The 258,961-nt window shown below is 43.2% G+C and overlaps 1 protein-coding gene across 1 annotated transcript; it reads right to left on the bottom strand.

Moving 5' to 3' along the window:
- Positions 1-8,830: 8,830 nt before the first annotated feature.
- Positions 8,831-144,356, bottom strand: LOC112264214 (spondin-1). The gene is made up of 16 exons (XM_042330955.1): positions 143,656-144,356; positions 142,897-143,003; positions 126,328-126,461; positions 120,918-120,991; positions 120,130-120,252; positions 111,032-111,180; positions 34,314-34,378; positions 25,341-25,542; positions 23,000-23,117; positions 19,592-19,711; positions 18,698-18,880; positions 14,571-14,741; positions 13,925-14,092; positions 13,525-13,689; positions 10,833-11,126; positions 8,831-10,057 (listed from the first exon to the last, which is right to left on the bottom strand). The coding sequence occupies exons 1-16, from the start codon at positions 143,888-143,890 to the stop codon at positions 9,894-9,896; spliced, it is 2,472 nt and encodes an 823-aa protein (XP_042186889.1). The 5' UTR covers positions 143,891-144,356; the 3' UTR covers positions 8,831-9,893.
- Positions 144,357-258,961: the final 114,605 nt, after the last annotated feature.

Raw genomic sequence — 258,961 nt, forward strand, 5'->3', positions numbered from 1 at the left:
AGAGAACATTATGAAATAACACAAAAGGAATCGTAGTACCCCAAAAGTGTAAAACAAATCAAAATGTATTTGAGGTTCTTCAAAGTTTCCACCCTTTGCCTTGATGACAGCTTTGCACACTCTTGGCATTCTCTCAACCAGATTCCTGAGGTAGTCACCTAGAATGCTTTTCAATTAACAGTTGTGCCTTGTTAAAAGTTGATTTGTGGAATTTCTTTCCTTCTGATTGGCTTAATGCTTTTGAGCCAATCAGTTGTGTTGTGACAAGGTTGGGTTGGTATAAAGAAGATGGTCTTTTACCAAATAGGGCTAAGTCCATATTATTGCAAGAAAAGCTCAAATAAGCAAAGAGGAACGACAGTCCATCATTACTTTAAGACATGAAGGTCAGTTAATCAGGAAGATTTCAATAAGGAGGAGACCGCGTGAATCAGTCCTCCAGAGTGAAGGAAAAGCAGCCAACAAGTGCTCAGCATATGTGGGAACTCCTTCAAGGCTGTTAGAAAAGCATTCCAGGTGTAGCTGGTTGAGAGAATGCCAAGAGTGTGCAAAGCTGTCATCAAGGCAAAGGGTTTGAAGAATCTCAAATATGAAATATATTTTCAGTTGTTTAACACCTTTTTTTCCTCAATCTGTTTGGGAGAATGCCAAGAGTGGCTACTTTGAAGAATCTCATTTTAAAAAAACCTTTTTTGATTACTACATGTGTATGTGTTATTTCATAGTTTTGATGTCTTCACTATTATTATACAATGTAGAAAATAGTATAAAAAAAAAGAAACCGTGGAATGAGTAGGTGTATCCAAACTTTTGACTAGTACTGTACATATACAGTGCCTTGCGAAAGTATTCGGCCCCCTTGAACTTTGCGACCTTTTGCCACATTTCAGGCTTCAAACATAAAGATATAAAACTGTATTTTTTGTGAAGAATCAACAACAAGTGGGACACAATCATGAAGTGGAACGACATTTATTGGATATTTCAAACTTTTTAACAAATCAAAAACTGAAAAATTGGGCGTGCAAAATTATTTAGCCCCTTTACTTTCAGTGCAGCAAACTCTCTCCAGAAGTTCAGTGAGGATCTCTGAATGATCCAATGTTGACCTAAATGACTAATGATGATAAATACAATCCACCTGTGTGTAATCAAGTCTCCGTATAAATGCACCTGCACTGTGATAGTCTCAGAGGTCCGTTAAAAGCGCAGAGAGCATCATGAAGAACAAGGAACACACCAGGCAGGTCCGAGATACTGTTGTGAAGAAGTTTAAAGCCGGATTTGGATACAAAAAGATTTCCCAAGCTTTAAACATCCCAAGGAGCACTGTGCAAGCGATAATATTGAAATGGAAGGAGTATCAGACCACTGCAAATCTACTAAGACCTGGCCGTCCCTCTAAACTTTCAGCTCATACAAGGAGAAGACTGATCAGAGATGCAGCCAAGAGGCCCATGATCACTCTGGATGAACTGCAGAGATCTACAGCTGAGGTGGGAGACTCTGTCCATAGGACAACAATCAGTCGTATATTGCACAAATCTGGCCTTTATGGAAGAGTGGCAAGAAGAAAACCATTTCTTAAAGATATCCATAAAAAGTGTTGTTTAAAGTTTGCCACAAGCCACCTGGGAGACACACCAAACATGTGGAAGAAGGTGCTCTGGTCAGATGAAACCAAAATTGAACTTTTTGGCAACAATGCAAAACGTTATGTTTGGCGTAAAAGCAAAACAGCTAATCACCCTGAACACACCATCCCCAATGTCAAACATGGTGGTGGCAGCATCATGGTTTGGGCCTGCTTTTCTTCAGCAGGGACAGGGAAGATGGTTAAAATTGATGGGAAGATGGATGGAGCCAAATACAGGACCATTCTGGAAGAAAACCTGATGGAGTCTGCAAAAGACCTGAGACTGGGACGGAGATCTGTCTTCCAACAAGACAATGATCCAAAACATAAAGCAAAATCTACAATGGAATGGTTCAAAAATAAACATATCCAGGTGTTAGAATGGCCAAGTCAAAGTCCAGACCTGAATCCAATCGAGAATCTGTGGAAAGAACTGAAAACTGCTGTTCACAAATGCTCTCCATCCAACCTCACTGAGCTCGAGCTGTTTTGCAAGGAAGAATGGGAAAAACTTTCAGTCTCTCGATGTGCAAAACTGATAGAGACATACCCCAAGCGACTTACAGCTGTAATCGCAGCAAAAGGTGGCGCTACAAAGTATTAACTTAAGGGGGCTGAATAATTTTGCACGCCCAATTTTTCAGTTTTTGATTTGTTAAAAAAGTTTGAAATATCCAATAAATGTCGTTCCACTTCATGATTGTGTCCCACTTGTTGTTGATTCTTCACAAAAAAATACAGTTTTATATCTTTATGTTTGAAGCCTGAAATGTGGCAAAAGGTCGCAAAGTTCAAGGGGGCCGAATACTTTCGCAAGGCACTGTATATGTACAGTACTAGTCAAAAGTTTGGATACACCTACTCATTCCACGGTTTCTTTTTTTTATACTATTTTCTACATTGTATAATAATAGTGAAGACATCAAAACTATGAAATAACACATACACATGTAGTAATCAAAAAGGCACTGTAGGTATCTATCTACAGTGCCTTGCACGTGTTAACAATTTTGTTGCATTACAACCTGTAATTTAAATGGATTTTCAGTTGAATTTCATGTAATGGATATACATGAAATAAAATACTTGTTTAATTTAAAAAATATATATTTAAAAGGAAGTGGTGCATGTATATATATATTCACCCCCTTTGCTAGGAAGCCCCTAAATAAGGTGCAACCAATTACCTTCAGAAGTCACATAATTAGATTGCACATAGATGGACTTTATTTAACTAAGCGTCACATGATCTGTCACACAATCTCAGTATATATACACCTGTTTTGAAAGGCCCCAAAGTCTGCAACACCACTAAGCAAGGGGCATCACCAAGCAAGCGGCACCATGAAGACCAAGGAGGACATTAATCAGAGAGGCAACAAAGAGACCAAAGATAACCCTGAAGGAGCTGCAAACCTACACAACGGCGATTGGGGTATCTGTCCATAGGACCACTTTAAGCCGTACACTCCACAGACCTGACCTTTACATAAGAGTGGCCAGAAAAAAAGCCATTACTTAAATAAAAAAATAAGCAAACATGTTAGGTGTTTGCCAAAGGCATGTGGGAGACTCCCCAAACATATGGAAGAAGGTACTCTGGTCAGATGAGACTAACATTTTTGGCCATCAAGGATAACGCTATGTCTGGTGCAAACCCAACACCTCTCATCACCCCGAGAACACTATCCCCACAGTGAAGCATGGTGGTGGCAGCATCATGCTGTGGGGATGTTGTACATCGGCAGGGACTGGGAAACTGGTCAGAAATTAAGGAATGATACTTGGCACTAAATACAAGGAAGTTTTCGAGGGAAACCTGTTTCAGTCTTCCAGAGATTTGAGACTGGGACAGAGGTTCCAGAGGTTGACCCTAAGCAAACTGCTAAAGCAACACTTGAGTGATTTAAGCGGAAACATTTAAATGTCTTGCAATGGCCTAGTCAAAGCCCAGACCTCAATCCAATTGAGAATTTGTGGTATGACTTAAATATTGCTGTACACCAGCGGAAAACATCCAACTTGAAGGAGCTGGAGCAGTTTTGCCTTGGGAATGGGCAAAAATCCCAGTGGCTAGATGTGCCAAACGTATAGAGACATACCCCAAGATACTTGCAGCTGTAATTGCTGCAAAAGGTGGCTCTACAAATGATTGACTTGGGGGGGGTGAATAGTTATGCATGCTCAGATTTTCTGTTTTTTTGTCTTATTTCTTGCCTGTTTCACAATAAAAAAGTATTTTAATCTTCAAAGTAAATCAAATGATACAAACCCCCCAAAATCAATTTTAATTATAGGTTGTAAGGCAACAAAATAAGAAAAATGCCATCTATCTTATTGATCTATCTATCTATCTATCATATACCTGTATATGCAGGCCAAACCATTACAATCTTATTGTTTGAGTTATAAGTGTTGGGCTGTTGAGATAAGAGAGGTGAGTGAGCCGAGTTATAAGTGTTGGGCTGTTGAGATAAGAGAGGTGAGTGAGCCAGCAGAGTGTGAGGATATGTATAAGTGTGGGGAGAGGCTGTAAGGCAGAAATCCTAGAGCCACATAACAACCACTCTTTATCTAAATGCAGCAGAGCAGATGGATGAATGTTAGAGTGTGGGAGAGAGGAGGAATGGGTGTGAGTGTCTGTACTCTTGCCATGACTGTACATGTGGGTTTCTAGTGTGTGTGTGTGTGTGTGTGTGTGAGAGAGAGAGAGAGAGAGAGAGCAGGAGGTGTCACACCACAGGGGGAAGAATCCAACACACCAACATATGGATACACCCACAGGCTAACAGATACACTTCTTCAGGCTTGACCACCCACCTGTTGGGTTTTCCCTTGTCCAACAAGATATGAAATATCTGGACTTCATGGACCTCCACTTTGTTGATATCATGGCTAACAGAAAGAGTGAGAGACAAACAAATATTGAGTGGAGAGGAAACAACTCATTAGATTTCATTGAGGCTTGAGGGAGAGAAAAGGATCGTTTGGGTTTAGGTTACGCCAGACATTTATTATGTCTAACGATCTTTTTTATTATTTAATACATTATTAAACACTTTTATTATTTCTGAACTCATCCATTCCTCTAGCTTTAATTAAACAATGACCAGCGGCTACCAAGGCAACCGCCACATTGTTTGGAGTCCTTTGGCATTGCTGTAGAACAGCAGTCAATTTCTGATTAGTGCGTGGTGAATTCCTGTGAAATGCATTTACCAAGCAACAGCAAGATAACATGATAGGGAATTTGTTTTCTGCTATCGCCAGGATGGGGTTTTCTTTCTCTTTCTGCAATGGGGGAAGAAAGACAGTAAATAAAATGGAAATGTATATAAAAATGTAGACAAGACTAAACAAACTGTCCATAGTAAATGATAAATTATACTCAACCATGATATTGACTGACTGAGCCTCTGTATGACACCTGCCAGCAGAGACAATTGCATAATATATACATGTAATATGCTGGGCCAGAGAACATGGATAAACAAAACCATGACTAAGTAAATGTGAAAGTCACCCAGTAAAATGCTACTTGAGTCTTAAAGTTTTTTGTTTATATATACTTAAAAGTATCAAAAGTAAATGTAAAAGTGAAAATATACCTATGTTTGAAAAGTAAAGCGTTTGTGTTTAGTGAGTCCACCAGATCAGAGGCAGTAGTAATGACCAGAGATGTTCTCTTGATAAGTGCTTGAATTGGACCATTTTCCTGTCCTGCTAAGCATTCAAAATGTACTTTTGGGTGTCAGGGAAAATGTATGGAGTAGAAAATACATCATTTTCTTTAGGAATTTAGTGGATTAAAAGTAAAAGTTGTAAAAAATATGAATAGTAAAGTAAAGTACAGATAACAAAAAAACTTCTTAAGTAGTACTTTAAAGTATTTTTACTTAAGTACTTTACACCACTGGCATTAAATTATAACATCGCAGCTCAGTGCCAGTCTATAGACATGGTGGGTTTAACGAGATGACCGACCTTGTTCTGCCATGCCACATATGCACCAATATTGATATGAACAGCCGTAGTCAGTCCTACCCACCGTCACCTCCCCTCCCTATATGAATGTATCACTGCCATAGAGCCCAATTGAGGTCTATAGATTTGTGGAAAAGAGCTTCTGGATGTCTGGTCTTCATATTGATTTTTACTGGCCTGGTTTATGAAATGTTAGATTTCCTCTGACTCCTTGTCCAGATGGATAGAGACTGGCCAGGGAAGGAAGGAAGGAGCTCCAGTATTTCCCAATGCAGTTTGAAATTTGAAAATCAAGTTATTGTTATTTTCTTCTCCTTTTCTTTCTTTCTCTTTCATCTTGCAGTCTGTCAGCAGTCTGTCAGCAGTCTGTCAGCAGTCTGTCAGCAACTGAGATGATGTGAGTGTCAGGCACATCACAGGGCAATTATCTCAGAGACACATCTCTCCTTTTAGCCACGCTAGACTGAGATGTGTAGGTGGTTAACCCTTTCCATGCCCTGCTTCTGCAGCTCAAGCCATTCTGATCACTGCAGCTAAAAAGAGAATTCAGACACCCATTACATGAGAATGAAAGAAAGTCACGTTTGCCAAATGAGAGGGTATAAGGTGCTATACTGTAAAATACCTGTAATATTAGGTTTCCAGTCATTTGATATATTGGACCAGAGCTCATAGAAGTACCCAATAAGAATAGCCATGTTTGGTCATAAATTAGTATTCACATTAATATTCACTGAAAGCATGCAACATTTGCATAATGTGATTGAACAAATTGGAATCCCATTGCTTATCTACTAGGTTCCGCTTTGTGTGGTAGTTAAATAAAATCACAGCTCCTATAGCAACAGTCATTTCTTTCAGCTCTAGGGCTTTTGACATTTTCTGACTGACTCCATATGAGGAATTGTACAAGCATGTGTACAAGCTCCATATGTACGAGCAGCCACCTGCTGTGTTTTAAAGCAAGTGTTGGGTTTATGTAGATTTGTTTTTGGGAAAGATAAAGAAAACAAATGCAGGACCGAAACACTTTATTACCTGCATCTCAATGTGCACAATAATGATTCAAATAACACCAAAAGTCCCCGGGAAAGATATGTATTTTATATTAAATGCCTCATAATGAATGTTTTAGATTACTCTGTGATGATATATCACCATAAGTCATCAATTACAGTACAGCATCATGATGTTAGGGCGGATTTACTATTTTGTTTCTTCCAGCTCCATTTCCACATGACAGTTTCAGTCTCACTACTGTTAAGAAATGTAAAACTATTCATGCCAACTTCACACCATGCACACTCAATGCACATTTCAATGCAAAGGAATGCAGAGGAATATATAGAGTCTCACCATACATTATGCAGTGCCATTGCAGCACAAAGGAGGCTTTTCCTACTAGTGGCTTTATCAATGTTTATCTCACAGAGCACTTAACATACTGAATAAATACTTCTCATTGGACTCAAAGTTTTTCATCAGTCGACTTGAGATCTCACCAGCAGTAGCCTAAAGGCAGTCTGTGATAGAGAGGTAGACATCACATCTATTTTGAGCCCACCTATCCTGCCTTGTTGCCAACAGGGAGAGAAGGTGGAGAGAAGCCAGCAAGCCAGCCCTCTGTCAGAGACAGTTCATGTTGATGGATGCCTTATGGGTACTCTGGAACACTCCCACACAGTCGACCACTGCACTGCCCCCAGTCTGTGTGTGTAAAGCTGTAGCACCGCCCCTATTTACTGTGGGCAACGTTTCAAATAGGCCCGCAGTGGCGAGTCCTGGAGAACTGCTTACGATCTGCTGTGAGTGGTTGCTGTGGCAACAGTGAACAAAAAACAACGCCTGATGAGGTCCCGGGGGCAGCGCTTTGAGGCGAGTCGCCATGTGCTGCATTCTCACTCACTCACTTACACATACATGCAAACATGCACACACTCACACACGCACGCGCACACACACATCACCAGCATCAACGATCTTATGCAACTCTTTATCTCACATCTCTCTTCTCCCATTTAGCCACTACCACCATGGATATTTAATGTATATTTCAGCAGATATCACCTTGACAATTCATGTTGGAAATCTCCCAAAGCTGCAGTGTGAACCTAATGTGTGGTTGTTATGGCATTGTGTATATCATTGTAAAGTGTGTTTGTGTTGCATTATTCACCTTTTCCCTCTGAATTCCACCACCCATAGGACACCATCATATCCCTCAGACTGTCAAAGGTCGAGTCAGATTAATTTGAATATGTTCCTCAAGATGGCCGCCAGTGCATGACATCTCTGTTCAATTATTTCCCCTCTATTTCACTCTGCTTGGTTTAAGTGAAATACTACTTAATGGAGACACAAATTGAAACCAAAGCATGTTGCTTTAATGAGCAAAGCTGTCAACTAACTGTCCCTAATTGTGTCACTGTGAATATCTTTAGAAGATGAGCTCAGACTATGAGCAACCTGGGTGCATTCAGCAAGGCACATCGTTGTACAACTTTCAGATAGCATGTAGAAATATAGCATGTAGAACAAACATGCCTCTCTGACATGTAGAATAAGGAATCATATCAGCTCTACTCATGACATTTCTATCTACAGCGTTTCCTAATGTTTGGATACTGATCATGGACCTCGTGACTGTGTTTAGGGCCAAACGTTGATGTGACGAGGCACATGTCTCACTGTATGAGACTGATGTTGGATTTCCATACATTTCTGACAGAGTGAAGTGGCCTAATATGTGGACCTTTTACACACACTCAGCACTAATCACAGTGTTGCCTGAAGTCTAAAGAAATAAAACCCTCAACACTAAATAGGCATCTTCTGCCACCGTCTGGTCAATGTGTGTATGTACTGCATCACCGGGAAGTTCACCCTTCTGCAGACCAGTGTTACTGTGCTGCTTATGCAGCTCCTAGCCTAGACACTCACATATCTCTGGTTATGGGTTGAGAAAAAGGGTTCATGATAATCAAGTATGCTGTTACAGTACTATGTATGACCAAAGTGTATTGAAATAGCACAGGCTTAGATGGCACCTACTTGTGTACTGACTCCACCTGTCAAACCAAAAAGAACTCACTTCTAATCAGCTTATAGTCTCCATCTAGTGGCCAAGAGTATGAAATGCATTGGTTTATGTATTGTATGTAAACATTTACCTCAATTTAAATGGTATTCAAACAAAAATAAACATCCAGATGACAATTTCTAACATTTACTTTTATTGTAAAGGTGATATATTCCAAAATATGAATATGTTAGAGGAGCAGAGGAAAAAGACGTAAAGACACGTAAAAAACACCTACACAAGACTTGGGTAAGACTCTTGGGTGATATTGTTATCAAAAAATCCACAGCAAAAAAAATAAAAATGATCTTATAATAACAATGCACAAAATCATAGAGATTTCCGTTGCGGTGTGTCTACATGAACAGTAGTACAGCTGAGTAAAAAGTCATACAGGAGATTTCTTGATCCTAGAAACATATTTTTTTTCTGAAGGTTTATAAAATGCTGGAATGGCTGGGTAACTGTGCTTTAAGTTCTGGGATAATATACACTGCCAAAGAGGATACTACAGGATATAGCCTAACAGTACTATCGCTTATTAAATCAATTGGTGTTTTCATCATTATCATTATTCAAGAATATTATACCACAACAAGTTTACAGTAATCTTGCAGAAGAATTCTATATGTAACAGAGCTAGTTTATTGTACACACAGAGGGAAATCAGTCAGGTTCATCATAGGCTAGGCGTTATTTGGGGAAACCTAGCCTAGATCCTCTCTCAAAATGGCTGTTTGTTTTAGGCTCGAGAAGAGACCAAGGGAATTCCTTCCTTCCTTCTTGTAAAATAACCCATGACCATTGACCTGGAAGGATGGGTCATTTCAGAATTTGCCAAACTCTTTCCAACCTCTGACTAGAGGTGTATACAGAAGCAGTGTACCTTCCCCAATCTAGAATCTTCAACTCCCAATCTAGAATCTTCAGACTCAGCCCTGGATTAAACCAAGAGAGATTAAGGTCCGTGCCAGCCCTAAACAGAGTGCATTGGATCATTGAGTGACACTATGCCACCTCACGCTCCGTCCCATAACCAACTTGCCCATAGGCACAGATCTAGGATCAGTTTACAATCCCCAATCCTAACCTGAACTGTCAGAGGGGAAAACAACTGAGCTCACACCAGTGTTTATGGGCAACCTCCACCCACTCCGTACCCATCCCATCCCCGTCCTGCCCACCTTGGTCCATCTAGCAGGGGTACACGTTACACGCTCGGATCTCCTTCCTGTCCTTGCAGCTGGGGAGCTGGGCGCTCTTAAGCCTCTTTTTGGCTGTCATGAGCCGCTCCTGGATCCCCCCGCCACACAGCTTGGTACAGTCCGTCCAGCTGGACCACGGCCTCATCTTACAGCCTGATGAGAAGGAGAGAGAGTTTATACATTTTCATTGAAAATTGTTCCATGTTAAAGAATAGCAATGATCATATTGAAGACACTGACTATCAAAACTGACTGTGATTTAGTTTTCTATTAGTACATTTACATGCACACATATGCAATATTAAACTGATTATGGCAGGTGGCAGAATATTCAATACTCATGTAAACAAATTCCTCTGCTTATCTTAATCGGGGTAAGGTCAAAAGAAATAAGTCATTATTAGGACATGTAAACACCTTAATTGGCGTGCCAGCAGTGTATTTGATCTGTGAATGTGATAGCACCAGCCGAGTGCCTCCCTCTTTAGAGCGAGTAAAGTGTGTTCGGAACAACTGAATGTACGTGTCTTAGAAGTAGTTTTCACATACAAACTTTATATGTCCCAACTCAGAATCAAATATGCTTCTCACAAATAACATGTTCGCCGTGGTAGAACTTTTTTAAATAAAATTAAAAAAACATTTATCAGAGTGCCATCAGGTAGCCTGATTTCAGATGTGTCCATGTAAACAGAGTTATTATGGAAATTGTTCTTTTTGCATTGCATGTAAACATTTTAATCAAACTATTACATTAACCTGACTATCCACAATAATCACATTATTGTGTGCATGTATCCACACTCTATAATTTAGCTTACTATGATATGTGATGACAGTGATGATGATTACATAGTTGATGATGATGCAAGTGATAATGACTATAACACTGCTGCTAACAATGGTGGTGATAATGAGTCCCACCAACCTGGGTGTTCAGCAGGTGACATCGTCTCCTCCCCCTGTGGACCCCCCTGTTTGCTCCTCCTCTTCTCCCTCGCCTCCTTGCGTCGTTTCTTCTCGTCGCTGTTGACCTGGCCCTGGCCATCATCGCGGTTACACTTCCTGATCTTACACTTCTTCCTCTGTACTGTCTCGGGACACGAGTCCCCTCCGAACTGGGGCTCCAGCTTCACTATGCGTGTCCTTATCATGTGACCTTTACCACAGGATTTGTTACACTCAGACCACTCCGTCCACTCTGACACCATACAGTCTGTCGCTGTACAGAGAGAGAGAGAGAGAGAGGGAGTAAGAGAGACAGAAGAGAGGGGGGATGGGAGATAATGAAGAGGGGGATAGGGTGTAGTAAGAAAGGTGAAGAGTTAATATGGGAAGAAAGCTTGTAGATACACCTCATGACTTTGCATTAGTGTTCCTTGTTCTAAACATAACACAATATGAATCGCCTGGAAACAGATTCTCTGACTTATGTCCATAATGGGAACATTCTTAAGGAACTGCAAGGATGATTAGGGCTGGCCAGAATAATACGGCCAGCTTTATCCCCTCACTAAGACTGAGGGAAGACCAGTTAACAAGCGTTTTCACCCTAATACAATGACATGTGTGCCGAAGTTAAAGCTGGTTATTTCTGCCTTTTAATCCCTTTCTTCACAATACAGCCCTTAAATTAGCTCCCTCATTTTCTATTGAACAGGAGAAAGGAGAGGAGAAAGAGAGTATTTTCCTATGGTAATGTGTCTGCCAGTCCTGTACCTGACTAGAATATACAGTGGAAGTCGGAAGTTTACATACACCTTAGCCAAATACATTTAAATTCAGTTATTCACATTCCTGACATTTAATCCAAGTATTAATTCCCTGTCTCAGGTAAATTAGGATCACCACAATATTTTGAGAGTGTGAAATGTCAGAATAATAGTTGAGAGAATGATTTATTTCAGCTTTTATTTCTTTCATCAAATTCCCAGTGGGTCAGAGGTTTATATACACTCAATTAGTATTTGGTAGCATTGCCTTTAAATTGTTTTACTTGGGTCAAATGTGTTGGGTAGCCTTCCACAAGCTTCCCACTATAAGTTGGGTGAATTTTGGCCCATTCCTCCTGACAGAGCTGGTGTAACTGAGTTGGGTCTGTAGGTCTCCTTGCTCGCAAACACATTTTCAGTTCTGCCCACACATTTTCTATAGGATTGAGGTCAGGGTTTTCTGATGGTCACTCAATACCTTGACTTTGTTGTCCATAGAACATTTTGCCACAATTTTGGAAGTATGCTTGGGGTCCTTGTCCATTTGGAAGACCCATTTGCGACCAAGCTTTATCTTCCTGACTGATGTCTAGAGATGCTGCTTCTATATATCCATGTAATTTTCCTGCCTCATGATGACATCTATTGTGTGAAGTGCACCAGTCTCTCCTGCAGCAAAGCACCATCCACAACATGATGCTGCCACCCCCATGCTTCATGGATGAGATGATGTTCTTCGGCTTGCAAGCCTCCCCCTTTTTCCTCCAAATATAATGATGGTCATTATGGCCAAACAGTTCTATTTTTGTTTCATCAGACCAGAGGACTCCCAAAAGTATGATCTTTGTCCCCATGTGTAGTTGCAAACCCGTAGTCTGGCTTTTTTTTATGGCGGTTTTGGAGCAGTGGCTTTTTCCTTCCTGAGTGGACTTTCATGTTATGTTGATATAGGACTGGTTTTTACTGTGGATATAGATACTTTTGTACCTGTTTTCTCCAGCATCTTCACAAGGTCCTTTGCTGTTGTTCTGGGATTGATTTGCACTTTTCGCACCAAAGAACATTCATCTCTAGGAGACCGAATATGTCTCCTTCCTGAGCGGAAGGATGGCTGCGTGGTCCCATGATGTTTATACTTACATACTAGTCTATGTACAGATGAACGTGATACCTTCAAGCGTTTGGAAATTGCTCCCAAGGATGAACCAGACTTGTGGAGGTCTACAATTTTTTTTCTGAGGTCTTGGCTAATTTATTTTGATTTTCCCATGAATGTAGGTCTTGAAATACATCCACAGGTACACCTCCAATTGACTCAAATTATGTCAATTAGCGTATCAGAAGTCTCTAAAGCCATGACATCATTTTCTGGAATTTTCCAAGCTGTTTAAAGGCGCTTAGTGTAAACCCACTGGAATTGTGATACAGTGAATGGAGTGGTTGAAAAACGAGTTTTAATGACTCCATCCTAGGTGTATGTAAACTTCCGACTTCAACTGTATATAACCGATTAAGTCAGGCTTAAATGTAAGAGCCTATGGGCACTTCTGGGTTCCAATGGAGAAGCAGCTTGAGGAAGCTGTTCCCTCTCATATAAACCAGCTAATAACCCACCAGGGTATTCCCACGATAACCCTATCTGGGAGAGTTTGGGCTGGAGATGAGTCTATGGGCACCCCTAACGCAGATGTCAACCAGATGTGTACACACTAACAAGCCAAGTGTCTTTTAAGTGTGTATGCATTTGGATATGATAGGGAGAGTATTATAAGCAGATGGTTAGGTTGCACAATGAAGATACTAATCAGCATTATCATGAATTACACATGTGCAGTACTGTTTCAGTTGGTGTGTCCACACATGAATAAAGTAGGTTCGCTCCAGTGTGTGTGTGTGTGTTTTCCTTACGACACTCGGGCAGCATACACTTCTCCACCTGCTCCAGGTCCTCTATACACTCTCCCAGCTCCACAGGAGACTTGAGCACGCGCTGCCTCGTCCGCATGCCCTTCCCACACGTCACACTGCAGTCACTCCAGTCAGACCACGGAGACAGCATACAGGGGATGGTGTCTGTGCACACACAGAATCAGTGTCACACACAGTGCCTATCTGATTTCATGTAGTTGGCATTTGTTGTGGTGTGTGTAAGGGTGCAGGTGTGTGTACAGATGAGCGTGTGTGTGCATGTGTATGTTTGTTTGTATAAGCCTGCTTATGCTTATCTGTGTGAGTGCGTGCGTGTGAGTATGTGTGTGTGTGAGTGCGTGTGTGTGACTGCGTGTGTGTGAGTGTGTGTGTTACTCACGACACTCTGGCATCATGCACTTCTCCACCTCCAGCACCTCAGCCCCACAGATGGAGCCGTCCGGGGGAGGCATCTTCACCATGCGTTCCCTTCTCTTCATGCCCAGCCCACAGGTGGCACTGCAGGAGTCCCACTCACCCCACTCTGTCACCAGACAACTGTTGGGGGCTAAAGAGAGGGAGAGGGGGGATCAGACAGTTAAGAGGGGAAAAGGCGGAGAGGGGGAAGGGAAGAGGAGGAGCGAATAAGAAGGGGAGAGGGAAGAAGGGGTAGGGGTGGGGGAGAGGAAGAGAAGGGGAGTGGGTGTGTTCAGTGGGAGAGACAGAACTTAATCCACATATGCATTACTTTGTCCTGTAATCAGGCATAATTATACATCATCCTAATAGTTTGAACAGTACATTTGAATAATTTAGCAGATGCTCTTCCACTGTGAATTGATGCACACAATGAGCCTCATTTATCTACAGCATAGAAATACATAGATTTGTTAGTATGAAAAGTGCATACACAGATTAATCAAAAGTTTCCCATACCTCGGAAAATGTTTGTTTACCTGATTAAAAACTAAAACATGGGTAAATGCAGCAATGTTTGTGATAAATGACTTTGTGAACCATTGATTTCAGGGGTTAAAGCTACTCACTGCATTCCTCGTTCACAATACACTTCTCGTTCTCCTCAGTAGGCAAGGTACACACAGAGCCATCGTCAGGGAACTGCTTGACGTAGCGTTCCCTGGACCGCAGGCCCATCCCACATGACATGCTGCACGGAGACCAGGTGATCCACTCTGACATCGTGCAGGTGGACCCTTCTGAGAGGTCGGGGGCAAAGTGCAGAAGGTCACAGTCAGATATGGCATTTGAGTTGCATTCAGGATTTTAATGTTGTTACAGTGTTAGTAGCCACATCATACTTTATATAATCAACCAGTGTATAATGCATCTACATCATGGGACCTTCTGTTAGTTTCATTTATCATAATAAGACAGTAGGAGTCTATGAGCATCCATGTCAGCTCATGGCCATTACAAGAGCTTGTACCAGTACGCCTGTACCCACAGTGTTACCCAAAAGCTTGTACCAGTACGCCTGTACCCACAGTGTTACCCAAAAGCTTGTACCCGTATGCCTGTACCCACAGTGTTACCCAAGAGCTTGTACCAGTACGCCTGTACCCACAGTGTTACCCAAAAGCTTGTACCCGTATGCCTGTACCCACAGTGTTACCCAAGAGCTTGTACCAGTATGCCTGTACCCACAGTGTTACCCAAAAGCTTGTAACAGTACGCCTGTACCCACAGTGTTACCCAAAAGCTTGTACCCGTACGCCAGTACCCACAGTGTTACCCAAGAGCTTGTACCAGTACGCCTGTACCCACAGTGTTACCCAAAAGCTTGTAACAGTACGCCTGTACCCACAGTGTTACCCAAGAGCTTGTACCAGTACGTCTGTACCCACAGTGTTACCCAAGAGCTTGTACCAGTATGCCTGTACCCACAGTGTTACCCAAGAGCTTGTACCAGTACGCCTGTACCTACAGTGTTACCCAAGAGCTTGTACCAGTATGCCTGTACCCACAGTGTTACCCAAAAGCTTGTAACAGTACACCTGTATGCACAGTGTTACCCAAAAGCTTGTACCAGTACGCCTGTACCCACAGTGTTACCCAAGAGCTTGTACCAGTACGTCTGTACCCACAGTGTTACCCAAATGCTTGTACCCGTATGCCTGTACCCAGTGTTACCCAAAAGCTTGTAACAGTACACCTGTACCCACAGTGTTACCCAAAAGCTTGTACCAGTACGCCTGTACGCACAGTGTTACCGAAGAGCTTGTACCCGTATGCCTGTACCCACAGTGTTACCCAAAAGCTTGTACCAGTACGCCTGTACGCACAGTGTTACCGAAGAGCTTGTACCCGTATGCCTGTACCCACAGTGTTACCCAAAAGCTTGTAACAGTACGCCTGTACCCACAGTGTTACCCAAGAGCTTGTACCAGTATGCCTGTACCCACAGTGTTACCCAAGAGCTTGTACCAGTACGCCTGTACCTACAGTGTTACCCAAGAGCTTGTACCAGTATGCCTGTACCCACAGTGTTACCCAAAAGCTTGTAACAGTACACCTGTACGCACAGTGTTACCCAAAAGCTTGTACCAGTATGCCTGTACCTACAGTGTTACCCAAGAGCTTGTACCAGTACACCTGTACCCACAGTGTTACCCAAGAGCTTGTACCAGTATGCCTGTACCTACAGTGTTACCCAAGAGCTTGTACCAGTATGCCTGTACCTACAGTGTTACCCAAGAGCTTGTAACAGTACGCCTGTACCCACAGTGTTACCCAAGAGCTTGTAACAGTACACCTGTATGCACAGTGTTACCCAAAAGCTTGTACCAGTACGCCTGTACCTACAGTGTTACCCAAGAGCTTGTACCAGTACACCTGTACACACAGTGTTACCCAAGAGCTTGTACCAGTACGCCTGTACCTACAGTGTTACCCAAGAGCTTTTACCAGTACGCCTGTACCTACAGTGTTACCCAAGAGCTTGTACCAGTACGCCTGTACCCACAGTGTTACCCAAGAGCTTGTACCAGTACGTCTGTACCCACAGTGTTACCCAAAAGCTTGTACCCGTATGCCTGTACCCAGTGTTACCCAAAAGCTTGTAACAGTACACCTGTACCCACAGTGTTACCCAAAAGCTTGTACCAGTACGCCTGTACGCACAGTGTTACCCAAGAGCTTGTACCAGTACGCCTGTACCTACAGTGTTACCCAAGAGCTTGTACCAGTACGCCTGTACCTACAGTGTTACCCAAAAGCTTGTACCAGTACGCCTGTACCTACAGTGTTACCCAAGAGCTTGTAACAGTACACCTGTACCCACAGTGTTACCCAAAAGCTTGTACCAGTACGCCTGTACACAGTGTTACCCAAGAGCTTGTAAGAGCTTGTACCCGTATGCCTGTACCCACAGTGTTACCCAAAAGCTTGTACCAGTACGCCTGTACGCACAGTGTTACCGAAGAGCTTGTACCCGTATGCCTGTACCCACAGTGTTACCCAAAAGCTTGTAACCAGTACGCCTGTACCCACAGTGTTACCCAAGAGCTTGTACCAGTATGCCTGTACCCACAGTGTTACCCAAAAGCTTGTACCAGTACGCCTGTACCTACAGTGTTACCCAAGAGCTTGTACCAGTATGCCTGTACCCACAGTGTTACCCAAGAGCTTGTACCAGTATGCCTGTACCCACAGTGTTACCCAAGAGCTTGTAACAGTACGCCTGTACCCACAGTGTTACCCAAGAGCTTGTAACAGTACACCTGTACGCACAGTGTTACCCAAAAGCTTGTACCAGTACGCCTGTACCTACAGTGTTACCCAAGAGCTTTTACCAGTACGCCTGTACCTACAGTGTTACCCAAGAGCTTTTACCAGTACGCCTGTACCTACAGTGTTACCCAAGAGCTTGTACCAGTACGCCTGTACCTACAGTGTTACCCAAAAGCTTTTACCAGTATGCCTGTACCCAAAGTGTTACCCAAGAGCTTTTACCAGTACGCCTGTACCTACAGTGTTACCCAAGAGCTTTTACCAGTACGCCTGTACCTACAGTGTTACCCAAGAGCTTTTACCAGTACGCCTGTACCTACAGTGTTACCCAAGAGCTTTTACCAGTACGCCTGTACCTACAGTGTTACCCAAGAGCTTTTACCAGTACGCCTGTACCTACAGTGTTACCCAAGAGCTTGTACCAGTACGCCTGTACCTAAAGTGTTACCCAAGAGCTTGTACCAGTACGCCTGTACCTACAGTGTTACCCAAGAGCTTTGAAAATGCATGAGCTGTGAACACATTTATGCAACAGAAATGTTTCTCCTCATTAAAAACAACCCCCTGCTGTTGTTGCATTATGTTCAGGTGGGAGGGAGGGAGGATAAGAGTCGTTCTGGGTGAGACTCACATGGATTTATATCTAAAACCCTCCCTCTCCAGACTGAAAGCCTCATTCAATTCTGCTCAATAAAGCAGCTCATCATTAATAAGATGAGCAAATCATTAATGAATCATTATTAATAAGCATATCACGAATAAGAGCCCATGTGTGTGTGTACGGGACCCTTACACCCCCCCCACACACACACACATCCCAAGTCTATTTTATTATTCATTAGTCTTTCACTGCAAGCAGCAAAGACGTGATGCCCCCTGTGTGTATTCTCATAACTTGTTATATGTCTTTTAATAAAGCCTTAGTATCCACTGTGGCCTCCCAGCAGCTTTAGCCCATTACACATTTTATAGGCTTGTCTCAGAAACACAGTGTCCCTCTCACCTCTATGCTGCTACAACTTTATTGGCTGAGCTACAAACGAGCTGGGGGCTTTATCGATGACCCAACACCAATAAAGACCTACAGTAAACCAGATTTTTACCTTTCCCTGTCTGACTCTTTACAATAACCTATGAAATGCTAACAAAGATGACGTCCACACTAATAAAGCTCCTAGAGCTCATACAGGGACTTGGTCGGATGTTGAAGTTTGTTTTTAGATGGGTGTTTATACACCAAGACAGCAACAAGAAATACACATTTCCAGATTGTATCCTAGATTGTATTGCAGTATATCTGTTCATGTCAATATACATTTGTGTAATGGGGGTGGTTAATATATCAGCTTGTAAATCTGAGGTTAACCTTTGTTCTAAACCCTGCCATGTCTCATGAGCTGCCTAGTACATCCAACATACTGACCCTCGTCGCTGCAGCCGGGCCCCATGCAGGGCTCAAAGTCCTGGGTGTGAGGACAGGGTACACTGAGGTCCAGCTGGGCCTTCAGCATCCTCTGTCTCATCCTCTTGCCCTTGTCACAGGTGGCTGAGCTGCAGGCTGACCAGGGAGACCAGTTGGAGTAGATGCATGTCTCTGGAGTGTCGTCTGGAGGGAGGGAAAGTGGGAACGAGAGAGACAGCAAGACAGAGAGAGGGATGGAGGGGGAGAAAGGGTGGCAGAGGAGGGGAGGGTTTAGAGGAAGAGTGAGAGAGAGAGTGAGAGAGAGAGTGAGAGAGAGAGTGAGAGTGAGAGAGAGAGAGTGAGAGAGAGAGAGGAAGGAGAAGGACATTAATCAAATGAAGGGCACAAACACAAACGTTCAAAGTCAAAACTAGTTATGTGTTTCCTCAGGTGTGTGTTGAGAGCCTAAGCCCCTATTCACTAAGTGATGTGCTATTGAAACACTGATCTGACTCAAATCAAACATCTCTGTTCCTGGGACATGTTAAGGAGTGAAAGTTCAATTGGAACAATCTCAAATGCAGCATTACTGATTTATTGAAAATGCCACTACTGATCAAATCTGCTTACGATTCCATCTGTGCAGCATTCCCGAGAGAGAAAGAGAGAGAGAGAGAGAGAGAGAGAGGCAGGCAACATGGAGGACGATTATGCTGGGTTAACTAATTCAACTGTTTCTTAAGCTCTGGTTCTAATCTCACACTCCTGGAGACAGGAAGAGGGAGAATGAGAGAGAGCGAGAGACATGCCTTTCTCCTCTCTCTTGCTTATCGCTCCTCTGTTACAACCTTTGTTGGCAGAGTTGGGGAGATACAGGGACACAGAGGGGAGAGAGAGATAAAGAGAGACACAGACCTTCCTCTTTCTCCTCCTGGGCGATATCAGCCACAATGTCATCCACGTTATCAGGCACGACGTTGCACTGCTCTCCCTGCGGACAGACAAACACAGGCCTGCGTTGTGGAATACATACCACTCTGTTGTGATAAGATCCTCCGTTTGCCTCTGGCGGCTCTCAGACAAAGAAGGGGGTAAACAGGGAGGTCAGCTGATACATCCTCTCACCTTCGCTGGAGCTCACAGATACACGTTGTCGCTATCTAGCTAGCATATTTAGTTATTTAAGGTGATATGGGGACATGCTGATAATGGCATTCAGCTGTCATAACAACAGAGGTCTGCTTAGGGCAAGTGACAAACGATCAGAGTGATAGGGTGTGTGTGTGTGGGGCAGGTGGGGTTGCTGTGTGTGTGGGGCTGGGGGTATTGCTGTGTGTGTGTGGGGCTGGGGAGGTTGCTGTGTGTGTGGGGCTGAGGGGGTTGCTGTGTGTGTGGGGCTGGTTGCTGTGTGTGTGAGGCTGGGGGGTTGGGGGTTGCTGTGTGTGTGCGATTCCATATCAAATTAAAGTTTATTTGTCACGTGTGCCGAATACAACAGGTGTAGGTAGACCTTACAGTGAAATGCTTACTTACAGGCCCTAACCAACAGTGCAATTTTTAAGTAAAAAATAGGTATTAGGTTAACAATAGATAAGTAAATAAAATAAAAAAACAACAGTAGAAAGACAATGAAAAATAACAGTAGCGAGGCTATAACTGTAGCGAGGCTATATACAGGCACCGGTTAGTCGGGCTAATTGAGGCAGTATGTACATGTAGGTATGGTTAAAGTGACTATGCATATATGATAAACAGAGTAGCAGCAGCTTAAAAGAGGGGTTGGGGGGGATGCCAAAAGCCAAAAGCCCGGTAGCCATTTGATGACCTGTTCAGGACTCTTATGGCTTGCGGGTAAAAGCAGTTGAGAAGCCTTTTGGTCCTAGACTAGAGAGAACAGTCTATGACTGGGGTGGCTGGGGTCTTTGACAATTTTTAGGGCCTTCCTCTGACACCGCCTGGTGTAGAGGCCCCCTACCTTCTGTAGTGCCTTGCGGTCTGTAGAACCTTTTGAGAATCTGAGGACCCATGCCACATCTTTTTAGTTTCCTGAGGGGGAATAGGCTTTGTCGTGCCCTCTTCACGACTCTCTTGGTGTGTTTGGACCATTCTAGTTTATTGGTGATGTGGACACCAAGGAACTTGAAGCTCTCAACCTGCTCCACTATAGCCCCGTCCATGAGAATGGGGGTGTGCTCGGTCCTCCTTTTCCAATCATCTCCTTAGTCTTGGTTACGTTGAGGGATAGGTTGTTGTTCTGGCACCCCCCGGCCAGGACTCTGACATCCTCCCTATAGGCTGTCTCGTCGTTGTTGGTGATCAGGCCTACCACTGTTGAGTCATCTGCAAACTTAATGATGTTGGAGTCGTGCCTGGCCACGTAGTCGTGAGTGAACAGGGAGTACAGGAGGGGACTGAGCACGCACTCCTGAGGGGCTCCAGTGTTGAGGATCAGCGTGGCAGATGTGTTGCTACCTACCCTCACCACCTGGGGGCAACCCGTCAGGAAGTCCAGGATCCAGTTGCAGAGGGAGGTGTTTAGTCCCAGGGTCCTTAGCTTAGTGATGAGCTTTGAGGGTACTATGGTGTTGAACGCTGAGCTGTGGTCAATGAATAGCATTCTCATGTAGGTGTTCCTTTTGTCTAGGTGGGAAAGGGGAGTGTGGATTGCAGTAGAGATTGCGTCATCTGTGGATCTGTTTGGGCGTGGGTCTAGGGTTTCTGGGATAATGGTGTTGTGAGCCATTACCAGCCTTTCAAAGCACTTCGTGGCTACGGATGTGAGTGCTATGGGTGTGTAGTCATTTAGGTAGGTTGCCTTAGTGTTCTTGGGCACAGGGACTACGGTGGTCTGCTTGAAACATGTTGGTATTACAGACTCAATTAGGGACATGTTGAAAATGTCTGTGAAGACACCTGCCAGTTGGTCAGCACATGCCTGGAGTACACATCCTGGTAATCCATCAGGCCCCGCGGCCTTGTGAATGTTGACCTGTTTAAAGCTCTTACTCACGTCGGCTACGGAGAGCGTCATCACACAGTCGTCCGGAACAGCTGATACTTCCATGCATGCCTTAGTGTTGCTTGCCTGGAAGCTAGCATAGAAGTGATTTAGCTCGTCTGGTAGGTTTGTGTCACTGGGCAGCTCGCGGCTGTGCTTCCCTTTGTAGTCTGTAATAGTTTGCAAGCCCTGCCACATAAGACGAGCGTCGGAGCCGGTGTAGTACGATTCAATCTTAGCGCTTTGCCTGTTTGATGGTACGTCGGAGGGCATAGTATGATTGTGCTTCAGTGTGTGAGGATCAATATATTGATAAAGACTATGAGTAGATGGAGAGATTCCAGTTGAGTCTGCCAGGTTGGATGCTGTGTAAATGCTACAGTCCACTGACATTTACATCACTGTTCAACACACTGTTCTCTTCAAACTGCACCTATACAACTAACATCTGTATCTACAGCTGCATTGACCCACAACGTCTTCAGTTAGACACTGGAACAATGCAGAGGGAGTTAAAATAAAGTTACTTTCTTCTGACTGAAAAAGATGTATCTTCCTCTCAGTGTCTGAAGATTTAAAGTTGACATCTCTAGTTCAATACACCAATATGTTCCATTGTGCTGTTTGTTTACCTTCTCATTTCGAGTCGTATACCGAAACAACGTTATGAACACAGGCACATAATCAAATGTTTGTAACCGCTTTGAGATCTTAGAGCGAACCTCAAACAATGCCTTGACGTGCATGAAATCAGGTTGTGTTGGTGACAGCTGGAGAGGAGGAATAGGAAATGAAGTGAGAGAGGATGTGAGACAGAAAGAGGATGGAAATAGGAAGGATGAAGTGAGCAAAGAAAAGAGGATGGAAATAGGAATTGAAGTGAGCAAAGAAAGAGGATGGAAAAGTGAAGTGAGCAAAGAAAGAGGATCGAGGCAACAAAAGTGGGAGAGATATAGCAGCCAAAGGAACGGAAGAAATGGATGGAGAGATGATTGGAGGAACAGACCTTTGAGCAAAGAAAGAGGATGGAAATAGGAATTGAAGTGAGCAAAGAAAGAGGATGGAAATAGGAATTGAAGTGAGCAAAGAAAGAGGATGGAAATAGGAATTGAAGTGAGCAAAGAAAGAGGATGGAAATAGGAATTGAAGTGAGCAAAGAAAGAGGATGGAAATAGGAATTGAAGTGAGCAAAGAAAGAGGATGGAAATAGGAATTGAAGTGAGCAAAGAAAGAGGATGGAAATAGGAATTGAAGTGAGCAAAGAAAGAGGATCGAGGCAACAAAAGTGGGAGAGATATAGCAGCCAAAGGAACGGAAGAAATGACAAAGAAAGAGGATGGGGGTGATGGCGCCCCCCTCAGGGTCGTAGAAGGGGCTCTGAGGGTGGTCCAGGCTAGTCAGGGGACGGATCTTCTCCTGAGGGACTGTGGGCTTGTTGGGAGACTGGAGGTCAGAACACACACACACAAATGAAGAGTCAACATAGATACATGACTGTCTTTTCATGTCAATATGTGTTCCATTGTAGTATTGAGGAACAGTGTCATGATGTCAGTGATGAAATATGTATTTGCAGATAACCTTGAAAGGTTGCAATAGGTCTCTTCATGTGCACTATGGAGGTATACAACACATCTATAATAAAGTCTCGTCCCAGCACAAAAAATATACGGCCTCCTAAGACTGGCAAACCTAGATTATACAAGTCACAAAGCCACATCCACAAAAACAACATGAATCCATAGATCTTGGTCAGGGACACTGTGAGTTATGGGGTTATGTGGTGAAACTGTTGTCATTAGTCTGCAGCAAGCGCCTGCCAGCAGGGGGCTAACACAGCAAACACAGCCACAGGGCTTCTGAAGGCACGGGGAAACAAGCCATCCACTAGTCTGAACATGAAGGGTTGACATGTCACTTCGTAAAAGTGCTGTTGTGTTTATGGTGATCAACATCTTTCACACCTGTGAACTTCTGATTCAATTACAATGTACAGAATGTGGTTGCTACATCATTACATACATCCTACTGTTTCACACCAGTGGAGAGCAGAGTCACACAGTGAGAGAGAACACCACAGGAGGTTACCAGGAGCTGTTTTAACAACTCCAAACGTCAACTTCAGGCTTCCTGAAACAACAGACACCACTAAAATATATAGACACCGTTCAATAATAAAACACTCTACAACCTCATTTCATAACTCTTGACCGGTTCTTACACAACGTGTTCTTTCTTCCACCCAAGTACACCGTAAGTGTGTCTGAGGCTCCAGACATTTGATATGAGTAAGGTCATTGGTGGGGCGAGCCAAATCAAACAGGGGAGTAACAGTTCAACTGGTTCGTCTGTGAACTCCCAGGGATCAGCCAAAGGTTTGTCTGTGAGCTCACACAGCACAGCACAGTCATAGACTCTCCTCAACCAGTCTGTCCATATGGAAAAATAATATATTGACATATATACGGAGAGTACAAAACATTAGGAACACCTGCTCTTCCATGACAGACTGCCCAGGTGAATCTTGGTGAAAGCTATAGTACCTAATTGATGTCACTTGTTCAATCCACATCAATCAGTTTAGATGAAGGGAAGGAGACAGGTTAAAGAAGGATTTTTTAAGCCTTGAGACATGGTTTGTGTGTGTGTGCCATTCAGAAGGTAAATGGAAAAGACCAAATATTTAAGTGCCTTTGAACGGGGTGTGGTAGTAGGTGCCTGCCGCACCGGTTTGAATGTGGCAGGAACTGCAATGCTGCTGGGTTTTTCACGCTCAACAGTTTCCCATGTGTATCAAGAATCGTCCACCACCCAAAGGACCTCCAGCCAACTTGACACAAATGTAGGAAGCTTTCGACACCTTGTGGAGTCCATGCCCCTTGTGGAGTCCATGCCCCTTGTGGAGTCCATGCCCCTTGTGGAGTCCATGCCCCTTGTGGAGTCCATGCCCCTTGTGGAGTCCATGCCCCTTGTGGAGTCCATGCCCCTTGTGGAGTCCATGCCCCTTGTGGAGTCCATGCCCCTTGTGGAGTCTATGCCCCTTGTGGAGTCCATGCCCCTTGTGGAGTCCATGCCCCTTGTGGAGTCCATGCCCCTTGTGGAGTCCATGCCGCTTGTGGAGTCAATGCCCCGTTGAATTGAGGCAGTTCTGAGGGAAAAAGTGTGCAACTCAATAATAGAAAGGTGTTCCTAATGTTCTGTCCACTCAGTGTATATACGTTTTGACAATATCTTCATATTATTTTTGTGCTAGTCGGCTATACAGGCACCAAAATTCCAGTATTTTTCCTACATAGCTTGTTCTCCATCTTCTTTTTAAATACTGAGCCAATTTGTTTTCAGCACATTTATTTCCATGAACTGATCAAAAGTCGTTTTGTCATGGCTCTCTCTTGTCCCTCTGCAGCAGACGTATGTTTGGAACATCGCATTGCAGTATCGAATAGTAAGAATCGCAATAGATATCATAATGGCACCTAAGTATCGTGATAATATGGTATCGTGAGGACCCTGGGAACTCCCAGCCCTATAAGAAGTGTGATTTTATACAGTAGGTGGTGTGAGTGATGTCTGGGGCTTGCGCTCCAGGGTTAAGGTTAGAATCACTGTGGTAGAGAGTGTGAAGATTAGAGAGTGTAGTTGTGACATTTTGAGGGGGTCACTGACCTCATAGGTGACCCCATTATCGGTGCCTGCATCCCAGGGGATCATATCCTGGACAACCCTCTGGGCCCAACCACACTCCTTGGTGCAGAGGTCCTCTGCAGACAGCCCCACGTTCCAGTCAGGGCTGGGCCCCAGCATGGTGAGGAAGGACATCAGGTGACGGGTACGGTCCACTGAGAACTCAGCTGACGGGGCAGCACGACTGGAGGACAGAGAGAAGGGTCTATTTTGAAGAAAGTCACAATTGCAATAATTGTGATATGTGATGTTTTACCTACCTTTAGTTGATCAATGCACTGATTGCAAGTCACTCTGGATAAGGGTGCCTGTTAAATGACTAAATATGAAAAGTAGACGAGAGAGTATAGAGGAAGAGAGAACAGAAATACTGACTGAAGTCCCTAAAAAACATGAAAAAGCGAAAGAGGGATAGCAAGGAAAGGGAGATGATGACTATATGAGGAAAGGATGATAGAAGCGGTACTTAAGTCCACAGAGATGTAGAGAAGTTTCTTTGCTGCCTCAAGCATGCCCTGCGCATCCACCTCACCCCCTACAACAGTTCAACACAGAGCCGCCAGCCAGAGGTAAAGAGTAATAAACACCCCTAAACACTTTACTGGTGGCAGAGAGCTGTGTATGTGTGTGTGTGTGTGTGTGTGTGTGCAACAGATAATGTTGTGATGAGAGATCACACACACCCAAAGAGATGTGTGCGCTAGTTCACAGGCAGTCACAAGCACAATAATGCGCAAATATCTGTTCAGAAATCCTTTTTCCTAGTACCAAACCACAGCACTTGTAATGAACATTTATCAGGGGTTGATAGATACCTCCCACCCTCCTACACCCTCCTAGACCCTATCCCTCCTGCCACCCTGTCAATTACAAGTCGGCTTTGTGTTGGGTCCAATGTGGCTGTCAGAAATAAACCTAAGGCCTCCAGCAAAGCTGAGCTGAGCAAAGGGACGCGGTGACACACGGTGAGGGGGAAGAGGGGACTGCTGGCAGCCTGCTGTGTGTTCCCAGAGGATTAGAGCTCTTACACATCCTTAGAGGTGATTATTACTGTGTATGGGAGGACAGGACAGGACTGGACAGGACAGGGCTGAGGTGTGTGTGATGATAGAAAATCTGATGGATTTATCGGCAGATGAAGAACAGAACAATGACAGGAGAATAGCAGGAGGGATAATTGTTTCAGGTGACAATTGAGCTTCCGTACAGTCTTAGAAGGTGCTATGTAGAACCATACAGTATATCATAACACCTTTCATTGAGGGCCATGTTATACCCAAAAACAGTGTTATTAGAAAACTCCTGGTTTACAGGCCACATCAGGCTTGCAAGTCACCTTATGTTGGCTTGCAAAGTGATGTTCAATTCCTATTGGAATCCAGCCAGAGTTAGGATATCCAACAAATGGATGTTTTTATCACCCGCAATTTGCATTGAAAATGACTGCCATGGTAGGGAAAATGGAAAACTGATACTACCTAAAAGGTCTAAACTGGAACAACCATCTCAGTAATGGGTGCAATGAGTCAAATTATTAACAAATTGGTTTCGTTTACAAAAAATGTACGTTATTTATCTTTGTGTAGCATACCATTTATCAATCAATCAATGTCCATGCAAAAACACATTAAAATAAACAATTCTGAAAATCACCATGCAATAGAGCATGCTGGGAAATATGATATACTCTATGGTTCTAAACTCAGCAAAAAAAGAAAGATCCCTTTCTCAGGACCTTGTCTTTCAAAGTTAATTAGTAAAAATCCAAATAACTTCACAGATCTGTAAAAGGTTTAAACACTGTTTCCCAGGCTTGTTCAATGAACCATAAACAATTAATGAACGTGCACCTGTGGAACGGTCGTTAAGACACTAACATCTTACAGACGGCAGGCAATTAAGGTCACAGTTATGAAAACTTAGGACACTAAAGAGGCCTTTCTACTGACTCTGAAATACACCAAAAGAAAGATGTCCAGGGTCCCTGCTTAGCTGCGTGAACGTGCCTTAGGCATGCTGCAAGGAGGCATGAGGACTGCATATGTGGCCAGGGTAATAAATTGCAATGACCGTATTGTGAGACGCCTAAGACAGAGCTACAGGGAGACAGGATGGACAGCTGATCGTCCTCACAGTGGCAGACCACATGTAACAACACCTGCACAGGATTGGTACATCCGAACATCACACCTGCGGGACAGGTACAGGATGGCAACAACAGCCCGAGTTACACCAGGAACGCACAATCCCTCCATCAGTGCTCAGACTGTCCGCAATAGGCTGAGAGAGGCTGGACTGAGGGCTTGTAGGTCTGTTGTAAGACAGGTCCTCACCAGACATCCCCGGCAACACTGTAGCCTATGGGCACAAAACCACCGTCGCTGGACCAGACAGGACTGGAAAAAAGTGCTCTTCACTGAAGAGTTGCGGTTTTGTCTCACCAAGACAGATATGTCAGTGTTCTGCCATGGCCAGCGAAGAGCCCAGATCTCAACTTTCAAATGTTTATCCTTTAATCTGTTCAAGTCTAAGTACAGTGAACATCACTGTCCATCACCTATTGGGACAGTTGGATAGATATCCTGTAATGGGTATACAGTAAATCTGATTAGACTCTCTCTCTAATTCCCTTTTTTCCTTCTCTCTTCAGTGACTGACACTGTCCCTCCCTCCATCTTTCCCACCACCCACATCCCCAGGAAACACGCTGTCTCTGAGTGACAAAGACAAACCCTTTAGCTCATTAAGAGCTGTGTTTTCATTGACAACCCCTTATTTCTCTGTTTCTGTCTGTCAGCACAGTGCTAATCAACTGGAAGCCTCAGGGAGCTGGGGTAGTCCTGCTGTCTTTAGAAAGGGTCTGATGAGACGTATAGTGTGCTTTAAAAAGACGAGGGACTCACTACTGGACATCATGGAGGTAACTGTAGCTGTCACAGGCACAGCCATTCCTGTTCTGAGAGAGAGAGAGGTGTGTGAGTGGGGTCAGATAGAGCGGAACAAAGAGAGGAAGATGGTGAGAAAATGAGGGGTGTAGGCTGTCTTCTGTGGGGACCGTCTGAGTACATTAGGACTCTGGAGGGTGTGTGTGCATGCTTGCCTTCATGTCCGAATGTGTGTTTGAGAGAGGGATGGCTCTGTACTGTGACAGTGACAGAGAACACCGCCCAGCGACGAAGATTCCCACAGCAGATTGCTCTCTCTGTGTCACTAGCACATTGTGTGACACCGTTGTTGTGTGTGTGTTAAATGAAATGTTATTTGTCACATACACAGTTGGCAGCAGGTATAAAAGGTGCAGTGAACTACTTGCATGCCCCTCAACAAGGCATTACAATATCAAACAATATTCATCAGAGGTCAATCAAAATGAACAAGTCATTAGAGGAAGTCGTATGCATAATAGTAATAAGACTGATATCTACACAATAGGATATACAGTATTCATGATTAATGTGCTATGTCAAGTATGACTGTGTTACAAATATAAAGTGGATAGTGTCTTGGTCGCACAGTTGAATAAATAGTATATTATAGAACAGCTGTGTTAACTGTGTGTGTGTGTGTCAACACTTCTTACAAAAACAAGTAGTGATGAAGTCAATCTCTCCTCCACTTTGAGCCATGAGAGATTTACATACATATTATTAATGTTAGCTCCCTGTGTATATTTAAGGGCCAGTCGTGCTGCCCTGTTCTGAGCCAATTGTATTTTTCCAAGGTCCCTCTCGTAGCACCTGACCATACGAGTGGTGTGTGTGTGTGTGTGTGTGCATGTGTGCATGTGTGTGTGTATGTGTGCATGTGCATGTGTGTGTGTGCATGTGTGTGTGTGTGTGCTCGGACGCGTGCATGCGTGTGTACAGGGGACAGGTGTATGCGTGAGATAGAGATATTCCCAGAGAAACAGTGAAGCGAATTGTGTCAGGTTATCTAGAAGTGCAGGTAGACCAGTGGGACTGAGAGGGAAACCAGATGAAACCAGACATCCTCTCAAACGTGGTTTACCTATGAAGGACAGACAGACAGACAGACAGACAGACAGACAGACAGACAGACAGACAGACAGACAGACAGACAGACAGACAGACAGACAGACACCTCAAACTCAAAGGGGAAAGGAGCTGCAGCACCCCTGAGTCTCCAGTTTACTGTGCAAAATGTACTCCTCATCACTCCAGCCGGGAAGGGCAAAAGCAAACATGTCATTTAAAAGGACATTGTGAAAACGACAGGCAGGGAGAAGGATGTGTTTACACGTCAATAAAACACGGCCAAAGGGAAGTAGGAGGAACGTGAACACAACACAAAGGAAATGGATTCCTTCCAAGTCCAGCCCGGCTAATCCCCTGGCGTGTATGCAAATGAGGCGGGCAGGGGGTAATTTCATCAGTGCGCCGCAGTGTTTTTAATTAGGCGAGCTTCCCTCAACGATAGGTCCAACAAGCCTCGTAAATCCGTGAACACCATAATGCTGACCTTGGTGTGGCGGCGTGGAGCGGTTGGTTGGTTGGAGACGGCTCTGGTGGAATTCTATTCCTCCTTCCATTACTTTCTCTTCCTCCCTCACTCTCTCTGACCACATCTCCTTCTCTGTTGCTCTCTCTGTGTCCATCTTTCCCTATTTTGGCTAATTTCTCTCTTTCTCTCTCTCTCTCTTCCTCTCCCTTGAACATGTTATCAGTCTCAGGAGACAGACTGCTGTAGCTCTGCTGTGTGTAATAATGGCTGTCATATCTGCACCCCTCCACTCACCCACCTCCCTCGCTCCCTCTCCACCCTCCTCTGACTCTCTCTCCCTTTCCTTTGCTCCAGCCACCACATCTCTCTCAAGATGACCACTTTAGTTCGTAATCAGTACAAGTGATCAATGGGGAACAAAGGCACCAGAAAGGAAGATGCATAGAGAGACCGGTAAAGAAATATGTGGTTACATGTGGTCCCATTATGATGGTTCTTCCAAACGCTTCCGAACCCAACACTGATCCCAGATATCCCTGAACCTGAAGTTCCATCTCTAAAGATCTGCCTTGGATCCTTCAGACGTGATAAAGAGCTGGTTGTCTAACCACTGATAATTAATCAACGTCTATTTCTCTCTCTCTTGCTTTCTCTCTCTGTTTATTTTTTTCTCCCTCTTCCTTTTCTTCAAAGGCAGGGTAGGAGGGTTTGTTAATTGGCAGGCAGCTGTGTAGTATAGGTCAGCCTGATGTCTTGATACACAGGAGCCTGGAGGCCATTAACCTTGATGGAGAAAAACCCCTCCAGGAGTTCTATCAATCATCATCAAAACACACACCCTCTTAACCCACACACATACATACACACAGTTGCAGTAACATAAGCCCCCTTCACTTATTCAAACACACACACAAACACACACACACACACACAAACTTTATGAATCACATGTACAAAGACGAACAAACAACATTTATAAACATGTTCAAAAACATGTACGAACACGTATGAACAAAAATCGCATGCAATCCCAACAGACTCATTTTAAAGAATAAAAAGAAACATCCTTCAATTGTAGGAGGAAAATACGCACTTAACCATTTCTGCACCGTACTTTCAAGGAAGACAACCTAATGTACAAACAGAATGTGTGCATTTCCACATCACACTACAAGCAAGAACCTCCACTTCCTCCTCTCCTCTTCCCCTCCTCTCATCCTCCCTTTCCTACCACCCATCCCCTAAACCAGTTGATTTGATTTCCTCTGCATTTACACAACCACTTTATGATACAATTAATTTTCTGGCATATAAACAAGATAGCGAGATAATTACCCTATGTGTATTTGATTGGCTCTGTCCCTAGCTGTGGCTGCCTTTGGAAGCTCTCTTTGGAGTCTCACATTCAGATCCTCTGTGAGAGTGTTTTTTACATTGAGGATGCTTCTCTCTGCGCTACCTGGGCTAACTTGCTCCTTGTTTTTGTCCTAAATAAGAGATTAAATTAAGGTTTATGCATGCAGGAGTCTAAAGGAAGCCTAGTCACACTGATCAGCTTGGTGCAGGTGGAGATGAGCTCACAGATTCAGGCCATGTGCATTTAACTGGCTCCATGGCACAGAGCAACAAGTCGGATGAATGAGTTGTGATATCTCATTTGTGTGCTTGGGAGGCAAGGCATGATTCAACGTGAGTAGATGAGCGATGAAGAAGACCTTGCAGTGTGGTGTAACTCATGCATTTGTGAAAAGAGAACATGGAAGGGGTGAGAAGAAGAAGGGTGAGGATGGCATACAGAAAGGAGGAAGAAGAAGAGTGAGGATGGCATACAGAAAGGAGGAAGAAGAAGAGTGAGGATGGCATACAGAAAGGAGGAAGAAGAAGAGTGAGGATGGCATACAGAAAGGAGGAAGAAGAAGAGTGAGGATGGCATACAGAAAGGAGGAAGAAGAAGAGTGAGGATGGCATACAGAAAAGAAGAAGAAGAGTGAGGATGGCATACAGAAAGGAGGAAGAAGAAGAGTGAGGATGGCAAACAGAAAGGGAGAGAAGAAGAAGAGGATGGAAACAGAAAGGAGAGAGAACAGAAAGGATGGCAAACAGAAAGGAAGAAGAAGAGTGAGGATGGCATACAGAAAGAGAGAGAAGAAGAAGAGTGAGGATGGCATACAGAAAGGAGAGAGAAGAAGAAGAGTGAGGATGGCATACAGAAAGGGAGAGAAGAAGAAGGGTGAGGATGGCATACAGAAAGGAGGAAGAAGAAGAAGAGTGAGGATGGCAAACAGAAGGATGGCATACAGAAAGAGAGAGAAGAAGAGTGAGGATGGCATACAGAAAGGAGGAAGAAGAAGAGTGAGGATGGCATACAGAAAGGAGAGAAGAAGAAGAGTGAGGATGGCATACAGAAAGGAGAGAGAAGAAGAAGAGTGAGGATGGCATACAGAAAGGAGGAGAAGAAGAAGAAGGATGGCATACAGAAAGGAGAAGAAGAAGAGTGAGGATGGCATACAGAAAGGAGAAGAAGAAGAGTGAGGATGGCATACAGAGGAAGAAGAAGAAGTGAGGATGGCATACAGAAAGGAGGAAGAAGAAGAGTGAGGATGGCATACAGAAAGGGAGAGAAGAAGAAGAGTGAGGATGGCATACAGAAAGAGAGAGAAGAAGAAGAGTGAGGATGGCATACAGAAAGAGAGAGAAGAAGAAGGTGAGGATGGCATACAGAAAGGAGAGAGAAGAAGAAGAGTGAGGATGGCATACAGAAAGGAGAGAGAAGAAGAAGGGTGAGGATGGCATACAGAAAGGAGAGAGAAGAAGAAGAGTGAGGATGGCATACAGAAAGGGAGAGAAGAAGAAGAGGATGGCATACAGAAAGGAGAGAGAAGAAGAAGAGTGAGGATGGCATACAGAAAGGAGAGAGAAGAAGAAGAGTGAGGATGGCATACAGAAAGGAGAGAGAAGAAGAAGGGTGAGGATGGCATACAGAAAGGAGAGAAGAAGAAGAGTGAGGATGGCATACAGAAAGGAGAGAGAAGAAGAAGGGTGAGGATGGCATACAGAAAGGAGAGAGAAGAAGAAGAGTGAGGATGGCATACAGAAAGGAGAGAGAAGAAGAAGGGTGAGGATGGCATACAGAAAGGAGAGAGAAGAAGAAGAGTGAGGATGGCATACAGAAAGGAGAGAGAAGAAGAAAGGGTGAGGATGGCATACAGAAAGAGAGAGAAGAAGAAAGGATGGCATACAGAAAGGAGAGAGAAGAAGAAGAGGTGAGGATGGCATACAGAAGAAGGTGAGGATGGCATACAGAGAGAGAAGAAGAAGGGTGAGGATGGCATACAGAAAGGAGAGAGAAGAAGAAGGGTGAGGATGGCATACAGAAAGGAGAGAGAAGAAGAAGAGTGAGGATGGCATACAGAAAGGAGAGAGAAGAAGAAGGGTGAGGATGGCATACAGAAAGGAGAGAGAAGAAGGGTGAGGATGGCATACAGAAAGGAGAGAGAAGAAGAAGGGTGAGGATGGCATACAGAAAGGAGAGAGAAGAAGAAGGGTGAGGATGGCATACAGAAAGGAGAGAGAAGAAGAAGGGTGAGGATGGCATACAGAAAGGAGAGAGAAGAAGAAGGGTGAGGATGGCATACAGAAAGGAGAGAGAAGAAGAAGGGTGAGGATGGCATACAGAAAGGAGAGAGAAGAAAAAGTGAGGATGGCATACAGAAAGGAGAGAAGAAGAATGGTGAGGATGGCATACAGAAAGGAGAGAGAAGAAGAAGGGTGAGGGTGGCATACAAAGGGTGAGGAGCATACAGAAAAGAAGAAGAAGAGTGAGGATGGCAAACAGAAAGGAGAGAAGAAGAAGAAGGGTGAGGATGGCATACAGAAAGAGAGAGAGAGAGGATGGATAGAGAAAGGTGAGGATGGCATGACATGGCATACAGAAGAGGAAGAAGAGGAGGAGGCCACAGAAGCTTCAGAGAAGAAGAAGGGTCAGGATGGCATACAGAAAGGAGAGAGAAGAAGAAGAGTGAGGATGGCATACAGAAAGGAGAGAGAAGAAGAAGTGAGGATGGCATACAGAAAGAGAGAGAGAAGAAGAAGAGTGAGGATGGCATACAGAAAGGAGAGAGAAGAAGAAGGGTGAGGATGGCATACAGAAAGGAGAGAGAAGAAGAAGAGTGAGGGTGGTATACAGAAAGGAGAGAGAAGAATACGGGTGAGGGTGGCATACAGAAAGGAGAGAGAAGAATACGGGTGAGGGTGGCATACTGAAAGGAGAGAGAAGAAGAGGAGTGAGGATGGCATACAGAAAGGAGAGCAAAGAATAAGGGTGAGGGTGGCATACAGAAAGGAGAGAGAGGAAGGAAAAAGGACATTGCTGCAGGATGGGTCAATCCCCCAAGAGAAAGTGTGAGTGAGTTAGACAAAGAGAGAGTGAAAGAAACAGAGAGAGAGCGAGAGAGAGAGAGGGGTGATAGAGGAGGTTACTGTTGGACTACTCACACATTCAAGGGTTGCCAGGCAGGCCACTGAGCCTTCATTTTGATGACTGTCAGAACGTCATCACCCTGAGAGAGAGAGAGAGAGAGAGAGAGAGAGAGAGAGAGAGAGAGAGAGAGAGAGAGAGAGAGAGAGAGAGAGAGAGAGAGAGAGAGAGAGATCATCAAATTCACTTGTCGTCTGACAGATGGAGGCCCAGCCATATTCACCACATTACACTTACAGATGAGGAGAGAGAACAGATGATGGTCGTTTATTTCCCCTCTTCCCTTTTTCTCTCTGAGACAAAGAAGTGATGAATACAGCGTGCGTCACTTCAGATGGAGCGCCGGCATCACCACTTCATAAAACCTGCATAAATATTTAATCAGTAGCTCTGGACACCGCAGGGTTCTTTGTGTCACTGCCTGAGAGAGAGGGAATGTCTCTGTGCTGGCCCATGATCAGATAAAACACTCAATGCATAGAGCAGGATTTAACCCCAGACTGAACTCAGACCTGAGAGAGACACAGCTCCATCGACATCCAATCACAACAAAGGAGAAACCTTGAGATTTGTGAGAACATTTTTAATTGACATCGTTTTTTCCTTTCTACTGGATTGGCTTGTGAAATAATACTTCTCCTGTCCATATCATAGAAATGTGGTGTGGACATTAAAATATTATAGCAAATTGTATTTATTATATGGCCTATATAATCAGTTTTAATGTTCAACATTAAACATATATCTTGGATAACAGCACTATACACTCTGGCCCATTCCAAGTGGAAATCATATTTCTTAAGCGCAATTCACTTGGAGCACAATAGAATCACTGCGATAGTAAAAGACACAATTAAAAGTGTTTGAGCACCACACTGGCTCATTTGCGCCCAGACTTTTTCATTACGGCTGTGATTTATGACATCACACTGTGGCAGTAATGGCTCTTTGGCTGTGAATAGGTGGCTAGCAGTTGACTAGAACATTCTGTTTGTATTGCTATAGATGAGAGAGACTGTGTGATGTACAATGGAATGAAAAGTGCATTCTGCCATATGTGCGATGAACCAAACCCTGCTCTGGGCATTTTTGACGCCTTTACACAATGGTGTAGATAAAGCACATTAGAAAACATGGATATATTGGTTCATATGTAATACAGCAATTATAAAGCTATAATTTGGGTGAGACTGTAAATGGTGACATAAATGGAAACCCTGTGTCCCGATAAACAATGAACATCGAACACAAGTCCACAGAAGAAAATAAAACTGCAGCTCAGCACTTCTTGTCAGACATCTGCCACCGGGCATGTTTGCACCTGTGGCATCTATAAAGATCAAAGTTAAGTATCCAATGCCAGATCATTGCTTTACAAGCCAGCAATTAATGTTTCCAATAGAGGATTCTGTTCCAGTACCATCCAGTCCCATTGCTGTGTGTTGGGTGATCACTTTTTCATTATTTATTTCCTGTAAGATCCCAGTCATACAGAGCTGTCGTGTCTTTGGCTATGCCGGATTAAGTGATATGACATGCTATTCTATAAAATCCTTTCTCCATAATTAATATTACCTGATTGAGCTAATCATGTAAATGTAATTAACTAGAGAGTCGGGGCACCACAAAATATTATTTATAGAGCTGTTATCTTCCGAATAAACTCTTAATAAAGACCTAGTAATATTTTACATCAATAGCAGTCAATATTACTCGTCACCTTAATTCAGTCTCATCTGAAAGTTGTAAATTCTTGGTTATCTTCACGAACCCTGGCTAACAAGTTGAATCAGCAATACGAAATTGGGTTTCATTATTTATTTACTAAATACCTAACTAATCACACAGAATTACACATACATATAATTAATCATAACTTGATTACAAATTACGTCATAGAGGAAAACGTCCCTAGCGGGTAGAACAGATATGACAGCTTGTTACACAAAAGAAAAGGGGCTGGGTTTGAGTGAAAGTTCGGGAAGACTGAGGAACAAAGGGCGAAGCTGGGCTATCGTAAATACAGTATCTCATGCATTCTAAATTACCGCCCATTTGGAAAAGGAAAATGCAATAAATATTTACTCTGAGCTGCGCTTCGGTAGGTTGGTGGTAGAAGGAAGGCCATGTTGCCCAACCGAGTCCTTTGAAGAATGTATCTGCTGGTATATTGAATACGTTGTAGTAACGTTGTTGTGTGGTAGACGGTATACTCTGTATGTTCCTTCCTAACCTGCGTTTGCAGCTGCTGTTGCTAACGCAACGGCTAGGAGGTATCACTTCTGTAGTGAATAAAAGTTCAAAGTTCATACCATTCGCAACCAAAGCTCACGCTGATGTTGGCTTCGTTCTGTAGTTATTATCTGAACCATTCTGACATCGGACCGTCTTCCTCACATCCTCGGAACACGAGGTTATATTGTCGTCAAGGCTTTATATAGGAAGGGAGAGGAGGGCGTGTTTGAAACGTTTTATAGCCCATGTCCCTTCACAGGGTCGGGCCACTGATTGAGCAGAGCCTTATCTTATGAAAACCCAAATCTCACATTTTAGAAGCTAAAATCACATTTCATCCCATCATAAGTAATTTCATATTCAAACATTTAAATTGAACATCAATTCCATGTGAATCCGATAACTCTGATGTGTAGACTTTCCACTGTAGAGTTTATGTAATCTTATCATTGATGAGAATGTCTCAGATGACAACCGAACTGACACTATATTCATTAAGTACCACCATTCAATTGGTCGGTTTACCAGAATATAGTTAATTTCCCCCCACCTTCTGATGTTTGCAGACTCTCTATGTTAACCAAGCGTGTTATCCTGCTGTCCTTGCCTGATACTGTTTTCCTCTCCGCTACAGTTCTGCCCGCTCTGACTCTGGTCCCTGTCTCCAGTCCCACATCTCGTCATCCTGCTACTCTGTCCGGGATTCCCCATTCTACTACTCCCTTGGATTCCCCTCCGGACCTGCTTACCCTGTCTCGACCCCTCTCGCTCCAGCCTCAGCCTCCGCACCTAGTTTCCAGCAACCCGCCCGAGCTTTCCCTGACCTGCACTCCATCTTCCGCCTGTGTTTCAATAAATACCTTGGTTATTTCTCCCAGTCTCCTTGTCTGAGTCTGCTCTTGGGTTCCCATGTTCCAGTCTTTGTAACAGGAGGACGTATTGTTGACATACATTTGCTGTATGTATCTTAAAGCATAATTAGAAATAATTAATTGAAGTTGGAACATTTTGGCCTTACCCACCATAATGTTTCATCTGTAAGTGCCAGAAATAAAATATTTGTCATATGAAGCTTTACCGCTTGCTCTGTAATGAGTAGTTTATTGCAATAACAATTCTCTTACAGTAATATATGAATATTGAGAAATATATATTTTTTTATTATGCCTTAAGTTACAAATGTCAACAATTATTCCACCAAAGGACCCTTCTATGGATACAATTTCGTGAAAATTAAAAAGATCATGGTCCTGTTTTGTTCTAGTTTCGTAAGGAAATCCCCTATTGTGGAACACCTCAGTGTCAAATAACAGGTTAGTCTGTACCAGAAAGTATAGCAAAACAAACTGATGTACTAAGGCTGCTCATTTGAGCATACACCCGCCAAGACTGCTCTTCAGTTCCCGCTGTGTCTATTGTTGCAAGTCTATGCCTCTCTGACGCATCCGAAAAAATACGTTTTGATTCATCTTTGTTTCAGACAAGTGCTTTGTTGCCAAAGAAACATAATAGCCCAGTGTTGTTCAGAATAGCTCTGTCGGCTTGATGATTGTGTTTTAGATTTGGACTTGAAAGGAAACATCAGGGAAATAGATTAATTAAACTCTCCACTCATGGTGCATTGAGGAATATAGAAAAAGAAAGAGGGCGAGAGAGAGACTGAGAGACAGACAGAGAGAGCAAAAGAGAGAAGAGAGAGAGACAGAAGTCCCTAAAAAGCGGATGAAAGAGAAAAAGAGAGAGGGAGAATGAGGCAGCCACTGTAGTGGGACGTGTGCTGATGGTCTGTGTGAACCATAGCTATGTCTAATGACACCACTGCTCTACTCCAGACTCCAATTCTCCACTCCAGCCCCCAAAGAGCTTCATTATAGCATTACTACTAAGGCAGAAAGGGTGGTTCCAACAGGATCTGTTCTCTCCTCTCACCGACCCAGAAGGAACACACTGACAGATCTCCGGATGTGGATGGCAGTGTATGTGTGGTGTGTGTGTGGTCTGCTTCAAAAGGCACTCCAGGGAACAAAGAGATAGAAGGGGGACAGATTTTTGCGGGACACTCAATCCACTTCAGAACATCCTGCATTCTATGACATGACAGCCAGCCCCATTTCCCAGTCACTTTAAAATACATTTGATTTAATTGAACCACAGGTAGTGCTCTGGCTCGGATCTTTAAGGTAGCCTATTCCTCCACCACTTTCAGGACGCCGTCAAAAGAGTACGCCGAAACAGGCTTCTCATCACAAAGTGGCAAGGATGAGAAGAATTTGTTTTTTACTTGTGCAAAGAATGTGCAACTTACATTTTTCTCTCGTTTTTTTTCTTCATTTTTACCAAAACGAAATGCATTCAAGATGTGTGTGAATGCTATAAGCAATTTAGCCGCCCAATCACTTGGGATCATGGTCCCTTTTTTTCAGGGAAATAATTTTCTAACTTGATTTTAAAAGCAAATTGGTGATTCTTTCACTTGTCTCTCTCATTCTCTCTCTCCCTCCCTCCATCTCGTTCATTCTCCCTCTATCTCGTTCATTCTCCCTCCCTCCCTCCATCTCGTTCATTCTCCCTCTCTCTACCTCTTTCTTACTCTCCCCTCTTCAGCACTCTCTTTTTCTCTTCCACTCTCTCTCTCTCAATTCCTCTCTGGGATGATACTCTCAAATCTCATACAATAGATAATGAACATGATCCTAGGGTAGCACCTGGGAAGTCTCTGATTGGACACCACTGTGCTAATGATTGTAACACCCACTCAGCGTGTTGTAAATGCTAACATAACATCAGAAAGCCAACTGTAGGGAGGATATGTAGTGAAGTTGATAGACAGATAATAGTGTAATGATGCTATTGTTATAATGAATGGTACAATGGTCAATAAACGTATGAGTTCATACTGAGTGAGTGGGTTACTGACATGCTAGAATAGTACCGGAGACTGTCGATTGTGGCAGTGGTCTTTTCTAATACATGTAAACAGACTATCTGGGAAAGCTGCATTGGCATTGTAAAATAAAGTGTTGTTGTCTGGAGCTTAGATTTGTCTCTGTTGACAAATTGACAAAGGTTGTAAACGTAATCACACTGAACAGTTACAACAGGGTGACGTTAGAGATATATAAACTCAGCAAAAAAAGAAACATCCCTTTTTCAGGACCATGTCTTTCAAAGACAATTCGTAAAAATCCAAAAAATGTATTTTTATTTCACCTTTATTTAACCAGGTAGGCTAGTTGAGAACAAGTTCTCATTTGCAACTGCGATCTGGCCAAGATAAAGCATAGCAGTGTGAACAGACAACACAGAGTTACACATGGAGTAAACAATTAACAAGTCAATAACACAGTAGAAAAAAAAGGGGAGTCTATATACATTGTGTGCAAAAGGCATGAGGAGGTAGGCGAATAATTACAATTTTGCAGATTAACCCTGGAGTGATAAATGATCAGATGGTCATGTACAGGTAGAGATATTGGTGTGCAAAAGAGCAGAAAAGTAAATAAATAAAAACAGTATGGGGATGAGGTAGGTAAAATGGGTGGGCTATTTACCGATAGACTATGTACAGCTGCAGCGATCGGTTAGCTGCTCAGATAGCAGATGTTTGAAGTTGGTGAGGGAGATAAAAGTCTCCAACTTCAGCGATTTTTGCAATTCATTCCAGTCACAGGCAGCAGAGAACTGGAACGAAAGGCGGCCGAATGAGGTGTTGGCTTTAGGGATGATCAGTGAGATACACCTGCTGGAGCGTGTGCTACGGATGGGTGTTGCCATCGTGACCAGTGAACTGAGATAAGGCGGAGCTTTACCTAGCATGGACTTGTAGATGACCTGGAGCCAGTGGGTCTGGCGACGAATATGTAGCGAGGGCCAGCCGACTAGAGCATACAAGTCGCAGTGGTGGGTGGTATAAGGTGCTTTAGTGACAAAACGGATGGCACTGTGATAAACTGCATCCAGTTTGCTGAGTAGAGTGTTGGAAGCAATTTTGTAGATGACATCGCCGAAGTCGAGGATCGGTAGGATAGTCAGTTTTACTAGGGTAAGTTTGGCGGCGTGAGTGAAGGAGGCTTTGTTGCGGAATAGAAAGCTGACTCTTGATTTGATTTTCGATTGGAGATGTTTGATATGAGTCTGGAAGGAGAGTTTACAGTCTAGCCAGACACCTAGGTACTTATAGATGTCCACATATTCAAGGTTGGAACCATCCAGGGTGGTGATGCTGGTCAGGCGTGCGGGTGCAGGCAGCGAACGGTTGAAAAGCATGCATTTGGTTTTACTAGCGTTTAAGAGCAGTTGGAGGCCACGGAAGGAGTGTTGTATGGCATTGAAGCTCGTTTGGAGGTTAGATAGCACAGTGTCCAAGGACGGGCCGGAAGTATATAGAATGGTGTCATCTGCGTAGAGGTGGATCAGGGAATCGCCTGCAGCAAGAGCAACATCATTGATATATACAGAGAAAAGAGTCGGCCCGAGGATTGAACCCTGTGGCACCCCCATAGAGACTGCCAGAGGACCGGACAGCATGCCCTCCGATTTGACACACTGAACTCTGTCTGCAAAGTAATTGGTGAACCAGGCAAGGCAGTCATCCGAAAAACCGAGGCTACTGAGTCTGCCGATAAGAATATGGTGATTGACAGAGTCGAAAGCCTTGGCAAGGTCGATGAAAACGGCTGCACAGTACTGTCTTTTATCGATGGCGGTTATGATATCGTTTAGTACCTTGAGCATGGCTGACGTGCACCCGTGACCGGCTCGGAAACCAGATTGCACAGCGGAGAAGGTACGGTGGGATTCGAGATGGTCAGTGACCTGTTTGTTGACTTGGCTTTCGAAGACCTTAGATAGGCAGGGCAGGATGGATATAGGTCTGTAACAGTTTGGGTCCAGGGTGTCTCCTGCTTTGAAGAGGGGGATGACTGCGGCAGCTTTCCAATCCTTGGGGATCTCAGACGATATGAAGGAGAGGTTGAACAGGCTGGTAATAGGGGTTGCGACAATGGCGGCGGATAGTTTCAGAAATAGAGGGTCCAGATTGTCAAGCCCAGCTGATTTGTACGGGTCCAGGTTTTGCAGCTCTTTCAGAACATCTGCTATCTGGATTTGGGTAAAGGAGAACCTGGAGAGGCTTGGGCGAGTAGTTGCGGGGGGGGGGGTGGAGCTGTTGGCCGAGGTTGGAGTAGCCAGGCGGAAGGCATGGCCAGCCGTTGAGAAATGCTTGTTGAAGTTTTCGATAATCATGGATTTATCGGTGGTGACCGTGTTACCTAGCCTCAGTGCAGTGGGCAGCTGGGAGTAGGTGCTCTTGTTCTCCATGGACTTCACAGTGTCCCAGAACTTTTTGGAGTTGGAGCTACAGGATGCAAATTTCTGCCTGAAGAAGCTGGCCTTAGCTTTCCTGACTGACTGCGTGTATTGGTTCCTGACTTCCCTGAACAGTTGCATATCACAGGGACTATTCGATGCTATTGCAGTCTGCCACAGGATGTTTTTGTGCTGGTCGAGGGCAGTCAGGTCTGGAGTGAACCAAGGGCTATATCTGTTCTTAGTTCTGCATTTTTTGAACGGAGCATGCTTATCTAAAATGGTGAGGAAGTTACTTTTAAAGAATGACCAGGCATCCTCAACTGACAGGATGAGGTCAATGTCCTTCCAGGATACCAGGGCCAGGTCGATTAGAAAGGCCTGCTCACAGAAGTGTTTTAGGGAGCGTTTGACAGTGATGAGGGGTGGTCGTTTGACTGCGGCTCCGTAGCAGATACAGGCAATGAGGCAGTGATCGCTGAGATCCTGGTTGAAGACAGCGGAGGTGTATTTGGAGGGCCAGTTGTCTATGAGGTCTATGAGGGTGCCCTTGTTTACAGATTTAGGGTTGTACCTGGTGGGTTCCTTGATGATTTATGTGAGATTGAGGGCATCTAGCTTAGATTGTAGGACTGCCGGTGTGTTAAGCATATCCCAGTTTAGGTCACCTAACAGAACAAACTCTGAAGCTAGATGGGGGGCGATCAATTCACAAATGGTGTCCAGGGCACAGCTGGGAGCTGAGGGGGGTCGGTAGCAGGCGGCAACAGTGAGAGACTTATTTCTGGGGAGAGTAATTTTCAAAATTAGTAGTTCGAACTGTTTGGGTATGGACCTGGAAAATATGACATTACTTTGCAGGCTATCTCTGCAGTAGACTCGGGCAGTTCACAGATCTTCATTGTGAAGGGTTTAAACACGGTTTCCCATGCGTGTTCAATTAACCATAAACAATTAATGAACATGCACCTGTGGAACAGTCGTTAAGACACTAACAGCTTACAGACGAGAAGCAATTATGGTTACAGTTATGAAAACTTGGACACTACAGAGGCCTTTCCATGGACTCTGAAAAACACAAAAAGAAAGATGCCCAGGTCCCTGCTCATCTGCGTGAATGTGTCTTGAACATCCTGCAATGAGGACTACAGATGTGGCCAGGGCAATAAATTACAATGTCCGTACTGTGAAACGCCTAAGACAGGGCTACAGGGAGATAGGATGGACAGCTGATCATCCTCACAGTGGCAGAACACTTGCACAGGATCGGTACATCCAAACATCACACCTGCGGAACAGGTACAGGATGGCAACAACAACTGCCTGAGTTAAACCAGGAACGCACAATTCCTCCATCAGTACTCAGACTGTCCGCATCGGCTGAGAGAGGCTGGACTGAGGGCTTGTAGGCCTGTTGTTATCACCGGCAACAACGTCACCTATGGGCACAAAACCACCGCCACTGGACCAGACAGGACTGGCAAAAAGTGCTCTTCACTGACGAGTCGCGGTTTTGTCTCACCAGGGGTGATGGTCGGATTTGTGTTTATCGTCGAAGGAATGAGCATTACACCGAGGCCTGTACTCTGGAGCGGGATCGATTTGGAGGTGGTGGGTCCGTCATGGCCTGGGGCGGTGTGTCACAGCATCCTCAGACTGCCTGCAATGACAACAAGCTCAATCTCAATGCTTTGCGTTACAGGGAAGGCATCCTTCTCCCTCATGTGGTACCCTTCCTGCAGGCTCATCCTGACATGACCCTCTAGCTTGTCAATGCCACCAGCCATACTGCTCGTTCTGTGCGTGATTTCCTGCAAGACAGGAATGTCAGTGTTCTGTCATGGCCAGGGAAGAGCCCGGATTTCAATCCCATTGAGCACGTCTGGGACCTGTTGGATCGGAGGTTGAGGGCTAGGGCCATTTCCCCCAGAAATGTCCGGGAACTTGCAGGTGCCTTGGTGGAAGAGTGGGGTAACATCTCAAAGCAAGAACTGGCAAATCTGGTGCAGTCCATGAGGAGGAGATGCACTGCAGTACTTAATGCAGCTGGTGGCCACACCATATACTGACTGTTACTCTTGATTTTGACCACCCGTTTTGTTCAGGGACACATTATTCAATTTCTGTATGTCACATGTCTGTGGAACTTGTTCAGTTCCACAGACATTGTCTCAAGTTGTTGAATCTTGTTATGTTCATGCAAATATTTACACATGCTAAGATTGCTGAAAATAAACTCAGTTGACAGTGAGAGGATGTTTCTTTTTTTGCTAAGTTTAGATGGATGGATGTGTGTGTGTGTGTGTGTGTGTGTGTGTGTGCATAACTGTTTGTGCATGTGAGTGTTCTGCATGCTCGGACAGATGTCTGCTTTTTTCCTCAAATTTCTATAGTTGCGTTTGTGTCTGACCTTCCTTCTATAGGTCTTCTCTGCTCACTGTGGCCTTGCTCGTTACCATAAAAACCTTGGGAGGGAATTTATAGCATCTCTCCCTCTAGGAGAAGCCAAGCTGATCTGCTGCACAGAGGGTTTACAGGCAACATCTAACCAGTAGGTTTTAATAGAAACAAACACCAGAGTTCAATATACAGTACAGACAGGTACAACTGTGAAAGTTAAGGATAATTTCACAGACCTCTGTAAATAACGCTACTTAAACAACTTGCATTGCACGTATGTGGGATTGATACACAATGACTGGTGGAAGGTATACAAGGATCAACCATAAAACATGCATTATTGTAGACCGTTTCTGACAAGCATACATACCACTAATCCACACAGTCGACACAAAATGCATCCCAAAGATGTCATTGTCAGGAGACTGCAAATCACACAATAGTGCTAGATATTTCCTTGCCGTGGTCATACTAGGGAACCAACACATTGAACATACACTCTCTAAAGCCATCAGATTGCAATAATGGCTTCCGGAAGGACACAGATGAAAAAAATAAATGTTGGTGGTTTTACCCTAAGAGTGTCTTCAGAGGTGCTCTGTCTTTATCCCCATCTCTCAATCATCAAATGGACCATGCCTCGACTGAACACATTAGTTGTCTGCCTGATAGAGTGCCACTTCGTCCAGACTATTTTAACCTGGTAATTACCATAGATTTAAACCAGTGGGCTAGGTAGAATTTACATGGCAATGCCTCCCACCTGTTAAGTTCTAGCTAGTGGTAGCCAAACAGGTTTAACTTGATAACTTGATCAAGTTCAACAGGCTCTCTAATAAACCAGCACAGCAGACCATTTTCTATTCTTCCACCACTAAGATAAATAACACTTAGTGAAAGGCTGTGTGCTTTAAAAGGTTCATACTTTCACAGTGGTCTCGTCTCATCCCCAGTCCCTATGCAGAGAGGAAATTGAATATGTGGCCTTTTAATTGGCCGGTCTGGTCTGTCTATCTGATCACGGTCAGTGCAAGCAGTAGCCCCGTCTGCCTCATTCTCTGGCCCACTGCTTTTAATCCATAATGAAACGTTTGATGTAGAGGCCTCACTAGAGCCACACTGTACTTGCCTTGCATACAGGGGGGGAAACATATTCTATTTCATTTTTAGTGGCAACTGGCTTTGACTGCTCTGTAAATGTGCCTATAGTATAAAAGTTGATGCTGGCGGAGCCGATGGCAGTCCCTTCACGGTGCTGTACTGTCACCTTGGGTTCAAGAGATCTTTCCTAGGTGATACAAACAATCTGCTTGGCACAGGTGTGGCTTGGCAGGGAAGCAGAGAGGTCCTGGAGAAGAGAGAGATGACTCCTGGCCTCTTCACTCCTTCACTTGTAGCACTTGAAATGGAGTGGGAGAGGAGGAGAGGGAGGAGAGGGAGGAGAGGAGGAGAGGGAGGAGAGGGAGGAGAGGAGGAAGCAGTAAAAGGTGAGCCATAACTCTTTGAGGTGGAGCATGGGGAACCTGCTCCCACCTGGCTTTAAGAGACAGCTTGGCTCCAAACGCAGCCCACACAATGTAATTTAGTCTTAAATAATGATGTGGAGGGAGGGTTCAAAAGCTCTCCTACCTTGGCAGAGGGATCAGGAAAAAACAACAGATCCAGAGACTCAAGGTTTAACATACCCTGTAGAATATGAACAGGGGTCAGAAGGAGATAGAGATTGAGGTGTAGGGGAAGAAGAGAGACAGAAGCAAGAAAGACAAGAAGTGAACCTAAAATTGTAAGAGGGAAAGTGGGAATGACCAAGAGCGATGTCAAGAGACAAGGGAAAAAAATAAACCCTTGTCAGTAATGACTACAGTGTACTTAATCTTCCAAAAGGACAAACGTAGTGAGCAGTGGAATTTGTGACCGAAACACAGTGCTGCGATGGGGACCAGCAGATAGTACACGTTTGTGAAGATAAATGTGGTAGCCTAAGTACAACGCAGAGAGAAATGCCAAAATGCTACTTGCTGGTGAGCAGGAAATAGAAGCTTCCCACACACACTTTCTAATCTGGTTGAGAAAGACGTCTGATGAAAACAATAAGAGAGTCTACTGTAAGTGAAAGAGTGGTACTTTGTAGAGAGAATCGACAGGAGTTGTCGATGGATATACCAAATCTCTGTTCAAGTTTTTTCTAAGGCTTCTACATCCGACATGCAGTGATTTGGAGGCAAAACACTTCAACTGAGAAGTGAGTGTGTGTTTAGTAATCGACTCATCACAGATACATTAACTGCAGATCACACACACACACACACACACACACACACACACACACACACACACACACACACACACACACACACACACTCACAGACTAATGAACGTTTTGTGACTTACAAGCTTTGTGATTTACTGTAAATGCATTCTTGCTGTCTTGCAAAAAAGAAATGACGTGATGATGTGATTCGATTGTTAACGTAGCTAAACCGAGCTCTGGCTCAAAGCAGCCTCATAAATGTTTTCAGTAAGACATTGTCATACAGAGTTGAAATATCTAGCCAATACATTTATAATTGAATAACAATGCGTGTGAACTTCAGAGCTGTAACGATTTCACACTTTGGCTTTGGTTAAAAGCAAGTACAAACGCATGCTAGTAGTAGTCATTGCTCCTGCTCGAGAGTCTGCACATTCTGGGTGAAGCGAAGCAACGGCATCATATCATTGGGTATTGCTGATCACCGTTCTCAAACTACAAGAGAGTTGCACATTTTGTGAGGATAAAATCAAAAATCCCATGGGCACAGACGTCAGTTCAACATCTAGTTTTTATTTACATTTTATTTACATTTATTTCACAATGTCATTGTATTTAGGTAAAAACATATGAAATGCCCTTACATTGAAGCCTTTTTGCAAATCAAATTAGTTTTCCACGTTGATTCAACATCCTCACATTGCTTTTTGGGGGGTTAAATGAGGTGAAAACAAGGATGATTCAAACACTTTTTGCCAAATGGGATGTTTGAAAATATTGAGATTGGCTGAAAGACGAGATTGGTAGCCCTGAGATTGTGTATCTGACCAGCGCATACTAAATGAACGTTGTGATAGGCACGAATAGGCAACAACATGGGGATTCATGTACAATCTCAAAAACCTGTCTGGGACAGCTAAATCGGCGCCAAAAATGTGTAGTGTACGCCCGGCTTAACATACAGACATAATCACTAATGGGCCCTTGACAGACTGGTGAGGGGGAAAAAAAACTCCAATAGTGTTTGGCCACAATTTGTGGCAATTTGACAGACAGGAAGGGAGAGAATGAGAGAGATAGACCGGGAGAGATCGAAAGAAAGAAAGAAAGAAAGACAGACAGAGTGAGACAGACATATGGATGGACAGATGGACAAAGGACACCTGTAGAAGATCAATTTGTTAATATGACTGAGGCCCCATTGTAATGTAGTACACCGGCTCTACAACTCAGTATCACAAGATTTTTATTTCACCTTTATTTATCCAGGTGGGCCAGTTGAGAACAAGTTCTCATTTACAACTGCGACATGGCCAAGATAAAGCAAAGCAGTGCGACAAAAACAACAACACAGAGTTACACATGGGATAAACAAACGTACAGTCAATAACACAATCAAAAATCTGTATACAGTGTGTGCAAATTAAGTAAGGAGGTAAGGAAATAAATTGGCCATAGTGGCGAAATAATTACAATTTAGCAACTAACACTGGAGTGATGGATGTGCAGATGAGGATGAGCAAATAGAAATACTGGTGTGCAGTAAAAACAAAAAACAAATATGGGGATGAGGTAGGTAGAAGGTTGGATGGGCTATTTACAGATGGGCTGTGTACAGCTGCAGTGATCGGTAAGCTGCTCTGACAGCCGATGCTTGAACTTATTGAGGGAGATATAAGTCTCCAACTTGATTTTTGCAATTCGTTCCAGTCATTGGCAGCAGAGAACTGGAAGGAAAGGCGGCCAAAGCAGGTGTTGGCTTTGGGGCTGACCAGTGAAATATACCTGCTCCAGTGCGTGCTATGGGTGGGTGTTGCTATGGTGACCAGTGAGCTGAGATAAGGTGGAGCTTTACCGAGCAAAGACTTATAGATGACCTGGAGCCAGTGGATTTGGCGGCGAACATGTAGCGGGGACCAGCCAACGAGAGCATACAGGTCGCAATGGTGGGTAGTATATGGGGCTTTGGTCCCAAAACGGATGGCACTGTGATAGACTGCATCCAATTTGCTGAGTAGAGTGTTGGAGGCTATTTTGTAAATGACATCGCCGAAGTCAAGGATTGGCAGGATAGTCAGTTTTACGAGGGTATGTTTAGCAGCATGAGTGAAGGAGGCTTTGCTGCATAGGAAGCTGATTCTAAATGTAATTTTGGATTGGAGATGCTTAATATGAGTCTGGAAGGAGAGTTTACAGTCTAGCCAGACACCTAGGTATTTATAGTTGTACATATATTCTAAATCAGAAACGTCCAGCATAGTGATGCTAGGCGGGCGGGGGGGCGGGTGCTGGTGCGGGCAGAAATGGCTTGAAGAGCATGCATTTAGTTTTACTAGCGTTTAAGAGCAGTTGGAGGCCACGGAAGGAGTGTTTTATGGCATCGAAGCTCATTTGGAGGTTTGTTAACACAGTGTCCAAAGAAGGGCCAGATGTATACAGTATGGTGTCGTCTCTATAGAGGTGGATAAAAGAATCATCCGCAGCAGGAGCGACATCATTGATATATACAGAGAAAATAGTCGGCCCGAGAATTGAACCCTGTAGCACCCCCATAGACTGCCAGAGGTCCGGACAACAGGCCCTCCGATTTGACACACTGAACTCTATCTGAGAAGTAGTTAGTGAACCTGGCGAGGCAGTCATTTCACAGTGGAGAAGGTACGGTGGGATTCGAGATGGTCGGTGATCTGTTTCTTCACTTGGCTTTTGAAGACTTTTAGAAAGGCAGGGCAGAATGGATATAGGTCTGTAACAATTTGGGTCTAGAGTGTCTCACCCTTTGAAGAGGGGGATGATCGCGGCCGCTTTCAAATCTTTAGGAATCGCAGACGATACGAAAGAGAGGTTGAACAGACTAGTAATAGGGGTTGAGACAATGGCGGCGGATAAATTAAGGAAGAGAGGGTCCAGATTGTCAAGCCCAGCTGATTTGTAATGATCCAGGTTCTGCAGCTCTTTCAGGACATCAGCTGTCTGAATTTGGGTGAAGAAGAAGCAGGGGGGGGGCTTGGGCCAGTTGCTGTGGGGGGTGCAGAGCTGTTTGCTGGGTTGGGGTAGCCAGGTGGAAGGCGTGGCCAGCCGTAGAGAAATGCTTATTGAAATTCTCGATTATCATAGATTTATCGGTGGTGACAGTGTTTCCTAGCCTCAGTGCAGTGGGCAGCTGGGAGGAGGTGCTCTTATTCTCCAAAGACAAAACAGTGGCCCAAAACATTTTGGAATTAGTTGTTACGGTTTTCTAGGTGTGACGGATAGTCAGACCAAAATGCAGCGTGTAGATTGCGATCCATGTTTAATGAACAACGTGAAACACGAATGAACACAAAACACTACAAAACAAAGAACGTAATGAAAACCGAAACAGCCTATACTTGTGTAAATAAATAAAGGGAGAGGAACAACGACACTAAGGACAATCACCCACGACAAACTCAAAGAATATGGCTGCCTAAATATGGTTCCCAATCAGAGACAACGATAAACACCTGCCTCTGATTGAGAACCACTCCAGACAGCCATAGTCTTTGCTAGATAACCCCACTAGCTACAATCCCAATACATACACACCAAAACCCCAAGACAAAACACACCACAATACAAAAACCCCATGTCACACCCTGGCCTGACCCAATACATGCAGAAAAACACAAAATACTTAGACCAGGGCGTGACAGAACCCCCCTAAGGTGCGGACTCCCGAACGCACCTCAAAACAATAGGGAGGGTCCGGGTGGGCGTCTGTCCATGGTGGCGGCTCCGGCGCGGGACGTGGAACCCACTCAGCCAATGTCTTAATCCCCTCTCCTTGCGTCCCTGGATAGTCCACCCTTGCCGCCGACCATGGCCTAGTAGTCCTCACCCAGAAACCCACTGGACTGAGGAGCAGATCGGGACTGAAGGACAGCTCGGGACTGAGGCAGCTCGGGACTGAGGGGAAGCTCGGGAGTGAGAGAAAGCTCGGGAGTGAGAGAAAGCTCGAGAGTGAGAGAAAGCTCGGGAGTGAGAGAAAGCTCAGGAGTGAGAGAAAGCTCAGGAGTGAGAGGAAGCTCAGGAGTGAGAGGAAGCTCAGGCAGGTAGATAGATCTACCAGATCCTGGCTGGCTGGTGGTTTCAGCAGATCCTGGCTGACTGGCAGATCCTGGCTGACTGGCAGATCCTGGCTGACTGGCGGATCTGGCGGATCCTGGCCGACTGGCGGATCCTGGCCGACTGGCAGATCCTGGCCGACTGGCAGATCCTGGCCGACTGGCAGTTCTGGCAGATCCCGGCTGACTGGCGGATCTGGAAGAGTCCGGTTGACTGGCGGATCTGGAAGAGTCTGGTTGACTGGCAGATCTGGAAGAGTCTGGTTGACTGGCAGATCTGGAAGAGTCTGGTTGACTGGCAGATCTGGAAGAGTCTGGCTGACTGGCAGATCTGGAAGAGTCTGGCTGACTGGCAGATCTGGAAGAGTCTGGCTGACTGGCAGATCTGGAAGAGTCTGGCTGACTGGCAGATCTGGAAGATCTGGCTGCTCCATGCTGACTGGCGGCTCTGGCTGCTCCACGCTGACTGGCGGCTCTGGCTGCTCCATGTAGGCTGACAGCTCTGGCGGCTTCTTACAGACTGGCAGCTCTGGCGGCTCCGTGCAGACTGGCAGCTCCTTGCAGACTGGCAGCTCCTTACAGACTGGCAGCTCCTTGCAGACTGACAGCTCCTCCTTGCAGACTGACAGCTCCGTGCAGACTGGCAGCTCCTTGCAGACTGGCAGCTCCTTACAGACAGGCAGCTCTGGCTGCTCCATGCAGACTGACAGCTCTGGCTGCTCCATGCAGGCTGGCAGCTCTGGCTGCTCCATGCAGACTGACAGCTCCGTGCAGACTGGCAGCTCCTTGCAGACTGGCAGCTCCTTACAGACTGGCAGCTCCTTGCAGACTGACAGCTCCGTGCAGACTGGCAGCTCCTTGCAGACTGGCAGCTCCTTGCAGACTGACAGCTCTGGCTGCTCCATGCAGACTGACAGCTCTGGCTGCTCCATGCAGGCTGGCAGCTCTGGCTGCTCCATGCAGGCTGGCAGCTCTGGCTGCTCCATGCAGACTGACAGCTCTGGCTGCTCCATGCCGGCGGGCAGCTCTGGCTTCTCCATGCAGGCTGGCAGCTCTGGCTGCTCCATGCAGGCTGGCAGCTCTGGCTGCGCTGAACAGGCGGGAGACTCCGGCAGCGCAGGAGAGGAGAGAGGCTCTGGCTGCGCTGAACAGGCGGGAGACTCCAGCAGCGCTGTAGAGGAGAAAGGCTCCGGCAGCGCTGAACAGGCGGGAGACTCCGGCAGCGCAGGAGAGGAGAAAGGCTCTGGCAGCACTGGAGAGGCGAGGCGCACTGTAGGCCTGATGCGTGGTGCTGGTACTGGTGGTACTGAACCGAGAACACGCACAGGAAGCCTGGTGCGGGGAGATGCTACCGGAGGGCTGGAGTGTGGAGGTGGCACAGGATAGGCTAGACCGTGAAGGCGTACTGGAGATCTTGAGAGCAGTGCTGGCACAGGACGTGCAAGGCTAGGGATGTGCACAGGAGGCCTGGTGCGTGAGTCTGGCACCAACTTCACCAGCCGACTAACACGCACCTCAGGACGAGTATGGAGCGCTAACCCAGGTGCCATCAAATCCCCGACACGTTCCGTCGGGCGAATTCCATGCAAAAAGCACCAACACAGCAACTCCCTCATTTCTCTCTCCTCCAATTTCCCCATTAACTCCTTCACAGTCTCTGTTTCGCTCACCTCCAACACCGGCTCTGGTTCTGGTCTCCTCCTTGGCTCCTCACGATAAACAGGGCTCAGGTCTGACTCCTGACTCTGCCACACTCTCCCTGAGCCCCCCCTCCAAAAATATTTTTGGGGCTGACTCTCAGGCTTCCTTCCGAGTCGCCGTGCTGCCTCCTCATACCGACGCCTCTCCGCGCCGCCTCCAGTTCTTCTTTGGGGCGGCGATATTCTCCAGGCTGAGCCCAGGGTCCTTCTCCGTTTAGGATTTCCTCCCATGTCCAGAAATCCTTATAGCGCATCTCCTCTTTGGGCTGCTCCTGCCTGTTGACACGCTGCTTGGTCCGTTGGTGGTGGGTGATTCTGGTACGGTTTTCTAGGTGTGAAGGATAGTCGGACCAAAATGCAGCGTGTAGATTGCGATCCATGTTTAATGAACAACGTGAAACACGAATGAACACAAAACACTACAAAACAAAGAACGTAACGAAAACCGAAACAGCCTATACTTGTGTAAATAAATAAAGAGATAGGAACAACGACACTAAGGACAATCACCCACGACAAACTCAAAGAATATGGCTGCCTAAATATGGTTCCCAATCAGAGACAACGATAAACACCTGCCTCTGATTGAGAACCACTCCAGACAGCCATAGTCTTTGCTAGATAACCCCACTAGCTACAATCCCAATACATACACACCAAAACCCCAAGACAAAACACACCACAATACAAAAACCCCATGCCACACCCTGGCCTGACCCAATACATGCAGAAAAACACAAAATACTTAGACCAGGGCGTGACACTAGTGCTGCAGGATGCACATTCTGTTTGAAAAAGCTAGCCTTAGGTTACCTAACTCATTGTGTATGTTGGTTCCTGACTTGGATATCGCAGGAACATTTCGAAGCTAGTGCAGTCCGCCACAGGATGTTTTTGTGCTGGTCGATGGCAGTCAGGTCTGGAGTGAACCAAGGGCTATATCTGTTCTTATTTCTGAATTTTTTGAAAGTGGCGTGCTTATTTAAGATGGTGAAGAAGGTACTTTGAAGAACCACCAGGCATCCTTTACTGACGGGATAAGATCAATATCCTTCCAGGATACCCGGGTCAGGTCGATTAGAAAGGCATGCTCGCTGAAGTGTTTAAGGGAGTGTTTCACATCGATGAGGGGTGGTCGTCTGACCGCAGACCCATAACGGACGCAGGCAATGAGGCAGTGATCGCTGAGATCCTGGATGAAAACAGCAGAGGTGTATTTGGAGGGCAAATTGGTCAGGATGATATCTATGAGGGTGCCCATGTTCACAGATTTGGGGTTTTACCTGGTAGGTTCCTTGATAATTTGTGTGAGATTGAGGGCATCTAGTTTAGATTGTAGGACAGCCGGGGTGTTAAGCATATCCCAGTTTAGGTCACCTAACAGTACAAACTCTGACGATAGATGGGGGGCAATCAATTCACATGGTATCCACGGCACAGCTTGGAGCTGAGGGGGGTCTATAACAAGAGGCAACAGTGAGGGACTTATTTCTGGAGAGATGGATTTTAAAAGTAGTAGCTCGAACTGTTTGGGTATAGACCTGGATAGTAGGACAGAAGTCTACAGGCTATCTCTACAGTAGATTGCAACTCCGCCATCTTTAGCAGTTCTATCGTGATGGAAAATATTGTAATTGGGGATGGAAATTTCAGAATTTTCAGAATCTTCTGATGGTAACATGCATGAACCCAAGGCTTTTCCGGTTACAGAAGTTAACAAATGAGAGCACCTAGGTACACACAGGGCCTGGGTTAACCTCTACATCACCAGAGGTACATAGGAGGAGTAGGATAAGGGTACGGCTAAAGGCTATAAGAACTGGTCGTCTAGTGTGTTCGGAAACAGAGAGTAAAAGGAGCAGACTTCTGGGAATGGTAGGATAGATTCAGGGCATAATGCACAGACAAGGGCATGGTAGGGTGTGAGTACTGTGGAGGTAAACCTAGGCATTGGGTGACAATGAGAGAGGCTGCATCTCTGGAAGCGCCAGTTAAGCTAGGTGGGGTCTCTGCATATGTGGGGGTGGGGCAAGGGTGCTAACCGAGGCAGGTAGAGCGGGACTAGGAGCTCCGCAGTAAAACAAAACAATGAGAGCTACCCTAAACAACAGTATACAAGGCATATTGACATTAGAGGGAGGCATAAAGCAATCCCAGGTGTTGATTGGGAGGGCTAAGACAACAACAGGTAAACAGCTAAGACAGAGGTTCATTGGATTACGTTATTGATTGGGGTTAGGGCAGAGTGAACAGAAAGCTAATGCCCTATCCACTTTAGCAGGGCCTCATACACTGCATGGCTTCAACATCACCACTTTCATCCAATGTTATAGAATACTACCATTTAATCTAGAGGCCCAGATAGGCTACAGTACAAACTCTCTCTTCCTGTTCATATCACACAGCATTAGACCTACGCTGGGCTGAGCTTTGTTTTCAAATCAACCCTCAGTCAGCTTTGGATATGGACGTGCTGCTGCTGCCAGAGCTGTCAAATCCGCTGTTAGTTTTTGGAATACAAATTCCCTTGGAACCTGATGGGGAGAACATGTTAACAGTGTTTGTTATTTAGCCAACAGTTGCATTGAATGTTATAAGTGCCGGAGCATGAGGTTTGCCATTGGCTTATGGTTGTGTGGTGGTGTTGGGTGGTTTCATGCTGCCATCTGTGTCCCCCCCATCTCTCTCTCTCTCTCTCTCTAGCTTTTTTTAGACTTAAAGGGAAGAAACTATTTATTTGCAGGCCTACTAAATAGATGTGTCTAGATATTCCTGTAATACAGCATGTATATCATGCTCTTATCTTTGCATGTAGGTATTAGGTGATGTTGTGTAATTTGTTTTTCTGTAAAGTGATTCCAAAGGGAATTTCCCATTCCACTTCTAGTTTTATGTTTTGCATTCTAATCAGAAACAGATTTCAGACTGTGATGAGAAGTGGACTGATTCTTCATCCAATCAGTAACTCAGATCTATCAATTCAAGGGTCATTCAGTGTTCCCAGCTTTCTTCTGTGTTTTGCAGAGTGATGTGTCAGTGTGTCACCCATCATTATGTAACTGTCATTCAGAGGGAATACATTATGAAAGGTCACAGCTATGACTTTCACAAACTCACAACGACATGGATGATCTTCCTGGGAGGAGTTGTTCTATATTTTCCAGGGAAGAGAATGGGAAAGGTAACTTGACTGGGATGAAAGTGACTGATCGGGGATTGTGATGGTCCCTTCAGAGCCCTGTGTCAGAACCACTTTCTCCCATGTCAGATACCCTCCACCACTATCCTCAGAACATCTATCACTCTCTCCATCCATAGATCTACTGTTTACCCATGTACAGACCTCCTTTTGCCCTATGTTAAAATCACTCTCCCCACTAGTACAGACACCTTATGTACGAACCACTCTCCCACAGTGTCAGGCACTCTCCATTCCGCATCCTCTGAGCCACTCTCCCTCAATGTCAGGACAGAGTGCTCTGACACAGCCTCCCCAGAGTGTAGGGTCTCAATCAGCCGCTCATCAACTCAGAAATTGAATTTAAAAGTGAATGATGTCATCAGTGGGCTGCTCCGTTCATAAAAAATAGATTTATGGGGCTCTCTGAGATTCGGGAGTGTGTCAATCTGCTCCCTCAGATGCTGAGAGAGCACTACTTCAATTATATAGTCCTTACCACTGGTATCCCTCCCACAGGCCATCATACAGTACCCCCCTCCATGCAACATTCCCAGCAAGGCAATCATATTTCCTTTCCTGATGTGATTCATATGTTTCTGAATGTCATGTCTTATCTCCTGGAGTAATGAAGCCATGAGTCAGAAGTGATTTTAAAGGCACCAATCAAGAAAAAAAACGAACAAATGAAAATGTTGATTTAAAACACAATTTTGAAAGTGCATGAGACTTTATCTAGCCTGTTTTGATGCATCCACCGCTCTCTCCTCACATCCCTTCCCTGCTGAATCTCTTCTCCATCATCCTGAGAGAGAACGAGAGAGAGCGAAAGAAAGAGAGAGAGAGTGCGTGTGTTGGGAACACTGAGTCCAATCTGTTCATTAGCTATGGCGCTAAGTTGATAAGTTTGCCGCAAACACCAAAGTAGCCTGCCATAAATAAACTCCAGCCACTTGTGCCGCTTCACACAACTTTGCCATTAGGGTTAATGACCGGTAACGCCTGAATTTATTGGCTTAATGACACACGCGCCACATATCATTACCTTAGCAACGCAAGCTGTAGCCCCCGCCTACACTACTCAATTAATGACTGAAACCACTCCCACACCGATTTGTTTGCTTTCCAATTTAATGAACACATTAGAATCTCCGCCTGCTGCCACTGCAGCCGCGACAGTAGGTTAGTAATATCTGCTGTCTAACTTGAACATGATTATTATGACAGTTTGATACTGAAACACAAATAAAGATAAAACGCAGGATCTCTGGATTAACTATGATTGAAGTGGTAGCAGAAAAAAGTTATTGGAGAATCAACACAGATGTCAACTCTGCCTTGAAATAACATTACAGTACATTTACGGATGTTATAGAGCAGCCATTTCATGAAGTTATGGAAAAACTGAGAATGTACCTCTCCAGGATAAATAAACATGTCATACCTTTCCTCAGCAAAGAATGGAAGCAATAAGGGAAACAGTCATGCTTTTTTTTACTATCAAGTGAATGCATTAATAGAGGATTCACACAACCCTATTTAAACAGTATTTGCCCCCCATGCCTGTTACATAAGTTAACAGCATTAAACAACAAAGACCTAATGTGAGTCGATAAAGGACGAGGTCCATGTTCTTTATAGTAGTAGGTACTGTAGGCTACTGGAAAGAAAAACATGAAAGTGAATTGGCCGCTTTACCTGCCAGACACAGACACTCCGGCTCCATGGACATACACACACACACACACACACACACACACACACACACACACACACACACAGATAAGGGGATAAGGTGGTTACGGTGTTCAGGTAAATACAGTGGCTCAGATTGCCCATTTTTGCTCTGATTCCTAGGCTGTTCTCAGGGCAGGAGAGGAAGGAGGGATCTCTTGCATTTGGAGACTGACGAATCAGCAGAAAAGTGGATTGGGCTTCACACCAAAAGCCCATAGGGCTTTCTTCTTGGCAGAGGTGGTCAAGGCTTCAATCTCTGGGATGGTTCTTCAGAGGACAACAACATTCTAAACTTGTGCTTTAGCAATGCATGTTTACTTAGATGTGATTCCTCTGACACAATAGCAGGCATAGCATTAACACTCAGACAAGCTAGAGAGAAGCATTCATACACACAAAGTTGGTTTAGACACAATTGACTGGATCAATTTCAGCTCAGAGACTATAATTGTCAGCTCCAAACACATTTGCAGTGAAGTTGCCATCATCTTGCACCAGCAGTAAGGACAGTTTGTTATGTAAGTTTAGTAACAGTTTATTAACCTTATCATAGAGGTTCAAAAGTACCATCTAATTCACATCTCTCTGCTCAGAATACTGGGAAAGCAAAACCTAGCTTTCACCTCTCTTATCCCAAACAGAACAGTCTTTACCTCAAACGTGTTTAAAGTATTCCACCAGGGCCGTATTGTGTCCTGCCTGGTCTAAGAACAGTCTCCACAGAGGGAGGGCATATCAGAGCCCATGACAGGACACTTAATGACTGATCCCCATTAGCTACATAACAGGACATGGTCCCTGGGTTCTCCCACCACAGATACCCACCAATTAGCTGTTCAGAGAGTCAGTTGTTTCCCCCAGACTAATTCAATAGGAGAGAGAGAGAGAGAGAGAGAGAAAGAGAGAGAGAAAGAGAGAGAGAAAGAGAGAGAGAGAGAGAGAGAGAGAGAGAGAACCTCTCATGATGTTCATTTGGATGAGCTCAAGCAGTCACTTCCCTGTTATACACTTTAATAAGAGTCGGCATTAGTTAATAATAACACAGCCGCCACCCTTTCTCTCTGCTCTCTGTCGCAGAATAAATACATACTAATGCCATTCAGAATCAGCTTTGCCTGGCTCTGAGTATCCAACACTCTCTTCTTCTCAACTTTCAATGAATTATTTTCTTTATGGATCTTTTGGTTGAGTACATTGGAAAAAAAAATATGGAAGTCCCATTTGATGCCATATTCAAGCACTTAATTAAGTGCAGTAAAATATCCTAATATCCCTGTGCAAGAAATAGATAAAAATACTTGAATACATTTTTTACATGCTTATTGCTAATGCATTTCAGAGGGAAAAAGTGTGTACAACCAGACCTTGTTCTCTATCTCTTCACCACATTTAGACAAACCATCTCTTTCTCATCCCAATCTTCATGGTTTTAGACTTCCTAGATGACATCATAGCTTTGCTGGTAGTGTGTCGTCTGTGAGACAGCATTGGTTGGGGCGTACTGCGGAGAGTCACAGTCCCTCTATCTCATTAATCAGTGTCAGCCTAAACCAGCCAGTCAGGTCTGACCAAGCGGACAGGAACAGTGCTACTCCAGGGAAAGGCAGGAACGTGGGCCTGATTAAAATATGCTATTCGGTAACAAAACATCTGCTCCAAATTAATTATCTCACTGTAGTCCAGCGTGGTGAGCAAAAGGCGCATTTGTCAATGCCAAGCATGCAATTCCGTCCTGAATTTTGGCATTTTCTGTGCACGGAAATCACTCCAATGAATTAGTTTTCCATGTTGCAGCAAAATTAGATTTCATTTAGAGATGGTGGGCCAGGTTAACACAACATTTTTGTGGGAAATGGCTTGACAGGATAGAGTATTATGGATATAATTGGCTGTAATGATTAATAGCACTAGAAACAACAGTAAATATTAATTACATGAAATATTCATATAATTCCTAAGTGTAGTCTAATACTTTTAAACAGGTGCTATACGTCAGTTAGAGAGTTTGGTGACCCGGGGAAGAGAAGCAACTGAGCATAAAATTCAGATAGGTACCTGGCATGTGTGTGTGTTTGTGTGTGTGAACACTTGCATGTGTGCATGTCTGAGGTCTACTCAGTGGAGTTCTCTACTCTCATGGCTGAACAATGACAACTCCTGTCCAAACATAATGCTCCCGTGAATACACTTAAGACAACCAAGGCTAACATATGTCACCATCTGCCTACACTCCTAAACCAAGACCTCTGTAACATATTCATATTTAGCCATCTCCCTGTGTCTGTCTGTCTGTCTGTCAGAATCCAAACATATTTATTTTTGTTATTTTCTGTACACTTCCTCCTATCTTCCTCTTTTTTCCACTTTTACTTTCATGTCTTGAATCTCACTTCTGAATGTGGAATTTTCCCAGCTAGTGATGACAGTGCTCAATAGTGCTCACAGAAGACTTTACTCTGTCTATCTCTGGTTAATTGCATGATAGCCCTGGCTTAACAGACTTTCACTTTCTTTTTTTTCATCCTTGAACAAAGGTAAGGAGGAGGAGATCTGATCTCACAGTTATAATACAGATGCACTTCTCAATTCACAAGGACACTTATGAATATTTATAACGGCGTTACCGGCTTGTTAATGCTAGATTAGGCTTCTCCCTGAGGTCCATTTGAATTTGCTCTTGACCTGTTAAATAGGGACATTACGTGTTGGATGTGAGCCCACTGTCAGAGGCCCCGGACCCCAGGGCCAAGCTTCTCATCCGGGAAGGAATTGGCCTGTCGTGGGCCCTCCGTTTGGGGAGATCAGCCATGAAATTGGTTCAAGGCGTTTAAATATTGCCTCTCAGGTCAGCAGGGTCAGGGGGAAAACAATGGACACATATTGTGCTCCTCTCATAATGTGAGGGTCCATCGGTTTCACAGTGACTGCTTGAAAGCAGTTATCTAGTTTTGACTTTGGCATGTTAGAAAGTGAATGGCTTCGTTTTTGGTTTATAAACAAACTTCCATTATCTTCTTTTACATTCCTGACTGCCTCTCTTCTCAACTCTACTTCTCATGACCAGACTTTCCCTCTTCTTCCCTTAGCTGGTAAGAAACAGTGGCTTGCAGATAACTCTGCAACACTCGTTCTCTCGTGGCACATTGCATTTCTTTGCTTAAAATCTATTTAGCAAAGATGACAAGGGCGAGTTTTCACAAATAGCCTCTAAGCGTGGGAGGCAAAGAATTGTTTTGACATCGGGTGTAAGTATGTGTGCAGTGTGTGTGTGTGTGTGTGTATGTGCATGCTCATCTGTGTGTATCCCCACCTGTGCCTGTGTGCATGACAATGTGTGAGTGTGCTTACTTGTGCATTAATTTGCTGTCAAATGCCAACCTTGTCACACTCAACATCTGGGTGTATAATGTATGTGTGTCCTGTCATCTCGTCTGTATTAATCTGTTCCACATCCAGCTCTGTTTAAATTAGACAAACAGATGAGAGTGGAGGCAGGAGACAGGAGGCAGGCCGTGTACAGCAGCTTACAGAGACTAAGTGCTACTGTACTGTACACTAGCTAGCTAGAGGAGCGTGATGCATGTCAGGACGCCATATGCTAGCCTCACCCAATAGTAGGGTAGAGACAGGTTGGCAGAGACAACAGGGTGGGCAGAGACACTAAACAAAGCTAAAGGAAAAGACAAACGTCATTATGATGAATACCATTGTTAATAACAGCATTGAGGTAAACCCCATCACCGCATGAACGCTAGCGTGTGATTAATGATTGGCTTGGAAAGGCTTTGAGAGGGGGGTGTTGTGACGTGACTATCATTAATGTGATGACAGGCTATTTATCGAATAATTACCTAACGTTTAATTATTACCCAAATTCAATTTAAAATCGGTGTTACAATCAAATGACGCCTCCTATTCGTCTCACTGTCATTCTCACTCGAGACCATTCAGCTAAAAGCGCAATAGGGCAAAATCAGGGAATAAGCAGATAAGCTGGACAAGGTAACAGCATCCCCATCTCCATCTCATCTCCTGAAACAGAAGAAGTGTCTGCAGATTAAATATAAACAGCACTTAAAGCTAGTCATTTGGCAGGCTCCTTCTCCACACCTGTCTAAGAACACAGAAGAAATTAGGGAGGAAGCATCTAAATCCAAAAAACTCAAAAGCAGCTGCCAGGTGCCACACTGACAGATGCTTGAAGCCAAAAACCATCCACACACAATGGGGAAAAGGGGAACAACTCCCCCACTTCCATGAGTTCAGTTCCCAAAATCTTCAACTCCATCACACCCTCTATCCTCAACTTTACTCCATACCTACCTCCATCCTGAACCTTACTCCACACCTACCTCCATCTTCCATCACACCTACCTCCATCCTCAACCTTACTCCACACCTACCTCCATCCTCAACCTTACTCCACACCTACCTCCATCCTCAACCTTACTCCACACCTACCTCCATCCTCAACCTTACTCCACACCTACTTCCATCCTACCTACCTCCATCTTCCATCACACCTACCTCTATCCTCAACCTTACTCCACACCTACCTCCATCCTCAACCTTACTCCACACCTACCTCCATCTTCCATTACACCCTCAACCTTACTCCACACCTACTTCCATCCTCAACCTTACTCCACACCTACCTCCAACCTCAACCATCACACCTACCTCCATCCTCAACCTTACTCCACACCTACCTCCATCTCAACCCTCCACACCTACCCCCATCCTCAACCTTACTCCACACCTACCTCCATCCTCAACCTTACTCAATACCTACCTCCATCTTCCATCACACCTACCTCCATCCTCAACCTTACTCCACACCTACTTCCATCCTCAACCTTACTCCACACCTACCTCCATCTTCCATTACACCCTCAACCTTACTCCACACCTACTTCCATCCTCAACCTTACTCCACACCTACCTCCAACCTCAACCTTACTCCACACCTACCTCCATCCTCAACCTTACTCCACACCTACCTCCATCCTCAACCTTACTCCACACCTACCCCCATCCTCAACCTTACTCCACACCTACCTCCATCCTCAACCTTACTCAATACCTACCTCCATCTTCCATCACACCTACCTCCATCCTCAACCTTACTCCACACCTACCTCCATCCTCAACCTTACTCCACACCTACCTCCATCCTCAACCTTACTCCACACCTACCTCCATCTTCCATCACACCTACCTCCATCCTCAACCTTACTCCACACCTACCTCCATCCTCAACCTTACTCCACACCTACCTCCATCCTCAACCTTACTCCACACCTACCTCCATCCTCAACCTTACTCCACACCTACCTCCATCCTCAACCTAACTCCACACCTACTTCCATCCTCAACCTTACTCCACCCCTACCTCCATCCTCAACCTTACTCCACACCTACCTCCATCTTCCATCACACCTACCTCCATCCTCAACCTTACTCCACACCTACCTCCATCTTACCTACCTCCATCTTCCATCACACCTACCTCTATCCTCAACCTTACTCCACACCTACCTCCATCCTCAACCTTACTCCACACCTACCTCCATCTTCCATTACACCCTCAACCTTACTCCACACCTACTTCCATCCTCAACCTTACTCCACACCTACCTCCAACCTCAACCTTACTCCACACCTACCTCCATCCTCAACCTTACTCCACACCTACCTCCATCCTCAACCTTACTCCACACCTACCCCCATCCTTCCATCACACCTACCTCCATCCTCAACCTTACTCAATACCTACCTCCATCTTCCATCACACCTACCTCCATCCTCAACCTTACTCCACACCTACTTCCATCCTCAACCTTACTCCACACCTACCTCCATGTTCCATCACACCTACCTCCATCCTCAACCTTACTCCACACCTACTTCCATCCTCAACCTTTACCCCACACCTACCTCCAACCTCAACCTTACTCCACACCTACCTCCATCCTCAACCTTACTCCACACCTACCTCCATCCTCAACCTTACTCCACACCTACCCCCATCCTCAACCTTACTCCACACCTACCTCCATCCTCAACCTTACTCCATACCTATCTCCATCTTCCATCACACCTACCTCTATCCTCAACCTTACTCCACACCTACTTCCATCCTCAACCTTACTCCACACCTACCTCCATCCTCATCCTTACTCCACACCTAACTCCATCTTCCATCACACCCTCCATCCTCAACCATACTCCACACCTACCTCCATCCTCAGCCTTACTCCAAACCTACCTCCATCCTCAACCTTACTCCACACCTACCTCCATCCTCAACCTTACTCCACACCTACAACCTTACTCCACACCTAACAATTCAGGATGATCTCTTCAAATTCAGCAAAAACCTTACCAAGCTCATCCTCTCTTTAGTCTTTTCTTTGTTCCATTCCAAACAAAAAACAAATGTTCCTATAATCAAAACTTAGAGGCGCATTTTTTGTTTCTCTAAGGATGGGATAGGGACAGTGTCCCAATTAGACTCCAATCTGTCTCCCAGATCTTTTAATCTCCTTGTTTTGGTTGGATATGCACATCCAAGCAGCATAGCCCTGGCTGCACAATCTGCAGACTCTTACACTCACGCATGCACGCACACACACACACGACTCAAGGCTCATCCTCGCTAATTCAGAACTACGATTTCATTATTCACCCAATATCCACACTGGGGAATTCTGGGTAATTGATTCTAAGCCACCACCCTGTGATGTCACTGCCAGCCAAACAAAACAACAGGTGTGTGGCCTTGTTCGAGAGCTCCTCCACCACCAGGAGAAAAGGTTCTCCAAACAAAACTTCCATCGTCCCACAGTGATTTCCATTTATCACCTTGCAGGCGTCGCAATACATATTCATAAGCCCGTATCTCATTAGGGACAAAATTCCTCTCCGAGTAATGACTGAATAGATCAGTTATCTAATCAAATCGTTTATATCCATCCATCCTCTCCTGCCTTGCTTTATCGGCAGCCGAAATTACTGGAGATTTGGGTCTCTTACAGGCCTAAGTTTGATGGGGAGGGAGTTGGGGAGTTCAGATAAGGGAGCGTAGATAGAAGGAGGAGAGGGTTATCAAATAAATGAGAGCCTTAGGAAGGAAGCAGATGACAGTTTTCTTTCTCTACTCTCTTCTCTTCCTCACTTTCTTCCCAGGGTGTCATTACTGGGGCAGGAGGAGGAGGCGGAGGAGGAGGATTTGAATTTCACAGCATTTTCTGTATTTTTTTCTCTCTCGCTCCCACAGTTTCTACTCTGTGTTCGGCAAAGTGCCAAAACCATCAAGCATCCATTTGGAGCTCTGGACTGAGGTTGTACACTTACATGGTGTTAGTTTACAATCTGCATGGGGATACACTGATTCCCCCTGTCTGTTTGAGGTTCTGTCAAAGTATTGGTAGATGAGACAAGCCCGGCTAGGTCCCATGCTGAGGTGAGGTGTGAGCCTGCTAACAGCAGTGGTACGTCTCTGAGCTCCCAGTGAGCACGGACAGGTTGCTTCACTGTCTGCAGGGCTTCTCAAGCAGCTGGCGAGAGAGAACAGCTTTTCCCTTGGGAGATGGCCATGCATGCCTGTCGAAGAGGATGTATGTGTTGAAGCACAGACAGAGGGAATCGATGTGAAATGTGACAGCAGCATGAACAGCCATTTTGGATAAATTAGAAATGTCATTCCCTGACTTCTGTAGCCCTCCCCTAATCTTGCGTGGCCAGCCTCCTGTCTTATTCTATTGGAGTCTGGCGAATTGGAAGTCTGGCGAATTTCACGTTTGGATTTTGAGTTTAAATGAGAACAGTGCCATTCAACACTCTTACTCATTGGCTTTGAGTAGAAATTACATTTCCCTCCAGGAGAGGCATTTCCTTGTGTTTTGTTTTTAATTTCTTTCTTACTTTGTCCGTGTCTTAGTAGCCTATGCCATATTCCTTTGCATCTTGTGCCTGCTAGATTGTTGAATGTCCAATTGAATTTTTTACAAACACAACGTCTCCTTGGAACTCTGCCCATCCGAAATGTTTGATTGGTTTGATAAGTGGCAATGTGTTCCTAGTTTCCATCTAGAATCTACCGAACACCACCCATGTGAGACTACTTTCTGAAGAGAACCTCTAACAGGCTTTCAACGTTAACGTGAGTAAGCCTGGGCTTCAGAGGCTAGCCCTCCCCTAACTTCTGCCTTGCTGCGTTCTTGGAATTTAAAGTGTCAATTTTTTAAACTTGTTTGATTGAAGTGTTGACTGTTTTGAGTCACTGACCATCATGGTTAGCAGACACAAATGATCACCATGCAGATCTGCATCATAGGAAGATGGGAGCTGACAGCTTGTGCAGTACGTACACACACACACACACACACACACACACACACACACACACACACACACACACACACACACACACACACACACACACAATACACACATTATTAAGGTGAACCACTGATCCATTGGATGTGTGCCTTGAATGGAATCTACCAATGGTCCTTATCCACTTTCTGGCAGAACACATCTGTTCCCACTCTACAGTCAGGGGATGAGAATAACTGTAACACAACGTCTGTTGCTCAGTGATTGACCAGTGTGTTGATACTCTGGTGTGATCTACAGGTAGTAGGTAGTATTTTTTTAACATGTGGTCATCACTCCAGCACTCTACAGTGCAATTATCCCTACTAAGGACTTTTAAAAAACACACCACCGGAGTGAGTCAGACAGAAAAGCAACATCCATCCACTTGAGGAAAAATTAGCTGCTGTCACGGAACGACCCTGTGGCCACAAATGTCCCCGTTCCCTTAGCTATGATGGGCAAACGTAATCATCCTTGTGGCCTTAGCTATGATGGGAAAACACAATCATCCGCGTGGCCTTAACTATGATGGCCTAACAATCATCCTTGTGGCCTTAACTATGATGGCCTAACAATCATCCTTGTGGCCTTAGCTATGATGGGCAAACATAATCATCCTTGTGGCCTTAACTATGATGGGCTAACAATCATCCTTGTGGCCTTAACTATGATGGGCAAACATAATCATCCTTGTGGCCTTAACTATGATAGGCAAACATAATCATCCTTGTGGCCTTAACTATGATGGGCAAACATATCATTATTTGGCCTTATGACGGGCAAACAATCATCCTTGTGGCCTTAACTATGATGGGCTAACATAATCTTCCTTGTGGTCTTAACTATGATGGGCAAACATAATCATCCTTGTGGCCTTAACTATGATGGGCAAACATAATCATCATTGTGGCCTTAACTATGATGGGCTAACATAATCATCCTTGTGGCCTTAACTATGATGGGCTAACAATCATCCTTGTGGCCTTAACTATGATGGGCTAACATAATCTTCCTTGTGGTCTTAGCTATGATGGGCTAACATAATCTTCCTTGTGGTCTTAGCTATGAAGGGCTAACAATCATCCTTGTGGTCTTAGCTATGATGGGCTAACAATCATCCTTGTGGTCTTAACTATGATGGGCTAACATAATCATCCTTGTGGTCTTAGCTATGATGGGCAAACATAATCTTCCTTGTGGTCTTAGCTATGATGGGCTAACAATCATCCTTGTGGTCTTAACTATGATGGGCTAACATAATCATCCTTGTGGTCTTAGCTATGATGGGCAAACATAATCTTCCTTGTGGTCTTAACTATGATGGGCAAACATAATCTTCCTTGTGGTCTTAACTATGATGGGCAAACATAATCTTCCTTCCTTGTGGTCTTAACTATGATGGGCAAACATAATCTTCCTTGTGGTCTTAGCTATGATGGGCTAACAATCATCCTTGTGGTCTTAACAATGTGGTCTGGTCTGTAACTATGATGGGCAAACATAATCTTCCTTGTGGTCTTAACTATGATGGGCTAACATAATCATCCTTGTGGTCTTAACTATGATGGGCAAACATAATCTTCCTTGTGGTCTTAACTATGATGGGCAAACATAATCTTCCTTGTGGTCTTAACTATGATGGGCAAACATAATCTTCCTTGTGGTCTTAACTATGATGGGCAAACATAATCTTCCTTGTGGTCTTAACTATGATGGGCAAACATAATCTTCCTTGTGGTCTTAACTATGATGGGCAAACAATCATCCTTGTGGCCTTAACTATGATGAGCAAACAATCATCCTTCAAATCAAATCAAATCACATTTTATTTGTCACATACACATGGTTAGCAGATGTTAATGCAAGTGTAGTGAAATGCTTGTGCTTCTAGTTCCGACAATGCCGTAATAACCAACAAGTAATCTAGCTAACAATTCCAAAACGACTACCTTATAGACACAAGTGTAAGGGGATAAAGAATATGTACATAAAGATATATGAATGAGTGATGGTACAGAGCGGCATAGGCAAGATACAGTAGATGGTATTGAGTACAGTATATACATATGAGATGAGTATGTAAACAAAGTGGCATAGTTAAAGTGGCTAGTGATACATGTATTACATAAAGATGCAGTAGATGATATAGAGTACTGTATATGTATACATATGAGATGAATAATGTAGGGTATGTAAACATTATATTAGGTAGCATTGTTTAAAGTGGCTAGTGATATATTTGACATAATTTCCCATCAATTCCCATTATTAAAGTGGCTGGAGTTGAGTCAGTGTGTTGGCAGCAGCCACTCAATGTTAGTGGTGGCTGTTTAACAGTCTGATGGCCTTGAGATAGAAGCTGTTTTTCAGTCTCTCGGTCCCAGCTTTGATGCACCTGTACTGACCTCGCCTTCTGGATGATAGCGGGGTGAACAGGCAGTGGCTCGGGTGGTTGTTGTCCTTGATGATCTTTATGGCCTTCCTGTGACATCGGGTGGTGTAGGTGTCCTGGAGGGCAGGTAGTTTGTCCCCGGTGATGCGTTGTGCAGACCTCACTACCCTTTGGAGAGCCTTACGGTTGTGGGCGGAGTAGTTGCCGTACCAGGCGGTGATACAGCCCAACAGGATGCTCTCGATTGTGCATCTGTAGAAGTTTGTGAGTGCTTTTGGTGACGAGACAAATTTCTTCAGCCTCCTGAGGTTGAAGAGGCGCTGCTGCGTCTTCGTCACGATGCTGTCTGTGTGGGTGGACCAATTCAGTTTGTCTGTGATGTGTACGCCGAGGAACTTAAAACTTACTATCCTCTCCACTACTGTTCCATCGATGTGGATAGGGGGGTGTTCCCTCTGCTGTTTCCTGAAGTCCACAATCATCTCCTTAGTTTTGTTGACATTGAGTGTGAGGTTATTTTCCTGACACCACACTCCGAGGGCCCTCACCTCCTCCCTGTAGGCCGTCTCGTCGTTGTTGGTAATCAAGCCTACCACTGTTGTGTCGTCCGCAAACTTGATGATTGAGTTGGAGGCGTGCGTGGCCACGCAGTCGTGGGTGAACAGGGAGTACAGGAGAGGGCTCAGAACGCACCCTTGTGGGGCCCCAGTGTTGAGGATCAGCGGGGTGGAGATGTTGTTTGCCTACCCTCACCACCTGGGGGCGGCCCGTCAGGACGTCCAGTACCCAGTTGCACAGGGCGGGGTCGAGACCCAGGGTCTCGAGCTTGATGATGAGCTTGGAGGGCACTATGGCGTTAAATGCCGAGCTGTAGTCGATGAACAGCATTCTCACATATGTACTCCTCTTGTCCAGATGGGTTAGGGCAGTGTGCAGTGTGGTTGAGATTGCATCGTCTGTGGACCTATTTGGGCGCTAAGCAAATTGGAGTGGGTCTAGGGTGTCAGGTAGGGTGGAGGTGATATGGTCCTTGACTAGTCTCTCAAAGCACTTCATGATGACGGAAGTGAGTGCTACGGGGCGGTAGTCGTTTAGCTCAGTTACCTTAGCTTTCTTGGGAACAGGAACAATGGTGGCCCTCTTGAAGCATGTGGGAACAACAGACTGGGATAGGGATTGATTGAATATGTCCGTAAACACACCAGCCAGCTGGTCTGCGCATGCTCTGAGGGTGCGGCTGGGGATGCCGTCTGGGCCTGCAGCCTTGCGAGGGTTGACACGTTTAAATGTTTTCCTCACGTCGGCTGCAGTGAAGGAGAGTCCACATGTTTTGGTTGCGGGCCGTGTCAGTGGCACTGTATTGTCCTCAAAGCGGGCAAAAAAGTTATTTAGTCTGCCTGGGAGCAAGACATCCTGGTCCGTGATGGGGGTGGTTTTCTTTTTGTAATCCGTGATTGACTGTAGACCCTGCCACACACCTCTTGTGTCTGAGCCGTTGAATTGAGATTCTACTTTGTCTCTATACTGACGCTTAGCTTGTTTGATTGCCTTGCGGAGGGAATAGCTACACTGTTTGTATTCGGTCATGTTTCCGGTCACCTTGCCCTGATTAAAAGCAGTGGTTCGCGCTTTCAGTTTCACGCGAATGCTGCCATCAATCCACGGTTTCTGGTTTGAGAATGTTTTAATCGTTGCTATGGGAACGCCATCTTCAACGCATGTTCTAATGAACTCGCTCACCGAATCAGCGTATTCGTCAATGTTGTTGTGTGATGCAATACGAAACATATCCCAGTCCACGTGATGGAAGCAGTCTTGGAATGTGGAATCAGATTGGTCGGACCAGCGTTGAACAGACCTCAGCGCGGGAGCTTCTTGTTTTAGTTTCTGTCTGTAGGCAGGAATCAACAACATGGAGTCGTGGTCAGCTTTTCCGAAAGGAGAGCGGGGCAGGGCCTTATATGTGTCGCGGAAGTTAGAATAGCAATGATCCAAGGTTTTTCCAATCATCCTTGTGGCCTTAACTATGATGGGCTAACAATCATCCTTGTGGCCTTAACTATGATGGGCTAACAATCATCCTTGTGGCCTTAACTATGATGGGCAAACACTCATCCTTGTGGCCTTAACTATGATGAGCAAACAATCATCCTTGTGGCCTTAACTATGATGGGCAAACACTCATCCTTGTGGCCTTAACTATGATGAGCAAACAATCATCCTTGTGGCCTTAACTATGATGGGCAAACACTCATCCTTGTGGCCTTAACTATGATGAGCAAACAATCATCCTTGTGGCCTTAACTATGATGGGCAAACAATCATCCTTGTGGCCTTAACTATGATGAGCAAACAATCATCCTTGTGGCCTTAACTATGATGGGCAAACATATAATTAATTTGGCCTTATGACGGGCTAACAATCATCCTTGTGGCCTTAGCTATGATGGGCAAACATAATCATCCTTGTGGCCTTAGCTATGATGAGCAAACAATCATACTTGTGGCCTTAACTATGATGGGCAAACATATAATTAATTTGGCCTTATGACGGGCTAACAATCATCCTTGTGGCCTTAGCTATGATGGGCAAACATAATCATCCTTGTGGCCTTAGCTATGATGGGCTAACAATCATACTTGTGGCCTTAGCTATGATGGGCAAACATAATCTTCCTTGTGGTCTTAGCTATTATGGGCAAACAAAATAAACACATATTATCTCCCCTCATTACTCTGTGTCTTAACCTGTTGGATCACATTTGGAGACTGCAGGGAGGAATTAATAGAGCTGAGACAGTGGAGACAGGACCAGAGGTTTGGTGTTAACAGAGCTCACCTGATCAATGGACGTTTCAGGAGCCCCTGAAGACAAGTCTGTGTGGGTTTACCATGTGAAGCAAAACAGATTAGAGTAGCACTTTAAACCTCCGCTTTCTCTAGTGTCTCATATTGATGATGTAATTTCCTCTCCATCCATCAAGGACTGGTACAGTACCAGTCAAAACTTTGGACACACCTACTCATTCCAGAGTTTTTCATTATATTTACTATTTTCTACATTGTAGAATAATAGTGAAGGCATCAAAAATATGAAATAACACATATGGAATCATATAGTAAAAAAAAAATATATGTTATATTTGAGATTCTTCAAAGTAGCCACCCTTTTGCCTTTGCCTGGTTGTGCTGCTGCTCCAGTTTCAACTGTTCTCCCTGCGGCTATGGAACCCTGACCTGTTCACCGGACGTGCTACCTTGTCCCGGACCTGCTGTTTTCAACTCTCTCTCTACCCCACCTGCTGTCTCTAACTCTGAAAGACCGGCTATGAAAAGCCAACTGACATTTACTCCTGACGTGCTGACCTGTTGCACCCTCTACAACCACTGTGATTATTATTTGACCCTGCTGGTCATCTGTGAACGTTTGAACATCTTGGCCATATACTGTTATAATCTTCACCTGGCACAGCCAGAAAACGACTGCCCACTCCTCAGATCCTGGTTCCTCTCTAGGTTTCTTCCTAGGTTCATGCCTTTCTAGGGAGATTTTCCTAGCCACCATGCTTCTACATCTGCATTGTTGTCGTTTGGGGTTTTAGGCTGGGTTTCTGTATAGCACTTTGTGACATCGGCTGATGTAAAAAGGGCTTTATAAATACATTTGATTGATACATTTGATTGAAGACAGCTTTGCACACTCTTAGAATTTTCTCAACCAGCTTCATGAGGAATGCTTTTCCAACATTCTTGAAGGAGTTCCCACATATGCTGAGCACTAGTTGGCTGCTTTTCCTTCACTCTGCGGTCCAACTCATCCCAAACCATCTCAATTGGGTTGAGTTTGGGTGATTGTGGAGGCCAGGTCATCTGATGCAGCACTCCATCACTTTTCTTCTTGGTCAAATAGCCCTTACACAGTCTGGAGTTGTGTTTTGGGTCATTGTCCTGTAGAAAAACTAATGATAGTCCCAATAAGCGCAAACCAGATGGGATGGCAAATCACTGCAGAATGCTGTTTATTCTAAATAAATCACTGACAGTGTCACCAGCAAAGCACCCCCCCACCATCACACCTCCTCCTCCATGCTTCACGTTGGAAGCACACATGCGGAGATCATCCGTTCACCTACTCAGCATCTCACAAAGACATGGCGGTTAGAACCAAAAATCTCACATTTGGACTCATCAGACCAAAGGACAGATTTCCACCGGTCTAATGTCCATTGCTCGTGCTTCTTGGCCCAAGCAAGTCTCTTGTTTTTATTGGTGTCCTTTAGTAGTGGTTTCTTTGCAGCAATGAAGGACTCATTCACACAGTCTCCTCTGAACAGATGATGTTGAGATGTGTCTGTTACTTGAACTCTGTGAAGCATTTATTTGGGCTGCATTTTCTGAGGCCGGTAACTCTAATAAACTTATCCTCTGCAGCAGAGGTAACTCTGGGTCTTCCTTTCATGTGGCGGTCCTCATGAGAGCCAGTTTCATCATAGCGCTTGATGGTTTTTGCGACTGCACTTGAAACTTTCAAAGTTCTTGAAATGTTTCGCATTGCCTGACCTTCATGTTAAAGTCATGATGGACTGTTGTTTCTCTTTGCTTATTTGAGCTGTTCTTGCCATAATAGGGACTTGGTATTTTCCCAAATAGGGCTATCTTCTGTATACCACCCATACCTTGTCACAACACAACTGATTGGCTCACACGCACAAATGAACGTTTAACAAGGCACACCTGTTAATTGAAATGCATTCCAGGTGACCCTCAAGGTGGGTACTTTGAAGAATCTCAAATCTAAAATATATTTTGATTTGTTTAACACTTATTTAGTTACTACATGTTTCCATATGTGTTATTTCATAGTTTTGATGTCTTCCCTATTATTCTACAATGTAGAAAATAGTCAAAATTAAGAAAATGAGTAGGTGTGTCCAAACTTTTGACTGGTACTGTACATCCCTGTCAACCAAGTTGTGAGATTAATATGAACACATTTACCTACAGTTGAGGGTTGATTTGATGTGCTCTCATTTTAATAGTCCTCGCACCACACTTATCTAGCTAGTCACGGTTAACCCTTTACACTCCTGGAAATTGGCCTATATGGATTGGGCTAAATTGAACTGTTTCTTGCAGAAGAAGTATGAAAATTAATAAGCATTGTAGTAATGGAAAGGGAACAGTTTGAAGGTCATAGGACAATTATTAGACGAACAGTTCACCTGACACAAGACTGAATCCAAACATTACACTGTTGACGTTATGTGCATTTTACATTTACTGTACTTTTTGCCGCATTTGTTGATAACAAAATCTGAAAATACTCAGAATACATTCAGTAACATGATAAGAATATTCCTGGATAATGTGGGGTAGCTGCAACATAAGACAACACAATGACAAGGGTTTGAGAGAAAGCACTAAGTAGTGTCTCCATGTGGCCACACACCTCTCCAAAGTGTGCAAAGATTCTAAGTAATTCCCTTATGCACTTCTATGACTCAAAGAAGTCTTCAACTACAAGGGGCTTTTTTGAGCTCTCCTAGCTATGCAAGCTAGAAGCTAGAGAAAACACACTTGTAGTTGTTTTGCTTGGAACACAGCCCTGCAGTTGTTTTGATTGGAACACAGCCCTGCAGTTGTCTTGTTTGGAACACAGCCATGCAGTTGTCTTGTTTGGAACACAGCCCTGCATCCCCGCCATCACACAATTACTATTGTTGTTTACGCAATCCATAAACGTCCCCATTATAAATTGCAATCTGGGTCAGGTGGAGATCATTTGAAAGCTTGTTCTATTGCCAACCTGACTAGCTAAGTTACAAAATATGATCCTACAGTGTAGGGCTTTCACAGGGCAATTCAGAGAAACCAATCATAATTTTGTTGTGCATAGAAAAGAGTAATGCGTGTATTCAGGTGTGTGTTCCGCAGAAAATGTTCTTCACAATAGACAAACATAAGCTCATTCTGTTCAGAACAACCCAGGGTATAACACCACGTCATCTTGTAACTGTCCATAACATATAGTGAACATAAACGTTGGCACTGTATACTGTATGACACAGTGGAGGCTGCTGAGGGGAGGATAGCTCATATAAATGGCTGGAACGCAGTGAATGGAATGGCATCCATGTGTTTGATGTATTTGCTACCATTCCATGAATTCTGCTCCAGTCATTACCATGAGCCCGTCCTCCCGGATTAAGATGCCACCAACCTCCTGTGGAATGACATGAGTTATATCATATGGAAATGTGAAGTGCACATTTGGAGTCATGGCTGTTTGTCTTGCTTGTATGACATCAAAGCGGTATTTAAATGCACTGAGTCCTCTTAATTTACCGCATTTCCCTCACTCAGACAAGAAAACATTTGCAAAAGTTGCCCAATTAGCAGGTTGGATGGGGTCAGCTTCTTGTCGCATGCAGTGCTCAAGTTCAAAACGACTGTCAGTCAAAACCCATACAGCACTGTTAAGTGCTGAGCCTGAGTTCTGACGTAATATATAGCATATTACTGTATAGCAACAGCCACTGCCAAATCTGCATTTTTCAACCTGAGGGTACGAGTGTAAAGGGCTACACACAAATGAGTTTAAAATGTTTTTTAAAAAAATCATAATTTGTCAAACTTGTCAGTGCAGAGACATTTCTGGAACACGGAACTGCTTCTATCCATCAGAGGAAATACACCAGGAAACATAGATGACACACTCATCTTGGAGGGAAAAGATTTACATTGCATTAATAATTTCCATCTAGCGCTGACAAGTGCAGTGAACCTTCATTTGCAATGCTTGATTTAGCTTTTCTAATTTCCCGTTAGGCGAGGACCGACATTTAAACTGGCATCATTACAAACTGGAAAAGTTAGGAATGGAGTCACATTGTTAACATCTTTAAATATCGCCTCCTTGCTCCGATGACACTTGTTATGATTTAGTATGGGGATGAGTGGGAAGACAGCCATAGTATATCTGCTTCTTTCAGAGGTGTTGTTGGATGGATGAGCAGCCCAGAGATTTGTTTAACACAATGTTCCAGACTACAATTAAAATCCAGAACAATTACTGGATATTCCAACAAATGTCATGCTCAAATAAACTTGACTCGGCTAACAGGCATGCACTAGCAAATCATCATGTCTCCTGGCTATAAAGAGAAGGTTATCACAGAAACCATGGCAAAAAAACACACACACACACACACACACACACACACACACACACACACACACACACACACACACACACACACACACACACACACACACACACACACACACACACACACACACACACACACACACACACACACACACATCCAAGTTTATTTGAGCATGACATTATGGCTGTGTGCGTGTGCGTGTGTGTACGCATGTTCAAACTGAACAGAACTCGACTATAGGTCGATAGTCATTAACCATTCTCTGATACCAGACAATACCTGGGACAAATCAGACAATGTAATAATGATGTTTCCCATTACTGTGTATTGGCCAGTGTAATCACTGGAGGCAGATCCCAGTTATCTGGCTACTTTCTCTGTTAACTATGCTAGTCTGACAGTGACAAAAAGGACAGCAGACAAGGTGAATACCCCATGGAATAAACCCACATCACTATACAGCTTTTACCTACGAGAAAAAGGCTACTATGCTAATATGGCTCCTGCATGTCATTGCTAACAGTTTGTGGCAGCTAGGCATCCTCACCACGCGCTAGGCCGCTAGAGAGAAAACAAAAACCTTGCTAGGCAACAACAGCTGGAGCTGCTGCCTCTTTGGAGCCCCCCTGAATCCCAGCTGCATGTGCTAAGCTAATCATCATGCTTAAAAAGTCATTAGCACTAATTACCATGCAAATACCTCTGTTATTTATTCACCCCATTCATATTAAGAGGAAAGCTTATTTCCACGGAGCACATAACTATGCAGATTAGTCAATGACTTCCTCTATTGCTGAAGTAATGTGACGTGGTGGCTTAGCGACAAGGGCCTTCTGTATTTGTTACAATGAAAGGAGCAGTGGGATGGGATTAATGTGTTGGGATCTCATGGTGACTGTCCTACGGTGTCGATATCACATTCAACTAATGTGTGTGCAACAGGAACAAATTATGTGTGTCAAAAACACCACAATCAATGCTACCAACCCAAATCTCATGGAAAGGAAACTGAATAAAACACAGACATACAGTACTTTAATAGGGTAAGTATATGTGGCAGTGAACATACCATTTGTTTCATTCTGCATTAACAAACGATGGCCAAGCCTACCACCTATTCCCTGGGAGACCATCAAATTAAGAGCTGTTTTCTGCCTGTGAGGGAGTGACTCCTTCCTTACTCTCTCACTGTTCTAGCAAGGCCCATTCCCCGGGTGAGCCAGGAGCTGCTGTGATGCTGTAATCAAAGCTCTGCTCAGGCATCTCATATTGGACTGTCCCAGCACGTCCTTAAAAACTATTAATAGACAGAAAAGATGTCTTGGAATTCCAAAGGGACACAATGTTATCTGCACGCTAGCGTAGCTTTACACAGCCTTCAGGTGTTCATTAAATCTCCATTGACATTTTGCCTTCCCAGCCCACAGGTTGGAAAATCTGCAGCCCAGATACTGTGTTGGTAGGTAACACCACAGCAGGCACATGCTGTATGTATAAATCTTCCCATGAAACAGAATCCAACCCACAGGTGAGGGGGGAAGCAACGCGGTGACAAAAGGTTTTCCGTGTTTAGGAACGACAAGTTTCTGAGAGCGTCCACCGCTGCTTCTCAGTAGGGCTGTAAATTGATTTGCTGACCGACCGTAGACGTCCTGAGTGGCTATCGGTAAGCCAGACAGCGCAGCCTGGATCCACTGCTGCTGTCTGGCACACTCATTCATCAACCCAGGGCGTGACAACACACAGGCAGCTTCAGCAGAAACCAGGGGCAAGGGACGAGGGGGATAGGGGGTATTATTAAGGTAACTGGTTCTGATGACCCAATTCAATCTCTTTCCCTCTCCAGGCCACTTCAGTTCTATTCTTTTTTATTTCTCCCCTCACATCCTTTGTTCTTTAAAGAGGTCGGTGTTTATTAAGACCTGGTATGCAGTGATGCGCTGTGGGAGGTCTGCAGCACACCGTGGGGACCAGCGAAGGTGACTGATGATTGCTCCACTATCTGAGGCCAAGGCCAGACCTAATTCAGGCTGAACGAGGCTACTCGCTCAGATACCAACCACACACACACACCCAACACACACTTCGCTTCACAGCGTTATTTCGGCTTCCTTTAGTTGAAATGTCAAAGACCAGCATTTAGATGCTCATCAAAGCGCCACAGCACTTCTCAGGAGAGCCAGCCAACCCTGGCAGAAGACATATTTGTGTTGTTTTGAAAGCTTCTCACTTTTGAGCATAGGTACCTGCCAAAAAAACAAAAACTGGTTGTATTACAAAATAAAGGACTCCAAAACGAATGTCAAACATCTAGCCTATGCCAAAGGGTATTTTAAGCATTTGGTTAAAATAAGTATATTGACTGCCAAACTGTGTATGCAAGCCCCAAAAATGATTTGATTTGATACTGACATGTTTCAGTGCCTTGTTGACTCTGTCTTAATCGCAGGTCAGCAGGAAAGGTCCTCTGGACTGACTGGCTGTAGATGTGATTGCTCTGTAGATGTGATTGCTGGCACCAACTGCCTCACTGCTCATGCTTTCTGGGTTGCTCACACAGGTTTTACAGTGCTGACAGACTTGCATACTGTTACAGCATCTGCAGTAAAACAGTGGTATGGACTGCAATGAACTGCAAAGAAGGCGGGCTAGAGACAGGCTGCTGAACTGTTGTAGTCAGTCAACCCCATACGACCAATACACACTGACAGGGAATGGACAGATGCATAATGACACACTCAAGTCAAGATGCAGCCAAGCAATCTGAAAGACTGTCGCTTCCCAACCCAAACAATGAGTGGTGGTGAATACAAATACTACTAAATCCTACCTTATCTTTCCAAAATGATGTGCAACACTCTCTCTTCCAGTATGTGAACAATAAAACAGAAGGGATATCTATCATTTACAGGAAGTAAAATATAGAAGAGCAGATGTCTAATAGTGTTTAATGGGTTTGTAAAAATTAACAAGTGTTGTTTAGAGCAGTACTAAATTGACTTCTAACCCCATGACTGGTTTACACAGGGTCTGATAAGCTGCTGGCTAATTTCCAATTCCTAGGTTGCATCATATTTTCATATTTTCCATAGCACTCACTTCTATCATCATGAAGTGCTTTGAGAGGCCAGTTAAGGATCAAATCACCTCCACTTTATCTGACACACTAGACCCACTACAAATTGCATACCGCACCAACAGATCCACAGACAAAGCAATCGCACTGCACACAGCCCTATCCCACCTGGACAAGAATATATATGTAAGAATGCTGTTCATCGACTACAGCTCAGCCTTCAACATCAGTGCCCTCCAAGTTCATCACTAAGCTCAGGGCCCTGGGTCTGAACCACGCCTTGTGCAAATGGATCATGGACTTCCTGTCAGCCGACTCAAGGTGGTGAAGGTAGGCAACAACACCACAAGGGTGCGTGCTCAGCCCCTTCCTGTACTTCATGTTCCCCTAAGACTGCGTGGCCACGCATGTCTTCAACTTAATCATCAAGTTTGCTGACAACACAACCTTGATAGGCCTGATCACCAACAACGAAGAGACAGCCTACAGGGAGGAGCTGTCAGCCAGCACTGCTGGTGCCATGTAAACCTCTCCCTCAACATCAGCAAATCTAAGGAGCTGATTGTGGACTTCAGGAGACAGCAGAGAGAGAGCACACCCCCATCCACATCGACAGGGCCGCAGTAGAGAAGGTGAAAAGCTTCAAATTTCTCGGCATGCACATCACTTACACCCTGAAATTTGCCCTCAGAACAGCCTCAATTCATCGCAGCATGAACTATACAAGGTGTTGAAAAGATTCCACAGGGATGCTGCTGGCCCATGTTGACTCCAATGCTTCCCACAGTTGTGTCAAGTTGGCTGGACGTCCTTTGGGTGGTGGATCATTATTGATACACAAAGGAAACTCTTGAGCGTGAAAAACCCAGCAGCGTTGAAGTTCTTGACACAAACCGGTGGGGCTGGCATCTACAGTGCCTTGCAAAAGTATTCATCCCCCTTGGAGGATTTCCTATTTTGTTGCATTACAACCTGTAATTTAAGTGGATTTTGATTTTGATTTCATGTAATGAACATACAAAAAATAGTCCAAAAAGGTGAAGTGAAATGAAAAAAATTACTTGTTACAATTTTTTAAATTTTATTAAAAATGGAAAAGTGGTGCGTGCCAATGTATTCACCCTAAATAAAGGTATATAAAAAATAAAAATATATAAAAATATATATTTTAAAAAATTGGTAAATTGGTGCCCAAAAATACAGATTTCCGATTGTTGAAAACTTGAAATCGGCCCTAATTAATTGGCCATTCTGATTAATCGGTCAACCTCTACTACAGAGGGTAGTGCGTATGGCCCAGTACAACACTGGGGCTAAGATGCATGCCATCCAGGTCTACACCAGGCGGTGTCAGAGGAAGGCCCTAAAAATTGTCAAAGACCCCAGCCACCCATGTTATAGATTGTTCTCTCTACTACCGCATGGCAAGTGGTACCAGTCCAGGACAAAAAGGCTTCTCAACAGTTTTTACCCCCAAGCCATAAGACTTCTGAACAGGTAACCAATGGTTACCCGGACTATTTGCATTGTGTGCCCCCCCCATCCCTCTTTTACGCTGCTGCTACTCTCTGTTTATCATATATGCACAGTCACTTTAACTATACATTCATGTACATATGTACGTACTACCTCAATTGGCCTGACCAACTAGTGCTCCCGCACATTGGCTAACCGGGCTATCTGCATGGTGTCCCGCCACCTACCACCTCATCTTTACACTACTGCATCTCTCTGTTCATCATATATGCATAGTCACTTTAACCATATCTACATGTACATACTACCTCAATCAGCCTGACTAACTGGTGTCTGTAGGTAGCCTCCCTAATTTTATAGCCTCGCTACTGTTTTTCACTGTCATTTTACTGTTGTTTTTTTACTTTACTTACCTGTTGTTCACCTAATATATTTCTTGCACTATTGGTTAGAGCCTGTAAGTAAGCATTTCACCGTAAGGTCTACACCTGTTGTATTTGGCGAACATGACAAATAAACTTTGATTTGATTTGACGCATGGTGGAGGCAACATCATGCTGTGGGGATGTTTTTCCATCGGCAGGGACTGGGAAACTGGTCAGAACTGAAATGATGGATGGCGCTAAATACAGGGAAATTCTTCAGGAAAACCTTGTTTCAGTCTTCCAGAGATTTGAGACTGGGACAAGGACCCTAAGCATACTGCTAAAGCAACACTCGAGTGGTTTAAGGGGAACCATTTAAATGTCTTGGAATGGCCTAGTCAAAGCCCAGACCTCAATCCAATTGACAATCTGTGGTATCCAATTTGAAGGAGCTGGAGCAGTTTTGCCTTGAAGAATGGGCAAAAATCCCAGTGGCTACATGTGCCAAGCTTATAGAGACATATCCCAAGAGACTTGCAGCTGTAATTGCTGCAAAAGGTGGCTCTACAAAGTATTGACATTGGGGGTGTGAATAGTTATGAAGCTCAAGTTTTCTGTTTTTTTGTCTTATTTCTTGTTTGTTTCACATTAAAAAATATTTTGCATCTTCAAAGTGGTAGGCATGTTGTGTAAATCCAATGATACAAACCCCCCAAAAATCTATTTTAATTCCAGGTTGTAAGGCAACAAAATAAGAAAAATGGTAAGGAGGGTGACTGTTCAAAGGCACTTTAAAATATTTTGTCTTGCCCATTCACCCTCTGAGTAGCACACATACAAATCCTTGTCTCAAGGTTTAAAAATCCTTCTTTAACCTGTCTCCTCCCCTTCATCTACACTGATTGAAGTGGATTTAACAAGTGACAATAAGGGATCATAGCTTTCACCTGGACTCACCTGGTCAGTCTATGTCATGGAAATAGAATGATGTTCATAATGTTTTGTACACTGAGTGTTTATACTATATTCTAGTCAAGGCTCATCCTATATAACTACTGTCGTACACACCTTTTCTACTAATGTATTGTCCATACTGTCTATACATACCATTATATATGTGTTGGCGACCAATAACATTGTATTTGTTTAGCTATATAGAGAATGGAACACACGTTTAAAACACTCTGCCTCCCACATGAATCCTAGTCTTACAATAAGACAATCAATATAACATTGAGATTGAATCTTCCATTTTAATTAGCAATTACATCCAACGTAGGTCACATCAGGGGCATCTTACAAGCTACATAGACAGACAAACACTGTATCATTCATGAATCCTTGTGTCTTGATCACAATCTTAATTAAAAGTCGACTTTGGGAGTCCAGTAGAGCTGTTTCTGCAACAACGAGCTCAGAAATCACTGTAATCAACTTATAACACAATCAATATTACATGGAGTAGAATAATGAGCAGTGTCGGTACCAAGCCTTCGGACTAATTATGCAAGTGACATCACAAAGGAAGAGGGGATGGGAGAGGTCTCTTGCCATTTATCTCAGCAGCATCATCCAACACACTGAGAACGTCAAAAGTAACTCCCACATGCCCCTCTTCTTTCTCTCTTTCATTAAAGCACACTGAGACGACACTGACAGAAGAAGCTATCCCTGGGCTACACTTTCCCACAATGCACTGCAAGGCAAGGCAGGGAAAAGATGATAAAGATGTAAAAAAAATGATCTTATTTATAGTGATTCACATAAAGGTGATCTCCCTGGCCTTTCAGGCCATCATCAGGTATCAAAATAGTTTGAGTGTAAAATAGAAAACTCATCTCATCCTCATGTGTCCTACAAGCAGAAGAGGAGCAGTGAGAATGGGTTTTGCTGTTTGACTCTCTCTCTCTGCTGTCTCTAACTCTGAATGCTTGGCTATGAAAAGCCAACTGACATTTTCTTCTGAGGTGCTGACCTGTTGCACCCTCTACAACCACTGTGATTAGTATTATTTGACCCTGCTGGTCAACTATGAATGTTTGAACATTTTGGCCATGTACTGTTATAATCTCCACCCGGCACACCCAGAAGAGGACTGGCCACCCCTCAGAGCCTGGTTCCTCTCTAGGTTTCTTCCTAGGTTCCTGCCTTTCTAGGGAGTTTTTCCTGGCCACCGTGCTTCTACATCTGCCTTGCTTGCTGTTTGTGGTTTAATGCTGGGTTTCTGTATAGCACTTTGTGACATCAGCTGATGTAAAAAGGGCTTTATAAATACATTTGATTGATTATTTGACAGTAAAAGTCGGACGAAGTAGCCCAACTATTTCGACGTAATTCCTGTACTATGCTTGTTTTGTTCCACCTCTGAAAAATGACGCAGGCTCCTTATACATATTCACAAATTGAAGGTGTGAACATCATTGTGCATTCCATGTGGAGTGGAGAAAAACAACAACAAATAAGGCACTACACTGTCAGTGTAGCTAACTAGCATGCTAATGTTATCTAGCTAGCTGTTATCTGTTGTTGCTGGGTTCTTTTTTACTGTACACTATACAAAAGATGGCTGCTTTTGTAGGAGAATTTGTCATAAGCATTTAGCAAAAACTTCGCCACAGATGGATAGGGGAAACCAGCAACTTTGACTTCGCCGTCTATTGTTATCGCCAAAGTTTTTACATCTTCCATAAATTGTGTGTCCGCCATAGCAATAGTTAGAAAGAATAAGATATATGGATAACAATTGAACGGTTTGAGCTAGACATGCATTTTTTCTACATTGTAATGGACAAGGTGCAAACTTTGGTAGGCTGCTGGTATGCTATTCTGCTGTAGTACAGTAAATCCAAGTCAGCCCGTGCTCGTGGTTCTCATCTCATGATGCTTGCTGCTCAAATGATAAGTAACAACACCCTGAGTGCATTGGAGGAAACACCAACACAAACGTAACAACAGCAGAACAAAATAGCTAAACAACTTCCTTGAAATTATTTTCATGGGGGCCTTTTCATTATACGATAGACACTTGTGAAATAGTGCTTTCTAGCTGCACTAATCACAGCAGTGGTACGTGTAGCAAAGCAGCAACACTTTAGTGGTCTTGGGGCGATGGGGGCAGCAGGGTTGCAAAATGCAATCATATCACGCAGTTATATAATTTATAAAACAGTCATACTGTGTGGTCATACTGGTGGCCCAACACCCTAGCTCAAAAATTTGTGAAAATGTACAAATTATCCAATTGATTATGATAATGATCTGGTAAAAAAGTGGAGGTCCTCTATTTTAATATGCTCCTAGGCGGGTGCCCAAGTGGACGTCGAAAGGATCAGTCCCGACTCTCGAAGAAGAACTTTGCAGGTGTTTCTGCTTAATAAAAGGGAAAGGGCAACTGAAATGTGTCTTCCGCATTTAACCCAACCCCTCTGAATCAGAAAGGTGCTAGGGGCCTGCCTTAATCGACATCCACGTTTTTGGGCACCCAGGGAACAGTGGATTAACTGCCTTGCTCAGGGGCAGAACCACAGATTGTTTCCTTGTCAGCTCGGGGATTTGATCTAGCAACAGTGGTAACATTCAAATAAAATTCAGCCCTGAAAAGAAACGTAGTCTGAAAAATATCTGCACATCATCTCATAGCAGAAACACACGGCATTGACACAGATTTCCACAAAGTTCCCACTTCAGATTTCCCAATTTAAGCCCACATATAGCATACTTTGACTAAAACAATGACTTATTGACTAAAATTGTTGTGCAACATCATGGGTAAGCTTTGGGCGTTGTCTTTCACCTGAAAAAAAAAGATTTTCGCTGTTGTGGTACTTAAACCTAATTTATTATAATGAAGTAAACGAGCTACAGGTAACTGCCAAAATAATGGAAACACTTGAGTAAATGAGGGATACAAAGTATATTGAAAGCAGGTGCATCCACATAGGTGTGGTTCCTGAGTTTATTAAGCAATTAACAACTCATACTGCTTAGGGTTATGTGTAAACATTATGGGCAGGCCATTATTTTGGCTACCATGGATATGCCCTCATAGGATGACAATGCCCCCATCCACAGGGCACGAGTGGTCATTGAATGGGTTGATGAGCATGAAAACGACGTAAACCATACGCCGTGGCCATCTCAGTCACCAGATCTCAACCCAATTGAACACTTATGGGAGATTCTGGAGCGGTGCCTGAGAGTGTTTTCCACCACCATCAATTAAACACCAACTTATTGAATTTCTTGTGGAAGAATGGTGTCGCATCCCTCCAATAGAGTTCCAGACACTTGTAGAATCTATGCCAAGGTGCATTGAAGCTGTTTACTTGTGATGCCCCAACACCCTATTAAGACACTTTATGTTGGTGTTTCCTTTACTTTGGCAGTTACCTGTACATCACTGCTGCAATATTGAATCAACTCACTACACATTAACAGCTATTACAATAACTTCCATTTGAAGCCATTTTGTTCTTACTCCATATAGAATTAATATGTTTAAGCAGTAGATATGATGATGGCATTGCTTATGATGCAGTCTGGTCTGGCTTTGAAAGCTCCTCATCACATCTGCAGAGGATTTCACAATATCAAGGCAAAGCTGTCAGACCAGGGAAAGCACCAATCTCTATGCAGTGTCCACAGTTTGTGTACGTGCATGCGTCTGTGCGCAGGTGTGCGCATATGCATGTGTACGCAGACTAGCTCGTACATGTCTGTACTCCCTTGTGTGTGAGTCCATCTGCCTTTGTGCGACTGTGGTCTGCAGCATATGAATGTTTGTGCGAGCGTTGTACTGTGTGATTTTCCACTTGGGGTTCAAGCCTATCAAGCCCTGTATGCTCGCTATGTGTGACCTGTGCCTGCGAGACACTGCCCCTCTGGGGATCCATCACAAGGAAAGACCCAACCAGCCAAATAATATGGAGATCGTCTGGTTGGGGCTGATGGGGACCTTAGAGCCAAGATCTCATTTACATAGGGAAAACATGGCAGGTAGAGACCATTACTGAAAACAGATTTAGCCAGACCATCTCATGAATAAAATACGCATTACACAGGTTTATTGCATTTAGCAGCACTTGATGTTATGAAGATCGTAAAGGTAAGAAAATAGAAAATGGCATCTCTGGAATGTTAATCCAGGGAAATGCTGCTTCCCTATGCTGCTAGGCTGGGAGTGGACTTCTGGGAACACTGAAATAGTATGGGAGTCAGAGGAGCGGTGTGACTCAGCGGTGGCAATTTAAAGGCGTTTACTGCATGTACATTCTATAGGGGAAGCACGGTCTGTGACAGCACATCACTTTAGATCTCCCACTGTAACAGTGTAACAACTCTGTGGGGATTTCAGTATCCAGGTGTTGCAGCGAACGGTTGTCTCTCCAGCTCGGCTGAATATCTCAGAGCTGTTTCTGGTGAATATCTATATCCACAGGTTTTTCCCCCGCTTGTTTCTGTCTACTGTTTTTGTTGTCATCAGTAGATTCTCAGCGATGGCTGTCAATCGGCTTTGAAGATAAACATTATCAAAGCGATTCCCGGTTTGGAGATTTGCTTCCAAAAACTTGTTTGTTAGTGAGCGTGTGTTTGCAATACGCTTCAGAGATCACAAGAGGCTTGGCATCTGATAGACATTTGAAGTTCGCAGCAGCTGAGAGTTCTCCTCTCCTCTCTTCAGAGAAATAGATGACGTATGAGAGAGACCTAAATAGTCCTGATGAAGTTCAATGACTCATGTAGTTCAGAAAAACACACAATCGAAAGCAAATGAGCAAGCAAGCCAGTTGAATCCGGAGCAGTACTGAACTTCTCACTTTGAAGCCTCAAACATAGAAACGGAATGTATAGGTAGCCGGACATGACTGACAATAATCAGTCTATGCACTGCATAGAAATGTGTAAAGGTCTTAAAAGTTGCTCCCATTTGAACATACCCTAGATCTTGTGGATGCACTTTAAGTATGTCAAGCAAAATATAGACAATGGAGAAGGGATGGAGAGAACGAGTAATACCTCCTCTCATCATACTGGGAGGTGAGTGAAAGGCTTACAGCGCCTTTAGAAAGTATTCATACCCCTCAACGTATTCCACATTTTTTTGAGCTACAACATGAATTCAAAATTGATTAAATCTTTCTTTCTTTTTCTCACCCATCTACACACAATACCCGATGATGACAAGGTGAAAACATGTTTTTCAGAAATGTTTGCTAATTTATTGAAAATTAAATACAGAAATATCTCATTTACATAAGTAATCACACCTCTAAGTCAATACATGTTAGAATCACCTTTGGCAGTGATTACAGTTGTGAGCCTTTCTGTTTAAGACTCTAAGAGTGATGCTCACTTTTAAAATTCTTCAAGCTCTGGTTGTTGGTCATTGCTAGATAGCTATTTTCAAGTCTTGCCATAGATTTTCAAGACTGTACCCGCACCCCACCATACCCCTGTCTGCGTATTATGCCCTGAATATATTCTACCATGCCCAGAAATCTGCTCCTTTAATTCTCTGTCCCCAACGCTCTAGGCGACCAGTTTTGATAGCCTTTAGCCGCACCCTCATACTACTCCTCCTCTGTTCCGCGGGTGATGTGGAGGTAAACCCAGGCCCTGCATGCCCCCAGGCACCCTCATTTGTTGACTTCTGTGATCGAAAAAGCCTTGGTTTCATGCATGTCAACATCAGAAGCCTCCTCCCTAAGTTTGTTTTACTCACTGCTTTAGCACACTCTGCTAACCCTGATCTCCTTGCCGTGTCTGAATCCTGGCTCAGGAAGGCCACCAAAAATTCTGAGATTACCATACCCAACTATAACATTTTCCGTCAAGATAGAACTGCCAAAGGGGGAGGAGTTGCAGTCTACTGCAGAGATAGCCTGCAAAGTAATGTCATACTTTCCAGGTCCATACCCAAACAGTTCGAACTACTAATTTTAAAAATTACTCTCTCCAGAAATAAGTCTCTCACTGTTGCCGCCTGCTACCGACCCCCCTCAGCTCTCAGCTGTGCCCTGGACACCATTTGTGAATTGATCGCCCCCCATCTAGCTTCAGAGTTTGTTCTGTTAGGTGACCTAAACTGGGATATGCTTAACACCCCGGCCTACAATCTAAGCTAGATGCCCTCAATCTCACACAAATCATCAAGGAACCCACCAGGTACAACCCTAAATCTGTAAACAAGGGCACCCTCATAGACATCATCCTGACCAACTGGCACTCCAAATACACCTCCGCTGTCTTCAACCAGGATCTCAGCGATCACTGCCTCATTGCCTGTATCCGCTACGGAGCCGCAGTCAAACGACCACCCCTCATCACTGTCAAACGCTCCCTAAAACACTTCTGTGAACAGGCCTTTCTAATCGACCTGGCCCGGGTATCCTGGAAGGACATTGACCTCATCCCGTCAGTTGAGGATGCCTGGTCATTCTTTAAAAGTAACTTCCTCACCATTTTAGATAAGCATGCTCCGTTAAAAAAATGCAGAACTAAGAGCAGATATAGCCCTTGGTTCACCCAGACCTGACTGCCCTCGACCAGCATAAAAACATCCTGTGGCGGACTGCAATAGCATCGAATAGTCCCCGCGATATGCAACTGTTCAGGGAAGTCAGGAACCAATACACGCAGTCAGTCAGTAAAGCTAAGGCCAGCTTCTTCAGGCAGAAATTTGCATCCTGTAGCTCCAACTCCAAAAATTTCTGGGACACTGTGAAGTCCATGGAGAACAAAAGCACCTCCTCCCAGCTGCCCACTGCACTAGGTAACACTGTCACCACCAATAAATCCATGATTATGGAAAAATTCAACAAGCATTTCTCAACGGCTGGCCATGCCTTCCGCCTGGCTACTCCAACCTCAGCCAACAGCTCCGCCCCCCCCCTGCAGCTACTCGCCCAAGCCTCTCCAGGTTCTCCTTTACCCAAATCCAGATAGCAGATGTTCTGAAAGAGCTACAAAACCTGGACCCGTACAAATCAGCTGGGCTTGACAATCTGGACCCTCTATTTCTGAAACTATCCGCCACCATTGTCGCAACCCCTATTACCAGCCTGTTCAACCTCTCTTTCATATAGTCTGAGATCCCCAAGGATTGAAAGCTGCCGCAGTCATCCCCTCTTCAAAGGGGGAGACACCCTGGACCCAAACTGTTACAGACCTATATCCATCCTGCCCTGCCTATCTAAGGTCTTCGAAAGCCAAGTCAACAAACAGGTCACTGACCATCTCGAATCCCACCGTACCTTCTCCTCTGTGCAATCTGGTTTCCGAGCCGGTCACAGGTGCACCTCAGCCACGCTCAAGGTACTAAACGATATCATAACCGCCATCGATAAAAGACAGTACTGTGTAGCCGTCTTTATCGACCTTGCCAAGGCTTTCGACTCTGTCAATCACCATATTCTTATCAGCAGACTCAGTAGCCTCGGTTTTTCTGATGACTGCCGTGCCTCACCAACTACTTTGCAGACAGAGTTCAGTGTGTCAAATTGGAGGGCATGCTCTCCGGTCCTCTGGCAGTCTCAGGGTTCAATTCTCGGGCCGACTCTTTTCTCTGTATATATCAATGATTCTGTATACTTCCGGCCCGTCCTTGGACACTGTGCTACCTAACCTCCAAACGAGCTTCAATGCCATACAACACTCCTTCCGTGGCCTCCAACTGCTCTTAAACGCCAGTAAAACCAGATGCATGCTTTTCAACCGCTCGCTGCCTGCACCCGCACGCCTGACTAGCATCACCACCCTGGATGGTTCCGACCTTGAATATGTGGACATCTATAAGTACCTAGGTGTCTGGCTAGACTGTAAACTCTCCTTCCAGACTCATATCAAACATCTCCAATCGAAAATCAAATCTAGAGTCGGCTTTCTATTCCGCTATCTACCGATCTTCGACTTCGGCGATGTCATCTACAAAATTGTTGGAAGCTCTCTACTCAGCAAACTGGATGCAGTTTATCGCAGTGCCATCCGTTTTGTCACTAAAGCACCTTATACCACCCACCACTGCGACCTGTATGCTCTAGTCGGCTGGCCCTCGCTACATATTCGTCGCCAGACCCACTGGCTCCAGGTCATCTACAAGTCCATGCTAGGTAAAGCTCCGCCTTATCTCAGTTCATTGGTCACGATGGCAACACCCACCCGTAGCACGCGCTCCAGCAGGTGTATCTCACTGATCATCCCTAAAGCCAACACCTCATTTGGCCGCCTTTCGTTCCAGTTCTCTGCTGCCTGTGACTGGAACGAATTGCAAAAATCGCTGAAGTTGGAGACTTTTATCTCCCTCACCAACTTCAAACATCTGCTATCTGAGCAGCTAACCGATCGCTGCAGCTGTACATAGTCTATTGGTAAATAGCCCACCCATTTTTTTTTCTCAACTAGCCTACCTGGTTAAATAAAGGTGTTGTCAACTAGCCTACCTGGTTAAATAAAGGTGTTGTCAACTAGCCTACCTGGTTAAATAAAGGTGAAAAAAGAAAAGAAAAAAAACTAGGCCACTCAGGAACATTCAATGTCATCTTGGTAAGCAACTCCAGTGTATATTTGGCCTTGTGTTTTAGGTTATTATTATTGTTGGAAAGCAGACTGAACTAGGTTTTCCTCTAGGATTTTGCCTGCGCTAGCACAAGTCTGTTCATTTTTTATCAAAACAACAATTCCCTAGTCCTTGCCGATGATGCAGCCACCACCATGCTTGGATATATGAAAAGTAGTACTCAGTGCCCCAACATAGCGCGTTGTATTAGTACATCAAGTTCATTTATTTGCCACATTTATTGCCGTTTTACTTTAGTGCCTAATTGCAAACAGGATGCATGTTTTGGAACATTTTATTCTGTACAGGCCTCCTTTTCACTCTATCAATTGTGTTTGTATTGTGGAGTAACTATACTGTTGTTGATCCATCCTCAGTTTACAACTATCACAACAATAAACTCTGTAACTGGCCTCATGGTGAAACTCCTGAGCAGTTTCCTTCCTCTATAGTAACTGAGTTAGGAAGGATACCTGTATTTTTGTAGTGGCTGGGTGTATTGATACACCATTCAAAATGTAATTAATAACTTCACCTTGCTCAAATGGATATTTAATGTCTGCTTTTAATGTTTACCCATCTACCAATAGATGCCATTCTTTGCAAGGCATTGGAAAACCTCCCTGTTCTTTGTGGTTTGAAATTCACTGCTCTACTGAAGGACCTTACAGATAATTGTATGTGTGGGTTACAGGGATGAGGTAATCATTCAAAAATGTCCATGCAACTTATTATGTGACTCGCTAAGCATATTTTACTCCTTAACTTATTTAGGCTTGACATAACAAAGGGGTTGAATACGTATGGATTCAAGACATTACAGAATTTCCTTTTAATTTATTTATAAACATTAAAAAAAACTTTATTCCATTTTGACATTATGGGATATTGTGCGTATGCCAGTGACACAACATCTCAATTTAATCAATTTTAAATGCAGGCTCTAACACAACAAAAAACACAAATGGTGTAAATACTTTCTGAAGGTGCTTGGTGCCGGTGCAGCGATGGTGGGAGGAACATGAGAGGTGGGCATATGGTGTCATACCAACAGGCTTTTATCCATGCCCACACCCATCTCCCTCTGTTGCTCTGGGCTTTATATGTCGGTCTCTGGAACACTTCCTACATTCTGTTAGCCAATCACTGTCCACCATCTGTCTATTCCCTTCACTTCTGACATGGCAGTAGGAGTTTCATTTTGGCACGATCGGTTGAGCAGAATTCTGAGAGACTCAACAAATATGGACAGACAAACACACTACGGTATGATGCATGATAGGGTTAGGCAATGTCAACCTTTGTCCTGTCATGATTAAGTACCAATAAAACATTTTGATATATGATGGTATTGCCCCCTATTGGCCAAATTAAATTAAATAAATCATTGGAGAAAAAAAGTACAACATTTAATTAAAAAAATACAGCTAAAATGGGCCGTTAGCGCGAGCTCGCATGCTACTGGAGAGACGAGAGGAATCCTGATCAAATATATTTTGGAGCTGAAACTTTTTTAGTAGCTTAGAGTGTGTTGTGTATGCGATAAATTGCCAAGAAACTGAAGAACTAGTACAATGCTGTGTACTACTCCCTTCACAGAACAGCGCAAACTGGCTCTAGCCAGAATAGAAAAAGGAGTGGGAGGCCCCGGTGCACAACTGAGCAAGAGGACAAGTACGTTAGAGTATTTAGTTTGAGAAACAGACGCCTGACAAGTCCTCAACTGGCAGCTTCATTAAATAGTACCCGCAAAACACCAGTCTCAACATCAACAGTGAAGAGGTGACTCCTGGATGCTGGCCTTCTAGGCAGAGTTCCTCTGTCCAGTGTCTGTGTTCTTTTGCCCATCTTAATCTTTTCTTTTTATTGGCCAGTCTGAGATATGGATTTTTCTTTGCAACTGCCTAGAAGGCCAGCATCGCAGAGTCGCCTCTTCACTGTTTTCCAGGTACTAGGAATAGGCCACTTAGCATGGCCCTACTATGGGCTGCCCGGTCAGCTTTTTACTGCGTGGTGCCGGTCAAGTAGAAATAAACATCATCTGTCACATCATAAAGTCTTCACCATTGATGATGGCTGTCAATCATTTTCGATATCTGATATTATCGTAATGTCGGCCAACCCTAATGAATGCATAGACCATTGACACACAAACACATTCAGACAGAAACATAGGCACACGCATGTACAAGGACACACGTTTGATTTGATTTGACAAGGTATGCAGAAAGTATGGGCACACAACCACATACACACATATTTAATAAGGTACTAACAGCACGGATTAATGATAATACAGGGTCATTTGTCCCCTCGATACTGCAGATCTAACCCTCACTGAAATCATTGCAATGTTTTGGATTAATTCAAATTTTAATTAGCTTGAGCTCTGTCTGTGTTACACCCTCTCTCATCTCACACACTGGCAAAATAACTCACACATCCCCACTAAACTCCCATTGCCTGACAGAAAAGATAGTCTAACACACTCGGCCCACACACACTCACTGCATTTGGTTCACACTGTGATGTGTTTGGAACAGAGCGATGGGATACAGCTGTGACCTCTAGCACTTGGCCGGCCTTCCCATCAGTACCTGCTAGTCTTGGATTTCAGTGGGTATCTTTTGGGCACTGGTGTTATCAAAGACACCTTCTGCCAAGATGTATGAGATTCCGGAATAATCCAGGTTTTATCCTGGGAACATTGCAGCTCCTGTTGTGGACCCTTCAGGCTGGCCAAACGGACCTCCAGAGTCAGCACTCCAGACCATTCTGACTACTGCACAGAGCTCCAAATAATCACTCACTAACAGCCTTTCTATCTGTAAAATCCTCTAAAAGTAGGCCTATGTACTTTAGCTTTGTGGTGATGATTACAGACAACTTATTGAATCAGTGCTTTGTACAGTATTACATTTCACTGGCTACAGTATGAGGAAAACACTTTATGTACAAGCTCCTTCTAGTACTTGAGATGTTTCTGGTATCTGTGCACTGAGAAGGATTTGGATTCTAGATCTGCACACACACACACAATGCAATGAAAATGGCTAGCTCTCTACCCCAATACATCTCAGAATGTGCTTGCCTCTGGCTGTATTGTCCCTCTTTGACAATCATAATAACAGTGTTGCTGGCCAAGGCAGGAAAGCATTAGGCTTTCTGAGCTCTTCGTTTTCACAAACAGGAATATCTTTGCACGACTCACAAAGCCAACTTGACAGGCCACCAGAAACCTGCCAGTTGGTTGAAATAAAACAATTGTGCCTCCTAAAACTCGTGTGCCCGCTTTGCAAACAGAACGTGGGCTAGACGGATACCAGGCAAACAAAAGGCTCAGCGGGCAGAAGAGTGGCATTGCGAGGGGGGTGTAGGAGGGATGGGGGGTGGATTTAGTTGGATTGGGATGGGCAACGTGGATGTGGTGGCAGCAACCCAAAGCCCAGCTAGCTTAAGACCTGTCTGTCTGTAGACAGGAGTTAGGGGAATGTGTTCTCTGTCAGCTAGCAGTTCTCAGCCCACTTGTCTCAGGATTTGGCACGGCTCAGTGAGGTTCAGCCAGGGTTTGGCACAGGGATAGGGGTCAGGCGCTCACCCCCTGGGGAGGCCGTTTACGGTTAATTGCTCCCCACTCTGGCCAAGTTGACCTCGGCCCTCCTGGACAGAGACAACCTCTGAAAGGGAGAATTAGAGGACTGGAAAAAGAGGTACAGAGAAGGACAGGGCCAGAGAGAAAGAGAGAGGAGAGATGAATAAATAAAAAGACAGATAGAGAAAGATAGAACCATGGTCTGCAGCCAGGTCACTTATTACTTCCCGGGTCACACTCTGTAACATATCTAACAGAGACATGACCTATGAGAGCCTCTCTAGACAGGCTACGGTGGACAATCAATCATAGAATACAGGTCCACCCATCATTATGTCAACACATTGACAAAATAACAACAGTCCCCATTGGCAGCATATGGCAGTGACTGATGGGATGCCAGTTATTCATCAAGATGGAATTATACCAGTTTCTTCATGGGTTTAGGTTTGTGTAGTAAAACGTGGTCTACATTTGAATAAATCATCTCAGTTTTTTGTCAGTGCACGAGTCCTTTCAAGAGCCAGTACTCATACTGATTAAGGAAATATTTCTGGCTCATATTGGTGGCATGTAAGGCACACATGTTTCAAACCAGTGTCCTCATTTCTGTCCAAATTCCAATAAACCAAAACTTTTCGAAAACAATATTGTCACCCTTCTGGAATTTTGATGGGGAAAGGATTGACCAATATTGAGCAACTTTCTCAAATGCACTTCCTCTGTAAGTGTGTAGTAGAGTGATTATGTCACTCAAAACATTCAATTGTGAGAGGAGGAATCATAGTTGACCCTGACACACAAGGAAGTAATACTCAAGAAAAAACAAATAGTCATTCAAATGCAGATGGACAAGCAATAATTTGTTATATTGACTTACCTGGCTACATAGAGGTTGAATTAAGTACATTTATCACAGACCATGACAGATTCTATCACACCTGCTACATTACATTTCCCATCCACGGCCAGTTGTGCTGGAGGCACAGATACTACAGTATATATCTACCTGGCCTCCTTTGTGAGAGTGTTGGTAGTGAGCAAGGTTTACCCTCTTGGTGCTTTATTATACTGAGACAGAGACAGAGAGACAGAGAGAGAGAGAGAGAGAGAGAGAGAGAGAGAGAGAGAGAGAGAGAAAGAGAGAGAATGTAGCTGGCGGGCACTCATGAGAGGAAATACAAACCACTGAGCATCCTGACCCCATTTAACTACAAAACCCATCACAACCTGACCCCCTTTAGTGACCCACTTGTCATCCTGCCTCAATAAAGGCATTTACTTTAATAATACAGAATAACTGCCTGATCAGTTTGTGCTCAAAAATAAACCCTGGCAGTTTGTAAATACCGGGTTTCAATCTGTTCACTATTAAATGAGCAATCAAAATGGTTTAACTGGCTTATAACTGCATGGTGAAGGTTTTTAATGAACAATCCCCACTGCTGTTGATTTTTGAGAGGTATTACTATTGCTTGACAAGTTTTCACTCTCTGAAGGAACATGCTACCTAGAGAAACATAAGCCTGGAGGATGGGAGGACAGGAGGACTGAAGGCAGATACACGACAACTTTTAACTTCACATGGGGCAGCAGGTATCATCTGGCCGATTCAAGCTCAAGCTCGTGTGTGTGTGTGTGTGTGATGACTGCTGCAGATCCAAACATATTAAGGCTAAATATATGAAAGTGTTTAGAGAATGAAGAGAATGAGCCAGGGCCACATTGCTCATTAGTGCTTGTCAGGCTAATGGTCCCGGTGGAATCTGGGATACATTCCTCGCTCTGAGACACCACATAAAGCAATCAAGAGCTGAGCAGACGTTCTGCTTGGGTTTTAATAGCGTATTTACGATGTAAATACCTCCTTTATCTCTCTCTCTCCACCTCACCCTTCCCTGTTTCTCCACAGCAGAGCAGAAACATTATTTAATCTTCAGAGGTGGATTGATACTACCAGGATGCATGGAAAGGGTAAATTATTATATATATTTTTTTAAATCTGTAAAATAAAATAATAATGATATACACTTATAGGCTATTGTGCAGTAATTACATTGCACTTGGTGCAGTCTGTTGGTCCTGTTCTTACCACTCTAATATCTCTGTCACGCCCACAACAGTTCACAGATTTTGAACGGTCTGCGTGAGCTGTGTTGCCCGCCAACTTTGTACTAGCTAGCTACGTTAGCTGACATTAATAAAACAAACAAAGGTCGCTGGCGAGTTTCTTCGGAAGCGGTAAGTGAGGCCCAAAAAGGGTTAGGAGAGGGTTAGGGGAGGGCTAGTTGGTGGTTGAAGATATCCCTCTAGTGGTGTGGGGGCTGTGCTTTGGCAAAGTGGGTGGGGTTATATCCTTCCTGTTTGGCCCTGTCTGGGGGTGTCCTCAGATGGGGCCACAGTGTCTCCTGACCCCTCCTGCCTCAGCCTCCAGTATTTATGCTGCAGTAGTTAATGTGTCGGGGGGCTGGGGTCAGTTTGTTATATCTGGAGTACCTCTCCTGTCCTATTCAGTGTCCTGTGTGAATCTAAGTGTGCGTTCTCTAATTCTCTCTTCTCTCTCTCTCTCTCTCTCTCTCTCTCAGAGGACCTGAGCCCTAGGACCATGCCCCAGGACTACCTGACATGACGACTCCTTGCTGTCCCCAGTCCACCTGGCTGTGCTGCTGCTCCAGTTTCAACTGTTCTGCCTTATTATTATTCGACCATGCTGGTCATTTATGAACATTTGAACATCTTGGCCATGTTCTGTTATAACTCCGCCACCACACATATGCTCTCTCTAATTCTCTCTTTTTTTCTCTCTCGGAGGACCTGAGCCCTAGGACCATGCCCCAGGACTACCAGACATGATGACTCCTTGTTGTCCCCAGTCCACCTGACCGTGCTGCTGCTCCAGTTTCAACTGTTCTGCCTTATTATTATCGACCATGCTGGTCATTTATGAACATTTGAACATCTTGGCCATGTTCTGTTATAATCTCCACCCGGCACAGCCAGAAGAGGACTGGCCACCCCACATAGCCTGGTTCCTCTCTAGGTTTCTTCCTAGGTTTTGGCCTTTCTAGGGAGTTTTTCCTAGCCACCGTGCTTCTACACCTGCATTGCTTGCTGTTTGGGGTTTTAGGCTGGGTTTCTGTACAGCACTTTGAGATATCAGCTGATGTATGAAGGGCTATATAAATAAATTTGATTTGATTTGTCCTATCGAGCACGAACAACTCCTGTGGCAGGCAGGGCACTGACACGGTCGCCGGGTGAACGGTGTTTCCTGGTGCGTCTGGCTTCCGGGTTAAGTGGGCATTGCATCAAGAACCAGTGAGGCTTGGTTGGGTTGTGTTTTGGAGGACGCTAGGCTCTCGACCTTCGTCCGTAGAGGAGTTGCTGCAATGAGACAAGGCTGTAACTACCAATTGAGGAGAAAAAAATAAAAGAAAAATCCAAACATATTTTAGATTCTTCAAAGAAGGCACCCTTTTGCCTTGATGACAGATTTGCACACTCTTGGCATTCTCTCAACCAGCTTCATGAGGTAGTCACCCAGAATGCATTCCAATTAAAACTTCTTGGGGCTAGGCCCCTTTTTTCTAATTTTCCGCCTGAATGATGTGCCCACAGTAAACTGCCTGTTGCTCAAGGCCCTGAAGCCAGTAAATGCATATAACTGATACCATGGGAAAGAAAACACTTTGACGTTTGTAAAAATGTTACAATAATGTAGGATAATATAACACAATAGATATGGTAGGAGAAAATCCCCCCAAAAAAACAACCTGGAATATTTTTTTTTTTGAGAGAGACCATCTTCTTACAATGACAAGTGTAAGGTCATACTGAAAATTAGCTCCCTGGATGCAATTCCTATGGCTTTCACAGGGTATCAGCAGTCTATGTTCAAGGTTTCAGGCTTGTAACTTCAAAAATGAATAGGGAATAACAGTTTTAGTAGAAGGACACAACAATTCTTGTTTGCGCGTGCCATGAAGACAGGACGCACCTGCTAAAATCGGTTTCCTATTGAACATACTTCTTTCCGTAATAAATATTACAGTTTTATTACATTCTAAGGTATCTGAGGAGTAAATAGAAATGTATTTTGACTTGTTGAAACAAAGTTTAGGGGTAGATTATCGGATTCCTTTCTCTGCAAATTGAATGAGTGGATTACTCAAATCGATGGCGCCAACTAAACAGGCTTTTTGGGATATAAAGAAGGATTTTATCTAACAAAACGACACTACATGTTATAGCTGGGACCCTTTGGATGACAAATCAGAGGAAGATTTTCAAAAAGTAAGTGAATATTTCATCCCTATTTGTGAATTTATGAAACCTGTGCCGGTGGAAAAATATTTTGAAGTGGGGCGCCGTCCTCAAACAATCGCATGACATGGTTTCTCTGTAATAACTACTGTAAATCGGACAGTGCAGTTAGATTAACAAGAATTCAAGCTTTCAACCGATATAAGACACTTATATGTACCTAAATGTTTAATATCCATAATTTGTATGATTATTTATTTGAATTGCGCACCTTCCAGTTTCACCAGAAGTTGTCCCGCTAGCGGAACGCCTTACATTGAGGCTTCAATTGATTTAGTCTCGCAGTTATAATTAAGCGGGCTAATTGATGTACACACTCTCCTGTACTTTTGCTTCACAGAGAGTAAAGCATTCAGAGTCTATTATGACATTAAACACCCTTAGAGTCGATTGACGCCTTCCGTATCTGAGGTGGAAAGTGACAGAACTACAGTGGTGTTTGTCAGACAAGGAGACAAAAACGTCTGTATCGTCGAAACTGTCTGGACTACAAACTAATATGACCCCACTATGATGTTCTCCATTTTGTTCTTTGACCCCCACAAGTGTTAAAAAAAAAAAGTATTGGAAGTAGTTTTGTGCCCCTCAGAAATAGTGGTAAATATAGGACAGACAGTTCAAAACATTATTCCTTATGATACATTTTGTAACGGTCTTTTATGCCATGTTATTGTTATTTATGCCATGTTATTGTTATTTATGCCATGTTATTCAATGCGTTTTAATGGGCTATAATAGTAAAGGCCAAATCATTTTATAACATACATAAAGGGGTACTAAAATTAAAAAATGATTCATGGTATGACCATATTGAAACAATTCCATATGTCAGCTAGTAGAATCCCAACAGTGAGAGCAGGTAATTTGGCTCCCTAATTTGCATACTGGTAGACTACTTCTGCAGATAAATTATGAAAATATTCAATGAAGATTATGAATCCTCACTGCAGGAATAATACGTAGTGGAGTGAAAGCCTGAGAAAAGAAAATAGATTGAAGGTTATAAAAGCTAATGTCGTGATTCTTAGGCTATATGGTATTATTAAGGATATTGATATAGAACTACTGATTTGATTAGTGTCGACAATGGAGTAGTCAACTGCTGCTTTCTGTGCAGAAAAGCCCATGTTTACACCTGCTTCATTCTTCAATCGTAACTGTAGGTCTATGTCACATATACTCCCTCTCCGGCCTCCAGGTCATCAGGCTGCTGATTATCCCGCACACCTGTCACCATCGTCTCGCGCACCAGTTCCTCATGACACTCACCTGGACTCCATCACCTCCTTGCTTATCTTCCCTATATCTGTCACTTCCCTTGGTTCTTTCCTCAGGTGTTATTGACTCTGTTTCATGTTGGTGCCTTGTTTGTGTTTCATGTTTATTTTATTTATTAAAACACTCACTCCCTTAACTTGCTTCCCGACTCTTAGCGCACTCATTACAGTCTATTCATGGGCGCCTGACTTTGTATAAAAGTTGAGGTGCACAATCTGGCAGGGGTCTGGGGTCCTCGCTCTGAAAACTGTTGCAGTCACGACTTCCACCAAAGGTGGCTCCTCTCCCTGTTTGGGCAGCGCTCGGCGGTCGTCGTCACCGGTCTACTAGAAGGTGGCTCCTCTCCCTGTTCGGGTGGTGCTCAGCGGTCATCGTCACTGGTCTACTAGAAGGTGGCTCCTCTCCCTGTTCGGGTGGTGCTCAGCGGTCATCGTCACTGGTCTACTAGAAGGTGGCTCCTCTCCCTGTTCGGGTGGTGCTCGGCGGTCATCGTCACTGGTCTACTAGAAGGTGGCTCCTCTCCCTGTTCGGGTGGTGCTCAGCGGTCATCGTCACTGGTCTACTAGAAGGTGGCTCCTCTCCCTGTTTGGGTGGTGCTCGGCGGTCATCGTCACTGGTCTACTAGAAGGTGGCTCCTCTCCCTGTTTGGGTGGTGCTCGGCGGTCATCGTCACTGGTCTACTAGAAGGTGGCTCCTCTCCCTGTTCGGGTGGTGCTCGGCGGTCGTCGTCACTGGTCTACTAGAAGGTGGCTCCTCTCCCTGTTCGTCACTGGTGGTGCTCCCTGTTTGGGCGGTCGGTCGTCGTCACCGGTCTACTAGAAGGTGGCTCCTCTCCCTGTTTGGGCAGGTGCTCGGTCTACTAGAAGGTGGTCCCTGTTTGGGCAGTCGTCACCGGTCTACTAGAAGGTGGCTCCTCTCCCTGTTTGGGCAGTGCTCGGCGGTCATCGTCACTGGTCTACTAGAAGGTGGCTCCTCTCCCTGTTTGGGCAGTGCTCGGTCACCGGTAGAAGGTGGCTCCTCTCCCTGTTTGGGCACCGGTCTACTAGAAGGTGGATCCTCTCCCTGTTTGGGCAGTGCTCGGCGGTCGTCGTCACTGGTCTACTAGAAGGTGGCTCCTCTCCCTGTTTGGGCAGTGCTCGGTGGTCGTCGTCACCGGTCTACTAGAAGCTGACTCCTCTCCCTGTTTGGGCAGTGCTCGGCGGTCATCGTCACCGGTCTACTAGAAGGTAGCTCCTCTCCCTGTCCGGGTGGTGCTCGGCGGTCGTCGTCACCGGTCTACTAGCTGCCACCGATTCCTTTTTCTTTTCTGTTAGTTTTGTCTTGATTGTTTTCACCTGTTACTTATTTGTTGTTAATTATGGCCTATTTAAACTTCCAGGGCCCGTCTGCTTTTCTGCGGGCTTATTCTCACTGTCAGTGGCGAAATTGTTTTGCTTTTACGTATTTTGCTGTCTGTTATTTTCCCTGGTTTTGGGGACATACCTGATTATTGGTCATTTTGCCTGTTTGTTGGCTAGACCCAGCGTAATAAATGTATGCATTGGAAGCATTGATCTCTGGGCCTGACTCCACACCCACCACTCCTAGCTATCCGTGACAGTTGCATTTTTAAAACCATTTTCCTGCTATTCTATATTGCTTCTCAAAAGGGAGTCCATGTTTACTTGACAGAACACAACCTCTTTTCTTAGGTTTTTGCCACAATAAACTAAATTGAAAGAGTAGATTTAGTTTTTGCTACGATAAATTAAATTGAAAAGGTAGACTAGACTTGTTTTTCTGACTAGATTACAAATCTACCGCCTTTCATCAGTCCCACCCACATTGATTGACAGGTCTGAAACCCTACCAACTCTGTGACACAAAAATGCTGCCCTCTTCCCTGACAATCCCACCCACAGTGATTGATGCATCAGTTTATTATCTATGCATAGTCACTTTACCTTTATCTACATGTACAAATTATCTCAACTAACCTGTACCCCCGCACACTGACTCTGTACCGGTACCCCCTGTATATAACCTCGTTATTGTGTTACTTTTAATTTAGTAAATATTTTCGTAACTCTATTTCTTGAACTGCATTGTTGGTTAAGGGCTCGTAAGTAAGCATTTCACGGTAAGGTCTACCTACACCTGTTGTATTCGGCGCATTTGTATTTGGCAAAATTTTAAAGGGACAGTTGATCCAAATTGTAAAATTACACATTGGTTTCCTTACCCTAAGTTTCCACAGCAGCAGAGAGAATAAAATACATAATTTGAAGAACAAACATCATTGTGGCAATGCATATCTTGCAGTAAAACTGTAAACATGAACATCATGAAGTGACTCTGAAGAGAAGACAAGTTTAACGTTAGAAAAAAATCTTGCTTAGAAAATAGTCTTGATAATATGGGCCTAGACAATATCCAAAATAAATAACAACTGAATTCATCCATTTTCAGTAACTTTAATTGCTAAGTCATGTAATTGCAATACCACAATTCATTTTACGAATCTGGGAGGTAAAGTATTCAATAATTTAGCAGTATATTTTGGATGGAATTAAAGCATTAGAATGTACCAGTGGACACCAAAATAGAGCTCATTCTGCATTGTTTTCTGCATGCTGGAACTCCCTGGCTGGCAAATGTTTCGGTTTGGCTGGCTACTCCATGTACTTACAAAAAACAATGCGCGCACACACACACAAACAGACACACACACCTAATATATTTCATGGCAGGGAGAGTAAAAGCTTGTGAATATGATCCCTTAATAAAAATAATACTTAAAAAAAAGAAAAACTTACTCTCCCACTCACCTGCTGTCTCAAACTGACCTGCTGTCTCAAACTGACCTGCTGTCTCAAACTGACCTGCTGTCTCAAACTGACCTGCTGTCTCAAACTGACCTGCTGTCTCAAACTGACCTGCGTTCTCCCACTCACCTGCTGTCTCAAACTGACCTGCTGTCTCAAACTGACCTGCTGTCTCAAACTGACCTGCTGTCTCAAACTGACCTGCTCTCTCAAACTGACTTGCTGTCTCCCACTCACCTGCTGTCTCAAACTGACCTGCTGTCTCCCACTCACCTGCTGTCTCAAACTGACCTGCTGTCTCAAACTGACCTGCTGTCTCAAACTGACCTGCTGTCTCAAACTGACCTGCTGTCTCAAACTGACCTGCTGTCTCAAACTGACCTGCTGTCTCAAACTGACCTGCTGTCTCAAACTGACCTGCTGTCTCAAACTGACCTGCTGTCTCAAACTCACCTGCTGTCTCAAACTGACCTGCTGTCTCAAACTGACCTGCTGTCTCAAACTCACCTGCTGTCTCAAACTCACCTGCTGTCTCAAACTGACCTGCTGTCTCAAACTCACCTGCTGTCTCAAACTGACCTGCTGTCTCAAACTGACCTGCTGTCTCAAACTGACCTGCTGTCTCAAACTGACCTGCTGTCTCCCACTCACCTGCTGTCTCAAACTGACCTGCTGTCTCAAACTGACCTGCTGTCTCAAACTGACCTGCTGTCTCAAACTGACCTGCTGTCTCAAACTGACCTGTCTCCCACTCACCTGCTGTCTCAAACTGACCTGCTGTCTCAAACTGACCTGCTGTCTCCCACTCACCTGCTGTCTCAAACTGACCTGCTGTCTCAAACTGACCTGCTGTCTCAAACTGACCTGCTGTCTCAAACTGACCTGCTGTCTCAAACTGACCTGCTGTCTCAAACTGACCTGCTGTCTCAAACTGACCTGCTGTCTCAAACTGACCTGCTGTCTCAAACTGACCTGCTGTCTCCCACTCACCTGCTGTCTCAAACTGACCTGCTGTCTCAAACTGACCTGCTGTCTCCCACTCACCTGCTGTCTCAAACTCACCTGCTGTCTCAAACTGACCTGCTGTCTCAAACTGACCTGCTGTCTCAAACTGACCTGCTGTCTCAAACTGACCTGCTGTCTCAAACTGCGTTCTCCCACTCACCTGCTGTCTCAAACTGACCTGCTGTCTCAAACTGACCTGCTGTCTCAAACTGACCTGCTGTCTCAAACTGACCTGCTCTCTCAAACTGACCTGCTGTCTCCCACTCACCTGCTGTCTCAAACTGACCTGCTGTCTCAAAACCTGCTGTCTCAAACTGACCTGCTGTCTCAAACTGACCTGCTGTCTCAAACTGACCTGCTGTCTCAAACTGACCTGCTGTCTCAAACTGACCTGCTGTCTCAAACTGACCTGCTGTCTCAAACTGACCTGCTGTCTCAAACTGACCTGCTCTCTCAAACTGACCTGCTGTCTCAAACTGACCTGCTGTCTCAAACTCAAACTGACCTGCTGTCTCAAACTGACCTGCTGTCTCAAACTGACCTGCTGTCTCAAACTGACCTGCTGTCTCAAACTGACCTGCTGTCTCAAACTGACCTGCTGTCTCAAACTGACCTGCTGTCTCAAACTGACCTGCTGTCTCAAACTGACCTGCTGTCTCAAACTGACTGTCTCAAACTGACCTGCTCTCTCAAACTGACCTGCTCTCTCAAACTGACCTGTCTCAAACTGACCTGCTGTCTCAAACTGACCTGCTGTCTCAAACTGACCTGCTCTCTCAAACTGACCTGCTGTCTCAAACTGACCTGCTCTCTCAAACTGACCTGCTGTCTCAAACTGACCTGCTGTCTCAAAACCTGCTCTCTCAAACTGACCTGCTGTCTCAAACTGACCTGCTGTCTCAAACTGACCTGCTGTCTCAAACTGACCTGCGTTCTCCCACTCACCTGCTGTCTCAAACTGACCTGCTGTCTCAAACTGACCTGCTGTCTCAAACTGACCTGCTGTCTCAAACTGACCTGCTGTCTCAAACTGACCTGCTGTCTCAAACTGACCTGCTGTCTCAAACTGACCTGCTGTCTCAAACTGACCTGCTGTCTCAAACTGACCTGCTGTCTCAAACTGACCTGCTGTCTCAAACTGACCTGCTCTCTCAAACTGACCTGTTGTCTCAAACTGACCTGCTGTCTCAAACTGACCTGCTGTCTCAAACTGACCTGCTGTCTCAAACTGACCTGCGTTCTCCCACTCACCTGCTCTCTCAAACTGACCTGCTGTCTCAAACTGACCTGCGTTCTCCCACTCACTTGTTCTCACCTGTATGTCTTCCAGTTCAAATGTCCTGATCCTCTCCCACACACAGGTGGTAGCTAGTCTCTTTATTTGAGGCTCCAATTCAGTTATAATTATGCAGGCTGATTGATACTCTCGCATGATAAACAGCTGGAGAGAAAAGTAGTAGTATCTATGACTTACTAAAAAACCCAGGCCAATCATACTCCTAGAAAACTTCTCCTGAGTACCAGACCATCTCCTCTAAGTCAGGTTGTGCCATCCCTCATTGGTCCAGCCTGTGGCATCTGTAACTGTCTGCTCTGTGGTTTCACATAGTTCTGCATTCTGTGGGCATCTATAAGCTACTGTGCAGTAACAAAACGCACCCATACTGGCAGATTTCACAATACGTTCGAGAGAAATCATAGACCCTTCGCCACGTTTCCACCACTCACCTGTGGAGGGAGAGTATTTTTATCAGACTGTCATTAGTGCCTTTGTAATGGCTGACCGCATACACAAATCACCTCAGTGTATGTGTGTGTGGAGGGGGGAGAGGGCAGCAATGCCTCAGTTACACTACATAATACCAAGTATCCTGTAAATCAGATTTGCATTGGCTAATGAAACGTAAAGACACATGGCGTGGGGACTAAAGAGGAAGAAAATGTTCTCATTCGGTACATTAAGAACACAAGCAGGAACAGATCATGTGGACAGAAGCACACGCACACACACACCACACGCACACACACCACACACACACACACGATGTGGATCTATTCAACAAACCTCCACACACATTACCCTTTTCCACCTTCACCCGTCCACTAAAAATACATTCATTCTTATTAGAGCAACAATGGTGACCCTTGGAATTTTTCTAACAGATCATTTAAATGTGATTAAGGGGCCCTGTGTCATGTCTGACTCAATATGGTGGAGTAGGGGTGCTGAGAGAATGTGGGTGAGGGCTCTGTTTGAGGAGGCTCTTACATGCAATCATATTTTCATTCCCAGCGGGTCACATGGAAGAGATTGTAACGAGTTCACCAGGCAGAAGCATACGGCTGGCTGGCTGTGAAAACATGCAGGCTGTGTGGGATGGACAAATTGAATCCAGCCAAGTGTGGTTATCATGCATGTATCTTCACCACTCTTTTCAACACAGACGCCGTAATGAAGTGAAAACACAAAGAACATTCTGTGTATGTAATGCACCATGTGTGACTGATACGTGTTTCCTATTGGTTCATACAGAGACTGTGGGTTTCACTTCTGAATCGATATGGTTTTCACTTCTGTATGCAGACTGGAAAGTTGTTGTTCAGTCCCCAGGAGAGAGGCATCGTGGGTAAAGAACACACGCCATATATCAATAGGAACCCGACGTAGAGACACAGCTAGACAGATGGCACAGTACATCTTGGTCCCGGCAGTGAAAAATAAAGCCATCACACACAGCATTGTGCTGACGTGATGAGGGGGGGAGCTGCATGTGTGTGTGTTTACGAATGTGTGTGTGTGTGTGTGTGTGTGTGTGTGTGTGTGTGTGTGTGCGTGCGTGCGTGTGTGCGTGCGTCCATGTGCGTGTGTGTGTTGGGTTGTGTGTGTGTACAGTATGTGAGCGTGCATACTCAATGCCTACTTGGCAAATGAAACTTTGTATGAACATTGAGATCAGTGCACCCCTTGGCTCGTGTCGAGCCTCTGCCTATGAATATCAATTTCTGCTTTCTATGAATATCAATTTATAACTGCCTTCATTGCTATGTTGCTAGCCCCCACACCCTACCTGACACAAAAGCAAAGCGCCTTTTTGTTTGTGTCAGCATTTATACCAAAGAGTGCTTTCTTGCTCCGCTGCTCAAAAACAGAGCGGCTCCTTCACCCCAGAGGCTAACTTTTCCTCAAGGACAAGGAGAGGCTGTGTGTGTTCTCAGAGAAATATTAAAAGGGAACACAGTGAATGCAGGCGACAGCCAAGCAGCCCAGTGCAATGGAGCTGTCAACTCCTAGTTAACACAGCATATACTGTATGGAGCTCACCAGTTAGTGCCCAGTACGCCCTCTGACATTACGAGAGGTTGTGTGTGACTACAGGCTCATCTCCTCCACAGCACACACACTTATGACACTCACACACACTCTTTAAGCCATGTGTATATTACCTCAACTCACAAGTGCCCCTACACATAGACTCTGTAACGGTACCCTGTATATAGCCTTGCTACTGTTATTTTATTGCTGCTCTTTAATTATTTGTTATTTTTCTATTTTCTTATTTTCTCTTTTTTCTTTATTTATGTTTTACTTCAGTTTATTTGATTAAATACTAAAACTGCATTGTTGGTCAAGGGCTTGTAAGTAAGCATTTCACTGTAAGGTTCAGGGCATGTGACAAATCAAATTTGATTTGATACAGCATGTTCTTCCAACCTGTTTTACAAGACAGTTGGTAATCAGCTGGTAATCACCATACTGCTATGTTTTCAACCAGCCAATCTGACTCTTCATTTATCCACTTGTGCAGTGGTGTTCAAACCTTTTTAGCAGGGAACCCATTTTTTCTGCAATCATTTTTGGGGACCTAATTTTTAAAATTTCTCACGACCCCATCCCAAATCTAAAGACACAGCCTAACAAATTACCTTCAATTCATTACATTTTCCTATCGGACAGTCAGTATTCAAAAACAGATTTAAAAACAAAACTGATTTGAGCATTCATATTAATTTCATATTAACTTGCAAGCCCTTTACCAACAAAGCAGATTTAAAAAGTAAGAAAATTTTGCTAAAAAAAGGAAATATACCAAACAAAAACATAAATGCAACATGTAAAGTGTTTCAGCTGAAATAAAAGAACACAGAAATGTTCCAAATGCACAAAAAGCTTATTTCTCTCATGTTTTGTGCACACATTTGTTACCATCCCTGTTCGTGAGCATTTCTCCTTTGTCAATATAATCCATATCAAGAAGCTGATTAAACAGTATGATCATTACACAGGTGCACATTGTGCTGGGGACAATAAAAAGCCACTCTAAAATGTGCAGTTTTGTCACATAACACAATGCCACAGATATCTCAATTTATTGAGAGAGAGTACAATTGGCATGCTGACTGCAGGAAAGTCCACCAGAGCTGTTGCCGGGGCATTTTATGTTAATGTCTCTAACATAAGCCGCCTCCAAAGTCATTTTAGAGAATTTAACAGTACGTCCAATCGGCCTCACAACCGCAGACGTGTAACCAAGCCAGCCCAGGACCTCCAAATCCGGCTTCTTCACCAGCGTGATCGTTTGAGACCAGCCACCCAGACAGCTGATGAAACTGAAGAATATTTCTGTCTGTAATAAAGCCCTTTTTGGGGAAAAACTCATTCTGATTGGCTGGATCTGGCTCCAAGGAGTACCAGTAACAAGTCAATGTGCAAGAGTGTGAAAGAACGTGAATGTGTGTGTGTGTGTGTGTGTGTGTGTGTGTGTGCGCGAATGTAGTGAGTGTGTGTGGTGTCAATATGCATGTGAGTGTATGTAGTGTATGTGAGTGTGTGTATATGTGTGTGTTGGAGTGTCAGTGTAGTATGTGTGAGTGTGTGGGTAGAATCCAGTGAGTGTGCATAGAGTGAGTGCAAGAGAGTCAGTGTAAATAGTCCGGGTAGACACATTTTGATTAACTGTTCAGCAGTATTATGGCTTGGTGGTAGAAGCTGTTCAGGAGCCTTTCGGTCCCAGACATGGCGCTCTGGTACCACTTGCTGTGCGGTAGCAAAGAGAACAGTCTATGACTTGGGCGGATGGAGTCTTTGACGATTTTTAGGGCCTTCCTCTGACACCGCCTGGTATAGAGGTCCTGGATGGCAGGGAGCTCGGCCCCAGTGATGTACTGGGCCATACGCATTTGAACTTTTTGAAGCTCTGAGGGCCCATGTCAAATATTTTTAGCCTCTTGAGTGGGAAGAGACGTTGTCATACCCTCTTCACGACTGCATGGGTGTGTTTGGACCATGGTAGGTCTTTAGAGATGTGGTCACAGAGGAACTTGAAGCTCACGACTCGCTAAAATACAGCCGCGTAGATGTTTCCTGTAGTTCACGATCAGATCCTTTATCTTGCTGATGTGAGGGAGAGGTTGTTGTCCTGGCACCACACTATCAAGTATCTGACCTCCTCCCTATAGGCTCTCTCATCGTTGTCAGTGATCAGGCTTTAATGATGTTGTTGGAGTCGTGCATGGCCACACAGTTGTAGGTGAACAGGGAGTACAGGAGGGGACTAAGCACGCACCCTGAAGGGCCCCAGTGTTGAGGGTCAGCATGGTGGATGTGTTGTTGCTTACCCTTACCACCTGGGGGTGGCCCATCGGGAAGTCCATGATCCAGTTGCAGAGAAAGGTGTTCAGTCCCAGGGTCCTTAGCTTAGTGATGAACTTGGAGGGCACAATGGTGTTGAATGCTGAGCTGTAGTCAATGAACAGCATTCTCACGTAGATGTTGTCCAGGTGAGAAAGGGCAGTGTGGAGTGCAATAGAGATTGTGCCATCTGTGGATCTGTTGGGTTGGTATCCTAATTATAGTGGGTCCAGGATGTCTGGGATGATGGTGTTGATGTGAGCCATGACCAGCTTTTCAAAGCACTTCATGGCTACAGATGTGAATGCTACAGGGCGATAGTCATTCAGACAGGTTACCTTGGCATTCTTGGGCACAGCGACTATGGTGGTCTGCTTTAAACATAGGTATTACAGACTGGGTCAGGGAAAGGTTAAAAATGTCATTGAAGACACCTGCCAGCTGGTCAGCGCATGTATTAAAGAGTTGCATTAAGGCCTGCAGTGTGAACAAGGCTTAAGTGGCAGCCATTATCACCATGGGATCTGGTGACAGCCAATCGCGTTTACTTTCCCCAGCAGTCTCCACTGAAAACCACAGGCTACAGAAATCATCTCTCTCTCTCCTCTGCCATGTAGAGTACTGTGCAATATTCCATATGTAAGATTTTTACATCTCCCCCAGGAGAAGGTAATGGTTTGATCCTGTTGCTTTCTACCTGGTTTAAATTGAGGTCTGTTCAGTGGGTGGGGGGGATTGGATCATTTACCACCCCCCACTGGGATAATATTCTACGGAGAGCTACCTAGAATATCAATGTAAGCCTACTATAATAGCTGACACAAGTGGGTGAAAAGAACTATCCACCATTTTATGTCATCAATTATCTTGTCACTCAACAGTACTGTAACTACTCTGCACTGTAGGGTTAAAACTGACGCCAACCTTGCTTTGCGGCCGTCTCTCCATAAATCCTCTATTTGCTCTAATCGTTTGGAGAAGGTCCAGGAGGACTAATACAGATACCATAGCAGACAGTATTGTGGATAATACAGCCTTGTGGATAGGTGGCGGTGATGACGCACAGAGCCCAGCTCTCACAGTGTGCTCTCATTATGTGCCATGACTCCAGGTCTTCAATATTACCCTACAATAATACACTCTATGGGGCCATCTGCTACACACTAGCACAGGCTATTTAAAGAATGAGAGAGAGAGAGAGATTGTACAGAAAGAGGAGAGGTTTGGAGAAGAGAGTTGGGGAGAGAGATGGAAAAAGTAACAAAGGGAGTGGGAGAGAGTGTGAAAGACATGCAAAGACAGAAATATGGTGAGAAAATGAAACAGAGGAAGATTTTTACTAGAGGTAAAACTGCTAAACTATATTTTCATATTTAATATTTTTGAACAGGAGAGAAGCTCTCGTACCGATGAACATGAATGTATCTATTAACCTTGCATGAATGTGAACTGGTCATCACCAGTTGCAAGGGACATTCTCCTAACATGGGCTAGCTGGCTAATGTTAGCTAGACAGATAACTTGCTAAATAGCAATTTTCGTAAATGGACTTAATGACAAAAAAAATATGCACAAATGTTTGTCTCTAAATTAACTAACATATTCCTCTCAATTGTACATATTTTTGCTCGACTCATTAAGACGTTATAACTACTTACATCTGCTTCCCCCGTAATGTTTTGTCAGCCATCTTTGTTGAAGAAAGCCACCAGGGACGGGTGGCTTGCATCCAAATTCGTCATTGGAACCACTCAATATGATTGTTCATATAAAAACCTTGGGACTCAAATGCATAATGAGTGCTCTAACTCCCTCTTGTGGTGGTCTGGAGCAATGAAGCCGTGACGCTGGGTACCTCTCAGACCCGCGGTGCAAGCTGACAACTTTTAGAGGAGGAACTACTGTAGACAATTAAGCAGACCATTAACCAACATTTGCAATGATCCTTATAGTACAGATGTTTCTCTCATTTAGGTCATCGCTTGTGGAAATCATTATGCAAAAAGTATGGAATACTTCAACACATTTTGGAAAACATTCCATGTTCCAATTCCATGGCTTTGTACTGTAAATACCAAATAGACACTATCTACTTTGAATATCCAGAGGGCGTAGATAACGCAACAGTGTCCACCATGCATTTCACAGCTGTGAAGTATAAAACCACATAAAGGGGCAGGTTGAGAGACTTCCTGAATGTAATTAATTAAAGTACTCTGTAGCTCACGGATCGATCAGAACGCCCACTGAGATATGAAAACTCCATTACTTACTGTACTGATACCACAGCCACCTGGATTATCCAGAGAGTAGAGCCATTGGCTGGCCCATATATATATAATTACTAGAACGGGAAAAGACCCTCAAACCAAGGAAAGTTGAACAATGACTTGAATGGGGATGGAGATTTAAATCATTTTTATGAGTTTGCCATCCTTGACCTTTATAAAAGACTCATAGATCATCCACTGCAGTAGCAATAGCACTACCAACATGTTTATAATGGATTCTCAAGCTTTCAACCACATTTGAACAACATTGCTTCCCCACTCAGAATACAATGCTAATCTGGACTCCATTTGAGGACGCAGTGAAGCATAACCGGAGAGTGATCCGATCACCTTGGTCAGATAAAAAGTGACATAATGTGGCGACCTTAACCCAACACCCAGAACATCAGCAAGGGATACAGATCTCATGGCGTAACGGATAAGGTGTTGGCTTGTCAATCGTTGGACCTAAAATGTGCTGCAATACCAATAGCAGGTGTACGTCCATACGGCCGTGCCAGGTCTTACCTTCTGCCTGATCTCTTCCTCCATGGAGACAGGTGATCCCAGCTCGGCCACCTTCTTGATGCCCTCGCTGGCGTAGCCACCATACTCCCACAGCACGTAGTTCTTAGAGTGGGACGCTCCGATGATGGCCGACCAGTGGTTAGCACGCCCTGGTGAGGTTAAGAAAAACAAAACACCACCAGAATTATCATAATCTCTTACAATCCAGGAGGCAGGCTGGCCAAACATTTCTGCCAGTGAAAGGTTTGCACCTATTCCCATTCCGCAAGGCATAATATATATAGGTAAAAAAAATATAAGATTAATGTAAGGTTACGGAATGTTCTGTTTCTTATTCACTTTGAAAATGACAGATAATGATTCATATAGAAGTAATGTACGTATCAGATCGTGACACAGTAATTACAGTATTATATTACAGATTTTTTTGACTTCAGAGGCTCAGTACCTAACTCTCTCTGTAGACATTTACGCTAGATTGCAATGAACAGGTAGAATTTATCACGCTTCTGCCCCCAATGAAATATTGACCAGTAGCATCGGAAAACCGCAAGGCTGATGAATGTAAGAAAAATACTTATTTGAGTATAAGAATAGTAGGCTAGACCATCAACATTAGTTTTCCATTCATACAACATGTCGGTAAACAGTAGACAGTAGATTTGCAGTGGTAAACAAGGAAATATTTTATTTCAGATGTAGAGAATTATTGTCAAATAGAAAAATCACCCTTAGTCTGCTCATAAAGTAGGACTATGTTGTTCTGATGATAATACCAAACCAGAGGGTGAAATAGTCTGATAACCTTGACATCTATGTTAGGGAGAGGTAAATCGCTGGTCAATGTTGGTTGCAATTGAGATCAGTTGTGCGGGTGACTTTAGTGTGTATTGATGGTTTAACGAGAGATCAGCTGGCGATAATCTGGTGGCTTTCGATGGTTGCAATTGGTCCGTACAGCCTATTACAATGTTCAGAGAGACACAATGATGAGCTGTACAAGGCTATAAACAAGTAGGAAAACTTATATCCGGAGGCTGCTTTTCTGATTAACGGCAGTTTTAACTCCGTGTCATTAAGACACATGATGCCCAACTTCCATCAACGAGTCTCCTTCGCGCCACTAGGGGCGATAAAGCCCTAGACCACTGTTATTCTACCCACAAGCAAACATACAAGGCCCTGTCTCATCCGCCATTCAGCAAATGAGATCATGACTCTGTACAACTGACTTACCTAGTTAAATGAAAATAAATAAACATTGCAGACAACCCTGAGGCTACGGCTGAGGACTGGAACAAATATGAGAAATCCTGCTATGACCTCCGCAGAGTAATCAAACAAGCAAAAGGACAATATAGGAATATGGTGGAATAATATTACACAGGCTCCGACGCCTGCCACATGTGGCAGGGGCTACAGTAAAATACGGATTATAAGGGAAGACCCAACCGTGATCTGCCAAACAATGCCTCTCTACCAGACAAACTCCATGCATTTTATGCATGCTTCGTCAATAACAACATTGTGCCGGGTGTGAGTGCCGCCACCATTGCTCTCTAAGGCTGAAGTGAGAAAGGTCTTTAATCAGCTCAAAACCCGCAAGGCCGCGGAGCCTGACGGTATTCCATGGCATGGTCCAAGAGCATGTGAAGAACAGCTGGAAGGCATATTCATCGTAATTTTCAACGTCTCCTTGCCCCAGTCTGTAATCCACATGTTTTAAGATGACCACCATCATCCCTGTTCCTAAGAACTCCTAAGACGTCATGCCACAATGACTACTGCCATGTAGCACTCACATCTGTAATCATGAGGTGCTTTGAGAGCCCGGTTATGGTACACATCAACTCAATCATCCTAGACACACTCCAATTTGCATACTGCCCCAACAGACCCATAGACAACGCAATCTAAATTGCAATCCACACTGCCCTCACCCACCTAGATAAGAGGAATACCTATGCGCGAATGCTGTTCATTGACTACAGCTCAGCGTTCAACACTATTGTCCCTTCCAAGTTCGTCACCAAACTTAGGACCCTGGGACTGAACACCTCCCTCTGCAAGTGGATCCTGGACTTCCTGACGGGCTGACCCGAGGTGGTGAAGGTAGGCAAACATCACATCCGGGGGGGATTGAGAGCTTCAAGTTCCTTGGTGTCCAAATCACTAAGGACTTAAAATGGTCCACACACACCTCAGGAGGCTAAACATGTTTGGCATGTGCCCTCAAATCCTCCAAAAGGGGTTTGTACCATTGAGAGCATCTTGACTTCATCACTGCTTGCTATGGCAATAGCACCGTCCTTGAGCACATGGCCGAACAGAGGGTGGTGCGGACAGCCCAGTACATCATTGGGGCCGAGCTCCCTGCCATCCAGGGCCTCGGTGTGAAAAGAAGGCCTGAAAAATTGTTAAAGTCTCCTACCAGTCAAGCAATAAACTGTTCTTTCTGCTTCCACACGGCAAGCGGTACGGTGCATCAAGTCTGACACCAACAGGCTCCTGAACAGCATCTATCCCCAAGCCATAAGACTAGTAAATAGCTAACTAAATTGCCACACGGACTCTCTGAGTTGACCCTTATTTTTGCACAGTCTCTATGCACACTCACAGTGCCCTCCCTACACACTCACACACACTGACACTCCAACACAGACACAAACACTCACTTTATCATTTGCTCACACACACATAATATGCACAAACATTTATACTGACTCCACACACACACAATTATCATATACACCGCTACTACTCTGTTTATCATATTGTAATGGACACGATGGGAGACAGGAAGCTGGTTTCAAAGGCAGGGTGCAGCAGGTGTTTAATTTTAAATGACCACAGGAAGAGGCAGGTAGCTGGGTCCAGGGGCAGGCAGAGGTCATACACAGGGGGTCCAAAAGGCAACAGTACAAGCAGGGAAAAGGCTAGTAATGTCATCCGGGAGATCAAGCAATAGGTTGATAACAGGAAATCCGAAAGTACAGGCAGAGAATAGGCAAAAGGCGTCGTTAGTGAGGCAGGCCAAAACTATCATACACGGGAGGATTACGTTAGGGGAAAACCAGAGCTCCCAATATAAGTGTGTCACAAATCAAACAATACCTCACAATGATGGGGTACAAATAAATAGTGTGTGATAATGACATACAGGTGTGTGAACAGGTGATCAGAATTCAGGTGATTGGGATCTGGAGGGTGAGCTGCGTTCTGGGGATCTATGTGTTTGAGATTGTGAGCTGGAAAGTGAGCTGCGTTCAGGGGATCTACGTGTTTGAGAGTGTGAGTTGGAAGCAGACGTTACAGATATATCATGATACTCAGTCACCTTACCCCTATACATATCTACATCTATAACTCCAGTATCCCTGCACATTGTAAATACGGTACTGGAACTGACTGAACCTGTATATAGTATGCTTACTTACTTTGTGTTCTTCTTATTTTTATTTCCTGGTTGTCTTTTTCTACCTTATGTTATTTTTAGTGTTACATTGTTATTGATTACTGTGTTGTTGAGTTTAGCGCTTGCAAGAAAGGCCTTTCACTGTACTTGTTCACGTGACATTAAAAACTTGAAATAGCATACTGAGTTTCCAAATATAAAATCAAAATTCGATCTGCTGATGCAATATATTGTCCTCTCTTCACTTCCCAAGGTCAAAGACCTACGAGTGGATAATTGTCTTCTTTATTACTACAAAATAAACTCATATCCCACTTCCTCATCCCTCCCTCCTCTCCTCGTCAAGAGCAACTCACACATATTTTTATTTATTTCACCTTTATTTAACCAGGTAGGCAAGTTGAGAACAAGTTCTCATTTACAATTGCGACCTGGCCAAGATAAAGTAAAGCAGTTCGACACATACAACAACACAGAGTTAAACATGGAGTAAAACAAACATACAGTCAATAAAAATAAGTCATAAGTCATACAGTAGAAAAATAAGTCTATATACGATGTGAGCAAATGAGGTGAGATAAGGGAGGGAAAGGCAAAAAAAGGCCATGGTGGCGAAGTAAATACAATATAGTAGTAAAACACTGGAATGGTAGATTTGCAGTGGAAGAATGTGCAAAGTAGAAATAGAAATAATGGGGTGCAAAGAAGCAAAAATAAATAAATACAGTAGGGGAAGAGGTAGTTGTTTGGGCTAAATTATAGATGGGCTATGTACAGGTGCAGTAATCTGTGAGCTGCTCTGACAGCTGGTGCTTAAAGCTAGTGAGGGAGATAAGTGTTTCCAGTTTCAGAGATTTTTGTAGTTTGTTCCAGTCGTTGTCAGCAGAGAACTGGAAGGAGATGCGGCCAAAGGAAGAATTGGTTTTGGGGGTGACCAGAGAAATATACCTGCTGGAGCGCGTGCTACAGGTGGGTGCTGCTATGGTGACTAGCGAGCTAAGATAAGGGGGGACTTTACCTAGCAGGGTCTTGTAGATGACCTGGAGCCAGTGGGTTTGGCGACGAGTATGAAGCGAGGGCCAGCCAACGAGAGGGTACAGGTTGCAGTGGTGGGTAATATATGGGGCTTTGGTGACAAAACGGATGGCACTGTGATAGACTGCATCCAATTTATTGAGTAGGCTATTGGAGGCTATTTCGGAAATGACATCGCCGAAGTCGAGGATCGGTAGGATGGTCAGTTTTACGAGGGTATGTTTGGCAACATGAGTGAAGGATGCTTTGTTGCGAAATTGGAAGCCAATTCTAGATTTAACTTTGGATTGGAGATGTTTGATGCGAGTCTGAAAGGAGAGTTAACAGTCTAACCAGACACCTAGGTATTTGTAGTTGTCCACATATTCTAAGTCAGAACCGTCCAGAGTAGTGATGGGTTCAGGTAACCAGGAAACCTGCTGGCTAACTCCGCTCTCCACAGATAATGGTTGAATAGCTTCTCAGTGGTGTATTACTTATTAAAAACTGGGTGGTTCGAGCCCTGAATGCTGACTGTCTGACAGCCATGCTATATTAGACCGTATACCATGAGTATGAAAACCCTTAACACCCCGGCAGTCCTACAATCTAAGCTAGATGCCCGCAATCTCACACAAATCATCAAGGAACCCACCAGGTACAACCCTAAATCTGTAAACAAGGGCACCCTCATAGACATCATCCTGACCAACTGGCCCTCCAAATACACCTCCCCTTTCTTCAACCAGGATCTCAGCGATCACTGCCTCATTGCCTGTATCTGCTACGGATCCGCAGTCAAACGACCACCCCTCATCACTGTCAAACGCTCCCTAAAACACTTCTGCGAGCAGGCCTTTCTAATCGACCTGGCCCGGGTATCCTGGAAGGATATTGACCTCATCCCGTCAGTTGAGGATGCCTGGTCATTCTTTAAAAGTAACTTCCTCACCATTTTAGTTAAGCATGCTCCGTTCAAAAAATGCAGAACTAAGAACAGATATAGCCCTTGGTTCACTCCAGACCTGACTGCCCTCGACCAGCACAAAAACATCCTGTGGCGGACTGCAATAGTGTCGAATAGTCCCCGCGATATGCAACTGTTCAGGGAAGTCAGGAACCAATACACGCAGTCAGTCAGGAAAGCCAAGGCCAGCTTCTTCAGGCAGAAATTTGCATCCTGTAGCTCTAACTCCAAAAAGTTCTGGGACACTGTAAAGTCCATGGAGAACAAGAGCACCTTCTCCCAGCTGCCCACTGCATTGAGGCTAGGTAAAACGGTCACCACTGATAAATCCATGATTATCGAAAACTTCAACAAGCATTTCTCAACAGCCGGCCATGCCTTCCTCCTGGCTACTCCAACCTCGGCCAACAGCCCCCCCCCCCGCAGCTACTCGCCCAAGCCTCTCAAGGTTCTCCTTTACCCAAATCCAGATAGCAGATGTTCTGAAAGAGCTGCAAAACCTGGACCTGTACAAATCAGCTGGGCTTGACAATCTGGACCCTCTATTTCTGAAACTATCCGCCGCCATTGTCGCAACCCCTATTACCAGCCTGTTCAACCTCTCTTTCATATCGTCTGAGATCCCCAAGGACTGGAAAGCTGCCACAGTCATCCCCCTCTTCAAAGGGGGAGACACCCTGGGCCCAAACTGTTACATACCTATATCCATCCTGCCCTGCCTATCTAAGGTCTTTGAAAGCCAAGTCAACAAACAAGTCACTGACCATCTCGAATCCCACCGTACCTTCTCCGCTGTGCAATCTGGTTTCCGAGCCGGTCACGGGTGCACCTCAGCCACGCTGAAGGTACTAAACAATATCATAACCGCCATCGATAAAAGACAGTACTGTGTAGCCGTCTTCATCGACCTGGCCAAGCTTTCGACTCGCAGACTCAGTAGCCTCTGTTTTTCTAATGACTGCCTTGCCTGGTTCACCAACTACTTTGCAGACAGAGTTCAGAGTGTCAAATCGGAGGGCATGTTGTCCAGTCCTCTGGCAGTCTCTATGGGGGTGCCACAGGGTTCAATTCTCGGGCCGACTCTTTTCTCTGTATATAACAATGATGTTGCTCTTGCTGCGGGCGATTCCCTGATCCACCTCTACGCAGACGACACCATTCTGTATACTTCCGGCCCTTCCTTGGACACTTTGCTATCTAACCTCCAAACGAGCTTCAACGCCATACAACACTCCTTCCGTGGCCTCCAACTGCTCTTAAACGCTAGTAAAACCAAATGCATGCTTTTCAACCGTTCGCTGCCTGCACCCGCACGCCTGACTAGCATCACCACCCTGGATGGTTCCAACTTAGAATATGTGGACATCTATAAGTACCTAGGTGTCTGGCTAGACTATAAACTCTCCTTCCAGACTCATATCAAACATCTCCAACCTAAAATCAAATCTAGAGTCGGCTTTCTATTCCGCATCAAAGCCTCCTTCACTCACGCCGCCAAACTTACCCTAGTAAAACTGACTATCCTACTGATTCTCGACTTCAGCGATGTCATCTACAAAATAGCTTCCAATACTCTACTCAGCAAACTGGATGCAGTTTATCACAGTGCCATCCGTTTTTGTTACTAAAGCACCTTTTACCACCCACCACTGCGACCTGTATGCTCTAGTCGGCTGGCCCTCGCTACATATTCGTCGCCAGACCCACTGGCTCCAGGTCATCTACAAGTCCATGCTAGGTAAAGCTCCGCCTTATCTCAGTTCACTGGTCACGATGGCAACACCCACCCGTAGCACGCGCTCCAGCAGGTGTATCTCACTGATCATCCCTAAAGCCAACACCTCATTTGGCCGCCTTTCGTTACAGTTCTCTGCTGCCTGTGACTGGAACAAATTGCAAAAATCGCTGAAGTTGGAGACTTTTATCTCCCTCACCAACTTCAAACATCTGCTATCTGAGCAGCTAACTGATCGCTGCAGCTGTACATAGTCTATCGGTAAATAGCCCACCCAATTTACCTACCTCATCCCCATACTGTTTATATTTATTTACTTTTCTGCTCTTTTGCACACCAATATCTCTACCTGTACATGACCATCTGATCATTTATCACTCCAGTGTTAATCTGCAAAATTGTAATTATTCGCCTACCTCCTCATGCCTTTTGCACACAATGTATACAGACTCTCATTTTTATTTATTTTTTATTTTATTTTTCCTACTGTGTTATTGACTTGTTAATTGTTACTCCATGTGTAGCTCTGTGTTGTCTGTTCACACTGCTATGCTTTATCTTGGCCAGGTCGCAGTTGTAAATGAGAACTTGTTCTCAACTAGCCTACCTGGTTAAATAAAGGTGAAATAAATAAAAAATATATATATTTTTACTGCTCTAATTACGTTGGTAACCAGTTTATAATAGCAATAAGGCACCTTATGGGGTTTGTGATATATGGCCAATATATATGTTCAGGCACTCCACATTGTGTCTTGCTTAAGAACAGCCTTTAGCCGTGGTATATTGTTTAACTATAGTCACACAGAGAGGGAAATAAAGCTGTGCATGTGACGATGGAGGGAGCGAGGAGAATAAAAAACCTGCTAGCCTGTTTTAGAGTAACCTTCAACATCAGAATGTATGGCATCGGCCCTTCACGTGTGCCCCTCCTCTGCTTGAAGGACAAATGGACGCTTGTAAAAATATCAGCCTGACATGACATTGTGCTGTATCTTCTTCTATCTCTCCCTCCCTCTCTCTTTCTTTCTTCTCTCTCTCTCACTCCTGCTGCTAGCAGTGAAGAAGCAGACACTCACAGACCATCATGACCGTGGATAGCGTGTGAAAAACATTGCTAAAACCTCTTTTAGCAATAGTTCTATCTGTGTTTGATTGAAAGTAGTTATAGAAAAAACACAGGCACATTAACAAATAATTACCAGATACTAATGATGCTTGAGGAGGAAGTTGTAGATGGTGATCTGCTGTATGTATGACAACCAGGGATGGTTACCTTGGCTATTACTTTGTGGTGGTGAGGAGAACTCAATTATAAAAACCACAAAACCAATTATGGGTTTCCTAAGACACAGAGTGGAAACGCATGCATAAACAGCACACACACACACACAATGTAACACAGACAGACATCCACACAAACAGAAAGACATACAAACAGAAAGATACACACAAACACATTCTCAAAAACATACACTGCTGTCTCTCCTAAGCCAATAAATTAGGGTGTCACTCGATCTGCAGGTTTATCTTACTGTGGGACTCCATGTTAATCATTATATTGATCTGGGCTGTGAGAGAGAGGAGTGTCTTAGAAGGAGGGAAGAGTCCAGTATCCCCACCTCCATTCACACCCTGCCTGCCTGGTGAGGAGTCAGGCTCAAGGTTATACAGTGTAGCACCACAGACTGAAGCCCAGGGCCAAGCTGGGTTAGGAATGAGACAGGGGCACAGCTCCCTGGGGAGAGAATATACTGGGGTGACCATGGAGGTTGTAGTGTCCTCGGTCGACTGTGATGCTAGGTACTTGAACAGTATTGCAATTTTATGAATAAAGGGGTATTTTTCACGCAATGGAGGCACCAACTAGTGTAGCCCTGGGGTGAAATGGGGCACTAACTAAAGTTGTCTTTCTAGGATTAAATGGGGTATGTGCCTGGGTAATTTGGAAGTTATGGGGTACTTACGAGGGTAGTCTTTGGGGTGCACCTTCTCCGACCAGTTGCCATAGAAGGTGACTCTGTACTTAGCTGTTCCACAGGCACAGCAATCCAGCAGAGGCTTCTCTGTGGTCTCCCCATACAATGACTCTGAGAAGGGAGAGAAGAGAGAGTTAATGGAGGAGAGGGTGGGCGGAGGGGCTGTAGGGGTGAGGGAGGGCGGGAGGAGGGTAGGAGGGAGGAGGGGGTAGGGGTGAGTGAGTGAGTGAGTGAGTGAGTGAGGGAGGGAGGGAGGGAGGGAGGGAGGGTGGGTGAGTGAGTGAGTGAGTGAGTGAGTGAGTGAGTGAGTGAGTGAGGGAGGGAGGGAGGGAGGGAGGGAGGGAGGGGGGAGGGGTGAGTGAGTGAGTGAGTGAGTGAGTGAGTGAGTGAGGGAGTGAGTGGGAGGGAGGGAGGGAGGGGGAGGGAGGGAGGGAGGGAGGGAGGGAGGGGTGAGTGAGTGAGTGAGTGAGTGAGTGAGTGAGTGAGTGAGGGAGGGAGGGAGGGAGGGAGGGAGGGAGGGAGGGAGGGAGGGAGGGAGGGAGGGAGGGAGGGGAGGGGGAGGGAGGGAGGGGGTAAAGCTGTTCTTGTGATCAGTCTCCATAAATTCTCTATCCAATGTCATGCACAGCTTGGGAGATACAGCACAAGCGTAAACATCCTGACCCAGTAAGGGAAGAGAGAGTAAGACAGGAGATACTGAGATACAGTAAGGGAGAGAGAGGAGGAGTGGAAGACATGTAGAGCCCTTTACTGCATCTCAGTAATGGAGGACATACCTTTCTCACACATCCTCTTGGTGAGAGAGCCTTCATCCTGGAAGTAGATGATCCTCTTCTGGACAATGCTGGCCCTGCAGAGAAAGAAGAAGGAGGGGAGGAGGTGAGAGGATAAGAGGAAGTTTCAGGTTATGAGAAAGGAGATTAGAAAGAGGTTAGAAAGAGAAAGCAGATGAAAAGTGAAAAGATGAGGGTAAAGTGGAGATGAGGGTTGAAAGAGATAGGGAATGAACAGAGGAGAAAAGACAAGAAAGGATGAGAGGAGTACAAGGCAGGAGATGGAAGACAGGTGGAATAAGGGAGGAAAGAAGCAGGAGATGAGAAAGAAGAGAAGAGTTAAATACTCATACAGTACTTTTAGCACAGGGAGTAACCGGGGAGTAATGTTGAACTCAGGATGAGTGTTGAGTGTCTGAATGAATAAAACCTGGGGAGGAAGTGTTCTTGTGCTTCCAGACAGGTCTGCCAGCAGGTCTGAGATCGAATACTAGAGCAGGTTCTGTGTTATTCATCACCATCTGAATGTGATTGCGGACAGGTCTGAGATCAGCTACTATAGCACACAGGGGTACTGAATCACAGGCACTCTCAGACCGGAGGGATTTGCTAGCTCTTACAGAAAGTATTTATTAACATAAAGACTTGTATTTAGCAGGAGAGAGATGCAGTTGGAAAAGAGATTGAAAACCTAGAGAGAAAGAGAAAAAGGAGAGAAAAAAGTCAGAAAGTAAGCTTCGCTTTTGAGAAACGATCAAGAGTGAACGAGCACACACACACACTCAGGCGAGAGGAACTACAGTGTGTCAGAGATAAGACTGAGTGACAGGCCAAAAGTTAAGTTTCCCAGAGCTAAAGTCCTGCTCCGGGTCCTGGCAGAGAGACTGTTCTGATAGAGCTGTCTGGGGACAGAGCCACTGAGTGCTGGGTGGACACAGGTCTTAGTGGGGCCTTGACATGCAAATCAGACACAAACAAACCCATTCAAGGACCAGAAGGGGGCCCGCATGTGGGCCAGAAACAATTGCAACCAAATTACTTTCAGGGCCCAAAAGCTGTCACAAACAAACTCCATTTAGGTGCTGTGCATTACATCAGACTTGGCCTCCCACAACAGGCTGCAGGTTTCCATGGTGATAGTGGGCAGAGGGTAGCAGCAGGGTGTAGGTTCTAGGCTCTGGACTGTCTGGGTTCTGGGTCTGGTCCAGGTGGTTCCTGTCCAGCTGGACTGTTTATGGAGCAGGAGTCCGAGCTGGGCCAAGCCCACTGCTGTCACTGTGCTCTCCCACATTCACAAAAATAAAGAAAGAGAAAGAGGGAGGGAGAAGAGCGAGGGGAGACGTAGACGTAGAAGAGGAAAGTTATAAAGACAGAGAGATGTACTATATGCTCATCTCAGGAAGCCGTGGTAGTGAGGAGGAGAAACGGCACAAAGAAAGAGAGATACAAGACAAGGACAAAGAAGACAAATCATTTCACCTTATGCTTGAAGGACACACTTCAGATGAGCTGCTTTGGAACAATACATTATCTCTCAATTCTGATGGGATTCCAACCTATTCCCCAAGCAAGCCTCCTACTGCTAGGGCAGTCCGTGTTTCGGAGGACGCATGGCTCTCGACCTTTGCCTCTCCCGAGTCCGTACGGGGGTTGCAGCGATGGGACAAGACTATAACTACCAATTAGATATCATAAAAAAGTGATAAAAAGTACATTTTTTTATTTTATTATAAATAAACCTCCAACCACTCTCCTGTCTGTTTATCTTGCCTGTCTCCAGAGCAGCCTATCAGGGGATTATGTTTGATGATCTAAGGGCTGGACCAGTTGCAGAGGACCAGTGGCAGAGGAGGCTGTGTCAGGCAGGCCGGCCAGAGAAGGGATGGTATCTCTACAGTGACAGCTATATGCCCCTACTAACATAACATAACTCTTTCTTCATCTCTCTTTTTCTCACCCTCTCTCTTGCTTTTGTTTTTTTAGCAATTTTGTACTCTCCAAGGCACACAGCGAGACAGAGACAGACAGAGAGGAAAGAGAAGAGAGCAAGCGAGTGAGCGAGAGAGAGAGAAATAAGAAGAGAAGAACACAACAGATCCCATCTGAAAACAAGGAATGGGTTTGGAAGGGGATAGTAGCAGGACATGAAAAACCTGTCTGAGGGGTGTACCTAGAAGTACAGAGGTGACAGGGGAACCCCACCCCAGGCGCTCCTAAACACACCGCCACCATATCTCTAATTGTTCAAACCTTAATTCAATCTCACCCCAATTTCAGATATCTCTCCCTGAGCGAGCCGCTCACAAACTGCCTCACTAGCTGCCCACTTTCTGGGGCCGGCCAGGCAATCAGGCACAGTAATGCTTATTTAACATCCAATTTAAATTCTATCAATGAGATGCTATTAAAGCCAGACTCACTTTCCTGGCTCCAAGCCGCCGATGGTTATCGCCTCAAAAGCGCTCCGGTATGTGGGGTGGGTAGGAGTGCGTGTGTGTGTGTGTGTGTGTGTGTGTGTGTGTGTGTGTGTGTGTGTGTGTGCATGCGTGTGCATGCGTGTGTGCGCGTGTGTGTGGGCGTGCGTGCGTGTGTGTGGCCAGGTCAGAGAGGGATAAATAAAAATAGCTATTTGTTTACAGTTTGTTCCTTTGGGAAGGCACATACTGTACCAGTTTCATTGAACCATTCCTACTCATCTCACATAACTGCAGAGTTAGACTGCCATTCACTCTGGGAAGGCTTTTTAATCTATGTGCCATTGTGTTCATGTCATTAAATTCCTAGAGATTTCAAATAGGTTTTGACACTATCATGTTCTGACTGTCAAAACTGTACGACACTTTATGTCAGGTGAACCTGAAAATGAAAAATGTATAAATGAACAAAAATATAAAGATTCTACAGGGAGTGTGGTCCAGAAATCAGACAAACGTCTGTCCCTTTTTGCCCCGATAATCATGGTGAGCCAGATCAAACCACCACACTCACTGTTTCCAGCCACCAGGAGACAGCAGCTACTCCTCAATTACAGCTAACCGTCAGGGAGGCGAGGCGGTCATACCACAGCCTCTCTAGCCACAGCACTAGAGGAGCTCTCAAAAACTCTGACGATGCTCTGAACTGATCATTTTCCACACAGACACACTGAGCGATGATGACACTATACACAGTAATACACACAGAGTACACATCAACACATGTTCAATTATGCTGTATTACACACACTCACACACCCACACAAACATGTAAAGACACAAAAACGCACACACAGACACCAGACACATGCACAGTCTGTTTTTCCATAATAGTTATTGCCAGAGGTGTCTGAGTTAACCAGGTTATTTGACAGGTAGGCAGACAGGCTGGCTGAGAGCGTTGAAATTAAAAACTCGCATCAATAATGAAATCCCCCATTCTCTGATGAAACAAATGCTATTGTAGCTGAGGAAAGGTGGGCAGACACTCCACCAGGCAGGCAGCACCAGTCACGTTCAGTGTATATGGGGTTGTCATGGTAATAGAAGAGGGGGGAGCCGCACGTAGGTTTGTGGGGATATATTTAATGGGGAGAGACCCATTTTCTTTCTCTGGTGATTATATCTCTGGGGAGATACCTCCTGCTGTACTGTGATTTATGGCCAGCTAGTTCAGGCTAGGTTGGTTGTTATGTGCAGCTCCCCATTACCCCGTGCGGAGTAACATAAAAACGCCTGTTGGCATTAACCATATTTCGCTCTCCGTCCATTTGTTATTTAAGCTAGTAAAGTCACAATATCGGGAAACCCGTAAGTAAACAACACACTATAATCAACCATTTCAGTTTCAATGCTGCCTGCGTGTCTCTCTGTCTGTCTCTCTGTGTGTGTGTGTGTGTGTGTGTGTGTGTGTGTGTGTGTGTGTGTGTGTGTGTGTGTGTGTGTGTGTGTGTGTGTGTGTGTGTGTGTGTGCAGGAATGTGTATGTTGTGTGTAGATGATCAATATGTGTTTGCATTTGTTTAGGAAGAGAGAGGAAAGAGGCTGTTGCTGCTTGGGCTCTAGCTAGAGATATACAACAGCTTCTCAATAATGATCAATCAGTATGATGTTTAGGGGTACACCTGCCCCACTTCACTGACAAAACTTTAATAAGCGTGATCACCCAGTAATTCAACTTTCCAGTTTCCAAAAAACACAAAAACACTCAACTATGAACCTGTCCTCGCCTGGTGTCATCACTCTACAGTGAAAAACAAGCGTCCCCACTGGACGTACCTTAGTATCACATCCCCACTCCATAACCTCCACAAGTGACTATATCTCACTCTCTCCTCATCTCACATGCTGCCGCTCTCTTTCCATTCATCTGTTCTCTCTACCTCTTTCTCTACCTCTGTCCCCCACTCTCTGTCTCAACTCCTTTCTCCCAATAGATACAAGATAGCTGAGAGGTAAAGTAGGGGAAGATGCCTGCCTGTCTGGTTAGTGTGCTGTGGGAACAGAACTGCGCCCTGGTTGACAAAGGCAGAAAGAGTGACGCGGAAAAGGAGAGAGAGAGGGGAAGGAATGAAAAGGGTGTGTAGTAGCAAGAGAAACCGACAGGAGAGAGAAGAGTGAGTGAGAGTAGAGAGAGGGAGGAAGAAAGCCAAAGAAAGGGGGAGTTCAGAGACGAAGGCAAGGACATCTCATCACTCACTCTGACAGGCACATAATAACGTGCATTAATAAGAAATGCAAGCCTTTTTTTACGCCCCTACACACATAACAACGGCACAGTGAGAGATTTAAACGGGGCAGGAGAGAAAGTGACAGGCCAACTGAACTCTTTAATAATGGAGAGATTAGCATGCCATGTAGGGCACCACCCTATGTTTCTGTTCCTCTCTCTCTTCTCCCCCCACTGGGTACACACTGGTTGACACATGTGAGTACGATACTGTATCTAAACATGCCTGAGTGGTCCACATACAGCTCCTTATTCACAGTATACAATCAACCACACACTGGATTTGTGTCATAGTATGGTCACCAACTCTGGTCCTATACACAAGCTAAAGGTTGGGAATGTCTTGTTCCAGCCCAGCACTAACACACCTGGATGAACTAATCACCAAGCCATCAAAACATTGATTCGTTGAATCAGATAATATTACCGTTGGTCTGGAATAAAAGCCTCTAAACACCATAGCTCTCTAGTACCAACGGGTGGTGATCACATATGGCTGCATCCCGATTCTCCACACTTCTCCCAAAGTGTGCACTTGCACATTGGATTGATGTAAGCATTGGCTGGAGGGAGTTTCCACTGTTGTTGCATCCATAATGGGGAGTATGCAGGACAAGTGCACACTTCAGGAGAGGGGTGGAAAATGGGGACACAGCCATATAGATCCTTACTTTAGGATTCTTCAGAGAGCCCCAAGTACATGTACCTACTTGAGGGTGACACAACCAGAGGCGCTGGGGGGTGCTGTCCAGAACACATGGATCCTGGTGCGTCTCCGAGGGGTACTCTCTGTCACTGCCGAGGGACAGTTGATCATGAACTGTGTGTCCTCTTCATCGATGATCTGTATAACACATAAAAACAGACACACACACACAGACGGACAGACAGACAGACAGACAGACGACACACACACACAGCACGGATTCGATTTAAATAAGGACAAGCAAACGAGGAAAGATAATGTAATAGTAATTGCATTGTACCTCATGTTCTCTCGGTATTATACCATACATTTCATTACTATGTTACCCTCTCTCAATGTGAGTTCAAGTGCAACTTCATTTAACTGCCATTAGCTCCCATTACCAGGCCTAATTAGAACGCTTCAATTAGACATTATCTAATTCATTAGCAGCATCTGTTCATTGCAAAGTAATAGTACATTTTGCATTTCACAAATGATTTTCAATTAAATGAATGCTGTAAATGAATTTGATCCATGTTAAGCTCCTTGTGTCGTTCTACAATATGACTCAGTGGATACAGTGGCTTGCAAAACTATTCCCCCCCCCCTGCCATTTTTCTTATTTTGTTGCCTTACAACGTGGAATTTAAATGGATTCATGCCTACCACTTTGAAAATTCAAAATATGTTTTATTGTGAAACCTACAAGAAAAAAAACAGAAAACTTGAGTGTGCATAACTATTCACCCCCCAAATTCAATACTTTGTAGAGCCACCTTTTTCAGCAATTACAGCTTCAAGTATCTTGGGGTATGTCTCTATAAGTTTGGCACTGGGAGTTTTGCCAGTTCTTTAAGGCAAAACTGCTCCAAGTCCTTCAAGTTGGATGGGTTCTGTGTACAGCAATATTTAAGTCATACCACCTATTCTCAATTGAATTGAGGTCTGGGATTTGACTAGGTCATTCCAAGACATTTAAATGTTTCCCCTTAAACCACTTGAGAGTTGCTTTAGCAGTATGCTTAGGGTCATTGTCCTGCTGGAAGGTGAACCTCCGTCCCAGTCTCAAATTTCTGGAAGACTGAAACAGGTTTTCCTCAATAATTTTCCTATATTTAGTTGCATTCCTAATTTATTCAATTCTGACCAGTTTCCCAGTCCCTGCCGATGAAAAACATTCCCACAGCATGATGCTGCCACCACCAAGCTTCCCTGTGTGAATGATGTTCTTGGGGTGATGAGAGGTGTTGGGTTTGCGCCAGACATAGTGTTTTCCTTGATGGCCAAAAAGCTAACTTTTAGTCTCATCTGACCAGAGTACCTTCTTCCATATGTTTGGGGAGTCTCCCACATGCCTTTTGGGGAACACCAAACGTGTTTGCTAATTTTATCTTTAAGCAATGGCTTTTTTCTGGCCACTCTTTGGTAAAGCCCAGCTCTGTGGAGTGTATGGCTTTGTGGTCCTATGGACAGATACTCCAATCTTCGCTGTGGAGCTTTGCAGCTCCTTCAGGGTTATCTTTGGTCTCTTTGATGCCTCTCTGAATATTAATGCCCTCCTTGCCTGGTCCGTGAGTTTTGGTGGGCGGCCCTCTCTTGGCAGGTTTGTTGTGTTGCCATATTCTTTCTTTTTTTTTATAACAGATTTAATGGTGCTCTGTGGGATGTTCAAAGTTTCAGAGTTTTTTATAACCCAACCCTGATCTGTACTTCTCCACAACTTTGTCCCTGACCTGCTTGGAGAACTCCTTGGTCTTCATGGTGCCACTTGCTTGGTGGTGCCTCTTGCTTAGTGGTGTTGCAGACTCTGGAACCTTTATACTGAGATCATGTTTTATCTAGGTAAGTAAGTTAAGAACAAATTCTTATTTACAATGATGGCCAAGGAACTTTACAGTGATGGTTAACTGCCTTGTTCAGGGGCAACAGATTTTTACCTTGTCAGCTCAGAGATTCAATCTTGCAACCTTTCAGTTACTAGTCCAACATTCTAACCACTAGGCTACCTGCCATGACACTTACATTGTACACAGGTGGACCTTATTTAACTAATTATGTGTGAATACATATGCACGCACCACTTTTCCGTTTTTTTATTTATTTTTTTTATAGATTTTGGAAGAAAAAAAAAAATGTCATTTCACTTCACCAATTTGGACTGTTTTGTGTATGTCCATTACATGACAACCAAATACAAATCAATTTAAATTACAGGTTGTAATGCAACAAACTAGGAAAAACGCCAAGGGGGATGAATACTTTTGCAAGGCACTGTATGTCTAGCTGGTATGCAATGTAATATATTATGTTTGAATACATACATAAGTCTATCCTATAGTGGCTAATTGACAGCTGTACAGCAATTATAATGGTTTTTCACACACACACACTCACAACCTCTGTGTCACGCACCAGTAGTTATACTGTAGGATCGATAGCGCATTTCACAGACATACTGTATGTGGCCAGCCACAATTCTTAGCAAATTAATGAAGTGCTTAAGTGCCGTCCTTGAAGGGTCATTTTCAGTGTGTGTGCGCATTTTCAGCTCCAATCGCTTTTGGTGTGTGTGTGCATGTGTGTGCATGTGTGTGGGTGCGTGCCTGTGCGTTTGTGTGCATGTGGGTGCGTGCGTGTGTGTTTGTGCATGTTATGACAACATTCTCCACAGTTCTATTTGACAGGAAGTGACATCAGGGCGATAAATACTCAGAACTCTCTCACTCATTAAAGCTGTCAGCGGAGAATTCCCTCTGTCACGCCATGTTATGAATCAGGTTACTTTGGACTGGACTGTGTGTATGTGTGTATGTGAGCGAGCTCTGGGATTGACTAGCCTGGCTGTGTCTGTATCCAGCCCTCTGAATCACACCCAAAGGTCATAAAACCCTTACTGGGTTCCCATGGTTTCTGACAGGCATCCCTGGGATGGGGGCTGACTGAGCTGACTGGAGTCTGTGATGACCCAGTGTTCTCCCGACTCCTCCTGTCTCAGCCTCCAGTATTTATGCTGCAATAGTTTGTGTCGGGGGGTTAAGGTCAGTCTGTTATATCTCCTATCTTATCCAGTGTCCTGTGTGAATGTAAGTATTCGCTCTTCAATTCTCTCTCTTTTTCTCTCTCTCTTTCAGAGGATCTGAGCCCTAGGACAATGCCTCAGGACTACCTGGCCTGATGACTCCTTGCTGTCCCCAGTCCACCTGGCCGTGCTGCTGCTCCAGTTTCAACTGTTCTGCCTGCGGCTGTGGAACCCTGACCTGTTCAGCGGACGTGCTACCTTGCTCTTTTCAACTCTCTAGAGACAGCAAGAGCAGTAGCGATACTCTGAATGATCGGCTATGAAAAGCCAACTGACATTTACTCCTGAAGTGCTGACCTGTTGCACCCTCTACAACCACTGTGATTATTATTATCTGACCCTGCTGGTCATCTATGAACATTTGAACATCTTGGTCATGTTCTGTTATAATCACAGCCAGAAGAGGACTGGCCACCCTTCATAGCCTGGTTCCTCTCTAGGTTTCTTCCTAGGTTCCGGCCATTCTAGGGAGTTTTTCATAGCCACCATGCTTCAACACCTGCATTGCTTGCTATTTGGTGTGTTAGACTGGGTTTCTGTACAGAACTTTGTGACTGCATGTGTGTGTGTGTGTGTGTGCGTGCGTTTGAGAGAGCGAGTGACGGAGACTGAAAGATGTGTCGACATCGTGTAATTGTCTCTGGCCCCCACCCAGTTAGGGGGAGTGATGAGCTCGACAGCAGTCTCACAACTCAATCGTTGGTTGAAAACTGTTTTCTGCCCCTCCCAAAAGATAGAATTAGTAGATAATTGGCCCTCTTTCTGGGACTCACCCACAAACAGGACCAAGCCTGGCCTGTTGAGGAGTGACAGACTCCATCCTAGCTGGAGGGGTGCTCTCATCTTATCTACGAACTTAGACAGGGCTCTAACTCCCCGAGCACAACAATGAAATAGGGTGCAGGCCAGGCAGCATGCTGTTAGCCAGCCTGCCAGCTTAGTGGAGTCTGCCATTAGCACAGTCAGTGTAGTCAGCTCAGCTATCACCATTGAGACTGTGTCTGTGCCTCGACCTAGGTTGGGCAAAACTAAACATGGCGGTGTTCGCCTTAGCAATCTCACTAGAATAAAGACCTCCTCCATTCTTGACATTTTTGAAAGAGATCGTGATACCTCACATCTCAAAATAGGGCTACTTAATGTTAGATCTCTTACTTCAAAGGCAATTATAGTCAATTAACTAATCACTGATCATAATCTTGATGTGATTGGCCTGACTGAAACATGGCTTAAGCCTGATGAATTTGCTGTGCTAAATGAGGCCTCACCTCCTGGTTACACTAGTGACCATATCCCGCGTGCATCCCGCAAAGGCGGAGGTGTTGCTAACATTTACGATAGCAAATTTCAATTTACAAAAAAATAACTACGTTTTCGTCTTTTGAGCTTCTACTCATGAAATCTATGCAGCATACCGAATCATTTTTCATAGCTACTGTTTACAGGCCTCCTAGGCCATACACAGCAGTCCTCACTGAGTTCCCATCGGACCTTGTAGTCATAGCAGATAATATTCACATTTTTGGTGACTTTAAAATTCACATGGAAAAGTCCACAGACCCACTCCAAAAGGCTTTCGGAGCCACCATCGACTCAGTGGGTTTTGTCCAACATGTCTCTGGACCTACTCACTGCCACAGTCATACTCTGGACCTAGTTTTGTCCCATGGAATAAATGTTGTGGATCTTAATGTTTGTCCTCATAACCCTGGACTATCGGACCACCATTTTATTACATTTGCAATCGCAACAAATAATCTGCTCAGACTCCAAGGAGCATCAAATGTCATGCTATAAATTCTCAGACAACCCAAAGATTCCTTGCCCTTCCAGACTCCCTCTGCCTACCCAAGGACGTCAGAGGTGTCACGCCCTGGCCTTAGTATTTTCTTTATTATTTTGGTCAGGCCAGGGTGTGACATTGGTGATTTATGTGTCTTGTCTAGGGGTATTAGATTTATGGGGTTGTGTGTAGTATAGTAGTCTAGGGAAGTCTATGGTTGCCTGGAGTGGTTCTCAATCAGAGGCAGGTGTTTATCGTTGTCTCTGATTGGGAACCATATTTAGGCAGCCATATTCTTTGAGTATTTCATGGGTGATTGTTCCTGTCTCTGTGTTTGTTGCACCAGATAGGGCTGTTTCGGTTTTTCACGGTTCTTGTTTTGTATATTTTTCATTTTTCATCTTTTATTAAAGATGTATAAAGTCACCACGCTGCATTTTGGTCCTCCTCTCTTTCGACGGAAGAAAACTGTAACAGAATCACCCACCACAACAGGACCAATAGACAGGTGGGCGGTCGACCCAGGGAGAGTGCCGGAGCCCGCCTGGGATTCACTGGAGCAGTGCGAGGAGGGTTATAGGAAAATGGAGTTGGCGAGACGAGCACGGCGGCGTGGATGGAAGCCCGAGAGTCAGCCCCAAAAATTTATTGGGGGGGCACACAGGGAGTATGGCGAAGCCAGGTAGGAGACCTGCGCCAACTTCCTGTGCTTACCGGGGGGCTAGAGAGACCGGGCAGGCACCGTGTTATGCTGTGGAGCACACGCACGGTGTCCCCAGTGAGGGTGCATAGCCCGGTGCAGTACATACCAGCTCCGCGTATCGGCCGGGCTAGAGTGGGCATCGAGCCAAGTGCCATGAAGCCGGCTCTACGCATCTGGTCTCCAGTGCGTCTCCTTGGGCCGGCTTACATGGCACCAGCTTTGCGCACGGTGTCCCCGGTTCACCTGCATAGCCCAGTGCGGGCTATTCCAACTCGCCGCACTGGCAGGGCGACCGGGAGCATTCAACCAGGTAAGGTTGGGAAGGCTCAGTGCTCAAGAGCTCCAGTGCGCCTGCACGGTCCGGTTTTTCCAGTACCACCTCCACGCACCAGCCTTCCGGTGGCAGCTCCCCACACCAGGCTTCCTGTGCGTGTCCTTGGCCCAGTACCACCAGTGCCAGCACGACTCCAGTCTGCAAGGAGCCGCCAGAGCCGCCAGTCAGCATGGAGCCGCCAGAGCCGCCAGTCAGCATGGAGCAGCCAGAGCCGCCAGTCAGCATGGAGCAGCCAGAGCCGCCAGTCAGCATGGAGCAGCCAGAGCCGCCAGTCAGCATGGAGCAGCCAGAGCCGCCATTCAGCCAGGATCCGACAGTCTGCCAGGATCCGCCACTCAGCCAGGTTCTGCCTGAGCCGCCATTCAGCCAGGATCTGCCAGAGACGCCATTCAGCCAGGATCTGCCAGAGCCGTCACCCTGCCTGAGCTTCCTCTCGGTCCCGAGCTTCCTCTCAGTCCCGAGCTTCCTCTCAGGCCCGAGCTACCCCTCAGTCCCGAGCTAGCCCTCAGTCCCGAGCTAGCCCTCAGTCCCGAGCTAGCCCTCAGTCCCGAGCTACCCCTCAGTCCCGAGCTGTCCCTCAGTCCCGAGCTGTCCCTCAGTCCCGAGCTGTCCCTCAGTCCGGAGCTGCCCCTCAGTCCAGTGGGGCCCTTTGTTAAGGTTAGTAGGCCAAGGTCGGCGGCGAGGGTCGCCAATTTAAGGACGCTAAGGAGGTGGACAAAGACTATGATGGAGTGGGGTCCACGTCCAGCGCCAGAGCCGCCACCGTGGACAGACGCTCACCATGTGTAGTGTAGTAGTCTAGGAAGGTCTATGGTTGCCTGGAGTGGTTCTCAATCAGAGGCAGGTGTTTATCGTTGTCTCTGATTGGGAACCATATTTAGGCAGCCATATTCTTTGAGTATTTTGTGGGTGATTGTAACAAGAGGACAAAAATCAGTTAACCACCTAACTGAGGAACTCCATTTAACCTTGCGCAATACCCTAGATGCAGTTGCACACCTAAAAACATTTGTCACAAGAAACTAGCTCCCTGGTATACAGAAAATACCCGAGTTCTGAAGCAAGCTTCCAGAAAATTGGAACGGAAATGGCGCCACACCAAACTGGAAGTCTTCCGACTAGCTTGGAAAGACAGAACTGTGCAGTATCGAAGACTTAATTGAGGAAAATAATTGAGGAAAATGTATTTTGATACTGTCGCATAGCTAACTAAAAAGCAGCATTCCCCAAGAGAGGATAGCTTTCAATTCAGCAGTAATAAATTCATTCAACTTCTTTGAGGAAAAGATCATGATCATTAGAAAGCAAATTACGGACTACTCTTTAAATCTGCGTATTCCTCCAAAGCTCAGTTGTCCTGATTCTGCACAACTCTGACAGGTCCTAGGATCAAGGGAGACACTCAAGTGTTTTGGTACTATATCTCTAGACATAATGATGAAAATAATCATGGCCTCTAAACCTTCAAGCTGCATACTAGACCCTATTCCAACTAAACCACTGAAAGAGCTGCTACCTGTGCTTGGCCCTCCTATGTTGAACATAATAAACGTCTCTCTATCCACCGGATGTGTACCAAACTCACTTAAAGTGGCAGTAATAAAGCCTCTTAAAAAAGCCAAACCTTGACCCAGAAAATATTAAAAACTCACTGCCTTCCTGAAGATGAACAATGTATACGAAATGCTTCAGTCTGGTTTTAGACCCCATCATAGCACTGAGACTGCACTTGTGAAGGTGGAAAATGACCTTTTAATGGTGTCAGACCGAGGCTCTGTATCTGTCCTCGTGCTCCTAGACCTTAGTGCTGCTTCTGATACCATCGATCACCACATTCTTTTGGAGAGATTGGAAACCCAAATTGGTCTACACGGACAAGTTCTGGCCTGGTTTAGATCTTAACTGTCGGAAAGATATCAGTTTGTCTCTGTGAATGGTTTTTCCTCTGACAAATCAACTATACATTTCTGTGTTCATCAAGGTTCCGTTTTAGGACCACTATTGTTTTTACTATATATTTTACCTCTATGGGATGTCATTTAAAAACATAATGTTAACTTTCACTGCTATGTGGACGACACATAGCTGTACATTTCGATGAAACATGGTGAAGCCCCAAAATTGCACCCGCTAGAAGCCTGTGTTTCAGAAGGAAGTGGATGGCTGCAAACGTTCTACTTTTAAGACAAAACAGAGATGCTTGTTCTAGGTCCCAAGAAACAAAGAGATCTTCTGTTGAATCTTACAATTAATCGTGATGGTTGTACAGTCGTCTCAAATAAAACTGAAGGACTTCGGCGTTACTCTGGACCCTGATCTCTCTTTTGATGAACATATCAAACTGTTTCAAGGACAGCTTTTTTCAAAAATCAGAAACTTTCTGTCCAAAAATGATGCAGAAGAATTCATCCATGTGTTTGTTACTTCTAGAGTAGACTACTGCAATGCTCTACTTTCCGGCTACCCAGATAAAGCACTAATTAAACTTCAGTTAGTGCTAAATACGGCTGCTAGAATCCTGACTAGAACCACAACATTTGATCATATTACTCCAGTGCTAGCCTCCCTAAACTGTGAGAGACGCAGACTCGGTCTCAACCTTTAAGTCTTCACTGAAGACTGAAGATCTCTTCAGTAGGTCATATGATTGAGTGTAGTCTGGCCCAGTAATGTGAAGGTGAACGGAAAGGCTCTAGAGCAACGAACCACCCTTGCTATCTCTACCTGGCCGGTTCCCCTCTCTCCACTGGGATTCTCTGCCTCTAACCCTATTACAGGGGCTGAGTCACTGGCTTACTGGTGCTCTTCCATGCCATCCCTAGGAAGGGTGCGTCACTTGAGTGGGTTGAGTCGATGACGTGGTCTTCCTGTCTGGGTTGGCGCCCCCCTCCTTGGGTTGTGCCGTGACGGAGATCTTTGTGGGCTATACTCGGCCTCGTCTCAGGATGGTAAGTTGGTGGTTGAAGATATCCCTCTAGTGGTGTGGGGGCTGTGCTTTGGCGAAGTGGGTGGGGTTATATCCTGCCTGTTTGGCCCTGTCCGGGGGTATCATCGGATGGTGCAACAGTGTCTTCTGACCCCTCCGGTCTCAGCCTCCAGTATTTATGCTGCAGTAGTTTATGTGTCGGGGGGCTAGGGTCAGTTTGTTATATCTGGAGTATTTCCCCTGTCTTATCCGGTGTCCTGTGTGAATTTAAGTATGCTCTCTCTAATTCTCTGTTTCTCTCTCTCAGAGGACCTGAGCCCTAGGACCATGCCTCAGGACAGCCTGACATGATGACTCCTTGCTGTCCCCAGTCCACCCGGCTGTGCTGCTGCTCCAGTTTCAACTGTTCTGCCTGTGGCTATGGAACCTTGACCTGTTCACCGGACGTGCTACCTGTTCCAGACCTGCTCTTTTCAACTCTCTAGAGACAGCAGGAGCGGTAGAGATACTCTCAATGAGCGGCTATGAAAAGCCAACTGACATTTACTCCTGAGATGCTGACAGGTTGCACCCTTGACAACGACTATGATTATTATTATTTGACCATGCTGGTCATTTATGAACATTTTGGCCATGTTCTGTTATAATCTCCACCCGGCACAGGCAGAAGATGATTGGCCACCCCTCATACCCTGGTTCCTCTCTAGGTTTCTTCCTAGGTTTTGGCCTTTCTAGGGAGTTTTTCCTGGCCACCGTGCTTCTACACCTGCATTGCTTGCTGTTTGGGGTTTTAGGCTGGGTTTCTGTACAGCACTTTTATATATCAGCTGATGTAAGAAGGGCTATATAAATACATTTGATTTAACTTCTTGGTGACAGGGGGGCAGTATTGAGTAGCTTGGATGAATAAGGTGCCCAGAGTAAACTGCCTGCTACTCTGTCCCAGATGCTAATATATGCATAGTATTAGTAGTATTGGATAGAAAACACTGAGGTTTCTGAAACTGTTTGAATAATGCCTGTGAGTAACAGAATTCATATGGCAGGCGGAAATCTGAGAAAAAAATCCATCAGGAAGTGGGAAATCTGAGGTTTGTAGTTTTTCATTGAAGATACAGGGTGATATTAGTTATGTTTCACTTCCCAAGGCTTCCACTAGATGTCAACAGTATTTAGAACCTGTTTTGAGGATTATACTCTAAAGGAGGGGCTCATAAGGGATCTTTGAGTGAGTGCCTCAGTCTGGCGTACTCACGTGAAAGGTAGCTATGTTCCACTTCATTTGTACAGACAAAGGAATTGTCCGGTTGGAACATTAATTAAGTTTTATGTTAAAAACATCCTAAAGATTGATTTCATACTTAGTTTGGCATGTTTCTATGGGCTGTAACAGAACTTTTTGAAAATTTTGTCCGACGTTCGGCGCGACCTGAACCCGCTTTTGGATTTGTTTACCAAACGCCCTAACAAAAGAAGATATTTGGCCATAACTGATGGACATTATCGAACAAATCAAACAGTTATGGTGGAGCTGGGATTCCTGGGAGTGCATTCTGATGAAGATCATCAAAGGTAAGTAAATATTTAAAATGCTATTTCTGAGTAATTTTGACTACCCAATATGGCAGGTATCTTTATGGCTGCTTTGCTGTCTAAAGGCTGTACTCAGATTATTGCATGGTTTGCTTTCTCCGTAAAGTATTTAAAAAAATCTGACACAGCGGTTGCATTAAGGAGAAGTTTATCTAAAGTTCCATGTATAATATTCGTATCTTTATCAATGTTTATTATGAGTATTTCTGTAAATTGATGTGGCTCTCTGCACAATCACCGCATGTCTTAGAACTACTGAACGTAACGCGCCAATGTAAACTCAAACAAAACATACGTGTATTGCGTAACATGAAGTCCTATGAGTGTCATCTGATGAAGATCATCAAAGGTTAGTGATTAAATTTATCTCTATTTCTGCTTTTTGTGACTCCTCTCTTTGGCTGGAAAAATGGCTGTGTTTATTCTGTGGCTTGGTGGTGACCTAACAATCGTTTGTGGTGCTTCGCTGTAAATCCTTTTTGAAATCAGAGACTGTGACTGGATTAACAAGAATTTTATCTTTAAAATGGTGTAAAATACTTGTATGCTTGAGGAATTTTAATTATGAGATTTTTGTTGTTTTCAATTTGGCGCCCTGCACTTTCACTGGCTGTTGCTGGGGGGTTCCGCTAGCGAAATAAATCCCAGGTGAGAACATGTATATAAAAAATAATAATAATAATTACTGTATGAATAAACATACACGACATGTGTGAAATATGAAAGTTGAAACACTATGTTAAGAGCACTGTGTGAGCACATATATGTGTGTGTGTGTGTGTGACTAGCATTGCCAAAAGACAAAGAGCTTTAATTACATGTCACCAGATCAAACCTCCAGCAGACCATGAAACAACGTCCCATAATCGTCCTAGGGACAAACTGGGAAATAGACAAAACCTCCATGGGACCATGACACAACGTCCCATAATTGTCCTCGGAACAAACCGGGAACTAGACAAAAACCTGCAGGAGACCATGACACAACGTCCCAAAATCGTCCTCGAGACAAACCGGAAACTAGACAAAACCTCCAGGAGACCATGATACAACGTCCCAAAATCGTCCTCGAGACAAACCGGAAACTAGACAAAACCTCCAGGAGACTATGACACAATGTTCCAAAATAAAATTGTCCTCGGGACAAACTGGGAACTAGACAAAACCTCCAGGGAACCATGACACAACGTCCTTTGGGACGTCTCCGGGTCAAATTGCGAACTAGAAAAAATCTTGAGGGGACCATGACACAATGTTCCAAGAACATCCCCAGGACCAACTGGAATCTAGAAAAAAAAAAACAGGGACCATGACACAACATCCTGGCGACTTTAGGTGACTTTTGTGACCTCCTAATGATTCATTATTGTTTGCGGCGAAATATTGCAGATGACATGTTTAATACCAGGGCCTACAGATTCATTCAGGTATTTTTTATCTGTGTGTGTGTGTGTGTGTGTGTGTGTGTGTGTGTGTGTGTGTGTGTGTGTGTGTGTGTGTGTGTGTGAGAGAGAGAGACTGTGTATGTGTGTACATTTCAATGTGTGCTTGTGGGTGTCTCTATGTATGACTATTCCTGTATGATGTGCAAGAGTTTGTTAGTGTTGTAATTGGCAGTGGGTGGTGGTACTGTATGTGCATCACATTTACTGAAGTATTACATCAAAAATATATATATTTTGGTATGTTATTACATGATTGGATGAAGTTATTACATTATTCATTAAACCACCAGTTAACGTAATAACCACCGGTTAATGTAATAACTTACTCCATTTAGCGGGAAAATTATGTTTATCGGCAAGTTATAAACTGTACTGGGGGTATTACCAAATTTTAAAAAGTTATTACAAATTGAACGTTAATTTTAAAAAATTGTAAAAAATTTGCTGGTAGGCCAGTTGAAAACAAGTTCTCATTTACAACTGCGACCTGGCCAAGATAAAGCAAAGCAGTGTGACAAAAACAACAACACAGAGTTACACATGGAATAAACAAGCATACAGTCAATAACACAACAGAAAAATATGTATACAGTGAGTGCAAATGAAGTAAGGAGGTAAGGTAATAAATAGGCCATAGTGGCGAAGTAATTACAATTTAGCAATTAACACTGGAGTGATAGATGTGCAGATGAGGATGTGCAAGTAGAAATACTGGTGTGCAATAGAGCAGAAAGAGAGAAACAAATATGGTATGAGGTAGTTGATTGGATGGGCTATTTACAGATGGGGTGTGTACAGTTGCAGCGATCGGTAAGCTGCTCTGACAGCTGATGGTTAAAGTTAGTGGGGGAGATATAAGTCTCCAACTTCTGTGATTTATGCAGTTCGTTCCAGTCATTGGCAGCAGAGAACTGGAAGGAAAGGTCAGCCAAAGGAGAATTTGGCTTTGGGGGTGACCAGTGAAATATACCTGCTGGAGCGCGTGCTAAGGGTGGGTGTTGCTATGGTGACCAGTGAGCTGAGATAAGGCAGAGCTTTACCTAGCAAAGCCTTATAGATTACCTGGAGCCAGTGGGTTTGGCGACGAATATGTAGCGAGGACCAGCCAACGAGAGCGTACTGGTCGCAGTGGTGTGTAGTATATGGGGCTTTGGTGACAAAACGGATGGCACTGTGATATACTGCATCCAATTTGCTGAGTAGAGTGTTGGCTATTTTGTAAATGACATCGTTGAAGTCAAGGATCGGTAGGATAGTCTGTTTTACGAGGGTATGTTAGGCAGCATGAGTGAAGGCGGCTTTGTTGCAAAATAGGAAGCCGATTCTAGGTTTAATTTTGGATTGGAGAGTCTAAAAGGAGAGTTATTACACTTACAAGTGTTATTACATTTATCGTTGTTACAAGGTGCGAAAATGATTTATAATAAGGTCATAAATATAATATATATTGTAGAAGTTCCACCTTGTTCGAAGATTTTCTTTCCCGAAGCATTATAGGAGCTCAGTTTTCATTGATTTATTCATATCACTCAAAGATTTCAGTCAGATTGTGCGTGACTAGTTTAACAAATGGCTTCATAACATTGTTTGTTTAAAATAGTGTTTGTAAGGGAGGAGTATCAGTCCTCTGGCCCAGGAATCTGGTTATAAAACCTATACACAACATATTATTGGCCAATTCACCTGCTGTGTGTTCTTGGCCTGAAACCTCTGTCTCCCCCAGCCCATGTCTCACCTTGCTAGAACCCGGAGGGCCTCATCAGAGCTGGGGACATGTCCTACAATATCCCCTGACATCTAAGTGTGCAAACACTTCCCCCATCCCCCTCTCTCGCTCGCTCCCTTTTCCAGTCCAGTTGGAGCTGTCTTTGTAGGCTGGGAACGATCTTTGCTCTAAACCTGGCTAAATTTGTGTGTGTGTGTGTGTGCACCGTACATGCATGCATTGCCAATTTCACACACCTGGGCTCTCCCTGACTGGCACAAGGCTCCTTTTCCCATTTTCACACACACACACACACACACACACACACACACACACACACACACACACACACACACACACACACACACACACACACACACACACACACACACACACACACACACACACACACACACACACACACACACACACACACACACACACACACACACACACACACACACACACACACGGAATACAGGGGGGGCCATAAATAGAGGTATTAGAGGAAACGAGGTGAAAGTAATTGCGCCTCCTCCAAGATGATGCGTGAAACAGAACGACTCTGGCATGAGGGGTCTGAGAGGGGACAGATTATGTTGGGAGTTCTCTCTCACACACAGAGCGGAGAGGGTGAGAGCCAGCACAGGCAGCATATGGTGTTGATGTAAGTGTTCTGCCAGGTGTGGTTAAGTGTGTTGGCTCTGCTCTGCTCTGGGAGAGAGGATATCCTTGCACCTGTATATCACATGACTGCATACATACACTCCCTATCCGCTGGGACTGCTGTGCCCCTAGCGACTGACTGGCTGACTGACTGACTCCATAATACGAAGAGAGTATAAAAACCTACACTACTTTTGTGAACTTTGAGTGCAGCCTTCTTTTGTTCCTGTATCATGCAAACTTGAAATACAGTATAATCAAAATGTCTTTGACTTACACTGTGGATAAACGTATTCACTTTTTATGGCTGCAGGGGCAGTATTGAGTAGCTTGGATGAAGAGGTGCCCAGAGTAAATTTCCTGCTCTTCAGTCATAGTTACTAATATATGCATATTATTATTAGTATTGGATAGAAAACACTCTGAAGTGTCTAAAACTGTTTGAATTATGTCTTTGAGTATAACAGAACTCATATGGCAGGCAAAAACCTGAGAAGTTCCACTTTCTGTTTGGATTTTTTCTGAGGCTGGTAGATTTTCAAACAAGCTCCCATTGAAATTACAGCGAGATATGGATGAGTTTTCACATCCTACGGCTTCCACTAGATGTCAACAGTCAATAGAACTTTGTCTGATGACTCTAATGTGAAGGGGGGCCGAAGGAGACAGGAATGAGTAACCACTGCCATGAGGTGACCACGCGCGTTCACGTGAGAGGCAGCTCGGTTCCATGGCTCATTTGAAGTCAATGTAATTCTCCGGTTGGAACGTTATTCAAGATGTACGTTAACAACATTCTTAAGATTGATTCAATACATCGTTTGACATGTTTCTACTGACTGTTACGGAACTTTTGGACATTTCGTCACATTATAGTGGACGTGCTTTGTGACTTTGGAATTGTTTACCAAACGCACTAACCAAAGTAGCTAATTGGACATAAATAACGGACATTATTGAACAATTCAAGCATTTAGTGTGGACCTGGCATTCCTAGGACTGGATTCTGATGAAGTTCATCAAATGTAAGGAAACATTTATCATGTATTTTCTGGTTTCTGTTGACTCCAACATGGCGGCTAATTTCACTTTTGTTCTGAGCGCCGTCTCAGATTATTGCATGGGTTTCTTTTTCCGTAAAGTTTTTTTGAAATCTGACACAGCGGTTGCATTAAGGAGCGGTATATCTATAATTACATGTGTATAACTTGTATTATCATCTACATTTATGATGAGTATTTCTGTTGAATGATGTGGCTATGCAAAATCACTGGATGTTTTTGGAACTAGTGAATGTAATGCTCCAATGTAAACTCAGATTTTCTGATATAAATATGAACTTTATCAAACACAACATGCATGTATTGTGTAACATGAAGTCCTATGAGTGTCATCTGAGGAAGATTATCAAAGGTTAGTGATTAATTTTATCTCTATATGTGCTTTTTCTCTCTCTCTCTTTGGCTTGGTAAAATTGGCTGTGTATTTTAGTGAGTTGTTGGTGAGCTAACATAATTGTTTGTGGTGCTTTCCCCGTAAATCCTATTTGAAATCGGACACTGTGGTGGGATTAACAACAAGACTACCTTGAAAACGATATAAGATACGTGTATGTTTGAGGAATTTTAATTATGAGATTTCTGTTCTTTTGAATATGGCGCCCTGTACTATCACTGGTTGTTGTTATATTGCCCCCGGTAACGGGATCTCAGGCATAACAAGTTAAAGGTTGAGTAAGTAGGAATTTTGTCCACAAATGTACCCATATTTCTATTATATGTAAATAGTTTATGATTAGTGAACGCCATAATGTAGTTATTTAGTTAGATACTTCTCTCTATGAGCTGAAATCTTATTTTTCAAAGACATTTTGGCTGTTGGCTAGCCGTTCAGGCCGAACAGATTCACAAATCAAGGGTATTTGCCGCACTATGAAGACGTTGTCTCCCTCTGAGACACATCTTACTAGGCAACCCCCTGCACTTGCCTGGGCAGGCCTGCTCTATACCTGGCTAAAGCATGTGTGAGAAATGTACTAACAAACGTTTGTGCTATGAAACCAAATAAATACTGCAATCTGACCTACAAAACGTATTTGCTAGATTCATGATAGACAAAGCAAGGAAGATGAACTTCAAAACGTGATGTAGTTTTATTGGAATTTGCAGCTGTTGTTGGTACATTAAGTAATGAATCTGCTAGCTTCTGTTGACTGCCTGCATCTTGAAATAACATTACTTTCACCTGAATAACTGAAGGTCATTTACAATTTTAAAAAATATGCATGTTGTAATATCTACATTTTCATTTTGTATCATTTCAATGACATATAATGACGAGTTGAATTGTTGTCTTACCTGGAAATTGCCAGCATAGTCCTCTTCTTTGTCTCCTTCCCTGCCCTCCTTCAGAGCGATGAGGGTGAAACCTCTGAAGTAAGCGGGACTGGATGCATACAGAGTCACTGGGGATCACAAACACACAGTCAGTGAAGAAAACAAACTGATGGGGGACATATTGATAGGTTTAATAAAGGTTTGCAAAATCCTAAAGTACTAACCCTTCTGGATTCGTACCTCATAGGAATGAGATCTTTATAGGCTATATCAATCAGAAGGGAAATTAGCTCTTCACTTGCTGAAACAACTGGCAATTGCTGCCATTACTCGTGTCATTATCATTACTGTATTGATATACACTAGCTTCCCTGAGATAATGTGTTCGAATAAAACTGTGATGTGATGAGTGATTGAGCCAAAATGGGACTTTATTTAGACTAATGAATCAAAATGTTAAATATAATGACCAATGAGTTTGCAGGTGGAGTCACCAAAAATGAAGTTAGAGCATTACAAGTTCCAAATATTTCAGCGATAAACAGATGCCTATGAAGTTACAGTATGAGGGCATTCTGGTCTGTGCCCAACTCATCTTTCCACAAGAGAGTTTGACTTGTCATAACACAGCTCTGACTTCTAGGCTTATATCACTTCCTTATAAATGACCACAACACTGCGTCTTCACATGAGTTGAACACAAAAGATAAATAGTGTAAAGGCAAAAAATACCCTATTGTGTGTCAGACAATGTGCGCGCAATAGGACGGAATATAGTACCTCTGTAAGTGCTCCCAGGCTGATAATTTTCTGGGTCCCCCTCGACTCGCAGCCGAAACTCGTTGTAGCCTTCATTCCGAGTGCCCTGGGCCCGTAATATCCGACTACAATACCCGTCTGACTTCCCAGCTCTCTCCGAGGGCTCCTCCGTGAAGATGAATCCGGCGTTGCACAGCGCAGTGGAGATAAAAAACTGTAATAGCAGAATGCACATAAATATTCCCGCTCCTGCCATCGTGAAGCGGCAGCTATCGCTCCAGCTGATGCGGTGGTGAAATACGAGTGAGGATCAAGAGAGGAAAAAACGCTTGCTTCCCCACTCAAAACTCCAGGAATTGACGAAACTTGGCAATTGATAAGACTCCCCTCACTCGGGATACGAGGTAGCTGTCACCACTAAAGGTAAATCCATCATGGAGAGATATAGAGTGTAGAAAAATAGTAGTTTACGATGTGCACTTGCTCTTGCAGAATCGCACACTGATTTGTCGAAGAGCGTCTGATGATCAGAGGGTCCAGTGTTTGCTTAACTGAGCGTGAGAGCCTACACAGGGTCAGGGGAAATAGTGGAGCAGTGTAGCGCGTAGCGCTGCTGTCTCCAAGGCATTGACGCAGGCTATGAGCCCAACAACCCAAGCCAACAGACTGGAAACAGACATTTCTACCAATGGCTGCAGTGATGGAGGGACGCGTTTGACGCTCTAGCTGGAACCTGCCTGTGTGTTTGCTCAGCCGCGGATCCCCCCGCCCCCAAGCCCCCTTAGCTGACCGCACAGACACAGACAGTTGCTCAAATAGTAATTAATAATGCATGCTAAACGGTTTCCTTTATGCCCCCCGCTTCTGCGCAGTCTATTGTGTGTGTGTGTGTGTCTCTGTTTGAGAGAGACAGGGCCAATAAGCCCTTCATTTAGAGGGAATGAAGTTAAAGAAATATGGAATGTGGACCAAGCTTCCAGGGACTTCATTCTTAACCTCATATTGGCTTCTTTCAGCCACTGTCCAGCTGTTGCCACTGACAGAGAATGGTCACTGACAGAGAAGGAGAATGGTCACAATAATCAATAAACTTTTATTTTAATCTGTCTTGAATGATGAATCAACATTGCTCACAAGTTGGGGGCAGTCTGTTACAGTTTTTTGTGTGTTTTTTTTACATTTCAGGAATTGTGAAAATCTGAGTTCAAATGTATTTGGCTAAGGTGTATGTAAACTTCTGACTTCAACTGTATAACTGACCACAGACCTTGAAAAACAATAATGAAAACAACACCAGAAATTATATATGTGGACTGTCTTTGTTATAGCAACAATATGAGTAATGATGCCCTGTCATGCGTTCTCCTCAGTATCACCCACAATACCCATGGGGCCTCAGTGAACTTTCATCTTCCATATAGGTCAATAGTTCCTATGGTAGGCATACTGTAATCCAGCTTTAAAATGATTTTCTTTGAAATTAAAATGATCTCACTCACCCCCTCAGCCTCCTCCACACACACACTTACTTTGACACTCACTCTCCTCTGCCCCCCTCATTCTATTCAAATTCGGTATAGTCTCTTGTTTCCCCATTTCTTTGTACCTCTGCCTTTCCCTCTCTAGTTCCCCTGCTTCAGAGCCATTGGAAATATGAGAAAAATAGCCTTGGTGGGGTGTGCTAGTGATGCTGTAGACCTATACTTTATCTCAGCACTTTATTATCTATCATGATTTGATTTGATTACATCATTGATTGAATTAAATACATCTTAATGAGGTTTACAAAAAAAGTCAAAGAATTGCGTATTTACGATTAGCCTTTTGAAACAGGTGTGGAAGTTGTTTTCTCAGATGTGTAACAAGAAACAAGTACGCTACAAATCGATAAACGGGAAGTGTTGGAGCAATCACACGTTTTCATTGAAACTTTATCTAACCTGTGAGACATATTCTACTTCATCTTCTGCAACATTGTCTCAAAGATCTCCCGCAGTTTATTTCAGTCTTCAAAGGAATACGTAGGAGGAAGATGTGAATATATAGAAGCCTGCCGATCCGTCCAATGGATGCGGTCAGACGCGGTGCTCTACGCGGAGAAGATGCAAGCGGAGCGGGGAAGGCCAGGGATAGCTGGGCAAAACACCAGCAGGTGTCATTAAAGCCTCCACTGCGGTCACAGCTCGTCCTCCTACAACACAACCACAGAGTAGACGATATAAAACTGCAGATAAAGGCAGCGTCGAGGGGATAAGCATAGCAGTCAGGCATTTACTGTGCTGAAAATGACGTTTCATTTTTTTTATCAGCATGCTTGTCTCAGCTCCTGTTCCTTCTTGGTTGGGATGGGAAGGTTTGACACTGACTGGGAAAATGTCTTCATTTATCTCAACAAGGAAACTAATAAAGATTCAGCTTATACTTTGTACATAGGCTGTGGTCATATCATGCACATTTTCCTTGACTAAAAGTGCTGTGTTCAGAGATATTTGAAGAAGGCAATTCAAAGCAATACCTACATTTATTCATCTCGCCTTTGATCCTATATGTAGCCTACAGGCAGGTCCATAATTATTGGCACCCTTGATAAAGATCATAAAGATGAGCAAAAAAGACTATCACATAAATTATACACTTGCTGAGCTGTATAATATGCTAAAATTGGGAAATTATATTATTTTATACTAATACAATTGCTTAGAGAAAGAGGTAAACGGGTCAAATTTATTTGCACCCCAGTTTTCAATACTACAGCACCCTCCCCTTTTGCAAGGATAATGACATTTAGTATTCAAAATTCAAAATTAAAAAGATTGGAGAACACTTTGGGAAGGATCTTAGACCACCATTACTCCCTATAGAATCTTTCCAGAACCTTGATATCCTTCGTATGCGCTTATGGACTTCCCTCTTCAATTCAAACCACAGGTTTTCAGTTCGGTTAAAGTCCGGAGACTGCAATGGCCATTGCAAAATGTTGATTTTGTAGAAAATTAACAATTTCTTTGTGGATTTTAAAGTGTGCTTGGGGTTATTGTCTTGCTGGAAGATTCACTTCCAGCCAAGTGTCAGCCTCCTAGCAGAAGCATCCAGGATTTTGTCTAAAATGTCCTGGTACTTGGTAAAGATATTGCTTCCGTTGACCTTAACAAGTACCCCAGGACCAGTGGAAGCAAAATAGCCCCATAACATCAAAGATCCACCACCATATTTTACTGTAGGTATGAGGTACTGTTCTGCATATGCTTCTGTTTTTCCAATGGCAAACCCACAACTGGTGTGCATGGCCAAAGAGGTCTACTTTCATGTCATCTGACCATAGCACTGGTCAGATGACATGAAAGTAAACCTCTTTGGCCACACACATCAGCACACATCAAAATCCACAAATAAATTATTAATTGACTGCAAAATCCACATTTTGTAATAGCCATCTCAGTCTCCGGACTTAAACCCCATTGAAAACCTATGGTTTGAAAAGATCCAAAGATCTGGAAAGATTCTGAATGAGGGAAGGGTCGATGATCCCTCCCAATGTGTTCTCCAATCTCATAAAACATTTTAGAAAAAGGCTCAGTGGCGTTATCCTCACAAGGGTAGGATGCGGAGTACTGAAAACAGGGGTGCCAATCATTCCGACCCCTGTTTTTGTTTAATATGACTTATTAAACAAAATATATTTCTCTGAGCAGTTCTTGTAGTATAAAATAATACATAATTGCATGCAATATAGCTCAGTATTTGTATAATTTATTTCATACAATCTTTTTTGCTCATCTTTGTCAAAAGGTGCCAATAATTATGGACCTGACTGTAGGCCAACTTTTCCTGTCCAAAGCATAGAACTACAACACATACATTTTGCATATAGAAAAGACAACACACTGAACGTGTTCCTCATAGCATTTCCTGACGTGTAGGCCTACTGATGTTTGCATATGAAAGTGAACAAACACAATCACATCTATTATTTTTCAGAGAAGCAAATTGACTCATTCCCCGCCAGCTCACAGCAGTGACTCAGCAGACTTGCGTAATAAAATTATTTACGATCCAACGGGTTTGTGTTTGTAATTATCATGTATAGGCTTTTACACAGGGGAGTGCAACCACACATATGTTAGACTGCCTTACCCTGCCTCAGCCTCCCTCTAGTCTCTAATTAATGGTAGCCTACAGCAAAGGCTGTGCTTATTTTTAGGAGCCAGGGGACTGTTGCAAGGGCAGTAAAAAAACTGAGGAAAATGGTTACATTTTATAATTCAGTCATGATTTATTTTTATTTTTGCTTAAAGTCTGTTTCTTCTGTTTACTAGGAATGAATCCACTCAGTGATATGGATGGAGACAATGTCTGATGGCACACAGTTTGATGGCCTTTTTCCTCTAAGAGTGGAAGGGGGGAGGGGACTGAGAGGGAGGAAGATAAAGAGAAAATGGTGAGAGGGAATAAAATAGCAAGGCAATAGGGATGGAGGGCACAGAAGAAGGGAGCAAAATTGTGAAAGAGGAGTAGCATGCAGGTTCTGATTTTGAAAACTCATATCAGCGGTGGATCTCATATAGCCAGATGGAAGCTCAATCTCCTCCAGTTAGATACACCTCCATATAGAGATGAAAGTTCACCAAGATCCCATGGGTATGAACGGGTGGGAGGTGGTCAGCTGTTAATTGGAAAGGGAAAGAGAGGGAAAAGGGAGATAATTGGAAAAGGAAAGGAGAGGGCAGCAGGGGAAAGAAGAGAAGAGATTGATTGAGTAACATACGCTGCAGGGATGGGGAAAGGAAGAAAAAGAAAAGAATGGGGATAGAGATGAAAAGGAGAGAGGAGAGGTGCAACATGGAGAGACAGATGAAAAGGAGAGGATGGAGAGAGAGGAGAGATGCAACATGGAGAGATAGATGAAAAGGAGAGAGGCTGGGGAGAGAGGAGAGATGCAACATGGAGAGAGAGATGAAAAGGAGAGAGGAGAGGTGCAACATGGAGAGAGAGATGAAAAGGAGAGAGGATGGGGAGAGAGGAGAGGTTCAACATGGAGAGAGAGATGAAAAGGAGAGAGGATGGGGAGAGAGGAAAGGCGCAACAGAGAGAGAGATGAAAAGGAGACAGGAGAGGTGCAACATGAAGAGAGAGATGAAAAGGAGAGAGGATGGTGAGAGGAGGCACAACATGGAGAGAGGAGAGGTGCAACATGAAGCGATAGATGAAAAAGGAGGAGAGATGCGACATGGAGAGAGAGATGAAAAGGAGAGAGGATGGGGAGAGAGGAGAGGTTCAACATGGAGAGAGAGATGAAAAGGAGAGAGGATGTGAGAGAGGAGGCACAACATGGAGAGAGGAGAGGTGCAACATGAAGCGATAGATGAAAAAGAAGGAGGAGAGATGCGACATGGAGAGAGAGATGAAAAGGAGAGAGGAGGTGCAACATGAGAGAGAGATGAAAAGGAGAGAGGAGAGGCGCAACATGGAGAGATGAAAAGGAGAGAGGAGAGATGCAACATGAAGCGAGAGATGAAAAGGAGAGAGGAGATGCGAAACATGAAGAGTGGTGAGAGCGAGAGGAAAAGAGAGAGGGAGGAGGTGGTAATCCTTCCTCACCATAAATGACATCATTCTGAGAATGCACGTGGCCTCTGAATGTGGTTACACCGGCACGCGAGGCGGTCGCCTCCGGTCCAGACACTCGTGTTGCGTTTTCCTAGCTGGTGACGCCGCGGTCACAACACTGTCACAGGGTTGGTTATGAAGTGGTCGCAATGGTATCCACTCCTGAAGGAAGCAGCTCATCTAATGACAGGACTGTGTGTTGCCTGTCTATAGAAACATATACCTCCATATGTATGACATATGTGTTCTTCTAGTTGCTGTTTATTGACTATGTTGTTATTTTAACCCATTAAGTGTATGCCTGTATGTGTGTGTGTGTGTGTCTGTGTGTGAATGTGTGTATGTGTGTTTGTATGTGCATGTATGTGTGTATGCCTGAATGTGTGTATGTGCATGTACAGTATGTGTGTATGTGTTTATATGTCTCTATGTAGGTGTACAATGTGTGTGTGTGTTTGTATGTGTGTATTTGCTTGTGTGCGCTTAATGTAGATAATGTTGCCACTATGAAACGTTTCTATCTTAATGTAGATAATGTTGCCACTATGAAAAGTTTATCTTCAAAAAAGTTATAATCTGATTAAAGTTTCTTTATCTCTGCATCTTTCCCTTCCCTCTCTTTTCTCTTTGATTTCCTCTGTCTCTCTCTGTGGGCCTTTGTCAGACCAGAGGACATTTCTCCAAAAATTACGATCTTTGTCCCCATGTGCAGTTGCAAACCGTAGTCTGGCTTTTTTATGGTGGCTTTGGAGCAGTGACTTTTTCCTTGCTGAGAGGCCTTTCAGGTTATGTCAATATAGGACTCGTTTTACTGTGGATATAGATACGTTTGTACCTGTTTCCTCCAGCATCTTCACAAGGTCTTTTGCTGTTGTTCTGGGATTGATTTGCACTTTCACACCAAAGTACATTCATCTCTAGGAGACAGAGCGTGTCTCCTTACTGAGCGGTATGACAGCTGCATGGTCCCATCGTGTTTATACTTACATACTAGTGTTTGTACAGATGAACATGGAAACTTCAGGTGTTTGGAAATTGCTCCCAAGGATGAACCAGACTTGTGGAAGTCTACAATTTTTTCGGAGATCTTGGCCTTGAAATACAACCACAGGTACACCTCCGATTGACTCAAATGATGTCAATTATCCTATCAGAAGCTTCTAAAGCCATGACATCATTTTCTGGAATTTTCCAAGTTGTTTAAAGGTACAGTCAACTTAGTGTATGTAGACTTCTGACCCACTGAAATTGTGATACAGTGAATTAATTATAAGTGAAATAATTGGTCTGTAAACAATTGTTGGAAACATTACTTGTGTCATGCACAAAGTAGATGTCCTAACCGATTTGCCAAAACTATACTTTGTTAACAAGAAATGTGTGGAGTGTTTGAAAAACGAGTTGTAATGACTCCAACTTAAGTGCATGTAAACTTCTGACTTCCACTGTATAAACCCCAGGAAAATCTATGTAAATGTGACTTATGGAAACTTATTGACTTAAATAATGTCAATCTAGACAGAAATGCCAGCAGACAGACAGATAGGCAGAAGGTTGATGAAAATAGAGATTGATACAATAGGATGTTTTAATCATAACTATAGCCTACTTTTACCTGACCTCCCTACAGGCTGTACTCAATAACCCTGGTAGGATAAACACATAACCGACCTTCTGTTTTCTGCCACTCAGGAACTGTACAGGTTCCTCCGAGTCAGCAGACAGAGTTAATGTCTTCATTTCCACACCCTGCCTCAACACACGTCTTCTGATCTCTGAGGTAATGCGTTTTGATGTCCGTCTAAATGCCTGAGTGAAACGTGTGCACTCGAGGGCTGGTAGCGTATGGGGTCCTTCAGAAGTGATTAGAGTCAGTTGGGTGGACGGAGCTGAACAGGGGGAGGGGATTTGGGGGACCCACATCCCCAGGTACGGGAAGCCGCTAAGGCGTCACTCATTGGGTCCTGTCTCCCGCTCCGGAGGGGCTCGGGCGTATCCGAGTGACTCTAAGGAAATCATACACCCTGTCAGAAGCTATTGAGCCCCCGCCACAGATGCAGCCAGGGTCAGCCAACGTTTGCTAAGAAAGAGAAATGAGAGAGTGTTGGGCAGTGATAAAGGGGCTGGCTAAACCAAGTTATATCAAAGACAGTGAGTGGATTGTAGGAATCTGTTTGACAGCCTTGGTATAAGTAGCAGGTATTATTTTTCAAGCAGCCAGACATTTACCTTTAATGTCAATTCCCTGCATCCAGCGTAGTTGTAAAAACAGATGTAGTATCTTAATTTGAGCCAGTTTGCTACATCAGGAAAATAATCCTGCAGCAACAGGAAATGTGAATTATTATGTGGATTATAATTTGATTACCCCTGTAACAGTGTAATCAAATTAAGATTATAGCCCACCCAATTTTACCTACCTCATTCCCATACGGTTTATATTTATTTACTTTTCTGCTCTTTTGCACACCAATATCTCTACCTGTACATGACCATCTGATCATTTATCACTCCAGTGTTAATCTGCAAAATTGTAATTATTCGCCTACCTCCTCATGCCTTTTGCACACAATGTATATAGACTCTTTTTTTTCTACTGTGTTATTGACTTGTTAATTGTTTACTCCATGTGTAACTCTGTGTTGTCTGTTCACACTGCTATGCTTTATCTTGGCCAGGTCGCAGTTGCAAATGAGAACTTGTTCTCAACTAGCCTACCTGGTTAAATAAAGGTGAAATAAAAAAAATAAAAAATTTAAAAAATACACCTGTAGCTCTGGCTAAGCTCTCTTTGAGTTCCCCCAGACACCCATCTGCTCCACACGTCAACCTGAGTAGGACTTATCTGAACAAAAGGGGCCGATAAGAGGAATCAGACTGGGCTATTTAGATAGACATAACACTCAGCTCTGCTCAGCACGGACGTCAGCCACCATTATAGGCCCTTGAACTGCACTCTGTTAGATAGAATGCGACAACATGAAGACATGGATCGATACAGACTGATACACACACTCTGAACTGACAGCTTCAAGCACTGTTTACCAGTTTGACAGCAAGAAGGAGCTTAGGGGGAATAGGTTTGTGTGTGTGTGTCTGGGTCTGTGTGCCTGTGTGTGAGGGAGAATGTGTGTTGGACAGGATTGGGATCAATTCCATTTGAATTCCACTCAATTCCAAAAGTACACCAAATTCCAAATACACATTTTCCTAACTGAAAAGCATTGAAGATAATTAAAATAGGAATTTCAGAGTACTTCCTGAATTAACCGAAATGTAAATAGAATTAAGCCTAACCCTGGTGTTGGCACGTCTAATGTTGCTAATCAAGATTCAATCAGTCAGAGCCTTGGAGGAAGCAAGTGTCATGACGTGGCCCTTTCTGGGTGTATATCATGGCTTCCCCCTCTCTCACTCTCTCCTACACCCAAGTTCTATTATCTCAGGTTGTAAATTCCTGGCGGAGACGCTCTTCCCCTTTTCATGCAGAGAGAGAGACCACAGAGTGAACAAAGGATTTGTGAGGATATGGGAAGGGTCTATGGACACTTAAGGGACAGTTATGCTGAGTGTGTTTCATTTGATGACCTCCCGAAGGACAGGAAACACACATAACTATATCTGTGTACATTTCTCAATAATGGTGGTTTGCATCTAATTCTTGAATAAAATTAATGAGTAAAGATTAAACTATTTGTGAAATGATGTAATGAGATGTTAAACTTTAATTTTGATAGAATTGAATTGCCTGTAAAGTTGAACTAGTCACCAGCTACGCCCCCATGAGCACAGGCATGATCTGGCATCATGGAACTGCCTTTTCTATTGTTACGAATAAAAACCCCTCCTGAGAAAATCCTCTTCAGACCACGCATACCTCAGTGTAAGCTGAGGTGGCACAGGTTTGAGTACCAAGACTAGAAAGCCATACCACGTGGAGCATTGGCTACATGGCTGGAAAGGGTTAAACTTTGAGCCTATCGATCCCAACAGAATAAGAGCAATCTTAGATACTAATTGATCAGATATTTAAATATCTGAAGAGTTATATTCGGAAAATTGTAACTTTGTAATCTGAAGATTTCCCATGGTGCCCCGACTTCCGAATTAATTACATTTACATGATTAGTTTAATCATGTAATAATAATTACAGAGAATTGATTTGATCATATTGATTTGATCACCTTCAACCTTTTGTGACTAGGGGGCAGAATTTTCATTTTTGGAAAAATAACATTCCTGTAGTAAACAGGATATTTTGTCAGGACAAGATGCTAGAATATGCATATAATTGACAGCTTAGGATAGAAAACTCTAAAGTTTCCAAAACTGTAAAAATATTGTCTGTGAGTATAACAGAACTGATATTGCAGGCAAAAGCCTGAGAAAAATCCAATCCGAAAGTGACTCGTCTTTTGAAAGCTCTGCGTTCCAATGCGTCCCTATTGAGCAGTGAATGGGCTATCAACCAGATTACTTTTTCTCCGTATTCCCCAAAGTGTCTACAGCATTGTGACATAGTTTTACACATTTATGTTGAAGAATACCCGTAAGCGGCTACATTGCACAAGTGGTCACCTGATGGCTCCCAGAGTGATTCTCGCATAAAATACAGGAGGTAGACATTATTCCAATCGGTCCTACTGAAACACCAATTGTCCCGGTGGATATATTATCAAATAGATATTTGAAAAACACCTTGAGGATTGATTATAAACAACGTTTGCCATGTTTCTGTCGATATTATCGAGCTAATTTTGAATATTTTTTGGCGTTTTCGTGACTGCAATTTCCGGGCGATTTCTCAGCCAAACGTGAAGACCAAACGGAGCTATTTCGCCTACAAAAATAATATTTTGGGAAAAAAGGAACATTGGCTATCTAACTGGGAGACGCGTGAGTGAAAACATCCGAAGCTCAAAAAGGTAAACGATTTAATTTGATTGCTTTTCTGATTTCCGTGACCAAGTTACCTGCTGCTAGCTGGACAAAATGCTATGCTAGGCTATCGATAAACTTACACAAATGCTTGTCTAGCTTTGGCTGTAAAGCATATTTTGAAAATCTGAGATGACAGGGTGATTAGCAAATGGCTAAGCTGTGTCTCAAGATATTTCACTTGTGATTTTCATAAATAGGAATATTTATGTCCATTGTGTTATGCTAATTCGTGTCAGTCGATGATTATGTTCCCGCACCCGGGATGGGGAGTCACTAGATGTTAATGATGCCAAAGACACAACATATTATGGTGCCCCGTGTGAGGCATCTAAGATTGCACGAGACCTTGCTGTTGAATTATGTATTTATCAATTGTGGAAACAGAATTGTATGCGAATAGAGAAAGTTATTGGTTGCATGCGTGTTTCCATTTGAACAAGCTATTTGGAATTGCCTCCGGTCGTGTGTCGATAGCGTCAGCGCAATGAGTTGTAAATTCCAGATTTAGTCCAGGCCAAACGGTACTATTTCTGTCGGTCAATATTAATTTCTAGAGCAAGAGCATAGAGCCAGCAAGGTTAGAAATTAGAGGAGATATCTGTTTGGTAACCGAGCCGAAGTATTATCTGTCCGCCTACCGCGCTAAACCAGTGTGGGTAGGCCACAGGCATATCTGTTTTTATGTACCGTGGGCTCCGGTAATATAATGCTAGCAAATAGTATGCCGAATGGGTTAGTGAGATGTCACTAGTAAACCCCCCTTTCCATGGTGAAGGGGACCCTATTCTCTGCTTGGAAGTGAGATTTATGTACAAAGTAGGATTAGCTTGCACGAGATACTAAGCTTACAAATGGAAAACAGCATTTCTTTTTCCTGTGTCACGTTGTAATCCCTCCACATTGCGCGATGGAAGTCCCACCATTTGTATTTCTGTTGATTTCAACTTTCTGTGATCAGTGATCCCCTGGTAGTGAAGAATCACCAGTACATTTTCTTCAAAAGAAATTAGGTAACACCCGAACGTGGATCAGGTTAAGATATCCAGCCAATCGCAATTGACTGGATATCGATGTCTCATTCAATTGAACTAAAATATTGATTTCTAAGCAAGCGGAGGAAATCTCACCACTGAATCTCTTGTTCTGTACTCAAGAACTCTATCTGCAAACAATGACATAAGTTTGAGACCAAAAGGAGCAAGTGCGACACTCACGTATCCAAAATCAGTACTGTAAGCGCTCAAGTGGACTCTGCAATGCAGCAGAATAACACCCTTAGTTACCATCTGGAGAAAATCCAGAATGATCACGCATAACAACGTGTCTTCCCATCCAAGCAACCGGAGCCTGGTACTCAAAGAGGTAAAGACGATAGGGAAACATGAGCGAGGCAAAGTCTCAAACCTCAGTCTTCTCCTCTTGGCACTGAGTAATATGGCGCCTCTTGGCCAACAAAGTCAAAGCTTGGCTTCTCCTCTTGGACTTTCGGCCCCAAATTCTCCACAGGAGGAAGCCAACCCTCTCCACCCACTTGACGCAGAATACCTTGACAAGAATTTCCCCACCTTTGACCCCTTTCCCGGTCAGCCAAACGATTCTGAGACGTTTCGAGCTGACAGAGGACGCATTGGATGGCTACCCCAATGCTACGGGTTCTGACAGGGTTTACCTGTTAAAGCGAACGTCAAATAGACACATGACGAGCTTCATTCATCTAAAAGTGCAAATTAATATGCTAAATGTGCCACAGCTTTGAAATTAGAATTCAGTGGTTCTCCGACTCACAAACACGATAGCTCCCTGGCTAACACCATCAAACAAGCTCGGAACGAACACTCACAAGATTACTATAATAGGCTTCGTTCAGCTTACTTTGGCCTACTCACTGAAACAGGAATGGAAGAGCTGTTACCATTCAAACAAATGTTTCTGTTGAACATGTTTCCCACCTTCATACCTACGTACTTGGGCCCTGCATCCCACGTTGGCTTGCCTATCTTACAACGCAGAGCTTGCAAGCACAGCTTTTGATGCATCAAAAGTTCACAACGCTAAGAGCCCTGTCCACTCGATTTTGAAGTTTGACCAGGAGCACTCACTCCAGTTAGAGGGTGCATTATCAAGTATTGGTGCGTTAAGAGATGAAGCACAACAACGGTTTTGACCACGGAACCACGAGTCCAATAACCTCCACAATCAAAAATAACTGTAAAGTACGTTGCCATCGAAACGACTACAGCTACAATCAGCCTGTTCGCTACCTTCCTGCACCCAACCCACACAAAGTGTCAGAGCACAAGGGTAACAAGGGTAGTCCCGAAGTTCCATTACTCTAGTTCCACTAAAGCGAGAACATTTTGAGAAACGGGTAAAAGATACGTCACAAGGACTAGAAGGGGAATTACCGGACACCAGGTCCGCAGGAATTAACACTCATAGCAAGGACGTTAAAATTCAAATTTCTCCGGCTCTCACTCGAGACCCTATCCAGGGCCCGCTTGATCAAGAAAGAAGCCCACAGGCTTTGCCTATAGACTCTGATACAAAGGTTGCAAAGAAAATTGTCAAAAGCTTCGTTAAAGCCAAGCTCACTCAAAATCTGAAAAGTCGATCTGCTTCCACCTTGAACAGAAATGGCACATCACGTCGTTGCGAACGACAACTGAACACCAATCTAAACCTGGAAACAGTCCAGTAGGACTGCTTAATAAGAATCGGTGTCCCGCTAGCGGGACAACTTCCGGTGAAACTGGAGAGCACGCAATTCAAATAAATAATCATAAATATTTACAGATTTTAAACATTTAGGTACATATAAGTATCTTATATCGAATGAAAGCAATTCTTGTTAATCTAACTGAAAAGTCCAATTTACATTAGCTATTACAGCGAAAACATGCCATGCAATTGTTTGAGGAAGGAACCCCACATAAAAAAAAATCCCCGCACAGGTTTCATACAATCACATAAAGATTAAATATTCACTTACTTTTTGAAAATCTTCCTCTGATTTGTCATCCAAAAGGGTCCCAGCTATAAATGTAGTGTCGTTTTGTTGGAAAAAATAATTATTTTATATCCCAAAAAGTCAGTTTAGTTGGCGCCATCGATTTGAGTAATCTTGCAAAGAAAGGAATCTGAAAATCTACCCCTAAACTTTGTTTCAAACTATAATATTTCTTACGGAAAGAAGTATGTTCAATAGGAAACCGATTTTAGCAGGTGCGTAATGTCTTCATGGCGCATGCAAACATGAATTTCCAAGACTGTCCTTCTACTAAAACTGACATTTCTTATACATTTTTGAAGTTACAAGCCTGAAACCTTGAACAGACTGCTGACACCCTGTGGAAGCCATAGAAATTGCATCCAGGGAGCTAATGTTCAATATGACCTTTCTCTTGCATTTCTAAGAGAATAGTCTCTCTCAAAAAAATATATTCCGGTTGGTTTTTCTTTGGATTTTCTCCTACCATATCTATTGTGTTACACTATGTTACGTTCCCCAGATTATGTGTTGTAGTTTGTGTATTTGCATGTGTTTATTTCAGGAAATGGCTTCCTGAAATCCCTCAAGCAGCTGATTGGTCGACTCCAGGGCTAATTGGAGAGCTGACCCCGCCCCCTCGTCAAGACACAGCTGTCTCCAATTACCCATTCCTTCAGAAGCTATATAAAAGCCAGTGTTCTGTTCAAGAGATCTTTTTGTAGAGGATTTTGCTGGAGGTAGATTTGCTAGAGATTTGCTGGGAGGTCATTGTAGAGATTTTGCTAGAGAGATTTTGCAAGAGGTTGATTTTGCTGGGAGTTCATTGCTGAGAGTTGGTATGTTTTGTGAGTTTGTTGCTCAGAACTTATTTGATGTCCTTTGTTTCTTAGTTTGTTTGTGAAATTGTTTAATATTCTGTTTCATTTGTTCCCAGGGGGGAAGGGGAAGGCACCTAGGGAGTGCTTAGGCAAGAGGCCCGCGGGCATACATATACCCGTAGCATATTCGCTGTCTAGGCACACTAGGTAAGATCTGGGCGGACCACCCCTTGTATTTTGGTTAGGGCACCAGGTGGTGCTAAATTAGGTAAGTAGTGGGTAGGCAGGTAAGATAGTAGGGGGCTTTGAGATTTACTTTCTTTGCTTTGGTTCCGTCCAGCCCCTTTTCCCCATATTACCGTGTAAAGGAATAAAGTCCTTGTAAATGGTACCACATCTGCCTGTTGTCATTCTTACTTGTACCTACAGTCCATACCTTTTTCGCTTCACAGAGAGTTTAGTTGTAGCAGGGTGTTGCGTTCCCTCTTCATAGAGGCGTGCGTAACACACTATCTTACATTATTTTAACATTTCACAAACTTCAAAGTGATTTCTTTCCAATGGTACCAATTATATGCATATCCTGGCTTCAGGGCCTGAGCTACAGGCAGTTTACTTTGGGCACTTCATTCAGACAGGAAGTGGAGAAAAAAGGGGCCTAGCCCAAATAACTTGACGTTGCTAAATAAATAAATAATATAGAAAATAATAATAGAAATCCATGATATTCAATTATCGCACCCACACTGCTCGCCATTGCCAAGGGCTAAAATAGAACTCATTCCTATTTCTGACGCAGATCGCGCTGCAAGTCCTGCCTCTCCCATCTCCTCATTGGTTATACCCGCGTGGGTGATTGAGTAGCCGTGGTAATACAATGAAAGTTTAGATGCGATCACCATATAAGTTAAACGATGAAAAAGCCTGGAAAGAGGAGAGATGACTAGAAATTATTCAGTATGCCGTTTTATGTGTGGATTAATTGTCGGAGTAGAGGTCCTTGTGCATTTCAGGTAAAATAACAACTATGTTTATATCCCTGGACAAATTAGCTAGCAACAGCAAGTTAGCTAAATAGGACAAATTAACGTTAGCTAGCGAGTGCAAGTTAACTAGCTAAATTGCCATACATGTTTAATGCTTTTCGACCTGTCCCCAAATTAATGTCATTGGTTCAGCGTTTGTTTTGATATTTTAACCTCACATTTGGTGTGGGGGGGGGGGATACATTTATTCATGATAGTGCATGATGGCACATCGCGCAGCCAGTTTGGGTTCCGTGTAATTGATTCGGGCGTGAAAGTGTCACTCATCTCTCAAACATTGTTCGATGATATCAAAAGGGCTTTGAAACCAACTAAACGTTGGTTAAAAGTGGAATGATGCGACACTACACTGAGGTTTCACTCAGACAACCTCGCCTCTCACATTGAGAGTGATGCTGAAACTACACTTCCAGGAAGTATTGCTACACCCTGTGTATGTTACTAGCCTCAAATCTGAAGCCCTGCTTCTTGGAGCAGACTTGATGGATTGATTACTCCCACTAATGGATTGGAAAACTAACCATGTATGGTCACAGGCCACAGTGCCTTCTCCACTGACCACACTGTCTTCCCCTAACGCTAGCTGCAATGCAGTCATTCATGAGGGGTATCGGTCGTAAGCACCCCTTGGGAAAAATACATTTTGAAACCTCTTGGTGAAGAATTCGATCCAAGGAGATGTTACGATATCTCGACACATTCCATCAGCCAACCTGATTGACCTTTATTTTCATGATTTCGAGCTAGCTGTCTCTGTGAATGAGCAACTTCCCCCCTCCTTGCAGTCGTGCAATACAGTAGTTGAGATGAACTTCTCTTGCCCTCCGGACACTTCCACAAGCACTGTGGCTGGCTCAGCAAGACAAACATCAATATACAGAGCGTACTCTGCTTCCGATGATACAGTGCCTTGCAAAAGTATTCATCCCCCTTGGTGATTTTCCAATTTTCCATTTGCAACAAAGAGACCAAAGATAAACCTGAAGGCGCTGCAAAGCTCCACAGCAGAGATTTAATATCTGTCCATCGGACCACCAAGCCAGTCACTCCACAGAGCTGGGCTTTACTGAAGAGTGGCCAGAAAAAAACATTGCTTAAAGATGAAAATAAGCAAACACAATTGGTGTTCGCCAAAAGGCACGTGGGAGACTCCCCAAACATATGGAAGAAGGTACTCTGGTCAGTTGAGACAGAAATGTGGCTTTTTGGCCATCAAGGAAAATGCTATGTCTGGCGCAAATCCAACATATCTCATCACCCCGAGAACTCCATCCACACAGGGAAGCATGGTGGTGGCAGTATCATGCTGTGGGGATGTTGTTCATCGGCAGGGACTGGGAAACTGGTCAGAATCGAAGGCATGATGGATAGCGCTAAGTACAGGGAAATTCTTGAGGAAAACCTGTTTCAGTCTTCTAGAGATGTGAGACTGGGACTGAGGTTCTTTGGTCTCTTTGCTGCCTCTCTGATTAATGCCCTCCTTGCCTGGTCGGTGAGATTTGGTGGGCGGCCCTCTCTTGGCAAGTTTGTTGTGGTGCCATATTCTTTCCATTTATTTGTACCAGATTTAAATGGTGCTCCTTGGGATGGTCAAAGTTTTAGATGTTTTTATAACCCATCCCTGTTCTGTACTTCACAACTTTGTCCCTGACCTGTTTGGAGAGCTCCTTGATCTTCGTGGTGCCCCTTGCTTAGTGGTGTTGCAGACTCTGGGACCTTTCAGAACAAGTGTATATATACTGAGATCATGTGACACATCGCACACAGCTGGACTTTATTTAACGAATTCTGTGACTTCTGAGGGTAATTGGTTTCTCCAGATCTTATTTAGGGGCTTCATAGCAAGAGGGGTTGAATACATACGCACGCACCACTTTAAAAAATATATTTTTTTTTTGAATCAAGTAATATTTTTCATTTCACTTCACCAATTTGGACTATTTTGTGTATGTCCGTTACATGAAATCCAAATAGAAATCCATTTAAATTACAGGTTGTAATGCAACAACATAGGAAAAATGCCAAAGGGGATTAATTATTTTGCAAGGCACTGTACATCACTGGGGCTGAGCACCCTGCCATCCAGGACCTCTGTACCAGGCGGTGTCAAATTTTCTAACACTCCAGCCACCCAAGTCATGGACTGTTGTCTCTGCTACCACACGGCAAGCAGGTCTGGAGCACCAAGTCCGGGACCAAAAGTCTCCTGAACAGCTTCTACCCCTAAGGCATAAGACTGCTGAACAGTTAATAAAATGGCTACCCGGACTATCTGCATTGACCCCCCTTTTTGGGGGGCACTGACTCTCTTGCACTAAATTTTTTTTTTTTTATTCTGCATTGTTGGGAAAGGGCATCTAAGTAAGCATTTCACTGTAAAGTCCACACCTGTTGTACTTTGGATATGTACAATATAGGCAATGGGGACTGTGTAATTATTCTTTTTTTTTTTACAATATTGCAGACATGCGGAGAATGAAGTTGGGTTACTTTTAAGTCATCACCTCCAACATTGTGACCTTCCATTATAGAGCTTTGCTTTGGTGTGGATTTAGTTGTGTTCCTCTATTGTGGTCACCTTTCCTTATGTCTATTGTGGATTGTGTTTCTCTGGGCCAATAGAAAGTCTACAAAACTATAAGCAAACCAACCTATGTATTGAATACATGGAATCAGATTGTGTGAATAAATCCTGCACACAAGGTGCTTATTTTTTTAATTACATTTTTCATCAGGGATATTAGATTGTATGTGTATGAAATTGTTTGGTGAAATATGCATAAAAGGAGAGTAATTGCCCATAATTCTACTGAGATTTTTTAAAGGCATAACTTTCTGCTTGTACTCAAGAGATAGCTTAATTATGGTAGTTCTTTTGATGAATGTAATTTTAAGAGTATAATATAGTTTTGATGTATGTATTTATGTTTTGAGAAGGCAACTACAATTTGAAAATGCATTTACTGTTTTGCAAAAGGCCACAGAGTTGTGTGTTGTGGACACTGTTTTTAAAATCGCCAAAATTGTTCCCAAAAATTATTGTACGTGATTAAGAAAAACGAACTCAGTGACACGGATCATATCAGTCCCTTTATAACGCTGTTACCCAGATTGAACAAACAGTATGTCATTATTCACAGCCTACTGCACATACTACACCATCATCACTAATCAGTCCTAATGCACTTGTTCACAATGTCAACCATTTTGTTTACAACCCCCTCCAAGGAACTCTGACCTTTTCTCCACAACTGGGCCTTCCACTCGGTTGCTGACCTTTCGCTGGGAAGGCGAGTTTGTTAATGTGAAGACGCACTTGTGTTTTCCCTTCCTGAATGTCATGCCTGGAGGCGCAACAGTGCTATGTCGCTCATCTACAGGAATCTCACTTTATCACTATTCAAGCTGTTATTAAAACAGCAGCTAAATGCTCACAAAAAAGGCCTGACAAAATGAGGTTGTCAGACTAATGTAAGAGAAATGTTGCTTGAAAAGACACATTTATCGAAGGCATAATTTCAACTTGAAAAAGGGAATGTCACAAAGGTCGGTGATACAATCTCTTTCCTTATCACACACTCGAAGAACACACACGCAGTACACTAAACTCGCATGAACACACACGCAAACAAACACGAACACAGCTTGATGGAGTGCTGACTGCAAACTTGTTTTTATGCACATATACTGGACGTACTGGTGGGTAAATAAGGACTTACACAGAACTGAGAAGAAAATCTGTCATATAGCTTAATAAATGATTAAGCATACAAATATGTTTATAGTTTCAGTACTGTTTTGGGCTATGCAAGTTATTATGCTTATCTCCACATGTATCCACACAAATAAAAGTAAGAAACCATGGCGTCTGTTATAGCTGAGAGATCTCTCTAGCCCGAAGGCTGGCTTATATAACACAAGGACAATACCACAATGCTATCTAAAGAAAATCCAATTGCACAGTTGGAGATTTTCAGTCAGTATGACATTTATATTCTAAAAGAAACCCCCTAGCCCTCACACACACATTGTAGTAAAACGTCTGTCATTATAATGATACATTTTTATATTTAGATTAAGTTGAAAGTCAAGGTACATTTACAGAGAGATATAAATACAGAAAAAAAACACCCGAATATGACATGCACACTGGACTTTGTTACATTATATGCTGCGGTTGGCCAAGGGACTTTTGTAATGCTATTGCCTATGCTAATACTGACCTTGACTTCGTATGTATGTAGTTCTGTCCTTGAGCTCTTCTTGTCTATTGCTGTTCTGTATTACGTCTTTCTGTATTGTGTTTTGTGTGGACCCCAGGAAGAGTAGCTACTGCTTTTGCAACAGCTAATGGGGATCCTATTAAAATACCAAATACCCCAAAAAATACCTTAACTTACGATTCCAACTATTGCCTCTTATTGTGGATTATGCCATTTTACCATAAACTCTGACCACAAGTTCCTTTCTTGGAGTCTCGGATTTCATTCACATTGAAAAAAACAAAACAGATTTTGATGTAGCTACTGCATAATATTTAAAATGTTGAAATGTGTCAATTCACATTTCTCTGTACATATTAAGGAACACCTAACTTTGCAAGACTCACACTACTATTTTCGACAACAGAAATGACAAAATACATCATGAGGTTTGAGTAAGACCTTTCAGATACAAAGGCCCAACTTACCGGAATAATTTATAAATAGAAATCAGGGCATTACAATCACACAGTGAATTTTAAGAAGCCCTATTGTTTCAATCTGTTTTTAACTAATAGAAACATCACCATATGAAGATATTTGTAAATTTGCATGTATGTATGTACAGTTGAAGTCAGAAGTTTACATACACTTAGGTTGGAGTCATTAAAAGTCGTTTTTCAACCACTCCATAAATTTCTTGTTAACAAAAGTAAAGTTTTGGAAAGTCGGTTAGGACACCTACTTTGTGCACGACACAAGTCATTTGTCCAACAATTGTTTACAGACCAATTATTTCACTTATAATTCACTGTATCACAATTCCAGTGGGTCAGAAGTCTACATACACCAAGTTGACTGTGCCTTTAAACAACTTGGAAAATTCCAGAAAATTATGTCATGACTTTAGATGCTTTAGAAGCTAATTGACATAATTTGAGTCAATTGGAGGTGTACCTGTGGATGTATTTCAAGGCCTACCTTCAAACTCAGTGCCTCTTTGCTTGACATCATGGGGAAATCAAAAGAAATCAGCCAAAAATTGTAGACCTCCACAAGTCTGGTTCATCCTTGGCAGCAATTTCCAAATTCCTGAACGTACCACGTTCATCTGTACAAACAATAGTACGCAAGTATAAACACCATGGGACCATGCAGCTGACATACCGCTCAGGAAGAGACATGTTCTGCCTCCTAGAGAAGAACGTACTTTGGTGCGAAAAGTGCAAATCAATCACAGAACAACAGCAAAGGACCATGTGAAGATGGAGGAAACAGGTACAAAAGTATCTATATCCACAGTAAAACGAGTCCGATATCGACAACCTGAAAGGCCGCTCAGCAATGTAAGAAGCCACAGCTCCAAAACCACCATAAAAAAGACAGACTTCAGTTTGCAACTGCACATGGGGACAAAGACCGTACTTCTTGGAGAAATCTCCACTGGTCTGATGAAACAAAAAAATAACTGTTTGGTCATTGTTATGTTTGGAGGAAAAATGGGGAGGCTTGCAAGTTGAAGAACACCATCCCAAACGTGAAGCACGGGGGTGGCATCATCATGTTGTGGGGGTTCTTTGCTGAAGGAGGGACTGGTGCACTTCACAAAATAGATGCTATCATGAGGTTGGAAAATGATGTGTATATATTGAAGCAACACCTCAAGACATAAGTCAGGAACTTAAAGCTTGGTTGCAAATGGGTCTTCCAAATGGACAATGCATACTTCCAAAGTTGTGGCAAAATGGCTTAAGGACAACAAAGTCAAGATAATGGAGTGGCCATCACAAAGCCCTGACCTCGACCCTATAGAAAATCTGTGGGCAGAACTGAAAAAGGGTGTGCAAGCAAGGAGGCCTACAAACCTGACTCCATTACACCAGCTCTGTCAGGAGGAATGGGCCAAAATTCACCCAACTTATTGTGGAAACTTGTGGAAGGCTACCTGAAACGTTTGACCCAAGTTAAACAATTTAAAGGCAATGCTACCAAATACTAATTGAGTGTATGTAAACTTCTGACCCACTGGGAATGTGATGAAAGACATAAAAGCAGAAATAAATCATTCTCTCTACTATTGATGATATTTCACATCCTTAAAATAGGTGGTGATCCTAACTGACCTAAGACAGGGAAGTTTTACTAGGATTAAATGTCAGGAATTGTGAAAAACTGAGTTCAAATGTATTTAGCTAAGGTGTATGTATATTTCCGACTTCACTTGTAGGTATGTATGTAAAAGAAATGTCCTCTCACTGTCAACTGCGTTTATTTTCAGCAAACTTAACATGTGTAAATATTTGCATGAACATAACAAGATTCAACAAATTAAGACATAAACTGAACAAGTTCCACAGACATGTGACTACCAGAAATGGAATAATGTGTCCCTGGACAAAGGAGTGGGTCAAAATCAAAAGTAACAGTCAGTATCTCGTGTGGCCACCAGCTGCATAAAGTGCATCTCCTCCTCATGGACAGCAGCAGATTTGCCCATTCTTGCTGTGGGATGTTATCCCACTCTTTCACCAAGGGACCTGCAAGTTCCCGGACATTTCTGGGGGGAAATGGCCCAAGCCCAAGCCCTCTGATCCAATGGAATTGAGATCCGGGCTCTTCGCTGGCCATGGCGGAACAGACATTCCTGTCTTGTAGGAAATCACACACAGAACGAGCAGTATGACTGGTGGCATTGTCATGCTGGTGGGTCATGTCAGAATGAGCCTAAAGGAAGGGTACCACATGAAGGAGGAGGTCTTCCCTGTAATGCACAGTGTTGATATTGCCTGCCCCGTCGATGATAATGTAAAAGTTGCCATATTATTGTTGTTACTAAGTATTGTTTGTTTAGCTTTTTTCGTTTAGAGACTTGAAAACGAGATTTCGTCCTGCAAAATTTCAAATGAATAATTATGTAAATTGCCATCGGCAACCACAACAGTGATCGCCCGTGGTAGCCTGGGGGTGCCAATGGCACAGAAGTAAAACAGTGTTACGGTTTTCTTCCGTCGAAGGAGAGGACCAAATTGCGGCGTGGTAATTTTGATACATGTTTAATAAACAAATAAACACGAACAATACAAAACAAGAAACGTATCGTGAAAACCTAAACAGCCTATCTGGTGCAAACAAACACAGAGACAGGAACAATCACCCACGAAACACTCAAAGAATATGGCTGCCTAAATATGGTTCCCAATCAGAGACAACGATAAACACCTGCCTCTGATTGAGAACCACTTCAGGCAACCATAGACTTTTCTAGATAACCCCACTATACCACAATCCCAATAAAAACCCCAAGACAAAACACACCACATAATTAACCATGTCACACCCAGGATGCAGGAATAGTGTTTGGCTCCGGGGTGCCCTGCACCCTGGGTCTACCCCCACACTCCTCCCCCTCCCCAGTGCTGCAGCTGGTTTGGAAAAAAATCGGGGAGGCTGAGTCCCCAAACAAAAAACTCCCCACCTCCTCCTGTACCCAGTCCTGAGTCTTGTTAGGTGTGTCCCCACCCAACAGAAGTTGAGGGCCTGGGGAAACCAGCAGCAAGCCAGAGGTTTCTCCCACCCCCATCACTCTCTTGGCCATCCCCTCCCTCTCACTGTCGGCCAATCGCACCCTCCTCTTCATTCTCTTCTTTGGTGATGGCGGCAGTGGAGAGATACCACCACCACCACCCCCCCCGCCAGCTCCTCCACCATACCCCTCATCTCTTCCACCAGGGCACTTTCCCCCCAGTCCACTTGCTCTTCCACCGTCTCCTTCCCCAACACTCCTCCCTCGCTTTCTTCTCTCTCATGCTCCTCCACTCGGGTGCCTTCTTCCGCCGCTTTTCCTGCTTCTCCTACTCCCATGCATTCAGTTTCCTTCTCTCTTCCATCCGCCGCTTCTTGCTCCTCCTCCTTCCTTGCGGCCTTCCCCTCTGGACCTGTACTCTGGTCATGAGGCGTGCTTCCTTCCCCTCCTCTTCTTCCCCCATCCCCCTCTCCTGCTCCCCCAGCCGCAGACGCATATGACCTCTGACGAGCCGGGCACCCCCGCCACAGGTGTGCTGACGAGCCACACCCGTGGCACGCCTTAGGCTTGTCACAATCCCTCGCCTCGTGTTCCTCAGATCCACAAAATCTGCATTTTCTTGTGCTGCACGAGGCGAATGTGGCCGTAGGCCATACAGCGCCTGCAAAATGGGGGCTGACGTGCATAAAACAACGTCCCCCTGTCAGCCCCTAGGGAGAACATAGCAGGAGGATGGAGGTAGACACCATGTCCCTTTGGGTCCTCTCTGAGGAGGGCCTGGAAGCCTCTCCTCCCATTCCAAAACCCAAGGGAGTCTTTGAGGTGCCTTGCTGAGGAGACGTTATCCATGTATCTCCCCAGAAAGGCCCTCACCTCTTCGTCCTTAACGTATGGGTTGTAAATGTTGACAGTTACAACCCTAAAGTTGTTCTTCGCCAGGCTTGTTATTTCATAGTGGCTCATCGGCCTCTCACCTCCCACTGCTCTTGCCCTTCTCAGGATATCATCGTGTTTCTCCTCTGTATATAGTGCCACGTCGTATGCTCCCTCCAACGAGTTGCCTTGGAAACAAAATACGTCCTTCACCGTCAGCTTTAGAATCCCCATCAATATTATCCTTCCAAAAGTTTCCCGTCCTAAAGGCTCCAACTCCTTTTCCTTCCAAGCAAACCGAATCGTGTTGGCCAGCCCAATCCCAGGGACCGACCGTGTTGATGGATTTAGCACCATCTCCGCAAGGAGAATGGCGCACGTTCTCTTCTCTTCCAAAACAATGAAAAAAGAAAAACCAAAGTGACTGAGCCTATTCTTGTGCAAACAAACAGAGACAGGAACAATCACCCACGAAACACTCAAAGAATATGGCTGCCTAAATATGGTTCCCAATCAGAGACAACGATAAATACCTGCCTCGGATTGAGAACCACTTCAGGCAACCATAGACTTTTCTAGATAACCCCACTATACCACAATCCCAATACCTACAAAAAACCCAAGACAAAACACACCACATAATTAACCCATGTCACACCCTGGCCTGACCAAAATAATAAAGAAAACACAAAATACTAAGACCAGGGCGTGACACACAGAGGTGAGTTGGTTTGCTCTAAGCACAGACTCTCTCCCAGTCTCTCCCTACATCACTCTGCTTTTGCCTTTGTGCAGGTGAGCTGCGTTCGTTATGGGCTTTTTAATGAATTCCTTGACATTTGAGGCAAAACACCCACAGCCACTTGGGCTCTGGATGCAGGATCTTACCTGAGATCGAGAGAGAGAATATGTGATATAAGCACAGAAGGTACGGTACAGAGACTTGAAGAAAATGTTTTACTTTTCAAACCAGAAATGTATTGATTTATTATAGATTTCCAATGATGCAAAGTAAATCTTATATATTTATAATTCAGATTACAGAGTATTTGTGGCTCAAGGTAAACCACCTATCTCTTCATAATTACTATCATAACGGGCCCATGGGATGTGTTTCCACCCTGCGGTCAGAGCCCATTGAGTGAGACGGGTGTGTGGGAAGTAAAGCTACACCGCTGTCCTTACCTGAGTAATGTGTCTTCTGCTGGGAGCTAATGTCGTGTGTGTGTGTGTGTGTGTGTGTGTCAATAGGAGATAAAGTGGCATGTGTGTATAGGGGTGAATATTTGCTGTGTTTTTGCAAGTGAACATACTGTATATTGACTCCAGTTGCATCTGCCTACCCTGCTTTACCTGGTGTGGCTGGGATTTGACTTTTGAGTTTCTCAGTTCAGGTGGTACTGAAATAATGCAGGGACATTGCCTTCAATATAATCAGAATTCATGTTTAGAATATCTCCTTTCCAATAAGCATTCCCAGGTGGTGCAATGCGAGGACCACATCCAGCACAATACCACTACCATCCTTGCAGTCTTTCCTGAAGCGAGCCTCTAAGGCGGCTGACTAAATCAGTATGCTGAGCATGTGTACCCAGACCAAGACGAGTGGTCACATCATTTGAACCTTAAGGCATAGCGTGAGATATGAGTTGTTTATAGTTCTGGTGAACTGGAGAGAGCAAAACACGACTCCTAGTCTTCCTCTCAAGACTGTCATGACCGGGAGAAGGAAGATGAGGGGTGGATGGCTGTTTTCTTGTTACTCGCTGACAAGGGGTTTTGGTGTAATGGAGGGCTAAAAGCCCAGTAATTGTATCTTTCTGAGCATCTTTTGACCTCAGAACAGCTTCAATTTGAGGGGGCATGGTCTATACAAGGTGTCGAAAGTGTTCCACAGGGGTGCTGTCCCATGTTGACTCCAATGCTTCCCACAGTTGTGTCAAGTTGGCTGGATGTCCTTTGGGTGGTGGACCATTCTTGATACACACGGGAAACTGTTGAGTGTGAAACTCCGCAGCGTTGCAGTTCTTGACACAAACCGGTGCACCTGGCTCCTACTATCATGCCCAGTTCAAAGGCACTTAAATATTTTGTCTTGCCCATTCACCCTCTGAATGGCACACACACAATCCATGTCTCAATACTTAAACATCTGTCTTTAACCTGTCTCCTCTCCTTCATCTACACTGATTGAAGTGGACATCAATAAGGCATCATAGTATTCACCTGGTCAGTCTATATAATGGAATGCAGGTGTTCATAATGCTTTGTACACTCAGTGTATATACACTCACTTCATTACATTCAGTATAGAAACTGTGGGAAGATCACAATTGCACACTCCTTGTGTCCTCTCTCCTGGTCTCTTTCTCAAATCCCATTGGATGAGAAAGCCAGATGTCCTGCCCCTCTAACCTTCTCTTCCAATGGGTTTTGAGGAGGAGACAAGGAGGGGACCTGAGGAAAATGCAATTGAGATTTTCCCACAGGGAAGGAGAAAGGGATATAGAGTAAAAGTGGAGAGAGGGAGGGAGAGAGAACGGAAGTCAGAGTGTGATATGAGATGAGAGAGTATATAAGAGGGAAATATAGGCTGGGGAGTGAGAGAGAAAAGAAGAATGGAGAGAGCAGGCTATATGGAGGGGATAAGAGAGCAGGCAACAAATTACACGTTTCAAAATAATCAATTACAGATGTAGCTGTTCTGTTGGATTTTTGTGCTGATGCAATGAGAATACACTGCTTTTCACAATGCGCTTGTGTAATGCCTACTGGGAACCAAGATGCAAGGTAGTGCAAGGCAGTGTTCCACAAGCCCACCTCCAATCGTTTCCTCCTCCCCTCTCCTCTTCCTTCTTTTGACATCCTCTTCGCTTGCTCTACCACCTTTCCTTCCTTCCTCTTGCTTCCTTCCCCCCTCTCACTTACACCTTCCCTTCAGCCCCTCTCCCCCCCTTCCTTCCCTCTCTCCTCTGCAGCGTTAGCTCCATGATGGATGATGGCTGGTTTCTCTGGCCGTCGTCCGGGGAAGTGGTCATGGGTAAGTATTTCAGGGTCAGGGCCGCAATGAGGTCTTGCCGTCTGCTAGAATAGCGTGGCACCGAGGGAGCTCCAGTGTAATTAGCCAAGTGTGGAGCCGCGCATCCCTGTTATTGGTTGACTGACTTATAACCGTGCCAAGAGCCAGCTGTAAGATATGGATGCTGCGCTAGTCCAGCTGTGCAGGATAGCCAGGCTAATAGCACGCTGAGCAGGACGCCTGTGTCCGTGCCATCAGCAGACTGTGCGGACTTCCGATGCTAATATCTAGGTGTACCAATACTCTGCATGCTAATAGCCAATTCTTGTGAGGGGGCTGTACAGGCTATTAGCAAGGTGTGCACATTAGCCATGGTAAACCATACGTCTACCCATACCCTTGTTTTAATATATGCGTTGAAAGTGTATAGCAAGTTGTCCAGAATGAAGCTAAATTAGTCCTCTACCACTGTTTGCCAATCCTTAACGTATGGGTATGCACTACACATAAAGGGAGAGTCAAACTAACATGTCTCCTATCCTCTGTCCACATCCAGGTGGATTTACATTGTGTTGCCTAATAGTAATAGTCATGTAATCTCCACCTCGGTCTTTCCCAAGTATTCTCATTGTTGTATAATGATATTCACCAGCCCTTAGTGTCTCAGACCCAGCCATTATTGAAGCAGTTTAGCAGTAAGTAGATCAATAACCCTGTGCTTTTGGGTCTGGCTTTGAACGAGGTGCTCAGGGAGATCTGTGTGAGCCTAGTTAAAAGTGTGGACGTCCCCTCCCTGGACTAGTCTAAGCCCCAGTCTCTGTGAGCTGTAATCCATAGCCAGGACAAGCAGGCAATGGAATGGGTCCGACAGGAACCTCTATCCAGTGGAGAGGGGTGGAATGGGTCCGACAGGAACCTCTATCCAGTGGAGAAGGGTGGAATGGGTCCGACAGGAACCTCTATCCAGTGGAGAGGGTGGAATGGGTCCGACAGGAACCTCTATCCAGTGGAGAGGGGTGGAATGGGTCCGACAGGAACCTCTATCCAGTGGAGAGGGGTGGAATGGGTCCGACAGGAACCTCTATCCAGTGGAGAGGGGTGGAATGGGTCCGACAGGAACCTTTATCAGGGCAGGTGTGGCGTTCCGCAGCTCAGTAGTCATGTAAAGAACATGGATCACCTCCACTCCCATGTTTGGCCAAAGTAAGACGGCTGAACATAAAGTGGATGAGAGCTGGGGAATCATTTATGTATAAAGCAGAACCAGTGCAGCAGACCAGACCATTGATGTAGTAGTAGGTAGACCTTGGAATGCACAATGCATGCCTTTGTGCCCAGCAGTACCATAGAACATACAGTGCCTTGCAAAAGCATTCATCCCCCTTGGCATTTTTCCTATTTTGTTGCATTACAACCTGTAATTGAAATGGATTTTTATTTGGATTTCATGTCACGGACATACAAATTAGTCCAAAAAGGTGAATGAAATTTTAAAAATTACTTGTTTATAAAAAAATCTGAAAAATAAAGAATGGAAAAGTGCTGCGTGCATATGTATTCAACCCCTTTGCTATGAAGACCCTAAATAAGATCTGGTGCAACCAATTAGCTTCAGAAGTCACATAATTAGTTAAATAAAGTCCACCTGTGTGCAATGTCAGAGTCACATGATCTCAGTACATGTTCTGATCTAAAGAACCTGTTCTGAAAGGTCCCAGAGTCTGCAACACAACTAAGCAAGGGGAACCACCAAGCAAGCGGCACCAGAGACCAAGGAGCTCTCCAAACAGGTCAGGGACAAAGTTGTGGAGAAGTAGAGATCAAGGTTGTGTTATAAAAAATATCAGAAACTTTGAACATCCCATGGAGCACCATTAAATCTGTTATAAAAAATGGAAAGAATATGGCACCACAACAAACCTGCCTAGAGAGGGCCACTCACCAAAACTCACAGACTAGGCAAGGAGGGCATTAATCGGAGAGGCAGCAGAGAGACCAAAGATAACCCTGAAGGAGCTGCAAAGCTACACAGCGGAGATTGGAGTATCTGTCCATAGGACCACCAAGCCAAACACTCCAAAGAGCTGGGCTTTATGGAACAGTGGCCATAAAAAAGCCATCGCTTAAAGAAAAAAATAAGCAAACACGTTTGGTGTTCGCCAAAAGGCATGTGGGAGACTCCCCAAACATATTGAAGAAGGTACTTTGGTCAGATGAGACTAAAAACGTAGCTTTTTGGACATCAAGGAAAACGCTATGTCGGGCACAAACCCAACACCTCTCATCACCCCAAGAACACCATCCACACAGGGAAGCAGTGGTGGCAGAATCATGCTGCGGGGATGTTTTTCCATCGGCATGGACTGGTAAACTGGTCAGAATTGAGGGAATGATGGATGAAGCTAAATACAGGGAAATTCTTGAGGAAAACCTGTTTCAGCCTTAATGACCATAAACATACTGCTAAAGCAACTCGAGTGGTTTAAGGGGAAACACGACAATGTTTTTGAATGGCCTAGTCAAAGCCCAGACCTCACTCCAATTGAGAAACTGTGGTTTGACTTAAATATTACTGTACACCAGCAGAAGCCATCCAACTTGAAGGAGCTGGAGCAGTTGTGCCTTGAATGGGCAAATATCCCAGTGGCTAAATGTGCAAAGCTTAGAGACATACCCCAAGAGACTTGCAGCTGTAATTGCTGCAAAAGGTGGCACTACAAAGTATGTACTTTGTTTCACAATAAAACATATTTTGCATCTTCAAAGTGGAAGGCATGTTGTGTAAATCAAATGATACAAACCCCCCAAAACACCATTTTACTTCCAGGTTGTAAAGGCAACAAAATAAGAAAAATGTCAAGGGGGGTGAATACATTCGCAAGCCACTATACTCAACATCTCAAGGTTATTTTCTTGTGAGGGTTGGATATGCTAACTGTAGTGACAAACTGAAAAGCGAGTCATGGTCTTTGAAACAATGTAAATGCTGTACACTCAATACTTGATGTTTACTTTTCTTTTTTTTTAGAGATGACTAGAACATTCAGGAGAATGACAGAGCAACGCAGAGGGTGAAATTCACTGTCACAGTTTGACAACATTTCCATCTCCAAACGAAATCTCTCTTGTTCCAGCGCGAACCAGTTAATGGTGAAATATCCTCCCAATCCCACATGGGGCTAAAGAGGTGACGCTCTTTAAACGCTATCAATCAGCCATGGTTGGTGGAAAGAGGACGATTAGCTGGGGATACATTAAGTGGCAATAACGTCTAATAGCAGTTCAGGCTCGCACAGGAATCTGATTTGTATGGTGACATTATCCTGCAGCTTTACGCTCCACATTGAGAGCTGCAGCTGTGGGTTCTATATACTGCACTCAACATTCTGCTCCTGTTCCTTCCTCAGCTAATTGAAATGATTATAAAGAAAGCTCAAATTTTTCATTGGATTTGATAGTGTATTCCACTCCAGCTCTGGAAAATGTATTCCAATCATAAAGGGTATTTGCTGTAGGGGCTATAAGACTCATTGAGGCTGAAAACCTCTTTGAGGGTGACCTGGCAAGAAGGCAAAACTGGGAAATAGCAATCTACCTGCATCAGATCTGGTGAAATACATTTATGCATTTAAGGTATGTATTTCCTAAGATTGTCACATGATTCAGAATGATATCCGAAAGAAAATAAACATGTTCGGATACATGATGTATTATCGGCCTATATAATATTTATTCTGACCCTGCCCTGCCCAGCACACAATTGAATATTGTTTATGTCTCATACACACAGGACACAGCAGGGTGTAAACAGTGCAATTAAATGCTTACTTGTGAGCTACTCGTCAACAGCTCAGTGAAATATGAAAAGATGTAAAACTCACTCTCTTTCTGTGTACAATGCCGAGATAAAGTCAAGTGGAGATTGGAGTTGAAACAGGAAGGATGAGAGAGCTTACATCTGTTGTGTTTTCCATGCAGGACTTACTGAAAGGAAGTCATATCAAGCGATGGACAATGTTGATATGATCATTTTTATACTTGGTGTGTATGAGGCTGAGATGAGGCTGAGAGGGAAGTACTTAAACAGAAGAATAGTGATCCATCACTCTCCATAAACCCTGGAAAAAGTTATATAAGTGAACAACTCCTTACCCAATTACCCACTCTACTATAGAGGAATTGGTAGAGTGATTACTAGCCAACTGTAGACAACTGTAGCTAACCATCTTGGCTAAGTGTGGGGGGAACAAGTCAGTTATTTACCCATTAGTTAGCTGTGCACCACTCTTTGACAGCCAAGGTGTCTCCACTTTCCAAGCGTACTACAAAAAGCTTGGCTCTGCAATAACAAAAACACATGTAAACCCTCTCTGAGATAAAAGCGGAGGTAGAAAGCAGGCATTACAGCCATGAACCTGGAGTGCCAAACAGTCATTTTTAATTAACACAGGCATCACTTTGAGTGAGATAATGTTGATGTGCTTTCTCTCTGAACAGGCTTTTGAGAAGGTCAGTCCAATCAGTTCAATAATAAACAGAACAGAGTTTCATTTTAATACAGGAGAGATTGTGAGAGTGAGTGGTAAGTGTGGGTTCATGAAGGCCAGAGTACTACAGGATTTGTTTCCCTGTTCCCTCCTCTCCTCTCCCGTCTTCCGGTGAAGCGTAATCAGGACACTGGGGTCAGGTAGATTGCCGCTCTGACAGACAGTGGGTGGCCAGGCCTCTTGCTAATTGAAGTCTAATGTCTTCCCATGTCATGGACCGCTCACACAGCATGTCTCTGTCGAGCTCCCTTGGCCAAAATAATGAGCCCTACCCAGGTTAATGAGGTTTGGGCCCATTTGAAGTGCCAACGACAAGCGGCTCTGCTGAAATCAGCAGGATATCATCTTGATATGGAGCAGGCATGCTCAATGTGGAGAGCAGTGTGAGTGGTCTGAAACCAGCAGCCTCTCACACAGATTCATTAGAAGAATATATGAGATAAGGAGATGTTAGGTGGCGTGGGTTGTTGTGTGGTGCTTTTCCCAAACACACACACACCCGCAGGAAGGCAAGCACACACACCTCTATCTCTCTCATTCTCATTCCTTACTCGTTCTTCATCTTCCCAGGTTTCCTTTTATCCTTACCACTGCCCTCTCGTCCGTTCCCCATCGCCTGAGATGATGAGAGGTAGTAAGTACAGGCTTTGGGTGTGTTGACACATGGACCTTCACGCTCTCCGCCTCGCCGCTTCTGTAATTACATTCCTTATCTCATGGCAGAGCCACACAATTTCCCACCGCTATCACCGTCGCTACAAAATTACATTGGGCCCATCTCAAGAACATGTATGTAATGAATTCCAAATAGACACACTGTCAATTATTTTCCTCTCTCACAAAATAGATCCTGGGACAACAGATCATAAAAAAGAGAAACAGAAAGTAATCATTGTCCATCTATAGTGTGAGAGGTAGGGTTTTTTCTTTATATTGTATGTATTGGAGTGGGGAACGAGTTTTGGGACTAGGCCTACTAGACTTGAGATTCTTACCCCAAATCTCAGCATAACATCTCTTACTATCATCTCTCTGTGGTGTTCATGAACATCTAAACAAAAATGTGACATTTCGCTCAACGCTCAGCACCAACTGAGACACCCTGGCATAATTGTGTTTATTACGACTGATGCTTCCCCATGCACTCCAAAAGTCCAACTGGAGGGGATGTTTTTGAAGAGACACTTTCCTCTCCTGAATGCCAGACGCACCAGCACTCAGACACCATGGGGATTTAATAGATCCATCTCTTCCCTACATGTAAGTACTCAGGTCTCTGGGGTGTATGAGAGCTCTGTGTGTCTCATAAATCCACCAGTACAACCCCATCTCCTTCCCTCCTCTTCTCCCTCTTCCGTCCAACCTCTTTATTTCTCCATACCAGCTTTCTTGTCCTCCACATCCCTCTCTCCCCTCCTGCTGTAACTGCTGCTGGAGTCTTTACTCATCCCCGCCAGGCTGGATGGGAGGTGGGCTCCCCAGTAACAGGGATGGGGGGAACACAGGGGTGTGTGTCTGATAGAACCGTGAGCTGGAGGTTGTGTGACATATAAAGGCGGTAGAAGATACTGACAAGGCAGTATAGTATAGACTCTACTCTGTCCACAAAGAGATGTGTTAGTTCAACAGCAATCACACAATACTGTACAGTCGTGGCCAAAAGGTTTGAGAATGACAAATATTAATTTCCACAAAGTTTGCTTCTTCAGTGTATTTAGATATTTTTGTCAGATGGAATACTGAAGTATATTTAAAAAGAATTTCATACCTGTCAACGGCTTTTATTGACAATTACATGAAGTTGAAGCAAAGAGTCCATTTTTGCAGTGTTGACCCTTCTTTTTCAAGACCTCTGCAATCCGCCCTGGCATCCTGTCAATTAACTTCTGGGCCACATCCTGACTGATGGCAGCCCATTCTTGCATAATCAATGCTTGGAGTTTGTCAGAATGTGGATTTTTGTTTGTCCACCCGCCTCTTGAGGATTGACCACAAATTCTCAATGGGATTAAGATCTGGGGAGTTTCCTGGCCATGGACCTGTAAAATCAATGTTTTGTTCCCCGAGCCACTTAGTTATCACTTTTGCCTTATGGCAAGGTGGTCCATAATGGTGGTAAAGGTATTGTTCATCACCAAACTGTTCCTGGATGGTTGGGAGGATGTGTTGGTACCATTCTTTATTCATGGCTGTGTTCTTAGGCAAAATTGTGAGTGAGACCACTCCTTTGGATGAGAAGCAACCCCACACATGAAAGGTCTCAGGATGCTTTAATGTTGGCATGACACAGGACTGATGGGAGCGCTCACCTTGTCTTCTCCGGACAAGCTTTTTTCCAGATGCCCCAAACAATCGGAAAAGGGATTCATCAGAGAAAATGATTTTACCCCAGTCCTCAGCAGTCCAATCCATGTACCTTTTGCAGAATATCAGTCTGTCCCTGATGTTTTTCCTTGAGGTAAGTGGCTTCTTTGCTGTCCTTCTTGACACCAAGCAATCCTCCAAAAGTCTTCGCCTCACTGTGCATGCAGATGCACTCACACCTGCCAGCTGCCATTCCTGAGCAAGCTCTGTACTTGTGGTGCCCAGATCCCGCAGATGAATCAACTTTAGGAGACGGTTCTGGCGCTTGCTGGATTTTCTTGGGCGCCCTGAAGCCTTCTTCACAACAATTGAACCGCTCTCCTTGAAGTTCTTGATGATCCGATAAATGGTTGATTTAGGCGCAATCTTACTGGCAACAATATCTTTGCCTGTGAAGCCCTTTTTGTGCAAAGCAATGATGACGACACGTGTTTCCTTGCAGCTAACAATGGACAGAGGAAGAACAATGATTCCAAGCACCACCCTCCTTTTGAAGCTTCCAGTCTGTTATTCAAACTCAATCAGCATGACAGAGTTATCTCCAGCCTTGTCCTCGTCAACACTCACATCTGTGTTAATGAGAGAATCACTGACATGTCAGCTGGTCCTTTTGTGGCAGGGCTGAAATGCAGTGGAAATGTTTTTGGAGGATTCAGTTCATTTGCATGGTAAAGAAGGACTTTGCAATTAATCTGATCACTCTTCATAACATTAATATTTGTGTCATTCTCAAAACCTTTGGTCACGACTGTATAAGACTCACATTTGTTTGTATTCCATACCACCACTTTACATGCTATTTCCTCTTTAGTTCAGAAATACAATAGGAGGTCTGAACAAAGTATGTTCTCTCCTAGTAGAGGGAATATTAGTCAAGGCAGGGTACACTCTTAGAAAAAACGGTGCTATCTAGAACCTTAAAGGGTTCTTTGGCTGTCCCATAGGAGAACCTTTTTTTAAACCCTTTTTGTGGATGCAGGTAGAACCCCTTTGGGTTCCATACATAGGGTTCTACATGGAACCAAAAGGGGGTTTTACCTGGACCCAAAAATAGTTTTACTTGGAATCAAAAAGGGTTACCCTATGGGGACAGCCGAAGAACCCTTTGGGAGCCCTTTTTTCTAAGAGTGTAGACCCTCCACCAACATGACAAAGAGTACAGGTTGTCTCATTCGTCTTACCATATAAGGCAGACACCCCAGGTCCTGAGTACAGCCCTGTCATGTAAGCTATGTGAAGCCTGCAGTGCAGAGAGTGTCCCAATCGATGTTTTAAAGCACGGCTCTGCCCTATAGATATAAATCTAGTAGAACGGGGATACTTCTTCTTAAGGTCATGTCTTTCAAGACACGGTTTCTGAATCCTCATCGTAAAAAGAAGAGGGAAAATGAAAAGGCATACTTTGAGGCACGCCTTCAAACTAAATTCCAATACTAAGGATGATTAATATGAAATCGCTGTGCAGAAGTAAAGTAGAATGAAAGGGAGATAGTGAGAGGGAGAGATGAGTGAGAGAGAAAGCAGAAGAGAGAATCTCAGAGAGCCGAAGAGAGCCCAAAAGTCTGTTTTATTAGATGGCAGCAGATGGTAGTTGGTGATTTATGTGTTAATACACTCTGAATCAGTTCACTCTCCCCACACCCAGACCACCCGTCTCCACAGAAACAGGGATGGAGAAGTGAGCTCGGAAGAAAAATGACAGGCAATAATCTGGGAAACCAGAGAGGGTGAAAACGTAATATACAGTTATTCCAGATCATTGGGAACGAGTCCGATGGAGAGAGAAAAATAGATAGTTTGTTCTTTTTGATTAATGAAGAATGCCAGTGTGAGGAAGAGGACGAGAGGGTGTCTTGAAGGGGCACAATTACTGAAGGAGTTAATGACTACATTAGCCTCATGTTTTTATGATGCACTGATAAATCACATACATAGATACATATACACACACACCAATGGACCAATGGGAGAAATATGTACATTCATGCTGTATGGCATGCTAGTTCCAGCCTATAGCATCAAAGCAGTGTGAAAACCTGTGGAGTACAAAGCATATGCAGACTTCATAACTCTATCACACTCTTAGACAGATATCCATACTGAGTGAATTCCATGGAGGCCCATCACAAACAAAGGGGTCTCAATCACTCTCTGTTTCTGCTGGGCATCGGGTACAAAGAGTGGAGGCCCACTTAGCTCCATAGAGCCCTGCCAGCACTGAATAACAATGAAGAGTGTTGGGTTTTAATCTCCTGAATTTGGCTTCAGAGCGCGAGACGTCTAGTGCTCTACAGGCTTCAGATGGAAGGATGGAGAGAGGGTGGAGAGAGAGGGACACAGGGCCGTCTGAGTGGTAACAGAGGGAGAGTAAACAGAGTGCCAGAGGGGAGGAAGGAGGTGATGAGGTGGGGAGGAAGGTGATGAGGTGTGTGGAAAGGGAAGGAAAACAGTGTGAGAGTTGAAGGGGCACAGGACCAAAGTGAGCTGGTTCTCCTCTCTGGCTTTATTCATCAGTTTCTTTCTCTTGACTTCTGTTTCTCTCTCTCCCGCTTTTCATCCTTCTCTCATTAGTCCTAATTGAAAGCCATCAGCTCCACTTTCACAATTAGTTAACATACACTCAGTATACAAAACATTAAGAACACCCGCTCTTTCCATGACAGACTGAGCAGTAGAATCCAGGTGAAAGCTATGACCCCTTGTCACTTGCTAAATCCACTTTAAAATCAGTGTAAATGGAGGGGAGGAGAGAGGTTAAAGAAGGATTTTTAGCCTTGAGACAATTGAGACTTTGATTGTGTATGTGTGCCATTCAGAGGGTGAATGCGCAAGACAAACTACTTACGTGCCTTTAAAAGCGGTATGGAAGTAAGTGTCATGTACACCGGTTTCTGTCAAGGACTGAAACGCTGGTGGGTTTTTCACACTCAACAGTTACGTGTGTTTCAAGAATAGTGAACCACCCACAAGACATCCAGCCAACTAAACAAAACTGTGGGATGCATTGGAGTCAACATGGGGAAGCATCCCTGTGAAACCTTGTAGAGTCCATGCCCCGACGAATTGATGCTGTCCTGAGTGCAAAAAAAACCTCACTATTAGGAAGGTGTTCCTAATATTTGGTATACTCAGTATATATCTAAATACTACATAAAGTCTTCAAGAAAAATTAAAGAAGAACAGAAATGGAGGAACAGCTCAGCGCTGAACTGGAAGTGCGGGGTTTAGTTATTGCCCTTAAAGCTAGGGGTGTGGGGTTCCACGGAGACTACTGGATATGTTGCATAGCTGGAAATGCAGAAAATGGAGGCTCACAGGAAATTGTCTAAGGGTGAAGTGGGCAGAACACTCGTCGCCCACTCCAGGGTTTAGTCTGTGTTGCTTGGAAACTCGCCAGGCAGCGTCTCTGAGCATGGTTTCTTGGTGTGCATGGAGATCGTTCCACATGCTCTCTAGCTCTCCCACTCACTCAACCCTCGCCAGTGTTCCGGTGCTCCAGTAGCAGAATCAATGGCATGCTCTCCCTGTCTGCTCAACCGTACTTAAATCAATAGGATTCAGCAAATCAGATGGAGTAAAACCACCCTCAGTGTCTCTACCCCAACACCACAGTCCATCATAACCTTTACTGTACAACCTGATAGGTTGCATTTCCACCAAACAATATGCTTACTAAGAAACAGATCAACATACAGTTGACAACAACCACCCATGCAATTTGCTTTAGTAACAGGGACCTCTCATTATTTATCATCAACAGGTGAAATTAATGAGTGACCAGTATTACACACACACACACACACAAAATGGCTCCTATATCATGAACATACCTTAAAGCGTGTCATCATATGCTACGTTAAAGATCCACAGTCATTGTACAGGGGTTATACAGGGGAACAGAGAAAGGTCATGATCACTTGTGGAAACTTCATTAAGAATATGGATGTTATGAGTGGCGAGAAATGCCAAGACACTAACCATTCTGTGCAATATCAGCACTGTAAAAACAACCCCCCAAAATCTAGTTGTTTTTACTCATTTGTAGTAACTGGTTCCAGTTACTTATATTAAGGAACTGTATGAAGTAACTGGTTACTAAATATTTCGGTCCAAGTGTTACCTGAACTAAACAAAAAACGGTTGGCCCAAACTTAACTCCAACTTGAGAAAAATCAAATCAATTTAAAATATGTTTTTCTCTACGTGTTCATTTAACTTTAATTGGGCATCTTAACTACAAATGGCTGTCAGTAAAGTCAGTAAAATAACAAATTCTTATTGACAATGACGGCCTACACCAGACAACACTGGGCGAATTGAGCGGCACCCTATGGGACTCCCAACCACGGCCAGATGTGATACAGCCTGGAATCAAACCAGGGACTGTAGTGATTCCTCTTGCACTGAGATGCAGTGCCTTAGAACGCTGTGTCACTCGGGAGCACAACATACGATAGTTTCAACTTAAATATATATTTTTTACCCCTTTTTCTCCCCAATTTCTTGGTATCGAATTGGTAGTTACAGTCTTGTCTCATAGCTGCAACTCCCGTACAGACTTGGGAAAGGCTACGGTCGAGAGCCGTGCGTCTTCCGAAACACAACCCAACCATGTCGCACTGCTTCTCGACACAATGCCCTCAATGCCCTCTTAACCTGGAAGCCAGCCGCACCATCGGAAACACCGTAGACCCGACGACCGTGTCAGCGTGCACTGCTCCTGGCCCGCCACAGGAATCGCTAGTGCGCGATGGGACAAGGACATCCCTGCTGGCCAAACCCGCCCCTAACCAGGACAATGCTGGGCCAATTGTTCGCCGCCCCATGGGTCTCCCGGTCGAGGCCGGCTGCGACAGAGCCTCGACTCTAATCTCTAGTGGCACAGCTATCACTGCGATGCAGTGCCACTAGACCACTGTGCCACTCGGGAGGCTGCGCAACTTACATATTTGACACACAGTACCAGTCAAAAGATTGGACACCTACTAATTCAAGGGTTTCCTTTATTTTTTCATTTTTGTTGCATTGTGCAATCATTTTTATTTATTTCACCTTTATTTAACCAGGTAGGCAAGTTGAGAACAAGTTCTCATTTACAATTGCGACCTGGGAATAGTAGTATAATAGTAAAGACAAACTATGAAATAACACATATGGAATCATTTAGTTACCAAAACAGTGCTAAATTTTAACTTTGAGATTTTTCAAAGTAGCCACCCTTTGCCTTGATGACAGCACAGACTGTAGATGTTCATTTGTGCAGTAATTATTATTCAACATTGTTACGCACAGCTCTATGAAGAAGGAACGCAACACCCTGCTACAACTCAACTCTCCGTGAAGTGAAAGAGGTATGGACTGTAGGTGCGAGACAAAAAGGCAGAGAATTTACCGTTTACTAGGAATGTATTCCTTCACACGGTAATATGGGGAAAGGGGGCTGGACGGAACCAAAGCAAAGAAAGTAAATATCAAAGCACCCTCGCCTATCTTACCTGCCTAACCACTACTTACCTAATTTAGCACCACCTGGTGCCCTAACCAAAGTACAGGGGGTGGTCCGCCCAGGTAAGACCTGGGCGATTTTTTTGAAATATTTAACTTTCACACATGAACAAGTCCAATACAGCAAATGAAAGATAAACATCTTGTTAAACTACCCATCATGTCCGATTTTTTTAATGTTTTACAGCGAAAACACAACATATATTTATGTTAGATCACCACCAAATCCAAAAAAACAATTTTTCCCAGCCAAAGATAGTCACAAAAGCAGAATTAGAGACAATTAATCACTAACCTTTGATAATCTTCATCAGATGACACTCATATGACATCATGTTACACAATACATTTATGTTTTGTTCGATAATATGCATATTTATATCCACAAATCTCGTTTTACAATGGCGCCATGTTCAGAAATGCCTCCAAAATATCCAGAGTGATTACAGAGAGCTAAGTCAGATAACAGAAACACTCATCATAAACTTTGAAGAAAGATACATGTTTTACATATAATTAAAAGATACACTGGTTCTTAATGCAACCGCTGTGTCAGAATTTTTTTTTTTTACTTTATGAAAAAAGCATACCATGCAATAATCTGAGATGGCGCTGATACGTAAATATATTTCTCTGCCATGTTGGAGTCAACAGAAATATGAAATTACATCATAAATATTCCCTTACCTTTGATGATCTTTCATCAGAATGCAGTGCAAGGAATCCTAGTTCTGCAAGAAATCATTGTTTTTGTTCAATAATGTCCATTACTAGTGTACATTACTGCACATGGTACTTTTTGGAGAAATGTCCTCTGGTCTGATGAAAGCCCACAGAGAGAGACAGAGGAAATCAAAGAGAAAAGAGAGAGGGAAGGGAAAGATGCAGATAAAGAAACTTTAATTAGATTATAACTTTTTTGAAGATAAACCTTTCATAGTGGCAACATTATCCACATTAAGATTGAAATGTTTCTTAGTGCCAACATTATATACATGATCTATTATCTACATTAAGAACAGCATCCCAACCGTGAAGCTCGGGGGTGGCAGCATCATGTTGTGGGTGACCTACGCTGCAGGAGCGGGTGGTGCACTTCAAAATAGATGGCATCATGAGGATGAAACATAATGTGGATATATTGAAGCACCACCTGGCCTACAAACCTGACTCAGTTACAGCAGCTCTGTCAGGAGGAATGGGCCAAAATTCACCCAACTTATTGTGGGAAGCTTGTGGAAGGCTACCCAAAATGTTTGATCCAAGTTAAATTGTTTAACCTCTTGAAGCTATTTTTGTGTTTGGGAACGTTATTTTTCCAAAGTAAATAGCCTATTTCTCGGGACCAGATGCTAGAATATGTAAAGAATTGACAGATTAGAATAGAAAACTCTAAAGTTTCCAAAACTGTCAAAATTTTGTCTGAGTTAAACAGAACTGATATTGCAGGCTAAAACCTGAGGAAAATCCATTCAGGAAGTGCCCCCGTTTTTGAAACCTCTGTTATGCATCCCTATTGCCCATTTAAAGGGATATCAACCAGATTCCTTTTTCTATGGCTTCCCTAAGATGTCAAAAGCCTTTTGACATCGTTTCAGGCTTTTATTTTGAAGAATGAGCGTGAACGACCACATTGCGTAAGTGGATAGGCGAGGGCTCTCAGAGAGAGTTTTGCGCAAAAGAGAAAGGCGGCCATTGTTACTCCCGGTCCTAGTGAAAAGCCAACTGTCACGGTTGATATATTATTGAATAGATATTTGAAAAACACCCTGAGGATTGATTATAAAAACCGTTTGACATTTTTCTGTGGACATTATGGATATAATTTGGAATTTGTCTGCGTTGTCATGACCGCTCTTTCCGGTGGATTCCTGGGCACAACGCACCAAACGGAGGTATTTGGATGTAAAAAATATCTTTATGGAACAAAAGGAACATTTGTTGTCTAATGGAGTCTCGTGAGTGAAAACATCCAAAAGATCAAAAGGTAAACTATTAATTTGATTGCTTTTCTGATTTTCGTGACCAAGTTACCTGATGCTAAGTGTACTTATTGTTTTGTCGAGCGATCGATACACTTAGAAACGCTTGTATTGCTTTCGCAATGGATTAACAAAAGGCTAAGCTGTGTTTTGTAATATTGCACTTGTGATTTCATGAATATGAAGATTTTCTAGTAATATTATTTGACTGTGGCGCTATGCTATTCAGCGTTGCTGATGACAATTATACCGGATCCGGGATGGGTGGTTCAGAAAGGTTAAAAGCAATGCTACAAAATTTCAAATTGAGTGTATGTCTGACCCACTGGAAATGTGATGAAAGTAATAAAAGCTGAAATAAATCATTCTTTCTACTCTTATTCTGACATTTCATTCTTAAAGTAGAGCGGTGATCCTAACTGACCTAAGACAGATATTTTTTTCTAGGATTAAATGTGGAATTGTGAAAAACTGAGTTTAAATGCATTTGGCTAAGGTGTACTTAAACTTCCGACTTAAACTGTATGTCAACATTTGTAAAATATTTCAGCTGAAATCATTGTATGTTAGAAGCACTGTGTGTTTGTAACTACTATAGTTCCACAGCCTTCTTTTGTATGTAAGATTTTTGTATTTATTTCACCTGTATTTAACCAGGTAGGCAAGTTGAGAACAAGTTCTCATTTACAACTGCGAACTGGCCAAGATAAAGCAAAGCAGTTCGACACATACAACAGAGTTACACATGGAGTAAAACAAACATACAGTCAATAATACAGAAGAAAAATAAGTCTATATACAGTGTGAACAAATGAGGTGAGATGAGGTAAAGGCAATAAATAGGCCATGGTGGCGAAGTAAATACAATATAGCAATTAAAACACTGGAATGGTAGATTTGACAGTAGATGAGTGTGCAAAGTAGAAATACTGGGGTGCAAAGGAGCTAAATAAATAAATAACTGCATTAGGGGAAGAGGTAGTTGTTTGGGCTATTTATAGATGGGCTATGTACAGGTGCAGTGATCTGGGAGCTGCTCTGACAGCTGGTGCTTAAAGCTAGTGAGGGAGATAAGGGTTTCCAGTTTGAGATTTTTGTAGTTCGTTCCAGTCGTTGGCAGCAGAGAACTGGAAGGAGAGGCGGCCAAACTAGGAATTGGCTTTGGGGGTGCCAAGTGAGATATACCTGCTGGAACGCGTGCTACGGTTGGGTGCAGCTATGGTGACCGGAGAGCAGAGATAAGGCGGGACTTTACCTATCAGGGTCTTGTAGATGACCTGGAGCCCGTGGGTTTGGCGACGAGTATGAAACGAGGGCCAGCCGACGAGAGAATACAGGTCGCAGTGGTGGGTGGCATAAGGGGCTTTGGTGACAGAATGGATGGCACTGTGATAGCAAACTGGATGCAGTCTGAGTAAAGTACTGGAAGTTATTTTGTAAATGACATCGACGAAGTCGAGGATCAATAGGATAGTCAGTTTTACAAGTGTATGTTTGGAGGCGTGAGTGCAGGAGGCTTTGTTGCGAAATAGGAAGCCGATTCTAGATTTAATTTTGGATTGGAGATGTTTAATAGTCAAGCCAGACACCTAGGGATTTGTAGTTGTCTACATAGTCAGAACACTCCAGAGTAGTGATGCTATTCGGGCGGGCGGGTGAAAACGGTTGAAAAGCATGCATTTGGTTTTACTAGTGTTATAGAGCAGTTGAGGCCACAGAAGGAGTGTTGTATGGCATTGAAGCTCATTTGAGTTAGTTAATACAGTGTCCATAGAAGGGCCAGATGTATACACTGTCTTATCGATGGCAGTTATGATATCGTTTAGTACCTTCAGCGTGGCTGAGGTGCACCCGTGACCAGCTCGGAAACTGGATTGCACAGCGGAGAATGTACGGTGGGATTCAAAGTGGTCAGTGATCTGTTTATTAACTTGGCTTACGAAGATTTTGGAAAGGCTGGGCAGGATGGATATAGGTAGATAACAGGTTGGGTCTAGAGTGTCACCCCCTTTGAAGAGGGGGATGACCGCGGCAGCTTTCCAATCTTTGGGGATCTCGCACGATATGAAAGAGGTTGAACAGACTGGTAATAGGGGTTGCAACAATGGCGGCGGATAATTTTAGAAAGAGAGGGTACAGATTGTCTAGCCCAGCTGATATGTAGGATTCCAGGTTTTGCAGATCTTTCAGAACATCTGCTATCTGGATTGGGGTGAAGGAGAAGCTAGGGAGGCTTGGACAAGTAGCTGCAGGGGGGTGTGGAGCTATTGGCCGGGGTAGCCAGGAGGAAAGCATGGCCAGCCGTAGAGAAATGCTTGTTGAAATTCTTGATTATCGTGGATTTAAAATCGGTGGTGAAAGTGTTACCTAGCCTCAGTACAGTTGGCAGCTGGGAGAAGGTGCTCTTATTCTCCATGGACATTAGTGTCCCTAAACGTTTTGGAGTTAGAGCTACAGGATGAAAATTTCTGTTTGAAAAAACTAGTCTTTGCTTTCCTGACTGTATTGGTATTGGTTCCTGACTTCCCTGAAAAGTCGCATATCGTGGGGACTATTCGATGCTAGTGTAGTCCACCACAGGATGTTTGATGTTTGTGCTGGTCGAGGGAGTCAGGTCTGGAGTGAACCAAGGGCTATATCTGTTCTTAGTTCTACATTTTTTGAAAGGGGAATGCTTATTTAAGATGGTGAGGAAATTACTTTTAACTTCTCTGCGCACAGAACCCATTAGCGGGATGAAATTCGACAACATACGGTGATCGCTACAAAGTGGTTTAGGGTTAAGTGCCTCACATATTTCGAAAGCCTAGAATCTTGCTAATCCAACTGCATTGTCAGATTTAAAAAAGGATTTACTGCGAAAGAATACGATGCGATTATCTGAGGATAGAGCCCCATAAAAAATAACTATTTCAACCAACACAGGCATAACAAAATCACAAACTGCAATCAAATAAATTGTTGACCTTTGACGATCCTCCTCTGTTTGCAATCCCAATGCTCATTGTTACACAATGAATGGTCTTTGTTTGATAAAATCCATTTTTATAGCCTAACACGAAACATTTTGTGAACCGCTTGTGTCGTGAATTCCGTCTCATTCAATTTGACGACACATTCGATGTAAATACACACACGAAACGTGACTTTTCCAGTCATGTTTGGTTTCATTGCAATCAACTGGTTTGTTTGTAACACAACCAAACGTGATGGGTCATTTCGCGGGACGTATTGACTGAAAGAAACCGATTTGAAGACAACAAGTAATGACATCATTGTGCACCAATGATATGACCGCTGTTTCGTTGATTGACTGTATTTTAACCCAATGACCACAGATCGTCTTGAAATCTAGCTGGGTAGATAGCCAATGAGCTGAGGTAAACGGCAATATGTAATGTTTATGTTTTGGAAGACCGACCCATGTAGTAAACTCCGGCGTAAAGAGGGTCATTCGCCATTGAAGTTTCATGCCGGAAGGAGCAACGCATGTTACGCACAGAGTTGTTTTGGTAAAGTGCATCTTCAGCTGTTTATATATCAAATCAGTATGGCGACTAAGTCAGGGAAAGCTAAATCTAAGTCTTGATATACAGATGTACACACAATTTTAGAAGAAATTGATCGGGAAAATGAGACAGATTGTTGGAGGACGATTCATTTAGCGATTCCCAAATAGAGGAATATTTTTTGAACGGAGAGGACATCGTTTTGGACTGGTAAGTTTCTCATGCCAATGCAGTTGTTTGAAATTAATATAAAATATTATTTGTGAAATGAAATAGCCTATATTTGAGGATGTTGAGGGGAGGGAAGGCCCACAACAATGACCAAAGTGAAATTGAGACAGTAGATCTAGCTGAAATGTCATAATATAATAGAGACTGTAGATCTAGCTGGTCTGTCATAATATAAAATGAGACAGTAGATCTAGCAGGTCTATAATAACATATTAAACCTTATGTTCCCTGTACTCTATACAGTGGGGCAAAAAAAATATTTAGTCAGCCACCAATTGTTCAAGTTCTCCCACTTAAAAAGATGAGGCCTGTCATTTATCATCATAAGTACACTTCAACTATGACATAAAATGAGAAAAGAAATCCAGAAAATCACATTGTTGGATTTTTAATGAATTTGCAAATAAATTCATTAAAAATCCTACAATGTGATTTTCTGGATTTTTTTCTCTCATTTTGTTACAGTAAGAAGCTTCCTCTTGAGCAGACAGCTTGTTGAAAACCAGTCAATATTCAGGTCCCCAAGACCTCTGTTTACATCACATACAATATCAAGCATTTCACACAAATTATTTAGATACTGACTGTTAGCACTTGGTGGCCTATAGCAACACCCCAAATGAAAAGGCTTTAGGTGTGCCAAGTGAATCTGCAACCACAACACTTCAAAAACACTTGACATAAGATTTTCTCTAAACATTACAGGGATATGGCTCTGAATATATACAGCAACTCCTCCCCCATAAGCATTTGTCTCTTCTATAAATGTTATATCCTTGTATTGCTACTGTATCAATTAATTATTTAAGTGAGTCTCAGAAATGGCTAATATATGAATGTTTACTGATGTTGGCAAGTTATTGATTTCATTAACCTTATTTCTAAGGCTACATATATTAATATGGGCTATTTTCAGCCCTTTCCTGCGCAGCTTATCTGAGATAGACATAATATTGAAAAGGGCAGACAAAGTAAGAAAAAAAATGTACATTCAGCAGTCCATTAATCAATTGGTGTGTGTGTGTGTGCTGCGGGGTTGAGGCTACGGACCCATAGAGTTGGCTCCCTCATCCCTTCCAGGCTTCTGGGAGGGAGGGTGGACAAAGAGCATAGCAGATGTACGCAATGTCCCCACGCACTCTGGCAGCTTTCATGGCTGGGATCAGTTCTTTCCTCTTCTGCCGCACAGCTTCAGGATAGTCCTTGTTGAGGAAGATATGCGTTCCTTTCAAGTTCGTGGCTCTTTCCAGATCAGCTACCTTGTCCTTGAACCTCAGGAACTTGACCACTATCGGCCTGGGCCTATCGGCCTGGGCTGGTGGTGGGTTTTCCAGTCCTATGGGCTCGCACCACCACAATCTTCCTGTGGTCCATCTTCAATTTCTCAAAGATCATTTCCCTCACTGTCCATAGACTCCATCCAGATCTCATGTGGAGATTCTGCATTTCTGTCCACAACCATGTTGTTTTGCCTTGACTGTCCCTCGAGATAGTCTGATTTATCCGTTATTGTTATCATGGATTCACACACAGAACGGATGTCCGCTCTACAGATTGCTGTCATCTTGCGATTCTCCTTTTTCAACTTGTCGAGCTGACCCTGGGAGAACTGCAAACTGTTCTTCAGGTCCTGGACCTTTCTGGTCAGGTTGTCCATTATTTTATTAGTAGAATCCATGAGTATTTGGACAAAACAGTTGAAACTATTTTCTTGTTGTTGTAACAGCTGCTTAGAAGTCTCTTTTTGTTTGTTTAAAAGATCCTTCACGTGTGACAGAGAGACACCACTGGCACTGTCCTCAACGGTACTCCCACCAGCTTTAGTCTTTGTCATGGTAGCTAGCAACTTATGTTGGACTGTTACTCCTCGCAGTTCCAGACAGGGCAGGTCACGGGGTAAATTGAAAACAAACAGCAGGGATCTAGACAGCCACAAACCCGGGACAATCCGCTGTCCCAGCCACAATGGCTAATTGCGTCATGGTTGCAGCTCAAACTTGAGTTTGAGCTGCAATATATACAATTGTGTATGTAGTGTATCACAATTATGTTCCCTTTCTCTGGTGTGTTGTCCTACATCATGCACACTCACCTCCATATGTATTTGGCTCTATAATAATATTTGGCTCTATACTCCAGCATTTTGAATTGGAGATCAAATATTTCATACAAGGTGAAAATACAGAATATTACCTTCTGACTATTTTTATTCATACTGTATCCGTTTTACCGTTTTACCGTAAACGAAAGCACTGTATGTATTAAGTCCCCCCATTTGAAGAAGTCATAAATACGTGGACAAATTAACATAGTGCATTACAGTAGTCAAAAGTTTAGTATTTGGTCCCATATTCCTAGCAAGTAATGACTACATCAAGCTTGGGACGCTAAAAAACATTGGATGTATGTGCAGTTTGTTTTGGTTGTGTTTTTATCAGGTATTAATTTAAGATCCAAGTGCAGACTGGGTGAAGTAACAATGTTTATTGTAACAGGAGCAGGCAAACGACAGGTCAGTGCAGGCAGGGGTTGATAATCCAAAGAAGGAGAAAAGGTACAGGATGGCAGGCATTCTCAGGGACAGGCAGAGTGGTCAGGCGTGCAGGTACAGGGTCAGGACAGGCAAGGTTCAAAATCCAGGAGGACGAGAAAAAGGCCGGTTGGGAAAAGACAGGAGCTTACAGGACAAACACAGCTGGAGACAAGCACAAGGACAGGTGAAACATATCAGGGCGTGACTGTACACCTGTTGTATTCGGCGCACGTGACAAATAAACTTTGATTTGATTCGATTTACTCTGGGTCTCAAGTCTGCGTACACTTTCGGCTGGAGACAGCCTGGCCCTGCCGAGATGCATCAGCTTGGGAAGAAGTGAATCGGCAGTCTCAGGAGGCTCTTGGAGGGACTCGGGTAAGCTCGGATCCTCTCGGGGACATCCAAGTTCATCAGCTACAAGGTGGGATCCCTGAGTGAGTGATTGGGACGACAATCGGACCTCTTCTCCCTCTTACGTTCCCGTAGCCGACAATCGATCCGGATGGTTAAAGCGATGAGTGAGTCAAGATCCGTCGGTAGTTCTCGGGCTGCCAGCTTATCTTTTACTGTATCTCCTCCGATAATCCGTGCAGGAACGTGTCAAACAGCACTTCTGGGTTCCAGGTACAGGATGGCAGACAGGTAAAGGTACAGGATGGCAGGCAGGGTCAGGCAGAGTTCAGTAATCCAGAGGTGGAGCAATGGTACAGGATGGCAGACCTGCTCAGGACAGGCAAGGGTCAAAAACCAGGAGGACGAGAAAAAGATAGGTTGGGAAAAGACAGGCACTGACAGGACAAACGCTGGTAAGCTTGACAAAGATGAACTGGCACAGACAGACAGAAAACACAGGTATAAATACCCATAGGATACGTGGGGAAGATGGGTGACACCTGGAAGGGGTGAAGACAAGCACAACGACAGATGAAACAGATGAGGGCTTGACAGTTTGGGGTTGTTTTGCCAAGTAGCAAATGGATGGTGAATGAGGACTGGGGTATTTGTATGTATACTTAATTTATAAGTGAGAAAATAAGATTTCTGAACACTTCTGATTACTCATGATGCCATGATAAAGAAAAATGAATGAATCATGAATAATGAGTGAGAAGGTTGCAGAAGCTACAACAGCTCCAATAATAGTGGAGGTTAGCATCCTTGGGGGGTGTTTGATCTTTCTGCCTCTGAACTTTCTCACGAATCATTCATGATTATCCATAATCACGGTTGGGACAGCCACTTGTCCAAACAAATAAGGACTTGAGGGATGAACTCACCCAGCTTTGCCTGGGATTTTCTGCTGCTCATTAAGAAAAATGACACTTGCATCTTGGGGGTGTGGCTTAATGTGGGTGTTTTATGTTCGCTATATCCATTCCTGGCAGATGTTCTTTGTCCCTCTTTACCCACCATAGCAATTTGGCCTCAAAATTATCTGAATAAATCTAAGATAACTCAAGAAATCTGTAATAAACGTTGCCGTTTTGCCAAAGAGGCCTTAGTTTAGCAACGGCGTTGTGATTGAAAGAGCAGCATTTCTGAAGTTAGGAAAACGTGCATGAAAACTAGTCAGCATACATTATCAAGTCAGCTGCTGCTGCGCTTAGCTGAACAAATTGCTTAGAAAGTGTGTACAGTCATGGTCAAAAGTTGAGAATTACACAAATATTAATTTCAAAGTTTGCAGCTTCAGTGTATTTAGATATTTGTCAGATGCTATGGAATACTGAAGTATAATTACAAGCATTTCATAAGTGTCAACGGCTTTTATTGACAATTACATGAAGTTTGTCACATTCTGACCATAGCTGTTTTGTGTTTTCCTTGTTTTAGTGTTGGTCAGGACGTGAGCTGGGTGGGCATTCTGTGTTTTGTGTGTCTAGGTTGTTTCTGTGTTCGGCCTAGTATGGTTCTCAATCAGAGGCAGGTGTCGTTAGTGGTCTCTGATTGAGAATCATACTTAGGTAGTCTGGGTTTCACTGTGTTTTTGTGGGTGGTTGTTTTCGTGTCTGTGTTTTACACTACACGGTACTGTTTTCAGTTTTCGTTATTCACGGTACGTTTATTGTTTTGTATAGTGTTCAGTTTATGCGTTTAATAAACAACCATGGACACTTACCACACCGCATATTGGTCCTCCTCTCCTGCAACGGAAGAAAACCCTTACAAAGTTGATGTAGAGTCAATATTTGCAGTGTTGACCCTTTGTCAAGACCTCTGCAATCCACCCTGGCATGCTGTCAATGAACTTCTGGGCCACATCCTGACTGATGGCAGCCCATTCTTGCATAATCAATGCTTGGAATATGTCAGAATTTGTGGGGTTTTGTTTGTCCACCCGTCTCTTGAGGATTGACCACAAGTTCTCAATGGGAATAAGGTCTGGGGAGTTTCCTGGCCATGGACCCATAATATCAATGTTTTGTTCCCCGAGCCACTTAGTTATCACTTTTGCCTTATGGCAAGGTGGTCCATCATGTTGGAAAAGGTATTGATCGTCAAACGGTTCCTGGATGGTTGGGAAAAGTTGCTCTCGGAGGATGTGTTGGTACCATTCTTTATTCATGGGTGTGTTCTTAGCCAAAATTGTGAGTGAGACCACTCCTTTGGATGAGAAGCAACCCCACACATGAATGGTCTCAGGATGCTTTATGGTTGGCATGACACAGGACTGATGGTAGCGTTCACCTTGTCTTGTCTGGACAAGCTTTTTTTCCCAGATGCCCCGAACACTAGGAAAAGGGATTCAAAGAAAATGTCTTTACCCCAGAACTCAGCAGTCCAATCGCTGTACCTTTTGCAGAATATCAGGTCTGTCCTTGATGTTTTTCCTTGAGATAAGTGGCTTCTTTGCTTCCCTTCTTGACACCAGGCCATCCTCCAAAAGTCGTCTCCTCACTGTGTGTGCAGATGCACTCACACCTGCCTGCTGCCATTCCTGAGCGAGCTCTGTACTGCTGGTGCCCCGATCCCGCAGCTGAATCAACTTTAGGAGATGGTCCTTGCGCTTGCTGGACTTTCTTGGGCACCCTGAAGCCTTCTTCACAACTTCAAGCTCTTCTTGAAGTTCTTGATGATCCGATAAATGGTTGATTTAGGTGCAATCTTACTGGCAGCAATATCCTTGCCTGTGAAGCACTTTTTGTGCAAAGCAATGATGACGGCACTTGTTGCCTTGCAGATAACCATGATTGACAGAGGAAGAACAATGATTCCAAGCACCACCCTCCTTTTGAAGCTTCCAGTCGGTTATTCAAACTCAATCAGCATGACAGAGTGATCTCCAGCCTTGTCCTCGTCAACACTCATACCTGTGTTAACGAGAGAATCACTGACATGTCAGCTGGTCCTTTTGTGGCAGGGTAGAAATACAGTGGAAATGTTTTTGGGGAATTCAATTCATTTGCATGGCAAAGAGGGACTTTTCAATTAATTGCAATTCATCTGATCACTCTTCATAACATTCTGGAGTATATGCAAATGGCCATCATACAAACTGAGGCAGCAGATTTTGAAAATTAAGTGTCATTCTCAACTTTTGGCCACAACTGTAGACTTCTGAGAACAAGCCTACAACAGATTCAGCAAGCTGTCATATTATCATAAATTAAAAACAAGGAAACTGTTTATCAGTGTCCAAAATTACTAGAGCTAGGGAAGAACAGGCAAGTTATGTCAGCTAAATCATTTTATCAAGTCACTGATGAGTGGCTACATGCTTTTCTTGTGCTGGAGTAGAGCGATAGTGTTTTGTTTTTAAAACTTTATCACTATCTATTACTGGAGTGTGCGTCTCTCTGGCAGTGTTTCTTAGCGAATTAGGCTACAAAACAGGTCACGGCGAGACAAGATTCTCGCGAATGGGTTGAAATGTTGAATATTGATAAGAGGTATTTGTGCATCATCTTGATTCAAATTTTGCCCAAAACAGTTTCAGACTCGAGTGATTGATGTCGGATGTTTACATACACTTAGGTTGGAATCATTAAAACTCTTTTCAACCACTCCATACAATTCTTGTTAATTAATAAACTATAGTTTTGGCAAGTCGGCTAGGACATCTACTTTGTGCATGACAAGTAATTTTTCCAACAATTGTATACAGACATTATTTCACTGTATCACAAAATTCCAGTGGGTCAGAAGTTAACATACACTAAGTTGACTGCCTTTCAACAACAAAATTCCAGAAAATGATGTCATGGCTTTAGAAGCTTCTGATAGGCTAATTTATATCATTTGTGTTAATTGGAGGTGTACCTGTGGCTGTTTTTCAAGGCCTACCATCACACTCAGTGACTCTTTGCTTGACAGCATAGGAAAATCAGGAATCAGTCGAGACCTCAGAAAATAAATTGTAGACCTCCACAAGTCTGGTTCATCCTTTGGAGCAATTTCCAAACACCTGAAGGTACCATGTTCATCTGTACAAACAATAGTACGCAAGTATATACACCATGGAACCACGCAGCCATCATACCGCTCAGGAAGGACACACGTTCTGTCTCCTAGAGATTAACCGACTTGTGAGAAAAGTGCAAATCAATCCCAGAACAAGAACAAAAGACCTTGTGAAGATGCTGGAGGAAACAGGTACAAAAGGATCTATATCCACATTAAAACGAGTCCTATATTGTCATAACCGGAAAGGCCACTCAGCAAGGAAGAAGCCACTGCTCCAAAACCACCATAAAAATCCAGACTACGGTTTGCAACAGCACATGGGGACAACGATCATACTTTTTTGGAGATATGTCCTCTGGTCTGATGAAACAAAAATAGAACTGTTTGGACATAATTACCATAATCATGTTTGGAGAAGAAAGGGGGAGGCTTGCAAGCCGAACACCACCATCCCAAGCGTGAAGCACGGGGGTGCATTATGTTGTGGGGGTGCTTTGCTGCAGGAGGGACTAGTGCACTTCACAAAATAGATGGCATCATGAGGGAAAAACAATATATCCACATAATTTAAGCAACATCTCAAGACATCAGTCAGGAACTTAAAGCTTGGTGGCAAATGGGTCTTCCCGATGACCCAAAGCATACTTCCAAAGTTGTGGCAAAATGGCTTAAGGATAACAAAGTCAAGGTATTGTGGCCATCACAAAGCCCTGACCTCACTTCTAGACAAAATGTGTGGGCAAAACTGAAAAAGCATGTGCGAGGACAGAGGCCTACAAACCGGACTCAGTTACAGCTGCTCTGTCAGGGGGAATGGGAAATTTTTTTACCTAAGTTAAACAATTTAAAGGCAATGCTACCAAATACTAATTGAGTGTATGTACACTTCTGACCCACTGGGAATATGATGAATGAAATAAAAGCTGAAATAAATCATTCTGCTATTATTCTGACATTTCAAATTCTTAAAATTAAGTGGTGATTCTAACTGACCTAAGACATGGAATTTTTCCTAGGATTAAATGTCAGGAATTTTGAAAAACTGAGTTCAAATGTATTTGCCTAAGGTGTATGCATGTAAACTTCCGACTTAAACTGTATATCAAATACATCATCAGTAAGTGGCCACTTAATACAGGGCTTAGGGGTCAAGTGTTCTTTCAACATAACATTGGTGATGTGTTGTCTTATGTATACATGTCCGAGGCGCTGCATATTAGGCAGGTCTGTCTCACTGTCTAGGTTGATTCTGCTGCTACGATTGGATAGAGTGCAATCAGCACAGCTGTTTCTCTGTGCATGACAATTCTCACTAGGCGTTACCATCCCGTGTTAGTGGAAATGTGGTCATGACTGGGCATGATTTGAAATGATCTGCAAATTTCCAAGGATGTAGGAATGTCAGTTTCTCTAAATCTCGCAAATCACAATTTTGGAAGACACTTACTTGATGACCAAAATGATGCAATTTACACTTTGTAGTACATTTTGAAAGCTCCTAGTTCCCAGTGGAGAATTAACCTTGAATAACCCTCCAAGTCAGAATTATACACTGATACATTTCATTACTGCACCATTTCTATTAGCTAGCCATCTAGTCAAACATGTTTTAAATGATCAAAAACAAGAATCATCCTGTAGTTTAAACATCCCCCTCCCTGCCCCTCCCTCTTTTGCTTCTTCCTGGCTCTCGTGTGTGTGTGTGTGTACTCTTACTGGCAAATGCAGTTCAAAGATGAGCTATTCCTTCACCTTAGAGTTTTATTAGGCTGTGAAGTACTTTAGCTAGCTATTACAGTTTTCACTCAGCAATAAAGTAGTGATATTATTGTCATACCAGTGGCATCGCTGTTAAACACCCCTTTAGTAATCATTGTAGGATAATATACCAACAGAACAGTTTTTACAATATATTGCCATGCCATAGCTTTGCTTTTTTTCCACAGATCAACATGTGTTGTTCCGCTGTTACACAAGGTCTCATGTATCAGTTGGGTTTTCTGTTGAGGCACTGGTTAGGAAGAACACTTCTACAGCCAGAGAGGTGAGAGGTCACACATGGTTTAGGGTAAATATCTATATCCCCATAGTAGTTCATCACGTAAGCAAAAGGGAATATGTTCCATCACCTATGTGCAATCAGCACAGCTATGTTCATTTACATTTGTCCACCAATATTCATGTAATTTCACATTTGTTCTCTGTTATTATGAAAGTAATTTGTGTAGAATGTACTCCCTCTTTACATTGCTTATGCATATTCAGTGGTCCGATAGCATCCAGACTATGTCAAATTCCGAACACAATGCCGATCCTGACAGATCTAAATGCGAGCACAATGTGACTTTCTTGCGTCCAGACCTAATGCAGCTTGGAGTGATCGGATGGCCGATGTCACATTTAAGTGCTGGGTGCAACCCAGGCCATAGATGCTCCATATCCATTATTTCGAGTGTTTTATATAATATAACTAAACATGTTTCTTTTTGTGTTGTAGGGGCAGTCAAGAAATGGAACGGTAAGTCCACAGAACATGACATACACAGAACTGTGGGAGACAAGCCGAGGGTGGTGTTGAGACCACCACATGCCTTCAGAAGGCTGGAAAAGTGGGATTGATCTGTTTGTCTTTGTTTTTTTTTCAGTTTTCAGTCGTTCAATCTTTTGATGTAGGGATTTTTTATGTTGTTTTTTTATTTAACATTTATTTAGCTAGGCAAGTCAATTATTAAGAACAAATTCTTATTTATAATGACGGCCTACTAGAAGGCAAAAGGCCTCCTGCGGGGATGGGATTTAAAAAATATATATATATATATATATATAAAAATATAGGACAAAACACACATGACAAGAGACACCACAACACTACATAAAGAGAGAACTAAGACAACATAGCACGGCAGCAACATATGACGTGTTGATTTTTTTATTTAAATCGCACCCCCCTCAGAACAGCCTCAATTAGTAGGGGCATGGACTCTACAAGGTGTTGAAAGCGTTCCACAGGGATGCTGGCCCATGTTGACTCCAATGCTTCCTACGGTTGTGTCAAGTTGGCTGGATGTCCTTTGAGTGGAGTGGACCATTCTTGATACACACGGGAAACTGTTGAGTGTGAACAACCCAGAAGCAATGCAGTTCTTGACACAAACTGCTGTGCCTGGCACCTACTACCATACCCTGTTCAAAGGCACTTACATTTTTTGTCTTGCTCATTCACCCTCTGAAAGCACACATACACAACCCATATCACAATTGTCTCAAGGCTCAAGGCTTTTTTTGAACCTGTCTCCCCAATCTACACTGATTGAAGTGGATTAACAAGTGACATAAAGGGATCATAGCTTTCACCTGGATTCACCTGGTCAGGTCTGGAAAAAGCAGGTGTTAATGTTTTGTTCTCAGTGAATATACCAGGCCCTGCAATAGATTAGTGTCCTGTCCAGGGGGTGTACTTGTACATCAAGCTGCTTTACACTACACAAACAGGAGATAGGCTCCTGCCATATGAGCCGTTCCGGCTCGCACAAGCCAATGCACATGCAAGGCTACTTAATTTACCCTGTACTTTTTTGACATAGTGGAAGATACATAATGAATTCATACTGTTTTTCATAACAAAATGGACCAAGATGTGTTGCTTTTGCATATATTTGTTCTGCAAGTCGGTTCATTGGCTTTAAAATATGTTGATGCCATTGATTAAAAAAGAATAGGATGCAATGTCCAACCCAAAATATAAGCTTGTTTTACTCCATTGTTTGCAAATATAAATTCTCATTTGGTTGCATAAATAATGATGATTACTAAATTTTACCTGAAGTGGAAATATGAAATAACAAAACCGAATGGAAACCCCTTTGTTAATATGTAGTGGCAATAATATTTAGTGGCAATCTTCGGTAATGGAATAAAGACAATTAGCACTTGAATGTTGAAGAAATACTGTGTGTAAATACTGGAGTGATGTATAATTGTTAATAAAATTGTTCATAGGCTGGAAGTAGATTGAAGTAAAGTTGTTTTCAAGTCGTAAAAATAGACTAATATAAACGGATGTCTTTATAAAGTTGTTTTTACAATGATCTTTCAACTTTCACTTTCTACCAAAACTGAATAGATTGGACGTGTGGCACGTCATTTAATTCCCAGACATTTTTTCTGTTACTGCAAATTATTGCTAGTTTGAGCACCAGAGGGCATCTTTGAGAAGCATTTTATGGAATTCTGTATTGGCATTACCAGAGAATTTTAAACCTTTTTTTGTTATAACAGTGTATGGGATTGAGTTTAAGAAATTTGGCTTAATTCATTTGATTAATATTATGGTGTTTCTATTCAGAGAAAAACGAAAAACGAAACCCTCAGGGTTTCCGTCAGGATGGAATGGAAAATATGGCGATGTACAACATGACCGTCAGGAGTATGCTACAGGATTGGAGGATTATAAATTGTTTGCCTTCATTAGACAACTTTGTTCCAATATTTCTGTAAATCAGTGATATTTATTTCCATAGTAATTCATTATGGATCCATAACTAAATCAACATCTGCATTTTGAAAGAGTATTTTATCATTATTTTATTAACAAAATGTGTTTGTTTATTAAGGCTACTGTGCAGTCTACAATACATACTGTAGTAAACATGGGAAAGTGCCTAATTCCTTACATAAGGGCCATGTCTGTACTACAGAATGCAGGGCACGCGGGAGACTGGTGTTATTTCATAATTATTATTATTATTATTATTATTATTATTATTATTATTATTATTATTATTATTATTATTATTATTATTATTATTATTCTACAATGTAGGAAATAGTACAAATATAGAAATCCTGGAACCCTGGAATGAGTAGGTGTCCAAACTTTTGACTGGTAACGTTACTGGTCAGGGTGTGACTAGGGTGGGTACTCTAGTCTTTTGTATGTCTATGGTTTTTGTATATCTAGAGTTTTTGTAGGTCTAGGGGGTTTTGTACATCTGTTGGCCTGATATGGTTCCCAATCAGAGACAGCTGTTTATCGTTGTCTCTGATTGGGGATCATATTTAGGCAGGCCTTTTTCCCACTTTCTGGTGTGGGATCTTGACTATGTGTAGTTGCCTGTCAGCACTATATTGTTTAGCTTCACATTTCGGGTGTTATTTTGTTCGGTGTTCATTCTTTTAAACTCTCTGGGATATGTGGGATGGTAGCGTCCCACCTCGCCAACAGCCAGTGAAAGTGCAGGGCAGAGCCTGTGGCAATCTGCCAGACACCTGGCTCAAACAGCACTTATGAGCCCCCACCTCACAGTAGAATCCTCAAAGTTCTGAAGACTGTTGACATCTAGTGGAAGCCTAAGGAAGTGCAACATAACCAATATCCCACTGTATGTACAATAGGGGCTGAGTTTTAAATACAAGCCTCAGATTTCCCACTTCCTGGTTGGATTTTTCTCAGGTGTTTACCTGCCATATGAGTTCTGTTATACTCAGACATCATTCAAACAGTTTTAGAAACTTCAGAGTGTTTTCTATCCAATACTACTAACAATATGCATATATTAGCATCTGGGACAGAGTAGCAGGCAGTTTACTCTGGGCACCTTATTCATCCAAGCTACTCAATACTGCCTCCCTGTCACCAAGAAGTTTTAATAAAGAGAATGTACGCATACCACGCTCCGCATTGGAAGTTGTGTAGAGCACCTCAAGATAAAAACGTAATATTCAATATCGGCAAGTTAGACTAAATATTAGCACTACACAATCTGGTGGGTGATAACCTTCAATCTGGATAATAACACAAAACAAATCTTAAGACGAGAAACATTTATCAACAAATATTATGAAAACAAGCAACACCCAAACATGACGGAGTGTAAGACAGGGGGAACCGATTTCTAAACTAAAATGTGACTCTTCTACAGATTATTTAATATTTTCACCACCGGCAATGGTAAAGGTCGAAACTGATCTGTTAAAAAGCAACAAATGACAAACTGGGTATACTTGAATTAGTCAGTAAAGATATAAAATAGTTGAAGGCAAGCCCCGAGATGAGTGAAGGAAAAAGTTGACATTGGAGAAGGAAACACACAAGCTAAAAAGGGACAGTCAATAAGATTGAAACCGAAGTGAATTAACTTAAAAAGGAGAACACCGTTCTTAGAGAAGCTTTACTTGACATAGACTAGATCCATGAGAGAATATGGTACTTACAGGTATCCAAGAGAAAGAAGGAGAAGTTCCTGAATCTGTAGTTAGTTCCTCCTTACAGCGCTTCAGATTCCATGCGAAGCTATCGACAAAATCCAACTCGAACGTGTACACCGCTTTGGACAGAGGAGGCCAAAGGTATGAACGCCCAATCGTTGGCAAATTTGCTTCCTTTAAAGATAAAATGGTTAAAAGCCTGGGTATAAGACTTGCTGGGACCAAAATTGGCATGAATGATCAGTTCCCGGAGGAAATTGCAGAACGGTGGAAAGTTCTGTATCTGATTTTCAAAGAAAATAGATTAAAAGGGAAACGATTAGCTCTCGTCGTCGATAAACTATATATTGATAACCAGTTGTTCAGAGACAAAGACTACTCCATGGTTATTTTAAAAATTATAAAGTTCTCATAGACGAGGAAAATAATTAAACACAATTTTAGCCCGGTTATGGATTGTAACAATACAATAAAAATAGCTTTTTTATACATCTTCAAATATAACTAATTGGAACACACAAGCACTAATTCAACATAATGAAGATAACTCAGTAAGCAGAAGGCATGGTATGTATGGATGGTGTGGTGTGCGTTTAATTTTTATTTCATTTGTTATTTTTGGGAAAGTGTAGCATTGAGTGAGAAATTAAATGGTTGCATATCCCAGAACCAATGTATTGCTGTGAGCGGGGGATGACAGAGCTTTCAATGTTGTTCAGATGGATAAACTTTTTATAAAAATTATGTCTTATTTTTTATTGTCCTATCATGGTGGAACAGTTTTAAAATAAATTAAATGTATAATTTATTTACTGTCCTTTCAAGGGTAACTACATTTAAAATAAATTATATCCAATTTATTTATTAATGATCCTATATTGATGGAACGGTCCACAGCCCTCTACCCTAGACACCCACCTGAATGAACCAGATACTAAGGAGAAATCCTGTTTTAAGGGCCTTTGTTTTAAAGGGCCTGCTGTAAGCAGTCTGTATGCAGCCAAAATGATGTCAGAGACCTAGGGTAGCACTGCCCATTCAAGATTCAGAGCCTGCTTGACAGGGTTGGTCCTGCAAAGCCAAAGCTCCCTAAAGGGAGAGCATACTATACAAGGAAATTCTCAAAGCTGCTAATGAGAACCTTGACGACCTTGTACCTAGCCGGTAGGGATTCCGGTGGGGTGCCCCCACCCAGGCAGTTGCAGTGCTGGCAACACTAGCTGCAGTAAACCATGGGGAGGGGGTCACACTCGGACATTCAGAGAGGGGGGTATATTATTGTGGCCCTAGTCGCACAAAATCAAGTCTGACTGCATGGAGATGCTTGGGAATATGGTCAATACGGGGGAAAGTGTTGTGGGTGTTTCAGGGAAAAGGTGTACATTTGACCTCCATCATCTAGGACGTGACAATGGTTAATAAAATCGCCCCATTTTTGCACGGCCTTGCCGGCCATCTCATACAGCTGCAACTGTAAATGCATTTGTAAATCCAGACCTTGGGGTCTGGGAGGGTGCAAAGGTTGAATGGGCTCTGGGAGGGTGCAACGGTTGAATGTGAGCCTATGGTTGTGTGGGAGGGAAAGGGTTGAGTGTGTGGGTGTATGTGTGTATCCCACAACTGTTGCAAAGGAGTAAAATATGTTAGGGACAATAGAGGATGATTCACAACAATGGTTTGCTAATATAATAATTGCTTGTAACAATGTCATTTTGATAATTGCGAGACTGGTGAGAGGTAAAATCCTTTTCATAAATTGCCTACATTACTACAAATATTAATAGTTAATTATGGAAAATAAGAAACAGGATTCTAAAAAAATATATATATATATATATATATATATATATATATATATATATATATATATAATTATTTTTCGAGGTGAGGGCGATAGAAATGCATTTGGCAGTTAATCTACTTCTGTTCTGTAAATGGCACTGTGTGCTCTTTTTGAAGGATGAATCCCAGTCTTTTCGGGGCTATGGGATACGGGTGGGTCGGGGGTGGTCTGCCGGGCATTGGTATGACAACCCAACTCGGGATGAGGGGTTTTAGAGGGTGGAATAGTGGGGACCAATTGGAGGTTTACTTAGTAGCAATGCAAATATCATGGTACAACTATATAGATACTCAAGCATCATGTACATTTTTAAAAATGGTACGTTTACAAACATATATTTTGATACATAGAATTGAAAGTTGTGTCTCATTATGGTAAGTGGTGAAATAAGTATAGCCAGTTACAATTGTAATGGCGTAGCAGATAATAAAAGGCGATCAGTATTTACCTGGCTAAAAAAGAAGGAACATAATATCTATTGTTTACAGGAAACCCATTCAACAATTTTAGATGAGGTTTTGTGGGAAAAGGACTGGGGGGGGTGAAATATTTCTCCAATGGGCAAAGGAATTCAAAAACTGGTGATGGTTTTAATTAACAGTAATTTTGATCCAAATGTGCAAATTGTACAAACAGATCATCAATGGATTATTTTAAATATGTTTTTGGACAAGGAACAGATATGGCTTATTAACCTATACGGCCCAAATAATGATGATCCAAGCTTCTTTGAAAAAATATATCAACTCTACAAGCAACACTAGACTATATTATTATGGTGTGAGATTTTAATACGGTCTTAAATACCTCTATTGACCGGAAAGGAAATCACACTACAAACTATCACCCTCAGACACCTAAGGAAATCATGAATGTCAAGGATATATTGGAATTAGTGGATATATGAGACTTGAATACCCTGACCTAATGAGATATACATGGCAGAGGCTTAATCAAGCTAGTTGTCTTGACTAGTTTCTTATGCCATTCTCTCTGGCACCAAAAGTTTAGTGTTGATAGGGGACAGAATGCAGTCAGATCACATAATTGGCATATATATATATATATATATATATATATATATATATATATATATATATATATATAAATAAATAAAACTCTTACAGAATTTCAAGGATATTGGAAATTTAAACCAAAGCCTACTAGATGATACATTGTTTAGAACTAGGACAGAATAAATTATAACTAACTTTTTCAGACATAACATAGGTACAGCAGATCCCCTTATTGTATGGGACACTTTTAAGTGTGCCTTTAGATGCTATGCAATTCAGTACTCATCTATAAAACAAAAGCAATTTAGATCAAAAGAGTCCATATTAACAAAGGAAATTGAAGGACTAACAGTACAGTTAGATAGCAACAAAAACTGTATCATAGAGGCACAGAATAAGTTAGAGGAAAAACAATAAGAAATGGAGGAACTTATTCAAGAAAGATCCAGTGCAATATATTAGAAAAATAAAGCGAACTGGATGGAATATGGGGAAAAATGCACCAAATTCTTTTTCAATCTTCAATATAGAAATGCTACCCCAAAAAAGTATTAAAACTTGTTAAAAATGATAGAGTCACGCATGATTCACTGAATGATATTTTGAAAGAGGAAGTAAAGTACTTTAAGAATATGTGTCACGCCCTGACCTTAGAGATCCCTATTATTCTCTATGCTTGGTTAGGTCAGGGTGTGACTCGGGTGGGAAAGTCTGTTTTCTATTTCTTTGTTTTTGGCAGAGTGTGGTTCCCAATCAGAGGCAGCTGTCTATCGTGATCTCTGATTGGGGATCATATATAAATTGTAATTTTCCTTTTGGGTTTTGGGGGGATCTTGTTTTCTGTTTAGAGTCTGTGCCTGACAGAACTGTTTGCTTTCGTTTTTTGCATTGTTATTTTGATTAAGTGTTGTTTGAATAAAAGGAATCATGAACACTTACGACGCTGCGCTTTGGTCCACTCTTCCTACCACCAATGAGAGCCGTTACAATATGTTTTTGTTTCAGTCTCCATCTCCACTAACTGAAACTAATTGTATGGATTTTTTTCCTAAAAATAATGTAAAATTAACATCTGTACAGAAAGACTCATGTGAAGGCCAAATGACAGGAGGACGTTCTTGATGCAATTGGGGCCTTTAAGGATGGGAAAACACCCGGGCTGGATGTCTTACCAGTGGAAGTATACAAAAAAAATGTTTATATACTCAGAGGACCATTATTAGCATCTTTTAACAACACTTATATAAATGGTAGAGTATCAGGCATGCAACAGGGAAGTCTGATACCATTTGGGTCCCGTTTCAGTAATAATGCTATATATAAAAAGATCCAATCCATTTAAAAAATTGGAGACCTCTTACACTTCAATGTTGTGATGCAAAAATCCTAGCAAAATGCTTGGAGCATAGAATTTTAAAAAGTATTGTCATATTATTCATCCTAATTAGACAGGTTTTTTTTTTACATGGACGATACATTGGAGATATTATAAGACAAGTACTGGAAACAATAGAATACTATGAAATATCAGGGACACCAGGCCTGCTTTTCATAGCTGATTTTGAAAAGGCTTTTGATGAAGTAGGACTGGAGTTCATATATAAATGCCTAGAATATTTTGGGGAATCTCTTAAAAAATGGGTTAAAATTATGTATAGTAACCCTAGGTGTAAAATCGTAAATGGCTACATCTCAGAAAGTTTTAAACTATCTAGGAGTAAAACAAGGTTGTCCAATATCGGCATATCTATTTATTTTTGCCATCGAAATGTTAGCTGTTAAAATTAGATTAAACAATAATATTAAGGGATTAGAAATCCGTGGCTTAAAAACTAAGGTGTTGTTGTACGCTGATGATTCATGTTGTTTTCTTTTAAAACCACAATTAGATTCTCTCCACGGCCTCATAGATGATCTAGATACTTTCGCTATCCTCTCTGGATTAAAACCAAATTATGATGTGTACTATTTCACGAATTGGATCGCTAAAAAAAAAGAAGCAAATTTTAAATTACCATGTAGTTTAACAATTAAATGGTCTGACGGAGATGTGGACATACTCAGTATACAAATCCCAAAAGAAAGAAATGATCTCACTCCAATAAATGTTTATAGAAAGTTATCAAAAATAGATAAGATCTTGCTACCATGGAAAGGAAAATACCTGTCTATTTGTGGAAAAATCACCCTGATTAACTCCTTAGTCATATCACAGTTTACCCATTTGCTTATGGTTTTACCTATATCTAGTGACCTGCTTTTTAAATTATATGAACAAAAAAAATATTCAAATTTTATTTGGAACAGCAAGCCAGACAAAATTAAAGGGGCCTATTTATATAACGAATATTAATTTGGAGGGCAGAAACTATTAAATATTAAAGCATTAGACCTCTCACTAAAGGCATAAGTCATACAAAAGTTATACTTAAATCCAAACTGGTAAGAATGTCTCATCCTATGTTCAAGAAGGGCCTTTTCCCCTTTATTCAGATTACACCTGCTCACTTTCAGTTGTTTGAAAAGGAAATAATCTCCAAAATATATTTTTTTTAAACAAGCCTTATGAGTCAGCTGCAATTTCAGTTCAATCCACCTGAAAGGACAGGACAAATAATACAACAGATATTGTGGTAAAACTCAATATACTAATTGATTGAAAAATATAAATTTTTCAAATAAACATTTTTTTTAAAGAAAAAAAAGGTATAATTTTAGTGAATGATAACACAGACATATGGAAATATCTGCTCTATCCAAAATTACAACCAATTAATTGCAGCATTACCACAGAAATGGAAGAGGCAAGTAGAAGGGGAAAAAAAGTAATGAACTTGTTTGTCAGCCCTGTATTAAAGAAGATAAATGGTTAAAGAAAAGTATGATAAATAAAAACATATACCAATTTCATTTAAGGACCAAAAACTGACAGCTGTGCCATATAAATGGCAAACTAGTTGGGAAGAGATTTGCGATGTACCCATTCCATGGCACATGGTTTATGAATTGATACGCAAAACGCCAGATTCAAAACTCCAATTTAAATTACCATACAAAACTATTGCAACCAATAGAATGTTATATATATCGGGGATACAATCTTCACAGCTCTGCAGATTCTGCTGTGAGGAGGCAGAGTCATTAGATCATTTATTTTGGTACTGTCCATATGTAGCTCCAGGAATGGTTGAAGGAATGGCTGAAGAATTGCAACATTTGCCTAGAACTAACGCTGCAGATCGCAATACTGGGTGATTTGAAAAGCCATAGTCAATCAATCAATAATATAATTATTAATTTAGCAAAAAATATATATTTTTGAGAATAGAAAGGTTCAATATTTTTGTGAAGCCTCACTGCACAGTTGAAAAATTAATGGCAAATATAAATCCAAAATGGATGATGTTGAGAAATAGATGGAAGGGGTTGAATGGAGCTGAAGGGTGGGACTAATAACAAGATAACCAACGTAAAACATACGGGGTCTGTCAAATGTTTATAGGTTAAGAAATGTTGTGAAATAGCACAGTTACAAATAGATATCAAACTGGATGGACATCAGAAAGAGGAAGGACTAAAAACAAACTAAATATAACTATTGTAAAATAGATTGTGTCTGTAAAATGTGTATAAGATATATAAACTGAAGGTAGAAGCCTAAGTGTTTATTGGTTTACTCCAATTGGGGGAAGGGTGGTAGGGTTTGCAGGGAATAATAAAGGTATATTCTAAAAAAAGTATGTATGTCTATATGTGTATATATGTATGCATGTGTGTATGTATATAGATATTTATATTTACCCCCAGAATATATGGGGGATTGGAAATGATGCAGACAATTACATTGATGGAAGCAACATTCATTCCGCAATATTAAGCTGATCCACCCCTTAGAATTTGTATTTATTTTAAAAATAATTCAAATTAGAGCTCCAGCTATCCCATAGTAATGAGGGGACGAGGCGGGCAGACAGGCAGCTTTTCTCAGCCAGTCAAAATCCTGAATCAGCTGGATCATTTTTATGGATATATATACAAAGAAATGTCAATTGAAAAAAGGAAACAAGGTGCAGCTAGTTTGCAGTCTTTCCAGCTTCAGTTTGAAGTGATTGTGATTATGACATTTTGATAGTTTAATTAATTTAAGTCAGTTAGAATAGAAGCTAAGATTGGCTAACGTTAGCTGCAGTCAAGCTAGCCTGTTGTAGTCATGGTGACCAAGGACTCCAACGACAGAGAGCGGAAACAAATGGAAAAATTGTAACTTGCTGTGGGAATGACATAAGGAAAATGTATGAAATAAGATAATAACTTTTCACAAATTTAGAAATGTATACAAGTAGCCTAGTCAGTTAAAATGAGAGAGAGCCTACTGAAAACTGTATTGAAGAGAAAGCACCAGATCAACTCATTATTTTAAACCTTATGTTCAAGGTGTCAGACTCCATCGATTCTACTCATCAAACCCTATCCACATCCCAAGATTTAAGAGGGTATACTACACAACTAGACCATGTGTGTTATGGTTTTTCACTATGAGCTTAAGAGGTTTGAGGGTACACTAGGCCTATGCTTTGCCATTGCAGAGTGAGTAGTCAATATTGCATTATGAGAGTACCATAAATTAGTATTATGTCACTTTATGCAAAAAATGGTTGATAATCATGATAATACATTGTAAACCACTACCATGCTTTCATGTTTCACTACATGCTGCTAGTACAAAATCATGGAATGTTTTTCATTGTACTACCATGGTGCATATTTGTACCATGGTAATACAATGAAATAAATATCATGTTTTTGGTCACTACCATGGCAGAAAAAACACCATTGGACTGTCAAGTATTTTTGTCACCACCGTGGCAGAGACATACCATGATATTTGCACCAGTACCATGGTATTTTCCTGCCATGGTAGTTGTCTTTTTTTAATTGTACTACCGTGGTACATTTTAGGGGCGGGGACATAAACAAGTTGACAACAATTTATGCAGAATAAAAAATAATCAAATGTTTGGATCGACTATAATTGTGATCAGAAAGATAAACAACATTTAGGAAATACTTTATTTTTCTCAAGCCAATGACTAGTTAGTAATTAGCTAATAGGCCTACCTGTTCTCAATCATGCAAATGTAATATATGCATTCATCTCTTCTCTCTCTCTCTCTTTCTTTCTTTACTCCAATGCTCTGGTCCATGCTTGTGGCAGCAGCCTGTGCTGAATAAAACAGTGAATAATCATGAAGTCCAACTCTGTGGCAGGGTCAGTGAATAATTAGATTATCTTAACATGAGGAGAAATTTGAGGTAAACATCAATGTGGCCAGGGGAGAAGTTGAACACCTGAAAGGCCAGATAATGATCTTTGTGTCAGGAAAGCAAGGGAGAGAGGGGGCTCCATGGGGACAGAGCTACATTTTACCTGATCAGCATGACAGTTTCATTTGCATGACATTAACCTGTTATGACTACGGCCAGGAGTACTTCCTGGGTTGGGTCACGTGTCAGGAAAAGTTTACAGTATAGGTCATTATGGCCTGATCCTTATAGTCATCACCTTAAAATTTATTTTTTATTTTACCTTTATTTAACCAGGTAGGCTAGTTGAGAACAAGTTCTCATTTGCAACTGCGACCTGGCCAAGATAAAGCATAGCAGTGTGAACAGACAACAGAGTTACACATGGAGTAAACAATTAACAAGTCAATAACACAGTAGAGAAAAAAAAGGGAGTCTATAAACATTGTGTGCAAAAGGCATGAGGTAGGCGAATAATTACAATTTTTGCAGATTAACACTGGAGTGATAAATGATCAGATGGTCATGTACAGGTAGAGATATTGGTGTGCAAAAGAGCAGAAAAGTAAATAAATAAAAACAGTATGGGGATGAGGTAGGTAAAAATGGGTGGGCTATTTACCGATAGACTATGTACAGCTGCAGCGATCGGTTAGCTGCTCAGATAGCAGATGTTTGAAGTTGGTGAGGGAGATAAGTCTCCAACTTCAGCGATTTTTGCAATTCGTTCCAGTCACAGACAGCAGAGAACTGGAACGAAAGGCGGCAGAATGAGGTGTTGGCTTTAGGGATGATCAGTGAGATAGCACACGCTCCAGCAGGTGTTACGGGTGGGTGTTGCCATCGTGACCAGTGAACTGAGATAAGGCGGAGCTTTACCTAGCATGGACTTGTAGATGACCTGGAGCCAGTGGGTCTGGCGACGAATATGTAGCGAGGGCCAGCCGACTAGAGCATACAGGTCACAGTGGTGGGTGGTAAAAGGTGCTTTAGTGACAAAACGGATGGCACTGTGATAAACTGCATCCAGTTTGGTGAGTAGAGTGTTGGAAGCAATTTTGTAGATGACATCGCCGAAGTCGAGGATCGGTAAGATAGTCAGTTTTACTAAGGTAAGTTTGGCGGCGTGAGTGAAGGAGGCTTTGTTGCGGAATAGAAAGCAGACTCTTGATTTGATTTTCAATTGGAGATGTTTGATATGAGTCTGGAAGGAGAGTTTACAGTCTAACCAGACACCTAGGTACTTATAGATGTCCACATATGCAAGGTCGGAACCATCCAGGGTGGTGATGCTAGTCAGGCGTGCGGGTGCAGGCAGCGAACGGTTGAAAAGCATGCATTTGGTTTTACTAGCGTTTAAGAGCAGTTGGAGGCCACGGAAGGAGTGTTGTATGGCATTGAAGCTCATTTGGAGGTTTGGTAGCACAGTGTCCAAGGACGGGCCGGAAGTATATAGAATGGTGTCGTCTGCGTAGAGGTGGATCAGTGAATCGCCCGCAGCAAGAGGAACATCATTGATATATACAGAGAAAAGAGTCAGCCTGAGAATTGAACCCTGTGGCACCCCCATAGAGACTGCCAGAGGACCGGACAGCATGCCCTCCGATTTGAGACACTGAACTCTGTCTGCAAAGTAGTTGGTGAACCAGGCACGGCAGTCATCAGAAAAACCGAGGCTACTGAGGCTGCCAATAAGAATATGGTGATTGACAGAGTCGAAAGCCTTGGCAAGGTCTATGAAGACGGCTGCAAAGTACTGTCTTTTATCGATTGCGGTTATGATATCGTTTAGTACCTTGAGCGTGGCTGAGGTGCACCCGTGACCGGCTCGGAAACCAGATTGCACAGCGGAGAAGGTACAGTGGGATTCGAGATGGTCAGTGACCTGTTTGTTGACTTGGCTTTCGAAGACCTTAGATAGGCAGGGCAGGATGGATATAGGTCTGTAACAGTTTGGGTCCAGGGTGTCTCCCCCTTTGAAGAGGAGGATGACTGCGGCAGCTTTCAATCCTTGGGGATCTCAGACGATATGAAAGAGAGGTTGAACAGGCTGGTAATAGGGGTTGCGACAATGGCCGCGGATAGTTTCAGAAATAGAGGGTCCAGATTGTCAAGCCCAGCTGATTTGTACGGGTCCAGGTTTTGCAGCTCTTTCAGAACATCTGCTATCTGGATTTGGGTAAAGGAGAACCTGGAGAGGCTTGGGCGAGTAGCTTGCGGGGGGGGGGGTGCGGAGCTGTTGGCCGAGGTTGGAGTAGCCAGGCGGAAGGCATGGCCAGCCGTTGAGAAATGTTTGTTGAATTTTTCCATAATCATGGATTTATTGGTGGTGACCGTGTTACCTAGCCTCAGTGCAGTGGGCAGCTGGGAGTAGGTGCTCTTGTTCTCCATGGACTTTACAGTGTCCCAGAACTTTTTGGAGTTGGAGCTACAGGATGCAAATTTCTGCCTGAAGAAGCTGGCCTTAGCTTTCCTGACTGACTGCGTGTATTGGTTCCTGACTTCCCTGAACAGTTGCATATCACGGGGACTATTCGATGCTATTGCAGTCTGCCACAGGATGTTTTTGTGCTGGTCGAGGGCAGTCAGGTCTGGAGTGAACCAAGGGCTATATCTGTTCTTAGTTCTGCATTTTTTGAACGGAGCATGCTTATCTAAAATGGTGAGGAAGTTACTTTTAAAGAATGACCAGGCATCCTCAACTGACGGGATGAGGTCAATGTTCTTCCAGGATGCCCGGGCCAGGTCGATTAGAAAGGCCTGCTCACAGAAGTGTTTTAGGGAGCGTTTGACAGTGATAAGGGGTGGTCGTTTGACTGCGGCTCCGTAGCGGATACAGGGAATGAGGCAGTGATCGCTGAGATCCTGGTTGAAGACAGCGGAGGTGTATTTGGAGGGCCAGTTGGTCAGGATGACGTCCGAGGGTGCCCTTGTTTACAGATTTAGGGTTGTACCTGGTGGGTTCCTTGATGATTTGTGTGAGATTGAGTGTCATCTAGCTTAGATTGTAGGACTGCCGGGGTGTTAAGCATTTCCCAGTTTAGGTCACCTAACAGAACAAACTCTGAGGCTAGATGAGGGGCGATCAATTCAAAAATGGTGTCCAGGGCACAGCTGGGAGCTGAGGGGGGTTGGTAGCAGGCGGCAACAGTGAGACTTATTTCTGGAGAGAGTAATTTTTAAAATTAGTAGTTCGAACTGTTTGGGTATGGATCTGGAAAGTAAGCCTGCAAAGTAATGTCAATCTCTGCAGTAGACTGAAGATAAAAGGACCAAAGATATCAAGGACATTATTCAACAAAGCAGTATACTGACAAAGAGAGCAAAGTGAACATGCATTGATGGAATGGACATGCAGTACATTGCAATCCACAAGGCAGAAGATGCAGTGTTTGTTAACTGGTGACTTCTCTCTTGCCAGGTGGTCTGGTCACAGTGGGAGAGGGACACTCTTCATTAAGAGAACACTATGGCCTCCTGCTGGGTGGGCCGTGACTCTGACAAATGACGACTATCTTTACAGGAGATAAGGAAGCTATTGCTATAACATACATACACACACAATGATCCATTGTTTATCCGCACTGTGCCACGACCTTCAATTTAATGCCGGCATTCATTTAATCATTCTCTATTTTCAATTGTGGTAATAGAAAATTTAAAATTAAATTAAAAAAAAAAAAAAAAAAAATCACTAAAAACACTCCATCAACATGTTCTAATTGCCCGTTTTACACACACACACACCACACACACACACACACACACACACACCTGTGAGGGCTTTAATTAAGATTTCACACACAGACAAGTCTCCCACCATTCACAGCTCCTTGAGCATCCTTGAGTCAGATAGGCCTCCCTCCCACAAAGATAGTAGATAAATTGCATCTCTGAAAGATGATTAGAAACCTCCCGTCCGTGCCACGCCGCACCATGCTGGTAGGGGTGTATCCCTACTCCAGCTCATAGTCTTACTGAGCACAGCTAATCGGCACAAAAAAGATAGAGCCCTTTACCTCCAAGACTAAAGTCATCCACTTGCACACACACAATATATTCTCAGCACTAGTATCAAAAATGAACATAACAAGATTCAACAACTGAGACAAACTGAACACGTTCCACAGACATGTGACTAACAAAAATGGAATAATGTGTCCCTGAACAAAGGGGGGGGGGTCAAAATCAAAAGTAACAGTCAGTATCTGGTGTGGCCACCAGCTGCATGAAGTACTGCAGTGCATCTCCTCCTCATGGACTGCACCAGATTTGCCAGTTCTTGCTGTGAGATGTTACCCCACTCTTCCACCAAGGCACTTGCAAGTTCTCAGACATTTCTGGGGGGGGAATGGCCCTAGCCCTCACCCTCCGATCCAATGGGATTGAGATCCGGGCTCTTCGCTAGCCATGGCAGAACACTGACATTCCCGTCTTGCAGGAACTTACACACAGAATGAGTAGTATGGCTGGTGGCATTGTCATGCTGGAGGGTCATGTCAGGATGAGCCTGCAGGAAGGGTACCACATGAGGGAGGAGGATGTCTTCCCTGTAATGCACAGCGTTGAGATTGCCTGCAATGACAAGTTCAGTCCGATGAGCTGTGACACACTTCCCCAGACCATGACGTACCCTCCACCTCCAAATCGATCCCACTCCAGATTACAAGCCTCGGTGTAACGCTCATTCCTTCGACGATAAACGCAAACATGACCATCACCCCTGGTGAGACACCCCCTGACTCGCCAGTGAAGAGCACTTTTTGCCAGTCCTGTCTGGTCCAGCGACGGTGGGTTTGTGCCCATAGGCGACATTGTTGCTGGTGATGTCTGGTGAGGACCTGTCTTACAACAGGCCTTCAAGCCCTCAGTCCAGCCTCTCTCAGCCTATTGCGGCCATCTGAGCACTGATGGAGGGATTGTGTGTTCCTGGTGTATCTCGGGCAGTTGTTGCCATCCTGTACCTGTCCCGCAAGTGTGATGTTTGGATGTACCGAGCCTGCGCAGGTGTTGTTACACGTGGTCTGCCAAAGCGAGGACGATCAGCTGTACATCCTGTCTCCCTATAGCTCTGTCTTAGGCATCTCACAGTACGGACATGGAAGGATCTGGAGAAGGTCTTTATGGAGGAGTGGGCCAAAATCCCTGCTGCAGTGCGAGTGTGTGCAAACCTGGTCAAGAACTACAGGAAACGTATGATCTCTGTCATTGCAAACAAAGGTTTCTGTACCAAATATTAAGTTTGGATTTTCTGATGTATCAAATTCTTATGTCATGCAATAAAATACAAATTAATTACTTAAAAATCATACAATGTGAATCTCGATTTTTCTTTTCGATTCCGTCTCTCACAGTTGAAGTGTACCTATGATAAAAGTTACAGACCTCTACATGCTTTGTAAGTGGGAAAACCTGCCAAAATCGGCAGTGTGTCACATACTTGTTCTCCCCACTGTATATTTTTATATACACACTGTATAATTAGGATGTAAGTATTTTTAGATGTAGGCCTATTGTAAATGTTAATTATTGTAGCTTCATCTTTATTGATAAATATACAAATACACACAACTTTAAGCTACGTATTCATTTGACAGAGGTAATGAACTGCCCATTGAGCAGCACAGCAATTGATGAAATAGGACCATGTTTTCAAGAGCTTATGTCAAGGGATGGAGACAGGCGTTCTAGACCTCTATATTTGAGTGACTGTGTCCAACACACGCTGGGCACCTACTGAACAAAACAATTTTTTTCACAATGACATGTATTGCTAAATTAAAAAAAACTACAGGCATTACTACAAGACAAAACAGCTTGCTCAGCATGATGATCTTGTAAGTGTAAAAGCAAAGATTGTTTTTATATAATAAAAAAAAGCTTGAAAATGTAGTGGAATGGGATTAGTATGGTGTGTGGAGAATCCAATTCTATGTGGTACAAATCATATTATTGTGGGAGAACCTCCAAGTGTATGACTTGGTCTGTTTGAGAAGGTTTGAATCTTAACCTGCGTACACATTGTTTGAAGTACAATAGACCATATCTACTGTAGGTCAAAGCTGTGTGTTGGAAAACCTTGGTAAAATATTGTCGCCTTCTCATGGACGTCCTACATTGGCTGCAAGAATGTCAAGGCAAAATGGTTCCTTTTGATACAATCACAGCTTTTTACATTGTCAAAATGTATTCCAGGGAGTGCAAGGAACAGGACATATTTGAATTGAAGGAACTTCGGCTACCGAAGTCATAATATGTGCAAACTGTTTCAATTGGGGAGCATACGGTAAGCTTTATGGTATTACCATGCAAGAATATGAGCTGTCGTGACTAAGTGAAGGAGTCAAAAGCAACATTTGTGTACTCCTGCCTATTTACACCAATGGTCAACAACAACTCTTGTATCATACATGAAACCTTGTCATACTACTTCACTGCTTACCAATATGTATTACAACAACCACACTCTGCATTACAATGTTCTACTAAAGAATGACAAATTATTAGGACACTGATAATTATTCCATTCAACTCAGCACATTAAGGAAATTGTGTAATTAAGATTGTTGCTACTGTGTCGATAGGAAGTATAGCATGAGGTAAGGGATCAAGAGGAGAATAGTACAGGGTGTAGAAAAACATTTTGAAGTGGAACTGACAGCGTTTTAACTACTTTGCATATATGAAACAAACAGACAATCATAATATCAGTCAAAAATATGTAATTTCCAGTGTATGCTTCAAAACCAACTTAAGAGGTTTTTAAAACAGGTTCTATTTGACTCAAAAGTCCATGACTTACATTAAAGCATTGAAGCTTTAATGTAGCTCAATGCATGATCAATTTACCAATAAATGTCTTGGTATTCCAAAAAATATTGCTATTAGGTTGTAAATCACAGCTGGTATGGTACATTGATTGCCTCCCGAATGGGTTGAGGCAGCAATGTTTCAGTTGAATTACTCAATATTTTTAACAAAAACGGACAACTATTACTAAGGCTGGGAATGTCAATACAATCAAAGGGCAATGATCACAAGTCAGTCATAATGTGACTAATAGGCTAGCGCACGTGTCAAACAAAAGGCCAAACAATAGGACACACAAGCAAGTATAAATGTGTCAACAGTTGAATCTACTTAATATAATTACAGCCTCGTGCTTGCATTGGTGAATTCAATTTCAGTTGTGCTGTTTTCATGTGTACAGTATGCAGTGGTGGGAAAGTGTACAGACATGCCACAGTCCTAGCTAGGTTACTAAAATGTTGCAGTCTGGCTTCGGTTTTTAAAGCTTGACAATGAATAACCAAAAAACTAAACCTGCAACAAAACATGAAGCCAAGGAGAAACACGTGGGCCTATTATAGTAACATTTGAGCAGTAGCCTAGGCTGGCTACTCAACTACAATACATTTGAGCAGTAGCCTAGGCTGGCTACTCAACTACAATACATTTGAGCAGTAGCCTAGGCTGGCTACTCAACTACAATACATTTGAGCAGTAGCCTAGGCTGGCTACTCAACTACAATACATTTGAGCAGTAGCCTAGGCTGGCTACTCAACTACAATACATTTGAGCAGTAGCCTAGGCTGGCTACTCAACTACAATACATTTGAGCAGTAGCCTAGGCTGGCTACTCAACTACAATACATTTGAGCAGTAGCCTAGGCTGGCTACTCAACTACAATACATTTGAGCAGTAGCCTAGGCTGGCTACTCAACTACAATACATTTGAGCAGTAGCCTAGGCTGGCTACTCAACTACAATACATTTAAGCAGTAGCCTAGGCTGGCTACTCAACTACAATACATTTGAGCAGTAGCCTAGGCTGGCTACTCAACTACAATACATTGAGTGCACCATACAGCAATGCTGCATTCAACCGGACCGGTGATCCATACAGTGCAAAATAATTAAAAACATGTTACTAGTTTAAATGTTACAAAAACCTATAAGGTACTTTTTTTGTTATTTGGAGTTAATAAATACTTTTTGATTAGGGTCACAGAATATTATGCACATTTGCAAGCATAGCAGCAAAATCTGGACAAATATTTTTTCTCTTTTGTATTATTTCTTGGCCCGTGAATTTGTGTTTGGCCCGTGCACTGATTGTGTTTGACACCCCTGGACTAGCATATATAATTTATGCAGCTAGGTATTTATTTAGCAAGCTAAAAAAACGGAGCCTAACGTTAGCTAGCTGCTGGGTGGATGTCATGTCATTGGAGGAGTGGGTAAGTGACCAACTTTTTCCCCCTCATAGCGTTTTTCTGTGACTACAGCTAAAGCTGTATGTGTAATTTGGTTAGCTAGCAAGAAATGTGAATCGAATTGCTTGCTAGCTAGCCAGCTATACTGAACTTGAATGACTTAATCCACATTTAGCATATCTCTTAGTTGTCAATTAAATGTATTTGGCATTGATCAAAAGAGCGTGCAGGCAAGTTCCCATTCAGTTGTCAACTTGGGTTGGAACAAGCATGCATTGGCAGGCAAGCTGCAGAAGGACGAGAAGGCTACTAATTCTCCATCGTTTATCAGTGCAATTATGATGGCCAACCAGGGTTTAACTAATATTCCCTCGTTAAATTTTAGCTCATCTTTCTCTGGCTAGCATTAGTTGTTGATATTGTTGTTGTTTTGTATAAGCAACTGAGGGAGCGATAGCATACCTTTTCATAGTCGTTTGATCAATCGGACTACGAAGTTTCCAAATGTAAGAGGACTTCCATGGTATTGTAGCGACCCGCCCAGACAGCTGTGTTTTATGTGTTAGGCTAGTAGGTGGTTGTGTTGTACTTACCAGTACCCAGTGTTCGCGGGGTCCGACATGCCAATCAACCTGCTATCTGCCAATCACGGGAATGCCTGGAATGTTCTGATGCCGGGCATCCTGGCGGAGTGGCGTGGAGGGGTGTTGGGCAGGGGGATGGAGTATTGGAAGTTAAGACCAGGTTTAGCCTTTGTTCTCTCTCTTATGTCTGGCCTTCACAAGAGAAGGTCACGGTTGGCTTGTGGGTTATCTTTCATTTATTTGGCGTGGGCTACGGCCAAACCGTAGCCTGTTTAAAGTTGGGTTAATAAACCGTCAATTCGTAAACTCACTCCTCTGTCTGGACAATTGTTCCTTTATGATCTAGTCAGGTCATTACAGTATTTACATTTATGCAGAAATCCTTTCAGGTGAATTTTGTGGCTTTTGGCGAATTCATTCTAATGATCTGAAGTCGCACTGTTGCTACTGCCTGTAAACACACAGTTCAGTGAATGATGGCAAGCCCGTGTGGCAAATGGCTTATTTGCTTATAGGCCTACTGTAGCGCGGATTGGGTATAGCGCACCGGTCTGCAAAGACTCCAAACATTCTATGAATTTATGAAAACATGAAAATGACCATATCTAAGTGCTCACTTGTCAGAAAATTTCAAATAAATGTTTCATATTGTTCCTGGGGGAGTATATGAACAGATTTGAATAATAGTTAATGTTGCTAAAATGATGTCAGTTCCACTTTAAGGGTATTCTTGCATTATTTAACTTATACATTTTAAGGTGTAGGCTACTAAAGCACAGTGCACAGCAGTGAATGATGATATCCCCTTAGAATCACCCCTCCTTCCCAGAGTACCATTAACACAGGAAACACTATACTAATTTTACATCGTTGTAAAGTACCAACACAAAAGGTACACTTAGAAATAATAGCTATGAGTAATCGTCCCACAACTGATGGGCTTTGCACTCAAATAGTTATTCCTCCAAATATGCCCCCCAGCTCCAGCCCCACTCAAAGGTCACCGAGCATCTAGCCTAGATGTCAATCTGTTTCAGCTTTAGCCTAAATGTTCTGGTGCTATCAAACATGACAACAACAAGATGTCGACCACAGAGACTAGGCCATCCTACCAAGCATCCACCTGCCATTTACAGCCAATCAGATGGAGAGAGACAACTTAATCAACCGATCACCTCTATAATGTTCTGGTGAGCTAATGGAATGCATTGTTCTGATGCAGAGAAAGGTGGCTAGAGAGGGATTTTTAAATTATATCATTGACAAAACATAAATAGTTGTCTCCCATTCACATAAGGGACATATGAAATGACTTGTGTTCTAGTCAATGCTTCAGAAGATCTCCCAATGGAAAGGAGTTGTACATTAAATGCTTCCTGTGCCTCAGGTTATTAGGCTAAACCCCTCACCTAGAAGCTAGTGTATATGCATCATCATTATTGGCTAAACCCAGACCATATTCCAGTTGCCAAGCAGTCATCATTTTTTGGAGATAATTGATTAACGAGGACTGCAAACAGCCAATCAGAATGCAGCCAATCTCTGTTTCTACAAATGACCACTTGATCTTACATCATGTGTTCTCAACTTTACTCAACAGACAATTGAGCCATTAGGATTATTTGATCACCAATTTCAACCAATCTACAAGTGGAAAACATCCTGCTTTTTACATAGTTCCCGTATTACAACTACTTTATATGTAGTCCTAGAGCATGGAAAAAATGGAATAAAAGATTGTCATTGCCGGGGGTCTCTGAACTTCTCTTGAACTATGTTCTATTTATCAAGACTTGGTCTGTTACAGTCAATCACGGACACATGTGGGAGGAATACTGAATGAGACAAAGAGACTGAGACCAAGAGACTCTGATGAAGCAGCAAGGTTGTCTGTTCATTTAAGTGCTTGTCACCTTGTTAAACAGATATTCCCTGTGGTGTTGTTATAAACCCGAAGTGGAGAAGGCAGGAGATCTTTGTCCTCTACAGATAATGTCAAAATGGCGCTAAGCCTATAGCGTAGGTTTCTCCTCCCTGCTGTACAGTACAATGGAAATGTCTGTTCCTGGATTGCGATGGAACAGACCTGTTGGACTGATTGGAATGAACTATTTTTGTTATGATTGTCACTGAGTGAGTCACTGAGTGAGTCACTGAGTGAGTCACTGAGTGAGTCACTGAGTGAGTCACTGAGTGAGTGAGTGAGTGAGTGAGTGAGTGAGTGAGTGAGTGAGTGAGTGCACGTGAGTGTGTCACCAGGCATACTGTAGCCGCAGGAAGTAGGGGTGCTGAGGGTGCTGAAGCACCCCCTGAAAAATAAGAATAAAAAATATATACACAGTACCAGTCAAAGGTTTGGACGCACTTACAGTTATCATTCAAGGGTTTTTCTTTATTTTTACAAATCTCTATATTGTAGAATAATAGTGAAGACATCAAAACTATGAAATAACACTTATGGAATCATATAGTACCAAAAAAGTGTTAACACAGCGGAGTCTGTGGAATGCTTCAACGTCTCATCACGCTGATGTCTGGGAGGACTCTCACCTGGGCTACTGCTGTATGGGAACAGCAGCCGGCCATATGCGTTAGTCTGGAGGGGATCATGGGAGAGGTGAAGAAGGTTTTTACGCCCCGTTCTTCGGGAGAGAAGCTGCCCAGAAGCTAATCCAGCTTCGGCAGGACTCCTGCAGTATGGCTGCCTATGCGGTGGATTTCCGAACGTTGGCAGATAACTGGATGCTCGTGCTTGACGCGGTCCGCTCAGCGGTCCTGGAGTGGGCCCACTCCTCCGGACTGGCCTGCCACCCTGGTTCTCATTGGACCCTGGCGTTTGTGCGGTGACGCTTTTGGTGACCCACCATGGTTCCTGACATCTTCATATTCATCGCCGCTTGCACAGATTATGCTCAGAACAAGACTCCTTGGTAAGCTCCAGTCCTTAACTGGCAGCTTTATTAAATAGTACCCGCAAAAAAACAGTCTCAACGTCAACAGTGAAGAGGCGACTCTGGGATGCTGGCCTTCTAAGCATAGTTCCTTTTACTTGTATTGGCCAGTCTGAGATATGGCTTTTTCTTTGCAACTCTGCCTAGAAGGCCAGCATCCCGGAGTAGCCTCTTCACTGTTGATGTTGAGACTGGTGTTTTGCGAGTGCTATTTAATGAAGCTGCCAGTTGAGGATTTGTGAGGTGTCTGTTTCTCAAACTAGACACTCTAATGTACTTGTCCTCTTGCTCAGTTGTGCACCGGGGCCTCCCATTCCTCTTTCTATTCTGGTTAGAGCCAGTTTACGCTGTTCTGTGAAGGGAGTAGTACGCAGCGTTGTACGGGATCTTCAGTTTCTTGGCAATTTCTCGCATGGAATAGCCTTCATTTCCTGGAACAAGGATAGAATGACGAGTTTCAGAAAAAAGGTCTTTGTTTCTGGCCATTTTGAGCCTGTAATTGAACCCACAAATGCTGACGCGCCAGATACTCAACTAGTCTAAAGAAGGCCAGTTTTATTGCTTCTTTAATCAGCACAGCAGGGTTTTCTAGTGATCATTTAGCCTTTTAAAATGATAAAATTGGATTAGCTAACACAACGTGCCATTGAAACACAGGAGTGATGGTTGCTGATAATGGTCCTCTGTACTCCTATGTAGACATTCAATAAAAAAGCAACAATAGTCATTTACAACATGAATAACAATCTGCACTCTATTTCTGATCAATTTGATGTTATTTTAATGGAAAAAAAAATGTGCTTTTCTTTCAAAAACAAGGACATTTCTAAGTGACCCCAAACTTTTGAATGGTAGTGTATATTTTTCACAAAAGTAGTGCACTGGGCCTTTACTAGTCCTGTATTAGCGAACCGATATAGTCATCTGTAGCGCGGACCAAATATGTATAATTATCCCCCCGCCGGCGGATAAATGGCAACACCCCATCACCCCCACTATTCCCGTGGCTATGTCACCGGAGATGTGTGCTTACTCGTGATTGGAAAAACTGTGGATATTTTGCCGTCTGAACAATACAGGAGGTTGATTGGAGTGGACTCATGTTGAAAATTACATTTTCTTTCCAGATTTATCGTTCCATAATGGGTTCAACAGGAAGGCTGCTCCTTGAATTTCTTTTTCTTTTCTATTTTTTTAACTTTTATTTTAGCAAACTTCCATTTGAAAAAGAATGTATTAACTGGTACAGAGGTATTCAATCTTCCACTCTTTAAATGCAGCCCCAATAATTTGTTTAATCAGCCAATTTTACACACACATACAGTACATGCATCCATAAATCTCCAAAACATGGCTATGCTTTGCTGCTAGTACAACGTCAGAATGTTACGACTGCTGTGGAAGTGTTCTTCTCTCTCCCAGCTCCTTTCACAGCGCAGACACCTGATGGATTCTTCTGAATAATTTAAGGTGAATTTAATTACTTTAAACAATCCCACGGGGTTAGCGTTAAACTCATTAATGAGTTTCTAGGCATGCATTACAAAGCTATTTATCAACTCAGGAAAACATGGCCTGGCAGTGCAACTTTGTTACTGTCACCTCCTCCACTGCACAGAGATTAATGATATATGTTTCTCTCCCTGTTGAGAGAGAGACAGCTAGAGAGAGAGAGAGAGACAATGTTAAATGCTTGATGCATTTCAAACCATATTGGCAGAGAATGGTTAACCATTTCCTACCACAGCTTTTTTAGCCCCAAATGAATCAGTCGAAGCTAGGTAAGTACTGTATTAATTAATGCATTGAATTTGTTAATTAATTCTTGAGTAGGAATTTTGCTAAAACTTGTGTAATAATCAGCTAGCAGTTCCTCCCACTGTGGAGATCGATCTCCATGGAGTATGATATCTACAAAGTGGAATTAGAGTTATAGTGGAGAGTTCTATTTGTGTGGTGTGTAGCAGAGGTCACCATGATTCTGAGTGTTGAGTGGGGGAAAAACAAAATTAATCTGCAAAGAAGCCGAGGCAGGCTCGATAATAGTATATGCATAAGATGACGGATCAAGGGCCCGGTTCTACTATAAGAAAGTTTTAATTCTCAGTCAGAACACCCTTACAAAAGCAGAGGGCAAGAATGTGCCAAGCAAATAATCACCAACCAAGACCTGCAGAGGATTAATAAATCATGGCATTCCTCGCAGCGCTACTCAGAGCCAGGTTACGTAAACACGAGCAGGGGGGCAAGGTCTCCTAAACCGGGGTTCTAACACACTGTAGATCATCAGAGGATATATTTTAGAAGGTTATAGGCAAGGACTGTTCCTGAACGGTTCCTGGAGCCTAACTTATCCTCCAAAGCCTCACACTTTGATAGCCTGTGTTGTGAGGGGAATTGTTGGGTTTCATCTTTCTACACTGTAAACATTTTTTGTAGTTGTTTCAACTAATTATTATTATTAAGGAACTGGTTCCACAGCCTTTTTTAGTTTGCTCAACTTTTCAGTGTTACCTGAACTTAACATTTTTAGTTGTACCAAACTTGCCTCCAATATTCAGTCAACTTAGAATGTCTTTGCTCAAATTGTCTTATACAGTATGTTCTTTAAACCCTCCTGCTGTGTTCCGGTCGAATTGGATAGATTTACAAGTTCTCTCTGAAAAATGTAGTTAATTTAATCTGATTGTCATAAGGTTCCATGACTTTGTCCACACAGTACATCAGATTTTTTTTTTTTTTGAGAGCCCATGCTCTTACAATGGAAAGTATAGGGTCATATCAAAATAAACAAAATCCAGCTCCCAGATTGCAATTCCTATGGCTTCCACTAGATGTCAACAGTCTTTGTTCAAGGTTTCAGGCTTGTTTCTTCCCAAACGAGGAAGAATTATGAGTTTTATTACTGGGACTCCAAGTTGGAAATCAGTCTGTGCGCGAGCGACGAAGAGGGCGCGCACCTGCTAATATCGTTTTCCTATTGAACATACTTCTTTCCGTATGAAATATTATAGTTTAATGACATTTTAGGATATGTATTTTGACTTGGTTTAAGTTTAGAGGTAGCTTTTTGGATTCCTTTCTCTGCATGTTGAACAAGTGGATTAGTCAAATCGATGGCGCCAACTAAACACACTTTTTGAGATATAAAGAAGAATTTTATCTAACATAACTACACTAAATGTTGTAGCTGGGACCCTTTGGATTGCAATTCAGAAAAGTAAGTGAATGTGTAATTGCTATTTGTGATTTTGTGAATCCTGTGCCGGTAGAGAAATTTGTTGATGTGGGGCGCCGTCCTTAAATAATCGCATGGCATGCTTTCGCTGTAAAGCCTATTGTAAATCAGTGCAGTTAGATTAACAAGAATTTAAGCTTTTAACCGATATAAGATACTTGTATTTACCTAAATGTTTAATATCCATAATTTTTATGAATATTTATGATTATTTATTTGAATTGCGCGAAGTTGTCCTGCTGGTGGGACACCTAGCCTGAAGAAGTTTGTGTTCATTTATACAGTCATTATTATTCAACATGGGATTTGAACTCACAACCTCTTGGTTCACAGTATTTTAATCTTCTGGCTATGCCACCATGTCTGTTTCAATTATAATTTAATCTGACTATTTTCTCATCATTGATTTGATTCATTTATTTCAGCAATGTTAATCTGTATTGTTGGTGGGGTATTGTCTGCTTTAATGTGTACTTGACACCTGCCAGGTTAACCCGGAAGCCAGCCGCACCAATGTGTTGGAGAAAACACTGTTCAACTGGTGACCAGGGTCAGCCTGCAAGCACCTGGCCTGCCACAAGGAGTCGCTAGGGTGTGATCATCCAAGTATATCCCCCCAGGCCAAGCCATCCCATCTGTGAACCAAGAGGTTTTGAGTTCAAATCCCAGGTGAGGCCATGTTGAATATTAGTTACTGTATGAATTAACATGAACAATGTAGTCATGTACACTACTGTTCAAAAGTTTGGGGTCACTTAGGAATGTCCTTGTTTTTGACAGAAAAGCACAAAAAAATCAATTAAAATAACAAATGATCAGAAATACAGTGTAGACATGTTGTAAATGACTATTGTAGCTGGAAACGGCTGATTTTGAATGGAATATCTACATTGGGGTACAGAGGCCCATTATCAACAACCATCACTCCTGAGTTCCAATGGCACGTTGTGTTAGCTAATCCAAGTTGATCATTAGAAAATCCTTTTGCAATTATGTTAGCACAGCTGAAAACTGTTGTCCTGATTTAAGAAGCAATAAAACTGGCCTTCTTTAAACTAGTTGAGTATCTGGAGCATCGACCTTTCTTCTGAAATGTGTCAGTCTATTCTTGTTCTGAGAAATGAAGGCTATTCCAGGTGAGAAATTGCCAAGAAAATGGAGATCTCATACAATGCTGTGTACTACTCCCTTCACAGAACAGTGCAAATGGGCTCTTTCCAGAATAGAAAGAGGAATGGGAGGCCCCGGTGCACAACTGATCAAGAGGACAAGTACATTAGAGTGTCTAGTTTGAGAAACAGACACCTCACAAGTTCTCAACTGGCAGCTTTATTAAATAGTACTCGCAAAACACCAGTCTCAATGTCAACAGTGAAGAGGCAACTCCGGGATGCTGGCCTTCTAGGCAGAGATGCAAAAAAAAGCCATCTCAGACTGGCCAATAAAAGTAAAAGATTAAGATGTGCAAAAGAACACAGACACTGGACAGAGGAACTCTGCCTAGAAGGCCAGCATCCCAGAGTCGCCTCTTCACTGTTGACGTTGAGACTGGTGTTTTGCGGGTACTATTTAATAAAGCTGCCAAAATATTAAGATGGGCAAAAGAACACAGACACTAGACAGAGGAGGAAGATTGGAATAAAGTGTTACGGACAGACAAATCTAAGTTTGAGGTGTTCGGATCACAAAGAAGAACATTTGTGAGACGCAGAAAAAATTAAAATATGCTGGAGGAGTGTTTGACACCATCTGACAAGCATGGTGGAGGCAATGTGATGGTCTGGGAGTGCTTTGGTGGTGGTAAAGTGGGAGATTTGTACAGGGTAAAAGGGATCTTGAAGAAGGAAGGCTATCACTCCATTTTGCAAAGCCATGCCATACCCTGTGGACGGCACTTAATTGGAGCCAATTTCCTCCTACAACAGGACAATGACCCAAAGCACAGCTCCAAACTATGCAATAACTATTTAGGGAAGAAGCAGTCAGCTGGTATTCTGTCTACAATGGAGTGGCCAGCACAGTCACCGGATCTCAACCCTATTGAGCTATTGTGGGAGCAGCTTGACCGTATGGTACGTAAGAAGTGCCCATCAAGCCAATCCAACTTGTGAGAGGTGCTTCAGGAAGCATGGGGTGAAATCTCTTCAGATTACCTCAGCAAATTGACAACTAGAATGCCAAAGGTCTGCAAGGCTGTAATTTCTGCAAACGGAGGATTCTTTGACAAAAGCAAAGTTTGAAGGACACAATTATTATTTAAATTAAAAATCATTATTTATAACCTTGTCAACGTCTTGACTATATTTCCTATTCATCTTGCAAATAATTTCATGTACGTTTTCATGGAAAATGAGGACATTTCTAAGTGACCGCAAACTTTTGAAAGGTAGTGTATGTCAAAGTGTCAAATATGTTCATTTAAAACATTGTTCTGCCTGTTAAAAGCACTGTCTTTGTAAAAGGTTCCACCGCTTTTTTTTAGGTAAAATCCCCAAATAATGATTTCTAGTTAACCCCCCTTTTGTGTTTGTTTCATATTAATTAATTCTCATTGACCTGAGCTCATACAACTAGTTTTGGAGTAAAAAAAGCATAATGTATGGATGATTTTGACTATAACAAATACTCAGATTAAACATATTGTGCTATTTATCACAGATTACTTTGTGTCAATGGTTAACATGGACTCACATGGATTCACCAGTGCCACGATGAAAGATGTGATGAAGAGCCTCACATACAGTATATCGTTTGGTCATTGTGCTACCACATAATTAATTGTGAGCAAGGCCTCAAAAATCTTTATATACCAGAGCTGGAGAAAAATTCTATATATTATTGAAACAATGTTGCGATTGTTTGTGAGAATGCCAACAGGTGTGGTTCCACTGGGGGAAAGATTCTATTGGGGAAATGTTCCCATGGGGGTTGCTCTGGATGCCAAGAAGGGGAGTGAAGTGTGTGTGCTCAAACACACATGCATGTGGGGGTCTGGGAGAGGGAGTGTGTCCATCTGATGAATGGGCATGTGCCTGAACAAAATTTTATGCACTAATTGTAGTCTCACATTTATTTCTAATGACCGGTAATTTTTGACCAGGTGACACCACAGGTGTACAAAGTTAAATAAAACACCCAAAATGTAATGAAAATCATCCAAATGTATTTTGTGTGTTCAGATGCCCTGTGTGGACAAAGTCATGGAACCTTATGACAATCAGATTAAATTAACTACATTTTTCAGAGAGAAAACTTGTAAATCGGTCCAATTCGATCAGAACACAGCAGGAGGGTTAAATGACATACTGTACAAGATAATTTGAGCAAAGACATTCAAAGTTGACTGAATATTGGAGGCAAGTTTGGTCCAACTAAAAATGTTAAGTTCAGGTAACACTGAAAAGCTGAGCAAATTAAAAAAAGGCTGTGGAACCAGTTCCTTAAATAATTAGTTTAAACAACTAGATTTTTTTTTACAGTGTATTCTCTGAGAGATTCTTGCATGGAATTGAATGGTCAAGGTTCATAACAGGACAGATCCAATGCAGGACTGAATCTTACAAATGGTTTGGTTCATAGAAATTATTTATTGAACTTGAGTGCAGTGTAGGAGTATAAAAAAACACGCATTGATTCTGCATAAAGTTATTAATCATAAAATATTACTGAACTCAAAACAAAGTTCCCACACAAACTAAGTATGTATCTTTCCTATCCAAAAAGTCTGAAGGAGTTTTAGCTTTCTCTGTTTCTCATTCGTCAGTCAGTGCACAGAGAGTTGTAATCTTCCACAGACAGATTAGAGCAAAGCAGAGCTGCACAAAAACCAACTGATTTGGAAGGATTGATTAATTTTCTGATCAGAGATAAACCAATCACTGGCAATTTCCAGCTCTCTTCCATGCACTTTCCCTTTTTTTATTTTTTTAAGTCTTCTCTTCCTATTCACACTAAATCACAGCCATACAAGTCATTTTTCCATCCTCCAAACTGGTAGAACCAAAATCAGTCTTACAAATAGAAAATGTACCTTAAAGGGATGAACCTCTTGGCACAAGCCTAAAGAGATAGAGGAATGACTGAGCGATGGACACATTCACCATGAAACCAATTAAGGAGCACTGAGACTGGTCAGCAGCCAACATAGCGTGTAAAATAGAGTGTGTAAAATAGAGTGTGTAAAATAGTGTGTAAAATAGAGTGGAAGGAGAGAAAGAAAGAGAGAGGTAAAAAAAAGGGAGATTAAAAGGAAAAGAGGAAATAAGATGGTATGAAAAGCATGGTTATGGTACATTTGTGTCATTTGATATTGATTATGAGTTGGAATAATTCACACTGTACAGTACATGGTGGTCTGTTCATTGTCCTAAAAAAATTGACCACCGATCAGCTATATACCCCCCCACACACACACACACACACACACACTTATGCCCATGTCCAAACTCCTCAGGTCTTTCCCTTTAGAAATCATGTGTCCTTCAGGTCACCTTAACTTCAGCACTGTGAGTAATTACAAGGCCTCAATTAGTTTCTCCCTCTTTTTCTCTGAACTGTGACACCCTGAAAGAATCAATAACCTCTCAGTTATGGGGTTGAGAGGTGTAAATGAGATGCATGAGAACGTTCTTTCTAAAGGCCCACACTCAGACAAAGATTAAAACTTAAACCTAATCAACCTAGGAATCTTCTGTGTTGTTTTTAAGGGTTTCTGAATGTTATTGAAATGTGTCTTCTGAAGGTTGTGTGAAGGTTGTGTAAACACAGTTTCTGTGGTCTAAAGGTCTCTGATTCATATGTGTAAAGGAAACAAACTGTAATACATTATAAAGGCTGTATCAATTATATTTTTACAACCACACTTTAACACTCAATCATCACACACTCCAAAGAACATGCAAGACCCTGGTACACCTCCTTCATTGTGCACCAATGCAAACAAAGTGTATAGCACATGAAGCCTAGCTTGATTGTTGACAGGCTTGAAATATACAGTATATTATAGGAGCACTGCCATTAGAGTCAGAAATGTGATGGCAGTCTATGACTACTGTAAGTGGGTGAGCGATGGGGCTGATCCTGAATGAAAGGGCAGCACTAAAAGCCTCCAACCACTAACTATCAATCAGAGAGATCTGACCACAGTGCGTCTCCACTCCAGTTACACAGAGGGGGGCCTAATGATCAGCTAACCGCAAAGGAAAACACACCAGCATAAAAAACACCAGCATAAATAACATCAGCGTCAATATGGGCATGTGCTTCATGACGCCTTTCCCCCCTTCAGAGCCAAGTCATTGAGTGGATAATGACTTTCACTGGGAAAGGACCTAAAGTTAAACCCTATCCAGCTGCAGTGAAATATGGTAAGGGAAAGGGGGATACCTAGTCAGTTGTCAAACTGAATGTATTCAACTGAAATTTGTCTTCCGCATTTATCCCAACCCCTCTGAATCAGAGAGGTGCGGGGGGCTGCCTTAATTGATATCCACGTCTTCGGCGCCCGGGGAACAGTGGATTAACTGCCTTGCTCAGGGGCAGAACGACAGCTTTTTACTTTGTACTAATGGGGATGAGGATAGTGAACAGATCTCTGTTTGTTGTTTCTCAACATCTCTATTGTACATCAACCTCTGGTTTAGAATTGAAGTGTAGATAAGATTGTAAACACGTGTCACTTTACATACCTGGCCTGGAACACCAGGTGTAAATGTCATGTCAGACCTACAGCGTGTTCTCTGCTCATTTAAAATACATTTTAAATGTATACTAAAATTCTACAAGTTTCGCCTAATTTCAGTTTATGTGACAAAACAAGCATGTATAGTGTAGAACATGTATTCACAAACTGGGGTACGCATGCAAGGCTGTCAGGGGTATGCCAACTAACATTGTGATTCACAAAAAAAAAAGTACCCCAGTTTGTGAATACATGTTCTACACTATACATGCTTGTCTTCTTTTCACTCTCTAAACAAAAAATGGCACGCAACATAATGCAATGTCCTTCAATCCCTGCCCTGGGGCATTGGGATATTGTTTTAGACCAGAGGAAATAGTGCCTCCTACTGGCCCTCCAACACCACTTCCAGCAGCATCAGAAGCCCATCTAGGGACTGACCAGGACCAACCCTACGTAGCTTCAGAAGCAAACCAGCACTGGGATGTAGGGTTGTATGCTGCTAGCCAATGTTGTTGATCCATCCTCAGTTTTCTCTTTTCACAGCAATTAAACTCTGTAACTGTTTTAATGTCACCATTGGCCTCATGGTGAAATGCCTGAGCGGTTTCCTTCCTCTCCGGCAGCTGAGTTAGGTAGGACACCTGTATCTTTGTAGTGACTGGCTGTATTGATACACCCTCCAAAGAGTAATTCATTACTTCACCATGCTCAAAGGAATATTACATGTCAGATTATTTTTTTATTTTTTTACCTATCTGCCATTAGGTACCGAGATGAGATCCTCAGACCCCTTGTGAGACCATATGCTGGTGCGGTTGGCCCTGGGTTCCTCCTAATGCAAGACAATGCTAGACCTCATGTGGCTGGAGTGTGTCAGCAGTTCCTGCAAGAGGAAGGCATTGATGCTATGGACTGGGCCGCCGGTTCCGCAGACCTGAATCCAATTGAGCACATCTGGAACATCATGTCTCGCTCCATCCACCAACGCCACATTGCACCACAGACTGTCCAGGAGTTGGCGGATGCTTTAGTCCAGGTCTGGGAGGAGATCCCTCAGGAGACCATCCGCCACCTCATCAGGAGCATGCCCAGGCGTTGTAGGGAGGTCATACAGGCACGTGGAGGCCACACACACTACTGAGTCTAATTTTGACTTGTTTTAAGGACATTACATCAAAGTTGGATCAGCCTGTAGTGTGGTTTTCCACTTTAGTTTTGAGTGTGACTCCAAATCCAGACCACCATGGGTTGATAAATTTGATTTCCATTGATCATTTTTGTGTGATTTTGTTGTCAGCACATTCAACTGTGTCAAGAAAAAACTATTTGATTAGAATATTTCATTCATTCAGATCTAGGATGTGTTATTTTAGTGTTCCCTTTATTTTTTTGAGCAGTGTATATATTTATACTATTTATACTAATACAATTGCTCAGAGAAAGGGATTTTGTTTAACAAGTCATCTTTTGTTTCTCAAAAAGGTAGGGGTCAAAATTATTGACGCCCCTGTTTTCAATATCTCACCTTACTAGAACAACGGCACTGAGCCTTTTTCTAAATTGTTGGAGAACACATTGGGAAGGATCTTAGACCATTATTCCATACAGTATCTGTCAAGATCCCTGATATCTTTTGTCTGCGCCTATGGACTGCCCTCCAATTCGAACCACAGGTTTTTAATGGGATTCAAAGCTGAGATGAGATTGCCATTGCAAAATGTTGATTTTGTGGAATTTGATGTGTGCTTAGTGTGAATAATGATAAATATCACACCAAATATTATGTTTTGGGGGCATGATCTTCGTGCATCTGTAACTTTTTCACTCATCATTATTCACAATGCATTCATGATTATCCATAATCATGGGAGCATCCACATTAATGTAGAAGTGTTCAAGAACATATTATATTCTTATTTACAATAAACGTGACTCCAAAATGTCCTATTACATTATTTATCATTCATTTCTATTGGGCAGAAAATAATCTGAAACACAACCAAAACAAAATGCAAATGTATCCAACAAGTTCGTAGACACACACTTGATGTAGTCATTGCTTGCTAGGAAAATGAGACCAAATACTAAACCTTTGACTACATTTAATACACTAAAAGGGTAAATTGTCCAATTTTCTTCTGACACCTTCAAATAGGAGGACTAGAGACATAAAGTGCTGTCATTTCTAAACGGGTCAACAGATACTGTATACAGAGGGTACAAGGTACCGAGTCAATGTGCGGGGGGTACAGGTTTGTCGAGGTATTTTGTACATGTAGGTAGGGGTGAAGTGACCCTGCATAGGTAATAAACAGCGAGTAGCAGCATTGTAAAAAAACAAATGGAGGGGGTGTCAATGTAAATAATCTGGTGGCCATTTGATTAATTGTTCAGCAGTCTTATGGCTTGGGGGTAGAAGCTGTTAAGAAGCTTTTTGGTCCTAGACTTGGCGCTCCAGTACCGCTTGTAGTGCGGTAGAGGAGAAAACAGTCTATGACTTGGGTGACTGGAGTCTTTGACCATTTTTGGGGCCTTCCTCTGACACCACCTAGTATATAGGTCCTGGATGGCAGGAAGCTTGGCCCCAGTGATGTACTGGGCTGTACACACTACCCTCTATTGCGCCTTATGGTCAGATGCCGAGCAATTACCATACCAGGCGGTGATGCAACCGGTCAGGATGCTCTTGATGGCTGAAACTGAGCAAATGGGATGGCATGAAACACCTGGAAACCATATGTTTGATCCATTTGATACCATTCCACTGATTCCGCACCAGTCATTTCCGCGAGCCCGTTCTCACCAATTAAGGTGCCACCAACTTCCTGTGGTAATTACCCTACACATAACACAGAGCAAGGTCTTACTATTTAACAGCATATGCTCCAGCAATGGAGATGCTGGGGAATCTTCAATCCGTCCTTTCGCAGCACAGGCAAGGCAATGCATAAAGAGTGGATTATTAAGAGACATTGACATTTAAAATGCGGTCTTCAAGTGCCTCTCAAGGACATTGAATACATCCTCTTATTTTAATATAATGATACACAGGCACATCTCTCCATCTCCCCATATCTCCTGTATTAACGAATGTCAGCTTGTGTGGGGTAAGATATGGCCTTGTCAGTATGCACCAGAGTGGGTGACAATGGGAAAGCCCTGACTCTAGTACTGAGTTCTCTGGAAATTGGAAAGCATTCCCCTACTGTGAAGTATGGCTGTCTGCCATATTACATGCCTTTCTGATCCTTGGATAGCTGATAACGTATTGTCACTTGGAAAGCATGGATATTTGGTAGCCATTCACAGCCTAACACATCGTGACCCATGCACAGCTTGGCTATTTGCAACTGAGGAGAGATGGAGAGAGGGACAGATAGAAACAAAAGAATGGCAGAGGATTGAATAGAAAGAGATACATTTGCAGTGTGTCCTCCCGCTCCCTCCCTCACTCTGACTGTAGCAACAGAGGGAAGAGGAGAGAAACAGAGAGAGAGGGGAGAGAGACAGAGGGAGTGAGACAGAGGCAGTCATGCGTAGAATTGCCTCATCAATGGTAGAGCACCTCTGACATCACAAGCAGCTTTTCAAATGGACACATTTACACACATACTGTTATGATCCCTGAGCAATCCTATTACTGCTCTGAAAGCACAGGGTGATGGAGAGTGGCCCAGGCAACAGCCTTAAGAACTTTCAAAGGGACATTGTTGGACATAACGGCCTGGTCCATACATACAAGATCCAAGTTGTTCTGGTATTTTTTTATATTTTTATATTACACTTATCTGTCTCATATATGAGGCAATAGGTATTGTACATGAGAAGCTCGAAAGAGTGAAATGTATTTATTTATTTAACATCAATTTTTTCTACTACAAAAGAGAGATATTCCACATGTCCAATACATTAAATACACTTAAAAAATAATTAAGAAGCTATCCCTTAAAAATATATATACATACAGTATGTATGTATATATACAGTTGAAGTCGGAAGTTTTACATACACTTAGGTTGTAGTCATTAAAATGCGTTTTTCAACCACTCCACAAATGTTTTAAGAAACTATAGTTTTGGCAAGTCTGTTAGGTCATCTTTTTTTCCATGACACAAGTCATTTTTCCAACAATCGTTTACAGACATATTATTTCACTTATAATTCACTGTATCACAATTCCAGTTGGTCAGAAGTTAAGATACACTAAGTTGACTATGCCTTTAATCAGCTTGGAATATTCTAGAATATTATGTCATGGTTTGAGAAGCTTCTGATAGGCTAATTGACATAATTTGAGTCAATTGGAGGAGTACCTGTGGATGTATTTCAAGGCCTACCTTCAAACTCAGTGCCTCTTTGCTTGATATCATGGGGAAATCAAAATCAGCCAAGACCTCAGAAAAGAAATTGTAGACCTTCACAAGTCTGGTTCATCCTTGGGAGCAATATCCAAACGCCTGAAGGTCCAGGTTCATCTGTACAAATAATAGTATGCAAGTATAATCACCATGGGACCACACAGCCGTCATACACATCTTCTGTCTCCTAGAGATGAATGTACTTTGGTACGAAAAGTGCAAATCAAACCCAGAACAACAGCAAAGGACCTTATGAAGATACTTGAGGAAACAAGTATCTATATATCTAGGTATCTATATCCACAGTAAAATGAGTCCTATATCGACTTAACCTGAAAGGCCGCACAGCAAGGAAGAAGTCACTGCTCCATAACCGCCTAAAAAAAGCCAGACTACGGTTTGCAACTGCACATGGGGACAAAGATCATACTTTTTGGAAAAATGTCCTCTGGTCTGATGAAACAAAAACATAACTGTTTGGCCATAATGACCATCATTATGTTTGGAGGAAAAAGGGGGGATGCTTGCAAGCCGAAGAACACCATCCCAACTGTGAAGCATGGAGGTGGCAGCATCATGTTGTGGGGGTGCTTTGCTGCAGGTGAGACTGGTGCACTTCAGAAAATAGATGCATCATGAGGTAGGAAAATTATGTAGATATATTGAAGCAGCATCTCAAGACATCAGTCATTAAGTTAAAACTTGATCGCAAATGGGTCTTCCAAATGGACAATGACCCCAAGCATACTTCCAAAGTTGTGGCAAAATGACTTCAGGACAACAAAGACAAGGTATTGGAGTGGCCATCACAAAGCCCTGACCTCAATCCCATAGAAATTTGTGGGCAGAACTGAAAAAGTGTGTGTGAGCAAGGAGGCCTACAAACCTGACTCAGTTACACCAGCTCTGTCAGGAGGAATGGGCCAAAATTCACCCAACTTATTGTGGGAAGCTTGTGGAAGGCTACCCGAAAAGTTTGACCCAAGTTAAACAATTGAAAGGCAATGCTACCAAATACTAATTGAGTGTATGTACACTTCTGACCCACTGGGAATGTGATGAAAGAAATAAAAGCTGAAATAAATAATTATCTCTACTATTATTCTGACATTTCCCATTCTTAAAATAAAGTGGTGATCCTAACTGACCTAAGACAGGGCATTTTTACTAGGATTAAATGTCAGGAATTGTGAAAAACTGAGTTCAGATGTATTTGGCTAAGGTGTATGTAAAGTTCTGACTTCAACTGTATATAGTTGTTTATAGACATAATTTTCTGGAATTTTCCGAGCTGTTTGAATGCACAGTCAACTTAGTATATGTAAACTTCTGACCCACTGGAATTGTGATACAGTGATATACAATAAGTGAAATAATCTGTCTGTAAACAATTGTTGGAAAAATTAATTGTGTCATGCACAAAGTAGATGACCTAACCAACTTGCAAAAACTACAGTTTTTAACAAGAAATTTGTGGAGTGGTTGAAAAAAAAGAGTTTAAATTTTCTCCAACCTCAGTATATGCAAACTTCCGACTTCAACTATACATACAGTACCAGTCAAAAGTTTGGACACACCTACTCATTCAAGTGTATTTCTTTATTTGTAATATTTTCTGCAGTAGAATTATAGTGAAGACATCAAAACTATGAAATAACAAATATGGAATCATGTAGTAACCAAAAAGTTGTGTTGATGACAGCTTTGCACACTCTTGGCATTCTCTGAACCAGCTTCACCTGGAATGCTTTTCCAACAGTCTTGAAGGAGTTCCCACATATCCTGAGCACTTGTTGGCTGCTTTTCCTTCACTCTGCGGTCCAACTCATCTCAAACCATCTCAATTGGGTTTAGGTCACTTGATTACAGAGTCCAGGTCATCTGATGCAGCACTCCATCACTTACCTTCTTGGTCAAATAGCCCTTACACAGCCTGTAGGTGTGTTGGGTCAATGTCCTGTTGAAAAACAAATGATAGTCCCACTAAGTGCAAACCAGATGGCATGGGGTATCGCTGCAGAATGCTGTGGTGGCCATGCTGGTTAAGTGTGCCTTGAATTCCAAATAAATGACCGACAGTATCACCAGAAAAGCACCCCCACACCATCACACCTCCTCCTCCATGCTTCACGGTGGGAACCACATATGTGGAGATCATCAGTTCACCTACTCGGCGTCTCACAAGGACACGGTAGTTGGAACCAAAAATCTCAAATTTGTAGTCATCAGACCAAAGGACAGATTTCCACCAGTCTAACGTCCATTGCTCGTGTTTCTTGGCCCAAGCAAGTCTCTTCTTATTATTTTTGTCCTTTAGTAGTGGTTTCTTTGCAGCAATTCAACCATGAAAGCCTGATTCACGCAGTCTCCTCTGAACAGTTGATGTTGAGATGTGTCTGTTACTTTTCTGAGGCTGGTAACTCTAATGAACTTATCCGCTGCAGCAGAGGTAACTCTTTGTCTTCTTTTCCTGTGGTGGCCCTCATGGGAGCCAGTTTCTTCAAAGTTCTTGATGGCTTTTGCAACTGCATTTGAAGAAACTTTGAAGTTCTTGAAATTTTCCAGATTGACTGACCTTCATGTGTTAAAGTAAGGATGGACTGTCATTTCTATTTGCTTATTTGAGCTGTTCTTGCCATAATACGGACTTGGTCTTTTACCAAATAGGGCTATCATCTGTATACCAACACTACCTTGTCATAACACAAATGATTGGCTCAAACGCATTAAGAAGGAAAGAAATTCCACAAATGGCCTTTTAACAAGACACACCTATTAATTGAAATGCATTCCAGGTGACTACCTCATGAAGCTGGTTGAGGGAATGCCAAGAGTGTTCACAGCTGTCATCAAGACACAGGGTGGCAACTTTGAAGAATCTCAAATTTTAAATATATTTGGATTTGATTGACACTTTTTTGGTTACTTCATATTTTGTTATTTCATATTTTGGATGTCTTCACTATTATTCTACAATGTAGGAAATAGTAAAAATAAAGACTTTTGACGAGCAGTGTATATATATTCTGTGAATAGACAAAGTACACTAAATATACAAAAGTATGGGGACACCCCAGCCACACACAAACCTAAGATCACCATGTGCAATGCCAAGCATTGGCTGAAGTAGTGTAAAGCTCACCGCCATTGGATGCTGGAGCAGTGGAAACGTGTTCTCTGGAGTGATAAATTACACTTCACCATCTGTCATTCCAACATACGAATCTGGGTTTGGCGGATGCAAGGAGAACTCTACCGGCTCCAATGCATAATGCCAATTGTATAGTTTGGTGGAGGAGGAATAATGGTCTGGGGGCTGTTTTTCATGGTTTGGGCTAGGAAAATTAGTTTCAGTGAAGGGAAATCTTAATGCTACAGCATACAATGGTATTCTAGACGATTATGTGCTTCGAATTTGTCGCAACATTTTGGGGAAGGCCTTTCCTGTTTCAGCATGACAATGCCCCCGTGCACAAAGCGAGGTCCTGAAATTATTTGTCAAGATCAGTGTGGAAGAACTTGACTGGCCTGCACAGAGCCTGACCTCAACCCCATCGAACACCTTTGGGATGAATTGGAATACCGACTGTGAGCCAGGCCTAATTGCCCAACATTATTGCCCGACCTCACTAATGCTCTTGTGGCTGAATGGAAGCATGTCCCCGCAGCAATGATCCAACATCTAGTGGAAAGCCTTCCCAGAAGAGTGGAGGGGGGGGACCAACTCCATATTAATGCCCATGATTTTGGAATGAGACATTCGACGAGTAGGTGTTCACATACTTTTGGTCATGTAGTGTATTTAAGTGATGGCAAAATTAGATATAATAAAGAGAGGAAAATAGAGAGTGAAAGGAACAGGCTTTGCTTGACAGCAGTTAAAGGAATTAGCACTAAATGCTAGGTTTTGCTTGATGACCGTAAGAATCCGGCTCAACTGGACCTCCTGCTTTCCATAAAATAGCCATCATTACCTCAACCTCCTGCGGTTGTTGGCCTTTTCTGGATGTACTGGCTGAGCAGCCAGTCTTCTCTGTGCTCTAGCCCACCAGAATGGGTTATTAACAGCCGGGTGTGGGGTGGCATGGATGAACAGAAACACAGCTGGAGAGTTCAGAGATTGTAGAGGAGGGGGGTGCAGAACTCAAATACAACTTGAATATAATGCAAAGAAAACTCAAAGACAACTTGAACACAACTCGAATGCAACAGAATAAAATCGATGGATGAACCGTGGATCAACATCGGATCAGCCAACACCTACGAGCCCAAATTATATAAAAACCTTCCTCAGTGTACAACTGGGACTAAACACTTCTTTGATCTGAAGGTCAGACTGTAGTTTGTGCCTTGCAAGGATGCTTTGCCGTAAAGAACTTCTCATAAAAGCTTTATTCAAGACTAATGGCTCCGTTCATGCGTGGAACTCCAAATTCATCTGACACCACGGGTGGGAGATTGGTAATCAAAACTTTCAAATGAGTATGTATGAGAGCTCTGAGAGCCCGGGTCTCCTCAAGGACTCCAGAGGATTGTGGTAATTAAGGTGTCACCCTCTCTCCACCTCCTGACAAAATGTATTAAGCCCCTCGGAGGTCCCAAAAGTTATGTGGTATATGCCTGGGGGGCGGGGTAGCGGGGTTGACTTTAGAGAAGCACTGACCTTTGCAGTAAGGCTGCAAGGATGATGACTTCAGACGAGATAATACACACACACACACAACAAATGCTGTGGTAATGAAAAAACAAAAAGGCTTCAGGTTTCCCATGCCATTGGAAGGCAGACCCGAAGGACTTCAGCACCTTACAGTGGGGTTTCTAATGGCTGATTAAAGGTACAATATGTTTTAAAAAATTCATTCAAACAGTTCTAGATGGCCATACTTAAAAGATAGGGCTGACTACTGCCCCCTTTGGAGGAATTGCGTGCCCATAGTAAACAGAAAAGAAATCTGTCAAAAATTGCTAATATATGCATATAATAATTATTATTGAATAGAAAACACTCTAAAGCTTCTAAAACCGTTCAAATTATGTGTCTATGTAAAGCAGAACTCTCAGGGCAGCCATTCTCCCAAACTCTCTCTTGGCAACAGAAAAGTTGGGACAACTTTGACGTCATCGCCCCCACCCTTCCCAACCAGCTACAGATCTGGGAACAGTTTCTATCTCTTCAGCGCGATGTCCCCTTTCAGTGGGGCCTGCCATTGTGAGAATCGCGTGCTCCCTCGAGTTTTGGCGGGCTGAAACCTCCGGGTCACACGAAAATACATGCACTTTCATGCGCACGTCGGGTCCGGAGCTCTCTTTGTTCCAAGATTCACCAAACGATGTAGGTTTGTCTGTTCACGCTAAGGATTGTTTTCTATGTTTAGAACATGCTAAAGCTCGATTCTGCACTTAGTTTGACCAGTTTAGTCGACATATAATATGTAATTTTGAAGTTTTGATGCGCATCCACTAGAATTTTGCCTGCATTTCGACCGGAATTTGTCGTGTTTGATAACCTAAAGACACAGACTTGAAAACCAAACGCAGTTTTTGGTAAGTATAACTCCTTCCACGTCTTCTGATCGAAGAACATCAAAGGTAAGGGAATATTTACGTGTTAATTGTGGGTTTCTGTGGACTCCGAGATAGAGGAGACATAATGCTAATTTCTGAGCGCCGTCTCATATTATAGCCTAGTGAACGAATTCTGTAACGTTAAAAATAAATGTAACACAGCGGTTGCATTAAGAAGAAGTGTATCTTTCTAACTATATGTAGAACATGTATATTTAGTCAAAGTTTATGATGTGTATTGCTTGTTATCTGACGTTAGCTCCGGCAGATATCATCATTTCTCCGGACATTTGAGTAGCATTTTTGAACATGGCGTCATTGTAAACAGAGATTTATGGATATAAATTGCATATTATTGAAAAAAACATAAATGTACTGTGTAACATGTCCTATTACTGTCATCTGATGAAGATTTTCAAAAGGTTAGTGAATTATTTTTCTTTTAATCCTGCGGTTGTTGATTGCATATTTTGTTCAACGTGGCTAATTCAAATTAGCTGTGTCTTTGGTGGTGGTTTGACATAAATATGTGCTATGTTTTCGCCGTAAAACATTTTAGAAATCTGACTTGCTGGCTAGATGAACAAGGTGGATTGGATTTGTTAATGTGTGGAGGTTAAATATTTCTAAGAATATTTTTGCGTTCCATGCGCCACGTCCCAGTTAACGTCGGTTCCCAAAGGGGAACCCGAATCCGTAACAGGTTTTAAGAGGCAAGGATCAGAATATGAGATTATATTAATATTAGATGGTGAGGCCAAACCCCAGTTTGCCCTTTGTGGCAGCTGATGAAATTCCATTGGTTGGGTCGTATTTCGGGAGATTTCAGCATTTCCTGAGAACCCCACAACAGAAATGGAGGATGTTACAGAGCTATAGCGAGATTTGTACCAGTCAACGGAAAACTGAGAGGAAACTATCTGATAAGAAAATTAAATTGGCCAACCAAAAGGGAGTTACTACTACTTCGGAAACTGATGGTAAGCCTAAACTCAAAACGAGCTGACATTTACTAGTTACAGTATAATCATACCTAATATCTATCTAACTAGTCATCTAGCGTTAGTTTTACTATGTTCCAGCCAAGCGTTATATATTTTGATGACTTGTTATAGAAAGCTAGCTGAGGTAGCTAGCTAGCTTGCTAAGCAGCACATACATTTGCTGTGCAGGGTCAGTGTTGTCAATATGTTTATAAATCACGTGTAGATCCATTTCGGCCCGCGCAATGTATTTAGCTAGCTTCAACAACTAGCTAACTAGCCATCTATAGGTGTAGGCGTTCATTAGTGAGTGTATCACTTTTTGTCCATCATATTCCATTCCATTTCAATATTTTCTGGTCATGGCCAGCTCTGAAATTGCCAGCCTTATTCAAGGCATAAGATGGGTTTTTGTAATATTAGGCCCTTATAGCTAGTATTGATATGTGCAGAAGTGATCTTTGTGGTAATGTAGAGGGGACTCTGTTTTTAATCCGTTTTTCCAGAACCACATTCCCATGTTGGCTATGCAAATAAGTGTTTTTATTGCAAGGAAGTGTTAGCGCAATGACTGGACGTCTATAGGAACAGCTTGCATGCTAGTTGTTCCTGTAAACTTCCAGTCATTGCGCTAATGCTGATTAGCAATGACTCTAGAAATGACCTTCAACTTCCTTCAAATGGCACGCAGAGACATGAAAATGGTATCCATGAGTTAATCTGACTCTGGGTATAAAAATGTTGCACTATCCCCTCTATGCACTTCTCAGTTTTTGGTATTCAGACTTACCTTATGCAGATGCGCAATAAGCTCTTTCAGTTTGGATCCCTTGTGCGCACTGAATAAATGTAATTCAAACTGCTGAAAACCCTCCCACAATAGTCCTATAAAGCTATCCTACCTAGCTATCCTTAGTGATCATGGAACTTATTGACAACCTTCCAGTTGTCGTGAACCGTGCTCCAGGCTCCAGGTTCAAACTGCCACATTTGGTCTGTGTTCCATAATGAATGAAGCAGGTTATATGTCCCAGATTCTACTATTAGAATTATGAATATTGGCACAGCTATTTGTGGAAAAGAGGCCGGAATAGGCTACCAGTCAGTTTCTGCCATACTACTGGTTTCACATTCATCTCCACTAATTTCAGTCATTATACTTTTTCAGTATGTGTAGCATATTTATCATACACTTTTCAAACTGATTACTCATTTACCTCTAATAGCTCTTATCAATTTATCAATAATACTGCACAGAGAGTTGTGTCATTCTTATAATTGGGAATGTGTTTTCCCACTTGCAACTAACAGGTTTGCTAAACTTATTACACCTTTTCAAGAGCGCAATAGTGGTGGAATTATGAGGGTACTAAATCAAGGTCAGAATATGCGTATCTGTAGACACACCTCTGCCACACCTCTATTTCATTGATCTCCACCCCAAACACATACCAGGCTGGCACTGGTCAGAATACGTGCAGAGAGGAAAGTGTGTGAAAAAGGAATAATGAATCATGAATAATGATGAGTGAGAAAGTCACAGAGGGCCAAGGATCATACCGCCAAGACATGCTAACCTCCCCTGTTATTGTAAAGATGAGAGGTTAGCATGAAATGGGGGTATGGTCTTTGACCCTCTGTAACTTTCTCAATCATCCTTATCACGATTCATTCTGTATTTGTAATCATTGTAGCATCGACATTAATGTAGAAGTGTTGAGAAACATATTATATTCTGATTTCCAATAAAAGTGACTAACTTTTGACTACTTTATTTCTATGTATATTTAGGGGTGTCAACCATTTTTACCAATTTAGGGGTGTCAATAATTTACTTGATTAACAAAATCTCTTTCTCTGAGCAATTATACTAGTATAAAATAATATAATTGTTAAAAAATGTTTAAACATACAATAGAGCTGAGTATTTGAATAATTCATTTTATACAGTGATTATTGCTCATTTTATCAAGGGTGTCAATAATTACGAACCCCACTGTACGTGTGTGTATCTCGGCTCTGCTTTTCCCCATTGGGAACACTGCCCTACATGGGACCACACAGGGAAAGTTGGGCCCACCAAGTTGGGCTAAACCTGGGGGAAAAATATACATTTTAAAATTGTATTTTGTTATTTTATTTATTTATTGTTAGGGGGTAGATCAGCTTTAACATTGTGGCTTCTATCAATTTAATTGTCTGCATAATTTCCAATCCCCATATATATTTTTGGGGTAAATATATATATTATTTTAAATATATATTTATTTTAATATATTTTGCTTCATTATTATTTTCCCCTATCCCTACCATTCTTCACCTAATTGGAGTAAACTAATGGACAACAATATTTAGGCTTCCACGTTCAGATTATACATTGATGGGTCACATTGGGGTCATGATGGGGGCTGCACCAAATGTTTGATGTATTATAATATGTTGTATTAATAGAAGGGGAGGGGCTATGGGACCCCTCCTCCTCTACATTTATATGGTCCTAGACTACAGATTAACAATATATACATCCATTTAAAGGATTTATAATTGTTCCACACTCTTTTCTAAGTCTCTGCCTCTTATAAAGAAATGGGGTCTGTGAGAAAGCATTTCAAAGATAAACAAAGAGCCCTGCAGGGGAGTAGAAGAGATAAGAGTTATGGTTATCTTATATTTTTCCATTGTGCTGTTATGTTTCACAAAAGTTCTGAGCCTTTCTATTCTCATAGATTCTACAGACTGTAAATCAAAGATACAGTAAACACATTTACTAAGAGTATTATTATTATTGATTGGCTAGGACTTATAAAATCACCCAGCAGTGCTATTTGCAGAGTTCGCTCCAAGTAAATATAGATTCAGCAATTCCTAACTCAAAAAACAAGCAACATGTGGGCAGTACCAAAACATCTAATGATTCTGTCTTCACAGCAAAATCTGCAGAGGTGGGATGGTTGTATCCCCAATATATAGCATTCTATTGGTTGCAAGAGTTTTGTATATTAATTTAAATTGAAAAAACCTTTGAACCTTTTGAAAGTTTAGAATCTTACATTGTTCATAAACCATGTGCCATTGAATCGGTACATCGAAAATGTCCTCCCATCAATTTTGCAACCTGTATAGTGCAGCTAAAATTAAACTGGTATACTTTATTATTTATCACAATTTTCTCTTCCCAATTTTGGCTAGTTCCTTTTATTCTCCCCTTCCCACTTGCCTCCTCCATTTTTGCGGTAATGCTGCACCAGTCCTATTTATAATATAATTGACAAAGATTCTACTTTTTAAAAATTTGTATAATGTATCTTTTTAATCAATTAGTATATGGGAGTTTAACCCTAAAATGCATTTTAATATTTGTCTTTTCTGGTGGATTAAACTGAAATTGCAACCAGCTTTCTATTCCTTGGTATAAAAATAGCAATATTTCAGAGATGATTTCATTTTCAAATAATGAAAGTGAGATGTTGTAATCTGAATGAAGAGAAAAATACCATACTTGAACACGGGGTGAGCCAAAAATCCGAACTGGTTCTTTAGCAGATTATTCAAGTATAGTTTTTGAATGAATTCTTTAGTGAGAGGTCCAATGCTTTAATATTTCATCATTTCTGCCCTCAGAATTCATATTCATTATATAAATAAGCCCGTAACATGTTTCTAGCTTGCCGTTCCAAGTAAAGTGAATCGTGTTTGCTCATATAATTAAAAAAAACAAGTTGTTAGGCATAGGCAGGGCCATAAGTAAATAGGTAGATTGAGATATGACTAAATAATTAATCAGGCTGATTTTCCCACAAATATACAGGTGTTTGTTGCGATATGTTCAGAAATCCACAGGAAAGAGTGGTCACCACAACGCAGACGAAAATTCCAAATAATATCCATAATGTCCACAGAAACATGTCAAACGTTTTTTATAATCAATCCTCAGGTTGTTTTTAAAATATATATTCGATAATATATCAACTGGGTGTGTAGGTTTTTCAATAACACCAGGAGAAACAATGGGCGATTTACACTGTAGCGCAAAACTCACTTTGAGAGCCCCCGCCTATCCACTTACGCAATGTCATCTTTCACGCTCATTTTTCAAAATAAAAGCCTGAAACTATGTCTAAAGACTATCGACACCTTAGGGAAGCCATAGAAAAAGAAATCTGGTTGATATCCCTTTAAATGGAGGATAGGCATGCATAGGAAGAGAGAGGTTTCAAAATAAGAGGCACTTCCTGATTGGATTTTCCTCAGGTTTTCGCCTGCAATATCAGTTCTGTTATACTCACAGACAATATTTTTACAGTTTTGGAAACTATAGAGTGTTTTCTATCCTAATCTGACAATTCTATGCATATTCTAGTTTCTGGGGCTGAGAAATAGGTAGTTTCAAATGGGTGTTTTTTTTTTGCCAAAAACGAAAATAATGCCCCCTACATGCAAAAGGATTATACTAGTAGGTCACATAACATTGTTTCCCCCTGTTGTTCAAACTGTAGGATGAACGGTTGTTCTGTCTGCCAACTTTACCATTAGCCTTTGTTTTTATAACAAATTCACTCTGAATGGTCCCACTCTTAAAACAAGAACATAACTCTGTAATAAGCAGAAAATTGTGCCATTTCCCTCTTTGAAATATGAATGGACTTTATTTAATCTCCGTTGCACGTAGGGAGCCCTGAAATGTCAGGCAATGTCAGCATCTTATTGTGTCCTTGGTGTCCCATAAATTGAAGAACAAAATTGTAGTCTGCCAGAAGGACCAAAATACAAAGCAATACACACTTTCCCTCTACAATGAATCAAATTACCACCACGACAATAGCATTATTACAGTCTTTCTACAGGAGGAGGCTGCAGGAAATTGTACATGGTATTTTGTATTTTATTCCAGCAGTTAATTAAGGGGCAGGGGAGGGGCAGACTCATTGTGTTCTTCTCCTCTAGTCCACCTGATTGTTTCCCAGAATTTGGGAACAATCAGGAGAATGAATCTTCTAAAACTGGGGTCATAATGGAAGCAGAGTATTCTGAACCAAGGTCCAAGAGTTTGACCCGAATTGACAGTCATTCAAAAATATCCTCTGAATGCTGCAGGGTGAAAATAGCCTACACAATAGTAAAGCAAAACAGAAGGCCCTTCCTAAAACCTAACTTACATTTTAAGAACCATGAATAAACATAACACCACAATCAGGTGGACTAGAATGAAATTCACTGGAGGGGTATCCTACAAAGCAGGTTTGAGGAGTAAGCGGAATAACTTCGTTCAATTCTGAGTTCAACTCGGGATAACCGGTCATACGAAAGTGTTTCACCTTTTAGCCAGGTACATTTCTATGGCAACAATGTCACGCCCTGACCATAGTTTGCTTTGTATGTTTATATGTTTGTATGTTTATATATGTGTGTTAGTCATTGTCTCTGATTGTCTCTGATTGGGAACCAAATTTAGGTAGCCTGTTTTGTCATTGTGGGTTGTGGGTTGTGGGTGATTGTCTATGTTTCCTGTGTCAGTGTTTGTGCCACACGGGACTGTTTCGGTTGGGTTTATTTCATGTTATCATTTAATGTTTTGTATTTCATAGTGTTCAGGCTTTTTTTATTATAATCGTCATGGACACTTACCACGCTGCGTATTGGTCCGATCCTTACTCCTCTTCAGATGAAGAGGAGATCTGACGTTACAGAATCACCCACCACAAAAGGACCAAGCGGCGTGGTAATGGGCAGCAGCAGCAGCGATGTCAGGATTTCTGGACATGGGAGCGAGATCTGGACTGTGTCATTACTTGGGAGGAGATAGACAGGTGGGCAGTCGACCCACAAACAAATCCTTCAGAACTATCTCACGGCTAACTCCACTTACCCTGAATTAAATGACTGAGTCACTAGTCAAGAACCAATTAAATCAGAGTCACTCCCTCTTGCAAAGTGTGAGTCATCATGCCTTTTATTTATAAATCAAATGTTTTTTCAAACATTTTAATGTAATATATCACATTACACATTTAGTAATGACAGAATGCATTTTAAACTTCACACAATTTAACACTTTTGTATGACTTAATAAAAAAAGTTGCTTGTAAATTTAAAAGCACATGTTTCAGCATTGTCTCAATTAATAGTTCGGTATTCAACTAGCCATGTGCAACATGCACATGCAGTGACAAGCCTGCATGCTAGAGTTAGTGGCAGGTGGATGAGCAACATCCACCTTCATAGTACGGATGAAGCCTGAGCTGGAATGTGAAGTTAACTGAAACTAGTTAGCTTTAAAAAACCCTGAGTAGATCTAGCTTGCTTCGTAGGATACCCCTCAGCAGTGTGTTGTTGTGGATTTAATTCTGCAGCTTGCAGGTCACCGACAGGTGGAACGATGATAGATTTGTTTTAAAAGTATCGTGACGTCTGAGTTTTCCCTCCATTTCTCTTCAATCAAATTTACTTATAAAGCCCTTCTTACATCAGCTGTACAAAGTGCCGTACAGAAACCCATCCTAAAACCCCAAACAGCAAGCAATGCAGGTGTAAAAGCACGGTGGATAGTAAAAACTCCCTAGAAAGGCCAGAACCTAGGAAGAAACCTAGAGAGGAACCAGGCTATGAGGGGTGGCCAGTCCTCTTCTGGCTGTGCCGGGTGGAGATTATAACAGAACATGGCCAAGATGTTCAAATGTTCATAGATGACCAGTAGGGTCAAATAATAATAATCATAGTGGTTGTCGAGGGTGCAACAGGTCAGCACCTCAGGAGTAAATGTCAGTTGGCTTTTCATTGCCGATCGTTCAGAATATCTCTACCACTCCTGCTGTCTCTAGAGAGTTGAAAACAGCAGGTCTGGGACAGGTAACACGTCCGGTGAACAGGTCAGGGTTCCATAGCCGCAGGCAGAACCAGTTGAAACTGGAGCAGCAGCACGGTCAGGTGGACTGGGGACAGCAAGGAGTCATCAGGCCAGGTAGTACTGAGGCATGATCCTAGGGCTCAGGTCCTCCTCCTCCGAGAGAGAAATTCACACAGGACACCAGATAAGACAGGAGAAATACTCCAGATATAACAGACTGACCCTAGCCCCCCGACACATAAACTACTACAGCATAAATACTGGAGGCTGAGACAGGAGGGGTCAGGAGATACTGTGACCACGTCCGATGATACCCCCGGACAGGGCCAAACAGGCAGGATATAACCCCACCCACTTTGCCAAAGAACAGCCCCATACCACTAGAGGGATATCTTCAACCACCAACTTACCATCCTGAGACGAGGCCAAGTATACCCCACGAAGATCTTCGCCACGGCACAACCCAACCTGGACAGGAAGATCATGTCAGTGACTCAACCCACTCAAGTGACGCACCCCTCCCTGAGACGGCATGGAAGAGCACCAGTAAGCCAGTGACTCAACGCCTGTAATAGGGTTAGAGTTGGAGAGAGGGGAACCGGCCAGGTAGAGACAGCAAGGGTGGTTCGTTGCTCCAGTGCCTTTCTGTTTACCTTCACACTCCTTGGCCAGACTACACTCAATCATAGGACCTACTGAAGAGATGAGTCTTCAATAAAGGCTTAAAGGTTGAGACCGAGTCTGCGTCTCCATAAAAATGGAGCTCTATTGGAGAAAGCCCTGCCTCCAGCTGTTTGCTAAGGAGGCCTGCATCTTGTGACCGTAGTGTACGTGTAGGTATGTACGGCAGGACCAAATCAGAAAGATAGGTAGGAGCAAGCCCATGTAATGCTTTGTAGGATAGCAGTAAAACCTTGAAATCAGCCCTTGCCTTAACAGGAAGCCAGTGTAGAGAGGCTAGCACTGGAGTAATATGATACAACTTTTTTGGTTATAGTCAAGAGACTAAGTGTTTGCTACAAACATTGTTTGCTAAGCTATCTCTTAGTCCCATCAAACATTGTGTATTGTAAAGAACAAATTGCAGAGTCTTATCTATAATGTCGCTAATTTATCAATGTTTGTAAATATTTTGATTCTTAGGCTATTGTTAATCTGTCTCTATTTACCAGTGCTGTATGTGAACTGGCTGCATGCTAGTTGAGGGTAGCTGCAACCCAATATGGCGACCGGAGTATGAGCAAGTGGGTGTGTCGAAAGTAGTGAAAATGAATCAGCTTATTGGGCAGATTTGTTTCCATGCAAGACCATTTTGCGTGGCTGATTAGGCTGCACTACAAGTTGATAAGCCGGCAATCCAAAAACAGTACATTATAAATCGCAATCTGAGACAGGTGTGCATGATTTGAAAGTTTGTTCATAACTAACATAACCAACATAACTAGCAAAGTTATAAAATATGATCTTACAGTGTTAGGCTTTCACAAGGCAAGTTACAAAAACAGATTGTAATTTTGGTGTGCATAGAAAGGAGTCATGAGGGCATTTGGGTGCTTGTACTGCGGCAAATTCTCTTCAAAATAAACAAACATAGGCTCAATCTGTTTAAAATAAGCCAGGGTATTTTGCCATGTGTACATCAAACATAGTGATCATAAACGTGGTGGTCCTGAGTTCCCCTCATGTCCAGAACTCACCAGCTCCCAAACCTTTGTCTGGCTACTTGAGGCACCCCAATTCCTGGCCTTCATCTCCCCTCCCTAAGTACCACAGGATCGACCAGACGCAACCCAGCCTTAAACAGCCTGGGTGTCACGGCCGCCGGTCCAGCCGCAACTCACTCATGTGGAGTGAACACGGATGCCCATGGAGGTGCTCCAGCCATTTGTCCTCACCAGCTCCTTTGGTTAACAGATATCCACCCGGGCCCCAGCGTGTCCAGCCGTCAATCCAGCCTCCAGCATGCCAGTATGCCCAGCAGCTGCCAGAGTTGAATCCTGTCACCCACACCGATGCCACAGCGGGCATCACTTTAAAGCCCAGTTCGGCACCGGAACCTCCATGGCTCTCTTCACCAGTCCACGCGCCAGCCAAGCAGTGGCCAGAACTGCACCTAACCATATCGTCCAAAGTGCTCCAGCTAGCCAACCTAATGACAGCAGTGTAGCCAGACTGGCGACTGTGAATGCTCAAGCCTGCCCTGCAAAAGCTACCAAGGCCCAAATCATTCCAGCAGCCGGCAGAGCTCCACTCCGCACCCCAACCGGTTCAGCAAGTGCCAGAGCTCCAACCTGCTCAGCCAACAGACTCTTAGTCAACCCTGCAGCCACAGGTGCCTGAGCTGGCACCGCAAACGACAGCTGATGTCTCCCTTGACCAACTATCACCGGACTCAACTCCGGACCTGGTCCATATTACACCTGCTGCCCTTGCAGATATGCCTGACTCAGGCCCTGTGTCCGATGTCCAGACCTGCCCTGGACCCACCAGCCAACCAGGCTCAAGTCCTGTTCTAGCCATCAATTCCTGTCCTGGGTCAAACTCCATCGGCTGACTCAGCACCAGTTCTGGGTCCGCTGCTTTCACCGGCTACCAAGGACACATCAATGCCAGACCCACAACCAGCACTGAGTCTGATGTCCAGTCCTTCCCCTGCAACACCGCCTGATCCAGAGACAGCCCTGGATCCACCACCCGGACCAGATCTGGACCTGCCTCCGGACCTGGATGAACATGCCGTTCGGTAGTCACTACTACGCTGGGCGAGCAGGGGACACAGCAATCAGAAAGCTAGCGGGCCGTGGTTAGCAGATGGTCCTTTGGTGACATAGTAACTGAATAGCCTGTTGAGACCACATCGGCAGTCCAGTCGTGATGGATCAGCGGGGCTCCGTGTTGACAAAAAAGGGTCCAGGCCAATTGGCAAAATAGGTATTGTAGCCCTAGAATTAGCTGGTATATGGGCCTAGCTCGAGGCTAGCTCAAGGCTGACTGGTGCTTGCTTTGGGACAGAGGTGTTAGCTAACAGTAGCCACTCGTTTGCCGCTAGCTAGCTGCGATGATCCGGTGTAATGATCCAGAGCTGCAGGAATCCGGTGATGTGGTAGAGGGAAGCAGTCCCATATGCTCTGGGTTGATATCGCGCTGTGCAGACTGGCAGGTATTGTCTGAGCTCAGGCTGGCTGGTGACCGAGAAAAAGGTGAAGATCGCTAGCCTGGCTAACAAAGACTAGTAGCTATTTAGCTGGCTAGCTCCTGATGGAGGTTCCAGTTATAAGAAATAAAAATAGCAGAACCGTACCACATTGGGTGAGCGGGTTGCAGGAAAGTATATTTAGTTCGTAGATAGAAAGTGAGATTAAGATATATACAGAAAAAAACAGGCTATTTACAAGGGACAAGACACGGGATAAGACAAACACACACATCCGACTGCTATACCATCTTGGACCAAGGTGCTCCGGACACTACTGTACTGTGAAGAGGAAGTAAGGCCGCCCAGCCAGCTTTGAACTTTCCGTGATTTTGACACCAGTCAGGGATTAATGCCACCCCACTGAGTTGAGTAACTGCCCCATTACAAGAGAGGGGAAAGGGGATAGTGGGAGGCAGACATAGAGTACACCTGAATAGTGTTTGTGCTGTTGTGTTGGAGAATGAAAAAGCCCTTGAGCGGAACAGGAAGAGAGAGGGAGTGAAAAGGAAAGCACAGAGTAGTACCTTTACCTGTGAAGGAGTGTTTCTTCCACACACAGAGTACGAAGGGGTGTTGTGTCTCGGTGTGTATGCGTTGATTTACGGTGCTGTGGGATAGATCCATTAGCAGTGAAACAACACAGTTCGCAACAAGGAAGTGATTTATGTATTCAATAAGGGTCTCTGGCTTTTACTTCCCTCCTTCCCCTCCGTAAAGCAGCAGCGTGGAAAGTAGACTGCCACGCAAGGTGTCCCAGAAAGGTGAGAGTACATTGTCCTACTGTACTTTAGTCAGGTGGTGCACTGTACTGTGCCATTGGACCTTATACACTAAATGCTATTCTGGACAAACTACCTGACAGTGTGCTGGAGTATGTGAGTCGGGAAAACTGGAGGAGGGTGATGGTGCAAAGCGGCAGATTTGAATTGATAATTGAAAAGTTGTAGAACAATGAGATTTTTTATCTTCAAGAGGCATATCAACACAGTGATGAAGTGTGTTTTTATCTTTTCAAAGAGTTCACTTCTAATTTAATGGCATATGGTTCTAAATATGAACCATTTATTAGAAGATGGGAAAGTGGGGTGTGGAGCGGGCCTAAGGAAACTTTTTAATGAGAACACGTAGGAGACAAACTGCATGTTTCCTTGAGACAATCATTAAAGTATGTCACACCCATTGTTTTCTATGGAGTGTAAAGGCAGGGTATATTTTTCCATTCATAAGGTGGTGGAGGACCAAATGCTCTAGAAAACGTTTAAATAGGGACTGACAGAACAGTACAATCTACCAGTGGGGGGAGGGAAAAGAAAGAGGAGAAGAGGAAAGTACGAGAGGAGATGGAGGGAGAGAGGAAAGAGAAGTCATGGAAGCTGGGGATCGAGGGAGGCAAGCCAGATCCTGCTGACTGCCCCACTTTCTAACAGCTGGTTGGGGAACCTCACAGTGGCCATTTAAACAGCACAGACACAATGGGCAATACATCCACAGAGAGAGAGAGAGTGGGGGAAAGAGGGAGAGAAAGAGAGGGGAAGAGTGAAGGAGAACAAGAAGGAAGAGCGCCAATCAGAGCGGGAGAGGGAAAAAAGAGGGGAGAACTTAAAACCCATTAATTTCCCAAGGCCAGGTCTGGAAGAAATTCATCCTGATAGGGCTGCTTTCTCTGCTCTTGCCCTCTGTCTCTCCATCTCTCTCTCTGCTACTCCAGCCAGTGGTTGATGCTCTACAGATCCAGCAGAGCAGAAGAGGCAAGATAGACTCCATTAGAGCCAAAGAGACCAGAGGAAGGTCAGAGGGGAGGAACGATAGAGAGAGAGAGAGAGAGAACACCATCGGCAGGACCCAGGATGAGAGGGACTGATTGCTGCTGTGCTCTGACTTGACCATCCCCACAGATGGCTGATCCACTATGATAGAGGGCAATAGACAGACACAGCATACAGATCAGAGGTCTGGCTCAAGGAAGTGTTACATTACATGAAGTTGTAGCAGTGGGTGTTCTGTGATGTGTCTTAAGCCTCCAACATTGGAGCTGTCATGTTGGACACTGAACCATGGCAGAGAAATGAAACTGTCAGCCCACAGACAGTATGGCTGATTGTCTAGTCTGTTTGGTGTGTCGACCAAATTGTTGGTTGACACCTCCTCACTCATCAGGTTTCTGAGGGACAGAACACACTTTCATTTTGAAATGAGTTTATTTTAACTGAAATTTCAGGGATGGACTGTGTGAGTGTGTGTATGTGCGTGTGTGCGCATGAGTGTTAGCGTGTGTCCCTACTGCAATAATGGCTCTCCTCAGTCCTTTTCTCAAATTACAGGGAACAGAAATGGATTTCCAGACAATCAGGAAGGCTTTGCTCTGATTGGGCGGAATGCTTCCTCGAGTGTTTGTCAGCCAATTTGGCCCATTACCCAGTAAAGTGAATAAGGACTCCTAGTCCATCAAAGACCTGTCCAGCTGCCAAGCAACAGCAGTGGGACAAAAAATGGTTCTTAAAGATAATTTTGGTGCAAGAGAAATTTACTGCCATAGCAATATTAGAGGTAAGAAGAGTGATGAGAAGTGATCTAGTGCAAATACATATACAGTATAAACTGTATCTACACTGAAAAAATATATACAGTGGGGCAAAAAAGTATTTAGTCAGCCACCAATTGTGCAAGTTTTCCCACTTAAAAAGATGAGAGGCCTGTAATTTTCATCATAGGTACACTTCAACTATGACAGACAAAATGAGAGAAAAAAATCCAGAAAACCACATTGTAGGATTTTTTATGAATTTATTTGGAAATTATGGTGGAAAATAAGTATTTGGTCAATAACAAACAAGCAAGAGTTCTGGCTCTCACAGACCTGTAACTTCTTCTTTAAGAAGCTCCTCTGTCCTCCACTCGTTACCTGTATTAATGGCACCTGTTTACAAAATCACAGAAATGTTCCATATGCACAAAAAGCTTATTTTTCTCAAACTTTGTGCACAAATTGTTTAGTGAGCATTTCTCCTTTGGCAAAATAATCCATCCACCTGACAGGTGTGGCATATCAAGAAACTGATTAAACCTCTTATGGATCGGACCCTTTTTTTTCTCAATTTTAGCCTAAAATGACATACGCAAATCTAACTGCCTGTAGCTCAGGAATTAATGTAGGAGAATTTAACACATTAGATCTGTTAAAAGATAATACAAACAAAAAAACATTTGTTTTCTAATTTTCTTTTTTGTTCCATCTTTGAAATGCAAGAGAATATTGCAGTTCAGGTGCAATTTAGATTTTTCCAATAGATGGCAGCAGTGTGTGTGCAAAGTTTCAGATTGATCCAGTGAAGCATTGCAATACTGGTAAATAAGTCTGCCCAAATGTGCCGAGTTGGTCAATTGATACATTTTCAATTACATAACTATGAAGAACATACAAAAATGATATGGTAATACAACATTTAGTTGTACACACTCCCAGGAATGTCATACATGATGGATCATTGGCTTATACACTGACTTTCACATATCTAGATGGCAGGGTGGGTGTGGAGCCAGAGACAGCATGGGTTCAAACTGTAGAATGCAGTTCCAACATTTGAATATAAAAATAGATTTTTATCAAACAAAACTATGCTACATTTTATCTCTGGGACCCTCAGGATGACAAATCAGAGAAAGATTATTGAATGTAAGTACATTATTTACCTTCAAGTGAATGTATCAAACCAGTTGCCGTGCTAAGTTTTTGTTGATGTTGTGCACTCTCCTCAAACAATAGTATGGTATTTTTTCACTGTTATAGCTACTGTAAATTGGACAGTGCAGTTAGATTAACAATAAGTTAAGCTTTCTGCCCATATTAGACATGTCTTGCAGTTACTTACAACGTCATGCTAATCACATTAACGCATGTTAGCTCAACCATCCCGGTATAGGAACACCGATCCTGTATTAAAAGTTAATTTGTGGAATTTATTTCCTTCTTAATGCGTTTGAGCCAATCATTTGTGTTGTGACAAAGTAGGGGTCGTATACAGAAAGTATACCATATTATGAAAGTCCATAATATGACAAGAACAGCTCAAATAAGCAAAGAGAAACAACAGTCCATCACTACTTTAAGACATGAAGGTCAGTCAATATAGAACATTTCAAGAACTTTGAAAGTTTCTTCAAGTGCAGTTTGCAAAAACCAAGTTGCAGCCCAAATAAATGCTTCACAGAGGTCAAGTAACAGACATATCTCAACATCAACTTTTCAGAAGAGACTGCATGAAACAGGCCTTCATGGTTGAATTGCTGCAAAGAAACCACTATTAAGGACACCAATAATAAAAAAAAGACTTGCTTGGGCCAAGAAACACGAGCAATGGACATTAGAGGAGTGGAAATATGTCCTTTGGTCTGCTGGGTCCAAATTTGAGATTTTTGGTTCCAACTGCAGTGTCTTTGGGAGATGCAGAGTAGGTTGAAAGGATGATCTCTGCATGTGTGGTTCCCACCGTGAAGCATGGAGGAAGAGGTGAGATGGTGTGGGGGTGCTTTGCTAGTGACACTGTCGGTCATTTATTTAGAATTCAAGTCACACTTAACCAGACTGTTGGAAAAGCATTCCAGGTGAAGCTGGTTCAGAGAATGCCAAGAGTGTGCAAAGCTGTCACCAAGGCAAAGGTTGGCAACTTTGAAGAATCTCAAATATAAGATATATTTTGATTTGTTTAACACTTCTTTTGGTTACTACATGATTCTATATGTGTATTTCATAGTTTTGATGTCTTCACTATTATTCTACAATGCAGAACATTGTAAAAATAAAGAAAAACCCTTGAATGAGTAAGTGTGTCCAAACTTTTGACGGGTATTGTTAGTATTCAGACCCTTTACTGAGTACTTTGTTGCAGCACCTTTGATAGCGATTACAGCCTCGAGTCTTCTTGGGCATGACGCAACAAGCTCGGTACACCTGTCTTGGGGAGTTTCTCCCACTCTTCTCTGAAGATCCTGTCAAGCTCTGTCAGGTTGGATGGGGAGCATTGCTAAACAGCTATTTTCAGCTCTTTCCAGAGAAGTTCAATCGGGTTCAAGTCCGGGCTCTGGCTGGGACACTCAATGACATTCAGACACTTGTCCCAAAGACTCCTGTGTTGTCTTGGCTGTGTGCTTAGGATCGTTGTCCTATTGGAAGGTGAACCTTCTCCCCAGTCTGAGGTCCTGAACGCTCTGGAGCAGATTTTCATCAAGGAGCTCTCTGTACTTTGCTCCGTTCATCTTCCCCTCGATCCTGAGGAGTCTCCTATGATGTTGCCACCATCATGCTTCACCATAGAGATCGTACCAGGTTTCCTGCCATTGTGACGCTTGGCATTCAGGCCAAACAGTTCAATCTCGGTTTCATCAGACAACAGAATATTGTTTCTCATGGTCTGAGAGTCCTTTAGGTGTCTTTTGGCAAACTCCAAACTGGTTGAGTCTCCACAGGTTTCTCCAGAGATTCTCTTGGCTCCAGCAACACAATCCCTCTATTGATTGGGCTACTGGTGCCATCGTGGGCTGGAGCCCGTCCTGCCACATTGCCTGAAGTCAGCTCTGCCTGCCCTGGGACATCTTCCTGGGAGCTTGGAAATTGCCCCTTACCTCTCCGCCAGGCCCACGGAGTACCAGGACCACCGAGAGGGGTTCAGTAAGGCCCGGGCCACTTCGCTTCCGCAGCACTGCCCGGTATCCAAGAAGGTCAAGCCTGAGGCCGCTATGGTGCAGAGGCTACACCCCCGGAAGCCGAGGCCTTCCCTCCCCACTCTAAGATCATTAGCCCCTCTGCTGTTTGTCCTCTGTTGCCCCGTACCCTCTGTATTTTTCATACCTTTTCTATGTCTAGAGTTAAAACCATGTCTGACTGCCCCTTGTCTCCTGTTTCCAGGCCCACCGCTCTCCCCCATCTCATCGATGGCCAACCGGCGTACATGGTGAGACGTCTCCTGAAGGTTTGACCTCGGGGCAAGGGATTCCAGTACCTGGTTGACTGGGGGGGTTATGGCCCGGAGGAGAGGTGCTGGGTCTCCACTAGGGACATGCTGGACCCAGGCCTCATCGCTGAGTTCCAACGCCAGCACCCCGCTCAAACAGGTATGCGCTCAGGTAGGATGCCAAGTGGTGCCCCTAGAGAGGGGGGCGGGGGGGCTACTGTCACACCCTGTTTCACCTGTCCTTGTGCTTGTCTCCACCCCCTCCAGGTGTCACCCATCTTCCCCATTATCCTCTGGATACTTATATATGTGTTTTCTGTCTGTCTGTGCGAGTTTGTTTTGTTCCTCAAACCTACCAGCGGTATTCCCCTTGCTCCTTCCTTGTCTATTTTCTAGTTTTGTCCTTTCTGCCTGCCCTGACCCTGAGTCTGCCTGCCGTTCCGTGTTCGAATTAATAAACTTTTGTTACTTCGACACTGTCTGCACCTGGGTCTTACCTTCAAACATGATCATTTCATTGTTGTCATTCCATATACAGTATGTGCCTTGAATCACTTGAAAGGTCATCATGTCCTCCTTCCTCAGTGTTCCAGGTTGAAGTTCTCAGAAAAAGTCTGATTGTGTCCTCACTGCTTTGCTGACAAACATCAACTGATGTACTTTTCCTTATTCTTATCAGGATGCAAATTTGTTCGGTACAACACTATGGAACAGATGCCAAAGACAAACTCAGACTCCGGGAGACACACTATCTACCCTACAGCTTTTAAACACATAGAACAATCAGAGACCTTGAAAGTTTAAGTTAAATGAAACAACACATAACCCTTCCCCGACACACCATATTCATCTTGTGAAAGAAACAGATGAGGCTACAGTAGGGCAGATGAGATGAATGGATAGATATTGATGGATAGACTATCTTGTTTTCACTTCAAAACACACACACACACACACACACACACCCATTCAATTCAGGCAAATGCGCCGACAGAGCTCGCTCTTATTTGAAATCTATCTAAAACTATTTTGAGAGGCTAGCAGAGAAATAGGACATGTTCACTCCCAAGTACCCATGTAGAGGATAAATGTCTCTCCATCTTGCAATGTGGGATGAGGTTGAGTTATCTTCTCTCTTTAAACCTCAATGCAAGCTGTTACTGCTCAATGTACGACAGATACAGGAGCGCATCCTAAAATAACTCTGCAAGACAGATGCCCACATGCTGCTGGGTGGCAGCCTGCTGAAGCCTGGGCCTGGGTGAATGAGAAAGGATGTCTTGGGAAGGGAT

This window comes from Oncorhynchus tshawytscha, linkage group LG12 (assembly GCF_018296145.1).
Source record: "Oncorhynchus tshawytscha isolate Ot180627B linkage group LG12, Otsh_v2.0, whole genome shotgun sequence".
NCBI classification, from domain to species: domain Eukaryota; kingdom Metazoa; phylum Chordata; class Actinopteri; order Salmoniformes; family Salmonidae; genus Oncorhynchus; species Oncorhynchus tshawytscha.

Excerpts from the sequence above, each read along its gene's own strand:
- LOC112264214 (XM_042330955.1), bottom strand. The coding sequence starts at position 143,890 with ATGGCAGGAGCGGGAATATTTATGTGCATTCTGCTATTACAGTTTTTT. Across the intron at positions 111,181-120,129 it reads GCACCCCAAAGACTACCCTC|GGCGTGCTAACCACTGGTCG; the intron begins GTAAGTACCCCA and ends TAACCTCACCAG. Across the intron at positions 34,379-111,031 it reads AGGAAGAGATCAGGCAGAAG|GGTGATGACGTTCTGACAGT; the intron begins GTAAGACCTGGC and ends TCTCTCTCTCAG.